General features: G+C 36.6%; 3 protein-coding genes and 2 long non-coding RNA genes across 15 annotated transcripts; 2 read left to right on the top strand and 3 right to left on the bottom strand.

Annotated features, from left to right (window-relative positions):
- Positions 1-26,252: 26,252 nt before the first annotated feature.
- Positions 26,253-58,092, bottom strand: LOC106071640 (uncharacterized). 3 transcript variants are annotated; one of them, XM_013231790.2, is made up of 5 exons: positions 57,936-58,092; positions 49,403-49,579; positions 48,178-48,274; positions 43,449-43,667; positions 26,253-26,479 (listed from the first exon to the last, which is right to left on the bottom strand). In XM_013231790.2, the coding sequence occupies exons 1-4, from the start codon at positions 57,956-57,958 to the stop codon at positions 43,500-43,502; spliced, it is 465 nt and encodes a 154-aa protein (XP_013087244.2). In that variant the 5' UTR covers positions 57,959-58,092; the 3' UTR covers positions 26,253-26,479; positions 43,449-43,499. The 3 variants fall into 3 exon arrangements, with proteins under 3 accessions (XP_013087244.2, XP_055895522.1, XP_055895521.1); XM_056039547.1 differs by lacking the exon at positions 57,936-58,092 and adding an exon at positions 52,460-52,582; XM_056039546.1 differs by lacking the exon at positions 57,936-58,092 and adding an exon at positions 51,082-51,176.
- Positions 58,093-80,046: 21,954 nt separating this feature from the next.
- On the bottom strand, positions 80,047-182,735 carry LOC106058402 (sodium- and chloride-dependent glycine transporter 2-like). Of its 3 annotated transcripts, XM_056038941.1 has the most exons (15): positions 182,584-182,722; positions 182,330-182,484; positions 176,817-176,982; positions 152,841-152,972; positions 122,981-123,266; positions 108,185-108,317; positions 105,819-105,953; positions 105,513-105,616; positions 97,926-98,050; positions 86,478-86,590; positions 86,048-86,179; positions 83,326-83,425; positions 82,813-82,913; positions 81,752-81,922; positions 80,047-80,735 (listed from the first exon to the last, which is right to left on the bottom strand). In XM_056038941.1, the coding sequence occupies exons 3-15, from the start codon at positions 176,947-176,949 to the stop codon at positions 80,547-80,549; spliced, it is 1,854 nt and encodes a 617-aa protein (XP_055894916.1). In that variant the 5' UTR covers positions 176,950-176,982; positions 182,330-182,484; positions 182,584-182,722; the 3' UTR covers positions 80,047-80,546. The 3 variants fall into 3 exon arrangements, with proteins under 3 accessions (XP_055894916.1, XP_055894917.1, XP_055894918.1); XM_056038942.1 differs by lacking the exon at positions 182,330-182,484 and having other exon boundaries at positions 182,584-182,735; XM_056038943.1 differs by lacking the exon at positions 105,819-105,953 and having other exon boundaries at positions 182,330-182,734.
- Positions 182,736-183,159: 424 nt separating this feature from the next.
- LOC106068117 (coiled-coil domain-containing protein 138-like) lies at positions 183,160-258,433 on the top strand. Of its 7 annotated transcripts, XM_056038945.1 has the most exons (15): positions 183,167-183,481; positions 188,043-188,195; positions 192,905-193,060; positions 199,455-199,524; positions 217,330-217,403; positions 220,709-220,840; positions 225,723-225,842; positions 249,635-249,712; positions 249,846-250,001; positions 250,259-250,408; positions 250,573-250,692; positions 250,775-250,976; positions 251,105-251,229; positions 252,426-252,616; positions 258,257-258,433. In XM_056038945.1, the coding sequence occupies exons 4-15, from the start codon at positions 199,455-199,457 to the stop codon at positions 258,402-258,404; spliced, it is 1,566 nt and encodes a 521-aa protein (XP_055894920.1). In that variant the 5' UTR covers positions 183,167-183,481; positions 188,043-188,195; positions 192,905-193,060; the 3' UTR covers positions 258,405-258,433. The 7 variants fall into 7 exon arrangements, with proteins under 7 accessions (XP_055894925.1, XP_055894923.1, XP_055894922.1 ...); XM_056038944.1 differs by lacking the exon at positions 188,043-188,195; XM_056038946.1 differs by lacking the exons at positions 183,167-183,481; positions 188,043-188,195 and adding an exon at positions 191,108-191,126.
- A 2,403-nt stretch (positions 258,434-260,836) lies between these two features.
- LOC129927782 (uncharacterized) lies at positions 260,837-266,412 on the top strand. Its single transcript, XR_008779458.1, has 2 exons — positions 260,837-265,923; positions 266,039-266,412. It is a non-coding gene; the product is annotated as an uncharacterized LOC129927782 (long non-coding RNA).
- On the bottom strand, positions 265,970-269,854 carry LOC129927783 (uncharacterized). The gene is made up of 4 exons (XR_008779459.1): positions 267,413-269,854; positions 267,073-267,151; positions 266,636-266,779; positions 265,970-266,109 (listed from the first exon to the last, which is right to left on the bottom strand). It is a non-coding gene; the product is annotated as an uncharacterized LOC129927783 (long non-coding RNA).
- Between the last annotated feature and the right edge of the window lie 18,504 nt (positions 269,855-288,358).

Raw genomic sequence — 288,358 nt, 5'->3', positions numbered from 1 at the left:
AAAAACACTAGATAATCAATTAATAGACTAATTGCAATATGAAATATTAAAATAGTAGATTAGTTTTAGTATTTTATAACATTGCAATATTAACATATTGACAATCTAGACTTTAGAAATAAAAATCTACACTTTAAGCCTAGAAATTAAAATTATAGATCTTGATCTAGTCTAAATCATGGCTGTCTGGTAGTGCGGTTTGCGCGCTGGACTGTCGTTTGGATTCATCGATGGTTCCAGGTTCAAACCCTGCCCGTTCCTATCCCCCGTCGTCCATGTAAAACAACAAACATTCTAAACTAGACCAAGAAATTCTAGATCTAGATTCTATAATGATTTTAATTAGAACTTAAATCTAAATCTAGTTTTAAAAATCTAGCTCTAGTGTAAAAAGAAATCTAGATCTAGTGCAAAAAATCTAGATTAGATCTAAATCTAGCTATTATCTCTTTAAAATGCGAGTCACATTACGAGGTTTAATAAACATTACTATACCGAGTTGTTTTAGCATTAAAAGCATTTAGCATTTATTCCATATGACGTCAAAGGGAAAAAATCCACTACGTCACACGGCCTAGTTAGATTAAAAAATGTCATCTATACGAGCAGCTTGTCGAGTGTTCATAGACATTGGTGCACCGAGTGAGATCTTTTAGCATTTCATTTAAAGAATTAACTCCATACGACGTCAAAGGAAAAAAATTCCATTACGTCACACGTCCTAGTTAGACTAAAAAATGTCATCTTTACGAGCAGTTTGTCGAGTGTTTATAGACATTGGTGCACCGAGTTTGTTCTTTTAGCATTTCATTTGATGGGCTAGTTAGGCTTAATATATATATATATATATATATATATATATATATAATGATTAAAGACGCTTTTTTTTTGTTTTGTCTGTCAGTCTGTATGTCCGTTATGTTAATTGCGAGAGAAAAAAAAGACTAAAAGCTATTCAAAATCTGATTAAAATTTAATTTCCTTTCCGAAACATCGCATTAGTTTTAAGTTTCTATAATAGATTGTTCCGGATGTTTATATATTTATAGTGAGAGAAAATAAGAATTCCAGATTAATCAAATGCCGTTAATTAAATTTGTGGGATGGTCTGTTATGAAAATTAGATGTACCATAGTCTTATAGAGATTTTTTCAAACAAAACTTTGGTGTTAGGAAGTTGTTTTCCTTTAAAATCGGAGCATAATATTAACGATAATTAGATTTTCTAACGTTTTAGTTAGAAAGTTAAATGTAGTGTAAGAGAGAAGTGCGATTTTACATAAATAGAGTTAAACTATTTTTTCATAAAAAATCCGGAACAACCAATTTTCGTAAATGAGAAAATTATTTGTTTTATTTATTAGAAGATGGATTTCAAACATTATTAGCGTTATTAGATTTTTCATATAAAATTCGGATCGTTTTTGGCGACGATTTGTAAGAAAATTAAGGTAATGTAGGTCGATTTCTTTTTCGAAACAAAATCCGGAACATGCTTTACCGATTAAACAACTTTTATTATGTTTAGGCAAGAAAATTAACTTTAAAATAAGTCTAAAAATTGATTTTCAATAATCGTTTCTAGTAAATTACTTCCTTATTTTAAAATCCTGAATAACCTATTGTCGATATTTTTGAAAAAAATAAAATTATTTGACATACATTTGTTTTAAGTTAAAAATTCGGAACAATTGATATTGATACATAAACTATAGTGACGTAGTGTCAAAGAATATAAGTGTAATAGTCAATTATGCGATTTCAAACAATCATTTGACATAATTTATTTTTTATTAAACAAGATCCGGAACAACTTTATAGTTAATGAAATATAAATCAGCATAGATATTTTTATTTAGTATTTATATGCTATTTACATTAAAAAACCGGAACGATATATTAAAGATCATGTTTTTCTTGCAACGTTTAAGCATGGAAATAAAATCTAATATAAGTTAGAAGAGCAAACAAATATTCATTGGCATTGATTTGTTTTTCACAAAACATCCGGAACAATCTATTATAGATACTTAAAACTATTGCAATATTTCTGAATTAAAAAGTAAAGGTTAAACAGATTTACAATAGCCTCTAGTTTTATTTGTTAATCTAATCATGACGGACAGACCGACTAACAGACAAAACGCACAAAATAATCTTCTTTTATTCGGATGGGGGCACTAAACAAAAAATACATAAAATCTGATTTTTTAAAAAAGCTTAAGAAATTGGTTTAGCACCTGATCATGTTGCGACGTTACGCTACTGCACGAAAATCGCTACATACAAAGTCCATTTAAAAAAATGTGCGTGATATTTACATACAAAGTGCATTATTAGCCTTTATAAACAAACAGAAATGTTTTCTTTTAATTTTAGCAGCTAGTTGACCAGAAAAAACATCTTTAACTATTATTTATATTTGTTGTAAACATTTCCTGTACATTTTTAAAATATATTTGACTTAGTGATACTGAAAATACACAAAATTTGTCCATCTTTGTTAGCATATTGTAACATTGCCTCCCTTACATTTACGTAATTGTTTTAGAATTGGTGTATTTTTATGAAAAAAATCGCTTGCATAATTAATTTTATAAATTAAACAGTTTGCTTTTAGAAAACCAAAAGTAGCCGTTGCACCTAAACTTTTCAAGCCGCATTTAATGATGAAATAATATTTTTCATATCTCTTCTAGTTTTCGAGATCTGAGTGTGACAGACGGACAGACGGACATACGGACATTTTGCACAAACCTAATAGCGGCTTTTTCCCCTTACGGGGGCCGCTAAAAATGCAATTTCCAAAGGCCCAAATGAATGCCGAATTTCCGTTCTCCTTTCTTCAATTATTTTGATACTTTGTTCTCTAAATAAAAAGAAAAAATCAATTCGGTTTTATTAACTGTAATCGTTTATCACACTCCTTTTGTAGGAAGCGACATGACAATAGATCTAGGTTTATCATTTTAAAACTATAAGGATTTAGTTGTTTTTTTTTTTTGTTGTATCTCTCTCTATATATATCTATGTATCTATGTATCTATGTATCTAAGTATCTATCCATCTATCTATCTATCTATCTATCTATCTATCTATCTATCTATCTATCTATCTATCTATCCATCTATCCATCTATCTATCTATCTATCTATCTATCTATCTATCTATCTATCTATCTATCTATCTCGAAAAAAAAAACCAGAAACACTAGGTCATCTTTTCATACTATTAGGATTGGTTTTTGTTTTTATTTTTGCCGCGTCTGAAAGGAAGTAGAAATGACGTTAGGAATATTAAAAATACGTCGACTCAGGGGGAAAATACGAAAAAAAAAGAAAGTTTTTAGATCATAGACTTGTATATTATACTAGACTAGAAACTGGAAATAAATTCTTATCTGCGATTGATCGATTCACAGACCTATATATAGATTTTTATGTACGTAAACACTTTTTCAAGCTCTAAGGGGAGTCGCCCCAATCAATCTTTTCTGTCCTAGAAAAGTAATGATCTTTAGTTTTCAAAATTTAAAAATAATGCAAAATCATTTCTCGGATATTCACTCAAGTATATGAAACAAAGCCATTTCTTGTTGTTTCCATTGAGATAATGTTTCAAAAATGCTGGATCGAAATAATTCATGTTAATTTAAATCAGTGATGCCCAAAATACGGCCCACGGGCCAGATCCGGCCCGTGACATGGTTTCATCCAGCCCGTCGTCGGTACAAAGTGTTGAAAATCCCCCCCCCCTTTTTTTTTAGGGCCCTGACTTTTTTTTCTGATGGATTGGTACCATGATATTTAAAATTTGTAAGTTTATGAAATGGAAGAGCCGAAGAAACTAAAAGTGGACTCCGAATTCGGAATCTATCAGGAAAATTTAACGGATCTTTACCTTTTGTGGAACATAATAAGCCAACATATTTGTTTTGTAAAGTGTGTCTGTTATAAATCACAACAGCATATAAACGGAATATAAAACATTCTAAGTTTGGGCCGTGAATTAAAGATTATTAGACTACGCCTGAAGGATCGATGGGAATATTTAACAACAAGAGACAAGAAAGTGAGTCGTTTGGCAGGTATCTACAATGTTGGTCACATTGTAAGTAGAAAAATGAAGCCAGTTTCCGACACGTAGCCCATTAATTAATTTAATTACTAGATCCACGAGTTTCTAATAAAATTGTTTCAGGTCAATTTCGTTTGGTTTTGTACATTTATGGTCATGTGGCTCGCGACACGAGTGTCAGAAATTAAAATGGCCCGCAGGTTGAATTAGGTTGGGCATCACTGATTTAAATCATCTTATGTACATTTAAATAGATTGATTACCTAGATCTTTCTAGATTATGTATGTAAAAATTACAAAATAATAATTATGAGACGAGAGTACTTTTATTTTTTATGTTCAGTTACTAGATCTAGATCTAAAAATTAAATTAATGTTACATAGGTTAGGGTTGAAAAAAAAAAAAAAAAAAGAAAAAGAACTTTACTTCTTTTAACTACTTTACAAAACAACGCCTTGATCCAACTTTCTAAAAAAAATTCACATTTTTTGTAGTGTTAAAAAATCTCCATGTCCAGTCTCGAGTAGTATATATAAGTCTATGTTTTAGATATTTTTAATTTATGCTTTCTATATAGACTGCGGCCTTTTGGGGAAATACCGAAAATAAAATACAAAAGTTTGATAGAGATTGCGGTTTTTCACGAATAGCGAATGTCAAAAAGCGTTCTCAGCACCTAGGACCTAGGAGGTAAAAGGAACCTGTGTACGACATTTGATGTGGATACGTGCGATAGTTTATAGAGATCTCGTGATCAGTCAGTCAGTGGTATTGTATAACCCTATACTAGATTAGACCGGGGTGTCTGGACGTGGAAATGAAAATAAAACTTGACGCAAGGCAAATACAAAACAAGAAATACATACAAAAATACTTTAAAAAAAAACCTTAGGGCCTATACGAAGTGTAATTGTACCAATTAGTTTGGATCAGTCATGTAATTAAATTTTTAATAGAAATATTTTTACCAATTGTTTTTGTATAGCGCCTTTAGCTTTCTCAATGTCTGAAAATTGAAAAGGGAAGGGGGAGAGAATGGGATATCTGAGTTAATTTTACCGTAATTTATTTTTAAAAGCATTTATACATTTAAAAAAAAAAAGGGGGGGGGGAGGAATGACCTGAATTCTAGCTCATGGCTCACGCCTCCACAAGCCGACATACTAACCTCTCTGCTAGTGAGATGATTATGATAATAGAGCATTGTATAGTTATGTATTGTTTGTCTCAAATTTACTTTAAAGCGGCGATCTATAAAGGGGACCATCACTTCAGTAAAGTACAATTTCTCTCCTTTGTTCGAGATACCAAACAAAATAATTAATTACCAATAGTTAATTAAATAATTGGTTAATTTTTAAAATTGATTCTTGTGTTGTCAGGTAAAAAAAAATAATTGTGCAAAATTTTAGCTTGATCGGAGAAATAACGTGTACAAACTTTTTACCAGACAGAATGAGTTGATAGAAGCTTTGTAATAAGATCAAGTGCTTCACCACTCAGCCACCGCGCCTCCAATCTTTCAAGGAAGAAAAAAAATGACTTTCCCAAAATCATATCATTGACGAATAAGATTTAATTATAATTTTTACTTTGTCTCTTTAAATTTAAATCAATGTTTCGAGCTTTTGTAGTAGCTAGTTCCGTGCTTTAAGTTGCAGTGGGCAGTCGGCCAGTTCTAAAGTTTACAGTCTGCCATGCTCGTCCTAATCAAAGTTTACAGTCTGCCATGCTCGTCCTAATCAAAGGTTACAGTCTGCCATGCTCGTCCTAATCAAAGGTTACAAGTGATCGGGCGATGACAGTTTCTCGAGGAAACTATCAAAAGTTTGGGAGGCGTGGTCGAGAGGCTAAGTACGCTTGAACTTGGCTTGTCTTGACTACCTATGAAGGGGACTCGAGGTACGACACCCGACTTCAGCAGAGTTTTATTTACTGACCCAGATACCCCCCCCCCAGACACACACAAACACACGCTGGTCCACAACTGAGATTGGCCAATAACACTCTGAGCATGCTATAAGCATAAAAGTAGCGCTAAATAAAAGCTATAATAATAATTATTATTTCTTATTTGTCCTATAATCTATTATGATTTGTCTGCTACATTTTAAAGTGTTCCATGATGAAGATATTTCTGCTAGATAAAGTGTTCCATGATGAAGACATTTCTGCTAGATAAAGTGCTCCATGAGAAGCTCTATTCTTTATTGAGATTGGTCTGCTGCGATTAAAGAAGAGTTCCATGTTGACCTAAGTGTCTGTTGTCATAATGTTGACATGTTTTCTTTTACACCGCCCACTGTCTGACGATCTCAAACGCTAATATTTGGAACTTTGTTTTTTTATGGATCAGTTCTGGCTATGTCAATATTAGCACAATGGACCGCAATAGCAGCACTGATCCTTTCACACACACGCACGCGTTCACACGGCTGCACACAGACTCCTTGAAGAAAATTGTTAGCCAATGAAAACTTTGCATATTTACTTTTTTAAAAAGTTTCCTTTTGTAAGGTAAACATAACCAATGTTTATTTGAAGATCTCCATTTAATCTTTTCTTGAAAATATTTCATAACATTTTTTTCATGAGTCTGTGTTTGTGATGTCATTTTAATAAAGACATGTCCTCGTTGAGTTACCTCCATTATATTGGTGTCCAAGTGAGATTATAGCCAACTCAACGAGAGGAGGTAGGATTTTCCATGACATCTGTGAAACTGGTTGATGAGCTGGAATGGTAGGAGCTGAAAGAAGATCTCCGTTGGCGTGGATTACATGTTTCGGATGTTCTTTCAAAATTAAAGATAATTAGCTTCCTTGTCCAAATCTCCCGCTGGACGACGAGGGATGGCAGCGAGCTGGGTATGAGCCCGGGATGGTCGAGATAATCGGTCCACAACGCTAACTGCACGACCAGGCATTGCTGTTAACTTAATAACAAACTGGTTACAAACTAATAGCCTGACTAGTTCCCCTTTCGGACCTTGTGGTCTATAGGGCAGATGATGTAAAGTTCTTTTGTTTTTGTGGTCTACGGTTAACGAGGGTGTAATGTAGCCAGCTAAACGACACAGTATTCACCAGGATTCGAACCCGGGACCCTCGGTTCGGAAGCCGAGCGCTTTTCCGCTCAGCTACCGCGCCTCTCCTGACAGTAGTGTTGTATGCTGCAACATAAGTTCAGGAAAATGGAGTTTACAAGATTACTATTCGTTTTAAATTAGGTCTAACTTATAATGCATACTAATTAGCTTTTTCTCTTTAAAAAACTGCTTGCATAACTGATTTTAAAAATTAGATTTTTCGCTTCAGGAAAAAAAAAGTAGCCGTTGCATCAGAACTTTGAATGGTCTGAAATATTGTGATGTCGGATTTTCAAAGAATATAAGTGTAATATTAGTCAATTATGCAATTTCAAACAATTATTTGACATAATTCATTTTTTATAAAACAATATTCGGAACATTTCTACAGTTAATTTTACAGTCAGTCAATATAGAGATTTTGATTTAGCATTTATATGCTATTTACATTTTAAAAAAAACAACGGAACAACATATTATTGATAATGTGTTTTTGCAACGTTTAAGCATGGAAATTAAATGTAATATAGGTTAGAAGAGCAAACAAACATTCGTTGACATTGATTAGTTTTGCACAAAAACATCCGGAAAAATCAATTATAGATACTTAAAACTATTGAGATGTTACGGGAGGAACATTAAAGGGTAAATCAGATTTTCAATAGTTCAGAGAGTTATTGTTTTTTATTTAAACGTGACGGACAGACGGACCGACCGACCGACAAAACGTTCAAAAATGAACCTCTTTTATTCTGATGGGGGCATTAAACAAAAAATAAATAAAATGTGATTATTTTTTAAATTTTGAGCACTATTTCTAGCAGATGCTTGTCACGCTACTGTACGAAAGTCGCTGTATAAAAAGTCCATTTTAAAAAAATGTGCGTTATATTTACATACAAAGTGCATTCTTAGCCTTTATAAACAAACATAAATGTATTCTTTTAATTTTAGCAGCTAGTTGACCAGAAAAAAACACTTTTAACTAATATTTTTATTTGTTGAAAACATTTCTTGTACATTTTATAAATATATTTGACTTTGTGATACTGAAAATGTAAAAATAAACTGTCTTTCTTTGTTAGCATATTGTAAAATTGCCTCTCTTACATTTACGTAATTGTTTTAGAATAGGTGTATTTTTATGAAAAAATTGCTTGCATAATTAATTTTATTAACTAAACAGTTTACATTTAGAAAACCAAAAGTAACCATTGCACCTAAACTTTTCAAGTCGCATCGCATGATAAAATAATAATTTTAATTTCTCTTCTACTTTTCAAGATCTGAGTGTGACAGACGGACAAACGGACATTTTGCACAAACTTAATAGCGGCTTTTCTCCTTACAGGGGTCGCTAAAAATGACAACTGAAATGGAAAGTACATTCATATACTGTCACATTTAATTACAGGACCGGTTTTACTTCCTTTAAATGTTGGGCCCCCATAGTTCAAACAAGTTTTTAACAAAATATCTATACTTATAACAACATTAAAAGTAGATAGATAGATAGATAGATAGATAGATAAGATAGATAAGATAGATAGATAGATAGATAGATAGATAGATAGATAGATAGATAGATAGATAGATAAGATAGATAAGATAGATAAGATAGATAAGATAGATAGATAGATAGATAGATAAGATAGATAAGATTAGATAGACAGATAGATAGATAGATAGATAGATAGATAGATAGATAGATAGATAGATAGATAGATAGATAGATAGATAGATAGATAGATAAATAGAAACATTATTTTGATAAATAACAAGGCTTTTAGCTTTTGAGATATAAGCGTGACGAACGCAAGGACATACAGAACACACAGAACTAAGAGCTGCTATTCCACTTTCGGAGTCTCTGTTATCGGATACCGATCTTTTCATTAGTTCCACAGATACTTCATCTATTCCAGAACTAGTGTCATCGTTTTCATCTTATATTTGTATAACAAAAACTCATTGTCTCCTTGTCATGTTAATCATTTAGTTCATATAATCCGCTTTAAGGAAACCGACTAATCCCGACAACGTGTTTACTTTTATGCTTTGCTTGTCCAGGAATAGACGATTATTTGCGGAAGCCACAGAAGACGAAGGAGAGAAAGGCCCCAATGTTTTAAAACAAAGGTTTTGTTTCCAAAAATTTGGTTCTGTCAAACATAGGGAGGGATTGCTGGGAGAGCAAGTCGAATGGTTTGAGCTGTTCAACTAAAGATTATTTACTTTCACAGGATCTTGAGTTGCTTCGTCTCCCCCTCCCCCAAGTCTAAAGAGCAAGAAAAGAGTAGTGCAGATACTGTAAGATACTTAACAGATAGACAGGAGGTGTTCTAATTGCCTTTCTTGGAGTATTGGGTGGATGCATTGAGTAAGTAGACACACATCGTGTGAGATAATAACTGCAGCTGGTTACATCAAGATAATAACTGTAGCTGGTAACATCAAGATAATAATTGAAGCTGGTTACATCAAGATAATAATTGCAGCAGGTTACATCAAGATAATAATTGCAGCTGGTTACATCAAGATAATAATTGCAGCAGGTTACATCAAGATAATAACTGCAGCAGGTTACATCAAGATAATAATTGCAGCTGGTTACATCAAGATAATAACTGTAGCTGGTTACATCAAGATAATAACTGTAGCTGGTTACATCAAGATAATAACTGTAGCTGGTTACATCAAGATAATAATTGAAGCTGGTTACATCAAGATAATAACTGTAGCTGGTTACATCAAGATAATAACTGTAGCTGGTAACATCAAGATAATAACTGTAGCTGGTTACATCAAGATAATAACTGTAGCTGGTTACATCAAGATCAATAACTGCCGATCAGAGACGTAGTTAGCCATGTGTGAGTGGTGCGGGCCGCACAAGCATCAAGTGGGGAGGGGCATTAAACTAAAGATAAACTTTCTCAGTAAAAATAACACATTATACAAACATGAACAAATACATTCTACTACTATTCTGCTACATTGTTAATCTCCTATATCCTTTCTTTAATGAAATGAAATGTAAGCTGCAGACCCGCTCAATCAACTGTATTAAGATTTGTTTACACGTTCTTCTGAAGCATTTATTGTTCAATGTCCTGGAGGAACAAAGTAATGATGGTGTTTTTTTTTTAAATTACTTAATTAGTTCATTGTAATTGTTAAGGCTCTTCCGCTGTGTCGAATACAACCAAGGAAATAAACAGTAACACCGGCGAAAGGCCGAAACAATCAATATAGGTAGTCGACGGCGACGCTAGTGTTGAACATCAAACACGTTTATTACTCAAGAAGGGAACAGTCGAATGTCATCTACTTCTAGCCGTCTATATAATGCTTCTTATTCCTACTGTGAAGTCTTGTTTATGGCGTCTCCTAGAGTGTTCATACTTTTTAAAGTTATATCACGTCATCGTCACTAAGTAAAAACTTTACCCTATTCTTGAAACAAATAACCAATTCCTAATCGTGTCATGCTGCAATGTAAACAAAGGATCAGCCAAAGCAAAGGCGAGCAAGCTTTCTAAAGTTTGATTCTTGGATAAGTGGTAATTAAATTTGTAATTGATCTAGATCTAGACTAACAATAATAAATTAATTATAATTTGAAAAAAAAAATTACCAATTGTTTTTGCTTAGCGACATTTTATGCTTTCTCAATACGCTATGATCCTATCACTTGTCTGGACAGTTGAAAGGGCTAGGGGAAGAAAGAACGGGGTATCTGGGTGATCAATTTTTAAATGTATTTTTTTAAAGGGGAACGACCTGAATTCTAACTTGTGGGCTAAAGCCTTCTCAGGCTTCTCAAGCCAACGCGGTAACCACTCTGCTAGCGAAGTGGACATGGAATAGTGTATTGTTTCTATTTGTTTGTGTTCACTAAAAGCCTCAAATGACGACCTAAAAAGGGGAGTAATTCAGCTTATATCATCACTTCAGTCAAGTGCAATTTCTTTCTCTTGTTAGAGATACCAAACAAATAATTAATTAACAATAGTTAATTAACTAATTGGTAAATTTTTTTTTTATAATGATTCTTGTGTTGTCAGCTAAAAGAAATAAATGTGCAAAATTTCAGCTTGATCCGAGATTGGGTGTTGTAGAAATAACGTGTGCAAACTTTTGACTAGACAGAGTGAGTTGATATAATCTTTGTAAAAATCAAGGACTGTCTGAGTCTGCGCATTCAAATTGATAAAAATATATATTCACAAATACTAATCAGGAGGACTTCGCAGAAGCCGGTATTATTTTGTTATACTTGTATTTAATTGAGGAGTCAAAAAGTGACAACTTAGTCGGACTAACAGTAGAGCACGGTGACAGAATAGATGGCTACAATGCTATTCAATCAAAGATCATTAACACAGAACATTTGGCTACATAACATTCAAAGGACATGATCTCAGCCTGCTACCAAGATGTCTAAAGAACATGAATACAATATAATGCATCCATGGTCATCAAAACAGTTCGCATCGATACTCTCTAATAGCATGTGTGCCATGATCTGAAAACAAATCAAGTTGGTCCATAAACTCACTGGCAAGGTTAAGCGCTTTGGTTGTGGAGGGGTACTCAAAAGTCGCACAGGTCACACCCAATTTATCATTTCTAGGCCGGAAGGGGTACTGACTGGCTTGAGTCGATCCTAATTTATCACTGGCCACAACGTGGTTGTCGATATTTGTCCATCTTTGTTTGCTTGTAAGAATTTGGACAGATTTTTCCACCGCCAGGCGTTGATTGCAGTGTCCGCGTAGTTTGAGGTTTGACCTTCAGTTGAACCGCAATTAGACTGGATTGATTTCCCTTGACTGACGACCCAAACATTTTTAAAAAATCCAAAGAAATGACGCCAGAATGAAAAAAAATAAGATTATTATTAGAGTTCACAATGAATCACTCTGAGTCTAAAGTCTTTTGTATAAGTCATCATCAGTTATGAGAATCAAATGTAGCTTGGTAAAACAATGTTATCAAAGTATGAAAAACAAAATGAGCCGATTTTTTGCTCAATGGAAGAGCCTCATTATAGACTCTTAGAGTCTACTATATGCATTGTGAATGTATAGGAGTTGAGATCAAATTCATTATTGTAATTATTCATAGCTAATACAACTGTTACTACTGACTAGGTTGTTATGGTGAATTCGGTTCTTTCGTCCATTAATAGTTAGCTTATCTCATCAGGTTTAACATAATGTGTAAGGTCAGCTTATCTCATCAGGTTTAACAAAATGTGTAAGGTCAGCTTATCTCATCAGGTTTAACAAAATGTGTAAGGTCAGCTTATCTCATCAGGTTTAACAAAATGTGTAAGGTCAGCTTATCTCATCAGGTTTAACAAAATGTGTAAGGTCAGCTTATCTCATCAGGTTTAACAAAATGTGTAAGGTCAGCTTATCTCATCAGGTTTAACAAAATGTGTAAGGTCAGCTTATCTCATCAGGTTTAACAAAATGTGTAAGGTCAGCTTATCTCATCAGGTTTAACAAAATGTGTAAGGTCAGCTTATCTCATCAGGTTTAACAAAATGTGTAAGGTCAGCTTATCTCATCAGGTTTAACAAAATGTGTAAGGTCAGCTTATCTCATCAGGTTTAACAAAATGTGTAAGGTCAGCTTATCTCATCAGGTTTAACAAAATGTGTAAGGTCAGCTTATCTCATCAGGTTTAACAAAATGTGTAAGGTCAGCTTATCTCATCAGGTTTAACAAAATGTGTAAGGTCAGCTTATCTCATCAGGTTTAACAAAATGTGTAAGGTCAGCTTATCTCATCAGGTTTAACAAAATGTGTAGGGTCAGCTTATCTCATCAGGTTTAACAAAATGTGTAAGGTCAGCTTATCTCATCAGGTTTAACAAAATGTGTAAGGTCAGCTTATCTCATCAGGTTTAACAAAATATGTAAGGTCAGCTTATCTCATCAGGTTTAACAAAATGTGTAGGGTCAGCTTATCTCATCAGGTTTAAATAATGTGTAAGGTCAGCTTATCTCATCAGATTTTAAAAAATGTGTACGGTCAGCTTATTTCATCAGGTTTAACAAAATGTGTAAGGTCAGCTTATCTCATCAGGTTTAACAAAAAGTGCAAGGTCAACTTAATTCAGTCAGATTTAACAAAAATTTAAATTAAAATAACTCCAAAAAAATAGATTTTAGATCTAGATCTAGGGTTAATATTTTATGTGGTTAAAGGGCCATTTAACTATCCTACGGTCTCCTCAATGACCTAAGAAACATTCATGCTGCTTCACCAAGATTAGTCAAAGGTGTTGATTTCTGCGAAAGACTATATATATATATATACTAGCCTGGCATTACCCGCGGCCTGCGGGTCTAAGTTTGTGTTTACTAATGTAGTGGATTGGATTTAGATGTATGTTAAACTTAGCTAATGATCCTTTCACGTTATTTCTCTTTCGCTACGAAAATAAAATTAGTTTTGCGAAAATGGGTTTACCCGAAGTCGATACATTCATATATATTAAAAACGAAAAGAGCGATAGCTTTGTTAAATGAATGGAATTATAAAGTGAACAATTAAACGAAATAATTTTTAGTACGCGATTCATGAATGAATATAGATCTAGACCTATCTCAACTCGGCTTCGCAGCTTTCGTAAACGAATGTAGTCTCTTAAAAATAATGCTTTAGAAAACCAAATTTGAATGTTTATTTGATCAATTATGAAATGAATGGACTATAATTAGTATGTTCATGTGTTAAAGTATAAAACTATCTGTGCGAAAAGAAGTTTTATCATCTTAGAGTTGAATTAGAGTTTTAGATCTAGGGATGGGATTATAAAGTAAATATTGTCTAATGAAAGAATGTTCGTCAGGAAATCTGTAGTTACAGATATAAGGAACTAATTAATATAAAAAATGCTTTTGAAACACAAAATTGAAGGTTAATTTTATTATATAATGAAATCAATGGATCTTCTTTTGTATTTTCATGTGTCAAAGTAAAAAACTATGTGCGCAAAGTGTATTTCTTAAAACTAGATCTAGGTCTAAATCCTTTCGATCTTTTCTCATGTCAACATCCTACTAAGTTTTATCAAGATTGGTCAAGCGGTTTTGATGTCTATAAGTAACATACATACACCTCACATTCTACTTTATAGTATAGACTAGACATATGTTACCCGCGACCAGCGGGTCTTTATTTGCGCATTACTGTCGATATACTCACAATTAAACGAAATAATAATGTAATAAGTAAAGCAAATGTGTCAATGTAAAAATAGTGTGAATGAAGCTATCAAATAAAAATAGCTAGACTTACTTACTTAGACTTAGGTCCTCCCGCGCCGTTCGGCGCATTGGGCGGCAAGCTGTCTCCATAATGATCTGTCACTGGCAATGTCTGAAGCCTCTTCCCATCTTGTGTCCACTGTTCTGAGGTCCTCCATGAAGGTGTGTCGCCAGGTAATACGAGGACGTCCCTGTTTGCGCTTTCCTCGTTTTGGCTTCCATGTTATCGCAACTCTTGGTGTGCGTAATTCATTTTGACGTAGAACATGTCCCGCAAACCTCATGCGACGCTCAGTCACAACCTCACTAAGTGTTCGACTCCCAGTTCGGCAAAGGATTTCCTTGTTTGAGATCCGGTCTGTGTATCTGACTCTTAAAATCCGTCTCAGCCATCTCTGTTGAGCCACATTTAGTCTTTTCTCAATTTTGACAGATGACTTCCACGTCTCACATGCATATGTAGCAGTTGGAATGACGATTGTGTTGAGAAGGTGTATTTTTGTCTCGAGTCCAATGGCTTGGCTAGTCCAAATAGGCTGCAGCCTTTGGAAAATGCTCCCTGCCTTTCCTATTCGGCACGCTACATCATGGTAAGCGTCTCCATCATTTGTTATGATGCTGCCAAGGTACGTGAACTTGTCCAGCTCTTCAAGCTTTGACTCGCCAAGTCTGACGGGGACACCCTTTGCCTTATATCCCACTCGCATAATTTTAGTCTTATCCAAGTTTATGCGGAGGCCAATTTTGGGTGCCTCTCTGTCTAGGCTCTCCGTCATTTCTTGAATGCATTTATTTGTAGCCCCGAGTAGTGCAACATCATCAGCAAAGTCCAAGTCCGTCAATCGGAGTTGTTCATGCCATGGAATACCAAAGGCAGTCTGGTTCATTGCTCTCCTCATTATGTAGTCGATGGCTAGGAGGAAAAGGAAGGGAGATAAGATGCACCCCTGTCTCACACCTGTCTCGATTGTAAAAAACTCTGTTGTTCCCTCTTCTGTTTTAATGCAGCAACTAGACTGACTGTAAAGGTGTCGTAGGATCTGGACGAATTTTTCTGGTATACCGTATTCTCTAACTATTTTCCATAGTGATTCTCGGTGGACACTATCAAACGCTTTTTTGAAGTCCACGAAACTGATCGTTAGCCGTTGTTGGTACTCAAAACTTTGTTCTATGATATTTCGTAAAACGAAAATCTGCTCTGTACATGATCTGCCTCTTCGGAAACCTGCTTGTTCTTCTCTGAGCCTTTCATCTACAGACTGTTGAAGCCGTCTCAACAAAACAGTGCTGAAAACTTTGCCTGGGACAGAGAGGAGAGTAATGCCCCTCCAGTTGTTACAGTCTGCCAAGTTGCCCTTTTTTGGAAGCTTTACAATCACTCCCTTTTGCCAGTCCTCTGGGACTTTTGAAGTTCGCCAACAGAGATTTAAGAGATCAGTCATTCTGTTAACAATGCACTGTCCCCCATATTTTAGCATTTCTGCTGATATCATGTCTAGTCCTGGTGCTTTGTTATTATTTAGCACTGCAATGGCCATGGTAACCTCCTCAGCAGTTATTGGGTCTGTCTTGACCTTGAGATCATTGTCTGGAGAGGGGTCCTTGAATATGTAAGTTATGTCTGGCGACAGTTGGTTAAGGGTCTCTTTAAAGTGCTCTACCCATCTTGCATCCTGTTCTTCTTTCGTTAACAAAGTTTTGCCTTGCTTGTCTTTTATTGGTGCCCCATGTCCACTCTTTGCTCCAGTGAGATCTCGGACAATACGATGGAGGATTTTTGTGTCATTTCTGCTTGCAGCTGCTTGTGCCTCTTGTCCTTTCTGCTCAATCCAGTCCCGTTTATCTTGCCGACAGCTTCTCTTTACTTTCAGATCTGCTTCCCTATAGGCTTCTTCCGCTAGGCTGCGATCCTGTGTTTCATTTTTCTGATCTCGTCTACGTTTGGCCTCTTTCCTCTCATCTATCAATTTCCATGTTCTGTCTTGTATCCACCGTTCCTTGTATGAACCTCGCCTCCTTCCGATAACTTCTTCTGCGCACCCAATAGTGGTATCTTTGAAGTTGGCCCACTCTTCTTCAAGGGTCAATATATCTGCAAGAGCCTCAAAGCGGTTCGTTAGTTTCAATTGGAACTGTGCTGCAGTATTGCCGTCTTTAAGCTTCTCTACATTAAATGGGCGGGGTCGTGTGGCTCGTTTTGGTTGGCGTTTCAATCGGAGCTTACATTTGCCACTGACAAGGTCCTGACACTGACAACTCCGCCGTATGCCGGTCCCAAGCCCGGGTGAGAAAGGAGGAGGGTTTGGCGTGGGGCTAGCGACCCCACCCTGTAAAACCACTATTGCTACAGAAACGGCAAACTCGACACATAATGAAAACTATACATGCGGCGAGGGCGGCCAAACCCTGATGACGGTGTTGGATCAAAGCCAACTGGAAGTCCAATACCCGATACATGGCAAGCCTTTCAACGCAAGGAAACCGACTCTTATAGGCACGTGGAATGTAAGAACCCTGAATCAATGCGGTAAACTGGCCCAACTTTTAAGAGAGTTTGACTCTTATCGGCTGGACATCCTTGGGATCTGCGAGATGCGGTGGACGTCAAGTGGAAAAATTATCAATGATGGCAAGACAATAATATATTCAGGACATGACAAGGAGCACATTGGTGGTGTAGGAATCATCATGTCTAAAATAGCAGCTTCAGCGCTAATTGCTTGGAAGCCGATCAGTGACCGCATCATTACAGCTCGACTCCAAACAAAGCAAATTAAAGTCACTACCATCCAAGCTTATGCCCCTACAGAGGATGCAGAAGATACCATCAAAGATCAGTTCTATAATCAACTACAAACCACTCTTGATGAAACACCTACTCACGACCTAATTCTACTGATGGGAGATTTTAATGCCAAAATCAATCCCAACCGAACTGGCTTTGAATATGTAATGGGACCATATGGCTCTGCAGAAAACATCAGTGATAATGGCGAGCGTTTGATTTCTCTCTGCGCATCCAACAGCCTTTCAATTGGAAACACATATTTTAAGCACAAACAAATAAAAATAGCTAATAGGCTTAAATCCATTTTTCCAAATTAAAACATTTGCTTGTAGGCCTACATATATTTGATCAAAATTTGAGATGAATAGACTTAATTTTGTATGTTCATGTGTTAAAGTATAAAGTAGATCTTGAGGTAGACATAGATCTGAATCTACACTAATCTAGAGTTAAAAAATTGGCTTTTATAGAGTTCATTCTATGTTGCGCATGCGTGACCTTTTTTCATGAATGAATATAGGCCTATCTCAACACGGCTACGCAACTTTAGCGAACAGCGAACGAATGTATTAAAAATGCTTTAGAAAAACAAATTTGAATGTTAAATTGATTAGAATATCAAATGAATGGACAATAATTAGTATGTTTATGTGTTAAGCACAAAACTATCTTTGCGAAAAGAAGTTTTATCATCTTAGAGTTCAATAGGAGTTTTAGACCTAGACCTAGGAATAGACTCAGTAGAGAGATGTGTTAATGTGTAACCAATTGGTAATGTATAATGAAAGAATGTTCGCCAGGAAATCTGTAGTCACAGATATCATGAACTAATTTATGTAAAAAATGCTTTTGAAACACAAAATTGAAGGTTAATTTTATTATATAATGAAATCAATGGATCTTCTTTTGTATTTTCATGTGTCAAAGTAAAAAACTATGTGCGCAAAGTGTATTTCTTAAAATTAGATCTAGGTCTAAATCCTTTCGATCTTTTCTCATATCAACATTGTTAACCATGGCCTAGATCCATAAATACTATAGCTATAATAGAGTCGGATAACTTTATTTTTTTGAGGGTCTTAAGTTTGTTTTAGGGCTACAATACATACACTACGGTCTAAGTTAGTACCCAAGGAACATTCCTGCCTAGTTTTATCAAGATTGGTCAAGCGGTTTTGATGTCTATAAGTAACATACATACATACACCTCACATTCTATTTATAATATATATATATATATATATATATATATATATATATATATATATATATATATATATATATATAGTAGCGAAATGCCTATGGACCATCTCATAGATATGAGATGAAAGCCTGGGCATTAGGTCTGATGTTTTAACCACACAACGGTTCCCCCTTCCCTTTCACGCACCTGATGTATCAAACAAAAACAACTGATACAGTTTGGCGTCGCACGCTCTGCAAGGGTGTAGCACTGTGTGCTATAAACTGCCAAAGGATCACCGGCTCCTGATTTTTCCTCAGGGTTGACCCCCGAAGCCTTTCCCATGATTGGGTATAGTTGCAAAGTAGCAGAGTTTTGAATTCAGAATTTTCATTCTCCTGGTGGATAGTCAACCAAGGCTGACGAACCTGAAGTTTTCTTATTTAGGCGCCAGATTCTCAGTTCGTGAAAACAGTTTCGACAGACTCAATATCTGAGCCACAAGTGAAGGCCAGGAGTTGGGTATATAAATATCTGCCGGTCCCAAGCCCGGGTTAGAAAGGATGAGGGTTTGGCGTGGGGCTAGCGACCCCACCCTGTAAAACCTCAATTGCTACAGAAATGGCGAACTTTAATAATAATAATACAAATAATCTTTATTGTAAGGAAATTTGTCTTAGAATTTGTGCATTACACTTAACAAAACATAACTAATAAAAAATGTACATTCACTCCAGACTCACTCATAATTTACATGTGAAAAGTTTATATCAGATTTTTTTCTATTTGAGGATTTGATAGCCAGGGAACAAAAGAGTTTTTGTGTGTCTTTCCTATCGGTTTCTTGTATCTATTTTGGGAACTTTGAACATAGATATAATTTGAGATATAGATTTAAACATAGATATAATTGTACATGTGGCGATTTAATGTCAAGAAGCCGATTCCTAATAGATACATGGAACGTAAGAACCCTATACCATTGTGGTAAATTGGCTTAACTTTTAAAAGAGTTGGACACCTACCGGCTGGACATCCTTGGGATCCGCGAGATGCGGTGGACATGAAGTGGACAAATAATCAATCATGGCAAGACCATAATATACTCAGGACACGATACGGAACACACTGTTGGTGTAGGCATCATCATGTCTAAAATAGCAGCCTCAGCGCCTCATCATTCTACTGATGGGAGACTTTAACGCCAAAATCAGTGCACATGCACATGTGGCTCTGCAGAAAACATCAGTGATAATGATGAGCGTTTGCTTTCTTTCTGCGCATCCAGCAACCTTTCAATTGGAAACATATATTTTAAGCACAAACAAATACGCAAGAAAACATGGCGATCACCCAATGTAGAAACCTGAACGAGATAGATTCTATCTCCAAACAATGGAGGTGGGACGTGCACACCGACAGAGGAGCGGTATAGCAGCAAAGCTTTTGACCTACACAAATTCTAAAAAAAAACAGCTAGTAGCGTCGTTATACGCCAACTTTAAGAGAACAACATAAGCAAGAAATGGAATCAAATCCAGCAGGTTCAAGTGGCTCTCAGTATGGTTAGATTAATGCGTTGCTAGGATATCGGCGCATCACTCCAGATAACGAAGTTGCTTAAATGCAATTTAACTGACCGCTTGTCCACTTCAGGGATAAACCAAGAAGTATGTTAATTTTAACGCACAAACCTTGCCAAAGTAATGCATTCATATAAAGTATCCTTTGATCCTATATCAAAAACTTAAGACTTGGAAACTAACAATCAAAGTACTTATTACTGAAAAAAAATTGATAAAAATGTATGTATCTGTATGTATCTGTAGTTATGTTTATTGCAGGTGAGATTTTAATGTTAAACCATCACTTGCTCAAGCGCAGCCGGGAGGGGGGTTGAGTTTAAAACCCCCTTCAAAGGACCATTGAAAACATCGCCATCGTATTTTGAAGTTAAAAACCACATCTTCAATATAAAATTAAAGCAAACTAGTTATCAAACTCCATGAGCGTAACCAAGAGGGGCCCTGAGTTTTAAATCCCCTTCCAGAGAATCTTACGTTTAAAACCTCCCAAAAGAGAGTTTTGAGGTTAAATACCCTCTCCTCAATATTAAATTAAAGCAAACTACAATTATCGAATTCTATGAGCGTAGCCAAGGGGAGTTTCGAGTTTAAAAAACCACTCCAGATGGTTTTAAGTTTAAAACCCCCAACAGGTATTTTTTACAATAAAACTCCCCTTTTCGATAAAAAAAATATATAAAGCAAACTAAAATTGCCAAATTCCATGAGCGTAGCTTACAGGAGCTTTGAGGTTACCTCCTTCCTAGAAAATGAAAAGCAAAGCAACAATTACAGAAATTCATGAGCGTAGCCAAAAGGGGCTTCATGGTTACCCACCCACTCCAATAAAAATAACCAATGAATTAATAAAGTGAAGTGAATAACAGATTTGGTTTTTGACATATACATTTTTTAATAGAAGAGAAGCAGGATAGTGCTTTGTAGATACCTAAGAATATGCATTTTTTTTTAGTTTTTAAATACCTATGCCTATGCGACCGCAGTGGGCCCGGCACTTTCATAGGACCCGCGCTAATTTAAGGTGTATAAATTATTAAATTAAACCATTTTATAACTTAAAATTGATTTTCCGCACCCTCCTGTCGATTTACCAGGAGCTCCTGGAAATCTCCCGAAATTGCAAAATATACGAAAAAGTCCTTAAAATATATGGAAATATATAGACAAAAATTGTCATTTTGTGGTGTCATTCAATATGGAAAACGCCAATCCTACGCGCGATAAATAAAAACGCAATATGCATTAGCCGTAATTGTGTAATCTGGTGAAAGAAGCTTCTCGCGCCTCAAACTAATGAAGAACTACTTGAGGTCAACAATTCTCAAAGATAGATTGAAACATTGGGTGATTCTTGCTATATAGCGTGATCTATGTAGGAAACATAATTATTTTGATAATACTGTATGACTTTGCTACACGCAAGGCTCGTAAAGTAATTCTGTACGTAGTAAAGAATGAATAAAATGCAAAGACGAATTTAGTTTCTTATACAACTCTTAAATTTCACTTATTATCCGATTCCCAATGCAAACTTGACCTCTTTCCATGACTTCTTGGTCACAATGGTTAAATCCAGCGCTGCTATTTAGTGTTTGTAAAATGTTTTTTTTTGGAAAATGTTTTACATGTTTTGGATGTTCCTTCAGAATTGAAGATAATTTACTTCCTAGATATATTGCTATATCTCAAGAGATGAAAGTATTTTAGTCTCTTTTTAAACATAGGACCCTAACTTGGCCCGAAGACTCGTATTTTAAAAAAATATACGTTTAACAATCTGTTATGTAAATCCCAAATTGGTCCTTGATTCTGTTTGAGGAAAGATGATATTGAAGAACAAATAATTATATCACTACTTTTAGTTGATTATTGAAAGTAATATCTGGATCCAATAACCGATTGGCTGTGGGAAAAGGCTAAACACTTACAGGCTCGATTTGCAAAAAATGTTCCGTAAAAAATGTTTTTCATAAATTATTAGATCCGTCAGTTCACCACTAAAAGTCAAACTAAAATAACAGTCATTCTAACGTCTGAAGTGGTGCATTAATCCTTCACTATCGTTGGTTGACTATTTCACTTTATCGGACAGATTATTCTCTATCTCCAAACCAGCCTGATATGTTCGCTCAAGCTCTACTTGTTATCTGCCAGTCTACCGGTTTAAGATTTCAGTAATCCCCGGTCACTCACTGACCAGGACTTCAACCCCTGCAAAGGGGATATCGTCACTTCAATTGGATCAAACTGCCAAGCTCAAGTATGTCAGACGCTGATCACAGCTGCCCAGAAAGAGAATGAGAAAAATGTTTCTTAATGTGTAGATGTGGCCACTGGATCTACTCATTACTTGCACTATAGGCTTACTATAACATTGTGTGAACAATAAATGTTTTTTTTTGTAAGGTGACTATATCGTCAGTTGAGTGGTTGAGAGGGTAAGTGGTTGAGAGGGTAAGCGGTTAAGTGGGCTCTGGATGAATCATTGTGCCTTTTTTAAGTATCAGAAATAGTTTGTATAAAGTACTGAAAAAAAAACAATAACAGAAATTGGATGAAATTAAAGTCTTTTTGGCGCCCCACATTCTGAAATAGGAAAATCCATTCATCACATTTATATCATAATGACTAGCAAATAATATTAAAAGTGACTAATTTTATTACAGAAATTATGGGATATGGCTACAAAAAATCGCCTAACACCACCTATGGTATGGAGTGGAGGTAGAGGGGAACTGCCAATGGTGACAGGTCACGTGATGTAAGGAGCTAAATATTCATTTGATTCACAGTACGGTGTAATGAGAGTCGAAGTCAGAAAGTGACAAACATATAGCTGGAAGACTGTAGCATGGGATAAAGTGACTTGTGACAGTGTCATTTTTTCATTACAAACTCATAAAACGTCAACCTGAACACTTCTGACGCTTGCTACTAAGTCAATAATTTATAATTTCCTAAACAAAGTTTCCAAATGTTTAGCTTATACAATTAACAAATGTTTACCTTATACAGTCAACAAATGCTAAGCTTATCCAATCAACAAATGTTAAGCTTATCCGATCAGTAAATGTTTAGCTTATACAGTCAACAAATGTTTACTTTATACAGTCAACTTTCCAAAGCGCGATCTCGCTTTATAATAAAGTACTAGCATTACCCACCGGTTACGTCCATTGATGTGTTCCCGGGAAACATCCCTATACTTTTTAGCAGCTCCCCTATTAGGTTTGTGTAAAATATCAGTTTGGCCGTCTGTCACACTCAGATCTCAAAAACTAGAAGAGAAATATAAAATTTTATTTCACCATGCGATGCGGCTTGAAAAGTTTAGGTGCAACGGCTACTTTTGGTTTTCTAAAAGCAAACCGTTTTGTTTTTTAAATTAATTATGCAAGCGATTTTTTCATAAAAATACACCAATTCTAAAACAATACATAAATGTAAGGGAAATTATGTTAACGATATGTTCACAAAGAAAGATAATGTTTGTGTATTTATTGTATCATTTATCCTGTATATCTGTATAATGTAAAGAACTGTTACAACAAATATAAATATTAATAAACTGTGTTTTTTCTGTTCTACTACCTACTACAAGTCAAACGTAATCTTAATATTTGTTTATAAAGGCTAAATATGCACTTTGTATGTAAATGTTACGCATATTTTATAAATCCACGTTTTCGTGCAGGAGCGTAGGGCCTCGGCCACATAGTATAGCAATAATCCAATCAAAAAGTTTTAAATATTAGATTTTTTTAGTGCCACCGTCGGGATAAAAGCCGCCCACTTTTTTGCATTGTGTCTGTTGGACTGTCGTCATATTTTAACCGCAAAATAAAGAATAAAAGGCTATTGAAAATCTGATTTCACCATTAATTTTCTTTTCAAAACATCACATCATATCTATAATAGATTGTTCCGCATGTTTTGTGAAAAACAAATTTACACCAAAGTATGTCTGGTATTGCTCTTCTAATATATATTACATTTAATTTTCTTCTTTCTTAAGCGTCGCAAAAACTCATGATCAATAATAAGTTAATCTGAATAGTCACCAAATTCCCCTCTTCTAAAGACTTAGACCTGGATCCAAATGTAACGAGCAGTAAATTTATTTTCATTTAATAAAAAAAAAATAATTGTGTTATAAAACTATAAAATTGAATTATAATTGCGACTTATTGACGAAGAATATGCAAAAACAAAAGAAAATATTGCTTAAGCATTCAAATGAAATAGAAAATTCAACTTAGTAACCAACCATTTTAAAGACGTTTATCAAATGTAATAAATAGATGAAGGCCTTGCACATTAGGTATGAGGATAATGTAATAAATAGACGAAGGCCTTGCACATTAGGTATGAGAATAATGTAATAAATAGACGAAGGCCTTGCACATTAGGTATGAGAATAATGTAATAAATAGATGAAGGCCTTGCACATTAGGTATGAGGATAATGTAATAAATAGATGAAGGCCTTGCACATTAGGTATGAGAATAATGTAATAGTAGATGAAGGCTTTGCACATTAGGTATGAGAATAATGTAATAAATAGATGAAGGCCTTGCACATTAGGTATGAGAATAATGTAATAGTAGATGAAGGCTTTGCACATAAGGTATGAGAATAATGTAATAGTAGATGAAGGCCTTGCACATTAGGTATGAGAATAATGTAATAAATAGATGAAGGCCTTGCACATTAGGTATGAGAATAATGTAATAGTAGATGAAGGCTTTGCACATAAGGTATGAGAATAATGTAATAATAGATGAAGGCCTTGCACATTAGGTATGAGAATAATGTAATAGTAGATGAAGGCTTTGCACATTAGGTATGAGAGTAATGTAATAGTAGATGAAGGCCTTGCACATTAGGTATGAGAATAATGTAATAGTAGATGAAGGCCTTGAACATTAGGTATGAGAATAATGTAATAGTAGATGAAGGCTTTGCACATTAGGTATGAGAGTAATGTAATAGTAGATGAAGGCCTTGCACATTAGGTATGAGAATAATGTAATAGTAGATGAAGGCCTTGCACATTAGGTATGAGAATAATGTAATAGTAGATGAAGGCCTTGCACATTAGGTATGAGAGTAATGTAATAGTAGATGAAGGCCTTGCACATTAGGTATGAGAATAATGTAATAGTAGATGAAGGCTTTGCACATTAGGTATGAGAGTAATGTAATAGTAGATGAAGGCCTTGCACATTAGGTATGAGAATAATGTAATAGTAGATGAAGGCCTTGCACATTAGGTATGAGAATAATGTAATAGTAGATGAAGGCCTTGCACATTAGGTATGAGAATAATGTAATAGTAGATGAAGGCCTTGCACATTAGGTATGAGAGTAATGTAATAGTAGATGAAGGCCTTGCACATTAGGTATGAGAATAATGTAATAGTAGATGAAGGCTTTGCACATTAGGTATGAGAGTAATGTAATAGTAGATGAAGGCCTTGCACATTAGGTATGAGAATAATGTAATAGTAGATGAAGGCCTTGCACATTAGGTATGAGAGTAATGTAATAGTAGATGAAGGCCTTGCACATTAGGTATGAGAATAATGTAAGAACTTCAAAGCAGGAAAACAAAGTTCATATATTAATTTATATTTGTATTGAAATTTCCTGTAATTATTACATGCGTACGTCTATTTGTCATGGAATTTTGAGTTATTACATTTGCATGGCTGCTTATATTTATTTTAAATCAGTGTTTCTATATTTAATTCTTTAAAATACTCAATTACTTACAGCTAGTCATATAAAAAAAATTCATATACATATTTTCACCAATCTACTACTACTAGCAGTCTCGGAAATGGCATTGTACCATTTCCATGTGTGTGTGTGTATTTTTTTTTTCTCACAAATATTGTAACTTCTTAGACCTTTGTAGATCTAAAAGACTGGATTTACCCATTTGTAAAATTAGTTTTGCACCATTCAGTTGATACAACAATTTGATAAGTACATCTAACGTATACAGCCTTAAAAAAACAATAGGATTATCTGGATCCTTAAAACAAAACCTTCAACTTTCGAGCACATCTATTCATGTGTATAGATAATACAAAACTGCACTTTTATCCATCACTATTTAATGAATTCTTTAATACTCTAAGTTGTAGGTTCTGTGTATAGAAATACATTGAGTACTTGTTGGAACAGAAAAACAAAGCGACACAACTTTTGTTTATAAATTGAAAGAAATTCAATATTGGTTGCCTCCCTTTTAATATTTTTTTCTCAGTAAATTAAATGAAGTTAATTATTGATCAAAAATCAAAATCAAAAGAATGAAAAAGAAAGAAAGAAAACTTGGCTCTTAATAACATTAAATATATGAATGTATCAAATATTTAGTTACAGTCAACATACAAGTCAGTTGCACGAGATCTACAACTGTTCAGTTGATTCTCTCCCTTGGTCAAGTAGGCAGTGATTCTGAAAGATAATAATTGTTACTTTGAGACCACTGGAAATATAACAGACGTTTGTAGGCCTATATATGTAGGTACAAGCTAAATTTAATATTATAGTTACATAAAGTGTAAATTGTGGTTGTGTCAGTGTGCGTGAGACAGTGTGAGTGGCTTTATGTGCAGGTGCAGCACATGTCTGACAGAAAATGTACTGATCTGGTATGTCTGGTGAAGACAGTCCCCAGTTAAAAAACGACAATCATAAAGTTGATGACCTTAACAATTTCACTTCGCTGGTAGCGTTACACGGTGCGACCAGCACTCCTCCAGTGAGGACAACAATTGTGGCCAATATTTCCACATATTTTAATATTACATTTTATTTTGGTAACTTAGCTATACCTCTCTGAAACAAGTCAATATGTAACATTTACTAAGCTATACCTCTCTGAAACAAGTCAATATGTAACATTTACTAAGCTATACCTCTCTGAAACAAGTCAATATGTAACATTTACTAAGCTATACCTCTCTGAAACAAGTCAATATGTAACATTTAAAAATGTTTTACATGTTTCGGATGTTCCTTCAGAGTTGAAGATAATTACTTCCTAGTCCAAACCTCCCGCATTTTACTAAGCTAAACCTCTCTGAAACAAGTCAATATGTAACATTTACTAAGCTATACCTCTCTGAAACAAGTCAATATGTAACATTTACTAAGCTATACCTCTCTGAAACAATTCATATGTAACATTTACTAAGCTATACCTCTCTGAAACAAGTCAATATGTAACATTTAAAAATGTTTTACATGTTTCGGATGTTCCTTCAGAGTTGAAGATAATTACTTCCTAGTCCAAACCTCCCGCATTTTACTAAGCTAAACCTGTCTGAAACAAGTCAATATGTAACATTTACTAATCTATACCTCTCTGAAACAAGTCAATATGTAACATTTACTAAGCTATACCTCTCTGAAACAATTCAATATGTAACATTTACTAAGCTATACCTCTCTGAAACAAGTCAATATGTAACATTTAAAAATGTTTTACATGTTTCGGATGTTCCTTCAGAGTTGAAGATAATTACTTCCTAGTCCAAACCTCCCGCATTTTACTAAGCTATACCTCTCTGAAACAAGTCAATATGTAACATTAACTAAGCTATACCTCTCTGAAACAAGTCAATATGTAACATTAACTAAGCTATACCTCTCTGAAACAAGTCAATATGTAACATTAACTAAGCTATACCTCTCTGAAACAAGTCAATATGTAACATTAACTAAGCTATACCTCTCTGAAACAAGTCAATATGTAACATTAACAGTTCTGGTTTTTATATGACTCAGTAGTGTACTTCCTATTACCATTTAAAAGCAAATCTCTTGTTTACTTACATGAGTACACGATAGGGTTATTTAAAACTAATCTTATCACCATGACAACTAATATTCGTAAAATTGTATAGTTCTATTTATTATTTATCTATTATTAGACTAGTCCAGGGATGTCCATTTGCTTTTCATAAATAGGATGACCTAAACACATGTGGATGTACTTTTTTCTAGTACAATCATCTTATCCTATCAGATTATATTCACTTAGATTATCTCCTCTTCTCAACATATAGATCAATGTACATATGAACTTATTTCTCGTATACCATTGCATTATTTCAGCATAGTGGCTTAGTTGTGTTTGTATCTCACTGTTCCCCTAGGAATTTTCATCTGTTGAAGTGCAGGACTACCTCAAACTTTGATATATAGGACCTGGTGACTGAGCTTTGCTCAATAGAATGATTAGTCTAGGAAACATTTTTGTAATGACGAAATTGAGTTCTCGGGAAGCGACTTCCAATCCTAAGGATGGCTAATATGTTCATTTAGTTCTAAATGTCATTGTACATGGGGATTTGAATTGAAAGTTTCTTAGTGCCCCTACAGTCTAAAAATCAACCATTGCTCACTTTGAATCGTTTTCCACTGCAGCCTTTGAGTAAAAAAATTGGGCTATTATTGGCTTGGAAGAAAGACTTTGCAGTGTAACTTCTCAAATGGTTACGTTCAGACGTTTAATATTGTAGTCAGTGCATGAAATCAAGGAATATTTAGGCAGAACATTTGTTATGCTTCGTATTCATAATGGCTTTAGCGCCAAACATCAAGTGATGCAAATCTCTAGGTTATAGAATCAAGCATGGGCTTTATAACTAAATTTCCCTCATTCCCTTTTCCCTAATAAACTTTAGAAAAAAAAAGCGAGATAGTATTCTAACGATGGTTACATCAAATCCATTTTCGGACATGAAAGTCTAAGCAGAATAGTGTTAATAATAAAAGCTATCTAAATTTTTGATGAGAAAAGATTTGATTTGATTTTGATTTTAGGCACATCGGCACAATTTAGGCCATGTCGTGCCCGCAGTCCCTCAAGGACCACTTTCTCTCTAAACAACAAGCGCCAAATTCTATACAGTCCTATCATTAAATCAAGGTCTATTCACAGTTAACATAGTAAAGGTAGTAAAAATTTAATTATTTGGTAAAAATCTAATGTAAATAGTACATATTCACAAATTCATAAATCAGATCTTCGTAGACAACCCCACTTCCCGGATAAAGCCCAGTACCTCTCCCTGACATCCTGGTATGGGGGGTAATCGACGAGGATATGTTCCACGGTGAGGCGAGAGTCACAGTACTCACAAAGTGGGGGCTCGTCTCTCTTCAGCACAAACGAGTGCGTGATGTAGGTGTGGCCATGGTCGTGCTACCACGCCTTGTCAGACCCTTAGATGTGGGCCGCCACCTGACATCCGCCACAATCTGCCTGAGTTTACTGTGAGTCTCAGCCTCCCATCGGTTCTGCCACTCTCGATAGGTGGCAGAGGCAATACTTTGTCTCAGGTCCGAGCAGGGAACCTGGGTTCCTGACACCGCATGATTTAGGACTCTCTTTGCTTCTCTGTCTGCGGCTTCGTTTCCCAACAATGCCAACATGCCAGATGAAGGTGACATCCCTACGGTCGGCTGTTATTTGGTCCAACAGCTTCAGGCTCTTATGTACCAATGGGATGTCAGTCTTCATCCGCCCCAAAGCTTGCAATGCAGATTTGGAGTCGGAGCAGATTATAAATTTCATCCTTTCTGATGCTTTAACGGCCATAAGTGCAAGCGATATTGCATGCAATTCGGCCGTAAAAATGAAGCAGCCATCGGGGAGTCTACGGGAGATTGTTTTGTTCCGAAAGGAGCAGACACACGCGACCTTTCCATCCATTTTGGATCCGTCTGTGTAGATGGTGCCACAATCTCCATAGCTCTCCTGCAGTTCCCTAAAGTGGACTTGTAGTATGCTTGGGGTCTGTATTTTCTTTTTTGAAATTAAGGAGGGATAAATTTAATTTGGGTTTATTCATAGCCAAGGAGGAATCTGAGGAGTTTCTATTTTAGAGATTTGGTCAATGGGTGGGGTTAAATTTTGGATGGGTTCTCTCATTCGAAAGCCCAACGGCTGTATGACGTTAGGCCTTCGATTGTATAATTCTACCTCTGTGGGGTTAAATATGGAGTCGAAAGCAGGGATTAAATTTGGAATCTAGGGTGAGGCCTAAAAATTGTGTAGTTTTCACGACAGGGATCTTCTTTTTGTGCATAAATAGTTCAGGGTCTGGGTGGAGTCCCCTTAGATTACAAAAATGCATACTAACTGTTTTGGAGTCTGAAAATTTAAAACCATTGTCGTTTGCCCAACCCTGAATTTTGTTTAAACATAACTGTAATTTTCTTTCTAAGGTGTTCATGTTTTTCCCATAAGTAAAAATGACAAAGTCATCAACATACAAAGAGCACTCTATGCCAGGGGACAGCGCATTTATGATGCTATTTATTTTAATGTTGAACAGGGTGACTGACAGAATGCTGCCCTGGGGTACACCCATTTCCTGGTCATGAGTGTCAGAAGCGGAGTTGCCCACTCGAACCTGAAATTTTCGATCTTTCAGGAATTCCCCCACAAAACGGGGGAGGTGTCCCTTAAGCCCCATAAGCTCCAGATCACGTAGAATGCCATGTTTCCAGGTTGTGTCATAGGCCTTTTCTATATCGAAGAATACAGCTACTAGATGTTCTCTTCTGAGTAGTGCATTTCTAATATAAGCTTCCAGCCTTACCAGGTGGTCAGTTGTTGTCCGCTCCTGCCGGAATCCGCACTGGTAGTTGGAGATCACTTTATTTAGGTTTAGGTATCGGTATAACTGTGGCTTTCCTCCAGCTGTTTGGGAAAGCGCCTGTTTGCCACACACAGTTATAGACCCCTAGCAGGACTGCCAATGAGGGTTCGGGAAGGTGCTTGAGGAACTGGTAATGGATTTCGTCTTCTCCAGGCGCTGTGTCATGTGACTTGTCCAGCGATTCCCTCAGTTCCTCAAGCGAGAACGGTTTGTTGTAGTCTTCATTGTTCTCTGACCTGAAATCAATGGGGTGTCTTTCCTCCCTGGTTTTGACTTTTTGGAACTCTGGCGTGTAGTGTGCAGTGGATGATTTTTCTGCTATTGAGGATGCAAGGCAGTCAGCTATTTCTCTGGGGGACGTGACAGTTCGCCCTTGGTTTTTCAAATGCCCTATTGCATTTGATTCTTTCCCTTTGATTCACCTTACTGCCTTCCAAACCACTCTAGCAGAAGTTTTGGCATCCAGACTGCCGACAAAACTTCTCCAGGAATTTCTTTTGGCTGACCGTATGGTTTGTCTAGCCTTTGCTCTAGCTATCCTGAATAGCTTTAGGTTTTCCTGGGAAGGATTCTTTATAAATGCAGCCAGTCGTTTTTTCCTATCGCCAATAGCACTTTTGCAAGCTGTATCAAACCATGGTTTGCTAGGCCGTTTTGGATTTGCGGAGGTTAGGTGTACAACTTTCCTGGCTATACTTAGTAGCTTGCTAGCAAAGGTATCAGCTGGGTTCTGTTCATCGAGGATATTTTCTGTGATATCCTTGAAGCACCTTTTTGGAATTGTTCCCAATCGGCCTTATTCAGTTTCCACCGCTGAGGTCGTCCCAATGAGGGGAGATTGTTAGTAATGATGATTTGGAAGTGATCACTTCCTCTAAGATTGTTGCTAACTGACCATTTAAAGCCGTCCAGGGACGCATACGGTGAGGTCAATGCATGTGAGAGATCCAGTTCCTGGGTGCAAGTAGGTCGGTGATGCATCATTAAGTATGCATAAATCATGTTGGAGGAAGATATCCTCCAGCATACGACCTCTTGTGTCGGTATTGTTGGATCCCCACATGGTGTTATGGGCATTGAAATCCCCAAGGATTATATAAGGCCGGGGGAGTTGTTTCAATAGGTCCTCCATGTCTGTTTGGTTTAATGGAGCGCCTGGTGGTAGATACAGGCTGCAGCAAGTGATAACCTTGTGAAGGGTTATCCTAGCTGCTACGGCCTGTAGTGTGGTCTGTAGTTCTACCCTCTCATGGGGGATGCTATCCTTCACAAGGATACAGACTCCACCTGATGCTCTCTCTGCATCCTCAACATTCTTGCTGTAAACACTGTAGCTTCGGAAGCTGATGCTATCTTTCAGAAAAGTTTCCTGTAAGCAGACAGCTACAGGAGTCTCAGAGTCCATCAGTAGCTGCATTTCCTCGTAATTTGGCCTTGAGGCCTCTACAATTCCACTGTACAATTCTGGAATCCATGGCTTATTCTAGATGACCTACTTGGAGCTATTTGGCCTTGGGAGGCCCCCGGAGGGGTTTCCCTTTATTCCAGTGACCTTGGTATTTTTATTCTTGGGTTTGGATGGAGAGGAGGACAACCCCCTTTTGGGGGAAGTCTTTCTCTCTGGAGAGGGGAGATCCCTCTGAATAGAGCGTAGGTTATTTCCTCCTCTCTCACCTCGGGCATCCTCTCCGCTTTGATTTCTCCCCTTAGGGAGTTGGTCAACCTCTAATTCGGTAGAGGTTGGGGTGTCTGGCTGGGTTCTCTGAGGAGAACCTGTGTCAGTCATGATGTCTCCGGGTTCTCCCGGAGTATTGGTTTTGACATGCTGCTCAGTCTCCATGCTCTCATCAGCGAGCACAGAGAACCTGTTCTTTAGCATGACAACAGGGCTTTCTTGTTTCTTCAGAGGTGTGTTCTTTGGCGGTGTTTTCTTCTGAGTTGGAGGAGGAGGAGGGGGTGGTGGGGTCAATGTGTCCGTCTGTGTGGCTATGGATCTTCCTATCCTAGCAACAGCCTGGGCGTAGGTCTTTGTCAAGCCGAATGGGCTCTTGGGTAGGGCCAATACAGCCGATTTCGCCTGGCTGAAGGTACATCCATTTCTTGCCTTGTACTCCTGCACGGCAACCTCCTGTTTCCACACAGGGCAGTCCTTGGAGTAGGCTGAGTGGCCAGCATGACAGTTTTGGCATTTGAACTGGGCTGTGCAGCCCTTGTCCTCATGACCCTCTCCAGCACATCTGGCACACACAGTGTTCCTCTTGCAGACTGCCGCGCCGTGTCCATAACCCTGGCACTTGAAGCACCTCATGGGGTTAGGTATGTAGGGCCTCACTGGAACTCGTAGGTATCCTGCCTTCACATACTCTGGCGGTGTCCTAGTTCCGAATGTGAGGATAATAGTGGCGGTTTTGACCTCCTCACCATCCCTGCGCCTGGTAATGCGCCGGGCATGGGTGACTCCTTCAATGCCCTCCACTATTTCCTTCTCGGAACATTCCAGTAGGTCCCTAGAGCTGATTACACCTCTGCTGGTGTTCAGACTCTTGTGTGGCATGACTTCCACTTGGAGATCACAGAGTCTTCTGCATCTTAAAAGCCCATCAGATTGTGTCTTGCCATCTACTTCTACAAGAAGTTCCATTGATTTGTGTAGCTTAGACACACACTTGGGCTCTCCAACTACTGACTTGAGTCCCTTATAGATAAGAAAAGGGCTCAGCTTTGTCAGGCTTTTCCCCTCCTCTGTGCACCTGACCACCAAAAATGATGGCCAGGTAGTACAGCTTTTTGTGGCCTCCTCCTTTTTAGCCTCAATACGGCGTCTCTTGGCCAGACTTAAATCTGGGGCAAGTAGTTTATTGGGTTTTTTTTATCCATATATATTTTCTTGTTAGTTCGGCACCTGTGCTCCCCACCCGCAACATGTGTCCGATACAGCAGCTCCCTGATTGACCCTCCAGCCACCGCCCTCCAGCATAGGTCGACGACCTATGCTGGTAGCTCGGCATGACCAGCCGGTTGATCCAGAGCGGGCCATCTGGGCCTAAGGTCTATGGGAACTTTGAGCCAAAGTATTGTGTTGTTGTGGTTTATCCTCAGATAGCCACCACTCAAACACCAGGATCTCTTTATCCCCCCTTACCCGTCGCAGTCCACGGCAAACGGACATGTCTAGGACCTAGTGAGAATTTAAAGTTAAGGAGACAGTGTGATGATCAATGAAGGCAGACTTAGGAAAAGAGGAGGCAGACACAATGATAGAAAAGAAGTAGGGCACTTTTGAGCTCCAAAAGTGCTAAGGAAAGAGGAGCGCAGTTTAACGTCATGTCTCGGGACGTTGATGAGAAAAGAATCTTTGATCTATTTACTATTGACATTCATATGTGTACGAGATCATATTAAATTCTGATAAGGGCTTATACACACGTGAAACGTTTATTGGCTGCATTGGGTGGTTTGTGGTGTCCCGACAAAATAGCGCGGACAAAATAGCACCGACAAAATAGCGCGAAATTTCCCGACAAAATAGCGCAAGACAAAAAAAGGGCGAACTTATATATGATGTGTATAAAGTACTGGATTTTAATGAAGGTCCTGAGCAGCATTTTTCGTTGAGGCAGAGAAAGAGAGTACTTAAAAAAAAAATTTTTTAAGCAATGTTTAAATTGCATAACAATTATTTTGAAATGTAGGTATACGATGATGTTTTTGTTACACATGTGTGTTATAGTACAATCAGAAATCTTGATTATCTGCGGCATCTCTCTTTGATCAAACTAGGTCGTCCCTTGCCGCAACATTGGAAAACTTAGGTGTGTCGGGATTAGTTCAGCTGGTATCACTATTCTTATCTGTAAATACTGGCTTCGAGGAGCTTAATGATGCTCTGATAGATGTTGTATGACTAGTGAGAGGACAATTCTATTGGTCGCTAGATACGAGACCGCAGAGTGACTCCAAGATTTCCGATAGAGTAGAATGCTAGAGAACGAATACAGAACAATCTACTACGAAGAAACAATTCAGTGGAGGGATGGCACCATGCATTTCAGCTGTCTATTGACGGTCATCACCTGAATGTCAACAAGTTAAACTCTCACTTCCTCAGAGAGAGGAGAACACTGAGAACAACATTCTGAGTTACAATGCTGGAGAACTAAGTAAATTTGCAAGCAAGACAAAGTACCTCCTATCTTAACAGACGTTTTGGAGCTAAATAGCCAATATATGGAAACAAACCACGGATAGATTTTCTATGTGACATTGCATACAATTTAACTTTGTGAACGTGTGCATTTGTATGTATGTGTAAATCTGACAAGTATAGAAGTAAATTAGCGTTTTTTATGAGGTGCATTTTGGGAATATAAATAAATGATATATTTAGGAACTATTCATTTTAGCTTTATATAATTTTTGCATATGTTGCATATTAATATTTTACGATATCGAAAGAAGTTTTTGCAAATGAATGAAAAAAATATTTTTCCGCGCTATTTTGTTCGCGCTATTTTGTCTGCGCTATTTTGTCGGGGAACCGTAGTTCGTACATAAAGGTGAAGGGAGTCATCAATTATCACATTTTAAAACCATTTAAATCAAAAACAAGACTTTGCACCTTGCACCAGTGCTTGTGGTGCGTACGAGCTGACTATAGGACAAGGACATGGATAGAAGAGAGAACATCGGCATCAAGAGATTTGGAAGAGTCGGAATTGTTCGGAACTAAGGAGCCGTCCTTTGTGCTTGGAATATAGAAGGCTGTAATGTGTTTGTCCTGGTGAATAAACACCAGTATATACTTCGTTGAGTTGCCTGCACTATTCATATAGTTTATGACTTCTAATGTTGACTATTTTCAAAGTAAAACTACAAGGCAAACGTTTAAAGAAACAGCTCCTCATAATAAGAACTAGGTTTTGGACAAGGAAAATAAAACTTGTCGATGTTTGATAATTTAGCTTAGGATTAGGTTTAGGGGTATCATGGGCGTAGCCAGGATTTTTTTTCGGGGAGGGTTTTGGGGGGGGGTGAATTTCCCTACCCGACCCCCCCCCCACGCGAAAAAAAAATTATATGTATTTATGTGTGTGTGTGTGTGTGTGTGTGTGTGTGTACATAATCTTTATTACATTCTGACCCTTCATTCTTTCGGAAGACGTTTATTGTGCCCTAGAATAGGTTCTTCCATGAGTTAGTGAAAAAATTGTAGATTCCCCGACATTACTAGCAAAGGGGTCTGGGGGAGCCAAGCACTATTTCTGATATTGAAAACCTACAAAATGCATATTCTGAGGTATCTACAGTGCATTTTCCTGCTATTAAAAAGTTTTATTTCAAAAACCTAATGTGCTATTCTTACTGACTTAGACCCTCCCTGGTCGTTCGGCGCATTTGCCATCAAGCTGTTTCCATAAAAATCTGTCACTGGTAATGTCTGAAGCCTCTTCCCACCTACCATGAGGACCTCCATGAATGATTGGCGTCAAGTTGTACTAGGTTATCATTGCAACTCTTCTTATGCGTAATTCATTTTGTCGGAGAACATGTCCCGCAAAAAAGTTTTATCGTCAAAATCTTCTGTTGGGGGTTTTCCACCTCAAAATGGGGTTTTATGGGGTTTAAACTCAAAACTGAGTCAAAACCCATTTAGCTACGCTCATAACATTTTGAGTGCGTAATTAGCTCTTTTTATATTAAAGAGGGGGCTTATCGTAAATTTTAGACGGGGTTTTAAAATCAAAATCTTCCTTAACTGTGCTCTTGGAATTAAGGGATTTTCATTTTCATTTTTTTTTTGTTTTGTTTTATAGAAGAGGGGGAGTTATATTAACTGCAAAAACCCGTGGTAGGGGGTTTAAAACTCAAAACCCCTGGTAGGGGGTTTTAAACTCAAAACCCCTAGTAGGGGTTTTTAAACTCGAACCGCTCTGGTAGGGGTTTTAAACTCGAACCCCCCTGGTAGGGGTTTTTAAACTCGAACCGCTCTGGTAGGGGTTTTAAACTCGAACCCCCCTGGTAGGGGTTTTTAAACTCGAACCCCCCCTGGTAGGGGGTTTTAAACTCAAAACCCTTTGGTTGTGCTAGGGCAAGTGAAGGTTTATTATTAAAATCTCACCTAAAATAAACAAAATCAAAGCAAAAAATCAGTCACTTAATTCCGATCCCCCCCCCCAAGGGGGGGGGATTTCATTTCGGGGGGGGGGGTTGAACCCCAAGAACCCCCCCTGGCTACGCCCATGAGGGGTATGATTAGGGTTAAAGTCTGTGGTAATGACGTAATAATCGCTACTGATATGTATAGGTCTGTGCTATCGTCTCGGTTGCTAAATGGTTAAAGTGACCAATCATACGTTAGACAGCACCTTATTTAGCAGTTTGTGACGTTGTTTGAAGCGACAAAGAGACTAAAACCTTCTACATTGCTCATGCAAGTTCCCATACAATAGTGGTTCAAATTACTTAAACTATAGCGGAATGGCTCATTTTTTCCTGACTGTTGAGTCAATAAGACAATGGAAGGATGTCTTACAATAAACGAGTCGTATTACCAATGTTCCTAGTTACTTTGAAGGAAGTCATATAGATTCTTGATGAGTGCAGGGGTAAATTGGAGTGGGGGCTGCAGCCAAATACCATTGAACAGAGAGGAACTATACAATGATGTTTCAATGTCCCTAATAGAGATCTAGTTCTTCAGATTTTTTCTTTGAGTTGATCTTCTTGAATGTTCTATAATTTTTATTTTTTAACTTCAAGGATTAACTCTTACACCTGGCAGTTGCAGGTAGTTTTTGTTTCTGACACCATTAGAATAATTCATGATGGAGAGAAAAAAAGACAATCAAGTCTATCTAAAGAGAGCCATTATTAGGTTGTCGACATAACTTGAGAGGTTCTTGTGCATTGGCAGAACAATAACAATTATATTTGCTGCTGTCAGTAAGCATATTTTCTTAGGCGCTTCATGGTGGCTGACATCAATAAGAGACAGAAAGGGAAAACATTTCTTAAAATTGATCTTCAATTAAAATGAGTTTGTGTGTCTGATCGGCATGTTTTCGTTTTACAATATTGGATATAAAACAACAACTACAAGGTTAAAATGCAATGTAGCTGGAGTACTTCACACACCTAATTGCCAGGACTAGAAATGTATTACAGGACTATGCAGGACAGACCTAGCTACGTTATCAATGGAAGTGTGCAAGGAACACAAACAGATGAACATTTCATGATCCAAACAGAATGCTAATGAACTGAAATGCATTGATACAAAGGGACAATAGACGGTAATGACTAGCAATTTATACAAAATTCTAAATAAAAGCTACAAATCTTATATAAAGGAAAGAACTGCACAATATATGCCATTTCTATCAGTACTGCAAGATTCATCTCCCTTCTATATAAAACAAAATTATATGTCTCTCACAGTTTAGTATTAAAATGTCCCAAACGTTCGAAATTTAATTCTATTTGATTTGTAATCTTCCTATTAGGAGAATAATAATACGTTGTAGACGCCAGAAGAAAGAGTTTCCGAAGCTCAGAAATGTAGAAAATCGCTTGGCGCCTGGGGCTTCGCCCCGGACAAATCTGAGTGTACTTAATTCAAGTCGGTTTGGTATACGCCATGGGAACCCGAATGCAGCCTGTTTAATGTATTTCTATGACGTCATCGATGGGTACACGAAAGAAAAATGGGTATAAGATAAATCCTAGTCTCGGTGTTGAAGAGTTCCAGCGTCTGTTGTGACAACAGCTTGCTTTGCTTTAGAAATTTCGCTAAATCTAGACAAATTGTTGCAAGATGCCTTATTCTCTTGCTAATTTCCAGAGCTATTAAATTTCTTTTTTTAATCTACAAAACCCTAATGACGCGACTGGCTGGAACTTCCTTTCTTTTCCACGCATTTTAACGCTCGCCCTAATATACGTTTTAGCCCGTGAATTCTAGCATCTGTTACGTTGAATTGAAACGGTTTATTCACCCTCTTTCTCATTCTCTTTTGATGTTCATTATAATAATTATGAACTGTGATTTCTAATACTCTTTTACTTACTTTTATTTTTATTATTACTATACTATTATTTTCATTATTAGTTTGAGTATTTTGAATATTTATGTATCGTTATTATTTGTCACTTTGTATCACTAGTGCTTTGTGGCAAAGTCTAATACAATTGTTTCAATAATTTAAATTATTTGTTTTTATTTCTTTCCGAATCCCTCCCCCCCTATTTATAATATGCGCATCAACACGCTTTCCCACATAGAGTTTTGACTTGAGGCGGGGTAAAAATGTTTTGTTTTTTTAAACTAAGTTATTAAGAGCAAAATAATTGCTCTATAAGTTGTATAAAGAAAGTATTGTTTTCTTTTTAAGTCGTTTTTTATATTTAGCGTAATATATCTCTTTATCAATTATAGGCTATTAATTTGTTACCAGTTTGTTATTATTAAGTAAACAGCAATGCCTGGTCGTGCGGCCTAGCGTGCTGAGCTGAGTATCTCGACGGTCCCGGCTTGTTTTGTTTTAATGTTTCGGATGTTCCTTCAGAGTTGAAGATAGTTTACTTCCTAGTCCAAACCTCTGGCAGGACGACGGTAGATGGGAGCAGGCAGGGTTTGAGCCTGGGACCATCGATAAATCCGAGGGACAGTCCAGCGCGCATACTGCACGACCGGCAGAGTTCAGACCCTGCTCGCAGCCATCCTCCGTCGTCCAGCGAGATTAATTATTTTTAACTTAGAAGAACATCCGAAACATGTAAAACATAGGCAAATGAATCTTTGAAACATTATTACTATTGACAATCAAAATTAAATATCGTCTTGAATATTCCTTGCGAATAGGCGGATCCGACAGGGATCCGACTCTGACGGGGGCCGCCTCTGAGTTTGTGTGTTAACACAACTCTCTTTGTAATCTTGTTTTCTTTTTTAATTCCGAATTTTCTTGCTTACCAAATATACTTTTGGGCATGAAATTCTAGAATCTGTTACGTTCAATGAAAACGATCCAATTTATATCGCTCCCGCTCCACACACATACATCTGGCCTGTGACTTCTTGTATCACTTTTCTCCTCCTCGTTTGGACCTCGTTGTGACACATGAATTGCAAGTCACTGAATTTAAACGTGCTTGTTGCAGGTTTAAAAAGCCTTCAGTCTGAGAGGGAAACCACGAGGTATGGGCAGTAGTTGTAACTTGGTCCTTCTAGAGGAAGGACATATATCGTGTACTATTTAGTAGTTGTAACTTGGTCCTTAGAGAGGAAGGACATATATCGTGTACTATTTAGTAGTTGTAACTTGTGTATTTTATGTACATGTGCATGGTTCATTATTTATTCTAATAAAACTTCATGTCTACTACCTTGGACTTAAAGTGATTACTGGCTGTTTCGTCATGTACGTGTGTTCGTAGTCTAGACACAGCGCAAGCTAGAACCCACGACATTGGCATTAACAGTTACCAAGTATCTTATATCAATTGATCTCACATTAATTGGTGATTCGTATATCATAATAGCAATAAATAACACATTTACACCTCCTCGCTAATGTTATGGATACGTCTAGTAGGCACATCGTTTAGCATGAACTCTAAAAGATCGTTTCTACGCTCCAGGGATAAAAACCTGCCAGCCCACGCCTACAAGTTACGTCATACACTTCCAGGCGCTTTGGGCTTGGCTGTAATAATTTTTAGTTCTGAATGTTCAAAACATGCAAAAGATGTTAGTCCATGTTATGCCTATTGATATTTCAAGGACTATCTATTCATGTTAGTCCATGTTATGCCTATTGATATTTCAAGGACTATCTATTCATGTTAGTCCATGCTATGCCTATTGATATTTCAACGACTATCTATTCATGTTAGTCCATGCTATGCCTATTGATATTTCAAGGAATATCTATTCATGTTAGTCCATGCTATGCCTATTGATATTTCAACGACTATCTATTCATGTTAGTCCATGCTATGCCTATTGATATTTCAAGGACTATCTATTCATGTTAGTCCATGCTATGCCTATTGATATTTCAAGGACTATCTATTCATGTTAGTCCATGCTATGCCTATTGATATTTCAAGGAATATCTATTCATGTTAGTCCATGCTATGCCTATTGATATTTCAAGGACTATCTATTCATGTTAGTCCATGCTATGCCTATTGATATTTCAAGGAATATCTATTCATGTTAGTCCATGCTATACCTATTGATATTTCAAGGACTATCTATTCATGTTAGTCCATGCTATGCCTATTGATATTTCAAGGACTATCTATTCATGTTAGTCCATGCTATGCCTATTGATATTTCAAGGACTATCCATGTTAGTCCATGCTATGCCTATTGATATTTCAAGGAATATCTATTCATGTTAGTCCATGCTATGCCTATTGATATTTCAAGGACTATCTATTCATGTTAGTCCATGCTATGCCTATTGATATTTCAAGGACTATCTATTCACGTTAGTCCATGTTATGCCTATTGATATTTCAAGGAATATATATTCATATTAGTCCATGCTATGCCTATTGATATTTCAAGGAATATCTATTCACGTTAGTCCATGCTATGCCTATTAATATTTCAAGGACTATCTATTCACGTTAGTCCATGCTATGCCTATTGATATTTCAAGGACTATCTATTCACGTTAGTCCATGCTATGCCTATTGATATTTCAAGGACTATCTATTCACGTTAGTCCATGCTATGCCTATTGATATTTCAAGGACTATCTATTCATGTTAGTCCATGCAATGCCTATTGATATTTCAAGGAATATCTATTCATGTTAGTCCATGCTATGCCTATTGATATTTCAAGGAATATCTATTCATGTTAGTCCATGCTATGCCTATTGATATTTCAAGGAATATCTATTCATGTTAGTCCATGCTATGGCCTATTGATATTTCAAGGAATATCTATTCACGTTAGTCCTAATTATGCCTATTAATATTTCAAGGACTATCTATTCACGTTAGTCCATGCTATGCCTATTGATATTTCAAGGACTATCTATTCACGTTAGTCCATGCTATGCCTATTGATATTTCAAGGACTATCTATTCATGTTAGTCCATGCTATGCCTATTGATATTTCAAGGAATATCTATTCATGTTAGTCCATGCTATGCCTATTGATATTTCAAGGAATATCTATTCATGTTAGTCCATGCTATGCCTATTGATATTTCAAGGAATATCTATTCATGTTAGTCCATGCTATGGCCTATTGATATTTCAAGGAATATCTATTCACGTTAGTCCTAATTATGCCTATTAATATTTCAAGGACTATCTATTCACGTTAGTCCATGCTATGCCTATTGATATTTCAAGGAATATCTATTCACGTTAGTCCATGCTATGCCTATTGATATTTCAAGGACTATCTATTCACGTTAGTCCATGCTATGCCTATTGATATTTCAAGGACTATCTATTCCTCTAACCAAACAAACCCAAATGGGGTGCTTGATAATAACGTAATAATAATTTAAAAAAAAAAACAATGCTCCCCACAAAAAAAAAAAACATAGTCCTGAATACAATTTCTGACTATTCTAATTTTCTCAAGTCAATTTTGAAATATTTTATAATCTCTGTGTTGCTTTTTTTCGAAATGTATTTAGTTATTCCACCAGTTTTTGTTGGAGTAGACCTCTGGTAAGAAATAACTGGTGTTTTTTAACCATTTATAAAAAAAAAAGGAAAGAACCTGAATTTGAACTCACTCCTCCTAAAACCAACACTCTGCTAGCGAAATGGACTATAAAAGATTGTATTGTTATGTATTGTTTGTTTCGAATTTACTTTAAAGCGGTGACCTATAAAGGAAACTAATTCAACTTATACCACCACTTCAGTCAAGTACATTTCTTAACCTTGTTTGAGATACCAAACAAAATATTTAATTACTAATACTTAATTAACTAAATGGTTATTTTTTTATATTGATTATTGTGTTGTCCGGTAAAAGAAATAATTGTGCAAAATTTCAACTTGACCCGAGATTGGGTATGGGAGAAATAATATGTATACACTTTTGACCAGACAGACAGAGTGAGTTGATATTAGCTTTGTAAAAAAAAATATTTCAGATGCTTAAGACTCATACAGATATTCAGCGATCTCGCAATAATATCTCAATTTGGTTTTATTAATTGCTTTGCTTATTTCGACGTTGTCTAGATGTAAATGGTAACAGAGGAAATGTGAAGAAATAATAATAGGCATATACTCTGGAGCGAACAGGAAATATATGTGTTTTTTTTAGCTTTTAAAATAAAAAGGAAGTCCAATGTTGGTTTGGTCGAAATTGCGAATTTAAAAAATCGTTTTTGGTAAATGTATCCGCTTTCAGGGCGATCATGAAAATATCTTTTTTGCTCTACACCCAAGGTAAGTAATTACAGATTGAATTTGCGTATTTTTTCGTCCACGAAAAGAGGATGTATCAGTACTAGGTGAGTCCTTAGGGATATATATATATATATATATATAAGATAAAAATAAAGCGATGTTTAGCATAAAATTTCATAATATTTAGTTTAAGCTCCACCCAATGTCCTTGTCTTGTCATATCCCAACAAAAAATTACGATCTCAAGTTGTTTTTTTGCCCTAAAGAGACCTAGAATTATCGATCAAATCCAACAAAATAAAACAATACACAATTCGGGAAGAAACTGATTTTAAAAGACAACACTCACCCAACCTCCAGAAAATTGAACCTGTGGACCAAGGGCAGACAACAGATTCTGTTAACACCATTCTATGAGAGAGGACAAATCTTGGTTCTCGTTCTTTAGTCTCCTTTGAATCAGGAACTGACAGAAATAAAACAATGTCACTATGTTCTCTTCTACGTTGCCACTAATCAATGAGGACAATGCTACGGATAGTTCCATGTGAGTTGGGTTGGATGCCAACTGCGAATTTGGTGAAATAAAAAAAATAGATCAAGTTATTAACGATAGGCCAAGTTTCAATATTTAGCATGTTATATTCAATAAACAATGTTAATGATAAAAAATTGATTTTGGTTTTAAAAAATGATACAATGTCAAACCAACTTTATAGCATCTAAAGTCCATAGATACTAAATGACATAGAAAAAAAGTCAAACTAAATGAGTCAGTGGCAGATTGAGTGCATAGATACACTATGTCGTTATGACATGAAAAAAGTCAGACTAAACGAGTCAGGTTAAATTGAGTGCATAGATACACTATGTCAGTGATGCCCGAAATACGGCCCGCGAGCCAGATCCGGCCCCCAACGTACTTCCATCTGGCCCGCCGAAACATTGGCACAAAATATAGACCCCCCCCCCCCCAAAAAAAAAAATTTTAAATGTATCTTTACCTACGTTAGGACTGTCATTTTTTTCTAATGGATTACTACCAAGGCATTTAACATTAGTGTGTTCATGAAATAGGACTATAGAATCTACTAGGAGAAGTGAACGGATCTTTACTATTTTGTAGCACATGATACCATTGCTAGCCAACATGTTTGTTTTTGTAAAGAAAGTCTGTGGCTGTTTTTAAACAACAAGAACTACAAAATATAAACAGAACTTACATTTTTTTGAAGTGTAAAGAGAAAATTCAAATATCCCAATAATTCAATGTAAGTACTAGATCCTAGGGTTTGAAATAAAATAGTTGTAGGTCTATTTCATTAAGTTTTTGTATCTTTTCCATCATGTGGTCCGCGACACTAGTGTTGAAAATTTAAATGGCCCGCAGATTGAATTAGGTTGGGCATCACTGCACTATGTCATATAAAAAAATAAAAGTGGTTGTGAAGAAACAAGTCTCTTTAAGTATAAAGTGCCTTTTAATTGTGAAGCATTTCAACGTCACATATACACAAGGCTAACATTATAGACAGAACAACTCCACTAGTTGACTTCCTTCTTCTTGTTTACAACACACTCGTCACTTCATTCAAGTCCCCTAGCTCCTCGGTACCCAATACTTGACCGTGTGTCACGGTTGATCACACATAGCAACGTGTCATCATTGTGGCAGATTGACGGATGCCTTGAGGTTTGAATAAATACACGAGATGTTTTAATTTTAGTTGGTTACACTTAGATTGATATAAATATGGTTTATGATAGACGTTAATTGAATTAAGATATTAAGAAGCAGGGCCGCCGCGAGGGTTTTTGGCCGCCTGCCTGCGAAATTAAAAATGCCGCCCCCCCCCCTTTTTTTGTTTTCTTTTCTAAAAAAGAAATTCCATTAAGACTGAGCTGGACGCTGTTACAAAAGTGGCCTTGATTTAAATCCATTTTTTGTAGACCATTCCATTTTAACCTTGCACCGCTGTTGTATCCCTCAAGTACAACTATGAGCCATGCACTAGGAACAATTTTGAATATACGTGCCTACAGAAATCTGAATTATTAATTCTTTGTAATTAACATTAAAAACTGATCTCGTTATATGACTACTAACTTATCCTCCTGTATTTGCGACGATTATAATTGATGAGCTGCGGCGGGTATATTACGATGAACAGCGGAAATGATCATGATCTATATACAATTTCTTGATAACTTTGACTGCTCACAGTGTTACATTGTCTGGACGTTGGTATGTTCATGTGTTTGTTATTGTAAGTTAAAGTATAATAATAAATAAAAGCTTGAAATACAAAAGCCATCAGAACTTTTTCAACGTACTTAAACTTTCATAATAATTATCACTATTGTATTTTGGAGAGATGTGCATTGTATCCACAATCATCTGACATACACGGATTCAGAGTTGCCTACAAATTTATCCAACAACTGAAGCAACTCAGCCCTGAATATTTTTCATGAGTTTAATACAAAGTAAATAATCCAAAGTAAAAGTCACTTAAACAATGGTTTGAAATAAAACATAGCATGCCAGTGTTTCTCACATTCCCGGGTGGCGACTCCCTAGATAACAATATTTTCGTTTGAGCCCCTTTTAGAAGCTGTAACCCAGGGAGCGATGTAGGCTCCAATAGTGAGGTCCGTGAGTGGTTTTTTTTTAGAATGTAGTAAAAAAAAGAAACTTAGTCACAACTTTTAGGTTTTATTTTTCATTTAGCCTTCTTTAATTGAACACTGTGTATAGAAATGATAGAAACCAAGTTAACGTCTTGTTTACATAATTTGTAAGCCTTGTAATAAGTTCCGCCTGAAGGTAGAACTGAAGATACGGCAGGTTTCCACTCAAGTCGGCGAGGGGTCTGAACCTTTTTTTTCGCCGCCCCACCCCTTTCCGTTGTTGGTTGGTTGTCGGCTTGCAGTTCAAGACAGCTAGTACAACTGAACCGTTGTAGGCGTTTTATATTTGTTAATAACTAAAGTTTAGAAAACTTGAACAAACTTCTTTGTGAAAAAAAACTCAATAAAATTGTTATTCTTCACGATTTCACTTGAGACGAGATATAGATCTAATAGTAATAAAATAAACTGATATTTAAACAAAATCTAACTCACAAAAAAAAGTCTTTACTCTTTCATGTCTTAAGATCGTCTCACATTTGCACTAGGCACGCTAATTTTATCATCGTCACTGCATAACCACCTATCAATCGCTTAACCTATTATTACCGCCGCCTAGAAAATACACACTTCATAACACCCCTTTTTTGACTTTTTAATTACCGGTAATAGATCTACCTATAGTGATGGCTATTCGACTCAAACAAATATTACAACATCCGCGAAAATTCAAGGCCAGAAATAAGTAGGTGCCTATAGAAAAACCCGTGGGATTTCCTCGTACACTGCTCTATTTTTTGGTTCTAGTTTCTTATGTACGAATATCGTTTATATTTTCAAAGGATAATGGAATAATTAGAATTTATATAAAATATTTAATAACATTTTTTATTTAACTAATTTTTTATAAAAAGTCACCTTGGAAGAATGATTTGGCCGCCCCCTAAAGTCGGCCGCCTGCGTGCAATGCCCACATTGCACAATAGGTAGCGGCGGCCCTGTTAAGAAGAGAATATAATTCTCCATATAGGTCAGGGGTTTTCTCTCAACTGCAATGCAAGCCACCTGTTCTGAACAGTGATTTGTCAAATCATGGATATTTCCAGAAATTGGTTGGTTCGAAAGATGTCGTTGAATTTCAACGTCACATATAGGCCTATTGTTTGACGTTGAAAATCGAGGCTCTGTATGGATTTAGGCTTATTATTAAGGAGAACGTTATTTATAAAGCTATTGTGTGATGGATAGGATCTAGGATTTCTTTAGAAGCTTTAGGTTTAGAGTTATACTATCCCATGGATACAATATATTTTTTTTTGAAAAAGCTTCCTTTTCTCGGTTACCCGACAAAATAGCACGGAAAATAATATATTTCAGTCATTTTGCAAGAATTTTTTTTATAAATTGTAAAATTTAATAGAGCCAATATTTTTTAACATTTTGATGTTATTCAATCTTTTTGCAGGAAACACTTTGGATATCTTGAAATATAAATATGCAAACATAATGCAAGAATTATACTAAGCTAAAATGAATAATATCAAAATATATCATTTATTTAAATTCCAAAAAAATGCACTTCAAAAGCAGGCAAAGATACTTCCATACTTGTCAGATTTACACACAGTTGAAGAAAAACAACAACTGCTGAATTTTGTGTCATGGAAACGTAACGAGAGGAAGGGGCGAGGTTTATAATTCTTGTCTCATTAAACGTGTGCTTGGGAGAGAAGGGAACTTGATTGAGACCTACAATCCACATTAGCACAATCACATTGATATCAAAGTTCAGGAGTGTCAGACAAAGACGGACAGGAAATAGCAAAATTAATGATTGAATTAGTCAGTCGCTGCCTGAGATTAAACAAACATATGGCGGTATAAGAAATGTGATCGCAACCCTAACTAACCCTCACACACTTAACGTTTGCCAATGTTGCGTCCGGAAACGCCCTGGTTTGATCAAAGAGATAATCAAGATTTCTGATTAGACTATTACACACATGTGTAACACACAATCATCTTATACCTAACCCATGAACGGGGTTACCACATTTCAAAAACATTTTTTGTGTGCAAATTATCCATTTTAAACATTGGTAAAAAGAGGAGAATGACGTAAAATGTTAAAGTACTCTCTTTGTCTGCAAATATGGCATACTTTTAGATCTATTAGTACTGAAGAAATTAGAGATCTCAACAAAAATGCTGCCCAGGATTTTCACCTATTAAAATCCGGTAATTTTACACACATCATATATAAGTATGCGCTATTATGTATTGCGTCATCTTGTTAAGAAATTTCGCGCTATTTTGTCGGCGCTATTTTGTCCACAGTCCACGCTATTTTGTCCACGCTATTTTGTCGGGTCACCTTTTATTTCTGTTTCTAGACTTATATTTATAGAGAGTTTCAGTTTTTACACCTAAAGAATACTTTTGTTTACCTTCAAAGCTATTTCTTGAAGTCTGTGCCTTTTCTCTGATTGTGCTAAAGCGGCAACCAGACGAAATAGTCGACTTGATGAAAGTAATTCTGGAGAACTGGATAGTAAAACAATCATTGTTAAGTACTAAGTAGTATCAGGAGTATTTGTAACGCTAGTGTCATTTATTAAATGTATCAATTAGGCTATGTATTTATTTATGGATGGCCCTGCTACGTCTAGAGGTTTTATCAGAGAACCATAGACCATACTTGGGACATACAAATAGAGACAAAACACGCTGAGAGAAGGAAATGTAAGGGGAGAGGTAACGAAAGTAGAAAACAAAAACAAAAAACAAAAAAAACAATTCTGTGAGTATAAATAAGTAGATTAATAAAAAAAAACTTGATAGTATGAATATGTGTGTTCTATGTGTGTTCTATGTGTGTTCTTTGTGTGCCCTATGTGTGCCCTTATTGTTTTTGTGTGACTTCGCTGTGTGTTCCAATATTCAATGAAGCATTAACTTCGAATCTTACTCCTGCGTTGAGTGTCTTGATTTGTTTACCACATTCGACTGCATTTAAAAAGTCAAGTAACTCCTCACTATCACTCGTAAGAGTAGGCCTACTTAGGCACTAGACGCCAAAACCAGAAGCAATCCGTGACCTTTAAAACACCAGCGTGATGGTCTGAACTACACGTACATATACATCTACCTAAAGTGAAATGGGAAGGACCAACAAAAAATGAGATTCTATCAATGACCACCGCCTGGTATTCTAAATTGAAATTTAAAGGACCAACAAAAAATGAGATTCTATCAACGACCACCGCCTGGTATTCTAAATTGAAATTTAAAGGACCAACAAAAATGAGATTCTATCAATGACCACCGCCTGTATTCTAAATTGAAATTTAAAGGACCAACAAAAAATGAGATTCTTATGCCTAATTTCGATGGGCCTATTCTGCCCATCCAAGATAGAGTGATTGAATGATTGATTTGTGTGAAAAATGTTTGCTTAATCTACATCGGACTAACCAGATAGATGCAACGGGTACAATGGCTGCTCGTGACATATCTTTTATTTGGCCTATTGCATTGAAAACTCTTAAAAGAATAATGGCAGAATGAAAAAAAAAGTTTTAAATCAGTATTTTTATTGTCTTAATTTTTTCTTAAGCTGGTAAAACATTGTAATACATTACAATATAGGCCTAATGGTTCAAAAATATTTACCTGGCAAACAGAAAGCCCCATGAAGAAGGCTTCAACACATTACTTTGAACAGTCTCCAAGATAAAATGCTCAAAGAGTTGCTTTACTTCTTGCAAGATAACTGGGTCAACAAAATCCAATATTACTTTCAAGTCCTCACTCGACGACGTCATGTCAACAGACGAACCCAAGTATTGTCTAAAAATAGAACACCAACTTAAGACTTCGATTACTATAAAAAAAATTCTCTTAATATAGTATAAAGTATTAATTTGTAATTTTGACCAGTACCCTATTCCTTTTTTTAAACAAAAATGTCGATACCCCCCTCCCCCCCACACACACACTTTAAAAAAACAGAGTGAAAATAAAACTTATATCTTGCCAATTGAATTTGACAGTCGAACTACAATGGTGATTTCTAACAAAGAACATTTGCACAAGAGTGTGCGTGAAATTTCACCCAACTTTCAGATCTAAATGGCATCCTGTTTACACTTTCTAGAGGTCAAAGTTGAGGATGTTCCGAGACAGAAAGAGTTTATTAAGCTCATTAAAAGCGATGCAGCTAAAATGATTGCTTTTCAATCATTGTCAGTTCAACAATTCTGGATCACGTGTTTGCAGACATATCCCATATTGAGATTGTGTTGCGTCTTCTTCGTCCAGTTCCAACTGTAGGCTTATATCTTGACAAAGCAAGGTTCTCCAGCATATTAGTTATTAAGTCTAAATAAATAAGTAGATGATGTTGAAAATGACATTCATTGTGATCTTACAAAGACTTCCACAAGAATCCAACCTTCGCACTAACGATTGTCACACAAGTATGCACAAGAATAGGCCGAAAACGCAATAGAAAAGTTAATAAATGCAAGTTAAAAAATACAGTTGAGGGTCGCTGTCTAGTGAGAAATCGCATTGGAGGTCGCGGTAACAAAAAGATTGAGAACCACTGTCCTAGACATAATCGCTAACTGATCACCGCTAAGAGCGAAAAATAGCAAGATCAAATCTTTGTATTTATTTTTTTTATTTTCGTAAAATAATGCTTGTAATTGAAGGATTACAAGATTACAAAGAGAGTTTGTGTCATCACACCAACTAAGAGGCGGCACCCATCAAGTGGACCAGTTATATTCAAACCATAGTCCTGTTTTGATCGTTGAAAGTAATAAATTAAAAAAAAACATTAAGCACTAAAATAATAATAATAAAAATATTAAATTAAATTAATTTATACAATTTTGAAGTTTAAATCTTTCAAAATGAATTTGTATCAAACATAAGTACTTTTTCAATTACAAGTTGTTGTTTTAAAGTTCCCCTTTCAGACCTAGTGATCTATGGGGCAGATGATGTAAAGGTGATCGGTTTCTAGGGTCCATGGTTAACGAAGGTGTCCTGTGGCCAGCATAACGACCAACCATCTTTACTTTTCCCCATTAGAGCTGAAGATCCCGAAGATTCGAACCCAGGACCTCCAGTTCGGAAGCCTAGCACTTAACTACTCAGCCATCGCGCCTCCATATATTCATTTAGAGTATTCTTATATTTTTTTAAAATAATAATCATTAACCTTATCCATACATTCAAAATTAATAACATGTTACTTGTAATAAAAAGAAAGTAAAAAAGATTTATTCTTCTTACAAAATTAAATAAATTGGCAACACGAAAAAAAAATATTCTTGACCTACTTTAGATAGTGAACTAGAAACGACTTAGATAGTGAACTAGAAACGACTTAGGTCACACAAACTAAGGCTTTTCCCCTCGCAAATAAAAATTAATATCTCCCCTTCCATTTGTCATACAAACTAGATCTAGATCTAGAACTAACTAGTTTTATTTTTATTATTTAAATTATAAATATATTTAGTGTCACGAGTCGATACTGTGACCTATTTCGACCAGTCTCTAGAAGCCCATGTCAAGGCAGTGCTGACCAGAGTAAACAAGTTAATTTTAGTCATCCAATCAAAGAAAGAGGTTAAGGAATAAAATAGCATAGGTCAGCTTCTAAAAGGTCACAGTTAATAAAATAATTAGGGGAGAAGTTTCCATGATTCTGGAAAGTACAATTGAGAAAAGTATAAATTAGGGGAAAGTCAGTTAGTCGGGGTCCTCGCATTGTAACGGTGTTTGCTTAGTAACGGTCTTGTGTTAGTATGAGTTTAAACATTTGCGGGTCCATTAGTTGAAGTTGCATTAGTTGAAGTTATATTTGTTGTAGTTTTGTTGTATCTTTAAGTTTTTATTTTATGAAGAATCAAGTGAAGTTGTTATTGAATTGAGAAGTTAGTTGTATATGTAATCTGAGAAGTTAATTAAAGAAAGGTTTGAGAGAATATAGATGTTTCTTCAGTGAATTATCAAATTATTAATATAATCTGCGGCGTGTGATGAAATCTGTTTCAGCAACAATTAATATAAGAAACATTACTAAGAAATAAATAAACAGTAATCTTCACATTTAGATCTGGGCTCTTTTTAGTCTTATCTATGAAAGTAGTTTTTTTTTAACTTACAAACTAAAACGAAGTTCGTATCAAAATTCTTTTTTAAAAACAACATTTCAATCACTATTTCATTCAATGAGTTAGTTATTAAATGGAAAATATATTTTATAATAATACATTAATACTTTTTCTATTGTAACCTTAGATGCACATTTTTTTGTACCAATGCGCAAATCTATGAATAAAGCTTGATTTATTAATGAAGAAGTCTGTGACCATTTTAAGACCTGCCTCCCCTGAAGTTTTCCATTTGAAAGTGGTGTAATTTTATTTTGAAAAATCTGCTTATATAATTTAAAAAATTAGATGGTTCCCTTTCGGAAAAGAAAAAAGTAGCCGTTGCATCAAAAATTTGAATGATCTAAAATATCATGATGTTTGATTTTCATTTTCTCTTCTAGTTTCTGAGATCTAAACGGGACAGACGGACGGACAGGCAGGCCACACAAAACTAATAGCCTCTATTCCCCTTTTGGGGGACGCTAAAAATGATAGCACGAAACTAGGACTTCTTGTATATTATTTCTTTTTTCCTAAGTGACCTCTTTAAACTTACCTTACGTCACTTCCGCTTTCCCTTAAGAGACGCTGACTAAAAAAAAAATTATCCTAATAGCATAAAAAGCTAGGTCTAGACCATAGACTTATATACTACTCTAGACTGGACATGGAGATTTTTTAACACTACAAAAAATATCGTGAAAATATTTTAGAAAGTTCGATCAAGGCGATGTTTTGTAAAGTAGTTAGCCAAGGTAAAGTCTGTGTTTTTTTTCAACCCTAACCTATGTAACATTTAGTTTAATTTTTAGATCTAGATCTAGTAATTCAACATAAAAAGAGTACTCTCGTCTCACAATTATTATTTTGCAATTTTTAGATACATAATCTAGAAAGATCTATGTAATCAATCTATTTAGATCAAAATGTGCATAAGATGATTTAAATCAACATGAAATATTTCGATCTAGGATTTTTGAAACATTATCTCAATGGAAACAATCAGGAAATGGCTTTGTTTCATAGATCTATATTTACGTGTATATCCAAGAAATGATTCTGCATTATTTCTAAACTTTGAAAACTAAAGATCATTACTTTTCTAAGACAGAAAAGATTGATTGGGGCGACTCCCCTTAGAGCTGAAAAAAGAGTTTACGTACATAAAAAACTTTATATGTATAGGTCTGTGAATCGATCAATCGCGGATAAGAATTTATTTCCGGTTCCCAGTCTTATCTTATCTTATATAATACAGACGTTACTTCAAAAAAGAAGACGTTACTTCAAAAAAGAAGATGATTACGTCCTACGCGTCATGCATTTAGTAATGCATATTAACCAATGACAAGTCACTGGTTTTACTGGCTAGCTCAGGCAACCCATTCCATGCTCTAATAGCACTAGGGAAGAAGGAGTATTTGTACAAATTTGTCCTAGCTTATGGGACGAGGAATGTGCCTTTATCTTTGTGTCTTTCAGAGTATTTTATTAAATTTTGTTTTGTATTTTGAAGATTATGGTTCAGTGTTTTATGTATAATTGCTACTTTACTTTTGAGTCTTCTGTCCTGAAGGCTTTCTAAATTTAGTGATTTTACTAAAGGTGTTACTCTAGTAAAATGTGAATATTCGTTTGTTATGAATCTCACTGCTCTATTTTGTGTCTGTTCCAGTTTCTTAATGCTTTCTTAAGTTGAGGGGTCCCAAACGGAGGATGCATATTCTATTATTGGCCTAACCAAGGTTAAATAACATTTTAGTTTTATGTTCTTATTGGATTTATAGAAATTTCTTTTAATAAACCCTAATGCTTTGTTTGATTTTTTTTGTAGTTTCATTAATATGTGGATTCCACGACAGTTTTTCATTTATTATAACACCTAGGTATTTTGCGTTTTTAGTCTGTGTTTCTTGTTTGACATGAATAAGATAAGTGGAATTAATTTGTTTAAGTTTTTTTTTGTTACTCTTAACAACTGACACTTTTCTGGGTGGAAAGACATGCTCCAATTTAATTTCCATTTCTGTAATTTATCTAATTCTCTTTGTAAAATATCTGTATCCTGTGTTGTTTTTATTGTTCTATATTTTATGCAATCGTCTGCAAATAATCTGACTTTTGTTTCTGAAGTAATGCTATTTAGTAAATCATTTATGTAAATTAAAAATAGTAAAGGTAAACCTTGAGGTAAACCTGAGTTTACCGTTATTTGTGTTGATTTAGAGCCATTTATTATTACGGTTTGTTCTCTCCCTATCAGAAAATCTTTAATTCACTAATGCAGTGGACCATTAATGCCGAAATATTTTAATTTTTTAAGCAAACCATGGCGGTGAACTTTGTCAAAAGCCTTGGAAAAATCTAGTAAAATAGCATCTATTTGTTCACTATTTTCTAAACCTTTTGAAAAATCATCAATTAGTCCTATTAGTTGTGTTTCACATGATCTATATTTCCTAAAGCCATGTTGGTATGGGGTGAGGACATTATGTTTGTCTAAGTGGTTTATGATGTTACTTCATATTATATGTTCTAGCATTTTACATGTGATGCTGGTAAATGATACTGGTCTGTAGTTTCCTGGGTCAGATTTTTCTCCTTTTTTGAATGGGGTGACATTAGCTTCTTTCCAGTCCTTTGGTACTCTGCCCTGGTTAAGCGATGCCTGAAAGAGTATTTTGAACACTGGGGCTAGCTCATTGCTTAGTTCTTTGAGTAATCTAGCTGGAATACCATCAGGTCCAGAAGCTTTATTTAGTTTGATTTTGGCTAATAGTTTTTGGATTACATTTTCTTGTACTACTATATCTTCTATGTTGTCTACTTGGTTCAAATTAAGTAATATGTCTTTGTCTCCTGGGGCTGAGAATGCTGATGCAAAGTATTTGTTTAGGATGTTTGCTTTAGTTTCATTATCATTATGTATTATGTTATGCTCATCTTTTAATGGCGCTATGCCTGTTGTTTCCATTTTCTTAGACTTAATGTATGACCATAGGTTTTTGTTGTTATCTTTAGATATTACATTGTTTATGTATTCACTCTAGTATAATAAATAAGTCTATGATCTAGACCTATTGTCATTTCGCTACATTTAAAAGCAGTAAAAAAAAAAACAGCAACCAAATTGATATTTCTTTTTATTTGGAGAACAAAATACCAAAATAAATGTCCAGTGGGAACAGGAATGTAGCATTTAATTGGAGCCTTCGGAAAAAGCATTTTTTCCCTCTAGGCGGAACGGCCATAATAAAGAATATAGGGCCCAGGAAAAAATCAACGGGAGTAGCCGGTACTACTAGTCGACTCATATTCTCACACAGATACAATAATAAGAAGACAGAATAACATAACCCAGTTATATTGTTGATTTTTTTTTTTTTTTTTTTTTTTTTTTTTTTTACAAAACTTATATCAACTCAGTCTGTAGGTTTGTAAAAGTTTGTACACGTTATTTCTCCCACACCCAATCTCGGATCAAGCTGAAGTATTACACAATTATTTGTTTTACTTGATAACACAAGAATCAATTTTTAAAAATGTAACAATTAGTTAATTAACAATCGGTGATTAATTATTTTGTTTGGTATTTTAAACTAGGGAATGAAATTGTACTTGACTGATGTGGTGGTATAAGATGAATTAGTCCCCTTTATTAAAAAACACAAAATGAACAACACAATTTCTTAAGACAAGAAATAGATTTGTACGCCCACAGGCCTTAGCCTATATTAAGTGTTCTTTAAATCAATAAGTCAATATAAACTAGTTTCTTCGAACTAGTCTACAATGAAAACTCAAAAGAGAAAGAAATATTCTGCATATTGAACGTTTAAACTGTCTACAGGCAACTGCTATAGAAGATCAAAGTAATTCATAATGCTCTTCAAGGCGTCTCATTATTTAAAGTATTTTTTTAAAATTCAAATAGTTACTAATACAATATAATAATGTTCCAATCAGTTGTCTAATTTATATAATAATAATATAGTAAAAACAAGCAAAATTAAAAAAAAAAACTTTTTTGAAAAACAAATGTTATAGGCCTATTAATGTGTATCAATCATTCATGTCATTAAATTTGGAATAGATTTAGACTAACATTCGCAGATCTGTGCGATTAGAAATATTTTTTACTAATTGTTTTTGTCCTGGGTGAGAGTGCAGGTCGGGGAAGGGTAATTAAACTGATATGTTTATTTACGGCCGAAAAGTTTGTTTGCGTGTGTATCGGGAAAAGGGGGGGGGGGCATTGTGAAACTGGTTGTTCCAATTCATGTCAAAAGTCAAAGAACTTTATAATGCGCAGAAAGAAAAAAAAAAGGAAGTCCAAGAGAGAAGAGAGAAAAGGAGAGAAAAGGAGAGAGAGAGAAGGAAAGAAAGTAAGAGGGGTCGTTTCAATTCAGTGTCATAGATACGAGAGAGAGAGAGAGATCACGGGCTAAAAAAGTAGGTCAGGGGATAGTTCGACTCGTTTATTTGAAATTCAATAACAAAAAAAAATGATGTTCCTTCCTAAATAAAAAAAATATATTGCTTGGAAACAAATCAACTGGCGTACCCGGTGTATAATGCTTTTTTATTTATATTTTATTTACAAATATTTGTCTAAATAAGACATTTTCTACGTTGTGTTTTATAGATGCCTAGACAAAGTAGGTTATGGAGAATCATTTCGCAGTTTGCCAGATAATGCCAGAATAGAATGCCCGCATTTCTCACTTTGCCAGATAATGCCAGAATAGAATGCTTGCATTTCTCACTTTGCCAGATAATGCCAGAATAGAATGCCTGCATTTCTCACTTTACCAGATAATGCCAGGATAGAATGCCTGCATTTCTCACTTTGCCGGTAACATATAAGTTACGTTTATGTTTTAAACAGTGCATACTTTAAAGCTAAATTGCATAAGGCAGATGTTGTAAAATCCGTTTCTGTGGCCATCAGTTAATAAAGGTGTCTTGACGACACAATAATTAATAAACAGGAATTTTTAACTTAAAAAAATCACAAGACCACGGGAATTCAAACTCAATACCTTAGCTTCGACAATTAAACACTTTACCAATTAACCAAGTGGCATAGCATGGCTAGGGAAAGGAGGGGGGTTCTAATTCAAAAGTCCCCCAGGCCCCTGTTTGAGAGGGGGCCCCGAATGGAGTGAAATTTTTTTTTACGTTAAATATTCAATAGCTCTTCTTGAACACCTGTTGAAGTCTATGGATGATGACGCGCTGATGAATAACTATTACTAGTTCCTATTTGTATGATGATATACAGGCAAGTAGCTTGTTCAATGTTGTATTGAGTACTTTAAATCAATACTACAATCACCAACTGACATATTGAGGAATCTGGCTTCATATGGTAATGAAGTGCAAACCTTGCAACCTCCATCCGAATGCTATTAACTTAGCCCACTTTCATTGTAACATGTGAGAGATCAGTCTCAAAGCTCAAAACTATTACAGGAGCACAATGACGTAAGATAGCAGCAGTGGAGTCAAAACTACTATAAAGCATTGATAGAAATTCTAAATTCTAAATGATGTTATAGATGACCTTTGCTGCACAGAAAAGCACGTGAGAAGATATGGATTTAGATTTGTCACTTGTGCATTATCTTGCCAATAAACAACGGTATCATTCATTAAAAGAGTCTTAATGATTTTTTTTTTAATTTTACTGATAAACTTTAACGAACAGGGTGTCATATGGCCAGCAGAACGACGCACCGCCTTTACTTTCCTCAACTAAAGACAGGTACCCATTAGAGTTGGGTGGACTCAGGGACACTAAAAGTCCCGAAATTCAAAGTACCAGACTTCATCGAGATTCAAACCAAGGACCCTAGGTCCAAAATCCAAGCGCTTACCACTCAGCTACCGCGCCCCCAATATACAATTTAAGGAAGGTAAACCTCATTGTCATGAATGGGGCGCATAGTGGACAGACATTGTACTGAATGTATAACTTGTTGGAACAAATAGTGTATGCCTGTAGGCATATACACACAAAAACAACTTACTTTTTGAGATTCAGCAACGACATGTTTCTGTTGACATTAGCTTCAGTGAAGTCAATCGTTTAAAATAGTCCAAAATGAAATGACAATACAAAAAATGAAACTATAATACAAATATGTTGAAGATATACAAGTACAGCATGAACACAGGTCACTGGATTTCACGGTTTAGTTTGTGTGTTGAAACTTCTAAAGACTTGTTTTCCTTGTCCCCCCCCCCCTTTATTTCAATAAAATAAAATGGATAAATAAATTCATGGCACTGACATTTACCAAATATTGCTATTTGTAGTGTGGTCTTGCCACAGGCACACATACACACCACATAAATATATACATGTATATATATTAAAAAAGCGATGAATTTTGTAATGGACAATGTAGAATTACAGCTCAATGTTCAGAGCATCAATCATGGGGAAAACCGTATGCCAAATCTTTTTTATTAGCTTAAAGGATTACTGCGCAACACAGGTGCCCACAGGCAGGGCCACCGCGATGGTTGTGGCCACCTGCGTGCGAAATTAAAAATGACTTTTTCAACGTTTCTTGAACTTTAATAATGATTATCACGATTTTATTTTGGAGAGATGTGCATTGTGTCCACAATCATCTAACATTTGCGGATTCAGAGGTGCTACAAAATTATCCAACACACCACTAGCACAAAATGAAGCAACTCAACACTGAATATTTTTCGTGAATAAATACAAAATAAATAATCCAATATTCAAATCACATATACAATGACTTAAAATAAAACGCATTAAGGCAGTGTTTCTCAAACATTTCCGGGTAGCGACCCCCTAAGTGAAAATTTTTTTATTCGAGCCCCTCCTTAGAAGCTGGGGATCTAGAGGAGACCTAAAACGAGTCCGTTGAAGTTTTTTTTTTAAAATAGTGTTCCCTACGTAATTTTTAAGCACTATTAAAAGTTCTTTTTGGAGACAGAATTGAATATTTGGCGGGTTTCCACTCAAGTTAGCAAGGGCACTGATTTCGGGGCTGGGCCCGTCGCTGAGCGTATTCTGGCGTTATCAACTTCAAAAAATCTTTCTCCTGGCATTTACACCTTTTCCTCGTAATAAGAAGAAATGATGTAAAAAAAGGCCAATATCAATGAGGTTTTTTTTTAGAACGCACTTTTCATTCTAGTAAAAATAAAATCTAGTAATAAAGAGGCCAATAGTCAATAGTAGTGTAATAACATAAGAGAGGCAACTCAAAGTTATACAGCTGTTTATTCACGGGACATCACAAATATATACATAGAACAACGTCTGCCTCGAGCACAGCCTCTTCATGAGTTCTAAACTTGGGAGGGACTTCGTTATCTTCTCTCTAATGTCAACATCCTTCTCTGTCTAGTCTAGAATAGTGCGCACCTTCTGCACTATCTTGGATGGCGGTGTGCATTTCTAGGTTATCCTATACTCTTAAGCGAGCAATTCTTGTATATATATCAATAACATTTGCCATTTAAAAAAAATGTAGATTAGTGACTGATTATCTGATTCATCTAGGCCAATAAAGTCATTTATCTGAATGTATAATGATCCTTTACACTTTACTGTACTTAAGAGTAGATTTGTTGAACTTAAGTCGGAGGTTAGGCCCTACACCTTGAGTTTTACTGTGATCTAGATCTAGAAGTATGCCTAGATCTCACTGTGTAAAGTGTTGAACATGTTTATTTTTGTTTGCAAGACACTCAAAACAAAAAGTAAGTGATAGAAGTATTAAAAGGTCCAGACAGTCTAGATCTAGAATATAGAGATCTACTCATCTAGGATTCTACACTAGAGGTATCTGTCATATCGTGATTAGAAAAGTAGACGGCTGTAGATCTATTCCTTGACAAAGACCCTGGCTAGATTTATATCTAGGCTACTGGTATAGTATAGACATATATTAGATCAACTAGAATTAAACTGGAAAACTAGATTAGAGGAGTAGCTTTTTGGATCTTAATCTAGAATAGTTGCGGAAACATTTAATTTTTGGTTGTTGTTTTTAATAAATGCATATAAAATACATTGTATATTGGCACTAAAGAATATCCAGTTGGGAGTCTAGTAATTCTAATACGTTATTAAAGAATGACTCCAATAGTATTTGTTTATCTAGTTATCTGTATCATAATAATCATATGATTTATACTTATTTATTTTATATCAAAGAAAATCTAGCTCTAGATTTTTTTGATTTTAGATTAGGCTATAGTTTTTTTGTTGTTTTTTTTTTTTGTTTAGTCATTTTATTTACAATATTACCGAGATGAACTTTTTCTTTGTTTCCCACGAGACGTGTATAGTCGTTTCGATAATAATAATAAAGATTACAAAGAGAGTTTGTGTTACACAAACTCAGAGGCGGCCCCCGTCGAAGTCGGATCCCTGTCGGATCTGCATATTCGCAAATAATATTCAAGAGGTGATTTAATTTTGATGGTCAAAAGTAATAATATTTCAAAGATTCATTTGCCGTAAATTTAAATTTAAATTAAATAAAAAATAGTAGATTAGTTTTAGTATATTAAAACATTGCAATATTGATCAAAACGTTTGGAAATGAAAATCTACACTTTTTTTTACACTTTAAGTTTAGAAATTGAAATTCTACATCTTAATCTAGTCTATTTTAGTCTAAACTAGATCTAGAAATTCTAGATATAGACTCTAAAATAATTTTAATTAGAATATAAATCCAGATCTAGATATACTGTAATAAAAATCTAGATCTAGTTTAAAAAATCTAGATTAGATCTAAATCAAGATATCATTCCTTTTTAAAACGCGAGTCACATAAAGAGGCTTAATAAACATTACTATACCGAGTTCTTTTTTTCATTTCATTTGAAGAATTCATTCCATATGACGTCAAAGGAAAAAAAAACACTACGTCACAAGGCCTAGCTAGACTAAAAATCACCTTCATCAATACGAGCCATTTATCGAGTGTTCATAGACATTGGTGCATCGAGTGCGTTCTTTTAGCATTACATTTAAAGAAACCATTCATATGACGTCAAAGAAAAAAAATTCCATTACCTCACAATAGGCTAGTACCGGTACCATAAAAAATGTCTTTATTTACACGAGATTTTTAACGAGGGTTCATAGACATTGGTGCACTGAGTTCTAATAGAATTTATTTAAAGAGGATCAAAGCCGCATTGTTTTTGCGTTTTGTCTGTCATTCGGTCTGTACGTCATCTTGATATAAAAAAAACAACAACTAAAAGTTATTAAAAATTAATTAACATTTATTTTACGTTTCAAAACATCGCAATAATTTTTAGGTATGAACACAATTGAAAAGTTTATATAATAGATTGTTCCGGATGTTTGTATAAATAGTAAAAGAAAAAGAGAATTTCAGATAAATGTAATACCGTTAATTAAATTTTTTGGATGGTCTCGTATAAAAATTAGATGTACTACAGCCATGTGGAGAGATTTTCATACCTTACTTTGGTGTTTGGATTCTGTTTTCCTTAAAAATCGGAACATAATATTAACGATAATTAGATTTTTTAATGTTTTAGGTAGAAAGTTAAATGTACTGTAAGAGAGTAGTGAGTTAAAATATTTTTCATAAAAATCCGTAAAAACATTATTTCGTAAATGAGAAAATTATTTGTTTATTAATTAGAAGAGGGAGTTCAAACAATTATTTGGCGTTAGTAGATTTTTAAATAAATTCGGAACTTTCTGGCGACGATTTGTAAGAAACAAAATCCGGAACTTTCTTTATCGATTACAAAACTTCTATGTTATGTTTCAGCAAGAAAATTAAATGTCTAAAAAGTAATGTTCAGTAATCAATTAGTAAATTACTTTTTTTTAAGCCCTGAACAACCTATTGTCGATATTTTAAAAATTTGTTTAAAGATGAAAATACGGAACAATTTGATATTGATAACCAAATTATAGTGACGCATTGTCAAAAAATATAAGTGTAATATTAGTAAATTATGCGATTTCAAACAATCATTAGGCATAATTCATGTTTTATAAAATAATATCCGGAACATTTTTACACTTAATGAAATATAAGTCAGTATAGAGATTTTGATTTAGCATTAATATGCTATTTACATAAAAACGGAACAACATATTATGATAATGTGTTTTTGCAACGTTTAAGCATGGAAATTGAATGTAATATAAATTAGAAGAGCAAACAAACATTTGTTGGGGTTGATTAGTTTTGCACACAAAAAATCCGGAACAATAAATTTTTAGATACATAAAACTATTGAGATGTTACGGGAGGAACATTAAAGGGTAAATCAAATTTTCAATTGCTTTTAGATTTCTTGTTTTTTTATCTAATCGTGACGGACAGACCGACCAACAGACAAAACGCACAAAAATAATCTTCTTTTATTCGGATGGGGGCACTAAACAAAAAATAAATAAAATCTTATTTTTAAAAAAAGTTTAAGGAATTGGTTTAGCACCTGATCATGTTGCGACGTTACGCTACTGCACGAAAATCGCTGCATACAAAGTCCATTTTAAAAAAATGTGCGTGATATTTACATACAAAGTGCATTATTAGCCTTTATAAACAAACAGAAATGTTTTCTTTTTAATTTTAGCAGCTAGTAGACCAGAAAAAACATCTCTAACTATTATTTATATTTGTTGTAAACATTTCCTGTACATTTTAAAAATATATTTGACTTAGTGATACTGAAAATACACATAAATTGTCCATCTTTGTTAGCATATTGTAACATTGCCTCCCTTACATTTACGTAATTGTTTTAGAATTGGTGTATTTTTATGAAAAAATCGCTTGCATAATTAATTTTATAAATTAAACGGTTTGCTTTTAAGAAAACCAAAAGTAGCCGTTGCACCTAAACTTTTCAAGCCGCATTTAATGATGAAATAATATTTTTCAAATCTCTTCTAGTTTTCGAGATCTGAGTGTGACAGACGGACAGACGGACATTTTGCACAAACCTAATAGCGGCTTTTTCCCCTTACGGGGGCCGCTAAAAACGAGTAGAAATGCGTAGCTTGGAGTGTCAAAACCGTATATAGGCTTTCTATTTTTATTTCTTGCAATTTTGTATATCGTAACAAATACGCATTTTGCGGAATGTTAAACATGCCTTCATCCAGATTTAGTGGAAATAAACCGAACACAGAAGCACTGAAAGATTCTAGTTTTGGAATTCAGATTCTATTTTTTGGGGAAAAAAAGGGCATTTTATAGGGTGATCGAAAACAAAAATTTTGTGACTATCTCTTATTCGGGAAAATGTTATGTATTATATCAGATAGTCAGAAAATGGATGAAGTTTTTACACATCTAATCATGAAACTATACTAATGGAACACCAGCTTCGAGATTTTATGATCAGAGTGCCGTCGCGCATCTTTTTTCGCGCACCGTACCATTTGAAAAATCGATGATGATGCCAAAGAAGAAATTTACTCCGAGAGCCACTTGGATCGACCTGCATTGAGAGTAAAACTTCCTTACACTATATTTTATATAATGCGTGTGTTTGAATGTGACAAAAGTAAATTATATATCATCAAGGCTATTTAAGTCACAGTTGTTTCTTTTTATCTTGTTTAGTAGAGTACAATTTAAGTGGCTATTAATTTCATTGACCATGCCCTCTTAGCTGAAAAGCCAGCGTTGTCTCTTTGAAACCTAAGCTTATTTTCTTGGTTACTGGAAGTCCAGAAATTTGGATTTTCCTTTAAAGACCTATGCTTTAAACACCTATACTTTCCGAAATGGCCGTCCTGTAGGAAAATCTTTTTGCTTAGCATGTCATATGTACTTGACACCACTTTTTTATGTAACTTCGGAAAATTCTCGAACACTCGTCACAAATGAGACAAGTCCCTTGTGAGTTTGATGGCTTATAAGCATCTTATTTCATTGCCTTATGTTAAATGGTCCTTCTCTCTGTTCTACTGAGTGCTTACATTCATTCAAATATCATATTGTAACATGTCATTGCCTAGAAAATCAAAGCGAGGATCGTTGCAACTTGTGTACTAGGCAGAAGTCATCAATAAGCACATGCAATTTAAAAAATGAATTCGGATCAGTCATTGTTTAGTCGATTTATTTATATATGTGAATGGATAATGATACTTTAGAGTAGACTTCTTGAACTAAAGTCAGAAGGTTTCTGTGGCATTTTACGTCTCGAGAGACGATCTTTTCCCTTTGCAACTTCTTGTGGGACTATAGACAAAGAGGCCAATCCTTGATACACAGCTGCGATCGCAGGTTGGGCATTTGTCCGAAGATTACACCTTTACTAAAGGCTTTAGTTTTTTCTGTGATCTAGATCTAGACATTCTATAAGTTACTATGCCTGGATCTCACTGTGTAAGCGTTAAACATGTTTTATTTTTTATTGCAAGACACTCGAAACAAGTACTGAAGTAGGCCTAGTTAGTAGTGAGTGTAGTAGTGATCAAACAATCTAGATCTACTACTAGAATTAGTAGGATTCTACTAGATATAGAATTCTAGATCTAAAAAAATCATAATCTTTATACTATAGTATATATTGATCAGAAGAGTAGGTGGCTGTAGACCTTTAGATCCAAACCATGACAGAGACCCATGCTAGATTTACATTTACTGGTCTAGAGATCTAGATCTAAACAGAATTAAACTAAAAATCTACAAAAGAGTTTCGATAAATAACTTAATGGTCATTATGGATCTGGAAACTAGATAGAATAGTTGCGGCAAACACTTAATTTTTGGTTGTTGTTTTTAATAAATGGATTTAAAATACGATGTATTTTGGCACTAAAAAAAAATACCCAGATTGTAGCAATTCTAGCATTCTATTAAAGAATGACTCAATAGTAATAATAAAATAATAAAAATGCGTAGCTTGGAGTGTCAAAACCGCATGTAGGCCTCCTACTTTCTTTTATTTCTTGCGATTTAGCATATCGTAACAAATACGTATTTATCAGAACGTTAGACATGACTGCATCTTGATTTTGTGTAAATAACTCAAATGAAGAAGCACTGAAAAATCTATTTTTGAAAAAAAAAAGTGGCATTTTATAGAGTGATTGAAAAAAATATCTTTTGTGACGATCTCTTATTCAGGGTGTGAGCTTGCGCTCCCATAGCTATTTTTATATGTATTTTTGTTGTATAGGTTAGAGCTATTTTTATATATTTTATTTTTATAGGTTAGTGTCAGATTTTATAATTGTACTTCCGCATATTTTTATATAGGTTAGTGCGGGATGGTATAAAAGTGATGTACATGCTGTCTTAAAACAGTTGAGTGTACATTTGACCGGTGGTCAGTACAGTATCTCTTTGTAGTCTATCGTGTAATTATTTTATTCCTTGTAGCTGGGACGGCCTGTATGTTTGTAACTATTTTATATTTTCTTTTACTAGATCTATGTCACACTATTTGTAAATATACTTTACATTTTAAAGTAGTTATTTTGTTTTCTACCTGGACTATTTGTCATAATAGTTGTCTACATGCTGTATTAAAGATGGCGGCACCCATTGGTCCCTTATGAGTGTTCTAGATGTAATAGAATATGATTTTGTATTTATAGTTTTGCATTTATGTATTGCAGGCTATTATTACTGCTGAAATACATGCTGCTGTATCTAATATTGCTGCTTTAAGCTGCTGCTGTAGATCTAGATTCTAGTTTATTTTGGGTACTTAGACGCCTTAGTGGCTTAGTCTGTTCTTAGTGAAGTAATACTAATAGTAAGGTCTGTTCTTAGTGAAGTAATACTAACAGTAAGTAACTAAGGTGTTCTTGTTTTAGTTTTAGTTATGGGTTGGTTGTAGTAGTAGAATATTGTAGATCTAGTCTAGTTTATTGTAGTGTGTTAGTGTAGATCTAGGTCTAGTGTAGTAGTTGTAGTGATTCAGTTAGATGGTTAGTTTGTAGTGGTGTAGATTTAGAGGGTTTTAGTTAGTTGCTGGGTTCAGTTGTAGTGGTTAGTGTATATATTATATTTTATTATTGATTTATTTTTAGGTAAATAAAGTTTCATTTTGTCTTATTTAATTTCAAGTAATTTTTCGTTGGTGTTTTAATTTAGTTTAAGTTAGTATGTCTGGTTACTTAGGCGACTCTAGCCCCTTGGTCGTAGACAGAGGTGTCACAGATTGAGCCCACCCAGTAGCGCTAAAATCTGCCTACTGTTAATTGTTGATATGGTGCGCAATGGTGCACGTGTTCAATATAATAACGTATCATTCTCCGCCATGACACTAATGGTTGTTGTTTGTTTATTGCTGACTGTGAACCTAGATCATAATTAACATAATAATAAATAGGCAACAATTCAAGGCTACGCCGTGCAATGGCAGCTAGAAATTTCCTTCCTGTACCCGAGCCGCTCGAGGTAGAAGGAAACATGGCCGCTAATTGGAAAAAGTTTCACCGGAGCTGGCGAAACTATGAGTTAGCCACTAAATTGTCGGAAGAATCAGAGGAGGTCAGAGTGGCCACCTTTCTAACAATTATAGGGACAAAAGCGTTGGACATATATGAAGGTCTTGAAATTGAGAAGGGAAAAGAAAGAAAGATGGAAGAAATAGTGAACAAATTTGAAAGTTTTTGCATTGGAAAAACGAATGAAACTTATGAGCGCTATGTTTTCAATACTCGTGAACAGCAAGAAGGCGAGGACATTGAAAAGTACATAACAAATTTGAGAAGACTTGCAAAAACGTGTAGTTTCGAACGCCTGGAAGATAGCTTGATAAGAGACAGAGTAGTTCTTGGTATTAGACATGAATGCCTCAAAATGAAATTGTTACAAGATAGTAGTCTCACATTGGAAAGGTGCAGAGACATTTGCAGAGCATACGAGACCGCCAACAAACAGTTGAGACAAATACAAGCCGACCCTCCAATCATTGAGAAAGTATCAACACCCTCAAGAACAAACATTCAGAAAGGTAAATGCAGGTATTGTGGAAGGATTCACGAATACATTAAAGAAAAGTGCCCTGCATGGGGTAAAATGTGCCTAGCATGCAAGGGGAGACATCATTTTGCTGTGATGTGCAAAAAGAAAGTTCAGCAGGTATCAGATGATATGTCTAACGATGAAAGACAGCTGCAGTCGGACACAAGAGATGATGTCATGATGGTAAAAAATGAATGGGTGATGTCTTTGGAGAACCACAAAACGAAAAGGATGACAGCAGTTATGACAGTAAATGGTCACCGTGTAAGGTTTCAAATGGATAGTGGAGCTGATGTAAATACCATCCAGGAAAAATACGTAAATAAGAATCAGATAGAAAAGGCAACGCAAAGATTACTAATGTGGAATAAGACTGAAATGGGACCCATAGGGAAAGCCACTCTAACGACGAGAAATGAGAAAACTAACGAAACATTTGAGGTGGAATATATAGTTGTACCAAATAATCTAGCATGCCTTCTAGGTCATGAAACTTTAACAAGAATGAAGTTAATCAAAGTCAATAAAGATAGGTTCATAGCATCAGTAGTGAATAACCAAGAAGAAGACTGTAGTCCAAAGTTTACTGGTGATTTGGGTGACTTAGGAGAAGTGTCTTTAAAGATTGATAGCAGCATTAAGCCCAAGGTTCTGCCGTGTAGAAAGATCCCTATTGCTTTACAAGAAAGAGTTAAGGAGGAGTTAAAGACCCTAGTGCAGAGAGGAATCATAGTCACAGATTAATAATAAATTACTGTAGACGTTACTATTTAATAATGATAATAACGAGACTGTCTTTATCAAGGTAGACATATATAACTAACTTTTATTTCCGTCCGATTCTTTGCTTTCGCATAAAACATAAACAACAAACAATGACGTAATATCTCTAATATTAGCACATCCTTCCTTTTGAAGCTACAATCACATCATTCCTTTTAAAGTTCTTAATACTTATATTTACAAGGAATTTTGACAACTCGACCACTTCTCTAGATGTTGGTTTATAATTGTCTGTTTCTTTTGTTCTAACAGTTTGCTGTTCATTGTCTTCGTCGGTGTCATAGTACCCAGAGATGTCTTCTTCGTAGCTCTTGTTTAAAAACCGTTGATTTCGTCTGTATGTTTTCCCATCATTTGTCTTTATGATGTAAGATCTGGGTGATGGATGTTTCTTAATGACGACTGCTTTCTGCCATGTTTGTCCTAGACGAACTCTCACCTTCTCCCCGACATAGTAGTCTTTAGGTAACCTTGCTTTTGCATCGTACCTCACTTTCCTTTTCCTCTGTCTTTCGTTGAGTAATGTCTCTGCATTTTCAGCTACCGATGGTTTCAATAGTTTGGGATCAGTTGGAATGATGTCCCTGAGTCTTCTACTCATCAGCAGTTGTGATGGCGAATAAAGCAGTCCGCTTATCGGAGTATTTCTATACTCGAGCATAGCGAGATATGGATCTTTCCCACTTTTGTATGCTTTGTTGAATATCTGCTTTACGATACCAACATACACCTCACTTTGTCCATTTGATTGAGGGTATCTGGGACTTGATGTTGTTATCTTGAAACCCCATTCAGAAGCAAACTCTCTATATTGATAGCTATTGAATGGCATATTGTCGCTCACTATTTCTTCTGGTATGCCATGTCTAGCAAAAATACCTTTCATTGCCCTGATAACACATTCTGCTGTTTTGTTCTCTAGTCGTTTTATTTCAGGATATTTGGAGAAATAGTCCACAACTAGCAAATAGTCATTGTTTCGCCATTCAAACAAATCTGTCGCAACCTTTTTCCATCTTTTGCTGCAATCAGCATGTCATCTGACATGATATGTACACCTGGGATGTCTCCGAATACTTGATAAGCACGTTTCTGTAATACTTCACTAGCTGAGGATATACCAAAAGGCATTCTCAAGAATCTGTATCTTCCAAACGGAGTATTGAATGTACATAAATAAGAGCTTGGTTCATCCAACTCAACTTGCCAATATGCATCCTTTTGATCAAGTATACTAAACACTTTTGCTGCTCCCAGTGAACTATTGATTTGATCAAATGTTGGTATAGTGAAATGTTCTCTCATTATATATTTGTTAAGTTCTCGGGGATCTAAACACAACATCAAAGAATTATCTTTCTTCTTTGCTATAACCAAGTTATGAACCCATTCTGTTGGTTCATCAACTTCTGTGATCACTCCATCTTGTTGCATTTGTGTGAGTTTTCTTTTTAATTCTTCATAGAGTGATGGTGCAACTCTGCGCGCACATTGAATAACTGGTTTTGCATCTGACGTCAGTTTAATGTGATATTTCATTTTGTATGTACCGAGTCCTTCGAATACTTGAGTATATTTTTTCATCAACACTTGTGGAACTTCATTTTGTTGCTTGACATCGTGTACTTCGACATTTCTCTTTGCCTCAATTAGTTTTAAAGCAATAGATGTCTTCAGTCCTAGTATAGGATTTATACTTTTCTTGATCACGTACAGATCATCTTTAACTTCTACATCGCCGTAATGTTGAGAAGAGAAAAGGTCCTCTCCAGCGGCTCCTGACCTGCTCACAAGGGAAATTTTATCTATTTTATCAGAAAGTCAGAAAATGGATAAAGTTTTTACAGATCTAATAAAATATAGTGTAAGGAAGTTTTACTCTCAATGCAGGTCGATCCAAGTGGCTCGCCGAGTAATTTCTTCTTTGGTATCATCATTGATTTTTCAAATGGTAGGATGCGCGAAAAAAAGATGCGCGACGGCACTTCGACTCTCTTTGCCTTTGTAAAAAACTCGAAGCTGGTGTTCCATTAGTATAGTTCCATGACTTAATCAAATAGAGTGTACTAAAGTTTTACACCCAATGCAGGTCTATCCAAGTGTCTGGCGGAGTAAATTTCTTCTTTGGCATCATCATGGATTTCTCCACATTGCACCATGCGCGAAAAAAGATGCGCGACGGCACTTCGACTCTCTTTCTCGAAGCTGGTGTTCCATTAGTATAGTTCCATGGATTACCTAGATCTTTCTAGTTTATGTATCTAAAAATTGCTAAACAATAATTATGAGACGATAGTGCTCTTATTTTCGATGTTCAATTACTCTGACTACAAGATATAGATCTAAACATTAAATTATACGTTCTATAAGTTAGGGTTGAAAAAACAACAACTGCACTTATTATTACTATTTACTTATTACTTATTACGTTTTGGCAACAAAATCAATTGTTATATATGTAGTGGGGAGGACATGATATACCGGTAGGCTAAGATTGACCAAGCACCGGTCCACGATTGACCTCTGCCCAGGAAACCGCCAAAACAACCGATTTAAAAGGCACAACCAAGGTGGTCATTTCCTTTTCCTGCTGGCGTCTTTCATTGAAACTTGCTGGTACGCACCTACTCCAATACCACACTGTGTAATCCTGTTGAGTTGTTCATAAGTCCATTGTGTTGCTCGAGACTGCAGGTTTTTTATTGCTAATAAAACCCTTATATTAGCCCAAGAGTTGCCTCCATTGTGTTACATTCTGTGCTAAACCCACCACAGAATTTTGGTGTCAGAAGTGGGATCTTAAGAAAGACACAGTCTACTAGACCTCCCTTTCAGCCTTCGGACCCCTTCCAATCAAGTTAGAAGTTAGACAAGTACTTTTTTTTTATATAGTGTACCATTTCTAGATATTCCTGTTGTTTCTTCTATTGTTTCAGGATAGTTAGATTAATTTTAGTTATTTTAAGATAATTTGCCTGTAATCTCTAATTCTGATTGTATTTAGCTTGAAAAAGGTTTGTATAGAATTATAGCTAGTTGTATTAGGTATCCCAAAAAAAAACAGCAGCCAATGGAGAAGAACAGGTGTGAGGTGATGTCGATCCTTTGGGCGGCGAAGGAGAGCCAGAAGGAGCGGGAGTGGACCAAACCAAAATCGCCGCCGTCAGTTAGAGGCCCTGAAACTTGCCTGCCAACGGCCTCTCATTATCTCGGAACAGACGAAGCGGATACGCCAGTTCAGCTGTAGGGGCACTGCCGATGAGCCAACGGCTGAGGAGTTTGCAAGAAGATAAGAGAGGCATGGGAGCTCAAGCCTTATTCTGCACAGGAAAAGGTGGCAGTCATTACGAGCAATGTCAGCGGCCCTGCCAGAAAGGAGATAGATTTGCAGACCTTAGGAACGAAAAGTGACCCGGAAGCCTTGATGGAAACACTCCTCGAGGCGTTCGCCCAGACTATGCCAGTTCGGGAAGCTGAGGTGGTGTTCCTTAGATCGCGGCAGCGAGGAGCAGAGTCACTTCGAGAATTCTCCCACCGGCTTTTCGGCGAACACTGTGTGGCGGTGAACCAACAAAGGCGTGGGAGGGTGGAGTGCTTCAGCGAGGCAAGGCTGAGGGACCAATTCATCCACGGGCTGAACGACTCTGCCCTACGTAGGGAACTGATGAAACTGGTGGAGGAGGAACCAGCAATAACATTCATTGAAGTTAGAAACCAGGCCCTCAAATGGAAAAGCCAGGACCGAGGAAACTTCCAACCACAAAATCAGTGGTGCGAACTGGTAAGTTCCCAACTGAACAGGTTCGGTGAATTATTGGAGGCTTTGCAGTACACCCAATGAGCAAATGGGCGGAGCAGCCTATATTCCGACCAGCCTCTCCACCAAACACAGGCAAGTCACCAAGTTCAGTGGGCAGTTAACCGCCCCACAGCACCTGCAGGACTGATTTGGGCGCAAACAAGTAGGGGATTCTTCCCATACGCTGAGGATGGAACACCGGTCTGCATCAACTGTTGGGAGCCTGGACATGTGACGCGTCAATGTCTGGAATCGCCACAAACCGAAACTCAGATTCACTCAAGTGCTATAAGTTGTTCTATCAATGATACATTGCCCCTGTTTCAGAAAATCCACTCAAGATATCAAAAAGGCAGAAGTTGAGAAAATGGTGTAACTTTCACAACAGCCGCTCACACAATTTGCATGAATGCAGATCACAGCCAATCCACACAGTGGCCGCTATTTTCCCTGGATATATGAACAACCCATCTTTATCTGGACGTAATCCGCAAGTTGAAGAGGAAGTAGTTATCAATGGACTTCATGCTAAATGTCTATTAGACTCTGGCTGCTCATTTGATGCCATCGTCAGTAGATCTTTTGTAAGACCAGAGGACATTATGGATGCATCAGTGACCCTTCAATCCCTTGACTTAGACATCCCAACCAAAACAGTACCTCTCGCTAAAGTGCACATTAAATCCCGCTTTGTTTATGGTACTATTACAGCTGCTGTTTTAGAATCTTCATTGTATGAAATTGTACTTGGATCAAGGTTTATAAAACCGGAAATGCCCCAAAACTCCCATTTTTAAAAGGCACAACCAAGGTGGTCATTTCCTTTTCCTGCTGGCGTCTTTCATTGAAACTTGCTGGTACGCACCTACTCCAATACCACACTGTGTAATCCTGTTTAGTTGTTCATAAGTCCATTGTGTTGTTCGAGGCTGCAGTTTTATTTATTGCTAATAAAACCCTTAAATTAGCCCAAGAGTTGCCTCCATTGTGTTACATTCTGTGCCAAACCCACCACAGAATCTTTTGTTCATAGAACACCTTTTCAGGCCTCTCGGAACACTAGGGTTCCTCGGAACACAGTTCGGAAATCACTGCTTTAACGAATACATGCGGGAGTACTCATACACCCTGACGTACGAATGTCTAGACCTCCAGACTAAATTTAATTTCAAAGAAGATAATAATCATAACTGTCAAACCAGAGTTTTCAATGTGAAGTAATTTTGTTCCCAAAGATATCTTGACATAAACTGTCAAATTTCTATGGAAATCGTTAGGGCCGTTTTCGACTTCCGTGTTCGCCCTAAAAACGTCAATTGTTAAAGGAGGACTAAAAAAGCAGCGTTCTATTTTTAGCATGCTACAGAATATGATTAAATCGGATTTTCAACAGCTTTTTTATACATTTAAAATGACAGACGGTCAAAACAAAACTAATAACTTTTTTTTTTCATTTGGGTACAGCTCAAAACAAACCCTATATACACGTATTACTTTGGAGGCACAGATAAAATAATTAACAAGAACACGTTTTAAAATGTTTGATTCTCTGAAACTATTTTTTTGTTTACTTATTCACGTCACGTAAAACAAAAATCCTTGGACGTCATACAGTTATTATTCTATATTATAAAGTAGAATGTGTGGAGTATGTATGTATGTATGTTACTTATAGACATCAAAACCGCTTGACCAATCTTGATAAAACTAGGCAGGAATGTTCCTTGGGTACCAACTTAGACCGTAGTGTATGTATTGTAGCCCTAAAACAAACTTAAGACCCTCAAAAAAAAAAAAAGTTGTCCGACCCTATTACAGCTATAGTATTTTATGGATCTAGGCCATGTCTACAATGTTGACATGAGAAAAGATAGAAAGGATTTAGACCTAGATCTAATTTTAAGAAATACACTTTGCGCAGATAGTTTTTTACTTTGACACATGAAAAGACAAAAGAAGATCAATTGATTTCATTATATAATAAAATTAACCTTCAATTTTGTGTTTCAAAAGCATTTTTTACATTAATTAGTTCATGATATCTGTGATTACAGATTTCCTGACGAACATTCTTTCATTAGACAATTCCGTAATGAATCGCGTACTAAATATTAATTCGTTTAATTGTTTACTTTATAATCCCATCCCTAGATCTAAAACTCTAATTCAACTCTAAGATGATAAAACTTCTCTTCGCACAGATAGTTTTATACTTTAACACATAAACATATTAATTAAAGTCCATTCATTTCATATTTTGATAAAATAAACATTCAAATTTGGTTTTCTAAAGCTACATTCGTTCACGACAGCTGCGGAGCCGAGTTGAGATAGGCCTAGATCTATATTCATTCATGAATCGCGTACTAAAAATTATTTCGTTTAATTGTTCACTTTATAATCCCATTCATTTAACAAAGCTATCGCTCTTTTCGTTTTTAATAGATAAGAATGTATCGACTTCGGGTAAACCATTTTCGCAAAACTAATTTTATTTTCGTAGCGAAAGAGAAATAACGTGAAAGGATCATTAGCTACGTTTAACATACATCTAAATCCAATCCACTAGATTATTCAAAAGCAAATGTTTTAATTTTTAAAAAAATGGATTTTCCCCTATTAGCTATTTTGATCTGATAGCTTCATCATAGTTCCATGGCTTCATTCACACTATTTTTACATTGACACATTCGCTTTACTTATTACATTATTATTTCGTTTAATTGTTTACAAACACTCTCAGTGACTATATCGACAGTAATGCGCAAATAAAGACCCGCGGGTCGCGGGTAACATATGTCTAGTATATATATATAAACGGATTAAAGACGCTTTTTTTTTGTTTTGTCTGTCAGTCTGTCTGTCCGTTATGTTAATAGCGAGAAAAAAAAAGACTAAAAGCTATTGAAAATCTGATTAAAATTTAATTTCCCTTCCGAAACATCGCATTAGTTTTAAGTTTCTATAATAGATTGTTCCGGATGTTTATATATTTATAGTGAGAGAAAATAAGAATTCCAGATTAATCAAATGCCGTTAATTAAATTTGTGGGATGGTCTGTTATGAAAATTACATGTACCATAGTCTTATGGAGGTTTTTTTAAACCATACTTTGGTGTTAGGAAGTTGTTTTCCTTAAAAATCGGAGCATAATATTAACAATAATTAGATTTTCTAACGCTTTAGCTAGAAAGTTAAATGTTAAACTATTTTTCATAAAAAATCCGGAACAACCAATTTTCGTAAATGAGAAAATTATTTGTTTTATTTATTACAAGAGGGATTTCAAACATTTATTAGCGTTATTAGATTTTTCATATAAAATTCGGATCATTTTTGGCGACGATTTGTAAGAAAATTAAGGTAATGTTGCTCGATTTCTTTTTCGAAACAAAATCCGGAACATTATTTACCGATTAAACAACTTTTATTATATTTCGACAAGAAAATTAACTGTAAAATAAGTCTAAAAATTGATTTTCAATAGTCGTTTCTAGTAAGCTATATTATAAACACTGAACTACTGCACAGTGATTCTGATGGAACTTCAGGATTTCAACGTTAATCGTTTTTATATCAAACAAGTGTAGGCAAAATAACACAGGGTTTTCTACTGAAAGATAATGATGCGAACTGAAAAATTGTTTTTTTTTTATAATAAAGTAATAACATCAAAATATTGTAAATGTATTAGAGAACCTAGTGGCACATAAAGGTACTTCTCTGTGGTCTAAGGGATAGCTAAAGTTTAGTACTTTTGTGTGGTCCATTATTTACGAGGGTATTAAGTGATCAACACAATCATCCAGCGCCATTTTATTAGCGCCCTTCACATGCCTGGTACTTATTGAAGTATCTAAGTGCTCTACCACTAGGCCACTTCGAGATCTTTATTAAAGTATCTAAGTGCTCTACCACTAGGCCACCTCGAGATCTTTATTGAAGTATCTAAGTGCTCTACCACTAGGCCACTTCGAGATCTTTATTGAAGTATCTAAGTGCTCTACCACTAGGCCACCTCGAGATCTTTATTGAAGTATCTAAGTGCTCTACCACTAGGCTACCTCGAGATCTTTATTGAAGTATCTAAGTGCTCTACCACTAGGCCACTTCGAGATCTTTATTGAAGTATCTAAGTGCTCTACCACTAGGCTACCTCGAGATCTTTATTGAAGTATCTAAGTGCTCTACCACTAGGCCACTTCGAGATCTTTATTGAAGTATCTAAGTGCTCTACCACTAGGTCACCTCGAGATCTTTATTGAAGTATCTAAGTGCTCTACCACTAGGCCACCTCGAGATCTTTATTGAAGTATCTAAGTGCTCTACCACTAGGCCACTTCGAGATCTTTATTGAAGTATCTAAGTGCTCTACCACTAGGTCACCTCGAGATCTTTATTGAAGTATCTAAGTGCTCTACCACTAGGCTACCTCGAGATCTTTATTGAAGTATCTAAGTGCTCTACCACTAGGTCACCTCGAGATCTTTATTGAAGTATCTAAGTGCTCTACCACTAGGCCACTTCGAGATCTTTATTGAAGTATCTAAGTGCTCTACCACTAGGCCACTTCAAGATCTTTATTGAAGTATCTAAGTGCTCTACCACTAGGCCACCTCGAGATCTTTATTGAAGTATCTAAGTGCTCTACCACTAGGCCACTTCGAGATCTTTATTGAAGTATCTAAGTGCTCTACCACTAGGTCACCTCGAGATCTTTATTGAAGTATCTAAGTGCTCTACCACTAGGCCACTTCGAGATCTTTATTGAAGTATCTAAGTGCTCTACCACTAGGCCACTTCGAGATCTTTATTGAAGTATCTAAGTGCTCTACCACTAGGCCACTTCGAGATCTTTATTGAAGTATCTAAGTGCTCTACCACTAGGTCACCTCGAGATCTTTATTGAAGTATCTAAGTGCTCTACCACTAGGCCACTTCGAGATCTTTATTGAAGTATCTAAGTGCTCTACCACTAGGCCACCTCGAGATCTTTATCGAGTGCTCAACCACTAGGCTACCAAGTCTCATATGTCTAGGTGTAGAAACAAGAAATACTTCTGAACATGTAGTAGTTTTGACTTTTCACAAATAGTTTATATACCATTACAACATATCCAGAAAAGTGTATACGTGACAAAACTACTATAAACTGTTAACCAAAGTTCAAATCTTCACAAGCTCAATTGACTAATTCAACATTTCTTCAGAAAAAATATTAACATAATAATATTCCTAATGGAAATAGAAAAATATGTTTTTAAACATGAAAGTAGAAAATAAAAAAACAAAAAAAAAGTTGTTGAAACTTCAAACAGTTATTTATTGTACTTAACAACATGAATCAATTAAAAAGTTACCAATTATTCCCTCAATTATTGGTAAATAATTATCGATGAAGGGAAATAACTTTTTCATTATTGAGAAATAGTTTGTAAGAATAGATTTATTTTTTAAAAAACATTTTTCTTGTTTTTTTTTTATTTAACTCTTTAATAAAGGCAAATGGGAATACCCTCTGACGTATGTCTGTAAGATTGTCTAAACCAAATTTAATTTTAGAAGATATAATTTCGAAAAATTAGTTTTCCCAGTGTGGCCACTTAGCTAGAAATTCTTTCCCCCAAGATATACATTAACCTCTAAATATTCACATCTCTACACTCTCTTCTGGAAATGGGGAAAAAAAAAAGAAGTGTCGCCAGAGTGTAAAGAAGGGTACTTCATCATACTCCTCAAGAAAGGCTAACACTGTTGTCCTTTCTGGAAAGGAATTTAGCCGCATCCTGTTGAATGAAAGATGCTGTAGATTCACAACACTTGACCAACAAGCCGGTTTTTTTAAGGAGATCAGATCGCAATGCTAATTTAAACTACCCATAAATAATGACAGAATATGGAATGGAACTCTCTACGTCAGTGTCATATACTACGGAGGGCGTTCGACGGCTTGGACAGACAAATGAGACACTGAAGTGCCTGAAAAAAATACAAACATCACCAGGAAGTCATATGAGGGAATGACTTGCAGAATACTACATGGCAGACAACTAACAGATACATTCGATGTCCGAACAGAAGAGAGACAAGGCTGTCTACTCTCTCCCTTCCTTCTATAGATTGTGTCATGAAGCAGAAGCCTGGGGAATCATCGCTACCACCATGAAAAAAATCCAGGTATTACTCAATACCTGCATCAGGAAGATTCTTATGATCCGCTGGCCAGACAAGATCACTGCTGTAAAGAACAAAGCAGCAGCCTATTGACAAAGATATCCTTCAGAGAAGCAGGCGATGAATAGGCCACACCCTTCGCAAACCTGCATACAAACCTGCATCCAACAACACATCGCAATATACGTAAGCTTTTACCTGCAACACTGAAGGCAAAAGGAAGAGGGGACGGCCCAGAAATAAGTGTGTACATCTTTTGTACATGAGACAGTCACTAGCATATTCTCTTGATAAATTCTACTTCATTTAGAAATATATTGTTCGCATCTAGACAAAAATGTGTACATGATATGATTAATCTAAATACCACATTGGACTTCAAAGACATCTTTGAGTTCATAGGATTTAAATACAATACAAATAATAATACAAAGTATATTTCAAGTAATACTGAAGGATGACATCATTCAATGTAAGACCTAGTATAAACAAATTACACAGGAAACAATATATTATGGCACACTAGCATTATTCTGGTTCAAAAAGAATAGCTAATGAATAGCTTATGAATGGCTTAAGATTTAGTTTGGTGTTTAAGAAGTTGCCAATATATACAAAGTTTAACATCAAATAATTATAATTCATCCATCAAATAGCATTTCTATGAGAATAACATTTAATGTCAGTAATACTTGTATGACTATACAAATACAAAAAAATAAATATTTTTTTAAAGTTTGATTCTATGTCTTGGGAAAATTTAAATTAATACTAAAACATGCATAAGAAAGTGTTTATACAGAGACTTTGGACTAACAATTGTGTTAGCTATAGAGACTTTGGACTAACAATTTTCACTTCTGAGGTTAAAAAACTGGAAATAAATCAATCTATTAAATACGACAATACAATTACCAAGATTTATGTTCACAAAAAAAAGAAGAAAAAAAAATATACCATTAAACATCAACCTATTAATTATACAGCACTAAACATCAACCTATTAAGTATACAGCACTAAACATCAACCTATTAAGTATGCTTGGTAACTCTTTGGCACAACCAACAAAAAAGAAAATTACAAATTAGATTTGTCAAAGGGAGCTAATAATGTATAAATGAAGAACAAAATAAATTATTTTTAATTAAACTATTTTTTTTTTAAATGTTTGTATTCTCTGACATTGATCTGATTGCTGCCCTAACACTTAAAAGACATGTACACAACACAGACAAAAATAAATAAATAAAAGTACCATGAGATAGAAATGAGACTCTGGACTAGAATCCGGTACAAATAACCTACTTTAAAACTATAAGACTTTATTTACATAATGGCAATATGCAATAACAAATCAATGGCAAGCATGTAACTAAGAAAGATAAACAGTTACAGTGATTTAATAATTAATTAACTAAATAAAGTCATCGAGACACACAAAACAACAGGTTGTAAAGTTTTCTATGTACTTCTTTACAACTTTGCCGAAATCCACCATGTCTCCATTTCCTGTCCTGTTTTTCCCTCCTTAGTGTGGAACATTGTGCTGGCATGCACCATATATTTGAGCGCGGGAACAGATTTACAACACTATTCTATTCTCTTACTAAAAAGAACTATCGAAACAATCAAGTAGAATTGATCTCAGTGTTTTTTAAATCTACAGCTACCAATTTAAGAAATACAAGAGATGATCTAAAGTAATAGAAACTTATATAAATTGATTGAACTGAATGAAATGATAACATAAGATTTTTTTTTTTAAAGTGTTTGAAACAGAATAAATAACAAAATTGGACATTAAAGAAGAAAAAAAGATATTTAAAAAATTACCAGCAGATAAATAGATGATAGATATATAGATAGATATATATATAGATAGATAGATAGATAGATAGATAGATAGATAGATAGATAGATAGAGATAGATAGAGATATAGATAGATAGATAGATAGATAGATAGATAGATAGATAGATAGATAGATAGATAGATAGATAGATAGATAGATAGATAGATAGATAGATAGATAGATAGATAGATAGATAGAGATGATTGATAGATAAATAGATAAATAGATAGATAGACAGACAGACAGACAGATAGATAGAGATATTTTTAAAATACATTTTGTTCTAGTTCTAAAATGAAATATAATGGAGTTTGAATTTGAGATTTATAGCTCTTGGTAGGAATAAAATATGGAGAGCTTTCAATGATAATGATAACGTAAGCCTGGAAGTGGCATTAAGAGGATGAATATTAGCAAAATGTCAATGTTTAGCTATATTTTGTTCTCAATTACATAATGTATAATTTTTTATATTAAAACTTATAAAAAAAACTTTAAAATATATGATAATAGGTAAAATCAATAATTTAAGAAATAAATAAGTTAAAATATATTTACATGCTCAATTTCTTTTATCATAAGGTGGGCCTAAATAGATAAACTTAAAATTTCATAGAAAGTCACTGTAACATATTCCACAGATCACATCATTAAACAGCTTTTACTAAATCATATAAAGTATACAATTAAATTTGTATTTGATACAATTCTTTTTTTGAAAATTTCTTTCCATTTTGTTACTTAGTTTAAAATTTTGTAAAATGAACAAAAATGCTTCATACATTTGCTTTAAAAAATATTTGAAAGACAAAATTAACAAACATTTAACAAAATTATTTGCAGATCTTTTTATTCAACAGTTTAGGATGGAATGTCATTGGGTTTTGATGTCCATTTAGCTTTAGATACATTTCTTACTATTTAGATGTTCTATAAGAGAAAACATTAAACAATTATAACCAATATTTAAAGAATTTCTGCTAGTTCTTTTGTAGTACTAATATTTGACTTTGTTCACTTATTCAAACAGAAAGATATCTAATTTTTTGGAATAAACACAACTGAGGATTCATCTGAGTCTCCCATACTTATTGAGTAGCTTCTACATTCCATACTTCCATTGATTGAAACTTTCTTGGTCTTTTCTAACTCTTGAATGTAACGTAAATGATCTTCAGGCCGAGATGGTCCCCATGATGGATCTGGTCTCAACAACTTTTTGAGACGCTGTGAAAATGTAAAAAAAATTATTATCATTTCTCTTGCATGCATTCCATAATAAAACAAAGATTTTATTAGGCTAAAACTCTGGGGTTAATTTGGATATTATACAAGATAAAGATCAATATAAAGGTGTGCAATGACACACCCGAGTCCAAGGCAGGGTGCTGAAAGAGATAGAAAGCTTCACATAACTTAGCAGTATCCAAGAAAATAAGCACCACCACCAAGATCAAGCACTTCAACACCATTGCTAAGTCAAAACTGCTTTATGAAAAAGAAACCTGGAGAGGAGCCACCATCAACGCAATGAACGAAAATTCAGTAAGATTCTTATGATCTGCTAGCTTGACAAGATCATTAATCCGGACTGTGGCAAAGAACAAATAGGGTGCCCATTGAAGATATCCTTCAGCGACACTGTTTCTACTTACATTTCTGAATGATCCTCTAATAGATGAAATTTTGTAAAGCGCAACAACTGGAGTAGGCAGAACAGATATGACAGCCAACAGCCAGTCTAATATGATAGCCCAGTAAGGGTAAATAAATAAATGCATTTCATTTTTTAAGGAGTCATGATGGTGTCTAACCACAAATTTTCAGATACCTATTAAAGCTATATGGCCACATCACAAGGTCCTCAGGGCTAACAAAGGCTACCTTCAGGGGACAGACAGTGCCAGGAGAAGAAGAAGAAGAGGAAAACAGAGGAAGCGATGGGAAGACAACATCAAAGAATGAACAGGCCTGTCAGTGAATGGAATTCTAAACAAGGCAAAGGACAAAGAAGAATGAAGAATGGCGGTTGACAGATCTTGTGTGGTGCCCCAATTGTTAAACAGAGTAAGGGCTAGGTGAATGTGAAGGATACAGAAATATTTTCAAATAGGTCCAATGTACATGACAGATACTGTTACTATACCTAATTTTTGAAAGGTACATGAATACATCTAATGATAGCAATAATATCTTTTGCATGAAATCACAAATGTAGTATTTTTTGTTTTGTTTCTACTTACATTTCTGAATGATCCTCTAATAGATGAAATTTTGTAAAGCGCAACAACTGGAATAGGCAGAACAGATATGACAGCCAACAGCCAGCCTAATATGATAGCCCAGTAAGGGTATTTGTAATTTGGTCCATATGTTACAGGGCCAAGTGTTATAACACTGAAGGTCCAAATAAACTGAAACACAGAATGAAAAATATCAAATAATATTAAATATTAATGAAGTATTCAGTCTACCAATGAGCCTACCAAGTCTATTAGTGAATATCTACCAAAGAGCCTACCAAGTCTATTATGAATATCTGCCAAAAAGCCAACCAAGTCTATTTATGAATATCTGCCAAAGAGCCTACCTAATCTATTTATGAATATCTACCAAACAGCCTACCAAGTCTATTATGAATATCTGCCAAAAAGCCAACCAAGTCTATTTATGAATATCTGCCAAAGAGCCTACCTAATCTATTTATGAATATCTACCAAACAGCCTACCAACTCTATTATGAATATCTGCCAAAAAGCCAACCAAGTCTATTTATGAATATCTGCCAAAGAGCCTACCTAATCTATTTGTGAATATCTGCCAAAGAGCCTACCAAGTCTGTTTATGAATATCTACGAAAGAGCTTACCAAAATTAAGTCTATTTATGAATATCTACCAAAGAGCCTACCAAAATTAAGTCTATTTATGAATATCTACGAAAGAGCTTACCAAAATTAAGTCTATTTATGAATATCTACCTAAGAGCCTACCAAATCTATTTATGAATATCTACCAAAGAGCCTACCAAGTCTATTTATGAATATCTACCAAAGAGCCTACCTAGTCTATTTGTGAATATCTACCAAAGAGCCTACCAAGTCTATTTATGAATACCTACCAAAGAGCCTACCTAGTCTATTTATGAATATCTACCAAATTAAGAGTCTATTTATAAACAATCAGTTCTACATTTAAAACCTACCAATAGAACAACATAGTTACCATTGATCTACTAAGACTAAGTCTATCACTAATGAATCTAAGATGAGACTGAGTATTTATTTATAAAGACATGTCTCTCACTATGATCACAGTTGGTGTGACAAATTTCCACATATACCTCCACCAGAAGTGGGGTTTCTTGCCAGTCATCAGAATGATATCTCGATATAAGTTATCAACGCCTACATGATATAAAAAAAAATTAAGTCAATAATAATGCCATATGTAGAATGAAATGAATTTAATAATTAAGATTTTTAAGAAATAATTTTTGTTTATGAAACGATATTTTAAAAATGTTTACCTTATATTATATGTTATATATGTAAACATATAGTATGATATAGTCTAGTATGATATACTCATATAGACTATAGTAATATAGATAGTCTCTAGATGTAACAAATTAACCCACTTTAGGCCTACTCGTCTTTAGTGACTTTATAGATAATAATAATTTACAAAATAAAATTAAATATTAAACACTAGCTATGTTTTAAAAAATGTTGAAATGTATGTTTAATAATTGTAGGCGTACGCTTATAAAATAATTGCATAGCTTCAATACAAACTATTCAAGTGTAGCTTACTTACCATAAGCCCATGCAAGAGCAAGACATTCCGTCAGCGAAATGAGCATGAGAGAAAAACTTGCACTATACCAGTCCAAAATTTGAAGGACATAGATGCCCCCCTAAAAAAATAAACAAAACAGAGAAACTAATCATTCAGACGTTAAACTTAGAACTACTTAGATGGAAACTGGAACTAGGGAGAAATAGGTCGTCGTTTGAAGGGGGAAGGCGGGCAAATTTTAGTTGAAAAATCGCACTATTTATATACGTATTCTAATTATTGATATTTTAACCTATTTTTAACTTTTCTAGTATGTTTGCCGATTTGGTGGGGTGGGGAGTGGCGATTGCATAAATCCGCTCCCCCCTCAACCCCTAAGTTCGAGTGGGGGGGGGGCGGTCTAATTTTTTTTCAGAAATCATAATTTGTTAACATTAGTTACAAGTCTATATGATAGAAGCTACTAATAGATATATATTTTAAACAATCTTTATATAAAGTCGTTCTCCTTCTGGTATCTTGGCCACTTCTGTGGCGGTGGGGGGCGATTGTATCTACTGCCCTCCCCACTCTACACTTTTGAAAAGGTGGGGCGGGAGCGGTCCAATTTTTAAGCAGAAACCATCGTATGTGAACAAAATTAGTTGAATAACTTTATAATATAAGCTACTTATTGATATTTGAACTCATTTGTATAATCTCAAATTAAATCATTAGTAAATATAAAATGAAAAAGAGTTGTACCAGGTGGTAGGGGCGATAGATGCAATCTCTCCCCTTCCCAATCGGAAAGACCAAATACTTTTTCTTCAGTATTATACTTTAAAAAATATCTTTTTTTTTAAATCGGTCACTATATAACTTATATATGCTATAAATTACATTTTTATATCAAGTCGCCCCACCCCCATTCATCATGCCATTAGTAATAATTATAAAAAGGAGACAGGACTCTTACATGATAATTGTTTCAATTGTACCGCCCCTGAAGAAAACATGACTCTTAAGCGAGTAATCCTATACTCTTAAGCGAGCAATTCTTGTGTGTATATATATAAATTGTATTTCGAAAACGGCTCTAACGATTTTCTTTAAAATTTCAAGGTATATGTAAATAAATGAGAAATAAATTCTCAACTCCTTGGCCACAAGGCCTGAGCTAGCCTGGAAAACCAGTGACTTGGCAGAATTTAAGTCATTGGTTAATATGCATGACTAAATGCATGACGCGTAGGACGTAATCATCTTTTTTGAAGTAACGTCTGTATTATATAAGATAAGATATCGGTTTGAAAATGTTTCATTATCGAAAAATTAATTTTGGCTCGAATGTTTTATAAATGAACATTTTCCATGACGTCAAAGAGAAAAAAAAAACTTGACACCACTTACGTCACTAGGCTTACAGCAGTAAACTAAAACCATAACTTCAAATACAAAAACAAATCTAACAAGATTACAAAGAGAGTTTGTGAGAAACACAAACTCAAAATCGGCCCCCGAAGTGGTCCACCCAGGCAGGCTTCAATATTTTCAGAAAGAACATCCAAATGAAATTATATCAAAGACAAATGAGAGATAAGAATGGAGAAAGAAGGTTGACAGATCTTGTGTAGTGCCCCAACGGTACAGCAGATCAAAGGATAGGTGCAAGTGAATGCAAAGTTAGATGTGAACCTGGCCTAACTAGTTCCCATTTCAGACCTTGTGGTCTATAGGGGCAGATGATGTAAAGTTCATCTGTTTTTGTGGCCTACGGTTAACGAGGGTGTCATGTAGCCAGCACAACGACCAACCGCCTTTACTTTTCCCCAACTAATATCAGGTACCCATTGGAGCTGGGTGGACTCAGAGGCGCCTAAATATTCCGAAGTTGAAAATCCCAGTCTTCACCAGGATTCGAACCCGGACCCCCGGTTCAGAAGCCAAGCGCTTTACCGCTCAGCTACCGCGCCTCTCCTGGCCTAACTGAAGTCTTATAATTGATGTAATTGTTTTGAAAAGGCCCAATCTCTTATTCGAATGCTCAAAAAGAAAAAAAAAAATTCGCAATAAAGAAAAAGTTCACGAAAATGACGTTTACAAGATTACTAGTGGTTTTAATTTAGGTCTAACTTATAATGCATACTAATTAGCTTTTTCTCTTTAAAAAAACTGCTTGCATAACTGATTTTAAAAATTAGATTTTTCGCTTTCAAAAAAAAAAAAAGTAGCCGTTGCATCAGAACTTTGAATAGTCTAAAATATTGTGATGTCGGATTTTCAATATCTTTTCTAGTTTACGAGATCTAAACGGGACGGACGGACAGACGGTCAGACGGACAGACATTTCGCACAAAACTAATAGCGTCTTTTCCCCTTTCGGGGGCCGCTAATAAAATACTCAGAAAGACACAAAGATAAAGGCACATTTCTCATTCCATATGCTAGGATAAATTTGTACAAATTCTTCTTCCCTAGTGCTATTAGATCATGGAATGGGTTGCTGAGCCAGCCAGAAAAACCAGTGAGTTGCCAGAATTTAAGTTGGTTAACATGTATGACTAGATGCATTACGCGTATGACGTAATCATCTTCTTTTTTGAAGTACCGTCTGTATTAGATAAGATAAGAAATCATTTATTATTGTTTTCATTAATTTCAAATGTATATATACACTTTCTCTCTCTCGAAACAGAGTTAGAATAATGGACAAAATAGCCCAGAAGAAAAATATGTACTGACTATGCCAATAGCTTACCTGAGTAATACAAGATATACCAAGGAGGAATTCAATGAAACATGCTAAAGCTGTGATAACTGTCTTTCTGTGTCTAAGTTTTTCTGGAAATTCATCAATTATGCTACTAATGATAGTTTCAAACATTCCAAACTGAAAGAAAATTGCATTGTAATTTAGTTATAGGAGATTATTTTTTAATGCAACCTCCAGAATAAAAGAAATAAAGAATGTTAAGCAATCAATATACAAATATTTTTTTTGAAGCAGATGGAGATAATGATAGACTTAGTAGAGGATCCTTTTATTGACTACTAAAGAAGGTAACAAAACAGTTCAGATATAACTCATTGAACCAATTACTGATAGTTTTGTTACACTTAGGAATAGCAGTCATATCATGAAATAACGTATGAAAATATTATAAAAAGTTTTCTATATAAGCACTGACCTGGCTATCTAATCCAACAGTAAATAGCATAAGGAAAAACAAAACTGACCATAATGGCGCTAAAGGCATTGTAGCGATAGCCTGTGGGTAGGCTACAAATGTTAGACCTGGTCCTGTGTAATAAAAGAACACTAATAATAATGGTATTTATATTTATAATATTTTTCATGAGTTATTTATTTGTGACAAGCTTTATCACAAATTTTCATAATTTATTGTTATGAATTTCACAAATTATCAAAAAAAATATTCGCATTTATTTTTCACAATGCCATTCTTCGATTTAAAGTTATGTGAGTTAACAAAAATTTTTATCATGTGTGAGTCACTTGTTTTTAGATGTTGAATATAATGTTATGTTTTCAGATGTTGAATACAATGTTATGTTTCCAGATGTTGAATAGAATGTTATGTTTTCAGATGTCGAATAGAATGTTATGTTTTCAAATGTTGAATAGAATGTTATGTTTTCAGGTGTAGAAAAGAGTGTTATGTTTTCATATGTTAAATAGAATTTTATATTTTTATGTGTTGATTCAGACTCGACAAGAAATGACACAGGGTATCCTGGTTGTATCATCCTGTACCGGATGGTATGGTGGATCGCTCAGACAGGGCTTGGGGTGAAGAGCCCTTGGTGCATGCCTGTTTGCCGGATAAAATCCTTTCCGACGGTCTATCGGGTGTTAGGCACTTAGCAGAGAGACGCACTAATGTTGGCGGACTTTAAATGCGACATTTAGTGACATCATGGATAGTGATGTTTATCGTTTATTTTAATAGTACCAGGTGACCGAGCCTCCCTCGGTTAAATAATTTCTTAAGGAAGGATATATATCCGTAGTGGTTTTGGAAATATTTGTGTAATTACGAAAATGAACGATCGGGTAAAGACTACTAGTCTGAAGTTGCTTTTTTGTTCTGTTCACAGAGGTACAACATTGCTCCCTCCTTTATGAATATTCGTCATCGAACACTGAAGCGGTGGAGGTTTGTCAGTTCAGGTGGAGGTCGATCAGTGTGTACGACAGACGACAGGGGCGAATTCCCCACGAAGCCATCTGCACAGTTTTCTGCGACCGTCGCTTTCTCGTCCTCCAATTGGCCAGCCAGTTCTTGACACGATGACGTGATCGTTTGACACATAGAGAGTGTCATTGTTTGTCTGTTTCAGCAGACCCTCCCGACAGACGCCTCTCAAGGGAGCTGTAGGTTTACATGCAGCCATGTTGCAGACGACGTCCAATGCGCCGCAGTCATCATCAGCTAACAGTCTCACGTCCAGGAAATAGATCTCTTCAAGTCCAAGTTGCAGATGTCATCCTTTTGCCAGCTCAGATGACAGAAGTACAAATACTTTGTAGGCGGTTTTTTCTTGGCATCCACATTCTCTGTGTGATGTGCCGAACAAACAGTTCATCCTAAACTTCTGGACGAGCTTCGAATTTCACTCGAAAGCACCGGCAGATAGGCAGAGGTCTTTAAGGTCCACAGCAACAGGCTTGGAGGCAGACCCAAGGTTCTCTTGATCTTTCAGGCTCAATGAGGTACTCGTAGCAGGTAGATCAAGAACAAAAGCTTCAGGCATATAGTTTCTTCATTTGTATCTTTTCATCACAGCAAGCGTTGTCACGTTTCTCGTCACATCCGCAAGACTTGCCCACAACACAGCTACATACAGCGCACCAATCCCCAGCGCCTCCGTCACTATTGTTTGTACAGTCACAGTCCTGACCAAGCAACTTCTCCTTTACCAATGGCTAAAGGCAACTGCTCCTTCACCAACGAGTCTACTCCTTGCAACACCATTTTATCAATGATCTATTGAGCCTTTCTTTTCAATACAATTTCATTCACCTTGTTCCCATCATGTTCCCAATCATGTTGATTTATTCACTCATAGAATCTATATATTCCTGAAGCCTACCAAGGTGCTCAGCAATCTCCGGCTCAATTTACAATAGGTAGGTCTCCGGATCTTCTTCATCGATCAGGGTTTGCCGGAGACGAGCTGTAAGTGTCTCCTTGCTACCACCAAGCTTCAGACGTCGATACCTACTTAACCTTTTTAATTAAGAGTTGCCATTGAGATCGAATCCTACCTCCTCTCGTTAAGTTGCCTATTATTTCACTTCCAGACACCAATGTAATAGCTATGCAATATACAGATGTTTATTCACAGGAGGATATCACAAACACATAGTAACAATGTCTGCCTTAAGCACAGCTTCTTTTTAAGTCCTAGACCTGGGTGGAACTTCATTATCTTGTCTAATAATCTCAACATTACTTTCTAGTTAAAACAATATCCCTTATTAAATAGTATCCGTATTTTTTATTTAGTAACTAGCTGTAAAAATTTTGTATTTATGAAAAAAAATGCTTGCTTAGTTGATTTTGAAAATTAAATTTTTCGTTTTCAGAATTTTGGAAGATCTAAAGTATCGTGATATCAGATTTTCAATATCTTTTCTAGTTTATGATATCTAAACGTGACGAGTGGACGGACGGACAGGCAGAGTACAAAAAATCGAATAGCTGCTATTCCCCTTTTGGGGCCGCTAAAACTTACGCAATTAGCTATTGGTAACTATGTGGTGGCATAAGTTAAGTTAGTCCCTTGATACTTTGCGTAGGTCGTGGCTTAAAGGTTTGAAACTAATACTAGATAACTATAAAACCTTCTATTTTCTGAAGCACTTGACTAGCACAATGATAATATTGTACCAGCCAGAGTCCTCGAGTTCGAACTCAAGACGCAGAACTTTTTTTTTAATTCATAAAATATATTTACAAAGCAGTTACGGTAACACACAGATACACCATCTTTCTTCCCCTCTCCCCTTCCCATCTGGTCCTGACAAGAGATAGGGTCATAGAGCAGAGAGAAAGCTAAAAGCATGCAATCGCGCTAAATTGGTAAAAAAAATATTTCTAATCGCACAGATTAATAATTGTTAGTTATTAATTATTGCAGCACGGGACATCTCCCCCCCCCCCCAGATACTCCCCACACACAAACGCCCCAAACTGGTCCACAAATTGATTGGACCATAGCGCACTAAGCATTCTTAAAGCATGAAAGTTCCGTTAAGTAAAAACAATAAATTATTTCCAATCGCAAAAAATTTTCATTGTTAGTCTAGATCTATTAAAAATTAATTGGTTGTTTCGAAATTATTGATGCATTTTTACTCAATATAAGCTTTGTTGTTAACAAGAAAAGAATGAAAAATTATTTTAAAAATGCAATACCTCCTTTGTACAACTTACAACAAGGCTTGACTTCGAGTCTGAAGATTACTGACAAGTGGAACTTATAGAGCTGAACATCAAAATTACTACATAGTCTTTATTTCTCGTAGAGCGATTATTTTACTTATAATAGCAAATGAATGATTTTAAAAAAAATGAACATTTTCACTCCGCCCCTTTCTTCCTTCTCCTCTCCCCGGAGAAAAAATCCTTGTTAAGTGAATGTATAGATCTAGTAGTCTCTTGGTGTTGAAGTTATTTCTCACGGAGTATTCTGAGGTTTAGAATTTGTGCTGTTGGAGAATATCCCGTTACCCGGTGTGTTTGTAGGCGAAGGAGCTTCCCTTTCACTTCCAGGGCTGTATCTATGACTGCTGTATTTAGCATATTGACTTGTGTGTCGATATCCTGGTCATTGGAGTCCAAGATATTGAGGGCTGCAAAGTGTCCTCCTACTTGTGCCTCGAATATGGAAGCTATTTGGGGGTCTTTCAGCTTGTCCATGTCCTGGTAGGTCCTTGTTTTGTTAAATTTTTTAGGTGTAATTTGAAGGTCATCATAACAAGGTCATGGTCGCTTCCAATGTCAGCTCCATGAAAACTTCTTGTTTTAACCGTAAGGATGATTTCCTTAAAGCGCTGTTGTACCATGATATAGTCGATCTGGTTGTGGTGCTCTCCGTTCGGACTGTGCCATGTGGTTATTTGTGACTTTTTGTGGCATCTTAATGTGTTAGCCAGTAAGAGATTGTTGTATTTAGAAAACTCTAATAGTCGCAGACCTAATTTTTTAGTTGAGAGGTTACTGTATCTTCCACATGTGCCTTTCAAGGAGGTTTGGTAGGAGTCGCTTCATATTTGAGCATTCCAGTCTCCTTGTACAACAAGGATGTCCTTTTTCGGGACCTTATTGACCACTTCCTGTAATTGCTCATCATAGGTTAATGTAGGGGCGTAGGCTTGAATGATAGTGATGTTGAAGGGTGATGCCTTGAACTGTATGGGGAGGAGTTGACTTGATATAGGGTAACTGTTCACAACACACTTGATCTAAGTTCTGTGTACAAGAAAACCCAATCCTTGTTCGTGAACATCTTGTCGTCCACGTAGTACAGTTTATGGCCCTCACCTGTTGTTAATTCGCCTATGTTTTTCCAGCACGTTTCACAGTTCTATGATGTATGAGTCTGTTCAGTTTGCGTGTGAGCTCTTCAACTTTTCCTTCGTCTCTTAATGATCTCACATTCCATGTTCCTCTGGTGATTCTATTTCTGGCATTTATTTTATTTTTGCATGGACCAGTAATATACTTCTCACAACCGCCCTGGTCTGTGACGGCAGGCTCGGCCCTTGGTAACCCGGGCGACGGCCAAGCTAGTATGAATTTATTTACGGTCATGATCTCATTTGGCGTAAAGAGGGCTAGAAATCTGCATGGCGGCGCCCATCCCTCTCCATGCCTGACCACAGCCGGGTACCTCCAATTAGGTGGTTCTCCTTGGTCCTGAACATACGGCCATTGTGGTCCATCTTGGGACTCTTCCATCCAGGCCGGTGACCTTAGTCAAGAAAGCCTTTAGCCCAGTGGTGCCATATTATTACCACCCCGTCACATTGTTTACTACGCACGATGAAGCGGTTTTCCAGGGCATGGCGTTCGGAGTCACTTCTTAAAGATTTAGGGGTTGGAATTACTTTTTACAATATCTCTATTCAAATCGTAACTTCGTGGAAACTTAAGGGTGTGTGGATGACTGGAACCTTGGTGGACACTGATCTCGAAAACGGCTCTAACAATTTTTCTAGAAATTAGACAGTTGCTGTATATCGTTAGCCAAACTTGACCATTATAATTTTTCAAAGAAAAAAAAAATATGGCTAGAGAACGAGAAATTCTTTATTTTGAACGGACTTCAATGGTCTTCAATTATCTCCGCCTTCATTGAAGAGTTTAATAAATTAATGTTCAGGACAAATCCTCTTCTAAATCTAGATCTAAAGGTCAGGTTTTAGAGACCCAAGTAGCCGTCGCACATATTCGTGTCACTCTACAGGGAGTCAAAACGTGCTTTTAGTTTTTGAGCTCTAAAAGTGACAGACAGAGTAACGGACAGATAGATTCACACAACCATGGGCGTAGCCAGAGGGGTGGAATCTTGTGATTGATTTTTTGCTATGATTTTGTTTATTTTAGGTGAAATTTTAATATTAAACGATCACTTGCCCCAGCGCAGCCAAGAGGGTTTTGAGTTCAAAACCTCTTTCCAGCAGGGGGTTTAGCAAAATGAAATTTGCATAGGCCTATGAACGAAATACATTTTACAGTTAGGGTTCAACGCCTAGTGGAGAATCGTATTGGGGGTCGCCGAGCAAAAAAGGTTGAGAACCGCTGCTATAGAAGAAAGAGTCACACTTTAGGTAAAGCTTATTTACATAACTACATAGAATCAGGTGACCGAGCCTCGCTCGCTCGGTTAAATAATTTCATAAGGAAGTATATATGCCCGAAGTCATTTTGGGTAAAAACTTCTAATCTGAAGAGTTGCTTTTGTGTTATATTAGTTCTTAATGTAATTTTACATGACGATTAATAAGAAAGTCTCTTAAGTTCTCCTTCAGTCTAGAAAAACCACAGCTCCCGTCGTGTCGTTTTACATTGCATCTTTTGTGTAAAACTATTTGGCTATTATTGGCTTGGAAGAAAATCTTTGCATTGTAACTTCTCAAATGATTAAGTTCAGACATTTAATATTGCTATTAGTATATTCATTATGGCTTTAGTACGAAACATCAAGTGACGCAAAATCTATACGTTATTAGGTAAAACATGCATTTTGTAACAAGATAAAATGGAGCTTTTTTTCCTAAGAGACTTAAAAACATGTGTTAGTTTTCTAAAGAAGCGTTTCCGTGGGGCATCTCTGTTACGCCGACCATCTTTCAGCTTACTAAAAAAGATTGCCTTTGGCATATGTTCGTCCCTCATACGAGATACGTGCCCTGCTTAGCGTGACTGTTGGACTTTAAGAAGCTCATAACGGCGTTGAAATTTTATAGAAAATCCTTAGAGCCGTTTTCAAAATAAAATTTATATATAAATATATTGTTATAAACCTGGTGGTTGCACAGATGGGGGTAGTGGTGTGTGTGTGTAGTCAGCCGACGAAAATCGCCCCAGGCCAGCGCTAGACGAGCGGTCAACCGTGACGAGTTACGACGGACAGCCGAGACGAGTGTCAACATGACGGTTCGAGAAGGATCGGCATCGTGAACATAGCTCAGGAGCGTCACGAGAGATGTAGTCATCTGACCACCCAGAATGGTCGAGCGACGTTCTGTCCGGTTCTAGAAGGCCAGCAGGGACCCTATATAAAGAGCAGAGGTATCAGAGATCAGTCAGTCACAACTTCCCGATCTACAGTTCGTTACAACGGCTCAGTACAAGTCCGAGACGAGACAGAGAGACCAGTGCAAGAGTTGATACGGCGGAAGATATTTGTACAGTCTTGTATCACGTGCTGCCAATTGTACAGTATTGGCTGTTATTTATTGACATTAAACTATTACGTTATTTTGAAGCCCAGAGTTGTCAAATTCTTTAAGTTGGTGGTGTCGTGTGGTGCAGTTTGCAGCGAGCCTGGATAGGGAGATTCGTAACAATATATACATACAAGAATTACTCGCTTAAGAGTATAGGATTTCCTATTTCGATGAATCATCATGTTTACATGGTGACTTGGATGTACTCACAATAAACGAAATGGGTCTTTGGTGAGAAATAGTTCTGCTACTCAAGAAATAGTCAATAGTGTGTCTACTACTAGCCTTTATCTTTTTATTTTCTTCCAACAAGACAAGTTGGAGAAAGGAAACGGGAAAACGGCACAAATTCGTGGGCAGATTTTAATTCTTTTCAGTTGGAGATTTGTGAGTGAGGGGAAGACCAGGGACTAGTTTTTTTTTTCGGGGAGGGGGGGGGGATTTTTCTCCCCCCCCCCCAGCGCAAAAAAAAAATATGTGTGTGTGTACATAATTAATCTTCATTACCTTATGGCCCTTCATTCTTTCGGTTGTTCCTGGAGTTAGTGGGAAAATTGTAGACTCCCCGCCATTGCTAGCAAGGGGTTATGGGACCTGGGGGATCGCTGTAAGCTCTCCAGCGTGGGGCGGAGCCCCGCCGCCTAGCACTATTTCCGGTATTGAAAGCCAACAAAATGCATATTCTGAGGTATCTACAGTGCATTATCCTGCTATTAAAAAGTTTTATTTCAAAAATCTAATCTGCTATTCTTACTGACTTACGTCTTCGGCGCATTGGGTGGCAAGCTGCTTACACAAAAATCTATCAATGGCAATGTCTGAAGCCTCTTCCAACCTGCTCTGAGGACCTACATGAAAGTGTGGCGCCAAGTTGTACTAGGATGTCACTGTTTGCGCTTTCCTCGTAATACCCTTCATGTCATCGAAACTCTTATTGTGCGTAATTCATTTTGTCGGAGAACATGTCCCACAAACCTCATGCGACGCTCTGTCACAACCTTACTAAGGGGTCGACTCCCAGATCGGAATATGATTTGCTTGATTGAGATTAAATCTTTATAACTGACTCCTAAAATCTGTCTAAGCCATCTCTGTTGAGCCACATTTAGTCTTTTTCGATTCCGGTAGATGACCGACCATTCACTGCACTTATTAATGGAAATTAATAGAAATTTTTAACCTCTCTTGGCTACGCTGTTGGAATTAGGTGATTTTAGTTTGCTTTAGATTTTATATCGATAGGGAAGTTTTTATCGTCAAAATAATTTTTTTGGGAGGTTTTAAATTTAAAAAATTGTGGAGTTGTTTTTTTTTTTAATTCAAAGCCCCGCTATTATAATTTGGTGACTGTAGTTTGCTTTAGAATAAAATTGAAGACAGAGGTTTTCAACCTCAAAAATCTCTGTATGGAGGTATTTAAACCTGAAATCATCAGGAGGGGTTTTAAACTTTTAAAAAAGCCCTCTGGAGGAGGGGGGTTTAAACTCAAAACCCCCCATTGGCTTGGCTACGCTCATAGAATTTTGAGTCTAAAATTTGCTTTTTTTTTATATTGAAGAGGTATTTTTTAGCTTCAAACCTCGCTGAAAGGGGTTTTAAACTCAAAACCCCCTATGGCTACGATCATAGCATTTTAAGTTTGTAATTTTTTTTAAATGAAGAGGTGATTTTAGCTTCAAATCCCGCCGAAAAGGGTTATAAACTCAAAACCCCTTTGGCTACACTCATAGAATTTTGAGTGTGTAATTTGCTTTTTTTTTTTTTATATTGAAGAGGTGGTTTTTAGCTCTAAACCAGTCCCTTTACTGCGCTGGGGCAAGTGATGGTTTAATGTTAAAATCTCATCTAAAATAAACAGAAGCAAAAAATCAGTCCCCGATCAATCCGATCCCCCCTCGGGGGGGGTGAACCCCAACCTCCCCCCCCCCAGGCTACGCCCATGGGCTAGAGTATCACATTTTAAATATATCGAACATTAAAATAAAGCGTAAAAAAACAAAAATCTCTATATATAATTCTCTTCTTCGCTCAAGAGTTTGGACGAGAAGAAGAAGTAAAGGAAAGATCACTCTCTTATTTCTGCAAGTCGGACGAACTAAAGTTACGCCACGGATAATACGTGAAATTCAAGAGTTTGTATTAGAAAATACATAAGTCTTTTCATTTTATTCATTCTTTCTACGCTCTACGTACTTCACGAGCCTTGCGTGTAGCAAAGTCAAACAGTCTATCATAAAAATTATATTTCCTACATAGTGTCGTGCGCATCTTGTAGGGTATTTTCGTTTGAGCACCATAAGGTCTTATTAGTTCTGTTCCTAAGGATGCGCTATATTAGTGTCATTGTTCTCTTGTTGTGCCTTGAGATGAGTCTCTTTGTGTTCTCTTGGTGTGCCTTGAGATTGAGTTATCTGTGTGGTGGTATTCCCCAGTATTGGGTAAGTTAGTTTATTTTACTATCTTCTACATGTCGTAGATCTAAAATCGTTTCTTTTATAATCGTGAGAATGGCGGTATCAAAGGAGTGTGTATTTTTCTTATCTAGGGACGCATTCTTGGGACTCTGCTGGAGTCAAGTCTGAGTTGTAGGCTTGGTAGTTGACTATTGCCCGTGGCGTTGGGTTGGCGTTGTGAGGCCTGATTGACTATGGCACTGAGATTAAGGTGTGCTATAGTCCTTTGAATGTAATTTGTAATTGCTATTGATATTTATTCATAATGTATGTCTCATATATCATTAACTCATGAAACCTTTGTTGTTATATGCAATATTGTTATTCACTAGTATACGTTAATATTTGGTTTATTCGTTCCTGGATATTTATTGCATAAATTGATTGCTAGACTGTTAGGGGTGCCCAGGCAGACGAGCCAAGGCTAAATTATAACCCCGCATAAAGTTAATAAACACTGCTCAGGTGGGGAGCCCGGCGGAGTACATCATACCCTAGATGAGCGCGAGGACAAAACCCACCTGACACATAGGTCACGCTCAATAGCAAGAATTAACAAATGTTTCAATCTATCTACGAGAATTATTGAACTAAAGTAATTCTTTATTAGTTTGAGGCGCGAGAAGCTTCTTTAACCAGATTCCAAAATTACGGGATAATACCGTTTTTTTTTTATAGCGCGTAGGATTGGCATTTTCCATATCGAATGACATCCCAAAATGACAATTTTTGTCTATATATTACAGGAGATGCGTATGGCGTTCGGAGTCACTTCTTAAAGATTTAGGGGTTGGAATTACTTTTTACAATATGTCTATTCAAATCGTAACTTCCTGGAAACTTAAGGCTAAATTATAACCCCGGCATAAAGTTAATAAACACTGCTCAGGTGGGGAGCCCGGCGGAGTACATCATACCCTAGATGAGCGCGAGGACAAAACCCACCTGACACATAGGTCACGCTCAATAGCAAGAATTAACAAATGTTTCAATCTATCTACGAGAATTATTGAACTAAAGTAATTCTTTATTAGTTTGAGGCGCGAGAAGCTTCTTTAACCAGATTCCAAAATTACGGGATAATACCGTTTTTTTTTTATAGCGCGTAGGATTGGCATTTTCCATATTGAATGACATCCCAAAATGACAATTTTTGTCTATATATTACAGGAGATGCGTATGGCGTTCGGAGTCACTTCTTAAAGATTTAGGGGTTGGAATTACTTTTTACAATATCTCTATTCAAATCGTAACTTCGTGGAAACTTAAGGCTAAATTATAACCCCGGCATAAAGTTAATAAACACTGCTCAGGTGGGGAGCCCGGCGGAGTACATCATACCCTAGATGAGCGCGAGGACAAAACCCACCTGACACATAGGTCACGCTCAATAGCAAGAATTAACAAATGTTTCAATCTATCTACGAGAATTGTTGAACTAAAGTAATTCTTCATTAGTTTGAGGCGCGAGAAGCTTCTTTAACCAGATTCCAAAATTACGGGATAATACCGTTTTTTTTTTATAGCGCGTAGGATTGGCATTTTCCATATTGAATGACATCCCAAAATGACAATTTTTGTCTATATATTACAGGAGATGCGTATGAGTTTTCTAAAGATTTTAATAATTTCCGGATATTTCCAGGACTTTTTTCGTATAATTTGCAAATTCAGGAGATTTCCAGAAGCTCCTGGTAACCGCGGGAATTTTGTTATAAGTTAGACAATGGTTTTATTTGATAATTTATACACTTAGAATTAGCGCGGGTCCTATGAAAGCGCGGGGCCCACTGCGGTCGCATAATGATTAAAGAAGCTAGTTTATTCAGGAGTAACATTTAATTATTTATGCGCTGCCTAATTAAATAATGTCTGTTTTCTACTTTGCATCTGTTGAAGACTTTAGAAATTCCAAAGTAATAGTGAAACTATTGTTACTTTTACTAAGTGGCTGCTTTTGCTATCAACTAACATTTTTGTAATACGTTTACTGTATCTGCATCTTAATTACCATAATTAAGAATATGATTTAAAGATGTAAATATCAAATTTATAGTAAGATTGTAATTTTGAATTAAAAATAAATACAGTGCGCTCGGAAAATTATTCATCTTTTTGTAATTTTCGATATCCAGTCACTAATGGACCATGGACCACTTATGGATACATGTATAAGCTCAAAAGTTTTTTCAAGTGATTACCTTGAGTTACAATTTCATCTACACTGGTGTTGAGTTCATGTGCCATATAGCCTAACACTGAGAAAATGACAAAGCCGGCAAACAGACTTGTTCCACAATTAATTACAGGCACCAACATAGAGTCTCTGGAGACAAAAAAAAACTAAAATATTAAAACATTTTCTGAAATACTAAATTTTTTATTTCATAAACATCAAATACTAACTTTTAAACATTTCTAAAGTAAAACTGCAGTCACCAAATTCCATGAATAAAAGAGGGGGGCTGTTTTAAATTACCCCCCCCCCCTTTTTTTCAATAAAAGTCAAAATCAAAACTACCACTACATTACTCTTGGAAAATACGAACTACTGCAAACTAAAAGGTACAAATGCAATGTCTTCTTAGGAAATGTTATGTATTAACTCTACCAATAGTTAGCCATATTGACGTGTTGTTTTTTTATTACAATACCGTACTTGAGATTCTTACTTATGGGGAACCTTAGATTACATTTTTGCAAAGTTTATATCAACTCTGTCTGTTTGTCTGTCGGTCTGTATGACCAAAGGTTTGTACACGTTATTTCTCCGACACCCAATCTCGCTTCAAGCTGAAATTTTGCACAATTATTTATTGTACCTGACAACATAAGAATCAATAAAAACAAAATTACCAATTGTGATAACCCATTTTAGCTCACTCAAGGTATCACTCAGGTCCAAGCATTTAATTATTTTAATTACTCTATTATTAATTTTATTAAATTTAGCCAATCAAGCGCTAAAAACACAACCACCACCCCTCCAATCCAACCCCACCCCTTTGACAATGATGTCACATTTTACCTTCCCCATCTTGACACGTGGCACACTAGACTTTTGACAAGAGTACACTCCCTCTACCTATCTTGTCAGTCATCCGTTGACCCCCCTCCCTCTGGAGCGGCTGGCCCACTTCAAAGAGCCCAGTCAACTCAAACGCCTCTGGCAACGTTGATCGGCTGGCGCTAGCCAATGTCCAGGAGTAATCTATCTTGCCCTGGCCACCTCCATTCATCTCCCCTCTCGTTCTTTAACCACCTGGGCAGAAGACAAAGGGACGCGAGCCGACCGATTTCATGGTCTTTCGATTCGCGCCTTCACGCAATGTCTATCCCCGGAAACTTTCTTCTCGGTCAAGACGCCAGATAGTCTACACCAACGCCCATATCCCACCTCCTATCCATCTTTAAATGGACAAGCCTCTCAGTCCAAGATTTCATTCAAGACCTGCTGGAGAGCGCATCGATCTCTTGCTCGAGCTCTGGATTATTTTCATCCCCTTTTCTTATTTTGGATTGGTGGTATGTAGCTTAGTCAAGTGCTTGAGAACCATTTTACTTAGTTGTGTATTTATGTATTTGTGCATTTATTTACTGCATTATTTGTGTACATATTTGTGTATTTCTTATCATGGATAATGTAAGTAGATTAAGTTTATATTTTATATCATGACTATTGTGGCTAAATATTCAAGACATCTGGACTATTAATTATTACTAATTCACATGCATTTAGCTCCTTAGATACACCGACTCTCGGCAGGGAGCCTTATAGTATTATTACAGATTGATTCCTTGGCAGAGAATTATCATAACATTTCTGTAAACATGTAATAATACTTAATATGTATTTGCTCTCATTCCTTTGTAAGGAATCCGGTACTTATTTATGCATTCTATTTTACCAGCCAAATTGGCCAAAATGTATTACTTAGGTAAAATCATGTTTATTTACTTATACTCCATATTTACTTACCTGAAAGCATGGGCGAGTATCAGTCGTTGACCTCCCCTTCCCTTTCATCTCATTTATCTGGCAATATAAGTAATTGCTATTCACTGTGACTGGTGAACCTTACCTTATCCCTTCTTGTTGTTCCCCTTTATAGGACTTCCCATAATTATGTTTATCTCCCTTGATGGGATGCAATATTTATTGTAAGCTCCCTTTGTTATTTATGAAATTAGTTTATTGTTTCTCTACATCATTCTGAAGATGTCCTTCACGAAAGGCATCTACTCTCCAGTGGTATCATTATGGCTAAACCGATTTGTACATCATGTCGTTGCAGCTTTTATTTATAGGCAACCTTCACTTGGAGACCTAGCAACCTAACGCTGATACCAGATTTGTTGGCACCATATCTGTTGATACCAGCTATACTTACTCTTCACAAGTGCTCAATCAACAACGCTAACCACAGCTTGAGAAAGAATCAATTTAAAAAAATAGTTAATTATTTTGTTCGGTATCTCAAACTATTGTAGGCCTACTTGTCTGAGCCTGCTGGTATATGCTGAAAAAGTAAACTTTATAGGTTGCCAATTGAAAGTATGTTTGGAACAAACAATTGGAAACTTTACAATCATCTGTATTCATGAGCTATTCACTTGCAGAGTGGCATGAATGTCGGCTTGAGACGTGAGTTTGAATTCAGGTCGTTCCTTTTTTTTTTTAAAGTGATTAAGGTCAAATTCACCCAGATCTTCCTTTCTTCTTCCCCTTTTCGATTTTCCCAACTGGTTTAGACAAGTGATAGGATCATAGCGTATTAAGAAAGCTAAAAGCATTAAATATCGCTAAACAAAAACAATTAGTAGATATGTCCCTAATCGCAGAGATTTATTGTTATTGGTCTATATCTATTACAAAGTTAATGACGTCACTGGTCCAAACTAATTGGAATAAACTTTTTTAAAAATGTTTTTCTTGTTTATCTTTTTTAAAGTACATTTTCTTTCTTTTCCCTAAAATAGCTAATAGCTGCGTCAAAGCGTGTTACAAAAATATCTATAAAAAAAAACTAATCAATAATTCTTTGGTGTGTTAAAAATTAATAGTTTCAGTTTTATTGTCGAAAACATCAGATATAATTTAAGGCCATATTAAAAGTGTTTCGAGAGTGTTACATTTGGTTAATTACGGTTTTGGGGGGGGGGACGAAATAGAGCCTTTTAAATATTTCAATATTGAATTGAGAAGTTAAAGAGAAGTCAGAGATTTATTTTGAAGTTGTTGGTATGTGTTTGGGAGGAGGGGATACTAGAATTTACAAGTAATGCGTGTGGGGGGCGGCGTTGTAAAGCGATCCGTTCTTATTCTTTGTGAAAGACCACTACGACAAACAGGGTCAGAAAAAGGGTCGGGTCAAGAAAGGGAGAGAAGGTAAGAGAGTGAGAGGGAAAGCACGAGACTATATAGGCGAGCATTACGATGCACATGGTCCAAAAACATGGGGCTCAAGAGAGAAGGAGAGTGAAAGAGATAAGGAGAAAAAATATGAAGAGAAAGAGAGAAATAGCTAACCGAAAAAATATGAAGAGAAAGAGAGAAATAGCTAACCGAAAAAATATGAAGAGAAAGAGAGAAATAGCTAACCGAAAAAAATATGAAGAGAAAGAGAGAAATAGCTAACCGAAAAAATATGAAGAGAAAGAGAGAAATAGCTAACCGAAAAAATATGAAGAGAAAGAGAGAAATAGCTAACCGAAAAAATATGAAGAGAAAGAGAGAAATAGCTAACCGAAAAAATATGAAGAGAAAGAGAGAAATAGCTAACCGAAAAAATATGAAGAGAAAGAGAGAAATAGCTAACCGAAAAAATATGAAGAGAAAGAGAGAAATAGCTAACCGAAAAAATATGAAGAGAAAGAGAGAAATAGCTAACCGAAAAAATATGAAGAGAAAGAGAGAAATAGCTAACCGAAAAAATATGAAGAGAAAGAGAGAAATAGCTAACCGAAAAAATATGAAGAGAAAGAGAGAAATAGCTAACCGAAAAAATATGAAGAGAAAGAGAGAAATAGCTAACCGAAAAAATATGAAGAGAAAGAGAGAAATAGATTACCGAAAAAATATGAAGAGAAAGAGAGAAATAGCTAACTGATCTAATGCAAGTGAAAAGTCGAAAAGGGATTGCATAACGATGCGCAGGGCGTTCAAGAGAGAGAGACGGAGAGAGAGAGAGAAGGCGAGAAAGAGAAGGAGAGAGAGAGAGAGAAGGCGAGAAAGAGGAGAGAGAGAGAAGGCGAGAAGGAGAGAGAGAGAGAGAGAAGGCGAGAAAGAGAAGGCGAGAGAGAGAAGGAGAGAGAGAGAGAGAAGGCGAGAAAGAGGAGGAGAGAGAGAGAAGGCGAGAAAGAGAAGGAGAGAGCGAGAAGGCGAGAAAGAGAAGGCGAGAGAGGGAAGGAGAGAGAGAGAGAAGGCGAGAAAGAGAAGGAGAGAGAGAGAGAGAGAGAAGGCGAGAAAGAGGAGAGAGAGAGAAGGAGAGAAAGAGAAGGAGAGAGAGAGAAGGCGAGAAAGAGAGCAGAAGACAGAGAGAAGGCGAGAGAGAGAAGGCGAGAGAGAGAAGGCGAGAAAGAGAGAAGGAGAGAGAGAGAGAAGGAGAGAGAGAGAAGGAGAGAGAGAGAAGGCGAGAAAGAGAAGGAGAGAGAGAGAAGGCGAGAAAGAGAGCAGAAGACAGAGAGAAGGCGAGAAAGAGAAGGAGAGAGAGAGAGAAGGCGAGAAAGAGAGCAGAAGACAGAGAGAAGGGGAGAGAGAGAGAAAGCGAGAAAGAGAGCAGAAGACGGAGAGAAAGAGAGAAGGCGAGAAAGAGAGCAGAAGACGGAGAGAAAGAGAGAGGAAATAAAAAAAATATACATCCTAGGAACAAATCAACGGGCGTAGTCGGCGTGAAATGCTAGGCAGTGTTAAGATTTATCGTTTGTTTTTTGTTTTTTTTTTGTTTTAAGGTTTTGTAAAAAGAAATCTCCGCCCAAACTCAAAAAAGTTCTGGATATGTCCTTAATTAGAATACTTGTTTTATTTTATAATAATAATAATTAGGGGTGCACCGGATAGTACTTTTTGATATCCGACCGGAGCCGGATATGACCGGATAGTAAAATTTGATATTCGGCCGGGGCCGGAGCCGGATACCTAAGTGTCTTGTTAATAGCTTGTGTTGCTGAACATTTTACGAAACTGTTAAATAACATACCTATATTGGTTGGTTTTATTTTTTTTCCTTTTATATACCTTATTGTTTTAAACTCTGTTACTGATTGATTTATTCAAACTTAACAGTATTTCTAAAAATCTGTGTAGCATGAGTGTGTCTGTATGTACGATACCACCAACTGTAAAGGATGTGTAGGAAGGTCAATGTAAATAATGTTAGTATATATTTAACTAATTACTAATGTAAATCTCTCATAAGTCAAGTGCAATCTGCCTTATATAGTGGTCGGATGTATGTGTTCATGCATTTCAGAGCAACAACCTGGTCAGATATACCTAGTGAGTCTACACATGTAGTCCTAGAGTAGTGTGTATAGTTGTTTGTGTTAACCATCAAGCATTGTTTTTTCCTTGAGCATACGCACGCAATAGAGTTGGGTGTCAGTCAAAAAAGACAACACATTGGCATGGTCAGTCAAGCATATAGATACATTATACCCGTCCACTAGTTAGATGTTAAGGTTTTTTTTGTTGTTTTTTTACACTCCAGCATATTGTTTCTTTGTTTGCTAGATCTAACTGCGGTACTATTGTTCAATTTATTTTATGCGATTTAAAAATTTACTGTAAGGTTTTCCGTTATTTATTAAGTCAAAAGAATTAAATAATGAAATTAGCTTTCTTTCTAGAGGTTTTAATACAAGGCAAAAATACACACACGCAAACATGCACATCTTTGTTTTATTTTAAAGTGCAAAGAACTTACGTAAGAAACATTAAATGCAAAGATCGTATGTTTGAAACATCTTTCTTAATTAATACTTATTAATTATTTTATTCTTGGTTTCAGTAACTGTTACAAAAGGGAACGATATTAATCCTATGAATGTCAGGTGTGTAAAAGTCGTCCTCGCCTGATACACAGTAGCTAAGTACGCATCTTAAGTAAAAAAAAAATAATAACAAGGAGTTAATTGACTGTCACAAATTATTAAGAATATTGTTATCAAATCAAGACACTTAACTGCAGGAGTAATATTCAAGTTAACACGTTAGAAAAATTATTTAACGTTAATATTTATTGACAGTGTAATATCCTTTGTTAGCAAGTTGCGTTTTTTCATTCTGGCTTAAAATGGTCAATGTCTATCAATAAATTGGGTGTCAATGACCAAAGAAATAAAATAAAGAGTAGGGGGTGTTTAGCTCTCCATTTAAAGATAGCCCTGTTCGTGTCTTCTACAAAATAACTAGTTACTGGCTTACTGGGCTATATAATCTCGCGGTTTGTGTTCTGTGTAGCTAAATGTCACTCGTTTAGGTGCGTGTGATCTTTAGTCCAGCTTACTAATTGAGATTTATGTTCAAGTAACGTAGCACACTTGAAAAGGTGTGGCCTCTAGACCAACCAAGTGATTAAGATTTTTCTCCAAATAAGCAAACTCTTTGTCCGGATACCCGTGTAGATGTTTTGCTTTAAGTCCAGTCCACCCCCCCCCCACCCCCACCCCAATTAAGATTAACTACTAAGTAAACAAACATAGTTCCCTCGTGTGACCTCTAGAGAGTGCTTACGTCCATCGTATCTGACTTGGGGTCACCTGTCAATCAATGAACTCAATGTGATGGACTAAACAAATAAAAGGGGGAGGGAGTTCATCTGGAAATATACCTAGTTACCTTAGAGGTGTGGCTCTTGTAGTCCAGCCCCCCTAATATAGATTAACTACTAAATAAACAAACTCAGTTCCCTAGAAAGGTGTGACCTCTAGAGAGTGTCAATACGCTGACATTAAACCTAAGTCCATCGTATTTAACTTGTGGTCAACTGCCTATAAAAAAAACTCAATGTGATGGACTAAACAAATAAAAAGGGGTGGGAGTTGTTCATCTCTACCTCTGGAGATATACTCGCACAGCTAGACAGACGTAGTCAGCATGACGTAGTCAAGGAATGTAGCATTTTAACATGTTAACTAACCTACTCAAAGGTCAAGACAAATTGAAAAAAGTGTCAGCCATTGCTGCTCTGTATGTAAAGCGCATTTATGATGTAAAGTTTCATTTCTATTTATATTAAGTTATTAACACGCCTTGTCTTTATAATAAACGATGTTTGGTGCATATTCATAATGGCTCTATTTTTAAGCACATTATTTTGTTTTAATATAAACATTAATACATTCTACAACAGACATTAATGGAACGAGGTCCACTTTATGCATATTAAATAGGTGTATTTTTTACTATCCGGTTTACTATCCGGTAGTGATATCCGACCGGAGCCGAATAGCACCGGATAGTAAAAAATGCCGGATATTCGGCAGAAGCCGGAGCCGGAGGGACTATCCGGTGCACCCCTAATAATAATAATCTTTATTATCCGTAAGGAAAACAGAGATATCCACACGTATGGCCTGGTCGTAGGGTATGCGCACTTCACTGTCGTTAGATGTTTCCGGGTTCCTACCCTGCCCGCTGCCATCCCCCGTCAGCCCGCGAGAGGTTTGGTCTAGGAATTAGATTATCTTCAGCTCTGAAGGAACAACTGAAAAATGTAAAACATTTATCTAATTTCTTTATTAAAATTTACATAATATAAACAGTTTTTTTTTCTAAATCTAATTACCTATACACGTTGTGGTTAAATTTGTTATAAGACGCCATGGTGATGATGCCTCCCCAAGCCATTCCAACAGAGTAAAATATTTGCAAAGCAGCATCGCCCCAAACCTGATGAGAACAACATGTGGTTACATTTATTTTCATGCAATAAGGTATTTAATTATTCAGTATACATTTCAGTTAGTTAAAACCAGTTTTAAGATATACTAATGACTAATTATTAGCATATATTTGTTTCTATTTACACTATATACAATATCGAACAAATTGCATATTTTTGCTGGCAAAGATGCTTTATCAAAGTACTAACATTAAAATCTGTCAACTTCTCCCAGCGAGGTACGATGTAAAACAGAAGTCCTTTGGTAGCACCTGGCAACGTACATCCTCGTATTAGCAGTATTGTCAGAACTAAATAAGGAAAAGGAGCTGCAAAGTGCATCACCTTTGGGTGAATGTTAAAACAAAATGTAAAACATGTAAAGCAGACGTGAAACTAGTTTACAAGAACAATATTCACAAGCTCTTTCAGCTGTTGTTTAAAATTACATAGACAATTATAAATCATACGTAACGTCATTCATTTACATATAATAATACTTTTATTTATAAAGCGCTGTTAACAAACAAAATGTAGGCTCAAGGCGCTGTAACAACATTACAAACAAAAACACGAGAGTTAAAACTACAGTTAATCTAAAAAGGTTTTAAACAGATAGGTCTTAATGTTCTTCTTAAAAGTGGTGTAGCATGTTGTCTGTCTGAGATCAATGGGGAGTGAGTTCCAAACCTTTGGTCCGTGAACTGAAAAAGCACGCAGACCGTAGCTTTTGAGGGAGAAACGTGGCACTACTAAAAGCGTTGAGTCCATTGAGCGCAGGGCTCTCTGGGGGACATATGGAGTTATCAGTTCGCTAAGGTACAAGGGCATCTCATTGTTATACATACACTGATGACAAAGTGTGGCGACCATGTAATCGATTCTCGCTTTTACGGGAAGCCAATGGAGCGTGCGCAAGAGCGTAGTAGCAGAATCTTGTCTAGTTTTTTTAAGGACTATTCGAGCGGCGTTGTTCTGTATACGTTGCAGCTTGGCTATTTTGTCATCAGGTATACCTGCTAGCACGGCGTTGCAGTAGTCAAGGCGGGAGAGTATGAATGCCACAGCTAGCGTTTTTGTTGACTCTGTTGTTAAATATGGTCGGATCTGGCCTAATCTGCGCAGCTGCAGATAAAGACCTTTGCAGAGCTGACTTATGTGTGGGTCGAAAGATAGTGTTGAGTCGAAGAAAACTCCAAGATTCCGCACTACATGGACAAAAGGAACATGGCAGTTCGTGATAAAGAGAGAATCTGTGCTTTCAACTTTTGAGACATTGTTCCTAGTGCCAATCTTAATTATTTCTGTCTTGTCTTCGTTCATCTTGAGTTTATTTTCAACCATCCAATCGCTCACCCTTGCAACGGTACTACTGATTTTCTCTAGCAGATGCGACACCTCTGAGGGTACTGATGAATTGTATAACTGTGAGTCATCGGCAAAGAAATGGTAGGATCCAAGCCACTTTAGGACGACTCCTGCTAAACCAAAAGTTGCAGAGAATCTGGCCATCATAATTTCATGGTCTAGCGTATCAAAGGCTGCGGACAAGTCCAGCATGGAAAGAATTGATATGTGGGCTTTGTCGGAATTGTGAAGTAAGTCGTTTAGTACCCTGACCACTGCTGTCTCTGTGCTACGGCACTTCCTATATGCAGATTGAAATTCTTCCAAGAGACAGTACTGTTCAAGATGAGAAAGAATTGCGCTAACACGATGCGCTCCAGAAGCTTTGACAGGAAGGGAAGATTTGATACCGGGCGATAGTTTTTTAGACATTCCGGGTCAAGACTGGATTTCTTTAATTAGGGCCTGACAAGTGCATGCTTAAATTGCTGTGGTACAATGCCTGAAGTCAGTGAAGTGTTCACAATGATAGTAATTGTAGCTACAAGCTCATCTAAACATTCAAGGAGCAAGGAAGTTGGAATAGGATCAAGGTCACATGACTTATTTGGCATCTTTAAAATAGTACTTTTGACATAGTCTTCAGATACACGCTGAAACTCGCAAAAAGGAGTATTTTGAAAAATTGGAGAGTGGTCAAGCTGTGATGAGAGGGATGGCATGTCATTTCTAATCTGCTCAATCTTCCCAATGAAGAATCTATTGAAGGAATCAGGAAGTTCAGATACTGGGATAGATGACGGCAAACGTTCGTTATTTGTTCCCCCTAACATTTCAGCGGTGATCCTAAATAGCTCCTTTGAAGAATCAGAAGTTTCGATTTTTTGTCGAATATGACTAGCTTTTGCGTCTCTAATCATACGGTTTACCTTGTTTTTTTCTAGTATGTATATTTGTCGATGTATCGTCAGACCTGTCTTTTGAAATGTACGTTCGGCACGTCGTCGAATAAGTTTGGCACTCTTTATGTCTTCCGTCATCACATATGTATACTTATACAAACTTGTTCACTGATCGCTACATCTACCGTATGTCAACATTTGAGTGTGTGTGTGTGTGTCAAAGGAAATTTTAGGTTTAATTAAAAAGTAACATTCAAATTCAAATGGAGCGAGATTTAAGCTACAATGTCACTTTAGTTGTTCAGAGCTCTAGACAAGTGTACTCACCTTGCCAAGTATCTTGACTCCTTTAAAAAGACACATAAAAACACAGAGCCATGAGACCGCTAGACAAATGAAAAGATGCCATCTGATATTCCCTGGGCTGTCAATACCCCGACTCATGTCTAGGACATAACGCCTGCAAATTAATTTATTAAAAGGTTTTTTTTTTGTTTTTTTTTGTTTGTACAGACAATAGAAATAAAATATCAGCAGTTGAAGGCCTTAAGGACGAGCGTGGTTTGGAGTAAAGTTGGGCCTAGAGAATACGTTTACAATGGTTGAATGTCTTGAGCTCAAATAATGAATACGTTACAAATGTAATAGAAATGTTTTGTAGCATACGCCACACAAGAACTCCATTGAGAAACCAAGCAAGTCATGGTTCAAGAATGTACATAACTTACTTTATAAATCAACTTGAAGCCTTTATATAGATCCTAGTTCTACATATTTATAACACATATCTCATTCAAATATCAAAATCCAGATCAACTAATGCTTATCAAATACTCCAGACAGTCAGCATGTTAACACTACAGATCACTAAGATAAAATAAACAGCTGTATGTCTTATATATCAATACTGTTACATCTCTCTTCTTTAAATAATCAAAATACATGTATTAAAATTGTACGATATTACAATAAAAACTTTTAACACTAATGACTTAAGGGTTTGCATCATGTACTATTAACAGATAGCATGTGGCTGACAAACATTAACGGTAGAAATTCAAATTCAGATGTTGATCCGGATGGTTAGGCTCATCATATGTTTCAGACACTTGTGGTCTTACTTGTCTGCAATGTCAATGATTTTATATTACCTCGTTCTGAATGCTGCAAAGCATATGATCTACAGCTCTTAATTAGCTTCTGGCACCCGATTGTAACGGCGGCTTTGGGCTCTAAATTCTTGTTTCCGACTTCTGCAACGCTTCTAGCCTCTGTTACTTAATTTGACTCTGGCCTCTGTTGTTTTTCTTGGCTCCTGCCTATGACTTCTGCACATCTAGCCTCTGTTACTTAATCTGAACCCGTCCCGAGTCACGATTTTAAATTGTGCTGCTCTTTGTCTGGTACTTTTGGAACACAAAAGTGCCCTATTTCTTTAGTCATTATGTTCGCCTCCTCTTTTCCTCAGTCTGACTTCATTATCTATCATTCTGTCTCCTTTATTACTTATTATGGAGTGTAGATGCACTGGCGGATCCAGGGGGGCGGTAGGGCCGACCCACCCCCACCCCCGAAGGGAGGGGCGAACGAATTTTTGTAGAGAAATTACACAATTTATATGCAAATTCTATACTTATGTTAATAATATATACAAATTATTTATATTTTAACCTATTTTTGGATTATATCGCCCCCTACCTCTAGTATGGTATCTTGGCCGCTTCTATGGACTGCCTTTTTAAATAGAATGAATAATGAGCTGTGGATGTCAGGAGAATGTGTCTGTGGCAGTGAAGAATGCCAGAAGACGCTTGGCGTCGGGGCTCCGTCCCGAAACCCGCTGGGGGGGGGGAGCTTACAGCGCTTCTCCAGACCCCCTAGCTGACAAGGGAAAGGCCACCAACGTGACTTTTTTGTTTTTGGCGAAGGTTTGAGAAATACTGCTATATATATATATATATATATATATATATATATATATATATATATATAAAAGCAATAATCTAAATATGTGGAATATCTTATCTTTTCAAGGAAAAATGGGTTGCATTTGCAGTTTAGTAAGGGCCTTTAAATTAGAATATTTTTTAAGTAAAACATTATTCAAAAGGTCCTTTTTTAATAGGATAAATAATAAGCTGTAGACGTCAGGAGAATGCGTTTCTGCAGTGAAGAATGCAAGAAAACGATGCAAAATATGTGACATTGGCGACATTTCGTCTTACTCAGGAGAGACGACTTGTAGTGAGTTAAATTTTGTTAATTATAATTACTAAAGTCTAATGTTTTATCTTAGATTAACTTGATTTTGTCTATATTAGTTTTATTAGTAAAGATATATTACATCTTCAACGGTTTAGTTGTCTACCAGCTGTTTGGTGCTACAGGTCAACGACTGGTAACAACATATTGGTATCAGAAGAAAGAAAAAGAAATAATTCTAAAACATACTGATGTTAAAAGAAACAAAAAGAAAGAATTCTACAACACATTGGTGTCAGACGAAACAGGACGAATTTAATAACATATTGTGTCAGAGTGAAGGAAAACAACCTACTGTTATCAGAAGTGGAACTCAATTATCAAAATGGCGTCTCAAAAGTGAACAAACATAACATACTGATGTCATTATAAGAAATAAAGTCAGAAACGTCAAGTTGTAGTAATACATAAGAATGTCATTTGCTGTGAAACGTTTAAGAAATATCAGAATACTAGTCGACCGGCAGCCTACCATACGCCGCTATTTTGCAGGGCCAGCCTAAGGCCACTGCAACCTATGCGACCGCAGTGGGCCCCGCACTTTCATAGGACCCGCACTAATTCTAGGTGAATAAATTATTAAATTAGGCCATTTTATAACTTTTAACAGATTTCTCGCGGCCTGCTGTCGATTTACCAAGAGCTCCTGGAAATCTCCTGAAATTATTAAAATCTTTAGAAAACTCATAAAAATCTCCTGAAATATATAGACATTATCCCGTAATTTTGGAATCTGGTGAAAGAAGCTTCTCGCGCCTCAAACTAATGAAGAATTACTTGAGGTCTACAATTCTCGTAGATGGATTGAAAAATTTGGTAATTCTTGCTATTGAGCGTGATCTATGTAGGAAATAGAATGTTTATGATATACTGCATGACTTCGTTACACACAAGGCTCGTAAGTAATTCTGATACGTAGTAAAAAATGAATAAAATGCAAAGACGAATGTATTTTCTAATATAAACTCTTAATTTTCACTTATAATCCGTATCCCTGCCCAAACTGGGCCCCGCGAATTCCGTTTCGCATAGGGCCCCACAATGGACACGTCCGGCCCTGCTATTTAGTGATGGGTGAATACAGAGTAGATTACTTGTTCTCCCCCCCCCCCCCCCCATTTTTTCGCTTCTAATTTTACGTGAGGTAGAAATAAAAAAAAGTGATCTTTCTTGGTCACAACGGTCCGGCCCAGCTATTTTGTGACGGGTGAATACTACTTGTTCTTCCCCTTCTTTTTTTTCGTAGGGTAACTATAGTTCTTCCAACTTGTGTCCAAACTCTTGAGCCATGAAGAGAATTATATATATAGTGTTAAAGTGAAAGAAAGAATAAAAACGTCTGTCTCAAGTATTAAATATAGATCTATGTGTACTAGCTTGTCTCCAAGAAGAAAAGAAGTCACTCACTACTATAAGTTGATCTATAAATTAGTGACATTGTAAGTTATATATTGTGTGCCTGTGGACGTTACCGTACTAAGAATGAATTCAGTGCAAAGAACAAAAAAAAATTCTCTTCTCTAATAATATACAAGAGAGTGGCACACAGATGGCTACACAGTCACAGTCAAATCGAGAGACAAAATTTGACTTCATTTCATCATTTGAGGACAGGAGCTGTACTAAGCTTAAAACCATGTTTAAAACATTGTCCCATTTCTTGAGGAGAGTACTATTTTGAGATGTGTTTATACTCTCAACTCCATAACATTGAATAATTAACTCTTCACTTGTAAAAGATTGACTTTGTTAACTTCATTACAACATTCAAAAAAGAGGCTGGTAACAAAGGTAAAAATAGCCCACGTCATCTTGTTTGGAACTCTTGGGGAAAACATTAGTTGCACACTGAACTTCTTGTGTGTTTGACTGTTCCATAAATAGCTCTTGATTTAGATCTAGTGACCAAGTCAGTTATTTGTAAAAAAAAAAAAAAAAAAAAAATTGGAAAGATTTAAGTAGAACTAAATATAATTTTTTAAATTTATTTTATTGCAGTGATGCAGTCTTTGTAAGTGACATCTAGGATTTAACAATATCTTCTTAACCACCAATTCATTAAATACATATTGAATATTAACAATGCACTAATATAAGCATTAATTAATCTCCATATCCTGTGATATCAAGTCGTTAGTCGAACAATAGGTCTACAACTGTATCGATAACACTTTCAACCAGAGCACGTCTCTTCTTTTTGTATCTTTTTGTAGTTGTTGATATTTTGTAGTTCATAGTTTCTGATATTCTTTCTAAAAATGTTGAAACCTGCCTTTTTAACTGCTTGAGCGGAACTTTTCGGGCGGGTTTACTTTTAGTTTGTGCTTCCTTGTAACCAAAAATGTAAACGCACTATCCACTCACATAAAAAGCGATCAAGCCACTTAGGCATTGTAACATTTTGCGCTGTTATGCTTTAGAGAAAGAAACATTTCAGCACCTGTAGTTGAGATGTGTGTCTGGTGGTTTGATTCTCAGAGCGAAATAAATTATTTCAATTGTACCAAAAGTCTAATATTAAGTCATTTTCTGAAAAAGACTACATAAACTGATTGAATGATCTACAGATCCATTGAAAATAACTTTGATTGGATGTTTAATACCTGTACTCTTAGAGACGCTATAACTCCACTGTCATACCCCTCCGCTCAACATATCATATGGTCAACATCATCCCTTTCGATGCAGTTTAAGATATCAGAATTGATTTTATCAGTTTGTTCCTTTTTTTTTTAATTGTATAACTTTTAAGTTCGGACATATGATCAGTCAGGTGTGGCGTCAAAGTTAATATCAAAGTATCTTGGTGCCATAATGTCTCTGAGAAGTATATATCCTTTACGACATTACGTGGTTTGCTAAATTATATTTAGAAACTCATTCTGAGTTGTTTATGCAACGCTGCTTAAATGCTTTTCAGCATTATACGTGTTTTTTCATTATCTCATATTTTGCATTTCTTGTATTTCTGAATTATTCCAAAGAGTCTTTTCAGTGAGTTTTGTACAATCAAATTCTTCTATTAACAGTCCAGCTCATGATATCTGCAGAAGAAATTGCGCAAAAAAATGTTCAGAATAAAAAGACGTTAACCAAATTCAAGGAGGCGCAGTGGCTGAGCGGTAAAGCGCTTGGCTTCCGAACCGGGGACCGTGGTTCGAATCCTGGTGAAGATGGGATTTTTAATTTCGGGATCTTCGGGCGCCTCTGAGTCCACCCATCTCTAATGGGTACCTGACGTTAGTTGGGGAAAAGTAAAGGCGGTTGGTCGTTGTGCTGGCCAAATGACATCCTCGTTAACGGTAGGCCTCAAATGCAGATGATCTTTACATCATCTACCCTATAGACCTCAAGACCTATATACTTTGATATTAACTTTGACGCCACACCTGACTGCCCTTTAGATCTCTAAAAGGGAAACTTTACTTTTACTTTCCATATTTTGATAACACATAATATATATATTACGGAAGTGTTGTAATGGGGTTCGGGGGTTTCCGAAAAATGCGTAGGAAGCAATATTAAAAAGGTTCATGCCGAAAAGCATCAGAGAGCCTTTGAATATTTCGATAAAGAACTAAAAAGTCGATGTACACGACTATTCCTAAGGTGGAGGGAGGGGGGAATAAGTTATACCGGTAATCGAATTCATGGGTAAAAAGTAGACATTTATGGTTGGGAGGGGTAGCGTTATAAAGCGGGCCGTGCCTACCAGGTGTAGTCGATGCCATCCTAAATATTTTAAATTGTGTCTACAAACATCTGGACTTACCGAACACTTATGTAAGATTGTTCTTTATTGATTTCTCATCAATTTTTAACACTATACAACTTCATTTACTCATTGAAAAGATGAAAGCGTTGAAGATTAGTCCATACATAATACTGTTACGATCTTCTCAATCAGGCGTTCTGCAAACACTGCTAAACACAACACAGCACATCTAACACAAGAACTTGACAAGAGCCTCAAGTAACAATGTGGCGGTTTATTTACAAATTAACACAATTGGCGACACTAAACTGCCTAACTAATCACAACAAGTCTTTCTAACTCGTACAGCTACATTTTCGAGGACCACAGTACTTATGCCTTGCGTTTCTGGACTGAACTGTTTTCTTACACATTGTCTCTCGACCGTAAAGGCTTTTGGTCACATGACCACAGCACGGGCCATAGTTGCGTGCACTAGCATTACTGTCCCTTGTCTATCGACAGCCGTTGACCTGTGTGATTGGCCTGAGTCGTGTGTATCAGTAGGCCGCACACATATTAACCCTTTCAGTCCGCCACTGGAGTTACAACAATACTATGGGCTAATGAATTTTTGACCCAGAGACCTCAGAGATTTAGGCACCGGATATTTAGGCACCCGGAAATTTAGGCACCCCGATATTTAGGCACCCCGATATTTAGGCACCCGGATAATTAGGCACCCGGAAATTTAGGCACCCGGATATTTAGGCACTTTCGACAAGGCGGAAATTTAGGCACCGGATAATTAGGCACTCTTTAATAAGCGACCTTAATTTTGAAAATAATTTTAAAATGTTAAGGTATATTTTATCCTTAGGCTATGAGCTATCGGTGACTTTATAATAAATAGCAACTATAACGATTCTAGCTAAAGAAAAGCTGACAAAATGGGAAAAAAATGACAATCATGAGAATGTGTGGAAAAATGACTCCTAAGTCATTATATAATATAGACATCACAGAATTCAGGGGAGGGGAGGTAGAGATGATTCTCCGCTCATTGCTTCAGTCCATCACCAGCCCCTATAATGTTGACTGGTGATTTTTTTTTTAATTTTGATTTATGCAATCTGTGCGGGCCACCTGGTTGCAGAAAGAACTCAGGAAAAACACTCTTGTAGTCTATATCAAAAGCTTTCGAACATTGAGACTTAGTAGTCACAGAAGCAGCTTTTATACAGTGGCTTGCTGAAAGAGGCCACTAACACTGGACTACAAATTGACTTTGATGTAGCTGGATAAAAACGTTTATAACATCGGCATGATATTTCGCATGTCGCGGAAAAGACTCGATACATTTCGAACCCAGTAGTCTCATAAGATCAACAGGTGGACCGATTTCTTTTGAGATACCCGCCAGTGTAAAGGAGCCTGATCTATTGTTTTATCATAAACTGTCAACATTGTCATTATATTAAGAACTTCAAAGATGTTCATCTGTTATAAGCAGAATGAGTATTCTGTTTATAACAGACGAAAAGAGACCAATATTCTAAAATTAATATAGAAATTTTCAACTCATCTGTCTTTTCCATAAACTCTTTATTTTTTAAATTTCAAAACATATTTTATCGCGATTTCTAGCCATTTTGCAATGTCCAACCATATATATTTTATATAAATATTATAGATCATAAATTTGCATATATTGAATATATCATAATATATGCGTAGTTAAAGGTAAAAATTAATTACCACAAAAAACATTTGAAGGAGGTAACACACCTATATATAATATATATATATATATATATATATATATATATATATATATATATATATATATATATATATATATATATATATATATATATATATATATATATATATATATATATATATATATATATATAATATAGATTAATTCCGATATAAAAAAAATGAATACTAACATATCTAATCCCTATAAGTAACGCGAGCAAAGCCTCCTTCTCATTCCCATACCCTTTTGAAGGAGACAAGTTTCTCCAGACTTCCAATTTAGCACCCATGCTGTTCCATACCCTTGACCCCCAGTGAATAGCCTTAAGATTCACTAAGTAACTTTTACGACCAAGTTTACATCTATCTGCGAGAAATCCTCTCCCTTAAGTGGGAGTGTGTGCCCCCCACCCCCGCCTATCCCATTTTAAAAGTACGATCCCTCCCTTTCCCACAAGCAGAGGGCGATTGCGATTATATTTATCGCCAACACTCCCCGACATAATAAAAATATTTTATAATACTTTTTAATCTAAAGTATTTAAATTAGTAACTAAATATTTACACAAGTTGCATAATCATCAATTAAAAAAACTCACCAGTCAACCTTAGGGATTGGTGATGGAGGGAAGCAATGAGCGGAGAATCATCTCTACCTCCCCTCCCCTGAATCCTGTGATGTCTATATTATATAATGACTCAGGAGTCATTTTTTTTCCACACATTCTCATGATTGTCATTTTTCCCATTTTTTCAGCATTTCTTTAGTTAGAATCGTTATAGTTGCCATGTATTATAACGTCACCGATAGCCCATAGCCAAAGGATAAAATATACGTTAACATTTTAAAATTATTTTCAAAATTAAGGTCGCTAATTAAAGAGTGCCTAATTATCCGGTGCCTAAATTTCCGGGTGCCTAAATTTCCGAGAGCCTAAATATCCGGGTGCCTAAATTTCCGGGTGCCTAAATATTCGTAAATATGTTGTGCCTAAATATCCGGTGCCTAAATTTCCTAAATTCGTACACATAGACGCCGCAGGCTGCTGTGACATCGCCATTGTGGTTCATATAGTACACCAATGATTTTCAATCCAATCGTCCTTTTTGCTCCTTCACAAAGTTCGCTGATGATACGGCTATTCTTGCTCTGCTCTCAGAGAGCTCACACGTAAATGAGTATTTCAGAGAAATAGAACACATTGAAAAAACTGTAAAGATAATTTTTTATTATTAAATGTAAAAAATAAAACAACAAAGAAATGATAATCGATTTTCGTAGGGAAAAGATGGAAAATGATATTGTTTCTGTAGCTGGAGAGACTATTGAAATAGTGCAAACTTTTAAATACCTTGGTACTATCCTAGACAATAAACTAAATTTTACTGCAAATACTGATTATATCAGCAAAAAAGGGCAGCAAAGATTACGATTACTAAGAAAACTGTCCTCGTTTAATGTTCGTGAAAAGGCATTGACTATGTTTTATCACGCTCACATCTGCAATATTTTAAGTTTTAACATCACTGCCTGGCATGGGCTTAGCCAGAATTCTTTTTCGGGGGGGGGGGGATTTTTTTCTATCCCCCTTCCCCCGCGAAAAAAAATGTATGTTTGAATAATGGATGGATGTGTGTGTGTGTGTGTACATAATTAATATCTATTACATTCTGACCCTTCATTTTTTTGGAAGTCGTTTATTGTGCCCTAGAATAGCTTCTTCCTGGAGTTAGTGGGTTAACTAACATGTCCCGCCGCCAAGCACTATTTCTGGTATTGAAAGCCAACTAAATGCATATTCTGAGGTATCTACAGTGAATTATTTTGCTATTAAAAAGTTTTATTTCAAAAACCTAATGTGCTATTCTTACTGACCTACACCCTCCGGCTCCGTTCGGCGCATTTGCTGGCAAGCTGTTTCCACAAAAATCTGACACTGGCAATGTATGAAGCCTATTCCCACCTGCTCTGAGGACCTCCATGAAAGTGTGGCGCCAAGTTGTACTAGGATGTCATCGCAACTCTTATTATGCGTAATTCTTTTGTCGGAGAACATGTCCCGCAAACCTCATGCGACGCTCTGTCACAACCTTACTAAGGGGTGGACTCCCATTTCGGCATAGGATTTCCTTGATTTTGACCCGCTCTATAACTGACTCCTAAAATCCGTCTTAGCCATGTTTGTAGAGCCACATTTAGTGCTTTTCAATTTCATTGCACTTTATTAATGGAGCCCAGCCACTGGTAGACATGTGTAACTTCTCTTGACTACGATCTTGGAATTTGGTGACTATTTTGCTTTAGGTGTTATATCGAAAAGGGAAGTTTTATCGTCAAAATCATCTGTTGGGGGGTTTTAAACTAAAATATATCTGGATTTTTTCAAAACCACATTTAGCTACGGTCATAGAATTTCATTTCGGGGGGGGGGGGGTGAACCCCAAAAACCTTCCCTTGGCTACGCCTATGCTGCCTGGTATGGCAATCTGAGCATCAAAAATTAAAATGAACTCCACAGAATTCTTAATGCTGCTGGTAAAGTCATTCACAAAAAACAAAACCCATTTGGGCAGCTGTTTAACACAAACATCCATCAAAAAGCTAAAAAGATACTAGAAATAAAAATCACCCTTTGGGTCATGATTTTGTGATTTTACCATCATAAAAGAAATACAAGACACCGATAGCAAAGACAAACAGACACAAACATTTTTTTGTTCCCCTGGCAATTAAATCATTAAATAGAATCAATTTGATATAACCTTTTCACATGTAAATTATGAGTGAGTCAGGTGTGCATGTACATTTTGTTTTTTTATATTAACAATATTTTGATTGGTGTAATGAACAAATTGTAAGACAAATTTCCTTAAGGACAATAAAGATTATTATTATTATTACTATATTAAAGGGGGCAGGCGGAGCAGGAAGTAAAAAATATTTTTTAAAAAGACCAGCATAAAATAACACACAGTTTATCAACTATTTTCAAAGTAATTGAAAAGCAGAAGTACAGTCTGGGACAGGGTTAAACAGACTTTTTGTTAAGACGGAGAGTTGTAGTGGGAAGAGAAAAGTGATACTCGAATTTACCAGCCGGTCCAACTTATAAAAGCAAAGCAAAGTAACCAATATAGCCGGTGGGCAATGATTGTAATTATTATACAGAATGCGGACTTTTGGGGAATGCCGAACCGAAAATAATAATATACAAAGGTTTGATAGAAAGCTTGCGATTGTTTGCAAATTGCGGTGATCATGTATATATATATATATATATATATATATATATATATATATATTACCTTTACCTATCCCTTAGTCTGTTGGACAGTTGGGGCACCAGGCAAGACTTGTCGACCGTCTTTCTCCATTCCTCCCTTTTTTTTTTGTCTTGTTTAGAACCTCTCTCAATGGCAGGCCCGTCCATTCTTTAATGTTGTCCTCCCATCGCTTTTTCTGTCTGCCTCTTCTCCTTCCCCTGGCACTTTTCCCTGAAGGAAGGTCTTTGCGAGCCCCGTAGATCTTGTATATATATGATTAGTCGCAACAGAGTCGATAAAATGATACCTCTCAAAGTCGCCTGCTGGAATATTCGCACACTGCAGGACAGCAACAAAAGTGAATGCCCCCAACGGAAGTCTGCACTGGTGGTATTATAGTTGACTCGGCTAGATATAGACATAGATGCCCTTGTATATAAATTCTTTTTTAAAATACCTCTATTCAAATCACACTTTCTGAGAAAGTGGAATGGTCACATCCTGGATCCAGGCTCCTTCACGCTATCACAATCATCAATTTAAAAAAAATATAACGATGGTTTACATCTATATTAGAGTAGTGCATTCCAGACCTACGTTAAAAAGCACCAGAGAAGGGGGAATGTCCAGTTCTCTTCACGGTATTCACCTTAGCGAAAGGCAAGTGGAAATGGCAGTGGGGTTATTTTACCCTTGGTCATTTCCAAGACCCCGGTACAACCACGGGGGAATCGTCACAAAATGGAGGTTAGGAGTCAGAGATTTCCTTCTCCTAGAAAGTTGCATTATTAAGGTTGACGTGTCCCATCAACACAAGGCTAAACTGCTTTTGAGGCGCCAGTAGTCCGCTTTCGTCCCTTCTCCTCAGTTTGTAAACAACGAGTTCCGGCGGATTTATGAGAAAATCACGTGTGAAGGCCAAAAGCTGGATTTTGACTGTCAGAGGCATTTAGAGACGCAAGCCTTGGGAGCATTTCTTGAAAGTGGGAACTTATTCTTTGATTTGCTGCATTGTCACAGCGAGGTACTTTGACTTTACTGCTGCAAAATGGCCTAATTGACGTTTAACCTCTGAGTTTTTATCTATAACAAGTTTGTCCAAGATACAGCTTTCTTATTCACGTTATTGGTCTCAGTCACTCAAAACAGCCACCCATTATTTTTTTGTCGAATGAATTAATAAACAGAAGCTAAAAAAGACACTCACGAACTGTTCAAAGTATTGTTCACAGTATCAGTCTCACTATATGCACGGTTCGAATTTTGAACCAAAGTGACGTGCTACAAGCACTAGGCGTGAGACCTCTTACTAAGAAGTTCCCATTAGCAACGCTCGCAGTGGACCACTCTTTTTACAAAAAAAAAAAAAGATTTCTCACTATTTAAAAAGAAAAGTTAAGGAAATTTCAAGACGCCTGCCTTGTACTAACGTTAGTTCATTTGCTGACTCTACGAACAGTGTAAATCCATAACTTAAATGTGTAATTATTGCGATATTTTTAAACCTAAAATATATTTTGAGCTTTCGTGGAAATTGGTAAGGAATAAATGTCGGGAAAAGTTACTGGAGAATTGATTTTAAAATTCTGCTTTTTGAGAACTGTAAGAACGGCTTTTGTAAGAGCTCTCCAAATGTCTCTTTCTGAGGCTATCTGATGCCAACTAGTTTCCTCTTTATCAGTGAGGGCGAAATGGCGCCTGGGTTGATCTTTAAAGCACTTACCGGAGGGGGGCATTTCCTCGTGACTTCTTTTAAGCTTGACAAAGAAGATCGCATGATATAAATTATTTTAAAACTATAAAGCCGTACAATTTTATAGATCAGGCATGTCAAACTCATTAAGGTGTATGGGCCACATAGAAAATTTACTATGACCTGAGGGGCCGCAGCAAAAAAAAATCAGTTGCAAAACAGACTACTAGTTTTTTTGTAAATTAGAAATAATGCAATACAATAATTAATGGCATACCTGTCCCTTAGCTAAATTTGTAGTACTATTGACTAATTAAAAAATACTTTGATTACGCATTATTTTCTTTGTCCTGATGCTTTGACATCTTTTCCGGGATACCATTTTATTAATGTCAGGTTGAAATTTGTTTGCCACTGACGCTTTCATCACAGATGACAAAATTTTGATCAGATAATCTCGAACGGTGAGGTGTTTTTTGTAGCTTTTATTATGGAAAAGAGCTGCTCACATAGACCAGTGCATGCAAACATAGCTAGAATTCTGGCTGCCAATTTCCGCAATTCAACATACCGTTCAGGGTAAATAACTGTACAGTTTTGGCACAGCCATTTCAATATACTTCGATTTCAACTAAGAATCTGACTGCTATTATATCAGCTCTAGTTGCACATTTCCAGCAGCCTTTTCAGAATCAAATGAGAACGGAGATACAAAACACGAAAACTCTTGCTTTTATGTAACGAAGTCACGAAAACGGTCATTGAAAGCATCTACTAACGATTCCAGGTGTAGGACTTATTTACCAAATGTCGCAACAGTATTTAATCTTTTTAGTTCCTTACACGTTAAGAAGTGAACAAGATTTTCACTTCATATTTGGTTTATCCACAGTCGTAATTTTGCTTGAAAGCACTTCACATGATTACACGCAGTTGTGACAATTTTGTCTTTACTTTGAAGTTTCAAATTTAAGTCTTGCAGGTGACCAATGATACCAACTGCCAATGCAAATCCTGAACACATTCGTCAGTTTGGAAAAGTTCAACAGGTTCAACTTTCATGTTCATAAACAATGCGATTTTCTCACGTAGTGCAAACAATCTCTTCAATATTATGTCATGAGAGCCAGCGGACTTTAGTGTAGTAGGGAACACAATCAAATTCATGTCCAATGTCATCCAGAAACATTAAACATTGGCGAGCATTAAAACCACGGGAACGAATAAAATTGAGAAGCGACTGAAAACGGTCTTATGACATGTTGAAACTGTAATTGCTGTGCGCAGAATGTTTCTTGGTGAATGATGCACTGAAATTTAAAGTAGCAAGTCTCTCTTATTTTTGCAAGTAACTTTGCATCAAAACCATTTCATTTCTTGGTTGGTGCGCCATACCTTGTTAGACTAGAAAGCTTTATCAAAGATAAATTGTACTGCATTATCACCTCCTGTGATTTCTCAAAAACATCCTCACTTGTTGTGGTGTATAGAACAGAACTCAAGTAGTTCCTCGTGTATGTCAAAATTCCTGTCACAGGTCCTTATGAATATTACCAACTTTGCTACACCCTTTACATCAGTTGACTCATGGAGAGCCAATGAAAATAATTCAAATCTTTAATTGTTCACGCAACCTGACTGACATGTCATTTATTATATCTGCCACAGTGTCACTAGTTAAGGCTATTTCTTTGAATGCTTTCACCTTTTCTGGACAAATTACTACGGCTTTAACGACACCCTTCTTCATAAAATCACATTTATTAAATGATTTGCAATGGCTTACAATGAAGTTTGACAAAATGTAGCTTGCTTTCACTGCAGACTCACCCTCGTTGTTCAGTTTAATAAATACTATTTTTCAATTCAAGTAGCTTGTCATCTTTTGTTTTCCAGCATAATAGTTTAACATTATTTTTATAATTTTTTAGGTGGCCAAGGGGGCCGCATGCAAGGTGGTCGCGGTCACAGAACATGCCTGTTATAGATGGTAAGGTAATTACTTTTAATATTAATTTTCTATTTGCAAACTTGATCTAGAAAAATCTATTTAAATGTACAATCGAAAATCATAAGATGATTAAAATCAACAGGTTTGAAATATTTAGATCTAGGACTGTCAAAAAGGCTACCTAGTCATATGTTGTGTTATCTTCATGTAAACTAAAAGGAAATAAGCTTTTATCAGATTTGCGTGAATATATAGTTCTGTGATATTGATAGCCTCTTCTATTTAAAGTCTGCGAAATAAGATGCATTTCTTAATTTTCTGAGACAAGAACGATTTCCGAAATTCCGTAGGCGAATTCCTTTACAGCTTGTAGAAAAGTTACGTACATAATTATCTGACACTACAATATATATATATATATATATATATATATATATATATATATATATATATATATATAGGTCTGTGATTCAATTTTAAATGCTTATTACTTACTCCCAGAACTCTTCACTGGCTGAAACATACTTCTCACTTTGATTGTTTTCGTATCCGGATTTGTTCATAACCATCTGATTGAGATTGCTTAGCAAATCTGTGTTACTGGTAAGATTCCTAAAGCCGCTGTCATCCTTGCAATGAATTGTGTTCCAATCGTTACCGCAGTGAGACCAAGGCAGTGCAGCTCGAAATGAAAGAAATAGGTAGTAGAGAGTCCAAGCTATGATGACATTGTAATAAATGCAAACAATACCAGAAATCATATTCATGCCAATGCCAACTCCTGTAAAAGAAAAAAGATTGCATTCAGGCACAATAGATATTTTTGTTTATCATTTATATTTTTACATTTTTAAATTGTAGGACTATTAAAATACAAAACTACAACGACAAATTGAGTGGAAACACAAACTCAAAATCGGTCGCGTAAATGGTCCGCTCAGGCAGGTAAAAAGGCAGGTTTCAATATTTTCTGCAAGAATATCAGAAACTATGAACTACAAACTATCAACAACCATATCTCTATACATATAAGTATAAAAAATGTTGCCGATAATATCTTTTTAAAATACAGACATTACTTCAAACAAGGTTACAAAGACAGTTTGTGTAGAAACACAAACTCAAAATCGGCTCCGAAGTGGTCTACCCAGACAGGTAAAAAGGCAGGTTTTATTATTTTCAGTAAGAACATCAGAATGAAATTCTATCAAAGACAAATGACAGAGAAGAATAGAGAAAGAAGGTTGACAGATCTTGTGTGGTACCCCAGCGGTCCAGCAGATCAAACGATAGGTGAAAATGGATGTAAAGTTAGATGTGAACCTGGCCTAACTTATGTCTTATAATGAATAGGTAATTGATCTAATTGTTTTTGTAAACAAATCTCTTTACAAATCCTCAAATTATCACACAAACTCAGAGGCGGCCCCCGTCGGATCCGCCTGTTCGCAAGGAATATTCAAGACGTGATTTTATTTTGACTGTCAAAAGTAGGCTAATAATGTTTCAAAGATTTATATGCCATTGTAAAATTTTTTTTTTCTGTCTTACATGTTTCGGATGTTCTTTCAAACTTAAAGATAATTAACTTCCTTGTCCAAATCTCCCGCTGGACGACGGGGGAAGGCAGCGAACTGGGTATGAACCCCGGACCGTCGAGATAATCAGTCTAGCACGCTAACCGCACGACCAGGCATTGCTGTTAACTTAAGAAACTAGTTACAAACTAATAGCCTATTATTGATAAATAGATATATTACACATTACGGCATGACATCTACCGGATATATACAATATGTCAGACGAGCGATTTTAGATAATCTTTCAGCATTGATTTGTAATTTTAAAAAAAAGAAGAAGAAAAGAATAGATATCTTGCTTGTAGGCCTACATCGATGTCTCAGCACAGTTAACAATAGAGCTATTGGCATTTTCATTTAAATGGAACTAGAATGAGGATGTAGATCTAACTAAACTAAACTTCTGATTTAGCACTTTTGAGATCTATATCTACTAGATCTAAATGAAAAATATAAATTTGGAATAATTTAGATGTAATTAAGATTTATGAAAATAAAAAGCCTAGATAATCTATCAATAGACTCAATGCAACATTAAATTTAAAAATAGTTGATTAGTTTTAGTATATTAGGCTATAGCATTGAGATATTGATCTAGACGTTTGGAAATCAAAATCTACACTATAAGTCTAGAAATTGAAAATTATATATCTTGATCTAGTCTATATCATTTTAAACTATACCTAGAATGATTTTAATTAGAATATATATTATAAATATAGATCTACTTTTAAAAAATCTAGATATACTGTAAAAAAAATCTACATATACTGTAAAAAATCTAGATCTAGTTTAAAAAATCTAGATAGGATCTTAATCTGGCTATTATGTCTTTATAAAATACGAGTCAGATAACGAGGTTTAATAAACATTACTATACCGAGTTGATTGAGCATTTCATTTAAAAAATTAATTCCATATGACATCAAAGGAAAAAAATACACTAGGTCACACGGCCTAGTTAGACACAAAAAATGCCTTCATCTATACGAGCCAGTTATCGAGTGTTCATAGACATTGGTGCACCGAGTGAGTTCTTTTAGCATTTCATTTAAAGAATTAATTCCATATGACGTCAAATGAAAAGAATCCACTACGTTACACGGCCTAGTTAGACTAAAAAAATGCCTTCATCAATACAAGCAATTTTTCGAGGTTTCATAGACATTGGTGCACCGAGTTTTTTAGCATTATATTTAAAGAATCCAAGCATATAACGTCAAAGGAAAAAAATTCCATTACGTCACAATGGGCTAGTACCAAAAAAGTCTTTATTTACACGAGATATTTAACGACATTGATGCACTGAGTTCTATTAGAATTCATTTAAAGAGAATTATTAAAGCTGCAATTTTTTGTGCGTTTTGTCTGTCAGTCTGTCTGTCCGTCAAGGTAATATAAAAAAAATAAAGCTATTGAAAATTTGATTAACCTTTAATTTTCGTTTCGAAACATAGCAATAGTTTTAAGTATGAACGCAATAGATTTAAGTATATATAATAGATTGTTCCAGATATAAATATCTAGGCGTTATCATCAACAACAAGCTTTCATGGGAAGACCTTGGAACTCTGACAAAGAAAAGAGCCCAGCGACTCTTTTTTCTATACAAACTCAATAGCTTTAAACTAAGCAAGAAGATCCTTGATACATTTTACGGCGCGACTATACAAAATCTGCTAACATACGGAATAACTTGTTGGCAAGGCAACGCCTCATCTAAACTGTTGAGACGTCTAGAAAACATCATTAAAAAAGCATCAAAAATTACACTCACAACATTACCACATTTAAAGGAACTTTTTGAACAAAAGTGCCTAAGAAAAATCGAAAAAATCTTGGAAGACAACGGCCACCCGCTCCATCAGAACTACGCCAGGTCGTCGCGAAGTGGGCGACTGCTGTCAATCAAAACAAGAACGGAGCGGTACAAAAACTCGTTCGTAACTCATTCGGTCAGACTCTATCACCGCCACTCATTGATCAGGGAATATGAAATGCACCAAGATGCCTGTGTGTAGTCGCTGAATGAACTCTTTATGTTGTCTGTTGTATTTATGTGTATTTTTCTGTTGTGTTGTCTTTATATGAGAAAAGAGTCCTTGTAATCACAACAAATTTCCGTAAGGATCAATAAAGCAGTCTTAGTCTTAGTCAGATGTTTGTATAAATAGTAAGAGAAAAAGAGAATTTCAGATAATGAAATACCGTTAATTAAGTTTTTGGGATGGTCTCGTATAAAAATTAGATGTACCACAGCCTTGTGGAGAGATTTTCATACCATACTTTGGTGTTTAGAAGTTGTTTCCTTAAAAATCGGAACATAATATTAACGACAATTAGATTTTGTAACGTTTTAGCTAGAAAATTAAATGTACTGTAAGAGAGAAGTGAGATTTTACATAAAAATAGAATTAAAATATTTTTCATAAAAAATCAGGAACAACATTTTTTCGTAAATGCAAAGATTATTTGTTTTATTAATTAGAAGAGGAATTTCAAACAGTTATTTGGCGTTAGTAGATTTTTCATATAAAATTCGGAAATTTTTTGCGACGATTTGTAAGAAAATGTAAGTAATGTATGTCGATTTCTTTTCAAAACAAAATCCGGAACATTCTTTATCGATTAAAAATCTTTTGTTTATGTTTCAGCAAGAAAATTAAATGTAAAAAAAAGTCTAAAAAGTGATTTTCAATAATCGTTTCTAGTAAATTAATTTCTTTTTTTTTTTAAATCTGAACAACCTATTGTCGATATTTTTGAAATTTCTTTAAGGATGAAAATACGAAACCATTTAATACCGATAATTAAACTATAGTAACGTATTGTCAAAGAATATAAGTGCAATATTAGTCAATTATGCGATTTAAAACAATCGTTTGACATGCTTCATTTTTTATAAAAGAATATCCGGAACATTTTTACAGTCAATTTTACTGTCAGTATAGAGATTTTGATTTAGCATTTATATGCTATTTACATAAAAAAACAACAACATATTATTGATATATTTTTGGCTACGTTGAAGCATGGAAATTAAATGTAATATAGGTTAGGAGATCGAGTTGTACCGTGGATCCATGGTGATTGTACTTCAATGGATAATATGAAAAAAAACTACATATTAATTGTTGTTTTAAATTATGTCCAACTTATATGCATGCAAAATGGATTTTTTCTCTTTAAAAAAAAAGGAAAAAATTTGTGTGTGTAAATATAGTAGTTAGAATGACAGAACGTACATAACGTACAAATGTAAAAGAAAATTATTTTTGACAAAAAAACTAAAAATGAATTAAAAATATGGTAAATGGTTAACTCCCCTACTAATGATCCAGAATTTGTTACTATAAATAGTGAATAGTTGCAAAAGTGGTGCATTTTGATGAAAAATTGCTTGCATAAGTGATTAAAAAATTAGATTTTTCGCTTTCAAGAAACGAAAAAAGTAGCCGATGCATCATAAATTTGAATGGTCTAAAATATATGATGTCGAATTTTCACTATCTTTTCTAGTTTACAAGATCTAAACGGAACGGACCGACGGACGGACGGACAGATATTCAATACAAAACTAATAGAGTCTTTTCTCCTTTCAGGGGCCGCTAAAAAGAAGATGATTACGTTTTACGCGTGTTCCTTGGTCAATCTAGTCATGCATGTTAACCAATTCTGCCAAGCTTTGTTGGCTGACTCAGGAAACCCATTCCATGCTCTAAAAGCACTAGGGAAGAAGAAGCATTTGTATGTATCTTTCTAGTATTTGGAACAAGAAATGTGCCTTTATCTTTGTGTCTTTCTGAGTATTTTATGAGGTTCAATGTTTTATGTATAATTGCTACTTTACATGTAAGTCTTCTGCTGAAAGCTTTCTAAATTTAGTGATTTTACTAAAGGTGTTACTCTAGTTAAATGTGAATATTCGTTTGTCATGAATCACACTGCTCTATTTTGTGTCTGTTCCAGTTTCTTAATGTTTTCTTGAATTGAGGGGTCCCAAACAGAGGATGCATATTCTATTATTGGCCTTTATGTTAAATAACATTTTACTTTAATGTTCTTATTTGATTTATAGAAATTTCTTTTAATAATCCCTAATGCTTTGTTGGATTTTTAAATACTTTAATCAATATGTGTGGATTCCATGACAGTTTTTCATTTATTATAACACCTAGGTATTTTGTGCTTTTAGACTGTGAGACTGGCTTACTATGAATAAGATAAGTGGAATTAATTTATTTTAGTTCTTTTGTTACTCTTAATAACTGACATTTTTATAGGTAGAAAGAAAGACATGCTCCAATTTGATTACCATTTCTCCGATTCATCTAATTCTCTTTGTAAAATTTCTGCATCTTGTGTTGTTTTTATTGTTCTATATATTATGCAATCGTCTGCAAATAATCTGACTTTTGTTCCTGATCTAATGCAATTTGATAAATCATTTATGTAAATTAAAAATAGTATGGACCTACGACTGTTTCTTGAGGTACACCTGAGTTTACTGTATTGGTCTTGATTTAGAGCCATTTATTATTACAGTTTGTTCTCTCCCTATCAGAAAATCCTTAATCCACTGATCCTATTGGCCATCAATGCCAAAATATTTGTTTTTTAAGCTAACATTGCAGGTACTTTGTCAAAAGCCTTGGAAAAATACTAATAAGAATGCATCTATTTGCGCACTATTATCTAAACCAGTGATGCCCAAGATCCGTCCCGCGGGCCGAATCCGGCCCGCCGAAACATTCGCACAAAGAGTAGAAGATCCCCCTCTTTTCCAAAACACACACAAACACCAATATTACCTCATTCTTAGTTTGTACGCGAATAAAAATATTTTTAAACTACTCCTAGAAAATGGAGGATCGATGGGAGTATTTACCAAAAGGATTAAGTAGAGAAATGAAACCATTATCCGACGCAAAAAAAAATATATCTTTTAGATATCCCATTAATTAATGTAAGCACAGTAAGTAGTAACTACTAGATCAACCGGTTTCTATTAATTTTTTTTTTAGGTTTTAGGTCAATTTCTTTTCGTTTTTTGTGACTTTTCAGTTATGTGACCCGCGACACGAGTGTCGGAAATATATTTGGCCTGCTGATTGAATTAGGTTGGCACCACTGATCTAAACCTTTTGAATAACGACCAATTAGTCCTATTAGTTGTGTTTCACATGATCTAAATTTCCTAAAGCCATGTTGGAATGGAGTAAGGACATTATGTTTGTCTAAGTGGTTTATGATGTTGCTACATGTGTTCTACGATTTTACATGTGATGCTCCTTAACGTAAGGTCCTTACTCCATATCAGCATGTCTTTAAAAAATGTAGGTCATATGAAACACATCAGATAGGTCTGATTAGTTCAAAGGGCTTAGATAATTTTGAGCAAATAGATACGATTTTTTAAATAGATTTTTCTAAAGCATTCAATAAAGTTAACTATCGCAGCTTGCTATAAATGATTCAAATATGTTGGCCTTACTGGTCCTGTACACCTATGATTTCTTGATATCTTATCTTATACATCACAGATAATTACGTCCTACGCATTTCATGAGTCAATCTAGTCATGTATGTTAATCAGTGACTTAAACTCTGCTAATTCGTCGGTTTTACTGGCTGATTCATGCAACCCATTCCATTATCTAATTGCACTAGGGAAGAAGGAGCACTTGTATGAAATTGTTCTATTATAAAGAATAAGAAATGTGCTTCTAACTTGGTGTCTTTGAGTATTTCATTAGTTTTTTTTTTCTATTTGTAAATTATGGTTTGGCGTTTTATATTTTACTAGTCGACCGGCGGCGTAGCATACGCCGCTATTTTGCGGGGCCGGCCTTAGGCCACTGCAACCTATGCGACCGCATTGGGCCCAGCACTTTCATAAGACCCGCGCTAATTCTAGGTGTATACATTATTAAATTAAACCATATTATAACTTAAAACAGATTTCAAACTAATGAAGAATTACTTGAGGTCAACAATTGTCAAAGATAGATCGAAACATTAGTTAATTCTTGCTATTGAGCGTGATCTATGTAGGAAACAGAATTATTATGATATACTGTATGACTTTGCTATACGCAAGGCTCGTAAAGTAATTCTGTACGTAGTAAAGAATGAAAAAAAATGCATAGACGAATTTATTTTCTAATATAACAAACTCTTAAATTTCACTTATTATCCGCTTCCGTACCCAAACTTGGCCCCATTTCGCATAGGGCCCCACAATTGTTAAGTCCGGCCCTGCTGGCCCTGCTCTTTAGTGACCTGTAAATATGCATAGTAGATTACTTGTTCTTTTTCCAAGACTTCTTGGTAACAATGGTTAGGTCCGGCGCTGCTATTTAGTGTTTGTAAAATGTTTGCTTGTAATATGTTTTACATGTTTCAGATGTTCCTTCAGAGTTGACGATAGTTTACTTCCTATTCCAAACCTCCGGCAGGACGAAGGAGGATGGGACATTCCAGCGCGCAGACCGCACGACCAGGCAGCCATCCGCAGCGAAGGGTGAAAAAATACTTGTCCCCCCCCCCCCTCTTTTTATGGAGCCGTGCTCTCTGTCGCCACGATAGTTCCTACAGAGTAGATTACTTGTTCTCCCCCCCCCCCCCTCTTTTTACGTGAGGTAGAAATTAAAAAAAAGAGTGATCTTTCTTGGTTACAACGGTCCGGCCTTGTTATCTTGGTTTTTTCGTGGGGTGACTATCCGATGAAATAAGAGAGTGATCTTTCCTTTACTTCTTCATCGTCCAAACTGTTGAGCGAAGAAGAGAATTATATATATAGATAGCTACTTTACTTTTTATTTTATTTGTCCTGAAGTGTTGATTGTGATAGAAAAAACATTTTTTGTTTGGTTTTGTTAACATGAACGTTTTTGTCATAGAAACAAATAATTTTATACCATTATCGTAAGCACAAAAGGTATGTAATAGTGAATATGACTTGTCTTTAATTTATCTATTTAAATAAAATTTTAATATTCTTAACTATTCTATATTTTTAGCTCCTTCTGTCTCTGAGGTAACGGATGCGCCAAGATGAGTCACTGGTTTTGATTTCATCTTGAGACGTGGCAAAATCTGGAGTGACTGGCCAAGCCAATTCTGGAGCGACAGAGTTTGCCACAATTTGTGCATGTATATGCATCTGTTTTAGGGCTAGCTGATAGGGCAGCTTTCTTTTTCTTTCTTTTGACTAAGGCATTATCGTTTCCTTTGCTCTCGGCGAGTTTCGTACCAGCACGCACACGATGTCCGGTCTTGGACTATCTCCTCCCACATACTTTCGTTGATGTCTGTGGTTCTCATGTCTCGCTTGCAGATATCTCTTATCTCTGCAGGTTAGTCTTGGGCGGCCCTTGGTCTGACTCCCTCTGCAAGCTCAGCGTATAGAATGTCTTTAGTCTTAAGGGATTCTTCCATTTGGCATACGGGTGACAAGTCCGAGCTAAGCGTAGTCAAAAGAGCATAGAAGCTGTGCATATTGGCCAGTTTCAAAACGTCCTGGTAGGACACATGATCCCTCCAGGAGATGCACATTATGCGTCCCAGGCAGTGTGAGTGGAAGTTACTCGATCTATGCTCTTGGCACATGTAAGTTGCCCAGCTATCACTACCATAAAGAAGTGTGCTCAGAACGCAGGCATTGTTGACTAGGATTTTGGTTGCCTTAGCCAATTTGGTATTTTCCCAGACCCGCTTGGAGAGTTTTGCCATGCTGCAGAAACCTTTCCTATTCTTTTTGTCAGCTCAGTGTCTAAATCTAGGTTGCTAGCTATTGTTGTTCCCAAGTAGGTGAATTCCTGCACCACTGTAAGTGTGTGATTTACATTATGTATCGCTGGTATTTCTGCGACGTCTTGTGCCAGGATTTCGGTCTTGGAGAAACTTATTGTAAGGTTAAACTCTTGATAAGTAGCTGCCAAAGCATTCACAAGCCTTAGCCCTCTTGTAGTTTAGCATGGCTACAACTCTCTTGTTTCTAGTGGCAGTTTTCATTTCTGGCAGACTTGCTTCAATTTAGTCCTCGTTTTTCTTTATTTTGTTCCTAAGACCAGTGATGATATTAGATACATTGCATCACGTATGAACGTACAGCTTTTTTGTACCTCAGTCACGGAAAAGTTTTTAAAAGCTTCCTCTAATGTGTTCGTAATTCGATGCGAAGATTAGGATTGTTTGTGCTTGCAGTATTCAGGCGTTTTTTTTCCAGTATCACAGTCCGAGCTTTGATAGATATTTATCAGCAGTATGTTTACAATATCCCTTTTCTATTATTGTATCATATCCAGCTGGTGCCAGTAACCAGACCTAGGATGCCTCCATGAGACACAGTACTGTGGTTTAGTCTTGAAGTATGTGTTGGTAATGCAGAACTTATAGTATGCGCAGAATTCAAGCAGTCTTTGTCCGTTCTCATTCATCCTGCCGATTCCAAAAAGCCTAAGACTATCTGGCCAGGTAGTGTGGTCTGATCCTACTCTTGCATTCAAGTCACCTAGAAGGACCATGTACTCTTTTTGAGGAATGATCTCAATGGCTTCCTTGAGGTCTTCATAGAACTTTTTTTTGTCCTCCTAAAGGGAGCTTAGTGTGAGGGCATAGGCACTAATTAAAGTGACTTTTCCAGATGTTATCTGAGCCACCAACTGGAGGGACTATTGTGGGAAATCAGCAAAGCCCACGCCATGCATTCGCGTCTCATCCTGTTTTTTTTTTCTTTCCTTTTCAAAAGAAAAGGAGCATGCCGTCTTCGGCCAGTCAATTTGTAGTCTTTTCAGCTCATTGTTTATGTCTGCCGTCTTCCTAAAATCATAAACCTGCTGTTGGTCATCTGAGAGACCAGGACACTTTGTCCTGACATTCGATCTGGCCAGTCGCACGACAGGAATTTTCTTTCTGATTAAAATTTTTCTTCTTTTGTTGCTTGGTGCAAGTTTTCGACCTACTTGTCGTCTTAAACTAAGCTCTAAGCACCCATTAGATCAGGCAGGCTGTGGCAAATAAACACTTAACTTACTCAGGAAAGACAAACAGTCGTAGTACGTATATTTTGCATAGAACCCGCGGTAATTCTCGGTGTATAAATTATTAAATTTAACCATTTTATAACTTATAACAGATTTCCCGCGGCATCCTATCGATTTACCAGGAGCTCCTTGAAATCTCCTGAAATTGCAAAATATACGAAAAAGTCCTGGAAATATCCGGAAATTATTAAAATCTTTTGAAAACTTATACAAAAATTGTCATATGGAAAACTTCAATTCATTATGTAATACCCGTAATTGTGGAATCTAGTGAAAGAAGCTTCTCGCGCCTCAAACTAATGAAGAATTACTTGAGGTCAACAATTCTCAAAGATAGATTGAAACATTTGATAATTCTTGCTATTGAACTAAGTAACTTTTAGTTTAACTAAAAAATAATAATTAAAGCCATTGTTTAACAAGAAAAAAAAGTTAAAATCGTAGTTTAATTATATTTTTTAGTTACTAACTAAAAAGTATAACAACTTTTCAATATGTGGTCAGGGTTAAAACACACATCCGTGTTTTCTGGTCATGTGATATTAATAACTTTGAATATCAAAAAAAAATGATGCAGTTAACAACTATTTAGTGATTGATTTGATTTTTTTTTTTGATTTTTGATTTGAGGCACATCGGCACAATTTAGGCCATGTCGTGCCTGCAGTCCCTTAAGGACTACTCTCTCTCTAAACAACAAGGGTCAGATTCTATACAGTCATATAATTAAAATCAAGGTCTATTCAAAGTTAAAATAGTAAAGGTAGTAAAAATTTAAATATTTGGTAAAAATCTAATGTAAATAGTGCATGTTCACAAATTCAGAAATCACATCTTCGTAGATAGCCCCACTTCCCGAATAAAGCCCAGTACCTTCCCAGGGTCGACATTATTAAATAGTGTTTTTAGATTAGTGGCTCTAAAATATTTCGCCCTGACATCCTGGTATCTGGGGCAATCAACGAGGATATGTTCCACGGTGAGGCGAGAGTCACAGTACTCGCAAAGTGGGGGCTCCTCTCTTCAGTACAAAAGAGTGCGTGATGTAGGTGTGGCCAATCCTAAGTCTGGACATGGTTGTGCTACCACGCCTTGTCAGACCCTTAGATGTGGGCCGCCACCTGACATCCGCCACAATCTGCCTGAGTTTACTGTGAGTCTCAGCCTCCCATCGGTTCTGCCACTCTCGATAGGTGGCAGAGGCAATACTTTGTCTCAGGTCCGAGTAGGGAATTTGGGTTCCTGACACCGCATGATTTAGGGCTCTCTTTGCTTCTCTGTCTGCGGCTTCGTTTCCCTCAATGCCAACATGGGAGGGGACCCAGATGAAGGTGACATCCCTACGGTCGGCTGTTATTTGGTCCAACAGCTTCAGGCTCTTATGTACCAATGGGATGTCAGTCTTCATCCGCGCCAAAGCTTGCAATGCAGATTTGGAGTCGGAGCAGATTATAAATTTCCTCCTTTCTGATGCTTTTACGACCATAAGTGCAAGCAATATTGCGTGCAATTCGGCCGTAAAGATGGAGCAGCCATCGGGGAGTCTACGGGAGATTGTTTTGTTCCGAAAGGAGCAGGCACACGCGACCTTTCCCTCCATTTTGGATCCGTCTGTGTAGATGGTGCCACAATCTCCGTAGCTCTCCTGCAGTTCCCTAAAGTGGACTTGTAGTATGCTTGGGTCTGTATTTTCTTTTTTGAAATTAAGGAGGGATAAATTTAATTTGGGTTTATTCATTAGCCAAGGAGGATTCTGAGGGGTTTCTATTTTAGAGATTTGGTCAATGGGTGGGGTTAAATTTTGAATGGGTTCTCTCATTCGAAGGCCCAACGGCTGTATGACGTTAGGCCTTCGATTGTATAATTCTACCTCTGTGGGGTTAAATATGGAGTCAAAAGCAGGGTTCGTGGGGTTGGATTTTAGCTTGACTGCATTGCAAGCTTTTTCATTCTTATATCCATGGGGAGTTCTCCAGCCTCCACATGGAGACTTGGGATAGGTGATGTACGAAACGCGCCGAGACAGAGACGCAGGGCAGCATTTTGTATTGGTTCCAGTATTTTTAGGTACGACTTCCTTGCTGCTCCATATATTATGGATCCGTAGTCTAGCTTGGATCGAATTAGACTCCGATAGAGCAGCAGCAAGGTATCTCTGTCAACTCCCCAGTCCGTATGGCTGAGTACTCTTAGTATGTTTGATGACTTTTGGCATTTCTTCTTAAGTTCCTTAATGTGGGGGAGAAAATTAAATTTGGAGTCTAAGGTGAGGCCTAAAAATTTTGTAGTTTTCACGACAGGGATCTTCTTTTTGTGTATAAATAGTTCAGGGTCTGGGTGGAGTCCCCTTAGATTACAAAAATGCATACTAACTGTTTTGGAGTCTGAGAATTTGAAACCATTATAGTTTGCCCAACCCTGAATTTTGTTTAAACATAACTGTAATTTTCTTTCTAAGGTGTTCATATTTTTCCCATAAGTAAGAATGACAAAGTCATCAACATACAAAGAGCACTCTATGCCAGGGGACAGCGCATTTATGATGCTATTTATTTTAATGTTGAACAGGGTGACTGACAGAATGCTGCCCTGGGGTACACCCATTTCCTGGTCATGAGTGTCAGAAGCGGAGTTGCCCACTCGAACCTGAAATTTTCGATCTTTCAGAAATTCCTCCACAAAACGGGGGAGGTGTCCCTTAAGCCCCATAAGCGCCAGGTCACGTAGAATGCCATGTTTCCAGGTTGTGTCATAGGCCTTTTCTATATCGAAGAATACAGCTACTAGATGTTCTCTTCTGAGTAATGCATTTCTAATATAAGCTTCCAGCCTTACCAGCTGGTCAGTTGTTGTCCGTCCCTGCCGGAATCCGCACTGGTAGTTTGAGATCACTTTATTCCATTCCAGGTACCAGACCAGCCTACTGTTAATCATTCTTTCCATGGTTTTGCAGATGCAGCTTGTTAGTGCTATTGGTCGATAGTTAGCTGGGTCAGAGCCGTCTTTTCCCGGTTTAGGTATCGGTATAACTGTGGCTTTCCTCCAGCTGTTTGGGAAAGCGCCTGTTTGCCACACACAGTTATAGACCCCTAGCAGGACTGCCAATGAGGGTTCGGGAAGGTGCTTGAGGAACTGGCAATGGATTTTGTCTTCTCCAGGCGCTGTGTCATGTGACTTGTCCAGCGATTCCCTCAGTTCCTCAAGCGAGGACGGTTTGTTGTAGTCTTCATTGTTCTCTGACCTGAAATCAATGGGGTGTCTTTCCTCCCTGGTTTTGACTTTTTGGAACTCTGGCGTGTAGTGTGCAGTGGATGATTTTTCTGCTATTGAGGATGCAAGGCAGTCAGCTATTTCTCTGGGGGACGTGACAGTTCGTCCTTGGTTTTTCAAATGCCCTATTGCATTTGATTCTTTCCCTTTGATTCGCCTTACTGCCTTCCAAACCGCTCTAGCAGAAGTTTTGGCATCCAGACTGCCGACAAAACTTCTCCAGGAATTCCTTTTGGCTGACCGTATGGTTTGTCTAGCCTTTGCTCTAGCTATCCTGAATAGCTTTAGGTTTTCCTGGGAAGGATTCTTTATAAATGCAGCCAGTCGTTTTTTCCTATCACCAATAGCACTTTTGCAAGCTGTATTAAACCATGGTTTGCTAGGCCGTTTTGGATTTGCAGAGGTTAGGGGTACAACTTTCCTGGCTATACTTAGTAGCTTGCTAGCAAAGGTATCAGCTGGTTTCTGTTCATGGAGGATATTTTCTGTGATATCCTCAGAGCATCTTTTTTGGAATTGTTCCCAATCGGCCTTATTCAGTTTCCACCGCTGAGGTCGTCCCACTGAAGGGAGATTGTTAGTAATGATGATTGGGAAGTGATCACTTCCCCGTAGATCATTGCTAACTGACCATTTAAAATCGTCCAGAAGTCCGGGGACGCATACGGTGAGGTCAATGCATGTGAATGATCCAGTTCCTGGGTGCAAGTAGGTCGGTGATGCATCATTAAGTATGCATAAATCATGTTGGAGGAAGATATCCTCCAGCATACGACCTCTTGTGTCGGTATTGTTGGATCCCCACATGGTGTTATGGGCATTGAAATCCCCAAGGATTAAATAAGGCCGGGGGAGTTGTTTCAATAGGTCCTCCATGTCTGTTCGGTTTAATGGAGCGCCTGGTGGTAGATACAGGCTGCAGCAAGTGATAACCTTGTGAAGGGTTATCCTAGCTGCTACGGCCTGTAGTGTGGTCTGTAGTTCTACCCTCTCATGGGGGATGCTATCCTTCACAAGGATACAGACTCCACCTGATGCTCTCTCTGCATCCTCAACATTCTTGGTGTAAGCACGGTAGCTTCGGAAGCTGATGCAATCTTTCAGAAATGTTTCCTGTAAGCAGACAGCTACAGGAGTCCCAGAGTCCATCAGTAGCTGCATTTCCTCGTAATTGGCCTTGAGGCCTCTACAATTCCACTGTACAATTCTGGAATCCATGGCTTATTCTAGATGACATACTTGGAGCTATTTGGCCTTGGGAGGCCCCCGGAGGGGTTTCCCTTTATTCCAGTGACCTTGGTATTTTTATTCTTGGGTTTGGATGGAGAGGAGGACAACCCCCTTTTGGGGGAAGTCTTTCTCTCTGGAGAGGGGAGATCCCTCTGTTAGAGCGGAGGTTATTTCCTCCTCTCTCACCTCGGGCATCCTCTCCGCTTTGATTTCTCCCCTTAGGGAGTTGGTCAACCTCTAACTCGGTAGAGGTTGGGGTGTCTGGCTGGGTTCTCTGAGGAGAACCTGTGTCAGACATGATGTCTCCGGGTTCTCCCGGAGTATTGGTTTTGACATGCTGCTCAGTCTCCATGCTCTCATCAGCGAGCACAGAGAACCTGTTCTTTAGCATGACAACAGGGCTTTCTTGTTTCTTCAGAGGTGTGTTCTTTGGCGGTGTTTTCTTCTGAGTTGGGGGAGGAGGAGGGGGTGGTGGGGTCAATGTGTCCGTCTTGGATCTTCCTTTCTTAGCAACAGCCTGGGCGTAGGTCTTTGTCAAGCCGAATTGGCCCTTGGGTAGGGCCAGTACAGCCGATTTCGCCTGGCTAAAGGTACATCCGTTTCTTGCCTTGTACTCCTGCACGGCAACCTCCTGTTTCCACACAGGGCAGTCCTTGGAGTAGGCTGAGTGGCCAGCTTGACAGTTTGGGCATTTGAACTGGGCTGTGCAGCCCTTGTCCTCATGACCCTCTCCAGCACATCTGGCACACACAGTGTTCCTCTTGCAGACTGCCGCGCCGTGTCCATAACCCTGGCACTTGAAGCACCTCATGGGGTTAGGTATGTAGGGCCTCACTGGAACTCGTAGGTATCCTGCCTTCACATACTCTGGCGGTGTCCTAGTTCCGAATGTGAGGATAATAGTGGCGGTTTTGACCTCCTCACCCACCCTGGTAATGCGCCGGGCATGTGTGACTCCTTCAATGCCCTCCACTATTTCCTTCTCAGAACATTCCAGTAGGTCCCTAGAGCTGATTACACCTCTGCTGGTGTTCAGACTCTTGTGTGGCATGACTTCCACTTGGAGATCACAGAGTCTTCTGCATCTTAAAAGCCCATCAGAGTGTGTCTTGCTGTCTACTTCTACAAGGAGTTCCATTGTTTTGTGTAGCTTAGACACACTCTTGGGCTCTCCCACTACTGACTTGAGTCCCTTATAGATAATAAAAGGGCTCAACTTTGTCAGGCTTTTTCCCTCCTCTGTGCATCTAACCACCAGAAATGATGGCCAGGTGGCACAGCTTTTTGGGACCTCCTCTTTTTTATCGTCAATTCGACGTTTCTTGCCCAGACATAGGTCTGGGGCAAGTAGTTTTGTGTGTGTTTTTTTGTCCATATATATTTTGGTTAATTCGGCACCTGTGCTACCCACCCGCCATCGAGTCCAACAAGGGGACGGGCCATTCGGATGTCCAGAATGAGCCCGCCAGGGCTACACAGGTGCTATACTCAGTCAGCTGCTACATCGGACCTGTGTCCGATACAGCAGCTCCCTGATTGACCCTCCAGCCACCGCCCTCCAGCATAGATCGACGACCTATGCTGGTAGCTCGGCATGACCAGCCGGTTGACCCAGAGCGGGCCATCTGGGTCTCAGGTCTAGGGGAACTTGGAGCCAAAGTATTGTGTTGTTGTGGTTTATCCTCAGATAGCCACCACTCAAACACCAGGATCTCTTTATCCCCCCTTACCCGTCGCAGTCCACAGCAAACGGACTGGTCTAGGACGTAGTGAGAATTTAAAGTTAAGGAGACAGTGTGATGATCAATGAAGGCAGACTTAGGAGAAGAGGAGGCAGACACAATGATAGAAAAGAAGTAGGGCACTTTTGAGCTCCAAAAGTGCTAAGGAAAGAGGAGCGCAGTTTAACGTCATGTCTCGGGACGACAAGTATTTAGTCAGTCTGCATTTGAAGAAGATAAAGTAAGGTACTAGTAGAAGTTATGGGAGTAAATATTTGCACTTGAAAGTAGCAGCATTATAAAATGTTAAACATTTTTTCCAAAAGCTTCTATGCAAGATTATGAATAGGATTGTTCTGAATGGGGTAGTTCCAGAGGGGGGGGGCGGTAGGGGCGATCGCCCCCAACATTCGACCTCCCCCCCCCCCCACGAAAGGGAAGGAAGGACGAATTTTACTAAAGAAATCACACAATTTGTATACGAGTTTATTAGTTATGTTAATAATATATACACATTATTTATATTTCATCATATTTTTAGATTATTTCGCCCCCACCCCTCTCTAGTATGTTAACCGATTTGGTGGGATGGGGAGGTGGCAATGGCATCAATCTCGCCCCTCCCACCATAAACTTTCGAGTGGGGGCGGGGCGGTCCAATTTATTAGTAGAAATCACAGCTTGTTAACGGAATCAATATTATAAAAATCTATATAATTAAAACTTGTTATTGATATTTTAACCGATCTTTATATTATGTCGTTCATTGTTAGTCGATAGGGTGGAGTGGGGTGGGGGGCGAATGGTATCTGGAAATTTAGGCACCGGATATTTAGGCACACGGAAATTTAGGCACCCGGATAATTAGGCACCTGGAAATTTAAGCACCGGATAATTAGGCCCTTTTGACAAGGCGGAAAATTAGGCACCGGATAATTAGGCACTCTTTAATTAGCGACCTTAATTTTGTTTTGTTACTGAACTATAATTCAAATCTCTAATTTAAAAATTTCGAAAGTGGGAGGAGAAATTAAGTGAACCAATTAGATACTACTCAAAATTTTTTTATCATTTTTAGGATTTAAGTAGACCTCCACTCTTTGTGAGCTATAGTCCCAAAATCTATATATATAATTCTCTTCTTCACTCAACAGTTTAAACAAGAAGTAAAGGAAAGATCACTCTCTTATTTCTGCTGAGTCACCCCACGAAATAACAAGAGGGGGGGGGGAGAATACGTGGGATTCACACGTCGCTACGGATGTCAAACCCTGCCCGCTCCCATCCCCCTTCGTTTTGCGGGAGGTTTGGACTAAAAAGTAAACTATCTTCAACTCTGAAGAAACATCTAAAACATTTTACAAACACTAAATAGCAAGGCCGGACTTACGCATTGTGAGATCTATTCGAAACGGATTTCGCGGGGCCAAGTTTGGGTAGGGAAGCGGACAATAAGTGAAATTTAAGAGTTTGTATTAGAAAATAAATTCGTCTATGCATTTTATTCATTCTTTACTATGTACAGAATTACTTTACGTATAGCAAAGTCATTCAGTATATCATCAGAATTCTGTTTCCTACACAGATCCCGCTCAATAGCAAAAATTACCAAATGTTTCAATCTATCTTTGAGAATTGTTGATCTCCTGGTAAATCGACACGAGGGCGCGAGATATCTGTTTTAAGTTAAAAATGGTTTAATTTAATAATTTATAGACATTGAATTAGCGCGGGTCCTATGAAAGTGCGGGTCCTTTGAAAGTGGGGGCCCACTGCGGTCGCATAGGTTGCAATGGCCTAATACCGGCTATGCAAAATAGAGGCGTATGCTACGCCGCCGGTCGACTACTTTTTTAATACAACTGAAAAATATCAGCATGAGTAAAGGTTGGAAAAATATCACTAGGAAAATAATAGTTGGGTTCAGAACTCATCTCATTTGTTAATCTTATAATGAAAATTTTCGTATGAATTCTAAATTTTCAAAAAAAAAAATCTTTCTTAAAATAACTTAGATAAATTCGTGTGCAATTACATAAACTGTGTCGTCACATTTAAAACGTCATGTTTTCGTCTGGAAAAAGGGGGGGGGGGGTAGAGTGAAAACGTTAATCCTCGCTCCTTTTTATAATTTCTGCTAACGATTGCGTTTGACATTAAAGAAAAGGAGTCGGGCGAATCGATAAAACAATTTAATTTATAGCATATATAAATTATATTCGTGACAATTTTTTATTTTGTAATTTGTTAATTAACTAAAATACAAAAAGAAAAAGTATTGGTTTGTCCGATGGGTGGAAGGCGACTGCATGTATTGCCCCTCCCACCTCGTACAACCCTTTTTCATTAATTTACTAATGATAAAATTTGACTTAGGGGTTGGTGATGGAGGGAAGCAATGAGCGGAGAATCATCTCTACCTCCCCTCCCCTGAATCCTGTGATGTCTATATTATATAATGACTCAGGAATAATTTTTTCCACACATTCTCATGATTGTCATTTTTTCCCCATTTTGTCAGGTTTTCTTTAGTTAGAATCTTTATAGTTGCTATTTTTTATAACGTCACAGATATGCCATACCCTAAGGATAAAATATACGTTAATACCGTTGAATTATTTTCAAAATTAAGGTCGCTAATTAAAGAGTGCCTAATTAGTAACTAAATACAAGCACACATATTTATTTAGACATCTTTTTTTATTTTATTGCGCATTAACGTTTATGTAAGAAAAATATTCCTTAATACTGATTTTATTATGGATAAATATTTCTACAATGTTAAAAGAATAAGATCGAACCGTAGGCATACAGTCGGATGATTATGGGGCATCCATTGGAGTAAAGGGCCTTTTCTAATTTTTATGCGAATGCTTTTTGGATGATAAAAATTAAGACTTGCTGAGATACTTTACATCCGGCCATTGATTGCACGTTGAGCATCTTGTAATTCCTTGTTTATTTTTCATCAGATATCGGATATCGATTTGAATTTTGGACCCATCCCACTATAAGGTAAGAATCCTTTTGTTTGTCTATATTTTTATTATGCGTTATTTTATCCTTAATTAATAATATTGTGGAACCATTTACATGATCTTTGCAGCAAGGCAGCTCCAGGAAAAATGCCAAGAACAAAATGCTGACCTGCTCTCAATATATGTCGACTTAACAAAGGCATTTGACACTGTTAGCAGAGAAGGACTCTGGAAGATTGTGTCAAAGTATGGCTGTCCACGAAAATTCATAACCATGGTGAGACAATTTCATGATGGCATGAAGGCTCGCGTCCAAGAAAGTGGAGAACCATCAGAGCCCTTCGAAGTATCAAACGGGGTAAAACAAGGCTTTGTCCTAGCACCTACACTCTTCAGTATCGTGTTCTCCGCTATGCTGACAGATGCATTCACAAATAGAGAAAACAACGGGATAAATATATCATACAGATTTGATGGTGGCCTATTCAACCCGAGGCGGCTTAAAGCAAAATCAAAAACAAATTCAGCACTAATCAGAGCCTTGCTATTTGCTGACGACTTTTCCCTAAATGCCTGCTCTAAAAAAATCTGCAGAGCATCGTCAGTGATTTCTCAAGAGCATGCTCAGACTTTGGCCTTACCATTAACATAAACACGACTGAAGTCTTATATTTACCTGCTCCTGCGAAAGCCTACTCGGATCCAAGCATCACTATAAATGGACAGGATATAAACGCAGTGGACAAATTCACATTTCTTGGCAGCACACTCTCCAGAAACGGAAAAATCGATATTGAAATCGACCTGCGTATCGCCAAGGCCAGTGCATCCTATGGCAAACTGTCTAAAAATGTCTGGAACAGACGTGGTATCACCACAAATACAAAGCTAGGAGTCTATAGAGCCGTCATCCTCCCTACATTGCTCTATGCCTCAGTAACATGGACAGTGTACAGAAAACATGCAAAGAAACTGAACCACTTCCACATGACATGTCTGAGAAAAATACTAAATGTCAAATGGCAAGACAAAATACCAGACACTGAAGTCCTTCGAAGAGCGGGTCTGCAAAGCATCCACACAATCCTGATGCAGTCCCAGCTGCGATGGGCAGGACACGTCTGCAGAATGGAAGACCACCGCATCCCTAAACGACTCTTGTATGGCCAACTAAGCGAAGAAAAGCGCACGCAAGGTGGTCAAAGAAAGCGCTTCTTTGAAGGCGTTCAGCATAGATCCAGGCACCTGGGAGACAGATGCACTGAGGCACATGACAGAGCATCATGGCGTCGCGCTGTGAAAACTGGCGCACAGGTTGCTGAGGAAAATAGAACCACACTGGCAGAAGAAAAACGCCAGAGAAGAAAAGCAAAGCAAACGACACTAGCTCCAGCTGGAATAACCTGCCCAGTGTGCGGCCGAACATTCCGGGCTCCCATAGGTCTCACCAGCCACATGAGGAGGCATAAAACCCCAGTGCAAAGTCCTCAGCCCCCTGGATGACAAAGTGGTCATCATCAAACCACGATGGACAAACTAATAATATTGTTTGCAAATGTTTTTCAATTTAAATCATTATAGATGTTGTTAGGCTCTGAAAGCGACATGGTAAAAGTTTATATTATTTGATCGTTTTAACATCACCCAGATCTATATTGGGGTAAAGTGCCCACTCCTGTTAGGGGCAAGGGGCTCTCCTTATCGAATTCTGGACATAAAGGAAAAACTACTAGATCTATATATCTATTATTTTTATAGATCCCCCTGAATCTAATTAAAAAATGAATAGACAATATTGTCTATATGTTATAAAGAAAATTATAGATCTACATACCAATATGTGTCTAGAGTTACATTTAGATCTACTGTAGACTAGAATATTTATCGATTTAGAAATCTAAACATTTTGTTTAGCTATATGGTTGGCTGGCTGGTCGTGCGGTTTGCGCGCTGGACTGTCGTTCGGACTTATCGATGGTCCCGGGTTTAAACCTGCCCACTCCCATACCCCGTCGTCCTGCAGGAGGTTTGGAATGTTGGTTGCTATGTTTGTTAAGGAATTATTATTATACATCTTTACCTTTTGAGATCTATCTAGATTTGATAGATCTATAAACTTTTAAAATTTAAAATGTACTCATTTTAATTTTTTTTTCATTTCAGAAAATGATAAAAAATTACCAGAGAAAAATGCAAAGGGACTCATATGGACAACAGAGACTAGCAGAAGCTTTAGCAGTGGGAAACAGTCTCACAAAACTTCAACATTCCACCCAAAACATGAAGGCGACACATAAACGCCAACGTTCAAAAGCCTGGATCTATTCTACTTGGCCGTTTTAGAAGTAACTTTAGCGAAGACCAGGAATTGGACTAAGTGAAAATCATTAAGCGAATAAAATGGGGCAATCCCTTTTTTCCATTTTAAAACTTGTCGGTTTCAACAGACCACAAGTGAATGCTTTCTTCAATACATATATACGAATCTTTTAAATTCTCATAATTTTAATCCAGAAAAAAATCTGTAATATGAAAGAAACTGTGATTTCAACGGTTCAAAAACTAGTGGTTGGACAGACAGCGGGTGCTTTTTAAAATGGTTGAAGCATTTGTAAAACCCAACCCTAATTACAGGCACATAACTTTGTTGGCTGGGTACCATAGCCGCAAAATTTTAGAAGCTTTGTTACTCCTTGTAATAGCTGCTTTTAGACCTACTATGAAGAAACTATAGCGGACAAAGTTGGATTCAATATCAAAATTGTCATCTTTGGTTCCATAATAGCAGCTAACGCTTAGAAGAAAAATGTGTGGGATCATTTTTTTTTTTTTTTTTTTTTTTTTTGCAGCAGCAGCTGTGAAGATAAATAACTAACTTTGATTATATGTATAATTATTAAATATTTCACTTATACTTTCAAATTAGTTTGTTACATTTATTATGTTTTTATCAATTATCATTTACTACATTTGTTTACTACAAGCTGAATTTATTTGAAAACACAATTCATATATATATAATTGCATACACAAATACATTGATTCATTCAGGTGAAAAAAATTTTAAAACAAAATAACATGTATAAATATATACACAGTAACATAAAAAGCATCTATGAGGTTAAAAAAAACTTTATTTTCCATAATTTTGCTCTTGGGGGATGAAGCCTAATGGAGGGGCTTTTTGCCCCAGGTGTGGGGGAGACCCTTTTTCAATTTCTTACATTTTATGCAATAATTTTTAAATGCCTTGACACAAAATCATTTTTAAAACTTATTTGTAAAGTAGACATATTGCACTACTTGAAAAATAAATTTAAGCTACAGACATATTAATAACCTAGCTTTAACAGGCCATAGAAGCTTAGAGGGGGCTTTATGCCCCACATTACCCCATCGTCTATATAGGTCTAGTTCAACCCTGCCCCACCCCAAAAAGAAAAAAAAAGTTATGAAAAGTTTAATTAATTTTCTTTAGTTTAGTTTAAAACTAGTTTTAATTTAACTTTTAAAAGTTAGTTTAGTTCCCATCATTAGCTACTATACATACGTCACGGTTTCAGTTAGTACCCAGGGAGCATTTGTGCAAAGTTTAATCAAGATTGGTCAAACAGTTTTGATTTCTATTTGGGACATACATACTCCTTACGTTCTACTTTATAGTATAGATACATACAGTGCTTTTTTATGAAGGTACGCACCGGTACGGCGTACCGGCACCGTTTTGAATGTGGGGGGAAAATATTACTTTTCTTGTATTTTAACGTTTATTATTAATTTATTAGTAGTTAAAAGTTAGGCAATCCATTACTGAGTACCGGTACCTTTTTTTTTTTACAAAAAGGACTGTAATATAGATCTATACATAGTTGTTATTAACGATCCGTCAATGGCAATCTGTTTTGTCATTATCTCTCCTATTTGTGCTCGAAAGCCATTGTATCAATCTGATGAATGCACGTCAGTCGAGGCCATCAATAAGATGCATGAGAGAAAATTGTGTCCTAACTTGTTTATGCTTAATCCGCAGCTTTCCTAGGTGTCTGCCTACTTAATTCGTATACGCCCTTGAATACTAGCCACTACTACTACTTGATAGTGCTATCACTACTGAGCAATACCTGTTACTTGATACTACTTGCTTTGTATACTGGCCACAACCGCCAATGCGATATTGCTCACTGCAGATACTACTGCCACACCTACAATTGCAACTTTACTGCTTCCTATTGATAATACTGCCCATGGTAGATCAGGCCCGCCTGCAGCACTCTTCGTGCCCACTGTAACCTGCCATTCATATTACTGTGCCCACCACCGACCCTAGCGTCTTGGGATTGACACTCCTCAAACACTTAGTCACCGGCGACCCTGTGTCCACTATGGAGAATTTTTAACATTACAAAAAAATGTCGTGATTTTTTTTTTTAAATTGAAACAAGGCGCTGTTTTGTAAAGTAGTCATAAGAAGTAAAGTTGTTGTTTTTTTCAACATAACCTATGTAACATATAGATCTAGATATAGTAATTGAACATTGAAAAAAAAAAGAGCAGTCTCGTCTCATAATTATTATTTTGCAATTTTTAGATACATAATCTACAAAGATCTAGGTAATCCACTCTCGTCTCATAATTTATTTTTTTTTGCAATTTTTAGATACATAATCTAAAAAAGATGTAGGTAATCAATCTATTAAATGTACATAAGATGACTAAAAATCAATAGATGTGAATTTTTTCGATTTAGGATTTTCGAAATAATATTGTAATTAATGGAAACTAACAGGAAATGGCTTTATTTCATGAATTTGCGTGAATATATACTTATGTGATTAATACATAACAATCTATATAAATATAAGTCTGTAATTTGATCAATCGAGGATAAAAATTTGTTTCCGTTTTCCAGTCTAGATATATCTATATCTATCTATATCTATCTATCTATCTATCTATCTATATATATATATATATATATATATATATATATATATGACTGTGGATTAATTATTGTATCTTTCTCTATTGTCTGTCTGTTGAATGCCTGCTTCCGATCTATCTTTGATGCCCCAGCATATTGCACATTCGAACATACATCCCCTAAACACCAAACAAGCCACACATACATGCAAATACGCGTACTGTCACACTAGCTCTTATACCTAACGTTCTGATATCGATTTATAGGTGCGATGTTTATACTAAAGTCTATTCATAGCGCAGACTATGAAAATAAAAATACAACTAACTGACCTAGATTAGCAAATACCATTTGGTTATGTTAAGTAGTTTTATTGCGCTGCTAGACGATAAATAACTTTATTTAGTAAGAAGAGACGCATGCTATTTTTTGTTACGTATATGTAGCGAAATACAAGGACAATATTATAAAATTCAGAGGTCACTTTAAAGTTAACAAAAAGTCTTAATTGGTCAAAAATAATTTAATTAATTAAAAAAAAACACTTGCATGAATAAAAAAAAATACTAATATTTAATTTCCAAAACGCAGTCTCTTATCCGATATATTAAAAAGAGATATCTCGCAGAAAGTTTGTATAGAGTTCAATTGTATAGTACAGCGATGCCCAAACTACGGCCCGCGGGCCAGATCCGGCCCGCGACGTGCTTCTAACCGGCCCGCCAAAGCATTGGAACAGAATGTAAAAAAAAAAAAGACAAAAATGAAAAAAATAATTTATTTTTCTTTTTAAATTAAAAAATTAGAATGTTGAAAAAATATTCTCTTTCATTTAGGATTCTCACTCATTCTTTAATGAATTCCATCTTTATGTTTGGTATTTTAATATTCATAGTAAATATTTTTTGTATTGTAAGAAAACAAGTGTTGTTTTTTTTCAATGGCGATAAAACTAGACAGCTATTTTTACTTCTTGGAAAATTCCGCTACTGTCTTGAGCTAGCCGTGTCCTTGACACCTAGTGTGTGCAACAAAGAGCATCATCGATGCATCATTTTGGGTTGCGTACTTTTGATGTCAAAGCGATTGGTACCGTAGTGTTTAACGTTTGTGAATTAATGAAATGGCAGAGCGTAAGAAACGAAAAGTGGACTCTGAATGTAGAAACTTTCAAGAAAAGTGGACAGAGCTTTACTTTTTTGTGGACTAGGATAGTAAGCCAACATGTTTGATTTGTAAAGAAAGTGTGGCTGTTTTAAAAGAACTAAAAGGCATTATGAAGCCAAACACATAAACACATATGGTGGCATTCTTGGTTTGAGCCGCGAAGACAAGATTGGCAAGTTACGACTAGAGATTGGGGGATTGACAAGAATATTTAACAAAAAAAGACAAGAAAAAGAGTGCGATAAGGGCCAGCTAAAGAGTTGCTCACATCTTAAGTAGAGTAATGAAGCCTTTTTCCGATGGCGAATGTGTAAAAAAGTGCTTGCTAGCAGTGATGGAAGAAATATGTCCTGAAAAGAAGAATACAGTAGAAGCTGTCAGCATTTCTCGCATGACAATTACAAGGCGAGTGGAAAATATGGGGGTTAATCTTCATTTACAATTAAAAGACAGAGCAGCAGAATTCGAAATGTTTTCTATTGTTGCTGACGAGTCCACTGACATAACTGATACTGCGCAACTCTTGGTATTTATTCGCGGTAAAAACATCAATTTTGATATAACAGAAGAGTAAGCAGCTATGCGGAGCATTCATGGTACTACAACTGGAGAAGACCTGTTCAAAGAAGTGTCAACCATCATAGAGGACCTTGCTCTTCCTTGGAATAAATTAGTTGGAGTGACTTCTGATGGTGCTAGAAATATGGTTGGATGTCACAGCGGGCTGACAGCATGAGTTATTTAAAAAGTTGTTGAGTCAAATGGAACTGAACCCCTGCGGCTTCACTGCATCATTCACCAACAAAATCTCTGTGGAAAGGTTTTGAATCTGGACCATGTGATGATGATTGTGCTCAACACTGTAAATTTCATCAAATCACAGGCGTTGAATCACAGAACTTTCAACGATTTTTTGACAGAAATAGAGTCCGAATATGAAAACGTTCTATTTCACAGTGAAGTGCGGGGCTGGTTAAGCCGAGGAAAGGTGTTAAAACGTTTTGTTTTTTTTATTTGAGACACGAAATTGAAATATTTATGACCGATAAATCAAAACAAGTGCCACAACTGAACGACCCCTCATGGTTCTGGGATTTGGCTATTTTATACTACATCACATCAAATCTAAATGAACTCAACACCAAACTTAAAGGGAAACACAAATTGATTTCGCATGTGTATGCAAACATATGTGCTTTCCAAAAAAATTGCATCTCTTCATTCAACAGGCGGAAAAGGTGCATCTTGTCCACTTTCCAAATTGTACCACTCTACAAAATGATAAGCAGCTAAATATGTCTTCCCCTAAAGAAAGAATGATCCAACTTCTGAGGCTCTTGATGAATAATTTCAGTAAAAGATTTGTGGATTTTCAGAATTTAAAAAATGAAATCCGTCTTTTTGAAAATCCGTTTGCTGCCGATGTGTCAAGTGTCCCGACAGATCTGCAACTGGAACTGATTGACTTACAAAGCCAGACATCCCTGCTTGACAAATTTCAAGTGATGCAGACCATTGACTTCTACTCTATGTTACCTGCAGAAACTTTTTCCAAATCTTCGAAATAAGCGCTAAGGATGATCACAATGTTTTCAAGCACTTATTTGTGTGAACAAATTTATTCAATGATGAAACAGGCGAAAACTAAGTTACGTAATCGCCTCACTGGACTGATGAACATTTAGATTCAGTGCTCTGACTAGGTGTTTCATCTATGCAGCCAGATATTCAGAAGATGGTTTTGGATAAACTTCACGCATCACAATAATTTATGTAAGTAGGTCCACAAATAAAACTTTAAAAAGCTTATTGTATTGTTTTTTCTTTTTGGTGTTATGGCCCGCGACACGAATGTCGAAAATTAAAATGGCCCGCAGACCGGATAAGGTTGGGCATCACTGGACCGAGCCTCGCTGGGTTGAATAATTTCTTAAGGAAGTATATATATGCCTGCTCGACGTCATTTTGGGAATAGTTTTGTAATAACGACAAAGAACGATCAGGTAATGACTACCAATCTGAAGAGTTGCTTTTGTATTTTGTTAGTTCTAAATGTAATTGTACGTGGCGATTAGAAGAGAAAGTCTCTTAAGTCCCCCAACATTGTAGAAAAACCACAGTTCACATCGTGTCGATAATGAGGGGTAAAGTACTTGGAACCGGAAGTCCCGTGTTCAAATCCTGGTGAAGACTCTAGCTGGACCACTTCGGGGCCTATTTTGAGTTTGTGTCTCCACATAAGCTGTCTTTGTAACCTTGTTATTTTGTAATATAGTTTAGATTTAAAAACAAAAATTTGACAAAATTCTGTCACTAATATAAGTCATATATGCTATAAATTACATTCTTATATGGAGTCCCCTCAACTCCTATTCATTAATGCCAACTCCAATCATTAGCATAAATTATAAATAGGAGAGAGAACTCTTACATGATAACTGTTTCCACTCTACCGCCCCGACGAAAACATGACGTTTTAAAACAGAGTAGTCTAATATGGCGTCAGAGTCTAAGTAATTGCGCATGAATTTAAAATAATTATTTAAAGAAAATGTTTTGGTAAATTTAGAATTGATAACAATTTTTTTAAGTATAAGAGTAACAAATGAGATGAGATCTGAAACCAAATATTTTTTCTATTCACCTTTTCTCAACCTTTACTCAATCTGAGATTTTTCTATCCTATAAATGATATCTGGGTTTTTGGCATATCGGCACAACTAAGGCAATGTCGTGTATTGTATAAATAACTTTGGGACAATAACTCAAAATTGTATATTTGAATCCTAAAAATAAAAAAAAATTAAAAAAATGAAAAGAAGAAGAATAGAATAGAATCCAATTGATCTACTTGATTTCTTCTCCGTCTTCCGAATTATTATTTTTTGTTCAGAGCTTTGTATTATAGTTCTGTATCAAAACGAAATTACAAACAGGCGTATTCATCATCAACATCATCATTTCCTTGGGTTCCTCATGGAACATAGGGCATCGACAAAAACACGCCACTCTCCACTGTCTCTTGCTAGTTTTTTTATGGTTTCCCAGCTCTTCCCGGTCCTCTCGGCTTCTTTTAGTACATTGCGTCGCCATGTTCTTTTTGGTCTTCCTCTACGCCTTGTTCCCTGGGGGTTCCACTCTAAGGCCTGTCTAGCTCTGTTGCTGGTATCTTTTCTAAGGGTGTGACCAATCCATCTCCACTTCCTCTCTAAGATCTGCACTTCTATATTTTTCTGTACACTCATCTCCCACAGTTTGGTGTTTTCTACTTTGTCGTACCAGTGTATTTTTAGGATATTTCTCAGGCATTCCTGTTGATGAACAGGCGTATTGAACAAAATTAATAACATTAATGACATTGTCCTCTGGTCAACAGGGAATCAAGCTGACCAAATTCAGGTAGCATTACAAGCAGACCTCCACATCATCTCCTCATATTGTGACAAATGGCAGATTCAGATAAACAGTGCCAAAACGCCCTGGTCCTTTGTTCAGCCTGGGAATCGACATTATGAAGGCTCCATATGAACTTCGTCTCGGCGGCCTACTGCTCAATCGCGAAAACACGCCCAAATACCTAGGGGTGACCCTGGATAGAAAACTGGCACTGCACTTGTACATCCAGGATATTGGTGTATTAACTACTAATCTTTAACTGAAAAAAACAATGCAACTTAAAACAAATACTTAATAGGCAGTGGTTCATTTTATTTGTTTAGTAGTAAACAAACTTATCGATCTTCAAGTGTTTCAACTACCAGGAAAGATTTCTTCCAGGGGCCAAAGCTTCTGTCGGAAGGTCACCATTAATTAGATGATTATTTCGCAAATTGCGAAATCACTGCTCCTTGAGCCATTGCCAGGGCTTCACATTCCGTTAATAAGTCGGAGACCGATACCAACGATCGAGGCCCTGGCATTCATATAATAACCGTGCCAATGCCTCTACCATTGTTTGCAATACCCGCAAGAATAGGCGTGGCAGATGGAACATTACTAAGAGCAATACGCTCTTTACTTCTGGAGCTCTGAAGGTTATGGTTCCTTACCCCATTTTGCCTATATTTATAAAAACTTTTCCACGAGGCTGCCGCAATGACGAAGAAAAAGAATATAAATTATTTTGCCAGTGATATACACAGATGTTGTCATCAATTTGATTTAACAAGATTAATTAGGCAGTGGTTTGTGTTGTTTAAAATATTTACACACAACACCAGGCCTCCGTCAATTGTTTATCTTGTTGTCTACATTTACATATGGAGGGAGCTAGGGTATTAGTTTGTACTTGAAAGCTTCTGATATTCGTGAAGAAAATATCAAAACCTGTCTATTATCTATGTTGAAGACACATATGCCGCCAATGAGTGTTGTTTTTTTAAATTTTAAAATTATGTCTAGAAGCAGATTATTTAGTTAATTTAAAAAAAAAATAGCCTACCTTTAAATAAAGGTGTTACTTTCCATATAGCCACTGGACTTAAACTGGAGAACTGACCATATGTGACCTCCAGAAAAAAAAGCGGTAGACCACACAAAATAAGAAATAGTGAATAAGGAATCAAAAACGCTCCTGTGAATTATAAAAATACAAATTATTATTGTCTTGAAATGTTGTTAACTCATTGGAGAATACAAATTATTATTTTCTTGAAATGTTGTTGACTCATTAGAGAATACAAATTATTATTGTCTTGAAATGTTGTTAACTCATTGGAGAATACAAATTATTATTTTCTTGAAATGTTGTTGACTCATTAGAGAATACAAATTATTATTGTCTTGAAATGTTGTTAACTCATTAGAGAATACAAATTATTATTGTCTTGAAATATTGTTAACTCATTAGAGTTCTAGAATAATTCCTTTTCAAGTCTATTCATTGAAAACAGCAAACCTTGTAGCTAAGTGCATGGCTACCTGATCGAGGTGTCCCTGGTTTAAATCCTGGTGAAGACTTGGATTTTTAATTTCGGAATCTTTAGGGCCAGTCTGAGTCAACCCGCACTAATAGCTAGCTACATGACATTAGTTGGGGGAAATTAATGCGGCTGGTCATTCTGCTGGCCCCATGACACCCTCGTTAACCTTGGGCCACAAAAACAATAATATTCTTTAACCCAGCTTTTAATAAAATAATAAAAACTGTGTTAATGCTTTTTTTTTTATATCAACATCAACCAATTAGTTAATTAATTACTAGTAATTACCAGCATCACATGTAAAATCCTAGAACACATAATATGTAGCAACATCATAAACCACTTAGACAAACATAATGTCCTCACACCATACCAACATGGCTTTAGGAAATATAGATCATGTGAAACACAACTAATAGGACTAATTGATGATTTTTCAAAAGGTTTAGATAATAGTGAACAAATAGATGCTATCTTACTAGATTTTTCTAAGGCTTTTGACAAAGTTCACCACCATAGTTTGCTTAAAAAATTAAAATATTTCGGCATTAATGGTCCACTGCATCAGTGGATTAAAGACTTTCTGATAGGGAGAGAACAAACTGTAATAATAAATGGCTCTAAAGCAACACCGATAACAGTTAACTCAAGTGTACCTCAAGGAACAGTCTTGGGTCCACTACTATTTTTAATTTACATAAATGATTTACCAAATTGCATTACTTCAGGAACAAAAGTCAGATTATTTGCAGACGATTGCATAATATATAGAACAATAAAAACAACACAAGACACAGATATTTTACAAAGAGAATTAGATGAATTACAGAAATGGGAATCAAATTGGAGCATGTCTTTCCACCCAGAAAAATGTCAGTTGTTAAGAGTAACAAAAAAACTAAAACAAATTAATTCCACTTATCTTATTCATGGCAAACCAGTAACACAGACTAAAAACGCAAAATACCTAGGTGTTATAATAAATGAAAAACTGTCATGGAATCCACATATTGATGAAACTACAAAAAAATCAAACAAAGCATTAGGATTTATTAAAAGAAATTTCTATAAATCAAATAAGAAAATAAAACTAAAATGTTATTTAACCTTGGTTAGGCCAATAATAGAATATGCATCCTCTGTTTGGGACCCCTCAACTCAAGAAAACATTAAGAAACTAGAACAGACACAAAATAGAGCAGTGCGATTCATAACAAATGAATATTCACATTTGACTAGAGTAACACCTTTAGTAAAATCACTAAATTTAGAAAGCCTTCAGGACAGAAGGCTCAAAAGTAAAGTAGTAATAATACATAAAACACTGAACCATAATCTTCAAATACAAAAACAAAATTTAATAAAATACTCTGAAAGACACAAAGATAAAGGCACATTCCTCGTCCCATATGCTAGGACAAATTTGTACAAATACTCCTTCTTCCCTAGTGCTATTAGAGCATGGAATGGGTTGCCTGAGCTAGCCAGGAAAACCAGTGACTTGGCAGAATTTAAGTCATTGGTTAATATGCATGACTAAATGCATGACGCGTAGGACGTAATCATCTTCTTTTTTGAAGTAACGTCTGTATTATATAAGATAAGATAACGTCAATGACCAGGTGGTAGTGCGGTTAGCGTGCTGGACTGATTATCTCGACGGTCCCGGGTTCATGCCCTGCTCGCTGCCATCCCCCGTCTTCCAGCGGGAGGTTTGACAAGGAAGTTAATTATGTTTAACTTTGAAGGAACATCCAAAACTTGTAAAACTGAAAAAAACAACATTTTTTTACAACGGCAATTGAATCTTTGAATCATTATTACTTTTGACAATCAAAATAAAATCACGTCTTGAATATTCCTTGCGAATAGGCGGATCCGACGGGGCCGCCTCTGAGTTTGTGTGATAACATAAACTCTCTTTGTAATCTTGTTTTCTATTTTGCTTGTTTAAGTACATAAGAGACAAATGACAATAAAATACAAAGCGACACTTCTAATTCTAATTTATAGTGATATTAATTCAAAGAGGACAAATACAAGGAGTGACTTCGAATTAGAAAAAAACTTGAATTGCGCATCGAGAGAAATGAGAAAAAAGAGAATAATAAATGTTACAGTCTGCACACATTTTTTCAAAGCTTATCTCACTTCACAGTCTGTGTGGTTAAAGTTCTCAAACTTTCTTTCTCCGACACCCAATCTCGGATCCAGCTGAAATTTTGCTCAATTATTTCTTTTATCTGACGTAAAAAAAAAGACTCAATTTTAACAATTGACCAGTTTGTTTTATTTGGGATCGAACAAGGGAAAGTAATTGTACTTGAAAGATGTGGTGGTATAAGCTGAATTAGTCCCCTTTATACTTTGCTTTAAAGTTTGCAACTAACAATAGATAAGTATAAAACCTTTTATGTTCATAAGCACTTCTCTGGTACAGTGGTTAGTGTGTTGGCTTGAGAAGGCTACAGCCCTCGAGTTCGAATCTGTCTCGTTCAACATTTTTTTTTACAAAGTTTTTTTTTACAAAGATGGTGCTTTGTAACACTGTCAAACAAAAAAACAACAACACCAAATCTTAATAGCATTGAAAATCTCAAGTCTAGATCTATTGTCATTTCACTATATTCAGCTTCACTACATAGTTTCACTTACTTCCATTGTGTCTAAATTTTTAGAGAAATTGGTTAAAATGTTTCTTCTGAATGATCTTTGTAGTAAGTTAGACCCTTTACAATTTGCTTACCAAAAGGGTAAAGGTGTAGACGATGCCATCCTAAATATTTTAAATTGTGTCTTAAAACATCTGGACTTACCGAACACGTATGTAAGATTGTTCTTTATTGATTTCTCATCAGCTTTTAACACTATACAACTTCATTTACTTATTGAAAAGATGACAGCGTTGAAGATTAGTCCATACATAATACTATGGGCTAATGAATTTTTGACCCAGAGATCTCAGAGGATTAGGGTAAACAATGTTATATCAAATGCACGCATAGTTAACACAGGGGCGCCCCAGGGGGCTGTGACATCGCCATTGTGGTTCATTTTGTACACCAAAGATTTTCAATCCGATAGTTCTTGTTGCTCCTTCACAAAATTCGCTGATGGTGCGGCTCTTCTTGCCCTGCTCTCAGAGAGCTCAGACGTAAATGAGTATTTCAGAGAAATAGAACACATTGAAAAATACTGTAAAGATAAATTTTTATTATTAAATGTAAAAAAAAACAACAAAGAAATGATAATCGATTTTCGTAGGGAAAAGAAGGAAAATTATATTGTTTCTGTAGCTGGAGAGACTATTGAAATAGTGCAAACTTTTAAATACCTTGGTACTATCCTAGACAATAAACTATATTTTACTGCAAATACTGATTATATTAGCAAAAAAGGGCAGCAAAGATTACGATTACTAAGAAAACTGTCCTCGTTTAATGTTAGCGAAAAGGCCTTGGTTATGTTTTAATATCACTGCCTGGTATGGCAATCTGAGCATTAAAAATAAAAATAAATTTTATAGAATCCTAAATGCTGTTGGTAAAATCATTGGCAAAAAACAAACAACATTTGGGCAGCTGTTTGAGACAAACATCTATAAAAAAAAAAAGCTAGCAAGATCCTAGAAATAAAGAATCACCCTTTGTGTCAGGATTTTGTGATTTCAAAATCACAAAAGAAATAGAAGACACCGATAGCAAAGAAAAACAGACACAAACACTCTTTTGTTCCCCTGGCAATCAAATAATTAAATAGGAACAATCTGATATAAACCTGGTGTGAATGTACAATTTGGTTTCTTATAGTTATAATGTTTTTTGTTTGGTGTAATGCACAAATTGTAGAACAAATTTCCATACGGAGAATAAAGATTACTAGTCGACCGGCGGCGTAGCATACGCCGCTATTTTGCAGGGCCGGCCATAGGCGCCTGCAACCTATGCGACCGCAGTGGGCACCGCACTTTCATAGGACCCGCACTTTCACAGGGGCCGCTTTAATTCCAGGTGTAGATATTATTAAATTAAACCATTTTATAACTTAAAAGAGATTTCTCGCGCCCTCCTGTCGATTTACTAGGAGCACTTTCATAGGACCCGCACTTTCATAGGACCCGCACTAATTCAAGGAGCATAAATTAATTAATTAAATCATTTTATAACTTAAAACAGATTTCCCGCGCCCACCTGGAAATCTCCCAAAATCGCCAAAGATACGAAAAAGTTCTTAAAATATACGGAAATATATACACGAAAATTGTCTTTTTGTGTGTCATTCAATATGGAAAACGCCAATCTTACGCGCGACATTATGCATCAGCCGTAATCTGGTGAAAGAAGCTTCTCGCGTCTCAAACTAATGAAGAATTACTTGAGGTCAACAATTCTCAAAGATAGATTGAAACATTTGGTAATTCTTGCTATTGAGCGTGATCTATGTAGGAAACAGAATTATTATGATATACTGTATGACTTTGCTACACGCAAGGCTCGTAAAGTATTTCTGTACGTAGTAAAGAATGAATAAAATGCATAGATGAATTTATTTTCTAATACAAACTCTTAAATTTCATTTATTATCTGCTTCCTTACTCAAACTTGGCCCCGCCAAATCCGTTTTGCATAGGGCCCCACAATGGGTAAGTCAGGCCCTGCTATTTACATGCTATTTACAATCGGCTGCCCAAATAAGTTAAGAAAACTAGTGTCAGCTTTTCACGAAAATATGCAGGGCACCGTTCAGTTTGAAAGTTCTTCCTCCAGGCCATTCTCCATTAAGAGCGGTGTAAAACAATGCCCCTACACTATTTGGCATCTTCTTCTCAGTCGTACTATCCAGTGCTTTTAAATCCCTGGAAGACGGAATATACATCCATAGCAGATCCGATGGAAGGCTCTTTAACCTGGCACGTCTTAAAGCCAAAACGAAAAGGCGTCGTATCTTGATAAGGGAACTGCTGTTTGCCGATGACGCGGCACTCGTATCTCACTCACAAGGAGGTCTACAGAAGCTAGTGAACGCCTTAACAGCTGCTTGTCAAGAGTTTAGCCTTACTATAAGTCTCTCCAAGACCGAAATCCTGGCACAAGACGTCGCAGAAATACCTATAATACAAATTGGGAACCACACCCTTTCAGTGGTGCAGGAATTTACCTACTTGGGTTCAACAATTGTCAGTAACCTAGACTTAGACATCGAGCTGACAAAAAGGATAGGAAAAGCTACCACAGCATTGGCAAAACTCTCCAAGCGCGTCTGGGAAAATGGTAAATTGACCACAGCGACCAAAATCCTGGTCTACAACGCCTGTGTTGTGAGCACTCTCCTTTATGGCAGTGAAAGCTGGTCAACATACATGTACCAAGAGCACAGATTGAATAGTTTCCACTTGCGCTGCCTGAGACGCATAATGGGCATCTCTTGGAGGGACCATGTCTCCAATCAGGAAGTTTTGAGATTGGCCAATATGAACAGCATGTATGCTCTCCTGACACAAAGAAGATTACGCTGGCTCGGACATGTCACCCGCATGCCAGATGGTAGAATCCCGAAAGATATCTTATATGCTGAGCTTGTGGAAGGAGTCAGACCCAAGGGCCGCCCAAGATTAACATATAGAGATGTCTGCAAGCGAGACATGAGAGCCTCAGGCATCAGTGAAAGTATGTGGGAAAACATAGCCAAAGACCGGAGTGCATGGAGACAGACTGTGCGTGCTGGGACAACCCTTGCTGAGAACAAAAGAATTGAAGCGGCTTTAATCAAGAGGGAAAAAAAGAAAGCTGCCCTGTCTGCTAGCCCTAAATCAGAGGCATACACATGTACGAATTGTGGCAAAGTCTGCCGTTCTAGAATTGGCTTGATTAGCCACACCAGATTCTGCCCCGTCTCAAGATTAAGCCAAAACCAGTGACTCACTTGGGCGCATCCATTGCCTTTCGAGACAAAAGGAGCCATATATATATACATAGATAGATAGATAGATAGATAGATAGATAGATAGATAGATAGATAGATAGATAGATAGATAGATAGATAGATAGATAGATAGATAGATAGATAGATAGATAGATAGATAGATAGATAGATAGATAGATAGATAGATAGATAGATAGATAGATAGATAGATAGATAGATAGATAGATAGATAGATAGATAGATAGATAGATAGATAGATAGATAGATAGATAGATAGATAGATAGATAGATAGATAGATAGATAGATAGATAGATAGATAGATAGATAGATAGATAGATAGATAGATAGATAGATAGATAGATAGATAGATAGATAGATAGATAGATAGATTAGATTACTTAGATTAGTTCCTAGTCCAAACTTTCCGCAGAACAAAGAGGGATGGGAGCGGGCAGGGTTTGATAAATTTAAACGACAGTCCAGCTCTCAGGCAGCCATCCGTAGTGTGAACACTACTCTTGTGTTTTGTCGTGGACTATCCGCAGAAATAAGAGAGTGATCTTTCCTTTACTTCTTGTTTAAACTTTTGAGTGAAGAAGAGAATAATATATATAGATTATTATTATTATAAAAGAATGAGTAGGCCTATTCATTCTCTGGCAAAGCCAGGGTCGAGTTTCGTTAAAGATTAACAAGATTCATCGTAGTCCCTTTATCAGTTTCCATCGAGGAATTTTCTGGTGATGTGGCAGGTCTGCAGAAGTATCGCCCTCTGACAGGCAACGAGAATGTTCCTAGGAATGCCAAGGGCCTTGAAGGTATCTGTGAGGTCAGTTGTTATTATCCCCTCGGTTGATATGACAATGGGGTATATTGTTGTTTTAGATAATTTCCATAAACGCTTAATCTCCAAGCCAAGGTTCCCATATTTTCTTTGTTTTTCCAGCATAGTTTTTTTTTAAATTACGAGATAGTGGTACGGCAATGTCAATAATTGTAGCGGCCTTTTCTTTTTTATCGATGAGCAGCAAATCAGGGCGATTAAAATCTCCCGTTTTTTCAGTCAAAATATGCCTATCCCAGTACAGTAGATGATCCGTAGACTCGAGAACCTCTTGTGGTGAGTATTTGTAATACGGAGGAGTATCCTTACCGATCAAATTAGTGTCAAAGCCAAGTGCTGGTGTATTAGCTTTGCAACTTGGTTATGGCGACCTTGGTAGGCAGATTCCGATAGGGCTGAACATCCTGCCATTATTATTATTATTATATTCAAAAGGTCTGTGATAAATATTACAACTTATAAAACCAAAATACCAAGGTAAATGTAAAATCGGAACGGGAATGTGTAAGAATGACTAATTTTTTGTTGTTGGTGGTGGAGGGGGATTAGTAAAAGTGTTACAAAAATTAAATATGAGAGAGTGCATATGTGGTGCACATTACGAAGCGGGTCTTTCCAAATCAAGTCTATGTAGGAGAAATTACGATGCGCAGGTACAAAAACAAAATTGGGTTCAGGAAAGCGAAAAAAATGAGAGAAAAAGAAAGAGAAGAAAAGAGTGCTGGCCGTGAAATTTCATTCTAACAGATACACAAAATAACGGGCTAAAAATGTAAACTGTGGCCCGTTTATAAAAGTTCAACAAGAAAAAAATAAATAAATAAAAGAAGGTGGCGTTCCGGCCATAATAAACAATATAAAACTTAGGAGCAAATCAACGGGCGTAGCCGGTGTGCACTGCGAGTAATACATAAACACTGAACCATAATTTACAAATACAAAAACAAAACCTAACAAGATTACAAGATTGTGTGATAACACAAACTCAGAGGCGGCCTCCGTCGGATTCCTATCGGAATTGCCTATTCGCAAGAAATATTCAAGCCGTAATTTTATTTTGATTGTCAAAAGTAATAATGTTTCAAAGATTCCTTTGTCGTTGTAATTTTTTTTCTGTTTTACATGTTTCGGATGTTCATTCAAAATTAAAGATAATTAACTTCCTTGTCCAAACCTCCCGATGGACGACGGGGGATGGCGCAACTAGGCATTGCTGTTAACTTGATAACAAACTGGTTACAAACTAATAGCCTATTATTGATAAAGAGATATAACACAATATGTCAGACAAGCGATTGTAGAAAATCTTTTAGCATTGATTTGTAATTTTAAAAAAAAAAGAAGAAATGAACAGATATCAAGCTTGTACTTCGATGTCTCAGCACAGTTAACAGAGCTATAGGTATTTTCATTTAAATGGAACTATAATGAGGATGTAGATCTACCTAAACTAAACATCTGATTTAGCACTCTTAAGTTCTATATCTACTAGATCTATATCTAAAATATAATTTTGGAACAATTTATATGTAATTTAGATTAGATTTATGAAAAAAAAATAATCTATCAATAGACTGAGTGCAAAATTAAATTTAAAAATAGTAGATAAGTTTTAGTATATTACAACATTGCAATATTGATCTAGACGTTTGAAAATCAAAATTTACACTTGAAGTCTAGAAATTGAAATTCTATATCTTGATCTAGTATATATCATTCTAAACTAGACCTAGAAATTCTAGATCTAAAATCCACATTGATTTTAATTATAATAGAAATATAGATCTAATTTTAAAAATGTAGATATACTGTAAAAAATCTAGATCTAGTTTTAAAAATCTAGATAAAATCTAAATCTAGTTATTATGTCTTTTTTAAATACGAGTCAGATAACGAGGTTTAATAAACATTACTATACCGAGTTGTTTTAGCATTTCATTTGAAGAATTCATTCCATATGACATCAAAGGAAAAAATCCTCTCCGTCACGCGGCTTCTTAAATTAAAAAATGTCTTTATCAATACGAGCAAGATGTCGAGGGTTCATAGACACTGGTGCACCAAGTGGGTTCTTTTAGCATTTTATTTAAAGAATTTATTCATATGAAGTCAAGGGGGGGAAAATCCATTACGTCACGATGGGCTAGTACCAAAAGAATGTCTTTATAAACACGAGAGATTTAACGAGGGTTCGTAGACATTGGTGCACTTTCTATTAGAATCCATTTAAAGAGGATTATTAAAGCCGCATTTTTTTTTTGCGTTTTATGTTAATATAAAAAACAACTAAAAGCTATTGAAAATTTGAATACCATTAATTTTCCATCCGAAACATCGCAATAGTTTTAAGTATCTATAAAGATTGTTCCGGATGTTTGTATATATAGTAAGAGAAAAAGATAATTCCAGATAAATCTAATACCGTTAATTAAATTTATGGGATGGTCTCGTATGAAAATAAGATGTACCATAGACTTGTAGAGAGATTTTCATACCATACTTTGGTGTAAATCGGAACATAATATTGTTACGTATTTCTGAATTTTCTGGCTAGATGTATTAGTTGGCACACAAATAAAAACACTGTAAAGAACTTGACGACTAAACTTTCAGTTTCATATAACTTTAATGACTATTAACTCTAACAATTCGTTACTTGAACATGTAGCGTAGAAGACTGTACAATATCTGTCAGTTTACAGTTAGCTATACTTCGTTGCAATACATCTCTTCACTTCGTTGCAATTCATCTCTTCTCAACTTTCCTCGAGCCGTATTACACAGAACAGACCAACGACACACTTCCCAGTGTCGCTCCAGGTCTCCTAAAGCTGAACCAAGTCGTACTCAAGTCTACCGAATCAGAGCCGCACACGTCTTACATCGACTGTATCGACTGTAACGGCTCAAGTCCACTGTAGTTCGCTGTATAGACTTTAACTTTAACGACAGTAGTCCACTTCAGTTAACTCTACCCTAGTTAACTTGCATCGAGTCGTACACATTTCTCTTCCACAGAGCCGCACACGTCTTACACCGTCTGTATCGACTGTAACGGCTCACTCACGACTCCATACGACTTCATACGACTCCATACGACTGACTTTAATATTAACTCTCTGGCTTATATAGAGTCCCTAATCGCTTGTCCAAAGTTGCACAAACACGGCTAGTATCCTCTGAAATAACACGTGAGGAAACGTCACATCCTGTCTTTGTTTATACATGTAGATTCCAGAAAACATCGGCTGCAGTGTCATCAAGTTGGGGTCACACGTAGTGACCTCTATCTGTCACTGTTCATTAGTAACTGTCCCCCTACTTAGATCTGTTCGTCCCCTGGAACAACACGTGAGGGCACGTCACATCCTGTCTTTGTTTGTACATGTAGATTCCAGAGGACATTCGCTGCTGTGTCATCTCGCCGGGGTCATACGTTGACCTCTACCTATCACTGTTCATTTGTAACACTGCCCCCTTCTTAGATCTGTTCGTCCCGAGAAAATTCATCAGCATTCTAACGAGTTCGTGCTTCACTGGCTGAGTTTTACATTCTCCAGCATCTTTTTACAGAGCTTCTTCAGAGATACACAGGTTCATCACAGTACAGCAATATTCACATGTTCTTCTTACAACAGCAACTGACTTTGGGTTTGTACGATGTCTGTTGGGTTGATCTTCTTGTACAGTTCTGTCACAGATGGTTACTCACTACAGTTCTGACATCTTTAAACTACTTCTTTTCTGTCCTTCTTGCTTCTGACTTAATTAGCGTTCTTCTAAAACCTTTGTTATACTTCATCAAGCTATTCTCATGAGGAATGTTCTTAAATTATTCTTTAGTGGCTTCACACTTTCAACTGATAGGAAGGCTTTCTTCTTTGGTCTGATGGTTCCGGACAGAATCTTTCTAAAAACATGGGCTGTGGAGTTTCATCAGTGCAGGTTGGGGTCTATCAGTGGGAGAAGTGGTGGGCTTGTTTTCTAACAACATGGGCTATGGAGTTTCATAAATGCAGGTGGGGGTCTATCAGTGGGAGAAGGGGTGGGTTTGTATCTTGATCTTGTTGGAGCCATCCACGTTGCACTCTGCATATGTCGCTTTCTCCGCCTCCTCAATTTGATATTTCTTTGGTTGCGTTGATGTCGTTGTCGTTGTCTTGCTTTCCTGTCGATCAATGCTGATGGCAGCGACTTAGCACATAGGAAGGCATTGTATTTCATAGCTGTAGTCATCAAGACTGTTGATCTAACAAGTTGCTTCAGCATTATTCTTTGATGGGTGCTTTGCGAATGAGCTGCAAGTCCACTTGAAGGCAAGTTGTCAAACACGTCATCACCTTCATCCGAGTCTGGAGGACTCGACTGTGGGGCAGGTTGATAACATTCAACGTGCAAAGGTCCATCAACTTCAGCATCAGTTTCTATTGTAATTCCTTGACTATCACCAGGGCTTCTCGCGCCTACCTTGATAGCTGTACAAGCTTCTGTTAGGTCTAGAGCTTGTTGGTGTATTTCTTGGCATTCACAGTCTTCTTGCATAGCTACGTACGTACAGTTCTTGTCAAACGCATGAGTGCAATAATCAAGCTTCGAGTTCCTCTCGTAGACACTGGCAGATAGACAGAAGTCTTTAAGGCCCACAGCAACAGGCTTGGACGCAGACCCAACGTTGTCTTGATCTGTTTGGCTAGTTGCGGTACTCATATCAGGTATATCTATAGCTAAAGCTTCGGTCAAACTATAGGTCTCTTCTATTGTTTCTTCAGCGGTCTCATTCTGCTTCTCGTTGAAATAGTAACAGCTACCGTCTCTTTTCATCTCTTGTGGGCCACATTCATTTGGTTTGCTATCACAGTCAAAGACAGCACAACCATCACCAACATGCCTATCGTAATTGTCTGTATCGCCACATCCTTGGTTGGACAATTGTTCGCTGTTCATCAATGGTGTAGTTCTTTCATCTGTCGACTCAATCTGATACTGTTGGGTGTTCAGCTCGTTAATCATGATTCTAGTTTGATCTTTTATTGTATCTGTTTGTTCTTCTGTCTTGTTGGGCGTGGTAGCTATTTGTTCATTTTCATTCATGGCTTTGGTCAACTGGTTAAATGAAGAAAATCTGGTGTTGATTTCTGATTCTATCTCCTTAATGCTCTCGTTCACCGAGTTCATTTTGTATTGCAAAGTTCTCAGGAGCTCCATCGTATTAGGTTTGATTTCAAATTGACAAGTGTCTGGATTCTCATCTTCCTCCAACAGGGCTTGTCTGAGACGTGCTGTTAGCGTTTCCTTATTTCCGTTAAGCTGTAGACCTCTTTCTCGAAGCTCTTGTCTAAGTTCTTTCATGTCAAGTTCATTAAGAAGTTTGATGGAACACATTCTAGCCAGAAAGATCCCACTTCTGACACCAATTGTTACGTATTTCTGAATTTTCTGGCTAGATGTATTAGTTGGCACACAAATAAAAACACTGTAAAGAACTTGACGACTAAACTTTCAGTTTCATATAACTTTAATGACTATTAACTCTAACAATTCGTTACTTGAACATGTAGCGTAGAAGACTGTACAATATCTGTCAGTTTACAGTTAGCTATACTTCGTTGCAATACATCTCTTCACTTCGTTGCAATTCATCTCTTCTCAACTTTCCTCGAGCCGTATTACACAGAACAGACCAACGACACACTTCCCAGTGTCGCTCCAGGTCTCCTAAAGCTGAACCAAGTCGTACTCAAGTCTACCGAATCAGAGCCGCACACGTCTTACATCGACTGTATCGACTGTAACGGCTCAAGTCCACTGTAGTTCGCTGTATAGACTTTAACTTTAACGACAGTAGTCCACTTCAGTTAACTCTACCCTAGTTAACTTGCATCGAGTCGTACACATTTCTCTTCCACAGAGCCGCACACGTCTTACACCGTCTGTATCGACTGTAACGGCTCACTCACGACTCCATACGACTTCATACGACTCCATACGACTGACTTTAATATTAACTCTCTGGCTTATATAGAGTCCCTAATCGCTTGTCCAAAGTTGCACAAACACGGCTAGTATCCTCTGAAATAACACGTGAGGAAACGTCACATCCTGTCTTTGTTTATACATGTAGATTCCAGAAAACATCGGCTGCAGTGTCATCAAGTTGGGGTCACACGTAGTGACCTCTATCTGTCACTGTTCATTAGTAACTGTCCCCCTACTTAGATCTGTTCGTCCCCTGGAACAACACGTGAGGGCACGTCACATCCTGTCTTTGTTTGTACATGTAGATTCCAGAGGACATTCGCTGCTGTGTCATCTCGCCGGGGTCATACGTTGACCTCTACCTATCACTGTTCATTTGTAACAATATTAACGATAGATTTTGTAACGTTTTAGCTAGAAAATTAAATATAGTGTGAGAGAGAGGTGAGATTTTAGATAAATAGAGTTAAAATATTTTTCATAAAAAATCCGGAACAACCTATTTTCGTAAAAAAGAAAAAGATTATTTGTTTTATTTAGTAGAAGAGGGATTTGAAACAGTTATTTGACGTTAATAGATTTTTTTATATAAAATTCGGAAATTTTTGGAGACGATTTGTAAGAAAATTAAAGTAATGTAGGTCAATGTTTTCTTTTCAAAACAAAATCCGGAACATTCTTTACCGAGTAAAAAAAAAAATTATGTTTCATCAAAAAAATTAAATTTGACGTAAATTTGTGTCAAGATGAAAATACGGAACAATTTGATATCGATAATTAAACTATAGTGACGTATTGTCAAAGAATGAGATTGGACCAAAGCGCTCTGAGCATGCTATAAGCATGAAAGTAGCGCTATATAAAAGATATAATAATAATATAATAATAATATAAGTGTAATATAAGTCAATTATGAGGGTTCAAACAATCATTTGACATAATTTATTTTTTATAAAACAATATTTGGAACAACTTTATGTTTAATAGTTAATGAAGTATAAGTCAGTATAGAGATTTTCATTTAGCATTTTTATGCTATTTAAATTAAAAAACCGGAACAACATATTAGTGGTCATGTGTTTTTCAACGTTTAAGCATGGAAATTAAATGTAATATTTCAACGTTTAAGCATGGAAATTAAATGTAATATAAGTTAGAAGAGCAAACAAACATTCGTTGGCATTGATTTGGTTTTCTTCAAATCATCCGGAACAATATATTATAGATACTTAAAACTATTGAGATATTTAGGAAGGAACATTAAAGGTTAAATCAGATTTTTAATCGCTTTTAGAGTTGTTGTTTTTTTTATCTAAACATGACGGACAGACCGACCGACAAACTAAACGCTCAAAATAAGCCTCTTTTATTATGATGAGGGCACTAAACAAAAAATAAATAAAATCTGATTATTTAAAAAATTTTGAGGGAACTGATTAGTACCTTTACTTGTCACGCTACTGCACGAACGTCGCTGCATTAAAAATCCATTTAAAAAAAATGTGCGTGATATTTACATACAAATTGCATATTTAGCTTTTATAAACAAACATAAATGTTTTCTTTTAATTTTAGCAGCTAGTTGACCAGAAAAAAAACACCTTTTACTAATATTTATTTTTGTTGTGAACATTTCTTGTTCATGCAAACACTATATTAGACTTAATGATACCGAAAATACACAGATAATCATCTTTTCTTATTAACATATTGTAATATTATCACACATTTATGTATTGTTTTAGAATTGGTATATTTTTATGAAAAAATCGCTTGCATAATTAATTGTATAAATTAAACGGTTTGCTTTTAGAAAATTAAATGTAGCCGTTGCACCTAAAGTTTTCAAGCCGCATCGCATGGTGAAATAATATTTTTCATTTCTCTTCTAGTTTTCGAGATCTAAGTGTGACAGACGGACAGTTTGCATAAATCTAATAGCTGCTTTTCCCCTTACGGTGGCCGCTAATTAAATACTCGGGAAGACACTAAGATAAATGCACACTTCTTATTCCATATGCTAAGACAAATTGCTTTCTTCCCTAGTGCAGTTAGAGCATGAATCAACCTGGAAAAAACAACGACTTTGCAGAGTTTAACTCACTGATTAACATGCATGACTAGATTGCAGGGGCGGACTGGCTATATGGGCAAGCGGGCAAATGCCCGGTGGGCCGGTACCAAATGGGCCGGTCTGGTCGCGACCAAAGAAAAAAAAATTCCATGAAGACAACTTAAAAAAAAAGTGACAGCAGCAAGACACAAAGGCTCGAACACGTTTTCTTGTTTTTTTTTAATTCTTATTACAATTAATTTTGTTTGAAATTCAACAAGAATTTAAAAAAATACACTATAGGCCTACACTGTACGTATTACCATTTGCAAAACGTTGGACCGCACGAGCGGCATGGACTGCTCTGATGTCTTCGAGGTTGTGTTTGGCCTAATCATTTTGCTGGTCGGCATGGGCCTTTGATCGCACTCCCATTTTTTTTTGCTCCTTCCCTCCCCCGTCTTTTAATGGTTCCAATGAAATTTAACCAAAAAGAGGGATGAGTGAGGTTAAGTAAGAAAACGCAACAAAAAATAATTAAAAATTTAAAAAAAAATTAAAAATAAAAAAAAAAAAAAAATAATAATAATAAAAAAAAGGCGCGACAATTAGCTCTTTAACAATACTTAATAGAAATTAACTTTAACACATACACATTACACACAGCCGCGAAATTGCAAACCACCCAACTTATTCACAGCTCAATATGGGTATAAAGCTCTACTTTCTGCGATTTGAAAAGATGAAGTAGATTTCATTTTGTTTATTTTTAATAACACAGATATAAAAATACTACACTTAAGGGTTACAAAAAAAAATTATTAAATTAAAAAATAAATCTAGATCTAAACGAATCTCTATACTATTATAATTAGTGGCAAACTTATGCTTAGTATAAAGTCATTAATGATGAAAAGTTTTACAATAATTTATATAGCGCTGTCACATCCAATATTTAATGAATGGAGATTTACATTTTATATCCATATACAAATCGCGTTTTTGAGAATGTACTAGGAGGAATCAAGAGCTTTTCACACTAAGTAAATGCCTCTGTAACCGTTCTTCTTTCTATTATCTTTTAATGGAATGGGTTGCCTGTGTCAGCCAGGAAAACCAATGATTTAGCAAATTTTAAGTCACAGATCAATATGCATGACGAGATTGACACATGAAATGCGTAAGACTTAACAATCTTATTTTTTAAAGAATCGTCTGTAATCTATAAGTAATACCAAAAAGCTTCAAACTCATTAGGCTGCTATTGTATTGTTTATAGTTTTCAGACTAGATACATGTATAAATAGAATACATTATGTAATCCTACGAATGCATACATCCAGTTTTCGATGCGTTATCAAACTTTATATATTTTATAGAGAATTAGGCTTACACCTATAATATAACACAAGGGCGTAGCCGGAAGGGGAGGGTCTTCAAACCATCACTTGCCCCAGACCTCATTGTCTGAAAGGGAAACTTTACTTACTGCCCCAGTGCAGCCAACTTAAGCAAACTACAGTCACCAAATTTCATGACCGTAGCCAAAAGAGGTTTTGTGGTTTCCCTTTCCCCTCCAATACAAAAACTAAAGCATTTTACCATTGTCTACCAGTCGCTAAACTCCACTGAATAGTAGATTTGGTTTTTCGAAATTTTTTAGCGTAAGAGTAGCAGGCTAATTGCACTGTAAATACCTCAGAATATGCATTTTTAAAGCTTAAAATAACGGAAATAATGCTTGGATCCGGGGCTTCGGACCCCACTGGGGGGAGCTCACAGCGCTCCCCCGGACTTCCATGCTGCCCTTTGGCGGTGTGTACTGTCTTTCCACTAATTATAGGAAAGGAGTATTCTAGGGTAAAAAAAACGTTTGAAAGAATGAAAAATCAGAATGTAATGAAGATTAATTACATACACACACACACACTAATATATATATATAAATTGCGGAGTGGGGTAAAAATCCTCACCCCCCACCGAAAATAAAAAATGACATGCCATTTATGGGCTGGTTGATATGGTAATGCCCGGGCCGATTTTGATACCCAGTCCGCCCCTTCTAGATTGTCACATGAAATGCGTATGGCGTAATTATCTTCTCTTTTAATGTAACGTCTGTAATTTCTAGGACAAGATAAGGCCTAGCACAAATATAGGTACTGGTTTACAGAGAAAAACAATTGCTTTGTCTCTTCACTTTTGGGCCACAATGAGTCAAGGTCAGGCATGGCTATTGATTATCGATTACCGTAAATTGTACTACTAATCCATAAAGAAAATTTCCTGTTGTCATTTTTGTATTTAAAGTTTTAAATGTCTACATTCGTTCATTCCTACTCCGTTTTTTTTTGTAATCGAAATAATGTCAATCAAAAAAAAACAATTGCTGAGTTGATTAGTTTTTTGTTTTTTTTTTTGTAATGGAAATTTTTATCCCACGTGTCAGCGTGACACACAGAGCCGGGAAAATGTTATATTTCTTGTGAGAAAGAGACAGTAACTTTCCACTTTTCTTTCCAACCTCATACTTACAGAGGGGGAAAAACGCTTATGAACCATGGGTTCTTTTACTTTTTTTTTTTGTTACAGCTTGGTTCTTACTACATTTCAATAAAGTATTGTAATTTCAACATGTAAAGTATACTTTTTTATTTATCTTTTAATGAATGATTCTCTAGATTCGAATTCAAATCTCTACTTGAGCGATTGGACCATATCACAATGAGTATGCAATAGCATGAAGGATGCGCATCATTCACTATAAAAAAAAATAAAAAAATTTATAAAGTCTATATTATATTTATATCTAGAAAAAAATTTACCTACATTCTATTATAGGTACCTGACATCGTAAAATATCTGTATTTCTAGATCCAGTCTAGATGAAGTAGAACTACTCTATCAATTAATTCCCAATTAGTATGAAAACTTCATGTAAAATAAAAAATTGAGAGGAACTTTGCTTTATTTTGATCAGTTTAAGATCTAGTGAAGATTGAAATGTTCGCTCGTTAGCGCACACGAAAAAAAACAACATATTATCTCGTAGCAGATCTAATAGGAATAACTAGTCGACCGTCGGCATAGCATACACGGCTATTTTGCAGGGCTGGTCTTAGGCCAATGTAACCTATGCGACCGAAGGATCCGCACTTTAATGGAACCCGCGCTAATTCAAGGTGTATAAATTATTATATTAAACCATTTTATAACTTAAAACAGATTTCCCGCGCCCTCCTGTCGATTTACCAGGAGCTCCTGGAAATCTCCCGAAATTGCAAAATATACGAAAAAGTCCTTAAAATATACGGAAATATATAGAAAAATATTGTCATTTTGGGGTGTCATTCAATATGGAAAACGCCAATCCTACGCGCTATTAATAAAAACGGCATTATGCATTAGCTGTAATAGTGTAATGAGGTGAAAGAAGCTTCTCGCGCTTCAAACTAATGAAGAATTAGTTGAGTTCAACAATTCTCAAAGATAGATTGAAACATTTGGTAATTCTTGCTATTGAGCGGGATCTATGTAGGAAACAGAATTATTATGATATACTGAATGACTTTGCTACACGCAAGGCTCGTAAAGTAATTCTGTACGTAGTAAAGAATGAATAAAATGCATAGACGAATTTATTTTCTAATACAAACTCTTAAATTTCCCTTATTATCCGATTCCCTACCCAAACTTGGCCCCGGGAAATCCGTTTCGAATAGGGCCCCACAATGCTTAAGTCCGGCCCTGCTATTTAGTGTTTGTAAAATGTTTGTTTGTAAAATGTTTTACATGTTTCGGATGTTCCTTTAGAGTTGACGATAGTTTACTTCCTAGTTCAAACATTCCGCAAGACGAAGGGGGATGGGAGCGGGCAGGGTTTGACAGTCCAGCGCGCAGTCATCCGTAGCGAGCTGTGAAAACGTGTTCTCTCCCCCCCCCCTTCTTGTTTTTTTTTTTCGTGGGGTGACTATCCGCAGAAATAAGAGAGTGATCTTTCCTTTACATCTTCTCGTTTAAACTGTTGAGGGAAGAAGAGAATTATATCTATAGATCCATTTCAAGGCATTGAGGCACTGATCTATATCTCTATGATTAGCAAGAACTGCTTTTTTTTTTTTTTTTTTTTTTTTGGGGGGGGGGGGCTTTTTTTTAAGGGTATGCGTATTTTCAGATGATAAACCGTACTCGCGTATTTTCGTGCCCATTTGCGTACAAAATACGCAAGATGCGTACTTGTAGGCAACTCTGCGTAAGGCATACTAAAAATAAGTAGACTAAGGGGGCAAAAAAAAGAAAGCTTTTAAAATACGGAATTTGTGACATATTTCTATTTATGCTTTCTAATTAGACTGCGGCCTATAGGGGAAATACCGAAAATACAATACAAAGGTTTGATAGAAAGCTTGCGCTTGCGGTCCACTGCTGTTCTCTATATAAGAAGGAATATAGATTTGGTTTTATTTACTGTAATAGTTTATCTCACCCCTTTTGAAAGTAGCAAAATGACAATAGATCTATTCCTTGCCCTCTCTCTCTCGAAAAAAAAACAAAAACAAACTCTAGATCTATCTTTTTAATGCTATTACGATTGGTTTTCTTTTTATTTAGTGGCAGTGGAAATGACGTAAGGCAAGTGTTTAAAAATTCACTTAGAAGAAAAGAAATAATAGGCTATACAGGAAGTCCTTTTTTTTTTTTTTTACGGAAATGGTTTTAGCGGCTCCCGAAAGGGCAACAGACGCTATTAGTTTTGTGTAGTATGTCTGTACGTCCGTCCGTCCACTTTAGATCCCAGAAACTAGAAGAGAAAATTATAATCGGACATCATGATATTTTATATCATTCAAAGTTCTAATGCAACGGCTACTTTTTTCTTTTCTGAAAGCGAAAAATCAATTATGCAAGCAGTTTTTCTTTTTTTTAATTCACCATTTTTACAACTATTCACTATTAGTAGTAATAAACACTGAAGGCTTTTTTGAACACGTTAAACCAGATGGTCTTCGATATTTGGTCAAAAAATATATTTTTTTACAATAGCATTGCTAAGTTATGTAAGTTCTGTCATACTAAATACTACATTTACAAAAAAAAAGTTAACTTTTTTAAAGAGAAAAAATCTATTTGCTATGTAAATAAGTTGAACATAATTTAAAACAACAATTAATAAGTAGTTTTCATATTATCGCGTGAACTGCAGAGCTTATGTGTTCCTGTGGAACTCAGAACTAAAGGAATTTTTATTTACGGAAATGTTTTTTAGCGGCCCCCGAAAGGGGAAAAGACGATATTAGCTTTGTGTGGAAAGTCTGTTCGTACGTCCCGTTTAGGTCTCGTAAACTAGAAAAGATAGTGAAAATCTGACACCATAATATTTTAGACTATTCAAAGTTCTGATGCAACGGCTACTTTTTTCATTAGTTTTTTTTGTTCATAAAAATGCCCCTCTTTTCACTTTTACAACACTATTAATTGAAAGACTGACTATCGTCGGATCGGTATATTCGTGCGAGTAAGCGTTCTCTTGCATGAATATAATTAAAAGTAAAGTAAGAAGCCAACTAACAAATGAAAATTTAGAGTCATGTTTGAAACTAAAAACAAGCTATGAGCCAATTTTATCCAAACTTTCTAAAACCGTGCAAAGCCATAGATACTGCTGAATTTGTTTGCTCAATTACTTCTTATTGAAGTACAAGTTTGTGTTGTATAAAATACACACATATATATATATATATATATATATATATATATATATATATATATATATATATATATATATATATATATATATATATATATATATATATATATATATATATATATATATATATATTAACAGAACTCACATAACTTAGCAATACAAATGTGAAAAAAAAATTGTCAAAAAATCTAATACCGTTTGCATAAATGTGTTACAATTATGGTAAATAGTCATCTCCCCAACTAAGGAGCCTCACTATTAATATATATATATAGTTCGTCCATCGTGGTTCGATGATGAATACTTTGTCATCCAGGGGGCTGAGGGCTTCGCACTGGGGTTTTATGCCTCCTCATGTGGCTGGTGAGACCTATGTGAGCCCGGAATGTTTGGCCGCACACTGGTCAGGTTATTCCAGCTGGAGCTAGTGTCGTTTGCCTTGCTTTTCTTTTCTGGCGTTTTTCTTCTGCCAGCGTTGTTCTTTTTTCCTCAGCAACCTGTGCGCCAGTTTTCACAGCGCGACGCTATGATGCTCTGTCATGTGCCTGTGTCTCCCAGGTGCCCGATTCTATGCTGAACGCCTTCAGAGAAACTTTGAGGGTGTCCCTGAAGCGCTTTCTTTGACCACCTTGCGAGCACTTTCCTTGGCTTAGTTGGCCATACAAGAGTCGTTTAGGGATGCGGTGGTCTTCCATTCTGTAGACGTGACCTGCCCATCGCAACTGGGACTGCATCAGGATTGTGTGGATGCTTTGCAGACACGCTCTTCGAAGGACTTCAGTGTCTGGTATTTTGTCTTGCCATTTGACATTTAGTATTTTTCTCAGACATGTCATGTGGATGTGGTTCAGTTTCTTTGCATGTTTACTGCACAATCCATGTTTCTGAGGCATAGAGCAATGTAAGGAGGATGACGGCTCTATAGACTCCTAGCTTTTGTGGTGATACCACGTCTGTTCTAGACATTTTTTGACAGTTTGCCATAGGATGCACTGGCCTTGGCGATACGCAGGTCGATTTCACTATCGATTTTTCCGTTTCTGGAGAGTGTGCTGCCAAGAAATGTGAATTTGTCCACTGCGTTTATATCCTGTCCATTTATAGTGATGCTTGGATCCGAGTAGGCTTTCGCAGGAGCAGGTAAATATAAGACTTCAGTCGTGTTTATGTTAATGGTAAGGCCAAAGTCTGAGCATGCTCTTGAGAAATCACTGACGATGCTCTGCAAATGTTTTTAGAGCAGGCATTTAGGGCACAGTCGTCAGCAAATAGCAAGGCTCTGATTACTGCTGAATTTGTTTTTGACTTTGCTTTAAGCCGCCTCGGGTTGAATAGTCCACCATCAAATCTGTATGATATATTTATCCCGTTGTTTTCTCTATTTGTGAATGCATCTGTCAGCATAGCGGAGAACATGATACTGAACTATTAATATAGCCGTAGAAACAGATGACATTTACATCACCTGCCCCATAGATCGCAAGATCTGAAAGGGAAACTTTACTTTTTAGCTTAATTATCAATATCCAATAGTTCCGTATTTTAAACTTAAAACAAATTTATGTCAAATGACTTTTTAAAAACAAAAATTTCGACAATAGGTTGTTTAGGATTTTAAAATAAGAAAGTAATTTACTAGAAACGATTTTTGAAAATCACTTTTTAGACTTATTTTCAATTCAACATTCTTGCTGAAACATAACAGATTTATTTTTTTTCCGTAAAGAATGTTCCGCATTTTGTTTTGAAAAAGAAATCGACCTACATTACTTTAATTTTCTTACAAATTGTCGCCAAAAATTTCCGAATTTTATATGAAAAATATTTTAACGCCACATAACTGTGGCTACTAAATAAAACAAATAATCTTTTTCTCATTTACGAAAATAGGTTGTTCCGAATTTTTTATGAAAAATATTTTAACTCTATCTAAAATCTCACCTCTCTCTCACACTACATTTAATTTTCTAGCTAAAACGTTACAAAATCTATCGTTAATATTATGTTCCATTTTTTAAGGAAAACAACTTCCTAACACCAAAGTATGGTATGAAAATCTCTCCACAAGGCTATGGTACATCTAATTTTCACACGAGACCATTCTTTAAAATGTAATTAACGGTATTAGATTTATCTAGAATTCTCTTTTTCTCTCACCATATATACAAACATCCGGAACAATCTATTATAGATACTTAAAATTATTACGATGTTTCGGAAGGAAAATTAAAGATTAATGAAATGTACAATAGCTTTTATGTTGTTGTTTTTTATATTAACATGACGGACAAACAGACTGACAGACAAAACGCACAAAAATGCAGCTTTAATCCTAATATATATATATATATAATATATATATATATATATATATATATATATATATATATATATATTTAATATATATAATATCTTTAAATGAATTCTATTAGAACTCAGTACATAGAAGACTATGAACCTTTGTTAAATCTCTCGTGTTAATAAAAACATTTGCTACTAGCCCACTGTGATGTAATGGATTTTTTTTCCTTTGAAATGAATGTATTCTTTAAATGTAATGCTAAAAAAAAACTCGGTGCACCAATGTCTATGAACGCTCGACAATTTGCTTGTATTGATGAAGACATTTTTAGTCTAACTAGGCCGTGTGACGTAGTGGAGTTTTTCCCTTTGACGTCAAATGGAATTAATTCATTAAATGAAATGCTAAAACAACTCACTCAGTACAAGTACAATACATCTGTTCTTTTTTTTTTCAATTACATATCAATTCTGAAAGATTATCTAAAATCGCTCGTCTGACATATTGTACATATCCGGTAGAGATGCCATGCCGTAATGTGTAATATATCTCTTTATCAATAATAGGCTACTAGTTTGTAACAAGTTTGTTATTAAGTCAAGAGCAATACCTAGTCGTGCGGTTAGCGTGCTGAACTGATTAAGAATAACACTTAAAGGTTGTGATTCAGAGGAAGAATGCAAAACTCACCTCCGCCACTTTTATAACAAAGGTAAGGAAATCTCCAAATATTTCCAAGTCCAACGGCGTATCCAATACAGGTCAAAATAAAGTCTAGCTTTCCAACCCAGCCCTCACGATCAGTCATATTTTGAGGTTTCATGAACCTCTGGACAGATCTAGAGGGGATCTTTTCCTGAAAATAAAAAAAATAAAATCAACTAATATTCACATATTAATCAGTAATTAGTTTATTTTTTACATTAAAATTTAGAACTTCATACTACTGTTATAAATCTAAGGCAAGCACTCAAAGAAAGGAAGTAATAATAGATGATATATGTATTTACTGTTATCAAACCCACCGACATAGACTTCAACTATCAATTCACAAGGAGACTTGTCTTAAGCTCCACTAGTCCTGCCCTGGTGCGCACCATCATTGTCGGAGAGGGAGCAGGGTTATATTCTTAGATCTGTTCATCTCGAACAGATTCAAATGCACTACAAGGTAGTGGAGGTTTCTCTTTCTGCAGTGATAGTTGCTTTGACTTCTATCTTACCGTTGTCCCTGACGCCAGCCAATTAACACATATAGAGGAAGTGGCGCGCCCGTTAGATGTCATCAGGGCAGTTGGTCCTGCACGCCGCTTCAGCAGATCTTCCCTATCATAGTTGTAAGCCCATAGGTAGCCATGGTTTCATTATCATTCTCAGCCGCGTCACTAAGGTATGCTAATGAAGCATCCTTACAATGTTCCATGTGTAAATGTACATTAAGTGCTGCATCGGGTCCAGCTGAAATTGGTTCACCATCGTTCATGTTACTCTCACTAGTGAAAACAGAAGTATAGAAGTACACTGGTTTCAGACCAAGTTGGTGAGTTTCTTGACAGTTGCATCTTCTTCGTGAATCGACGCATTTACATTTCTTGTTTACCGACTGAATGCAGTAATTAAAATTTGAGTTCCCCTCGTACCCACTGGCAGAGTTTTTTAAAGTCCAAAGCGACGGGCTTGGACACAGGCCCAAAGTTGTCTTGATCTGCCCTGCTCGTTGTGGTACTCAAAGCAGGTACATCAAAAGCTTCAGTTGCATAGCCAATTTCTCCTATTTCTTCTACTGTTTCTTTCTTTTCATTAGTGTACTTGTTGTTACGATAGTCGCAGCAATTGTCACATTTCTCGTCTTGAAAACCATAATGGTAGAACATGTGATCACTGTCACAGACAGCACCAACCCATTCTTTGTAACTACCAGTACACCCACAGTCTTCAATGAGTAATGGTTTGTTGTTAAATAATGTTGGACTTCTCTCTCTCAAAGGTTCGATCTGGCCTTGAATGGTATCTATCAGTTTGTCCTGTAAGGTACTTGTTTGTACGCTTCGTTCACGTAACAGGTCCTGCATTGTGTTCAGGAGCTCGCCAATATATATCTATCTACCTCAAGCAATTAGGTCTTGGGATCCTCTCCTTCATAAATCATTTCTTGCCGATTACGTCGGATATGGACATGTAATCATCCAGAAAAGACGAGCAATGTTCCGTCGGTTACGAGAAGGCTTTCTGTGACCCTACATAAAGAGCAAAGGTGTTCGCTTCGGATTCAGAGTCAATTAACGAGTAGGAGACGAAGTCATGATTCAAATCACGTCCGGTACAGTGATTCCAGTTTGAAGTCGGTTCGGCACTGTTTAACTCAGTGCAAGTACAGGACGAGACGGAGAGTCCAGTAGAGTTTAGTACTGTAGTACAGTATAAAGTAGTACATTTTTTGTTCAAAGTGAAGCATTAATAAAGCTTTACATGTTGCCTATTGGATGTGATTTATTAGAAATTATTTGGAGCCCTATGTTGTCAACTTCTATGAGTTGGTAGTGTCGTTTGGTGCAGTGTTTGCAAAGAGCCAAGCTAGAGTCATTGCAACTGGTGTCAGAAGTGGGATTTTCTATGGTTTCTTCGAAACTGCTGAATGAACTTGAATTGAAAAAAAATGAAACAAGAGCTCAGATGGCAAGGACTGAAATGCTTCGAAAGAAACAAGGAAACTTTTTTAAAGTAAGAAGATGAGGATCCGGACACATATATGTTTGAAATAAAACCAGATAGTAACATCATTCAATTTGATTTACAAATTTACGCACTTAAAAAATTAACTCGAGATTTTTTCAATCGAACTATACTGCCGGCAAGATTATTTTCGCCAGACAGACGCATGAGGGGGCGGGAGTTCCCCGTCAAATTCTAAGGACAACAGTAAATAGAAACAAGGTGCTAAGACGATTCAAAGTCATCAATCTATCTGTCATGTCTTAAAAATTGTTAAAGTAGTGCAGCCTTGGTGGCGGCTAAAACATTTTCGTGAATAGTGTCTATATTTTAACATTTTTTCAAATAATTATTATGAATATAAATAATGTCATAATATTGTTACGTATTTCTGATCTTCTGGCTAAATGTACTATTAGGCACACAAATAAAAACACTGCCAAAGAACTTGACGACTCAACTTTCAACTTCATATAACTTTATTGACTATTAACTTAACAATTCGTCACTGTAACATGTAGCGTAGAGTTCTGTACAATATCTGTCAGTTTACAGTTAGATATACTTCGTTGCAATTCATTTCTTCACTTCGTTGCAATTCATCTCTTCTCAACTTGCATCGAGCCGTATTCCACAGAACAGACCACCGACACACTTCCCAGTGTCGCTCCAGGTCTCCCTATGCTGAACCAAGTCGTACTCAAGTCTACCGAATCAGAGCCGTACACGTCTTACATCGACTGTAACGGCTCAAGTCCACTGTAGTTCGCTGTATAAACTTTAACGACAGTAGTTCACTCCAGTTAACTCTACCCTAGTTAACTTGCATCGAGACGTACACATCTCTCTGTTACTGTCTCGCAAAGTAGACAACAGTAGCGACGACTGTACCGACGACTCTAAACTCTACAGACGACTGACTCACGACTGACTTTCACATTAACTCTCTGGCTTAAATAGAGTCCCTAATCGCTCCTCCAAAGTTGCACAAACACTGCTAGTATCTTCTGGAACAACACTAGAGGAAACGTCACATCCTGTCTTTGTTTATACATGTAGATTCCAGAGAACACCCGCTGCAGTGTCACCTTGCCAGGGTCACACGTAGTGACCTCTATCTGTCACTGTTCATTTGTAACACTGCCCCCTTCTTAGATCTGTTCGTCCCCTGGAACAACACGTGAGGACACGTCACATCCTGTCTTTGTTTCTACGCGTAGATTCCAGAGAACACCCGCTGCTGTGTCATCTCGCCGGGGTCACACATTGACCTCTACCTATCACTGTTCATTTGTAACAATATTAACAAAGTCATCCGAGTAAACTATTCAATGAAGTCGGCAACACTTTCGACCCAATCACGTCTATAATGTGTCCAATAAATCCTCTATCTCTAAAAAAAAAAAAAAGAACAGCCTAATTCTCTCTTAAAATCGAAGAAAGAAATATCTCCTCTACATACTACTTGTGTATCCGTATGAGTTATTTATGCTATTCAATGCACTTTATTAAAGGAGCCCAGCGACTGGTAGAAATGTGTAACCTCTCTTGGCTACACTATGTAGTTTTCTTTTGATTTTATATCGGAAAGGGACGTTTTATCGTCAAAATAATCTGTTGGAGGGTTTTTAAACTATAAAATCTTAGGAGTTTTGTTTTTTAAAAAAAAAATAGAATTTGGTGACTGTAGTTTGCTTTATAATAATATTGAAGATGGGGTTTTCAACCACAAAACTATCTGTTTTGCGGGGGGGGGGGGATTTTAAACTAAAAATCCTTCTGGAGGGGTTTTAAACTTACAGCCTTCTTGAGGAGGAGGGTTTAAACTCAAAACCCCCTATTATTATTATTATTATTTTGTATTGAAGAGGTGGTTTTTAGCTTCAAACCCCGATGGAGAGATTTAAACTCACCCCCGCCCGACTACGCTCATAGAATTTTTAGTGCGTAATTTGCTTTTTTTTTACATTGAAGAGGTGGTTTTTAGTTTCAAACCCGCTGGAGGTTTTTTTTTTTTAACTCAAAACCATCTGGAGTGATTTTGAACTTAAAGCCCTCTTGAGGAGGAGGGTTTAAACTCAAAACCCCTATTACTATTATTATTATTTTGTATTGAAGAGGTGGTTTTTAGCTTCAAACCCTGCTGGAGGGGTTTAAACTCCCCCCCCCCCGACTACGCTCATAGAATTTTTAGTGTGTAATTTGCTTTTTTTTACATTGAAGAGATGGTTTTTAGCTTCAAACCCCGGTGGAGTTTTTTTTTTTTTTTTTAACTCAAAACCATTTGGAGGGATTTTAAACTTAAAGCCCTCTGGAGGATGGTGGTTTAAACTCAAACTCCCCCCCCCCCTTTTGGCTATGTTCATGGAGTTTTGAGTGTGTAATTTGCGGGGTTTTTTTTTCGTATTGAAGAGGTGGTTTTTAGCTTCAAAACCCGCTGGAAGGGGTTTTAAACACAAAACCCCTCTTGGTTACGCTCATAGAATCTTGTGACTGATGTATGCTTTAGTCTTATATTGAAGAGGGGGGGGGGTTTATCGTAAAAAAAAGAATTCTGAGGGGGGGGTAAAAATCCAAATCCCCCCTAGCTAAGCTCTTGGAATTTGTCGTTTGCAATATTTTTTTTTGTTTTAAAGAAGAGAAGGGGGGGGGGTAATCGCAAAAACCTTGAAAGTGGATTTTAAACTCAAAACCCCCGTTGGCTGCGCTGGGACAAATGATGGTTTGATATTAAAATGTCATAAAAAATAAACAAAATGAAAGCAAAAAAATCAGTAAAAAAACCTCCACCCCCCACATTTGCGGGGGGGGGGGGTCATTTCGGGAAGGGGTGAAACCCCCCCTTCCCGATAACGCCCATTATTTAAGTAAACCAGTAGGCCTAATTGTGAAGAATTTAAAACGTTTGTGGATTCATTCAGCTGAATGCTAAATATTCATTTTCTGATTAACTGATTGATAATATCATATTTCATAAGACATGTCAACTATTCTCCAGTGAACAGTGTCATTACACATGGAAATTGCATTAATTTTATAAACGAATTCGGCTCCAATCATAACTCATGCAATAGGCCCCTATGTATTTGGCCGCTTACAATAATTTCTTAGAAAATGTGTGAGGCTTCATAGCTCTGGTAATTCTGAAAGCCACCAAATAAGAACTTCAAGGGCTGCTATGTTTTAATTATGGTAGGCTACTTGCCACCTGAGTCAAGTCTGAATCTCTAGACTCTATATATCAGCCTTTAAAACTAAAATACACGATGTCCTTATCGGCAAAGCTCGGACGTTTCTTAGCTTTATACATTGGACAGAGAGGACTACGGTACGGCATTACAAATATAAATGTAAATCGACATAAGTACAAATAAAGAAATGAAATTAAAAAAAAAACTTCCGACGAAAAAAAAAAAGTCGCGACCCACAGGCTGAGAACCCCTGGGTCACTAAATAAATACATGTAATTAATCTGCAGGCTTTATACTTACTTGCCGGTATTAGAAAAAGAAATCCGCAACTGTAGTAAGTGAAGTTAACTAATATGCAAAATATAATCTAGATCTAGATCTTTAAGTAGAACTAGAAATCCATTTTTTCCCAAAACGCAGTTCTCGATTTGGGTCTAGATCTGTTTATTGCATCACTGTTTAAAAGAATTTAAAAAAAAAAATCTCCTTTTAAGATCACCAGATAGATTTAGATCTATATAGCCTATATTATTTTTAAAGAGATATTTTCTTACTTTTCATTCGTCGAAAGATATGGGTCAGACTTAGGAGAATGAGAGGTACAATGCAGTGGTGTATTTTTGTTTTTGTTTTGATAGTATTAACCACGGGATTTGGGCTAATATAGATCTAGGTCGCAGGGCGGAGTAAAGGAAGGGAAATAAGATTAAAGGAAACTATACAGCGAATAGCCAGCCACTGCCGAGTGGAAAATTTTAGACATCCTTGAAATTCCAAGTGTTACATGGCAATTTTCCATAAAACTAGAGCGAGGTCGATAGTATTTATAGATCTAGGCCCTATAAGTCCAAGTACAAAATGTCTATATTTATCTAGATGTAGAATAAAATTTAAATCTATCTAGTTGTTATTAATTTTGTTATAGTATCGTATCTTGCTAGTTGCTAATAAATATTATAGAGAATAACTGAGAAGTCTAATTTCATCAACAATAAATGTTAATTTAATTTAAAAATTAGATATAAAACTAGATCGAGTCTACATTTTTGATGCTTCGTTTTTTTAAAGTAAATTTATTATAAATAAGTTTATTAGTTCATAATAACATCCTTAGAGACAGCTTGCCGCCCAATGGGCCAAACGGCGAGGGAGATCTATATTTATAATCTAGTCTAGATATAAGCCTAAGATACCTAGATCTAGATGTAGATCATATTTTTTTAATGTTATATTTTGTTTCGTTGCGTTTTTTTTTTAACTTTAAAAAAACTGGAATGTCCCAGTTACGAGGTCGAGAGTAACAAGCGAGAAGTAAACAATAGCAATCAGAATAATGATTCAGATCTAGACTCGATCATCTCATACTGTATCTATAGATTTGATTAATCATTATAGATCTAGATCTAACTATCAAACATAGACCTAAAGTCGATAAAATTAAAACCTTTTAGAGTAAGTTATATTAACTTATGTTACAACTTGTATTGAAGTTACTAATAGTTAGTAAAGACTAAAGTTAGTTTAAATTAGTTAGTCTACTCTAACTCTAAGTTTAATAAGTTAATAACTCTAGACATTCTAGTAAACTAAAGTCTAGTTAGTATTATGATATTATGATTATCCGAATAATTATCAGATTTGAGTATTATTCTATTACTCTTCTATTACTATATTCAGGGTTCGTAGCCACCTTGAAAACCTGGAAAACACCTTGAATTTCATATTAAATTCAAGGCCTTGAAAAAGCCTTGAATTTCGTAAAAAACTGTGAAAAAACCTTGAATTTTAAAACTGGACCTTGAGTTCTTTCCCTCCCCATAGCTGGTGTTTATTTTCCTTTTTTTTTCCCGGTTACATTGAGCTGACCAGTGACGACGCGTCTACACCGCCTTTCGCCCACTTGTGAAGCGCGACCTCGTGATTGAAAACGACCTTGGCTCAAGCAAGCATTTCACTTAGCACTATTTTCCTTTCACTGTTACGACTGAAGACGCGCTAGATCTAGTCTGTAGTGACTATTGTCTATAACTAGAGCAATTAGCAGCCTAATGTGAAGGCTACACCCCTCCGGGCCCTCCCTCGCCGAAAATCTTCTTGTTGTAACAGTAAGAGTGATTTCGCTTGGAAAGTCCGTATATCATCTTATCTTTGTGTCTTTCTGAGTATTTTATTAGATTTGTATTTGGAGATTATGATTCAGTGTTTAAGTATAAATGCTACCGGTACTTTACTTTTGAGTCTTCTCACGATCCATCCTTCTCATCTAGCTAGAAATAGTATCTAGATTTAGATCTAAGTTAGATCTAGTGAACATAATTCGCGCTTAACCTGAAAACTCCGTGAATTTTAGTTAATTTAAGGATCTAGATTCAGGTACATCTAATGTCTAGATTGCTCTAGAAATACGCTAGATTCTAGATTTACGCTAAATCACTAGAATCTTTTGAAGATAATTCTCTCACATCCGTTAAAAGTCCGCGAAGTTTAGTGACATTGAGTTAGAACCTACAATCTCTAGATCTACGATAGATTCAGTGAAGATAATTCGCACACAGCCGTGAAAAGTCCGCCAATTTAGTGACTTAGATCTAGACTGTAGAAGCAGTGACAGCCGTGAAAAGTCCGCGAAGTTAGTGACTTAGATCTAGACTCTAGATTTACAGTAGATTCAGTGAAAATAATTCGCAAACAGCTGTGAAAAGTCCGCGAATTTTAGGGACTAGATTTACGGTGATTCAGTGAAGATAATTCGAAAAAAGTCCCCGAATAGAATAGAATAGAGTGAAGATAATTCTCTCACAGCTGTGAAAAGTCCGCGAATTTAGTGACTTAGATATAGACTGTAGATTTACAGTAGATTCAGTGAAAATAATTCGCAAACAGCTGTGAAAAGTCCGCGAATTTTAGGGACTAGATTTACGGTGATTCAGTGAAGTCCGCGAATATAGTGACTTAGACTTAGATCTAGACTTAATTTACGCTAATCCGTGAAAAGTCCGCGAATTTAGTGACTTAAATTAGAGTCTAGATCTACTGTAGATTTAACGAAAATATTTCGTAGCCCGTAGAGTTATTTTGGTTGTAATTTACTTAAAACTGATGGAAAGCAAGTCAACTGCTATAGTAAGAATGAAATATTATTTTTACAAATCTATGTCAATTTAAGAAAATTTTCAACTTCAGATTGCGACAGTTTTAGCTGAATTACATCTTTTTTTAAAAAAGTTATTCTTCTGTAGTGCAAGCTTGTGTGTGTTTTCTAATCTATTAAAAAGTTGCATTTAAATGCTTAGGAAACACTAGAGATGAATTCATTTTTTTTTTTTGAGGTATGATTTCAACTTATCAGCATACATTTTAATGAATGTTTTTAAATTTAATATTTATATATATATATATATATATTATTCTTTTTACATATTTATGTCATATGTATGTAAATATATATACATATATATTGCTTGCTATGGCGCGATGCATACCTTGAAAATCTAAAACTCTACCTTGAAAACCTGGAAAATACCTGGAAAATCATTAATGAAATTGGCTATGAACCCTGTATATTATAATATTGACTATTGTAAAAACTGAAGGGAGGCAAACTCAACGAGACATAGATGTTTATTTACAGGACATCACAAATACATGTAGAACAACATTGAACATGTCTTGGCAATATCCGCATTTAGCGTCAGTATTTACACTCCTGGCCATTTATCCGCGTTGTCAAGGAGCAGGAGCAAGACCAAAAGCATTATCAAAAGGGGGAATAACCCAGTTGTTTTTTTAAATACAGACTGTAATCACAGATAGGAAGAGAGAGAAAATAAACTATTTGATATCTATTAGGCCTATAGACTAGGTTTAGATTTGTGTGTGTGTGCGTGAAAGAAAAAAAAGAATTTAAATAGAACATCTAGATCTATATAGACTAATGATTACATTTTAAATAGATCTATTTAGTAATATTTTGATTATGATTTAAATGAAATAAAGTTGAGATCTAAATTGGCCTACTAGCCTATTCTTATCTACATCTATCTGAAACTATTGATTGTTGTGCCATGCAGTAACTGTTGGCACAAGTCTTCTATACTGTACTCTTGTAAAGAAAAAAAAAATCCAATTTTAATAATAAACATACCAGTACCAGTGTACCATACACACGTTCACGTGCTAATGAAATAATGCATCAACATATAACAGAAATAAGAAAAACAAAACACAAAGACAGATCCATAACATTTTATTAAGACATATTAATTCTTAAGAGTAAAGACAAAAAAAAAAATCATTACAAAAAAAAAGTTAGATCTATAAATAATCTGAATTTGCTCTATAATTTGCACTAGATCTAGTAAATGTATGGGTTGTTTAAATAAAATACATCTACATTTTCAAACGCTATCGAACTTTTTCAGACCTATATTTTATAGTTGGCAACAAAAGTCTTGTAGTGCAAACCTTCTTTCTGCACTAGCCTGGATTGCAGTGCGCATGGCAGAGTTATAACAATATTATTATTATATAATATACTAGATCTAGACTATATAGTATAACTACTATAATAATAGTATTACTATTATTACCATGCAGATGTGCTATTTTCTTGTGTGACCACTAAAACTAAAAACACAACTAACACTATTGCATAACCGGGTAAGGGAAAAAAGGGTGGTCTTGTCATTATGGACTGCACAGTTAGTACATCTATCTCAGTATCTTGTCAGGTTGTTAAAATCAGTTGGACACACCCTCTATTTACTTTCTGGGCACAGAGGGTGTGAAACTATTTTAGTGTGAAGATATATCTACGAACATGCTTGACTAGCCACGCCAGTGTGTTATTTCCTTGTCTGACCACTCCACATTAAGCAAACACTATTGCATAACGCGTAAACATCTATTTCACGACATGGCCTAAATTGTGCCGTTGTGACAAAAACTCAAACTCATGGTCTATTTACTTTATTGTCAAAGAGGGTGTGGATGAGGATTTTTTTTTCTAGAGTTGGTTATCCTAATGCTTTTAGATCTATATAGGCTTAGCTGTCGATTTAGACTTAGATCTCAATAATAAGTCTTAAGACTATAAAAGGGTGTACTTGATGTTCCTGCAGTTAAAAAATTATTGTTTGTTGCAAACGAATTGATTAAAATCATTAAATATTGACCTAACTCACTTATCAGATTCCCATTATAAACAGAAATTAAACACTGCCACGTGGCTCACAAAAAAGTTCGGAACAACTCCATTCATAATATTGCATATAGAAGCTTTTGGCAAAAAATGTTTAACATTTTATAATACTGCTACTTTCAGTTGCAAATATTTACTCCCATAACTTCTACCAGCATCTTACTTTATTCTCTTCAAATGCAGACTGACTAAATAGTTGTTTACTGGATCATTTTTTTGATAATCAAAGTTATTGATATCATATGACCAGAAAACATAGATGTGTGTTTCAACCCTGACCACATGTTGAAAAGTTGTACAAATTTTAATTAAACTTTTTAGTTAGTAACAAAAAAAATTAATTAAACTACGATTTTAACTAGACTTTTATTTTTAGTTAAACAATGGCTGAATGGCCTTAATTAATTTTTTTTAGTTAAACTAAATGTTTCTAACTTTTTAGTTAACTTTTGCCCATCACTAATTATTATACTTGATTTAGTTGATTCAGTCAATTTAGTTTATTAGATAAAATAGTTACTAATACTTTGTTGGTGAATCTAGATCTAGTATAGTACTTTACTTAGTCAAACTTAGTATTATTTTAAGTACCTATTCTAATCTAGATATCTATCAAATAAAGAATATTTTAGAATATATATAGACAATATAGTCTAGTAGATATAGAATCTATTATAAACATCTATATTATGCATAAATCTAGTAGAGATCTAGACTAGAAGTTTAGTTGATTTGATAGATTTTAAATAGACTTATATAGATAAGTTAATTAAGATATTGTCTTTTTTAATCTAGAATAATCATAATCTCTAGATCTAGACTCAATCCAAAAAAGTGGGCTTTATTAGAATTAGAGTAGAGTCTACTTCAAAGAATCACAAGTCAAGAATTAATGACAGTGTCAAAGAAAATTGAGAGTACTCCTTGACTTGAATTCATTTGAAGTCAATTGTCAGTTCCAGACAGGTCAAGTCTTAATTTAACAACTATAGAATACCTAGATTTAGAATGGATAGCCTTAGCTCTTCTTATTTATTAATATTATTATTCATGTGTTAAAGCAGGGGTGCTCAGTCTGTGGGTCGAATGACCATTCGCTAGCCTAAGACCATCGCAAATAGTGTTGTTTTTTTTTTTTATTTGCTATTTTTCATATGAAGTTTTTTTTTGTCTCTAGCTTGTTGTAACAAGCGTACTTTTAGGGGGCCTACTATAGTCGATATATACATTTATATTTGTAATGCTGCAGCAATAGAAGATTACTCAGATTACATTATTACTATACAAATAATGAAACTATCGTCAAGTATCAATAGGTGTTTTAATTCAATAATTCAAGCAGGAATTGAAATACCCTGATACATCATTTGTAATGAAGTTCTTTCTGCAAATTTATGAGGTTGAACAAACGTCAGAGCTTTGATGATAAGGACATCCAGTATTTTAGTTTTAAAGACTGGTAGAGTCAAGAAATTTATACTAAAATTAAAACATGGAAGTCCTTGAAGCTTCAAATTTGCTAGATCTCATGAATTGCCAGAGCTGTGAAATCTCATACCAATCTCATAGCGTTACCAAGGAGTTCTTGTCAACGACCAAGTACATTGCATGAGTTATGATTGTAGCCAAATTTGTTTATAAATTTAGTGCAACTTCCATATCTAATGACACTGTTGACTAGAGAATAGTTGAAATGTCTTCTGACATTATCTATCAGGTAATTCCAGAAATGATGTCTGCTCCTTTACCAATAATGGCTTGATGAGTCCACAGACGTTTTAAATTGCTCACAATTACTGGTTTACTTGAGATATATAGTTTCAATGCAAACCTCTTGAAACGACCTGTACAGCACGTGATATACATGTAATTGACAAAGCTGGTTAATTTCTGGAAAATTAAAAGACCTCTTGGAAAAATATTTGTAGTGGCTGCACAGAATGTGATTTCTATTCAATGTCAGTCACACAATTCTGGATCAATTGTTTGCAGTTATTCTGTTCTATTAGCAATTTTTTTTCACAACTTCCTTTTCCATTTCCAAAACATATCTTTGCGAAACTTGATTTTTTGCCTGTTAAGGTTAAAACAGAAATAAACTTGATGCAAAAGTTGTGAATTTCTTATAAAGTGAAATAAAAACAAGCTCAACCTTCGCACTAACTTTGGCATGTTTGAAAATACTGTCACAACAATTTTGTAGCAATGTAGTTTACTGTATTGAAGACTCTACGTTTTCCATGCTTAGCAATATGCCTACTTTTTAAATTGTCATTTATGTTGGCCAAGTGAATATTTGTTTTTGTTTTTAAAGCGCACATTTATTTTACACTAAATAAAGCTTTTGTTATCTTCAGTTTCTAACAATGGAATTAACATTATGGATATGATGACAATGGTAGTGTTTGCAGAGACCATGGCAGTCTGTGAAGTCTTAAAAGTCATTGACTCTTAACTTGGCAAGGGACATTTTAGGGCAACACTGATTGTTGTGTCATTAACTCAAAACCTGTACTACAGGCTTTGCAAAGCCCTGGACCATGGCCCCCCAATATCGACACTGCCATCATGGCTTCACACAACATAAAGCAACGCTATGGCACCCATGTAATAATGCAGTGGGTACCGAGTCACATATGTGTGACTGGTAATACTATTGCTGACTCCTTAGCCAAACAGGCTGTAAGTTTTCATCATGCTCTAACTATAAATAAAAAAACTGGGCTTTTGCAAGAGAGGCTTTGAGCCTATCAAGCCCTCACTCAAATGGAGTTTGATGATGATGATTTGTATCACATATGAAGAGGTTAAAGAGACAGTGTCTATGCATGCCATTCTAAAAAGTCTAAAATAAACAAAGATTATTCTAATTGGCAATATTTTGAAACATTCAGTCAAAGACAACCTCAAGTCAGTATTTATTAAGTGCTATGGGGAACTGTTGACAATGTTGGGTTGGCTTGGAACAAGATGGCAAGTGTAACAACTGATGGTTCCCGTGCTTTGACTGAGAAAAACAGTTGTTGTTTTTTTTTAATAAATTAAAGAACAATCAATCCCAACCATAAACTCTAAACATGAAAGTTTGCACAAAACTGTATTAAATATCAAACATGTTATTGATCCATTAATCTCAGTAATCAAACTTATCAGAGCTACAGGTCTTAACCTCTAGCAGTTCCAACAAGTACTTGAAGATATGGAACAAAATATTCTGATGTTTTGTATATGGCAGTATCTGCTGGCTTAGCATGGGCAAGATATTAAGAAGAATATGGGATTTCAAGGAAAAAATTGTTATTTTCCTTGAAGGACATTGACTGTGACTTGGTAATATTTCTAATGAAAAGTGGAAGACAGACTTCATGTTTCTCATTAGGAGTATTACAATGGGTTGCTTGCACATGAATTGTACATACTTCTTAAGTTAAATTTGTTCAAAGTTCTCCCATTTCTCCAGGCCAGCAAGGGAAAACAGGTTTTATTATTTTCCCTTGCTGAAAGGTGAAACTATTTCTAGTGAAATGGTTGAAAAGTAGAAGACATTTGGATTTGTTAATTGTGGTATGTGAAAGCAAAAGAACAAGTTTTCAATACCCATAGCTGACCATTTAGTGCAGAAACTGATTCAGCTCAAAAAGAAAATAATAAAAAAAAAAAAAAAGCTAATTATGACCTTAAAGAAATTCTAGTCATTTCTTCCGCAGAAGTTTTATGGGTGCCAGAAGCTGTATTTCCACACTTTAAACAAAATTACTTATTTGTGTAAGAAAAGGTCGATGCTGACTGTCATTTAAAGTAGACATGTGGATAACAACTAGTAAGCTAGTTACAGATTTCTGGAACATTATGCATGAGTGGAAAGACTACTAAAGATCTTAATACTTCACATTTGTGGTGAATTTTTTTGCTATGTTTAAGGACAATAACAAAATTTAAAAAAATAATTGGTACAATTAGTTTCAGAAATTGCTAACCCTTGTTGTAATTCATCAGTTGGAAGTGTAATAAAATATAAAATGCTAGTATACAATATTGTATAAATGTGAATGAAAATAGATATTATACAAAATTAGCTAGTGTATTTTTTTAAGATGTAGGTACATATTTTATATATGTGACCCCACATTCCCAAAAATCTTTTAATGCGTCCCTCGATAGAAAAGGGTTGCCCAACTCTGACCTAGATCCATGAAATATTAGAGTTGTGCAACTTGTTGTTTTAAATGAGGATCTGGGGTTTGTTTATGGATATTTTTACATATATGTTACTTTTCCAATTAGTATGCAAGGAATTATGCCATGTTTTATCAAGATTGGTCAAATGGTTTTGATTTCAATTCTAGGTCATATATATATATATATATATATATATATATAGTTTGTCCATCATTGTTTGATGATGACCACTTTGTCATCCAGGGGGCTGAGGGCTTTGCACTGGGATTTTATGCCTCCTCATGTGGCTGGTGAGACCTATGTGAGCTCGGAATGTTCGGCTGCACACTGGGCAGATTATTCCAGCTGGCGTTAGTGTCATTGGCCTTGCTTTTCTTCTCTGGCGTTCTCTTTTCCTCAGCAACTTGTGCGCCAGTTTTCACAGCGCGACGCCTTGATGCTCTGTCATGTGCCTCTTTGTGTCTCCCAGGTGGCTGGGTCTGTGCTGAACGCCTTCAGAGAAGCTTTGAGGGTGTCCCTAAAGCGTTTTCTTTGACCACCTTGCGAGCGCTTTCCTTCACTTAGTTGGCCATACAAAAGTCGTTTAGGGATGCGGTGGTCTCCCATTCTGCAGACGTGTTCTGCCCATCGCAGCTGGGACTTCATCAGGGTTGTGTGGATGCTTTGCAGACCAGCTCTTTGAAGGACTTCAGTATCTGGTATTTTGTCTTGCCATTTGACATTCAGTATTTTTCTTAGACATGTGTCATGTGGAAGTGGTTCAGTTTTTTTGCATGTTTTCTGTACACTGTCTACGTCTCTGAGGCATTTGAGCAATGTAGGGAGGATGACAGCTTGATAGATCCCTAGTTAGTCAATCCATCACTGAGTACCGGCACCTATTTTTGTTACAAAAAAAGCATTGTATATATATATATATATATATATATATATATATATTTGTTTATTTATTTTTTTCAAAAATGGCAATTTTCTTTTAAATTTCAAGGTATATGTATATAAATGAGAAACAAATTCTAAACTTGTTAGCCAAATTGCAAAAAACTGAAGTTTCTTTGCAAACAAGTACAACTTTTGATGAATCAATTGGCCTAATTAAACATTTGCACACCATCTTATTTAAGCTCTATTAGCCTTTTCACCAAAGTAAAAGTCACCTTTATGGCTCTCTGCAATTAAAGTGTAAACAATTTATAAATTAACAATAACCATAAATAGACTTCAGCAAATATTATTAATTTTTTTCTTCTCTAATAAATCAATTGGTTAATATGCATGACTAAATGCATGACGCGTAGGACGTAATCATCTTCTTTTTTGAAGTAACGTCTGTATTATATAAGAAGATACATAAGTGTTTGTAAGAGTGGTGCTCATTTAATAGGACCAAATTTACAATGCTTATATATATTTCAAGAGCGAAAATAAAATAAATGTAGAAAAAAATATGTTAGTAGATTTTGGTTTAGAAATTGAATTTTTTTTTTTTTTTCCAGATTTGAGGAAGTGGGTATCTGTGACAAGGATTTCCTTGCTGCCTTTAGGACTTTAGCTAACACAACTCTGCCCGAGAAGGGATTGGAACTTGAGCCCACTTAATAGGTTGCCAAGCGACTCTTGTTAGACACACGTCTGACATTGTATACCTTATAGTAAGAATGATGCATAAAATGTTACATAAAAGTGTTTTTTTTTTTCCAGTATCACTAAATAATGAAAAAATTTGAAGAAAAAAAAAAGATTTGTTTAGACACAAAAGATATAAAAATTTAATTACCAATCCGAAGAGTTGCTTTCGCTTTCTGTTAGTTCTAAATGTCACTGTACATAATGATTTGGATAGAAATTATGTGCCCCTACAGTCTAGAAAAAAAACGTAGCTGACATTGCACTTTTGTGTAAAACTATTGGCCTATTAGATATTATTGTCTTGGTCTTTGCAGTGTAGCAATGAAAATGAAAGCAACTCTTCGGATTGGTAGTCGTTTTCATTCGCTTGATAATTTTTGTTATTACAAAAATGTTTCCAAAATGAATTCAGATAATATCTTTTCCAATTCATTCTACAGAGCGAGGCTTGGTCATCTGATACATTATTAATATTAGGAGAAATCTTAATTCAAATCTCTGCGTGTTCGCTACTATATCCAAACATGAGAAAGGCTTCTGAAGTCATTCCTGAGGAAAAATCAGAAGCCAGTGACTCTTAAGCAGAGTGTGTGATGTAGCTTTTCCCAAACTGTATCAGCACTTGCCGTTTCTTTGGATAGATCAGCTGGGAGGAGAGGGGGGAACTGCTGTATGGGTGACATTGCTCTGACCATAGCTAATGCCCAGACATTCATCTGATTTCCGTGAAATGATCTATAGTCATTTTGTGACTGAAGGAAAACATATTAATTATAATATTATTATAAAGAACTGGTCAACATTCCTAATTATGAGTAGAATTATGAGTAGTATAGAGAACGAAGAGGTAGAAGAAATAGTATAGTACCTCATCACCTGAAGCTAATTTGAAACTAGATATAGATATGATGATGTAGGTCTCATTTATTATTTTTATTTAACTTTAAGTCAGCGTTTCTCAAACTTATACCTGTGGTGCCCCCCCCCCCCCCACCTAAAAAAAGGGGAAAATAATTGTGTTCACGCCCCCTTCTCATACTACTCGTTGCCAAATAGAAGATCTGAGGTTTGCTGTAAGTCACCCCAGTAGGGTTCTAGAGTGATTTTAAAATGTAATTTAGAGACTTCTAAGATCTGTAATCATACCGGTAGCTTAATTTTTTTTGTTTTTCTTCTAATGTGATCGTTGTGACAAAGTCTAAATGCTTGATTGACGCCCTCATCTGAGTTATCATCTGTCTAATAATTTCACCCTGTCTCACCCTTTCTTTTCCTTTACTGTACACCACAAGGATAAGTTAGCCTTTTCTGCCATCTTAGCTGATAAAATACATCCAAGAAACGTTATCACCCTTAAGCATGGCCTCCCTCCCCAAGGCTCCATCCTGTAATGTAATGATCTCTTTTCACAGCCTTCATAGCTGACCTACTGGCCCAGCTAAAATGCCAAAAGCTGCTATATGCTAATGATATTGTTCTTAGGAAAACTAAGGATTGCAGCTACTATACAAAAAGTGTTGCAAAAAAACTTGTATACGCACTGCTCATACACTAAAAAATGGAGACCAAGACAGTCTATTCCCTGTTCACACTCAGGATTGGTATTCTCATGTGGCCTTTCGGACTCTCCCTCTGCATAATGGCTCAGAATGTGTGAGCACCTCCAGGAAGTTGCAAGAAAGGCTCTGCCCTTACACTAAAAAATGGAGGCTAGAGATAAACACCTCCAAGACAGATTATTCCCTGTTCGCACTCAAAATTGATATACTCAAACAGCTTTTCAGACTCCTCCTCAACAAAGTGGCTCTCTGAGGCTCTCAGCACAGAGAAACTACCCACATAACTTGGTGTAACTTAAAATCACAAATTAAAATTGTGAGCACCTCTAGGAAGTTGCAAGAAAGGCCTCTGGGAAGCTGGCATCCATGAAGTGGGGAACTCAAGCAGACATGGCTGCCTGGTCATGTGGTTTGCACACTGGACTGGGTTCAAACCCCTTTCTCTCCCATCCTCCTTTGTCCTGCAGGAGGTTTGGACTAGGAAGTAAATTATCTTTAACTCTGAAGGAATATCCGAAACATGTAAAACATTTTCATGCTACGATCACTTTATTTAGGAGCAGTCTGAAAAGGTCGACTTTAATCTACCTGTTCAAATCTATGACTCTAGGACAGCTCTTGTACATCTTGATAAGATAGTCCCAAGCACTAAGATTTGTCTGTGGAACCTTTCAGACAAGTTGAGTTATTGTTAAATGGCTAATGTATGGCCACTAAATCTTAGGTGGGACAGTCAGTACTTGTTTTGAGGGATAAAAAAAAAACTGAACAACTAGTAGATGGATGGGGCTGCAGAAGACATATTTGTTTGCATTCTTTTATGCATCATGCCACTAGACTTGCTGATAAAGCTGGCCTCCACCAACAGGCAAAACATTCAACATTTCCTTACCCTCCCCCTTGGTCACCCTACAGCATTTGCTTAAAACTAGTGAAAAATAAATTCTGATTTAGTAAAAATCTTTGGATCATGTATTAGTGTTTGCAATTTTGATGTAGAGGGCATGTCAATCTGTGAAGCTATTACTGGCATGAAACCTTAGCTAAGCCCTGGACAGTGGCCCCCCAATATCAACAATGTCAGTATGGCTTCACACAATATAAACCAACACTATGGCACCCTGACTTATTACTAGAATCCCCATATAGCAGCACAATCTCTAATGAAATACTTAAATTAATTAAATTTAATTACACCAGCATCACCATGACAATGTACTGCACACAGAATTTTCCTAGGAGACTTGTAAAACACATTTAATCAGTTAACCATGATTTATCATTTTTATTGTCTTCAGTGTTTCACTGCCATACATTGCAATGGGGATTATGACATTCTTCATTCATGTAGGAATGTCACAAATTTGTACATGCTTGCTCAAAATATCCCAGCTAAGGTATTTAGGTCTAGTAATTAAGTAATGGCTGTAAAACTATTTTGATGCTAGCTCATTGCTTAGGTCCAGATGCTATATTTGGTTTCTTGTTGTTAGCTAATAGTTTTGGATCCTTTTTTCTAGTATATCTATATCTCATATGTTTTTGTCTTGGTTTAAATTAAGCAAAATGTCTCCTGTGGCTGTGAGTTAAGTTATCTTTTATTTTTAAATGGAATACTCATCATGGGAATTGTTATCTTTGGTCGATGTATTTGATGTCCTTAGCTCATTGATTTTTTTTTTTCATTACCACAATGCAAACACTTTAGGCAAGACAATAATTCAATACTGATCATTTGTTCCTTTATTTCACCAACCTGTTTATTGGCCAGTTGCAGATGACCTTTCCAAATGTCAAAGTCCTTTTTTTCCATATCTTTTGTCTGTCATTCTAGATCTAGAGTGACTATTTTTTTATTGTAAACCCACACTTGTAACCCTCCATGATACATTGAACCTATATAATACTATACATTTGACTTTATCATCTTTTGACATTTCATCTTGAGACTCAGGACTCAGAAGGGTACATTCTTAAAACTATATCTATTGTATATCATTTTACTCTTTTCTGACTTAGTTCATTGTTTACTGGTTGCTACCTCTGCGCTTCCTGAAGAAAGACCTGGTGGTTCTTATCCAGTTTTAACGTTTCTTTTGCTCAGCCTACTGGAAGCACAGGTCTGGTTTACTAGTTTGCTAAGTCTACACTTCTGAATGCAAGAACCCTGGTTTCTGGTTCTTAGTTTCTCCATACTATTTGAAAGAACCCAGTTTCTACTCTGTGTCTGTAGAAACATATCATTGATGTATGATATATGTAAGTTATAGCCCTTGGTCATTGTGAGTTATGTGTCTTTTGTTGTGAACATGTAGTTCCTGCCTAAGATTAGCAATCAGTGTTGAATGAATAAAAGTGTTCGGCCCAACTACCACAATAGTTGCCTTAATTCATGACTACCTACTTAACACATATTTCTTTACATCTAGATGTAGTAGTTGAATGGTTAGCCTACTCATGGCAGAAAAAAAAAAGCTGAATGTCTTCCACCTCCGATGTCTAAGGCGGATCTTAAAAATAAGTTGGCAAGATAAAATAACCAATGAAGAAGTGCTACAAAGAGCAGGGTGCCAGGACATCCTCTGTGTTATTAGCAGCAGCAAGCCCAGGCTTGCTGGGCCACGTTCGTAAAATGCCAGTAGGTCAACTTCGACAAGACATTCTGTATGGCGATTTAACAGAAGGCAGGAGAACCTCTGGTCACCCACTTTTATGGTATACAGAAATATGCAAATGCGACATGAAGCTAAATTGACACTAGCAGCTGGGAAAAGTGGCACTGGATAGATCCACATGGAGATAGAGCATAAAGGAAGGGTCTTGGATTGCAGATGCCATACACAACACCAGCAGAAAAAAAGGTGAAAATGCAACGGTGCCTGGTGATTACATATGCTCAACCTGTGACTGCAGCTGTGTATCAAGGATTGGCCTCTTTAGTCACACAAGAAGTTTCAAAGGGAAAATATTATCCCTTGAGATGTAAAATGCTACAGTAGTTGAATCCTGGTCTTCTAAATCTGCACCTACGTTTCAATCCTAGTTGTCAATAACTGCAATTATTTAGTGGAGGTATGACCTGCCACATCATTGACATAGCATGAAAGGTTATCTTTTGTAGTCACAGTTTCAGTCTCTTCATACAAAAGACTTAGTGACTAACTAGTACTCATCAAATTGAGTCAGCTCACATCTTACTTAGTAACATTCAGTGTATAAAAACCACTAAAGTTGCCTACAACCTAACCCCATTAAATCCACTAATAGGCTTGACAGGCCTACAATATCTACTTCAAGAGGAACCACTGCTAGAGAGCATCAACTAGTATGAATCAAGACAAGTAAAAAAAATAAATACAAAACAAACAAAAAAACACAGTAGGAACACTTAGTAGTGGTATGACAGCACTCAAACAAGAAAAACTTTGTACTTACAGTTACTTATTGTTCCCCTCCCCTTTTTTTGGTATCCCTCCACTTTTTATCTTTTCACTCATTAAATCTTTTATTATACTCCTATACAGTGTTTTTTTTTTCGTGAGAGTACGCACCGGTACGGCATACCGCCACCTTTTTCAGTGTGGGGAAAAAATTATTACTTTTCATGTATTTTAACTTTTATTATTAATTTATTATATTATTAATTTGTTAAAATTGATTTTAAAAAAATTGGGAAAATAAGAATTAAAATATAAAATGCGAAACTGCTTAATAAAGTAATAATAAAACAATTTAAGTTGGTTCATTATAAAATAAAATTGTTTTAGACGTTTAGTATCTTTGCAGTTGTGATTTAGGTGGCATCGAGGTGCGAACTGGTAGTTAAACGTTAGGCAATACATCACAGAGTACCTGCAACTTTTGCATAATAACCTGTAAACCCCTAACTAATATCTAATTAATTAAGTTAAACACGCCAGGTTTTTTAATGGTATTTTATTAGTCTGAATCTTTTAATTTTTTTTATTAAAAGGTTTTATTTGTAATACTGTTACGTCTTTCAATCTGGCTCTGCTAACACTGGACAACTAACTCAAGAACTTGACAGCTAAATTTTGGATTGCTTGTTACTTTATTAACTGTGACTGATTAAAAAGCCAACACCGAAAAATGTACAATCACTTTACTGTAGAGAGCTGTACATTGTACTGGTGTACTGAACTCTTGTACTTGTACTGAATCGTCTTGACTCTCTCTTTATATAGGATCCCTGAAGTCCTTTTCGAAAATATCAGAAACACAATGGCCTGCTGCCAGTCCTTTCTAAGTGATATGATATGATGGCACACCCAGTATCTGATATAGGCTACCTTTGTAACCGTGTGGTCCTCTATTAGTACATTGGGGAACAGGCTAGATAGAGCTTAACTCATGAATGCAGCCCACATGCCACTTCTGCCAAGTCTGTGCATCTTTGTCCATCATGGAGACCCATAAATTATTTGTAACTGATTGATAACCAAACAATGTAAAATTGCCAGCTTGAACCACTGCACAGTCGCTTTACTGTAGAGAACTGTAGGAAACTATAACATACTGCTGTTCTAAACTCAACTGCATTCTCTGTCTTGCACTGGACTGTACCAGACTGTCTTGATTCTGCCACATTCTCTTTCAATAGGGTCCCAAAAGGTCTTTTAGAAAATGACTCCTTGGGCATGTCACCAGTCCTTTCTGGCAGTGGATCACATGTGTTCTCACACATTTGAAAACCCATACTTGCCGTGCCAGTTCTACTATTATGATACATTTATCAACCTATTTAATCTCTGTATATCATTCTAGTATTACTGAATTGAATATTTGAAACTGTAAGTTATATTTTCTATTACTAAAAATGCATAAAATTTATCTACAGATGAAACAAGCCACAAGGTTCCATAAAACCAGATCACATGGAATGTCTAATATGCCAGTCATTGAAGATGGTAAGAAAGGCTGCGTAATTGAATTAGAAAGGATAATTCTTAATAACTTTACTTGGGTTACTTACTATCACCATTTAAATACCATGTTTATGTTTTTTGGCAATCCCACCCATCCTTAGTTCTAATGTTTGAACTAATAATAACTTGCTGTTAGTAAAATGGTTGCGATATGCTGTGATTTCATAATGTACTTAAAATATTTTTTCTAAATGCTAGGATTACTTATATTAGAATTTTTTTGCTGTATACAAATTTTTAAAAAGTAAATTTCAACAATAAAAGTTTGAATTTAAAAAAAAATGTTCTTCTATAACAATACAACTTTGAAGTTTGTTAAATAAATATTATTTTTATGGTACAAAACATTTCATTTATTTTGTTGATAGGTCATACTGATACCATCTTGTCTTGATGTAATACTTTATCCATTTTGTCTAAAAATAGTTTTGACAAACTATAACAATACTGATTGACTGAAGTAAAACTGAATAAATTATAAACGCTGTTTTACCTATCTATTCAGCCAAAGGTTCTTGTGTGGAGTTGTTGATTTTCCACCATCCCGAGACATGACGTTAAACTGCGCTCCTCTTTCCTTAGCACTTTTGGAGCTCAAAAGTGCCCTACTTCTTTTCTATCATTGTGTCTGCCTCCTCTTTTCCTCAGTCTGCCTTCATTGATCATCACTCTGTCTCCTTATCTCTAAATATCTCACTACGTCCTAGACCAGTCCGTTTGCCGTGGACTGCGACGGGTAAGGGGGGATAAAGAGATCCTGGTGTTTGAGTGGTGGCTATCTGAGGATAAACCACCACAACACAATACTTTGGCTCCAAGTTCCCCTAGACCTGAGGCCCAGATGGCCCGCTCTGGGTCAATCGGCTGGTCATGCCGAGCTACCAGCATAGGTCGAAGATTCGACCTATGCTGGAGGGCGGTGGCTGGAGGGTCAATCAGGGAGCTGCTGTATCGGACACATGTCCGATGCAGCAGCTGACTGAGTATAGCACCTGTGTAGCCCTGGCGGGCTCATTCTGGACTTCCGAATGGCCCGTCCCCTTGTTGGAGCACAGGTGCCGAATTAACAAGAATATATATGGACAAAAAAAAACCCAACAAACTACTTGCCCCAGATTTAAGTCTGGGCAAGAGACGCCGTATTGAGGCAAAAAAGGAGAAGGCCACAAAAAGCTGTACTACCTGGCCATCATTTTTGGTGGTCAGGTGCACAGAGGAGGGGAAAAGTCTGACAAAGCTGAGCCCTTTCCTTATCTATAAGGGACTCAAGTCAGTAGTGGGAGAGCCCAAGAGTGTGTCTAAGCTACACAAATCAATGGAACTTCTTGTAGAAGTAGATGGCAAGACACACTCTGATGGGCTTTTAAGATGCAGAAGACTCTGTGATCTCCAAGTGGAAGTCATGCCACACCAGAGTCTGAACACCAGCAGAGGTGTATTCAGCTCTAGGGACCTACTGGAATGTTCCCAGAAGGAAATAGTGGAGGGCATTGAAGGAGTCACACATGCCCGGCGCATTACCAGGCGCAGGGATGGTGAGGAGGTCAAAACCGCCACTATTATCCTCACATTCGGAACTAGGACACCGCCAGAGTATGTGAAGGCAGGATACCTACGAGTTCCAGTGAGGCCCTACATACCTAACCCCATGAGGTGCATCAGCTTCCGAAGCCACCATGCTTATAGCAAGAATGTTGAGGATGCAGAGAGAGCATCAGGTGGAGTCTGTATCCTTGTGAAGGATAGCATCCCCCATGAGAGGGTAGAACTACAGACCACACTACAGGCCGTAGCAGCTAGGATAACCCTTCACTAGGTTATCACTTGCTGCAGCCTGTATCTACCACCAGGCGCTCCATTAAACCGAACAGACATAGAGGACCTATTGAAACAACTCCCCCGGCCTTATTTAATCTTTGGGAATTTCAATGCCCATAACACCATGTGGGGATCCAACAATACCGACACAAGAGGTCGTATGCTGGAGGATATCTTCCTCCAACATGATTTATGCATACTTAATGATGCATCACCGACCTACTTGCACCCAGGAACTGGATCACTCACATGCATTGACCTCACTGTATGTGTCCCCGGACTTCTGGACGATTTTAAATGGCCAGTTAGCAATGATCTACGGGGAAGTGATCACTTCCCAATCATCATTACTAACTATCTCCCTTCATTGGGACGACCTCAGCGGTGGAAACTGAATAAGGCCGACTGGGAACAATTCCAAAAAAGATGCTCCGAGGATATCACAGAAAATATCCTCCATGAACAGAACCCAGCTGATACCTTTGCTAGCAAGCTACTAAGTATAGCCAGGAAAGTTGTACCCCTAACCTCTGCAAATCCAAAACGGCCTAGCAAACCATGGTTTCATACAGCTTGCAAAAGTGCTATTGGCGATAGGAAAAAACGACTGGCTGCATTTATAAAGAATCCTTCCCAGGAAAACCTAAAGCTATTCAGGATAGCTAGAGCAAAGGCTAGACAAACCATACAGTCAGCCAAAAGGAATTCCTGGAGAAGTTTTGTCGGCAGTCTGGATGCCAAAACTTCTGCTAGAGCGGTTTGGAAGGCAGTAAGGCGAATCAAAGGGAAAGAATCAAATGCAGTAGGGCATTTGAAAAACCAAGGACAAACTGTCACGTCCCCCAGAGAAATAGCTGACTGTCTTGCATCCTCAATAGCAGAAAAATCATCCACTGCACACTACACGCCAGAGTTCCAAAAAGTCAAAACCAGGGAGGAAAGACACCCCATTGATTTCAGGTCAGAGAACAATGAAGACTACAACAAATCGTTCTCGCTTGAGGAACTGAGGGAATCGCTGGACAAGTCACATGACACAGCGCCTGGAGAAGACGAAATCCATCACCAGTTCCTCAAGCACCTTCCCGAACCCTCATTGGCAGTCCTGCTAGGGGTCTATAACTGTGTGTGGCAAACAGGCGCTTTCCCAAACAGCTGGAGGAAAGCCACAGTTATACCGATACCTAAACCGGGAAGAGACGGCTCTGACCCAGCTAACTATCGACCAATAGCACTAACAAGCTGCATCTGCAAAACCATGGAAAGAATGATTAACAGTAGGCTGGTCTGGTACCTGGAAAGGAATAAAGTGATCTCAAACTACCAGTGCAGATTCCGGCAGGGGCGGACAACAACTGACCACCTGGTAAGGCTGGAAGCTTATATTAGAAATGCATTACTCAGAAGAGAACATCTAGTAGCTGTATTCTTCGATATAGAAAAGGCCTATGACACAACCTGGAAACATGGCATTCTACGTGACCTGGCGCTTATGGGGCTTAAGGGACACCTCCCCCGTTTTGTGGAGGAATTCCTGAAAGATCGAAAATTTCAGGTTCGAGTGGGCAACTCCGCTTCTGACACTCATGACCAGGAAATGGGTGTACCCCAGGGCAGCATTCTGTCAGTCAGTTCAACATTAAAAAAAATAGCATCATAAATGCGCTGTCCCCTGGCATAGAGTGCTCTTTGTATGTTGATGACTTTGTCATTTTTACTTACGGGAAAAACATGAACACCTTAGAAAGAAAATTACAGTTATGTTTAAACAAAATTCAGGGTTGGGCAAACTATAATGGTTTCAAATTCTCAGACTCCAAAACAGTTATTATGCATTTTTATAATCTAAGGGGACTGCACCCAGACCCTGAACTATTTATACACAAAAAGAAGATCCCTGTCGTGAAAACTACAAAATTTTTAGGCCTCACCTTAGATTCCAAATTTAATTTTCTCCCCCACATTAAGGAACTTAAGAAGAAATGCCAAAAGTCATGAAACATACTAAGAGTACTCAGCCGTACGGACTGGGGAGCTGACAGAGATACCTTGCTGCTGCTTTATCGGAGTCTAATTTGATCCAAGCTAGACTACGGATCCATAATATTTGGAGCAGCAAGGAAGTCGTACCTAAAAATACTGGAACCAATACAAAATGCTGCCCTGCGTCTCTGTCTCGGCGCGTTTCGTACATCACCTATCCCAAGTCTCCATGTGGAGGCTGGAGAACTCCCCATGGATATAAGAATGAAAAAGCTTGCAATGCAGTATATAGTCAAGCTAAAATCCAACCCCACGAACCCTGCTTTTGACTCCATATTTAACCCCACAGAGGTAGAATTATACAATCGAAGGCCTAACGTCATACAGCCGTTGGGCCTTCGAATGAGAGAACCCATTCAAAATTTAACCCCACCCATTGACCAAATCTCTAAAATAGAAACCCCTCAGAATCCTCCTTGGCTAATGAATAAACCCAAATTAAATTTATCCCTCCTTAATTTCAAAAAAGAAAATACAGACCCAAGCATACTACAAGTCCACTTTAGGGAACTGCAGGAGAGCTACGGAGATTGTGGCCTCATCTACACAGACGGATCCAAAATGGAGGGAAAGGTCGCGCGTGCCTGCTCCTTTCGGAACAAAACAATCTCCCGTAGACTCCCCGATGGCTGCTCCATCTTTACGGCCGAATTGCATGCAATATTGCTTGCACTTATGGCCATAAAAGCATCAGAAAGGAGGAAATTTATAATCTGCTCCGACTCCAAATCTGCATTGCAAGCTTTGGGGCGGATGAAGACTGACATCCCATTGGTACATAAGAGCCTGAAGCTGTTGGTCCAAATAACAGCTGACTGTAGGGATGTCACCTTCATCTGGGTCCCCTCCCATGTTGGCATTGAGGGAAACGAAGCCGCAGACAGAGAAGCAAAGAGAGCCCTAAATCATGCGGTGTCAGGAACCCAAATTCCCTACTCGGACCTGAGACAAAGTATTGCCTCTGCCACCTATCGAGAGTGGCAGAACCGATGGGAGGCTGAGACTCACAGTAAACTCAGGCAGATTGTGGCGGATGTCAGGTGGCGGCCCACATCTAAGGGTCTGACAAGGCGTGGTAGCACGACCATGTCCAGACTTAGGATCGGCAACACCTACATCACGCACTCTTTTGTACTGAAGAGAGATGAGCCCCCACTTTGTGAGTACTGTGACTCTCGCCTCACTGTGGAACATATCCTCGTTGATTGCCCCAGATACCAGGATGTCAGGGCGAAATATTTTAGAGCCACTAATTTAAAAACACTATTTGATAATGTCGACCCTGGTAAGGTACTGGGCTTTATCCGGGAAGTGGGGCTATCTACGAAGATCTGATTTATGAATTTGTGAACATGCACTATTTACATTAGATTTTTACCAAATATTTAAATTTTTACTACTTTTACTATTTTAACTGTGAATAGACCTTGATTTTAATGATATGACTGTATAGAATCTGGCCCTTGTTGTTTAGAGAGAGAGTAGTCCTTAAGGGACTGCAGGCACGACATGGCCTAAATTGTGCCGATGTGCCTCAAATCAAAAAAAAAAATAAATAAATAAAATCATTGTTGATTTTCCATCAAATGTCTCCCTTGACGGATAGGGGAATGCCCTCCATATATGGCAGGTACCCGAAAAATAAAATATCCATGGTGGACCAAAATCCAACCTGCTGCAGGAAGTGGAGGGATCCACAAAGTCAGATCCAGAGAGCTGAAAGAGAACCCCCAAATGGTTATGCACAGGGCTAACAACCCAGTTTTATAAAAAATATTGTCACGAAAGCTGAAACACACAAAATAACGGACATATCAAAACAGAAAACGATCTATGCCTTAAAATGGACATGACTATTGTTTTGTGACATGGAATGTGCTAAGCCTGTTTGGAGCTGGATGTTTTGAAGAAATACAAGATAGCACTCGTAGCACTACAGGAAATCAGGTGGAAGGACATTCTCAGAACTAAGTAATACACAATATTTTATTGTAGTAGCACCAACAACTTAAGCACAGGTTTTACTGTTAAAAAGGAAATTGTAGGTAATGTTATTGAATTTAAACCTATAAATGATAGACTCTGCCAAACTAAGTGCAAGGGGAAAAAAATTTCTACCAAACTAAGTGTAAGGGGAAAAAAAATTTCTACCAAACTTCGTGTAAGAGGGAAAAAAATTCTACCTATCATTTATATGCCCCCACTGAAGATGCAGAATGATAACACTAAAAAAGCCTTCTACAATGGACTGGAAAGAATTTAGAATAAGTACTCTATACAATTACATTAATTTGGTTCCCAAAAACTTACAAAAGACGCACTTGCGGATGAAACTTATAGAATCGGTCCCAAAACACTACTAACAACATTGGAAAAGGACATTAAAAATTTTAACATAAATGACCAATAAGACAAAATAAAACATACTATTAAAAAAAACAGCAAAAGAGATAGTCTGATTTAAGCAGAACAGTAGACTCAGATGGTGTGATGATGAAAGAGAAAAACAATTCTTGGATGATATTGCTACAGCGAGAAAGCAGAACCACCAGACAGCAATACAATGAAACAAGAAGGCCACAAAAGTTGTCAGAAAGAAAACAGCAGGGTTATCAAGAGATGGGCTGAATACTTTGAGGAGTTCTTAAATTCAGCTGATAATGAAGACAATGGAGAATATGAACTCAGGGAGAACAAGATCCCTTAGTAAACCCACCAACATTGGGTGAAACAAATAATTTGGCCATGAAGAACCTCGAAGCACCAGTAGAAGACCAAATTACTGCTAACTAATTATATATGGAGGAAGACTTGCATTCCCAAATAGATGTACTAATACTAATAATTTGGAAAGAAGAAGTAATTCCAACAGAATGGGAAACAGCACTTCTAACCTCAGTACACAAAAAATGATCCAAAATAAAGTGTTGTAATTACAGAGGAATCTTATGAACATAACGTATAAGATCCTAACTAAGCTTATTACTAAGAGACTTGCAAAGAATGCGAAAAAATTGTAGTTGACTACAATGTGGTTTCATGCTTAATAGATCCACAATTGATCTCAATTTCACCCTAAGAAGTATGCTATAGATACAGTATATCAGTTTTATGTAGACTATAAAATGGCCTATGACAATATCAAAAGGAAATATCTACATCAAACAGTACAGGATTTTGGAATACCCGACAAATTGATAAGGGTTATGCTATAACATTCAACAAATCAAAAAGAGTAAAGTCATAATACAGGGAGAACAATCACAGGAATTTAGGATTAAATGAAGACTTAGACAAGCAAACTCACTTTCATGCTTGCTTTTCAATCTGACTTTAGAAAAAGTAATAGTAGTATACACATAAACACAAGGGGAATAATTACTAATACTTCAGAAGAGTAAACATAGGTCCGCAACCAACAGGAACACAGTTAACCTCTACAATATCTTGCATATGCAGATAACATCGCCTTCTTGGGCAAATACACCTCTGACATTGCTAGAGCTTTCGCACAACTGGAAGAAGCATCTTGAAAAGCAGGACTTGAAATAAATAAAAAATAAATAAAAAGTATGTATGTTATATTGACAAGAGCTTATCAAGCAGAAGAACAATATATCAAAATTAGTAACCACAAGTTTGAAAATGTAGTAACCTTTAAATATTTAGGGAGTATGAAAAATTCTAAAAACGGCCTCTTGCCAGAAATATAGGAACAGATAGCGGCAGGCAATAAAGCTTTCTGTAACACACAAAACATACCTAAAAGCAAATGAATCACTGATCATAAGACTAAGACCAGTAGCCTTTTATGCAAGTGAAACAAAAAAAAAACATCAGAAAATCTGCTAAATATCCAGTATTTGGGAAAGGAAAATCCTCAGAAAAATGTATGGTGCCATACTGATACATGATAAAATGGGATGGGGACTCACTCAAATCAGGAGATATACCAGCTATATGAAGATCCCTCCATAGTGACAAATACAAAAGTACAGATTGCATTTGGCATGTCACAAGGGTTAGCATCCCGTGACATGACATTAAACTGTGCTTCTCTTTGCTTAGCACTTTTGGAGGGCAAAATTGCCCTACTTCTTTTCTATCATTGTGTCTGTCTCCTCTTTTCCTCAGTCTGCCTTCATTACCCATTACTCTGTCTCCTTATCTTAAAAATCTCTATACATCTTAGACCAGTCTGTTTGCCATGGACTGCGATGGGTAAAAGGGGGATAAAGTGATTCTGGTATTTAAGTAGGTGCCTTTACAAGGATAAGTTACTACAACACAGTACTTTGGCTCTAAGTTTCTCTAGACCTGAGACATAGATGGCCCTCTCTGGGTCAACGGCTGGTCACGCTGAGCTACCAGCATAGGTCATTGACCTAGAAGGTCAATCAGGGAGTTGCTGTATCTGACACATGCCCGATGCAGCAGCTGTCTGAGTATAGCACCTGTGTAGCCCTGGCGAGCTCATTCTGGACATCCGAGTTACTCGTCCCCTTGTTGGACTCATTGGAGGGTGGGGATCACAGGTGTTGTTGTAATTGTCTATGGATAGTAAAAAGACCCCCCCCCCTCTCCCCCCCCCCAAAAAAAAAAAAAAAAAAAGAAGAGGCCACAAGAAGCTGTGCTACCTGGCCATCATGTCTGGTGGTCAGGTGCACAGAGGAAGGGAAAAGCCTGATGATTAGCTCTTTTCTCAAGGGACTTAATGCTGTAGTGGGAGAGTCCAAGAGTGTATCAAAGCTAAACAAAGCATCGGAACTTCTCTTAGAAGTTGATAGCAAGATACACTCTGATGGGCTTCTACGATGCAGTAGAATCTGTGATCTGCATGTGGAAGTCATGCCACACAAGAGTTTGAACACCAGCAGAGGTGTTATCATCTCTAGAGACTTGCTGGAATGTTCCGAGAAGGAAATAGTGGAGGGAATTGAATGAGTCACCCATGCCCGGCGCATTACCAGGGTATTGAGGAGGTCAAAACTGCCAATATTATCCTCACATTCAAAACTAGGACACCGCCAGAGTATGTGAAGGCAGGATACCTACGAGTTCCAGTGAAGCCCTACATACCTAACCCCATGAGGTACAATAGGGCCTATGTGCCAGGGTTATGGACACACTTGGCAGTTTGCAAGAGGAAAACTGTGTGTGCCAGATGTGCTGGGGAGGGTCATGAGGACAAAAGCTGCAAGAGGAATACAAGGCAAGAAATGGATGTACCTTCAGCCAGACAAAATTTGCTGTATTTGCTCTCCCCAAGAGCCTATTCAGCTTGACAAAGAGCTACGCACAGGCTATGGTTAAGATAGGATAGTTAATAGCTACACATCGACCTTACCACCACCTCCTCCAACTCAGAAGAAAACACTGCCACGAAGAACACCTTCAAAGCGGAATGAGAGCACTGTTGTGAAAGTCATGCTAAAGAACAGATTCTATGTGTTCGCTGATGAGGGCATGGAGACTGAGCAGCTTGAGAAAGCCATCACTCCAGAAGAACCCGGAGACAGTAGGGCATTTGAAAAACCAAGGACAAACTGTTACGTCCCCCAGAAATATAACAGACTGCCTTGCATCCTCAATAGCTGATAAATCATCCACTGCACACTACATGCCAGAATTCCATAAAGTTGAAGTCAGGGAGGAGAGACATCCCAGTTATTTCAGATCAGAGAACAATGAAGACTACAACAAGCTGTTCTCACTTGAAGAACTGAGGGACTCACTGGACGAACCACATGACACAGCGTCAGGAGAAGATAAAATCCATTATCAGTTCCTCAAGCATCTTCCTGAACCCTTTTTGACAACCCCGCTAAATATCTATAACTGTGTATGGCAATCAGGCGCTTTCCCAAACAGTTGGAGGAAAGTCACTAATACCTAAACCAGGAAGAGATGGGTCTGACCCAGCTAACTATCGCCCAATAGCACTAACAAGCTGCATCTGCAAAACCATGAAAAACAATGATAAATAATAGGCTGGTCTGGTTCCTTGAAAGAAAAAAAATTAATCTCTAACTACCAGGTTTGATTCCTGGTCAGGCTGGAATCTTTTATCAGTAATGCATTTATTAGATGTGAATATCTTTTTGCTGCTGAGCTGTGAGCCCTTTTGCAGACTGTGCCAAGGAAAAATAGTGTTCTGTTCTCTTCAGCTGTTCAGCACTGCTGTACAGGGTGTTGGTTATGTTGGGCTTTAGTGGTAGTAGGTTCTGCCTAAGGTGGATTAGGAAGGGGCATTCCAAGAGGATATGGTTTACGGTTTCATAAGGGTTTCATGGGGGTTAGGGTTAGTGTCTAGGTGTCTACAAAAGGGGAGTTTTGTGGGATTTATTTTGTTAAGATGTTAAGGTGTGTGTCCTGTTTCTTAGTTGGAAGATTGTAGATAGCTCTTTGCGGGGGAGGAAGTTGACACTGTCCAGTTTGTTTGGCATAGTCATTTCTAAGGCCTATGATACAACCTAGAAACATGGCATTCTATGGGACCTGAAGCTTATGGACTTTAGAAAGAAAATTACAATTATGTTTAAATAAAATTCAAAATTGGGCAAACAATAATGGCTTTAAATTTTCAGACTCCAAAATTGTTGGCATGCATTTTTGTAATTTAAGGGGAATCCATCCAGACCCTAATTTATTTTTGGATGAAAAGAAGAGCCCTGTTGTTAAAACTACTGAATTTTTAGGCCTTACCCTAGATTCAAAATGTAATTTTCTCCCCCATATTAAAGAAGTGAAGAAGAAATGTCACAAGTCATTAAACATACTCAGAGTACTATGAAATACGGACTGGGGAGCTGACAGAAATACCTTGCTGCTGCTATATCGGAGTCTGATCCGATCCAAGTTAGACGATAGATCCATAATATATGGAGCAGCTAAGAAATCGTATCTAAAAATACTGGAGCCCATATAAAATGCTGCCCTGCGTTTCTGTCTCTGCGCATTTCTTACATCACCAATCCCAAGTCTCCACATGGACAGCAGAATGAAAAAGTTTGCAATGTAGTATATAGTCAAGCTAAAATCAAACCCTACGAACCCTGCTTTCGACTTCATATTTAACCCTACAGATGTAGAACTATACAATCGAAGGCCTAACATCATACAGCTGTTGGACCTTTGAATGAGAGTATCCATCAAAATTTAACTTCACCCATTGACCAAGTCTCTAATGTAAAACAGAACCCTCCTTGGTTGATGAATAAACCTAAATTAAATTTATCCCTTCTTAATGTTAAAAAAAAAATACAGACCCAAACACACAAGTCCACTTGAGGGAACTACAGGAGAGCTACGGAGATTGTGGCACCATTTACACTGATGGATCCAAGGTGAATGAAAGGTCTCATATGCCTGCTCTTATCAGAACAAAACTATCTCCCGTAGACTTCCCAGTGGATTTTCCATCTTTACGGCCGAGTTACTTGCAATCTCACTTGCACATATGGCTGTAAAAGTATCAGACAGGAGAAAATTCATCATATGCTCTGAGTCCAAATCTGCATTGCAAGCTTTGGGGCGTTCATCCATTCCATTGGTACAAAAAAGCCTAAAGCTTTTAGGCAAAATAACATCTGACCATAGGGATGTTACCTTCATCTGGATCCCTTCCCATGTGGGTATAGAGGGAAACGAAATGACAGACAGAGAAGCAAAGAGAGTCCTAAATCAAGCGGTGTCAGGAATCCAAATTCCCTGCTCGGACTGAGACAGTATTGCCTCTGCTACCTACCGAGAGTGGCAGGATCGGTGGGAGGCTGAGACCCATAAGAAGTTAAGACGGGTTGTGGCGGACGTCAGGTGGCGGTCCACATCTAAATGTCTGACAAGGCATGGAAGCATGACCATGTCCAGATTTAGGATTGGCTCCACCTACATCACACACTCCTTTGTGCTAAAGAGAGAAGAAATCTCATTGTGTGAGTACTGTGACTCTTATCTCACCATGGAATATATCCTCCTTGATTGCCACAGATACTGAGATATTAGACGGAAAAATTTTGGAGCAGTCAACTTAAAAACACTGTTTGGTTATGTTGACCCTGGGAAAATAATGGGCTTTATCTTTAGCTTTATTTTGTTGACTTCAAAAATTTGATTTGAGATAGGGCAAAGTAATTGTAATATATACATATTTACAACAGATTTTTTTTAAAGTACTGAGTACTGAGATCAGAAAACGGTATTAGCTTACTTGACTAGAAACACTAAATCAGGTTTCTCTTATATTTTAAGAATATGCAGAAAAAATGCAGATTGCAAATATGTAATTTGATTTCCTCGGAGATAAATAGTTTTTAAAATATATATTTTTAAGTTTTATTTCTTATTACCATATATTGTCATTGGAAATATGCCATTTTGGTTTTAAGGCTTAATACTAGACTATTTTCCTTTTTCTGTTGCTGTTTTGTCTTTCTTTCTAGCAGCTATCAGATCTAATATTAAAATTAATTTAAAATGATAGCATAAGAACAAAAAACTCTCTTTAAAAAAAAGTTATTGAAAAAAAGAAGAAACAACTTCATCAATTTATTTTTAACATTTTTTTTAGACCTTCATTTCTGTAAATGACACTTAAAAATTCATAAGTTGACAGCATAAGAACAAAAATCTCTTTAAAAAAAGTTATTGAAAGTTTAATATAGATTAGGGAGATAAATATGCTTAAAAATAACATGGTGGTCAGTAAAGGTTTCCGGACATCTAAACTATTACCCAGAAAACTATTAGATGAAAAGCACAAGCTCCATAAATTGTATCTGAACAACCCAAACTTTCAGTCCACTAAAGATGCATTCAGAAACATGCACAAAAATGTGCAAAAAATAGTTACGCCAAACGCAAGATACCTGGCTTAGCAAGAAAGTGGAAACAATACAGGAATTTGCTAACAAGCACGATATGAAGAACTTCTTCCATGCCATAAAGAGTTCTATGGACCCACAAAGACAGGCTCATCTCCTCTACTAAATGCTGATGGGATAATCTTATTGACAGATAAGGAAGAAATCCTAAAATGCTGGGCCGAGCACTTTGAAAAGGTTCTCAATACACCTTCCATTATAAATGAAGCCGCCATAGACATGCTTCAGCAAGTACCAATAAATGAAAAAAATGTATGACCCCCCTACGGTAAAGGAAACCAATCTTGCCATTCAACAGCTCGCAAGCGGAAAAGCCCCAGGAGCTGACTCCATTCCCGCAGAGGTCTACAAAAGGTGGATTAGCCGAAAGACTTCATGAGCTGTTCTTAATTATGTGGGACCAAGAGTCAATACCACAAGACTTTAAAGATGCCACAATTGTCCATGTATACAAGCGAAAAGAAAACCGTCAAATCTGCGACAACCACAGAGGGATATCTCTTCTCTCTATTGCTGGGAAAATCCTCGCACGCATCCTACTAAGTCGGCTCATGCAACACCTAGAACATGGTCTACTTCCAGAAAGCCAGTGCGACTTTAGAAAAGAGCGTGGAACCATTGACATGATCTTTGCGGCAAGGCAGCTCCAGGGAAAAAGCCAAGAACAAAATGCTGACCTCTTCTCAATTTGTTGACCTAACAAAAGCATTCGACACTGTTAGCAAAGAAGGTTGTCCACAAAAATTCATAACCATGGTGAGACTCATGTCCAGGAAAGTGGAGAACCATCAGAGCCCTTTGAAGTATCAAACAGGGTAAAACAAGGCTGTGTCCTAGCACCTACAGTGTTTAGTATCATGTTCTCTGCTATGCTGACAGATGCATTCACAAATAAAGAAACCAATGGGATAAATATAACATAAAGATTTGGTGGCCTATTCAATCCGAGTCGGCTCAAAGCAAAATAAAAAAAAAAATCAGCAATAATCAGGGACTTGCTATTTGCTGATGACTGTACCCTAAATGTCTGCTCTGAAAATGATCTGCAGAGCATCGTCAGTGACTTCTCAAGAGCATGCTCAGACTTTGGCCTTACCATTAACAGAAAAAAGACTGAAGTCTTATATTTGCCTGCTCCAGGTAAAGCTTACTCGGTTCCAAGCATCAAGATAAATGGACATGATATAAACGCAGTGGACAGATTCATCTATCTTGGCAGCACACTCTCCAGAAACGGAAAGATTGATAATGAAATTGACCTGTGTATCGCCAAGGCCAGTGCATTCTATGGCAGACTGTCTAAAAACGTCTGGAACAGCCGAGGTATCACTACAAATACAAAGCTAGGTATCTATCGAGCTGTCATCCTCCCTACATTGCTCTTTGCCTCAGAAACATTGACAGTGTACAGAAAACATGCAAAGAAACTGATCCACTTCCACATGACACATCTAAAAAAAATACTGAAAGTCAAATGGCAGGACAAAATACCAGATACTGAAATCCTTCGAAGAGCGGGTGAGCAGAGCATCCACACAATCCTGATGCAGTCCCAGCTGCGATGGACAGAACACGTCTCCAGAATGGAAGACGAGCGCATCCCTAAAGGACTCTTGTATGGCCAGCTAAGCGAATTAAAGTACTCACAAGGCGGTCAAAGAAAATGTTCAGGGACACCCTCAAAACTTCTCTGAAGGCTTTCAGCATAGACCTAACCACCTGGGAGACAGAGGCACATGACAGAGCATCATGGCGTCGCGCTGTGAAAACTAGCGCACAGGTTGCTGAGGAAAAGAGAACAAAGCTGGCAGAAGAAAAACGCCAGAGAAGAAAAGCAAGGCCAATGACACTTGCTCCAGCTGGAATAACCTGCCAAGTATGCAGCCAAACATTCTGGGCTCACATAGGTCTCACCAGCCACATGAGGAGGCACAAAACCCCAGTGCAAAGCCCTCATCCCCCTGGATGACAAAGTGGTTGGTCATCATCAAACCCCGATGGACGAACTATATTAAATTATATAAATTGTAATTATTTGAGCTATGAATGAACCTTATTTTTAATAACTTAGCTGTATAACATTTAGCTCTTGAAATATAAAGGGGAAGTAATCCTTGAGGAATTACGGGCACGACATGGCCTAAATTGTGCTGATGTGCCAAAGACCTAAAATATCAAATACCACAAGGGCTTACCACGAGGTCTTATTTCTTTCAGAGGCTATCTGATGCCAGCTACTTTCCTCTATGCCAGTGATGACAAAGTGGTGCTTGAGTTGATCTTTACTTCACTTTATGGGAGAGGGGGAGAGGGCAGCTCTGTTAGGCCATCCTCCTTTAAGCTCGCTAAAAAAGATTGCTTTTGGCATGTAGTCATCCGCAATGTGGGTTAAGTGTCAGACCCAGTGCTTGTATTCTGTCCACACCAGCCTCCTTCATAATAGAGTTTTTTGTATGGTAGTCCTTCCAGCTTATATGCTCCATTGTGGAGCAGAGGCATCTTTGATTGAAACATTCAAAGGTGCCTCAGATAACTTCTTTAGAGTAACCTATTTAAGAACCAAAAGCTTGGTGAGAACCCCTGCTTGGTAGACACTTACTTTTTTAGGGAGCTGGAGCGATTTATTCTACTTACCTTATAAACTTCTCTTGAAAGTGATGGGTCATTGGATACCATGCTTCCCAAATATGGGGGGTGTCCATTTACTGTGATTGTTGGGGCTGAGTAAGTTTTATTAGGTGCCTTGTGAAATTCGACTTCTGTTTTTCTGACGTTTATTGTAAAACCAAAGGAAGTGGCAGCGTATGCAAATTCTTTGACAGTGAGCTAGAGCTCATGTTCTGTGTACGCATAATCATGGGCATAGAGAAGCTCCGTTGTTCTTACAGAACCGGTCTCTGTTGGCTTACTGCAATAGCCTACTGCCCTGGCTGTTGTGTCTTGGAAAGTCTTTTTTAGCTGGCTTCTATTGGCCTCTGGATCTATTTCATGGGGCTTTCTGAGCTTTACCTCAGGCATGGCTCTAAATTAGCTCTGTGCATCCATCAACTTGTCACCATTAAGCTTCGTTATTTTTTTTCTTTGGAGCCTTGATAGAAATGGTGAGGCAATGTCATGTTGGTGAAGTAATACACACCAGAGTTATGCAGAGTGCTGATTGCAATACAAATCACCACCTTGAGTACTGATTGTTATACAAATCACCACCTTCTTCATGTCATTTTGTAAAGAGAATTGAAATAACGCATACTAGTAAGCTAAGAAATTAAAACTCTCATTTTATTCTGTCTTTGCACTTACCATTATAAATGGTTTTTAAGGACAGAACATTGTTATTTTATAAGGGATTAGTTTGCATTTACAAAAAATGAAAAATATATTTTCTTAAAATATTTAATGCAGAAATCATATAGAACAAAAAAACTCTTGAATTATATTTTTACAAAGCTTATATCAACTCAGTCTATCTGTCTTAACAAAAGTTTGTTCACATTTCTCCTACACCCAATCTTGAATCAAGCTGAAATTATGCGCAATTATTTCTTTTACCTGACAACACAAGAATAAATATTTAAAAAATTAAAATTAACAAATTAGTTTTAAAATTAAACAATTAGTTAATTAACTACCGTATTGCTAATAAATTACTTTTTTTGGTATCCGGTATCTCAAACAAGGGAAAGAAATAGTACTTGACTGAAGTGGTGGTATAAGCTGAATTAGACCCCTTTATATTTGGCTGCCATCTGAGGCTTAGTGAACACAAACATGAAATAGAAACAAGATAATTATACAATATTTCATGTTCATGGACTCTTCGCTAGTAGAGTGGTTACTGCATTGGCTTGAGAAGCCCGAGAAGGCTTAAGCCATGAGTTTAAATTCAGGTCATGCTTTTTTTTATTGTTAGTCTAGATCTATTACATATTTAATTACACGACTGATCCAAACTGATACAAGTACGCTTAATATATGCTTTGTTGTTTTGTTTTTTTAAAGTATTTTTTAATATTTTTCTTGTTTAAATTAGTAATTTTGACCAGCTGGGTGATTAAGCTAAAAATTAAAGTTGAAGCTTATGGTTTCCAAAGCAGTGATGGATAAGGGGGTACCCTTTTTTGCATTTTAGGTGCATCACTGTGACACCATTGATGATTGAAGTACAACTATTTATTTATTTGTTTCTATATTTGAATGTTTTTATTGTTTTAAGCAGCTAGATAAAAAATTGAAGTTTCTAAGCAGTAAGTTACATTTAGGCTCAGTTTTTAAGAAATGGGACATCATAATACTATTGGTAAAAGTTTTTTTAAATAAATAAGATTTTTTGTATACATCTGTATGCATTATAGCTATATAATATAGGCTATTATTTGCTGCAATATCTATTATATCACAAGATGTTGCGGGTGTTACAAAGGGTTACCAATTTTAAAAGTATAGCTTTATTTTCAATACAAGCAGAAATATATCTTTTTTTTTTAGTCTGTAAATACATTAATAGTTATTCCTTTATTAGTGATTCACAAATTTGTTTTCTTTAACCACAAATAGATCTAAAAGGCCTTTGTTTTTTGTGTGTGTTCAGCAATCTTTAAAAAATATAGTAGACATAATTGCCTTAAACAGGACCTTATCATTCATTGACTCTTTCTCTCCTAACCGACGATACCATCATTGATTTGACCTCATTAAATTAAATTAATATTTAATTTTAAAAACTTTTCTTTATGTTATATAGAAGGAGCATGCATTCCCCTTTAATCCTGTACCAAATAAAACATTTTCTGATCACAACAAACAAAGTTATTGAAGCTTAATCATAATACCGTAGTGAAATACTAATGAGCAAAATGAAGAATTCCATCTGAATGTGAAAAAATAATTACAGAGGGAAAGAGTTAAGGTGGATTACCTTAGCTTTAATTTTTGTCAAATTTCTAGCTATTTTTTAATTTTCCAGATAAACATAAACTGTATTTCTTTTTATAAGCTTTATTTCTATTAATTATATATACACATTTTTTTAAAACTCTTTTTATAGATACCGCTGAAATTTCAAAAGAAGAAATGAAAGAAATTTATCGAGAGTTACAGGCTATCAGTGACAAATTAAGAGTAATTCTTTTATTTTTACTATTATTTGTATTATTATATTATAATTATTATTATTATTAGAATGATAAAGAATAACAAAGCACCAAGAGAGAACCAAATCACAGGAGAACTAATTATATCTGGAGGAAGACCTACATTCCCAAATACACAGACTGATATTAAGAGTTTGGAAAGAAGTAATATCTTCAGAATTCGAAAAAGCATTTATAACACCAAAATGCATAAAAGGATCCAAACTAAAGTGTTGCAGTTACAGAGAAATCTCTCTCTCTTGAATGTAACGTACAAGATACTAACTAAGCCTATTACTAAGAGACCTGGAAAGTATGCAGAAGAAATCCTAGGTTACTACCAATGTAGTTTCAGACCTAATAGATCCATAATTGATCACATTTTCACCCTAAGCTAGAAATACTATGAATACATTGTACCAGTACACCAACTCTACGTAGACTATTAAATGGAAATATCTATATCAAATTTAAACACAGGATTTTGGAATACCCAACAAACTGACACCCTTTGCAAGCCTGTATCCAACATAACAAGGCAAGCCCTAACCTGGAACCACCAAGGAAAGAGGAAGAGGGGACAGCCCAGGAATACATGGCGCCGTGATTTTGGAAGCAGATGCCAAGCAGATGGGCAAGACGTGGTACAGTTGGCGAGACTCGCCCAGAACCGAGATGCCTGGAGGAAGCTGGTTGGTCCCCAGAAGGGACCACAGGCAGAGATGAGAGATGAACAAATTGACAAGTCTTATACATATGACATTATAAACTGAAAAAGTAAAGTAATAATACAGGGAGAACATTCATGGAAATTTAGGATTAAACAAGGACTAAGACAAGGAGGCTCTCTTTCATGCTTACTTTTCAATCTGACTCTAGAAAAAGTTATATGGAGTAAACAAATAAACACAAGGGGAACAATTACGAATTTTTTTCAGAAGAGAAAACATAGGTCCCTAACCAACAGCAATAATATACAGCCAACCTCTACAATATCTTGCATCTGCAAATGACATTGCTTTATTGGGTAAAGACACGTCGGACATTGCTAGAACTTTGGAAGAAGCATTTTGACCAGCAGGACTTGAAATAAATGACAACAAAACCAAGTATGTTATAATGACAAGAGAAAATCAGGTTGATGAACAATATATTAAAATTAATAAACTCAAGTTTGAAAATGTAGAAACATTAAAATATTTAGGAAGCATAAAACATTCCAACAATGACCTAATGTCAGAAGTAAAGGAACGACTAGCAACACAAGCTTTCTATAACACGCAATACTTAAAAGCTAACTTGTATATAAGAGGACAAAGAAAACCATTTACAAAACCATCATCAGACATATATGCAAGTGAAACCTGGATGCTGACAAAAAAACACAGAAAATCTGCTAAACACTTGGGAAAGAAAAATCCTTAGAAAAATTAATGGTGCCATACCTGTGAAAACTGGATGGAGAATTCGCACCAACCAAGAAGCTATATCAATACCCCCTCCATAGTGACGGAAATAGAAGGGAATAGATTACATTGGGTATTTCAACTTGAAAGAATGCCAGAGAACAGAGGAGCAGATTGTTCACCAGCAAAAACCAAAATGCAGGCGCCCAAAGGCAGACCACGAATATGGTGGCTTGATGACATAGTGGCAGATCTACAACAGCCAAAAGTCTGGGCACAAGATAGATCAAAATGGAGAGATGTGCTAAAGCATGAGGATGGATGGATTTGTTTGAACCCTCTTTTTCCAATAAACCCAGTAACAATTCTTCTTTCTCTGTCCAAGGGCTTGTCCTAAGACATTACATTAAACTGCGCTCCTCTTTGTTTGGCACTTTTGCAGTTCAAAAGTGCCTTACTTCTTTTCTGTTATTATGTCTGTCTCCTCTTTACCTCAGTCTGCCTTCTTTACTCATCAGTCTGTTTCCTTTTCTTAAAAACTTCCCTTTGTCTAGAGCATGGTCCATTTGCTGTGAACTGCATCAGATGTAAGGGGTATACGGGTATAAAGAGATCTTGACATTTGAGTATTTGCTTTCTGAGGATTGGTTACTGCAACACAGTGCTTTGGGTCTGAGTTCCTCTAGACTGAAGGCCCCCGCTTGGTCACCTGAATGTCATGCTGAGCTACCAGAATGGGTCACGACTTTTCTATCTTGGCGCATTTAGAACATCCCTGGTACCAAGTCTGCAGGTAGAAGCTGGAGAACTTCCCAAGGCCCTCAGAATGTTAAAGCTTGCAAGTGAAGCTAAAATTTAATCCCACAAAACCTTCTTTGACTCCATTTTCCACCTTATCAATTTCATACAGCTGTTAGGCCTTTGAATGAGAGAATTTATTCAAAATTGAACCCATTCCAAGTCTCAGAAATAGAAATTTGACAAAACCCTACTTGCCTTATGAACAAACTCAAAATAAATGTATCCCTTTTATCCCTTAACCTAACCCTAACACACTTTAAGCCCACTTTAGTGAACTGCAGGAGAGCTATGGAGATTTACACTGATTTTAATTCTTAAATTACAACTTCTGTAGCTTTTAATTTCCTTCTTATAGTTACAGAGTAGAGGAAAGAATCCTTGAAAAGTTATGGGCAGGACATGGCCTAAAGTGTGCTGATGTGCCAAAAATAAAATCAAACAGTTTGAGGGAACATCCCCAATATATGTTATGCAGAAAAATTCTCTGCCCTATTTTACAAGATTCTTGCTGTTTTTATACTTCAAACAAATACTAAATATATGGTTTAAGTAGTTTAAATATTGAGGGGCTTAGTGGTAAAGTGCTTGGAATCCTGGGTTAAAATCTTGTGGAAAACTGGAATTTTGAATTTCTAATGGGTACATGACTATAGTTAGGGAAGAGTAAGGCAGTTGATCATTGCTCTGGCCATATGAAGCCTTGTTAACTGTCAGCCAAAGAGACAGATGACCTTTACATCATCTGCCCTCTAGAGGCATGTTCTGGAAAGGGTACTTTACTTTTTACTGATTAACTATTGATTAGTAAATAAGTTTTAAAGTGCCAGATGTATGTTATACTGATTCCTAATAGAATGGCTTTGGGATATAAGATACAGCAAATAATATTTGTCATATGATTAAGTGCTACTAAATATTAATCATTTGATATACTGCTAGCACTATCTTTGGCTCACAAATAAAATTCTGACTTGACATTTAGCTACTCAACAAAAAAAAATTTATACTAATGTAAATTTTATTATGTGGGTACAAATTTACTAAAAAACAATATTATATGGCAACATTAATTATTCCTTTTATATAGGAAGAAAATAACATCCTTCATGAACGTGAAGCCAAGTTAAAAGAAAGGGAGCGAATGCTTACCATTTCCCAGGAAAGCTTACAGACAGTCACAGATCATCAAATGAGATCAAAAATAAGCGCATTAGAAGAGGTAAGTATTAATAAGCTTGTAAAGTGAATTTGGATTGATTCATTGAAATGGGGATTGATTCAGTGATGTGTGATAATGCTTCCCTCTAGAAAGAGAATGGTTACACATAGTTGAATTACTGATGTAGGTTTTTTCTATTTGAATCTGGTTAGAATCTGCATTGACAAGCTGATTTTTGGATCAGCAAACTTTCCCACAATTCATGCTTAAGAATGCATCTGTTTTAGGGCACTATTGGATAAGGTAGATTTCTTTCTCAGTCCTTTTGCTCTCAGCGAGGATCGTACCAGCATGAACTTCATGTTATCCTATCTTGGGCAGTTTCCTCCCTCATACTTTCATTGATGTCTGTAGTCTTGAGATTATACTTTTAGACATCTCTGTAGGTTAGTCTTAGGCGTCCCTTGGGTCTGACTCTCCAGGCAAGCTCATATGAAGGATGTCTTTGGGAATTCTTCCATCTGGCATGTGGGTAACATTTCCAAGCCAGCATAATCTTGTCTGTTGTCATTACAGCATAGACATTGTATGTATATGCCAATTTCAAAACTTCATGATTGGAATCACAATCTCTCCAGAGTATGCACATTATGAGTCACGAGCAGCACTTTTGAAAACAAATCTATACTTTTGATGCATGTGTTTTGATCACTACAATAAGGCAAAGTGCTAAAAACACAGGCTTTGTAGACTAGCATGTTGGTTGCTGTGTCAATTAGGCATCTTCCCAGACCAACTTATAGAGTTTTTGGCATGCTTGCAGAGATTTTTTTTTAATTCTTTTTGTCACCTCAATGTCTAAATTTAGGTTACTGGTGATAGACTTAGGATTGGCCACTCCTACATCACACACTCGTTTATAGTGAGAAGAGAGGAGCCCTCACTGTGACTCACTGTAGAACACATTCTACTCGGCTACCAGGACATTAGAAGAAAATATTTTTATTCAAACAACCTTAAAACACTTTGACAGCGTAGATCCTGTGAAAGTACTGGATTTTATCCCAGAAGTAGAACTGACTGATAATATTTAAAAGAGTACAGTACTGAGATAAAAAAAAACCTATTAGATGTAAAGCACAAGCTCCATAAACTGTATCTGAACAACCCAATTTCCCAGTCCACTAAAGATTCATTCACAAACATCTGCACAAATGTGCAAAAACAGTTACGCCAAATGCAAGATTCTGCTAAGCAAGAAAGTTGAAACAATACAGGAATTTGCTGACAAGCATGACATGAAGAACTTCCATGCCATAAACGAGGTCTATTGACAGATAAGGAAGAAATCCTGAAATGCTGGGCTGAGCACTTTGAAAAGGTTCTCAGTGCCCCTTCCATTATTCATTATAAATGAAGCGGCCATAGACATGCTACAGTAAGTCACCCCAACAACTGAAAAAAAGGATGACCCCCCCCCCCCCCCCCCTTTACACTAAAAGAAAACAATCTTGCCATTCAACAGCTCACAAGCGGAAAAGCCCAGGAGCTGACTCCATTCCCGCAGAGGTCTACAAAAAGGTGGATTAGCCCTGATTGAAAGACTTCATGAGCTGTTCTTAATTATGTGGGATCAAGAGTCAATACTACAAGACTTTAAAGATGCCACAATTGTCCATGTATACAAGCGAAAAGGAAACCGCCTAATCTGCGACAACCACAGAGGGATATCTCTTCTCTCTATTGCTGGGAAAATCCTCGCACGCATTCTTCTAAATCGGCTCATGCAACACCTAGAACATGGTCTACTTCCAGAAAGCCAGTGCGGCTTCAGAAAAGAGCGTGGAACCATTGACATGATCTATGCGGCTAGGCAGCTCCAGGGAAAATGCCAAGAACAAAATGCTGACCTCTTCTCAATATATGTAGACCTAATAAAAGCACTCGACACTTTTAGCAGAGGACTCTGGATGATCATGTCAAAGTATGGTTGCCCACAAAAATTAATATCCATGAGACTATTTCATGATGGCATGAAGGTTCGTGTCCAGGAAAGTGGAGAACCATCAGAGCCCTTCAAAGTATCAAACAGGGTAAAACAAGGCTGTGTCCTAGCACTCTTCAGTATTATGTTCTCTGCTATGCTGAAAGCTGCATTCACAAATAGAAATAACAGGATAAATATAACATAAAGATTTGATGGCAGCCTATTCAACCCAAAGCGGCTCAAAGCAAAATAAAAAATAATATCAGTAGTAATCAGGGACCTTCTATTTGCTTACAACTGTGCCCTAAATGTCTTCTCTGAAAATGATCTGCAGAGCATTGTCAGTGACTTCTCAAGAGCATGTTCAGACTTTGGCCTTACCATTAACACAAAAAAGACTGAAGTCTTATATTTGCCTGCTCTAGGTAAAGCCTACTCAGATCCAAGCATCAAGATAATGGACATGATATAAATGCAGTGGACAGATTCATCTATCTTGGCAGCACACTCTCCAGAAACGGAAAGATCGATAATGAAATTGGCCTGCATATCGCAAGGTTAGTACATCCTATAGCAGACTGTCTAAAAATGTCTGAAACAGACAAGGTATCACCACAAACACAAAGGTACGGGTCTATCGAGCTGTCATCCTCCCTACATTGCTCTGTGCATCAGAAACATGGACAGTGTACAGAAAACATGCAAAGAAACTGAACCACTTCCACATGACATGTCTAAGAAAAATACTGAATGTCAAATGGCAAGACAAAATACCAGATACTGAAGTCCTTCGAAGAGCGAGTCTGCAAAGCATCCACACAATCCTGATGCAGTCCCAGCTGCGATCGGCAGAACACGTTTGCAGAATGGAAGACCGCCGTATCCCTAAACGACTCTTGTATGGCCAAATTAAGGGAAGGAAAGTGCTCACAAGGTGGACAAAGAAAATGCTTCAGGGACACCCTCAAAGCTTCTCTGAAGGTGTTCAGCATAGACCTAACCACCTTGGAGACAGAGGCACATGACTGAGTATCATGGCGTTGCGCTGTGAAAACTAGCGCACAGGTTGCTGAGGTAAAGATAACAACGCTGGCAGAGGAAAAATAACCTCTTATCTTTTATGGAATCTTAAATAAAAAAGAAAATGGCTGTTCTAACTTTATAGTCATCTTGATCTAGATGTAGTATTTCACATTCAGGACAGAAACCTAAAAAATTATATATACTGTGGCATTATTAAAATACCTCGAAATAGCCTATGTTTATTAAAACCAATCATTGTTAATGAAGCTGCCTCTAGAATTTAGATCTAGACTCGATTATTTGTAAACTACCAAGTTCTGGAGTTGAAAGTGAGAATGGCAGAGGTTATAATGGAAGAAATGGTGGTTAATCTCTCTCTTGGCATGACAAAGGGAATCAAGCTAATGTGCCCTGACTCTAAAATTTCAGAAAGTAGGCAGATTTAAAGCTACCATTACTTATGAAAGACTAAATTCAAAGAATAAATCAGGAACATTGAAGGCTAAGTTTGTTTACAAATGAAAAGCTATTGCTTATGCAGAAAAAAAAAAGCATTTAATTCATGATTCCTTGCGCCCTCCTTCAACACATCTCTTGTTGTTGTTTTTTTTTAACTTCAAGCAACTGGTTTAAGTCTAAATTCACTTCAAGCATTAAGTCCCATTCTTTTGAATGAATTTTCTGTTGGTGCTATTATGAAATCAGGAATAAAACACGAGAGGCTTTATGATCATAAAATCATTGCCCAGTATAACTTTATGCTGTGTTAATTTTTTGGATTGCTGCATTTTGTGTATGTTACATGCTTGAATGATTTAGTCTTTCTTGAGTATATTTCTTTATTGTCACGATCTAAGATGGTGCTAAATGGATGTCATGTTGAAGATTATCTTGATCTATATTGCTCGTGGTTGCAGAGGATTTAGAAATCGCCAGTTGATAAGATGATTGTTTAGAAGTTGCTAGTTGATAAGATGATCATCTAGAAGTTGCCAGTTGATAAGAGGATCATCTAGAAGTTGCTAGTTGACAAGACGATCTAAGTATATTATTATATATTCAATGAAGAAACTTCTCTTCGTCTAAAACAAATACTTTAATTCAAAACTTGGAAAAGCTATTCACAAATAAATACAATGGTTAAATGTACTTGAATAGAAGAGAATATGTATATTTCTACTGAATAAATGATCTACACAATAATATAATTATGTCTTCTTCTTTTGAGTTCTAACACGAGACTCTAGTACATCTTTTCTCTAACACGTTCCGCACGAGACTGGCGCTAATATCTAGAGTCTTCCAGAGCTTTGGGCGTTGTGACTAAAATCTTTTTGCTGCTTGGTTAATCAATCTGACCAATAAATGCAGCTCAATGTACAATAATTAATATTTCTAACCAATCACATTCACTCCAAAACATAAATTTGTTGCATGATGAAATTCCCCAAGGTGGCTGAAATTCTGCTGGCAGACCTTGGGCTAAATATAGATACAGTGCACGTGACATTTATATTTAGGAAAATAGACATTTCCATTTTGCCATATAGGCATCTCTGCATTTCTGAAATTTAAGGAGAATCCATCCATACCCTGAATTATTTCTAGACAAAGAGAATTTTTTTGTTAAAACTTCTGAATTTTTAAATTTTCTCTCTCATAAAAGAAATAAATAAGAAATGTCACAGGGCATTAAACATATAGAAGTACTCAGCAACACAGAAAAGTTAAGGGCAGTACATGGCTTTAAAAGTGCTGATGTGCCCAAAATAAAATCTTATGGGTTTAGTGTCTATGTCACATGAAGCTACCCAATAAATTAACTGTTTAAAAACTCATTAAATGTTAGAGCTGTGATTTTATATTCTAAGGTGTAAATATAATTTATGTAATAAATATTTTTTATATTATTTATGATATTTATGTCAACAGAAATTTGGCTCAGAAATTGTACAACTTGAACAGACTTTAAAAGAAAAACTTAAGGAGAATAAAAGATTGAAGGAAAATTTTGAAACTATGAAGCAAGCCAATGATGCATTAAAGAAAGAGGTTAGATTATACCTGTTCTAGTTTTTTAATCAAGACTTATAAACATTTAATACTATGTAAATGTCCAGGTGAAAATAAACATTTGATGGCATTTTAATTTTTGACTATACACATGCTACTTGGGTAGTAACTATAATGGGCTTCTTGAGTTGTCAATGCATTGGGGCATGTGGTTTTGACTACAGCAAACAAACAAGTTTTGACTATAATAAACTAACTGGGTTTTGACTGCATTGATTGATGCATTGATTACTTGGATTTTGATGTGGGATAAATTGTGATATAATCTAAAACACTTGCTAGTTCAAACAGTTCAAACCCTCATCACTGCATATAAATAATGCTTAAAAAATTTAAATTTCTTTAAAAAAAAAATGTTTATTCACTATAGTAAAATGTGTTTGTCTTTTCTTTTCTTTTTTTTTTTTTTAAATAATAACCATCTATATCCTCTCTACCCTAAAACTGTTGTCATCATTTTCTGTCTAAACATTATAACTACTTTGATAGTAGATTATGAAATACCCAATAAGTAAATCTATATACAATTCCCAGTAGCAATGAATTTTTTTTACCCAATTATTCCCTATCAAAAATTTGGAATCAGGGTCGATTGCTCCTATTGGGCCCTGCGCCTTGCAGGGGCTACCCGATTTGCATTAAGCATATCACTATCTATCTAGCCATAGGCTTTTAAAGATGTATGAGAACAAGGGTTAACATTTAGTGTAGGCCTATCCTATGATGGACAAAACTTTAATTAACCCACTGTTGCTTATTGCATTTGATTTGCTTCTTATGCATGTTGTATAACACATGTTGGTAAAATGACCTAATTAATAGTAATAGTTAGGAGGTGCAGTGGCTGAGTGGTAAAGTGCTTGGCTTACCGACTGAGGGTCCTGGGCTTGAATCCTGGTGAAAACTGGGATTTTGAATTTTGGGATCTTAAGGGCGCCTCTGATTCCACCCAGCTCTAATGGCTACCTGACATTAGTTGGGGAAAAGTAAAGATAGTTGGTCATTGTGCTGGCCACATAACACCCTCATTAACTGTGGGCTACAGAAACATATGACCTTTACATCATCTGCCCTATAGATCACAAGGTCTGAAAGGGGAACTTTACTTTTAATAGTAATAGTTACTACATGAAGGCCAGGAGTTGGTTGGACTCCCAAAGCCTTTCCTGTGATTAGGCATAGTTCAGAATAGCTGCAAGGCAGCAGAGGTTTGAATTTAAAATTTTACTTCTCCTAAGTGGGTAGCCAGCCATAGGCAAATTACCTTCGCCCCTTATCCTGTTAGTGAAAACAGTTCTGCCAGACTCAATATGCCGGACTCAATATCTTAGCCACACAGGAGTTGGTTGTGGAACACTCAGGTTGAAAATGTGGAATTTTGGGATCCAATGTGGAACATAAAAGCGTTTACATTCAGCAGCCATATTGCACACATAAAATAAAACTTCAATTATTACTTAAATAACAATGCTAGTTTGCTTCTTATACATTAGATGTAAATAGTATAATTAAAACTAAGAAAACATGTAGGTCATAAATATGTCTTTTGCTTGAAATCAATATTTCTATCTAAATCTATTGCCTTATGTCATGTATCAGTTTAAACCTAATCTAGGGTAATAAACTTAGTATATTTAGTATATTTTTATCCTAGTATGGAAAACCCCACATGCAGGCGTATAGAAAAACCCATCAGACACGCGTTAGGTAGCGCCTCCTAGGGAATGATTTGATTTGTTAAAGCAAGTGTTTGAGAGGAGTTAAGATAACAATTGGAAAAGCGGGATTTAGAGCAATTAGTTTTGGAGATGTAACTTGAAGTGACAAGTCATATATTTTATTAGTTGTGAAATTAGATCTAGTATTAATTTGAATCTATTTGTTGAGTTTGAAAGAAGATATTCATACAGTTTTATTTTTGAATATTCTGTACATTATTGTGATTCCCAGTTTTTGAATTAAAGTTCTGTATTTGAATGGACCTCATTCACCAATCGTAAACAAACAACATTTAGTCACGTGATAAAACAACGAAAAAACTGTCACGTGACAACCATCATGATTTAAACATTAGATCATAAATTATATAGAAGATACAGAGCACCACGTGGCTAAATGTTGTTTGTTTACGATTGGTGAATGAGGTCCATTAAAAGGATCTTCATTTATTGAATCTCTAAGACATAATTAGATCTAGAGGTATATCTACAGAATCCCAGGCATCACAGTTACAACATATTAGCACCTTCAGCGAATAAGCATTTTCAACAAGAAAAAACCTATAACTGTGATACCTTAATTAGATTAGATATAATGGTTAAAAAGAAATAAATGCATATTGAGTGTAATAGTGTGAAGCTGGGTAGAGAGGCCAAGTATGCTTGAACTTGGCTAGGCTTGGCTACCTATGAAGGGGGCTCGAGGTTTGACACTCGACTCGAGCAGAGTTTTGTTTACTGAGCGCCTAACACGGAACACCTCCTCCCAGATACCTTCTCCCCTCCCACTGGTCCACAAACGAGATTGGACCATAGCGCTCTAAGCATGCTATAAGCATGTAAGTAGCGCTATATAAAAGCCATAATTTATTTATTTATTTTAATAGTCATTATAGATCTAGAATCTAGATATAAAATCTATCTTACAGAAATAGATCCAGATTCACTTAGAACAGTTAAATGATTATAGATCTAGAATCTACTAAATCAGTAATACCAAAGTACCTCAAAACCCTAGTCATATACTTTTAAAGTATTATGAACAAATCAGCAGACTTAGAAATCTTATTAGAGAGATGCCAGACTTAATTGCATGAACTGAAACTTGGCTACACCCTAAAATTTATAACGCAGAAATTTTCCATAGTAATTATGAAATTTTTAGGAAAGATAGGACAGATAACGATGGATGAGTTCTTTTAGCAATAACAAACACAGAATACACTAGTAGCAGAAGAAATTACTTAACCAAACTCAAAAATATAGAAGCAACATACTGTAAAACACCACCTCAACATCCCTAATAATACGCAGCATCTACAGACCACTGAATTCTAGCATTAGAGTATTTGTAGAAAGTATGCAATCAACTTTCATTACTTAAAGAAAAACATAAAAATGCATTTTTTTCGATTATGGGTGACTTCAACCTCCCCTATATTAATTGGAGATCATTAACCATAGACTGCCATCAAAACCATAGAAACAATACACAATTTAAATTTAGATCAAATTATTAAAAAACCAACTAGACTAAACAACCATATTAGATCTATTTCTAACTAACAGACCTGGATTAATGGTAAATTATGAAATAATCCCTGGACTATCTGACCATGCTATTGTTAAAATACACAGTCACAGTAACCAATATAAAACCCAAAAAATGAATCATACTCTGGAACAAAAGCAACCTAACACAATTACACCAAGCTGCATTAAACTTTCAACAAACATTCTTATTCGCAAAAGAATTAACCTACCAGGTGATGACCTCTGGAATTTCATTACAAGGCATCTTAAAACATTATAGAAAATCAAATACCAATTCTCATCAAACAAAATAATTGAATGCTGGTTTAATAATAAATTAAAGAAACTTTGCAAACAGAAAGAAAAACTATTCAAAAAATTTAAAGAAACTAAGGCAGAAAGAGTCCATTAAAAGTATCTTAAAATCAAAGACCTTACCCAAAAAGTTAGCAGACAGCTGCAGAGTGAATACATAAATAAAGTAATATCTGAAGACAACAATAAAAACTTTTGGTTATACATTAAATCTAAAAAAATTTAAACAAAATTAAAAGGCGAAGATAACGTAACACATAACGATAATGAAATTAAAGCTAACATTTTTAATAAATATTTTGCATCAGCATTCTCAGCCCCTGGAGACACATACATATTAATAAATTTAAACCAAGTAGAAAACATAGGAGATATATTGTACAAGAAAAAGGTATCCAAAAACTATTAGCTGGCATAAAACCAAATAAAGCTTCTGGATCTGATGGTATTCCAGATAGATTGCTCAAAGAACTAAGCCATGAGCTAGCACCAGTGTTCAAAATACTTTTTCAGGCATCACTAAATCAGGGCAGGGTACCAAAGGACTGGAAAGAAGCTAATGTCACTCCCCTATTTAAAAAAGGAAAAATATTTGATCCCGGGGAACTACAAACCAGTATTATTCACCAGCATCTCATGTAAAATACTAGAACACATAATATGTAGCAACATCATAAATCACTTACATAAAACTTAATGTCATCACTTCATATCAACATGGCTTTAGGAAATATAGATCATGTGAAACTCAACTTATAGGATTAATTAATGATTTTTCAAAGGGATTAGATAAGTGAGCATTAGAATTTTTCTACAACAAAGTTCACCACCATAGGCTGCTTAAAAATAAAATAGAGCAGTGAGATTTATAACAAACGAATATTCTAATTTGATTAGAGTAACACCATTAGTAAAATCTCTAAACTTAGAGAAACAGACAGAAGAATAACAAGGTTACAAAAGACAGTTTGTGTGGAAACACAAAGCTAACACAAACTCAAAATCAGCCTCCGAAGTGGTCCACCCAGACAGGCTTCAATATTTTCAGAAAGAACATCCGAATGAAATTATATCAAAGACAAATGAGAGATAAAAATGGAGAAAGAAGGTTAACAGATCTTGTGTAGTGCCCCAACAGTCCCGCAGATCAAAGGATAGGTGAAAGTGAATGTAAAGTTAGATGTGAACCTGGCCTAACTAGTTCCCCTTTCAGACCTTGTGGTCTATAGGGCAGATGATGTAAAGTTCATCTGTTTTTTGTGGCCTACGGTTAACGAGGGTGTCATGTAGCCAGCACAACAACCAACCGCCTTTACTTTTCCGCAACTAATGTCAGGTACCCATTGGAGCTGAGTGGACTCAGAGGCGCCCAAAGATTCCAAAGTTGAAAATCCCAGTCTTCACCAGGATTCGAACCCGGGACCCCCAGTTCGGAAGCCAAGCGCTTTACCGCTCAATCTCTTATTCGAATCCTCAAAATCCTTTTCGCTTTCAGAAAAAAAAAAGTAGCCGTTGCATCAGAACTTTGAATGGTCTAAAATATTGTGATGTCGGATTTTCAATATCTTTTGTAGTTTACGAGATCTAAACGGGACAGACGGACAGACATTTCGCACAAAACTAATAGCGTCTTTTCCCCTTTCGGGGGCCGCTAAAAAGTAAAGTAACTATAATAAATAAAACATTAAACCATAATTTACAAATAGAAAAACAAAACCTAATGAAATACTCAGAAAGACACAAAGATAGAGGGACATTTCTTATTCCATATGCTAGAACAAATTCGTACAAGTTTTCCTTCTTCCCTAGTGCCATTAGAGAATGGAATGGGTTGCCTGTATCAGTCAGGAAAACCAACAACTTAGCAGAGTTTAAGTCATTGAATAACATGCATGACTAGATTGACACATGAAATGCGGTAGACATAATTATCTTCTTTTTTCTTCTTTTTTGAAGTAACATCTGTAATACCGGTATATGATGAGATAATATTCTAGAAATTATAGTCAATTAGATCATGTAGTCTGTAGATATAAATTCTACTTAATTTTAGATTTAGATGAATTTACTATTTAGAGTCTTCTCAGTCTAAACTAGTTTCCATATCTAGACTCTAGTTGGTAGATCTAGATTTTTTAGATCAATCTATTATAGTGTCCTTAAACTAAGGTCTCTTAGTCTGACATATTTTTACAAATAGAAGACAATATCAACTCACTCTGTTTGTCTGTGTGTGTGTCTGTCTGCCTGGCCATATGTTTGTACACGTTATTTCTCTGACATCCAATCTCAGATGAAGCTTAAATTTTGCACACTTATTTCTTTTACCTGACAACACAAGAATCAATATAAAAAAAATTAACCAATTAGTTGACTATTGGTAATAAATTATTTTGTATGGTATCTCAAACAAGGGAGGAATAGTCTTTGACTGAAGTGCTGGCATAAGCTGAATTAGTCCCCTTTATTTTAGCTTGTCATCTGAGTGAACACAAACATGAAATAGAAACAATAGATAACCATACAATCTTCCATGTTCATAGACTCTTCGCTAGCAGAGTGGTTACCACATTAACTTGAGAAGGCTTTAGCCCACAAGTTCAAATTCAGATCTTTCTTTTTTTTTTTAAACATTTAAAAAGCGATCACCTAGATACCGTTATTTCTCCAACTAGTCCAGATCATAGCATGAAATTACTCTTAACAAACACAATTGGTAAAAAAATATTTCTAATTGCAAAGATTTTTTTATTATTAGGCTAGATCTATTACAAATTTAATTATATGACTGAATCCTAACTAATTAATACACTTAATATAAGCTTTTTTTTTTTAAGTTTTTTTTTTTTATTTTGCTTGTTTTATTTGCTTTTGATTTTGAATTCTTAGAAACCGGTTCGATCTAGATCTGGTCTAGATCTGGATCCATTGTCAGGAAAAGAAAGGCCGCGCGTTCTATCAATTCTTCAGTAAAACGACCTGTCGACAGTTGAACCAAAGTCTTCACTGTGAGGATATTCCAGCTACCGTCGCCTCAGCATGGCGCCTCCGTGGAAACGTCCGCCAAGGGAGTCGGATAGGCCAAGAACGGTAGCACACATAGCTCTCAGTGGGCTACCACAGGTACAGTCGAGAGACTGTACACTGCACCTGGTAGGGATGTAAAAAAGGCTCACTAACCAGTCCAAACCCCTACCGATCCGTTCCCTAACGGGGGTCATACGGGTGGTGATGGACCCTCGCACAGGTTCGGTGGTGCATTATAGGCATATGAGGTACCCTTCTGTGGATCTCGGGCTTCTGGCTCGCATGAGAGGAGGAACTCAGAGCGTGGCCGTGAGGAACATGCAACATGACAAGACGGGTGTGATTACATGATCACCTAGTCGTAGAGGGGTTGGTTAAGAGCCAATTTCTCATCCTGGCCACGGGATAAAATCCTTTCCCTGGTCACATGGTTCATAAAAGGGACGGAAGTCTCAAACCATAAAGGACATCTAATTCACTGTGAATAACTGTGATGATCACTGCTATGATAGCGACTGCTGTAACAATTCATATGACTGACGTTCAGGCGTGATTACCACTTGTGCTAACGATGTACCTCAACAAAGACGTCTGGAGCCGTTCCTGTAGCAAGACCCTTAGTTTTAGCGGGGTTGCCACTGACGCCATGTGTCTAAGTTGTATTTGAAGTATTTCTAAATACCTTGATAATTCTAGATGCGTGAGTATTTTGTAAGGTGTAGTACAGATGGGGGTCCAAACAAATAATGAAAAGTAACGAACAGGATCAATGCATAGTAACTGGAGATTAAAACATAATAACAATCTTTAATGCAGAATGGGTCACAGTCGAGGCAGTCACTACAACAATGTTATCCCTTTGAGAGCCTAGCAATAACTGATCTAAAAGTCTACACTAATCTCTAACCCTAACATCTACGTAGTCACTATAAAATGTGTGTTCACAGTCAGTCTATTCAAGTGCATTCCTAACTAAACTAAGTGTCTAACAAGCATTTGGCTCATTAGCACTTACTAGATTCTAAGACAAGATCTAGTATCAGATCTACATTTAGTTAACCCAATAAATCTACATCTTCATAAATCTAGGACACAACAGGTCCGGAGGAGACGAAATGTAAACAATTAACACAGACCTATATATATTTCCATTTCCATATTAATAATTAAATAGTGCAAATAATGTGTTTTTTTTTTTGTTGGAATTCAGACTTAGTGGAACTAAAAATCACCAATGCGGAACATGTGAACTTTTTGGTTGATGATTTTGCAGGATGGTTCCCATAATGCAAGACTGTAGGCATGTCTAATACTGTTCTAGAGTCAATTTTCTCGTGTATACAAGGTTGAAAGCTGAACAATTCAGCAATCTTTTGGTCTTTGAATTTTTCAACGTCATATTTAATGCATGGATTCATATTGTTACGAATCTCTCTATCCAGGCTCTCTGTAAACTGCACCACCAACTGAAAGAACTTGACAACTCTGGGCTTCAAATAACGTAATAGTTTAATGTCAATAAATCACAGCCAATACTGTACAATTGGCAGCACGTAATACAAGACTGTACAAATATCTCTCCGTTAGCCGTTAGCCGTACCGCCGTATCAACTCTTGCACTGGTCTCTCCATCTCATCTCGGACTTGTACTGAGCCGTCGTAACGAACTGTAGATCGGAAGTTATTAATCACTCGTCTCTGATACCTTCGCTCTTTATATAGGGTCCCTGCTGGCCTTCTAGAACCGGATGGAAGATCCCTCAACCATTGAAGTTAGCACATGACTACATCCCTCGTGACGCTCCTGAGCTCTACTCACAACAGATCCTTCCCGGACAATCTTGGCTGACCTTCGTAACTTGTCACGGTTGACCGCTCGTCTAGCGCTGGCCTGGGGCGATTTGCATCAGCTGTCTACACACATACCACTACCCCCATCTGTGCCACCACCAGGTATATAACAATATGCTTGCGATTCTTTTTTAGTTTCAATTTCACAGTCATCAAAACCATGTCAGGGAAAGTTCTGGTTTTGGCTTTGTTGATGTTTGATTTAATCTTCAAAGGAAACAGTATACAGTCAATCTAGCTGTGTGTTTTGTTATATGGTGCATGCCACATAGTTGTTTTGGATGGTTTGTGTGGGACTAAGGTATTAGCTATAGTAAATTTATGGCTGCTGGCAAACTCTAAGAACCTCATTCCTCTGTTGTTAGTTTCTTCTAGTCCAAAACGTCTAGTTCCTGCCCATGGCATCCTTTCCTATCCTGGCATTCCACTCTTCCATTATAATGAGGATATCTTTTTTCAGAACTTCCTTGATGCAGTCAGCTATTTCATTGTAGAAGTTCTCTACTGCCTCAACTTCATAATTGGACATTGAGGCATACATTTGGATATATTATATATTATATTATATATATTATATTGAGAGGTCTAGCCCCAACTCAAATGGCAATTATCCTGCTATTAACAGGTTCACTGCTTATAATGGCAATTATCCTGCTGTTAACAGGTTCGACGCTTATAATGCAATTAGATTTCTCTTTGTGGATTATAAAACCAACACTGTGTTGATAGTTCTTTTTGTTGCCATTGTACCACATCTTGTGACCTTTTGTAGTGGTTTCTCCACAACCTGTCCATCTGAACTGTGAGAGGCCAAGAATGTCCCACCCATTGATATCTTTGAAGTTTGTATGTGAGTTCCTTTAGTTTTCCACATAAATAAAGAGTTCTCACATTCCATGTTTAACAACTGTGCTCAAGTTTGGTAATTTAATTGTTTTAAGGTGTGTCTCAGTAGCAAACTTTTCACTTCCAAAATGCTGTGACACCTTAGCAGGAAGCGCAGTCATTGTTAATCCGGACCTAAAACAATCGACATGGTTTTCGATGGTCTCATCTTTGTCATAGCTGTTGGTGCGTAGGTTGTGATATTCTAGCACCAATGTTTATTAGGTGCACAATTTTTGAACACACCTTCTTTGTTGCCTTGCTTTTAAGCTTATGGAGTTGTTTTGCTATTATGCTGGTGTAACATGTCTTTGAGATTCTTCTGTGTACCCCTGTTTAGGGTGAGTATTTAAGGCATTACTGCATTTTGCAGTTGTTTCGCTGCCTTAGCGTTTGGACTAGAACTTTCAATTTGTCTTTTCTTATGTCTCTACAGAGAGTTAGTTTTAGCATTGTTGAACAAATATTTAACATTAGATTGTTAAATGAAAAATGCCTTCAACACCAAAAGAAATTGGTGCACAACTTCATAGACTTCAAAAAAGGCATGTGACAAGTGATGAGGAAGTTCAAATAGATAAAAACATTTTGATGTTATCAAAGCCCTATATCAAAATGGGAATAGCTCTGCACCAAATCAGAGAAAGTTTTAGGACATCCATTATGCATTATCTTTCCAGCTCTTTTAAACTGTTTCTGGGGCATATTTATTAATGATAAAAGCTCTAGAAGGATTTACTCTAGTTAAATCATAAATGGGCGGCCTAATTCCAATCTCAGGTTTGCAGATAATATAGACCTCATTGGAGATAATGCAGACCAGGTGCAAGATCTTACCTCAAAACCAGATGCTGCAGCTAAAGCAGTTGGCTTGGACTAAAAAGAGCAAAATATTAGTTTGTGGTGGAGTTGTGAGATGTTACATACAGTTGAATGGACAAACAAAAGAAGTTGGCTCATTTAAATACTTAGGGTCAAACATACAAAGAGATCAAGGATCAATAAAAGAGATAAAAACCTGTTAAAGCGTGGCGTCTGCTGCCATGACCAAACTGTAGAAAATCCGGAAGAGTAAAATCAGCTTTTCACTAAAATTAAAACTGTATTCTTCACTATGAGTACTCTTATATGGTTGTGAAAATTGGACACTGAATGCTGAGGCTGAAAGAAGAATCCAAGCTTTTGAGAGTAATGCTACATAAAAATGCTGGAAAAGAAGAGAAACTTTGACTGGCAAGAAGAACTCATCAATACTGTGAAGAGATTTAAAGGCTAAGCTTGCTTGGGCATATTGTAAGACATGACTCACTGTCAAAAGTCATTCTTCAAGGTACAATGGAGGGAGCACAAAAAAAGGGTCGTCCAATGAAATGCTGGCTGGATAACATAAAAGAATGGATTGGCGTCTCTCTTGATATCCTGCTTAGAATAGCTGCTGATCAGGAAAAGTGGAGGGATTTGGTTACTTGAACTGTCACAGCACCCCTAGGATGAAAGTCAAGGGACAGATTAGGTGAGGAGTGCTTATATTCATTACCACTTCCAGCAATAACAACCTTGGGGAATCATATATATATATATATATATATATATATATACTGGAATGTCTGTGTGTTGGTGGTATTTATTCTTGAATAACTGCAACTGATAGGGTAGAGAAGTTTGAAGTGTGCACTAGGGGCAGTTATAAATAATAAATATATTTAAAGCCGAGATCTGGAGCTGATGAACCAAAGTGATGTTTAGGGGGCCAATACTAAATTGTGCAAAGGGGCTTTTTCTCTCCAACTTTTCCATGGGAGGTGCAAAGCTGATATGTTTTATTCTTAAGAGCTTATACATTTCATTTGCCAAAAAGAGTGGGTATTAATACCGATCACCTAGGTGCATTTTTTTAGGGCTACGGTATAATTAACTGATAGCCAAAATAAAAGGTTTAAATTATGGAAAGTGGTTGTTCCTATCAAACCTTTCCATTAGAGGAGGCAAAGTTAAGATATTCTATCCTTTCCATCTACATAAATAATGGGCCAAAGGAATGTGCATGTGTAAGAGAGAAGGACTAAATTAAATTGTAGAAAGGGTTGTCCCTTTTTGTTTCATTGGAGAAGCAAAGCATCAGTGTTTTTTCTTTACATACATTCATGGTCTGAAATGTTCTATAGCTGTATTAATCCTGTTTGTAATCTGTTTATTTGTGATGAGGTCTTTGTATCTGATACCTAGGATCTTTATATAGCATCTTAGTTCCATTGCTAGGATTGCAAGATTTGCAAGCATATAAGAATGTGGCCTTGACCAGGGAGCACATAAGTCTGATTTTAGCATCAAGGGCTATGCCTTGTCTTTCCAGATTGTTTTGATATTTGTAAAATAATACCACCTCAACATCCCTAATAATAGGCAGCATTTACAGACCACCAAATTCTAGTTTAGAATACATGCAGGAACTATGTAATCAGATTACGACACTTAAAGAGACAAATAAAAATGCAGTTTTTTGGATTATGGGTGATTTCAACCTACCTGATATAAATTGGAAAACACTAACCATAGATAAACACCAAAACCTTAAGGACATAAATGAGCTTTTCATAGAAACTTTACACAACCTAAGTTTAGATCAAATCATTAAAAAGCCAACTAGATTAAACAACACATTAGATCTCTTCTTAACCAACAGACCTGGATTAGTAGTTGATTATGATATTATCCCTGGTTTATCAGACCATGAGATCATAAAAATACACAGTCAGATAAAGGCAGTAGCCAATATAAAACCCAAAAGAAAAATCTTACTCTGGAATAAATGTAACCTAACACAACTACACCAAGCTGCATTAAACTTTCAACAAACATTCTTATTAGAAAAAGACATTAACCAACCAGTCGATGACCTCTGGAATTTCATTAAAAACCATCTTAAAAGCATTATAGAAAATCAAATACCAACTAAATACACAAACAAAATAAATAAATGCTGGTTTAATAATAGACTAAAGAAGCTTTGTAAACAGAAGGAAAACCTATATAGAAAATTTAAAGAAACTAATGCAGAAAGAGTTTACAAAAAGTATATAAAAATTAAACACTTAACCCAAAAAGTAAGCAGACAGCTGCAGAGTGAATACATAAACAATGTAATATCTAAAGACAACAACAAAAACCTATGGTCATACATTAAGTCTAAGAAAATGGAAACAACAGGCGTAGCGCCATTAAAAGATGAACATAACATAATACATAATGATAATGAAACTAAAGCAAACATTCTAAACAAATACTTTGCATCAGCATTCTCAGCCCCAGGAGACAAAGACATATTACTGAATTTGAACCAAGTAGACAACATAGAAGATATAGTAGTACAAGAAAATGGAATTCAAAAACTATTAGCCAACACCAAACCAAATAAAGCTTCTGGACCTGATGGTATTCCAGCTAGATTACTCAAAGAACTAAGTAATGAGCTAGCCCCAGTGTTCAAAATACTCTTTCAGGCTTCACTTAACCAGGGCAGAGTACCAAAGGACCGGAAAGAAGCTAATGTCACCCCCCTATTTAAAAAAGGAGAAAAATCTGACCCAGGAAACTACAGACCAATATCACTTACCAGCATCACATGTAAAATCCTAGAACACATAATATGTAGCAACATCATAAACCACTTAGACAAACATAATGTCCTCACACCATACCAACATGGCTTTAGGAAATATAGATCATGTGAAACACAACTAATAGGACTAATTGATGATTTTTCAAAAGGTTTAGATAATAGTGAACAAATAGATGCTATCTTACTAGATTTTTCTAAGGCTTTTGACAAAGTTCACCACCATAGTTTGCTTAAAAAATTAAAATATTTCGGCATTAATGGTCCACTGCATCAGTGGATTAAAGACTTTCTGATAGGGAGAGAACAAACTGTAATAATAAATGGCTCTAAAGCAACACCGATAACAGTTAACTCAAGTGTACCTCAAGGAACAGTCTTGGGTCCACTACTATTTTTAATTTACATAAATGATTTACCAAATTGCATTACTTCAGGAACAAAAGTCAGATTATTTGCAGACGATTGCATAATATATAGAACAATAAAAACAACACAAGACACAGATATTTTACAAAGAGAATTAGATGAATTACAGAAATGGGAATCAAATTGGAGCTTGTCTTTCCACCCAGAAAAATGTCAGTTGTTAAGAGTAACAAAAAAACTAAAACAAATTAATTCCACTTATCTTATTCATGGCAAACCAGTAACACAGACTAAAAACGCAAAATACCTAGGTGTTATAATAAATGAAAAACTGTCATGGAATCCACATATTGATGAAACTACAAAAAAATCAAACAAAGCATTAGGATTTATTAAAAGAAATTTCTATAAATCAAATAAGAACATAAAACTAAAATGTTATTTAACCTTGGTTAGGCCAATAATAGAATATGCATCCTCTGTTTGGGACCCCTCAACTCAAGAAAACATTAAGAAACTAGAACAGACACAAAATAGAGCAGTGCGATTCATAACAAACGAATATTCACATTTGACTAGAGTAACACCTTTAGTAAAATCACTAAATTTAGAAAGCCTTCAGGACAGAAGACTCAAAAGTAAAGTAGCAATTATACATAAAACACTGAACCATAATCTTCAAATACAAAAACAAAATTTAATAAAATACTCTGAAAGACACAAAGATAAAGGCACATTCCTCGTCCCATATGCTAGGACAAATTTGTACAAATACTCCTTCTTCCCTAGTGCTATTAGAGCATGGAATGGGTTGCCTGAGCTAGCCAGGAAAACCAGTGACTTGGCAGAATTTAAGTCATTGGTTAATATGCATGACTAAATGCATGACGCGTAGGACGTAATCATCTTCTTTTTTGAAGTAACGTCTGTATTATATAAGATAAGATAAGTGCTGCTCTGGCAGTATTTCAGGTTTGGTTCCTTCATCTGAAACAATAGCTTCAAGGTATTTAAAGCTACTGGTACGTGTCAGCTTTTTACCACCAATATTGATGTTCCTTTTAAAGCCTGTTATGCTGTTGGTCATAATTTTGTTTTATTTGTCATTGATTTGTTTACAATATGCTACGGATATCTTTTCTATGCTCATCACCAAGTCAGATAATTTTTCTTGTGTTCCTACCAGACTATCAATCTCGTCATTAAAGTGCAAGTTAGTAATTTTTCTCATATAGACTGGAGATTGTCATTGGGGGTTTACAATTTGTCTTGATAAATAAAAAAAATGGAGACATTCATTATTGAATTCTTCTGCATTGGGCAAATTATTGGAATATTCTTTACTTAATCATGCTGCTTATTCTTTTATATATTTTTGGTTCATGTTGATGACCTCACGAATAAAAAAAACAACAAATCTTGTATTTAGGACAGGGGGTTTGCAACCTGTGGGTCTAACCCCTTTAGAGGTCAAATGACTGTTTGCCAGAGGTTGCCTAAGACCATCAGAAATTGTGTTTTTTTTCGTCTATTTTTCATCTGAAGTTTTTTTTTTTTTTTTGTCGTTTCTAATGTGCAACAAGCACAGTTGTATCATAGATGGTATACATTTACATATTAGTGTATAGTGTAAATTAAGGCATTACCCAAAGAATCATGAAACAATCATGCATCATCAATTAAACCACATATCTTTCCAAATAGTGTTTTTTTTTTCAGTTTGTTTGTAATTCTAAATTCTGAAGTAGATTGATGCTGAAGATAACAATGCCCTGAGAATTCCTCATGCAGTCAAACAGAAACAACCTTAACCTTTGTAATAACATTGACCTGTTTGAAAATACTTTTGCAACAATATTTTTGTAGCAATATAGTTTACTGCATCAACCACTGTACATTGTCCATACTTATCCCTACTTTTCATTTAAATATGCAGCATGAATATAACCAAAAAAAATTTAGAGGGTTGAGGTCGCAGCCTATTGGGAAATCATATTAAGGGGTTGCCGAGCTAAAAAGGTTGATAACCGCAGATTAAGAGCATTATATACTTCTTTAGGTCTAGTCAGCTCAGCAATTAATTTTTAAATCTAATTCTGACACTGATTTCCCTGATCTGACCTCCTTTTCTTTTTTCTTGTGGTTTCTTTGTACTTAGTGTTTCCAGCCTTTACAAAAGCTCCATGTTCATAAATGTCAAACTCTTTTATACTTTGTAACATGACAATGAAAATGTCAAGTTCAGATTAATTAAGTTTTTTGTAATGAATCAGGATAGCAAGTTATCCCACAGAGTTGAAAGAATCGCTGTTTCAAACCATTTAACTTGCCAAAGGTAACCCAAATCTTCACTTCTTGTTGTCATGTTTAGGATTTATTTGTGTTGTTAACTAGCGGTACACAATTAAGGTCCCGGGGTTCAACCTGACAAGAACATCACTCACCCACAGTCGTACATAGAGTAACCAACTATTAGTTTAAATAACAAAAAAATGAATTTGTTTGATACTGATATATGTATATGTACAATGAGAGTGATAAAATGATGATAATAGATATATAAATTATATATGTGAGCAGGTCAGGAGGCGCTGAGTGAGACCTTTTCTCTGCTCAACATTAAATTTTATACAGTAGGCAGATGTTAGCGCTACTGGGTGGGCTCAGTCTGTGACACCTCAGTCTATGACCAAGGGGCTAGAGTCGCCTAAGTAACCAGACATACTAAACTAAATGAAAGCCAGAACAAATTTTAATTGAAATTAAATACTAAAAATGAAACTTTATTTACATTAAAATAAATCAATAATAAAATATATACACTAACCACTACAACTGAACCCAGCAACTAACTAAAACCCTCTAAATCTACGCCACTACAAACACCAACAAACGGTATCTGGAAATTTAGGCACCGGAAATTTAGGCACCCGGATAATTAGGCATTCGGAAATTTAGGCACCGGATAATTAGGCACTTTTTGACAAGGCGGAAAATTAGGCACTGGATAATTAGGCACTCTTTAATTAGTGACCTTAATTTTGAAAGTAGTTTTAAAATGTTAACGTATATGTTATCCTTAGGCTATGGGCTATCGGTGACGTTATCAAAAAAATAGCAACTATAACGATTCTTACTGAATTTTCATGATATAAAAGAAAAGCTGACAAAACAAGGAAAAAAATGACAATCGTGAGAATGTGTGGAAAAAATGACTCCGGATTAATAGTCATTATAAAATATAGACCTCACAGGATTCAGGAAAGGGGAGGTAGAGTTGATTCTCCTCTCATTGCTTCCTGACCTTAGCCCTTCCTCCTCTACGCACTCCCACTAAAGGAGAGGATTTGTCGCGGGTAGATGTTGAACTAGGTCGTGAAAATGACGCAATGAGTCTCAAGGCTACACACTGGAGTACAGGGCAGGGTACAGCATTGAACATAACTGCTAAAATGGAAGTCTGGAGAAAATTGTCTTCTTATAGTGGGAATAGAAATGAGCAGGGTGGATTTGTGCGCGTTACTTATAGGAATTAAATATGTTGATAAACTAAAGTAGTATACATATTTTATAATAGCATTAATATCTATTATCAACACTCCTTCTTTTATATTGTTAGGAAGATATATTGTGTGAGTGTATAGGTGTGTTTATCCTTCAAATGTGGTAATTAACTTTTATTGAATATAGATGTAAATTTATGTAACATAATATTTATATAAATTGCAATGGAAATCGCAAAACAGCTAGAAATTATGATAAAATATAATGTTTTGAAAATTTAAAAAAGGTTTCTGGAAAAGACAGATGAGTTAAAAATTTAAATATCATTTTTTTGGAATATTGGTCTCTTATTAATACTTATTCTGCTTATAGAAGATTGTTGATGTTCCAATTTAACCCCGCCTTCTCTATCATAAACCAAATATATTTACTACAATTTTCGAGAAGGTATGATTCCCCCATTCCTTTTGTGTTAAGTACCTTATACAATTCTTTTTTTCTTCAGAATGAAAAAAAAAAACAACGACAAAAAAGGTTTCATACACACATTATTAAACACACACACACACATATGATTAAAAAAAACAACAAAAAAAAACACTCGTTTCCCTAACTTTCAAAACTGCCCAATGAAATTTAACTATCTTCATTTCCCTTATATATATTATTATTTTTATTACTGTTCTTATTATTATGATGGTTTTAACAGAAATGTGTCTACCAAAGTTTTTGGAAGGCCTCTAAAATATAATCCCCAGACTTCCATTTGAACACCTTTGTGTTTCCATATCCTTTAGTCCAGTGTGTAGCCTTCAGATTCACTACGTAACTTTTACGACTAAGTTTACATCTACCTGCGAGAAATCCTCTCATTTAAGTGAGAGTGTGTGCGCCACCCGCCCCGCCCATCCCATTTTAAGAGTACGACCCCTCCCTTTCCCACAAGCAGAGGGTGATTGCGATTATATTTATCACCAACACTCCCCGACATAATAAAAATATTTTATAATACTTTTTAATCCTAAGTATTTACATTAGTAACTAAATATTTACACAATTTATATAATCATCAATTTAAAAATCTCACCAGTCAACCTTAGGGGTTGGTGATGGACGGAAGCAATGAGCGGAGAATCATCTCTACCTCCCCTCCCCTGAATGCTGTGATGTCTATATTATATAATGACTCATTTTTTTTTTTCATGATTGTCATTTTCCCCATTTTGTCAGCTTTTCTTTAGCTAGAATCGTTATAGTTGCTATTTTTTTGATAACGTCACCGATAGCCCATAGCCTAAGGATAACATATACGTTAACATTTTAAAACTACTTTCAAAATTAAGGTTGCTAATTAAAGAGTGCCTAATTTTCCGCCTTGTCAAAAAGTGCCTAATTATCCTGTGCCTAAATTTCCGGGTGCCTAAATTTCCAGGTGCCTAAATTTCCGGGTGCCTAAATATCCGGTGCCTAAATTTCCTAAATTCCCAACAAACTAACCAAACCAACTATCTAACACAAACTGATAAAACCAACTATCTAACTAAATCACTACAACTACTACACTAGACCTAGATCTACCTCTACACTAAAACAAGAACACCTTAGTACCTTACTATTCACTAAGAACAGACTATAACTTACTATAAGCCACTAAGCCTAAGGCTAAGCTGACTAACACTAAGGCCTAAGGCAACACTATAGAAACAAAATAACACTAGTCTAGATCTACAGCAGCAATTATAGCAGGGCAGCAATATTAGATACAGCAGCATGTATTTCAGAAGTTAAAAATCAATAGTAACAATAGCCTGCAATACATAAATGCAAAACTATAAATACAAAATCATATATTTTTATTTTGTGAAAAGGACCGTCTGTATGTAGACTGCAGCCTTTTGGGGAAATACCAAAAATAAAATACAAAGGTTTGATAGAATGCTTATGGTTTTTCATGAATGGGGGTCATCAGGTTGCGAAAATGTCTTAGTGAGCACCTAGGACATAAAAGGAACCTGTGTAAGACAAATAAAAATGCAGTTTTTTGGATTATGGGTGATTTCAACCTACCTGATATAAATTGGAAAACACTAACCATAGATAAACACCAAAACCTTAAGGACATAAATGAGCTTTTCATAGAAACTTAACACAACCTAAGTTTAGATCAAATCATTAAAAAGCCAACTAGATTAAACAACACATTAGATCTCTTCTTAACCAAGACCTGGATTAGTAGTTGATTATAATATTATCCCTGGTCTATCAGACCATGAGATCATAAAAATACACAGTGAGATCAAAGCAGTAGCCAATACAAAACCCAAAAGAAAAATCTTACTCTGGAATAAATGTAACCTAACACAACTACACCAAACTGAATTAAACTTTCAACAAACATTCCAAGCTGCATTAAACTTTCAACAAACATTCTTATTAGAAAAAGACATTAACCAACCAGTCGATGACCTCTGGAATTTCATTAAAAATAATCTTAAAAGCTTTATAGAAAATCAAATACCAACTAAATACACATCAAACAAAATAAATAAATGCTGGTTTAATAATAGACTAAAGAAGCTTTGTAAACAGAAGGAAAACCTATATAGAAAATTTACAGAAACTAAGGCAAAAACAAAGAGTTTACGAAAAGTATATAAAAATTAAACACCTAACCCAAAAAGTAAGCAGACAGCTGCAGAGTGAATACATAAACAATGTAATATCTAAAGATAACAACAAAAACCTATGGTCATACATTAAGTCTAAGAAAATGGAAACAACAGGCATAGCGCCATTAAAAGATGAACATAATGAAACTAAAGCAAACATCCTAAACAAATACTTTGCATCAGCATTCTCAGCCCCAGGAGACAAAGACATATTACTTAATTCGAACCAAGTAGACAACATAGAAGATAAAGTAGTACAAGAAAATGGAATCCTGTTAAAACTATTAGCCAACACCAAACCAAATAAAGCGTCTGAACCTGATGGTATTCCAGCTAGATTACTCAAGGAACTAAGCAATGAGCTAGCCCCAGTGTTCAAAATACTCTTTCAGGCATCGCTTAACCAGGGCAGAGTACCAAAGGACTGGAAAGAAGCTAATGAAGAAGCCTATTTAAAAAAGGAGAAAAATCTGACCCAGGAAACTACAGACCAATATCACTTACCAGCATCACATGTAAAATCCTAGAACACATAATATGTACCAACATCATAAACCACTTAGACAAACATAATGTCCTCACCCCATACCAACATCACTTTAGGAAATATAGATCATGTGAAACACAACTAATAGGACTAATTAATGATTTTTCAAAAGGTTTTGATAATAGTGAACAAATAGATGCTATCTTGCTAGATTTTTCCAAGGCTTTTGACAAAGTTCATCACCATAGTTTGCTTAAAAAATTAAAATATTTCGGCATTAATGGTCCATTGCATCAGTGGATTAAAGATTTTCTGATAGGGAGAGAACAAACTGTAATAATAAATGTCTCTAAATCAACACCGATAACAGTAAACTCAGGTGTACCTCAAGGAACAGTCTTAGGTCCACTACTATTTTTAATTTACATAAATGATTTACCAAATTGCATTACTTCAGGAACAAAAGTCAGATTATTTGCAGACGATTGCATAATATATATATATATATTGCATTAGGGTTTATTAAAAGAAATTTCTTTAAATCAAATAGGAACATATAACTATATGTCATTTAACCTTGGTTAGGCCAATAATAGAATATGCATCCTCCGTTTGGGACCCCTCAACTCAAGAAAACATTAAGAAACTGGAACAGACACAAAATAGAGCAGTAAGATTCTTAACAAACGAATAATATTCACATTTAACTAGAGTAACACCTTTAGTAAAATCACTAAATTTAGAAAGCCTTCAGGACAGAAGACTCAAAAGTAAAGTAGCAATTATACATAAAACACTGAACCATAATCTTCAAATACAAAAACAAAATTTAATAAAATACTCTGAAAGACACAAAGATAAAGGCACATTCCTTGTCCCATATGCTAGGACAAATTTGTACAAATACTTCTTCTTCCCTAGTGCTATTAGAGCATGGAATGGGTTGCCTGAGCTAGCCAGGAAAACCAGTGACTCGGCAGAATTTAAGTCATGACTAAATGCATGACGCGTAGGACGTAATCATCTTCTTTTTTGAAGTAACGTCTGTATTATATACGATAAGAAGATAAGATAAGAAATTTTATGCGAATCAGTATGACAATTTAAGATATTTCTTGTTTAATGAATCAATCAGTCTGTGGTATTTTACAAATATATAATAGATTAATCTGTGTCATTCTGGCAATTAATCATTAATTTAACTCTTTTAGTCTATAATGAATAACCATAGACTCAAAAAAAATGCTTCAATAATATCTGTCTCTGTGGCCAAGAGGCGCTTGATCAATCAAGGGGGCGCAAGCTGGAATCCCAATCAGGTTTTGTTTTTTTTAAATTGTTCTTATAAAGGCAACCTGTAAACCTTCTCCCCTTCCTCTTTCCCCCCCCCCTCCCCTTTCCAAGAGAGAATACACCATAGCACACTGAGCATGCTAGAAGCATGAAAATTGTACTATACAAAAGCAATTGAATTTTTAAAATTCCAAACTTACAAAATTTATCATTGTATAATAATAATAACTTTTATATAGCACTACTTAAATGTTTATAGCATGCTCAGAGCCCTATATGGTCCAATCTCATTTGTGGACCAGTGGGGGGAGGGGGTATCATGGGTATCTGGGAGAAGGGTTTTCAGTGCTGCCTTTAGGCGCTCAGTAAACACAACTCTTCTCAAGTCAGGTGTCGAACCTCGAGCCCCCTTCATAGGTAGCCAAGCCAAGTTCAAGCGTACTCAGCCTCTTGACCAAAATTTATTGCACTGTGGTATGTGCAGTATCTTGCTTTCTGTGCACACAGGGGGCTATGTTTGTCCCCAAAAAGTCTCAAATTACCTGTTGTTTTTGTTTTTTTTGTTTTTTAGAGACCCTTGTAAGATGAAACGCTACTAATAGTTTTGTGTTGCCTGTTGAAAACACTTGAAAACCTATTGAAAAGCTAATTTCTGCTTTTGGGAAAAAAATAATTTCAATGTAAGTCATTATCGATAATATGTTTTTCAGTTTGTTTTCAAGTTAAAAACAAATGATTATCTGAAATCGTTCTTCTTACCTAAAGGTCTTGAAGTGTCATTATTCAGTTTGTTTTCAATGTAAAGATGATTCTTTGACATTTTATTACTTTAGACCAGGGGTGGGCAACCTTTTTCAATCACATAAAAAAAATTTGGGAATGTGGGCCGCGTATATGTATATGAAATATGTCAGAAAAATATGCTAGCTAACTGTGTATTATACCTTTTAATACACATTTATACTGTTTAATACATTTACATTTCATTTTTTCCTCTCCTTCCCAATTGAGAAATTACAGAGTCATTTCTGAAATTAATTTTACGATTATTTTTTTTATTATTTTTCTATAGTCTTTTTACATCATTTAACCACAAATGTAAAGTTGTACTAAATGTGATGTTTTTAACTGTTTAAACTCGTACCGTTACTTAATGTTACAGAACTATGGAACAAGCTTACTAATTATTCTCTTCGTGACTGGTTTCAAATTAGTCAGTCAGCATTGACCTGTTTTTACACTTGTATATTTTCAAACAGAAAATTCTGAAATAATGTGAAAGTTTAGAAGCATCGTTTTTTTAAGTGTGAAAATACAGCTTCTGGCACCCATAAGGTTTCTTCGGAAGAACTGACTGGAGCTTCTCTTTCAGGTCGTTATTTGTTTGGAGATATGTCCTCTGGAGCTGAATCAGTTTCCGCACCAAATTGTGAGCTGAGCATATTGAAAACTGATTCCAAGCTCTTGACGTCTTAAAATTTGCTTTAAAATTCAAAATCAAGGAATCCAAATAAGTCTTGTACTGTTCAACAATTCACTTGAAATAGTTTCACCTTTCAACAAAGGAAAATGACGAAAGCCTGTTTTCAATTTTTTGCCTGGATAAATGGGAAAACTTTGTTTGAAAAGATTTAACATGCACATACATTGTATGAGGAAACAACCCACTTCAATATTCCCGATGTAAAAAATGAAGTGTCTTCCACTATTCATTAAAAATATTAGTCAAAGTCATTGTCTTTCAAGGAACATAATTTCTTCCTTGAGATAACATATTCTTCTCAATACCATCTTGCCCATGTTAGACCAGTGGATACATCAGTGGTACCAAACATCGGAATGTTTTGTTTCCAATTCTTAAGTACTTTTAGGAACTACCTGTGGTTAAGTCCCTTAGCTCTGTTGGGTTTGATCATTAATATAATTTGCTCAGTAATATGTTTGATATCCAATGCAGCTTTGTGCAAACTTTCTCGTTAAGAGTTTATGGTTGGGATATTGTTCTAATTTTCTCAGTCAGAGCACCATCAGTTGTTACACGTCATCTTGTTCCCAGACAACCCAATACTTTCAACACAGTTCTTCGTAGCATTGATTAAATACTGTCCTGAGGTTGTGTCTTTAACTGAATATTTTGATTGCCAATAAGAATAATCTTCGTTGTTTAGAGACAATGTTTCTTTAGTCTCTTCCTCATAAGTGATAAGAATCAGAACTTTCTAAAATTTATATTGATATTTAGAATTATTTATTTTTGAATATATTTGCATTTTTTTATATGTATAACCTGTGGGCACACCTCCTTTCTTTAGGTATCCGTGGGCCGCATAAAAGACTTGGGCAGGCCGCATGTGGGCCGCGGCTTGTAATTTGCCCACCCCTTGTTTTAGACAATAAAAACAAGACCATGGCTTAAATATTTCTTTCCCATGGGTGGAATCCAGTAGGGGCCACCTCTTAGTTTGTAATCTTGTTTAATGTTTGATTTGGTCTTTTGTTTTCAGATTGAGGTTTTAACTTTACGAAACAGCAAACTAGAAAAAATGTCAAACAGTTTACAAGCAAGATTTGTCAATTTACAGGTCTAGTATTTAGATTCAACTTGTAAATATCAAATTTAAATCTTAACACACACACACAAATAATAGCTATTATGTAAATAATTTTTTTTGGGTATGTTTTTAAATGTAGTAATTATAAGTTTTTATTCCTCAGCGTAAGCAAGAATATGACTTAAAATTAAAAGAATCTGATACAATGAAAGTAACTACTGAAATCAGTTCTAACCAGCAGTCAAGAGAAAATACATCTCAGAAATTAGGGGAAAAGCTAGAAAACAAGATACTAAAGAACAATACTCCACAAAATAAAGTATTTAATATATGTTTGAACAAATGGTTCCACTTTTTTTCAAATATTTTTTCAAAATATTTTCTTAACATGAAAAAGCATTATTATATATAATAACACAAATTAATTTGTGTATACATCATAAGATGTAAATTAATTTCATATATATATATATATATATATATAATGTCTCAAAAATGTTTATCTTAACAGAAAGCCACCTAAATAATCTTGTATGTGTATCATAGGCCTTATTAGTAAATTATTATCTTCTTTAGCAAAGTGTTGTTCAAGTTTATTCCACTACTGTATCAATCTTGTTTGACTGGATTTGTGAAGCACACTTGAGACAAAGTCTGACAGAGTTACCCATAAAGCCAGTCGAGACATACAAGTCACTTCCATTTATCCAAGACAAAGTGGTCAAGGTTATAATCCATAGCTCAGTAGCATACATGCAGTGTATGCAATAACCTAAATAGGAAAAGATCAAATAAGCGTTCTTAAATATAAAATATAATTTTTTAAACAAATATTTTACTTAATATAATTCTTTTTATCAATCTACATACATCATTATGTTCAATTTCAGATTCTCCCTAATCTTGTTGATATATTACGTGATAATTCTTCCAATATCCACTGTGGTCTGCCTTGCTTACAATTCATCTACTGGTCACTTCTCCATTTAGACCAAGGTCAAAGTCCGCTGGTAAAAGGTTTAACTTTTTTTAAATTTAGGATTAAAACATCAATTTAAATTTAAAAACTGTTTATCCCTGGTTTTTCAATAGAGCTTGAACATGTCAACAACAACAAGACGAATTGGTGAAGAGATATATTATCCTAAATCATCAAAAGTACCAGATGTAGAAAAGATGATTGGATCTTCAGCAACATTGAATGAAAAAATAAAAGAACCACTTTTTATGCGCAGCACTAATAATCATATAAGACTCCTGTCTACATTGATAGTCTTAAAAACTCTATCTAGAGGTAAAAATATTTTTAATAATATAGTTGTTTAAATACACCACTTTTTACTTTGCTTTGTGAAGTAGTAATCTAATTTAGCATGCACATTTAACTGAAGCAAATAAATGTCAGATTAGTCTCATTTTCAGCTGATGTTATAGCCCAAGCTTTTAATATGCTCAAGTTAGAACTAAAATCTGAACATGCTAAAGAATTATTCTTGTATTATCAAGCAACCAATGTGATACTGAATTACTTAAAGCCCATTCATAAGGTAAAAAAAAAAATTAAGGTAATGGACCTCATTCACCAATCGTAAACAAACAACATTTAGTCATGTGATCATATTGATAAAACAACAAAAAAAACTGTCACGTGACAGCCATCATGAATTAAACATGAGATCATAAATTATACAGAAGAGTTAGAGCACCATGTGGCTAAATGTTGTTTGTTTACGGTTGGTGAATGAGATCCATTACCGGTATATGTTTGTTTTTTTTACCACTTTTTGTCTTAATTTGGTGACAGTGTCTAAATGTTTATAATTACTTAGACTTAACAAGAAAGATAATGCCTATCATAAGCTATCCTGACAAGATCACCGTCTAATCTTTCGACTCAGGACCGGACACAACAGAATGAGACAACATATTTACAGGAAGCTCAAAATTGGAACCAGGGAAATCTGCCCATGTGGATTGTCACCAATGCTGACCATGTCCTTCAAAACAATTTTTTTTACTAAGAGGCCCATACAAGACACTGGCTCCAAAACACCCCAATAGAAAGAAAACTATATGGAGCATTGGGCAGCAAGCTGTCTCCACAAAGATCTGTCTCTGGCAATGTCTGAAGCCTCCTCCCACCTGATGTCCACTGTTTTGAGGTCCTCCATGAAAGTGTGGCGCCAAGTTATACAAATTTATTTGAAGAAAATTTCATTGAATTCTTTAAATTCATTTTAAGCAAATTAAAAGACTTTCACATTTGTACAAAATTAATTATTTTGGTTTAAAAATATGGATCCGTGTAGGATGTAATTATCTTCTGTTTTAAATCTGTAATTGATAAGATATATATGTATTATTACTAACTATAGCTTAAACTAGTTCTAGCCATGCTTGCTGTCATTCCCTGCTGTCCACTAGAAAGTTTCATTTCAAAACTATCTGCAAAACATATATACATATATAAAAAATATTCAGGTTTTCTTTCTATCCTAGGAGTTAATAAAAATTTCAAAAGTGTGGCATGTTTTTTTAATAATTTATTTACCTATTCTAACCAATGTTATTTTAAAAAATATAAGTGTACGCTAAATGAATATATGAAGATGCTGTGGCTCAGTGGTAAAGCACTAGGAATCAAAAGTCCTGTGTTCAAATCCTGGTGAAGACTCTAGGCAATTTTCAGTTTGTTTCCACACAAACTGTCTTTGTAACCTTGTTTATTTATTTTTTATTGTAGGCATTTACTTCAGTTGCTATGGAAATTCTACTTCAAATGGCAACAGATTCACCTTTTCAACAGATGTTTTTTGAAAGTTGCAGCAATGAAAACTTCTTTCGTTCAGCTGCATTGCTAATCAGAACACCATTGCCAGATATAAAAGTGATGGAGAGACTAAGTATTATACTACAAAAATTGTCTAAACTAAAGTAAGAAACTGTTGTTTTGTTGGGGGTTTTTTTTGTTGTTCAATAGTTCTCATTTGGCTTTTTAAATGTCTTGTTATTGCAGTGTTTCTCAAATTCTAACCATCAGGAATGCATTTATTAGACGAGAACATCTAGTAGCTGTATTTTTTTTATATAGAAAAGGACTATGATACAACCTGGAAATATGGCATTCAACGGGGCCTGGAGCTTATGTGCAGGGTTTCTGCGTCCTCCTGAAATTCCAAAATGTTCTGGAATTTAAAAAAAACTCAAAAAGTCCTGGAAATCTCCTGGAATTTTAAAATATCTCCTTGAATGTCCAACAATAGTGCAACTGATTCATATTTTTCTAGAAAAGGTATCAAAACCTTTGCAATTGAGATAAATTTCAATTTTGGCAAACAGCCCTTGAAGTGCTCAAAAGACTTCTTAGCAGTAATTTAAGACTGTATGAATTTGTTGAGTTACTGGCTTAGCTGTCGGTGTAGGACGAGTGACAGTCACTGTGACTGTGGCAGCCCTTTTGACAAACACAACTCCCCGCAGTCAGTACTGTTCTCTGCCACTTAAAGCTAGTGGGGTCCAGGAACGAGGACGGTGCGCTGTGTACGCAGCACGGTCTGATTTAGCCCAGTCAATCAGTATGGCCATCTACTGCTGGGAGCCCTCAGACAGGACACGGGATGGGGAATCCCATGTCCAGACCTGGACCTTTCTAACAATGAACTGGATAATGGCGCCCTGGTAGGCGCCGATTCCCTACTGGACTTGATTGAAGGTTTGAGTTGGCAACTCCGCTTCTGGCACTTGTGACCAAAAGATGGGTTTACCCCAGGGCAGGATTATTTCAGTAACTCTATAAAACCTCTGTCCCCTGGCATAGAGTACTCTCTGTATGTTGATGACTTTGTCATTCTTACATATGGCAAAAACATGAATACTTTAGAAAGAAAATTACTATTATGTTTAAATAAAATTCAAAATTGGGCAAACAATATTGGCTTAAAATTTTCTGATTCCAAAACTGTTAGCATGTATTTTTGTAATTTAAGGGGAATCCCTCCAGACCCTGATTTATTTTTAGACGAAAAGAAGATTCCTGTTAAAACTACTAAATTTTTAGGCCTTACCCTAGATTCAAAATTTAATTTTCTCCCCCATATTAAAGAACTAAAGAGGAAATGCCACAAGTCAGAGATACCTTGCTGCTGCTATATCGGAGTCTGATCCTATCCAAGTTAGCAACTAGGTGCCTTTGATGAGAAGTTTTACTGGAAATCATATCTAAAAATATTGGAACCCATACAAAATTCTGCCCTGCGGCTCTGTCTTGCCACATTTCGTACATCATTGATCCATGTCTCCATGTGAAGGCTGGAGAACTCCCCACGGACAACAAACTGAAAAAGCTTGCAATGCAGTCTATAGTCAACCTAAAATCCAACCTCACGAACCCTGCTTTCGACTCCATATTTATCTTATCTTATATAATACAGACGTTACTTCAAAAAAAGAAGATGATTACGTCCTACCCATCATGCATTTAGTAATGCATATTAACCAATGACTTAAATTCTGCCAAGTCACTGGTTTTCCTGACTAGCTCAGGCAACCCATTCCATGCTCTAATAGCACTAGGGAAGAAGGAGTATTTGTACAAATTTGTCCTAGCATATGGGACGAGGAATGTGCCTTTATCTTTGTGTCTTTCAGAGTATTTTATTAAATTTTGTTTTTGTATTTGAAGATTATGGTTCAGTGTTTTATGTATGATTGCTACTTTACTTTTGAGCCTTCTGTCCTGAAGGCTTTCTAAATTTAGTGATTTTACTAAAGGTGTTACTCTAGTCAAATGTGAATATTCGTTTGATATGAATCTCACTGCTCTATTTTGTGTCTGTTCCAGTTTCTTAATGTTTTCTTGAGTTGAGGGGTCCCAAACGGAGGATGCATATTCTATTATTGGCCTAACCAAGGTTAAATAACATTTTAGTTTTATGTTCTTATTTGATTTATAGAAATTTCTTTTAATAAATCCTAATGCTTTGTTTGATTTTTTTTGTAGTTTCATCAATATGTGGATTCCATGATAATTTTTCATTTATTATAACACCTAGGTATTTTGCGTTTTTAGTCTGTGTTACTGGTTTGCCATGAATAAGATAAGTGGAATTAATTTGTTTTAGTTTTTTTGTTACTCTTAACAACTGACATTTTTCTGGGTGGAAAGACATGCTCCAATTTGATTCCCATTTCTGTAATTCATCTAATTCTCTTTGTAAAATATCTGTGTCTTGTGTTGTTTTTATTGTTCTATATATTATGCAATCGTCTGCAAATAATCTGACTTTTGTTCCTGAAGTAATGCAATTTGGTAAATCATTTATGTAAATTAAAAATAGTAGTGGACCCAAGACTGTTCCTTGAGGTACACTTGAGTTTACTGTTATCGGTGTTGATTTAGAGCCATTTTTTATTACAGTTTGTTCTCTCCCTATCAGAAAATCTTTAATCCACTGATGCAGTGGACCATTAATGCCGAAATATTTTAATTTTTTAAGCAAACTATGGTGGTGAACTTTGTCAAAAGCCTTAGAAAAATCTAGTAAGATAGCATCTATTTGTTCACAATTAGTCCTATTAGTTGTGTTTCACATGATCTATATTTCCTAAAGCCATGTTGGTATGGTGTGAGGACATTATGTTTGTCTAAGTGGTTTATGATGTTGCTACATATTATGTGTTCTAGGATTTTACATGTGATGCTGGTAAGTGATACTGGTCTGTAGTTTCCTGGGTCAGATTTTTCTCCTTTTTTAAATAGGGGGGTGACATTAGCTTCTTTCCAGTCCTTTGGTACTCTGCCCTGGTTAAGTGAAGCCTGAAAGAGTATTTTGAACACTGGGGCTAGCTCATTGCTTAGTTCTTTGAGTAATCTAGCTGGAATACCATCAGGTCCAGACGCTTTATTTGGTTTGGTGTTGGCTAATAGTTTTTGAATTCCATTTTCTTGTACTACTATATCTTCTATGTTGTCTACTTGGTTCAAATTCAGTAATATGTCTTTGTCTCCTGGGGCTGAGAATGCTGATGCAAAGTATTTGTTTAGGATGTTTGCTTTAGTTTCATTATCATTATGTATTATGTTATGTTCATCTTTTAATGGCGCTATGCCTGTTGTTTCCATTTTCTTAGACTTAATGTATGACCATAGGTTTTTGTTGTTATCTTTAGATATTACATTGTTTATGTATTCACTCTGCAGCTGTCTGCTTACTTTTTGGGTTAAGTGTTTAATTTTTATATACTTTTTGTAAACTCTTTCTGCATTAGTTTCTTTAAATTTTCTATATAGGTTTTCCTTCTGTTTACAAAGCTTCTTTAGTCTATTATTAAACCAGCGTTTATTTATTTTGTTTCATGTGTATTTAGTTGGTATGTGATTTTCTATAATGCTTTTAAGATGGTTTTTAATGAAATTCCAGAGGTCATCGACTGGTTGGTTAATGTCTTTTTCTAATAAGAATGTTTGTTGAAAATTTAATGCAGCTTGGTGTAGTTGTGTTAGGTTACATTTATTCCAGAGTAAGATTTTTCTTTTGGGTTTTGTATTGGCTACTGCTTTTATCTGTGTATTTTTATGATCTCATGGTCTGATAGACCAGGGATAATATCATAATCATCTACTAATCCAGGTCTGTTGGTTAAGAAGAGATCTAATGTGTTGTTTAATCTAGTTGGCTTTTTAATGATTTGATCTAAACTTAGGTTGTGTAAAGTTTCTATGAAAAGCTCATTTATGTCCTTAAGGTTTTGGTGTTTATCTATGGTTAGTGTTTTCCAATTTATATCAGGTAGGTTGAAATCACCCATAATCCAAAAAACTGCATTTTTATTTGTCTCTTTAAGTGTAGTAATCTGATTACATAGTTCCTGCATGTATTCTAAACTAGAATTTGGTGGTCTGTAAATGCTTCCTATTATTAGGGATGTTGAGGTGGTATTAATTTTACAAAATGTTGATTCTATATTTTTTGAGTTAGGTAAAGTAATTTCTTCTGCTATAAGAGTGTTTTTTATTGCTAAAAGAACTCCTCCATGATTATCAGCCCTATCTTTTCTAAAAATTTCATAATTACTATTGAAAATTTCTGCATTATAAATTTCAGGATGTAGCCAAGTTTCTGTTCCTGCAATTATGTCTGGTTTCTCACGTTCTAATAAAATTTCTAAGTCTGCTGTTTTGTTCCTAATGCTTTGAAAATTTATTACTAAGGTTTTAAGGTATTTTGGTGTTACTTCTTTAGTAGGTTTGTTTAGTGAGGCTGTTGTATTAATTTTAGTAGATTTAGGTTTAACAGGAGTGGATCTGGCTAGTGGTTGGTGAGTTTGTTTAGGATGTTGTATGGGTTAGAAGTGTCTGCATCAAAGGAATCAAACAGTCCTGATGTAAACTGAGGTAACCCACACGGTACACAGTGCCATGATGCATCTTTGTTGCCTAAGGCATAATATGCAGGTGTATTCATATGGAGACATGATGCATGGTACCATTCATCGCAGGTGTCACATTGAATGGCTTTCTGTTTCATGGTGCATACTTTTTTGCAGATGTTGCATCTCTATCTTTAGATCTAGGGCATGGATTTGACTCTACATCTCCTGCTATTAATATTAACAGTGAAAGGTATTTATTTCTGCTGTGTCTGATTGAGAACTTCCATTTGTGATGGGTAATCTTCTTTAGTGTTATGGATGTGTATGTTAGGTTATTTTTGAAGTTGCATTGATCTAAAGTGTGATGATTGATTATGACTGTTGTTTCCTTTTTAAGTTTAGTGTTGACTATGGTAGATCTGGTTCTGTGTTCAGCTAGTGTGTATTTAGTGATTATTATGATAAATAGCCAGAGCAATTTCATGATGACTGTTGTTGATTTTAGTTTTTAAAGGGGTCTAGTCTAAGTCTAGTTTAAGATTTACAATGCCTAAGTCATGTCTAAATCTAAAGTGAAAGCTAATTTACAATGACAATTAAATCAAATGAAATGGTTTATTAAATTCAAAATATGGACCTAGTCCTAGACGATCTAGACTAGATCTAGTTCTAGATCAATATATTTACGTGTATAACTAACTATATAGAATATTACTATTAGTTATTATTAGTTATTATTAGTAGTATTAGTAGATGATTAGTAGATCTAAAGCCTTAATTAAAGTCTAAGTCAAACACTAGACTTGTGACTAGACTGACTAGATCTATGGATAATAATAAATATTTTTTTATATTTATATAGTGAATATAGTGAATATACTTTTTTATATAGTTTATATAGTCTCTAACTAGATCTAGTCCTAAGCTAAGAGTTGTTAATTTGAATTAATTAGTGTAAAAAATGCTGAATTAAGTTAAATATATAATTTAAAGATATTAGTTTATTAGTTAAATAACTTTTTTAATGAATTTGGTTTGATTTTAATACAACAAAACGAAAAATTTAACTCATCTCTGATAACAGTAAACAGGGAGCAGCCATCTTGCCAAGAGCGCGTAACTCTACATATGTAGAACTATAGGGGCCTACAATCTTTCCACAGCCTTAGCTAAACATTAATTTGTTTTTAATTTTGTTTACAGGTCAAATAGACGTTTCTTTGAAACCTACACAATCGTTGCTATTATTCAAGAGATGTTGGTGTCTGGAGGAAATGAAAATGCTTTTTTAAATTTAAATTTGAAATCTATTCTTCACAATTTGAAAATACCAGCTAAAACACTATTTTAAAATGTAAATAATATGCAATGCAAATGACATCTAAGTATTTGTGTAATATTTTTATGCTTTGCCCTGTTGGCTTAATGTCCTTATTTAAAATTGAATATTATAGATTAGCCTAACATTCCAACTTAAGCTTTTTTTTTTTTTTTTTTTTTTTTTTTTTTTTTGCTCTGTCAAACTTTCTGTTTTGTACTTATTCCTGACATCAGTGAAAAGAAAATACATTGATTTTTTATCTGTAGAATGTAATAAATTTAAATCTTTTTTAATAAATGCTTAATACAAAACATGTAGCTTTTCTGAGCTAAATGTGGGAGCACGTTCTAAACCTTTAGTATGTGTAATGAAAACACCTACAAACTGATTTTTGAGAGCTAGATGCAGTACAGTACAAAACATTGCAATTCATTTGTTTTGTAAAAGAGGTTTTGCTATTGCACTTGTCACAAACCCCTCTATCTAAGAGCTGGTTTGTGTTATAATCCATGATCCATCCAAAATGAAAATAGTTAATCTCCCATGGGAAAAACTTTCCTACTCTAACAAAACCATATCTCACAGTCTAACTCTCATAGCACTCTCTCCCATCCTAAATTACATATGGGCTTATTCTGTAAATAACTTGTCATTTCTAAAAAAAAACATTGGACCATCTCCCCCCTTGACCTGTTGACCAGGATCTCACCTCTCAGTGATAGCCATGATCAACCTTTCAATATCTCAGCGAGACCCTAAATTGGTATCATGAATATAACCCATGGGTTTAGCCAGGAAATTATTTTTTTTTGGGGGGGGGGGGGGGGGATAACCCCCGCGCTATATATATATATTTATATAAATGTTTGTGTGTGTGTATACAATTAATCTTTATTCCATTCTGACTCTTCATTCTTTCGGAAGACGTTTATTATACCCTAGAACAGGTTCTTCCTAGAGTTAGTGGAAAATTTGTAGACTGTCCGCTCTTGTCAGCAATGGGCACAGAGCTCCCCCAGCGCGGGGTTTCGCCGCCAAGCACTATTTCGGTATTGAAAGCCTAAAAAATGCATATTCTGAGGTATCTACAGTGCATTATTCTGCTATTAGAATTTTTTATTTGTGGCGCCAAGTTGTACTAGGATGTCCCTGTTTTTGCTTTCCTCGTAATGGCCTCCATGTCATTGCAACTCTTATTGCGCGTAATTCATTTTGTCGGAGAACATGTACTGCAAACCTCATGCGACGCTCTGTCACAACCTTACTAAGGGGTCAACTTCCAGATCGGAATAGGATTTCCTTGAATGAAACCCGATCTCTGTAACTGAATCATAAAATCCGTCTTAGCCATCTTTGAGCCACATTTAGTCTTTTTCAATTTCGGCACGCTACCTTCATTGCTATTGGATAGACGCGCGCTAAACAGAATGGACGAGGGGCGGTGCTCTGCATTTTTCAAGCGTACTCAAAGCTCGTTGAATCGATGCACATACATAATGGGATCTCATTAAAACGGCCAACAGAATGATATTGTTCCGTGTGACCTCAATATCACCGGATTATATCTCGCTACTTCTGATTGCTACACACTACAACGTGAGAATAAATAGAGGGTTTTGTTTTCTTGGAACCACACGTGCACATGGTATTTCTTTGTAGACGAAACTATCTCTGATTGTAAATCCTAAATCCTAAACGAACAGACTTCAATCCTACGAAACAATAAATCTGTGCATTTGTACACTTTTTAATGTACAGTTATTTTCAATTGCATTTAGTTATTTCAACTGCGCTTAGTTATGTTAAAAGTTAGTGTTATTTCTCTTTTATAAAAAGTATCACAGACCTATATAGACCTACATATTATAGCTAGACTGGAAAACGGAAACACATTCTTATCCGATAATGATCAGGGACATATATCTATATGTATATCTCTATAAATATAAATATATATATCATGGGCGTAGCCAGTATTTTTTTCGGGGGGGTTTGGGGGGGGATTTTTTTTCTCCCCCACCTCGCGAAAAAAATTTTTTATATAAGACGTTTATTGTGCCCTAGAATAGGTTCATTCTGGAGTTAGTGGGAAAATTATGGATTCCCCGACAATGCCAGCAAAGGGGTCTACTCCCCCAGCGCGTGGCGAGCCCCGCCGCCAACTACTATTTCTGTTATTGAAAGCCAACAAAATGCATATTCTGAGGTATCAACAGTGCATTTTCCTGCTATTAAAAAGTTTTATTTCAGAAAACTAATGACTTAGACCCTCCGCGCCGTCAAGCTGTTTCCTCAAAAATCTGTCACTGGTAATGTCTGAAGCCTCTTCCCACCTGCTCTGAGGACCTCCATGAATGTGTTGCGCCAAGTTGTACTAGGATGTCATCCCAACCCTCATGCTACGCTCTGTCACAATCTTACTAAGGGGTCGACTCCCATTTCGACATAGGATTTCCTTGATTTAGACCCGATCTCTATAACTGACTCCTAAAATCTATCTTAGCCATCTTTGTTGAGCCACATTTAGTGTTTTTCAATTTCGGCAGATGACTATTCACTGCACTTTATTAATGGAGCCCAGCCACTGGTAGAAATTTGTAACCTCTCTTGGCTACGCTCTTGGAATTAGGTGACTGTAGTTTGCTTTAGATTTTATATAGAAAAGGTAAGTTTTATCGTCAAATTCACCTGTTGAAGGTTTTAAACTAAAAAATCTCTGGAGTTTTTTTTAAACAAATTCAAAACCTCCTTAGCTACGCTCATAGAATTTGATGAATTTGGTTTACTGTACAATAATATTGAAGAGAGAGGTTTTCTACCTCAAAACTCTCTGTAAGAGGATTTTAAACTCAAAACCATCTGGAGGGGTTTTAAACTTTAAAGAAAAAAAAACTTTGGAGGAGGGGGTTTAAATTCAAAACCCCCCTTTAAACCCCCCCTTGGCTTGGCTATTCTCATAGAATTTTGAGTGTGTAATTTGCTTTTTTTTTTATTGAAGAAGTATTTTTAGCACTAAACCCCGCTGAAAGGGTTTAAACTCAAAATCCCCTTTGTCTACGCTGATAGCATTTTGAGTGTGTAATTTTCTTTATATATATTAATATTATTATATATATATTTAAGAAGTACTTTTTAACTTTAAACGCCGCTAAAGGGGGTTTAAACTCAAAAGGCCCTTTTGGCTATGCTTATGGAATTTTTAGTGTAATTTTTGCTTTTTTTTTTTTTTTTTTTTTTTTTTTTTAGTGACGAGGTATTTTTTAGTTTTAAACCCTGCTGGAGGGGCGTTTTAAGTCAAAACTCCCTTTGACTACGCTCATATAATTTTGAGTGTGTAATTTGTTTTTCTTTTTATATTGAAGAGGTATTTTTTAGCTTCAAAACCCAGCTGCAGGGGGTTTTAAACTCAAAACCCCTTTGGCTAAGCTCTAAGAATTTTCAGTGTGTAATTTGCTTTTTTAGCGGCCCCCGAAAGGGGAAAAGACGCTATTAGTTTTGTCGGTCCGTCAGTCCCGTTTAGATCTCAGAAACTAGAAGAGAAAATGAAAATCGGACATCATGATATTTTAGATCATTGACTGTTCTGATGTAGCCCCTATAAACATGCCCTTTATGGCCCAATATCAGTTCTGATTAAGGTTGTCCCCATTGCCCTAATGGCATCCCTAAATAGCCCCATCTGGGCCCTAATGGGAGCGGGTACCGTTTGCACATTGGCGTCATTAGGGGCCAATAGGGGCAACCGTAATTGTGCCAATATCGGCCCAGAATGGGTAAAATTACTTTCGGATTCATTGGGGATTTCCAGAATCGCACCATAATCAAGCCCATACCAGCCCCAATGGTTTAGTAACTGACATTTTTATTGGGGCTCAATTAGGGACAACCATTGTACCATTATCGGTCCGATGCTGGCTCTAATGGTTTAGTAACTGAAATATTTATTAGGGCTCAATTAAGGATAACCCTTATTGTGCCAATATCATTCCAATGCTGGCCCCAATGGTTTAGTAACTGAAATATTTATTAGGGCTCAATTGGGGATTATATATATATAGTTCGTCCATCGTGGTTCGATGATGACCACTTTGTCATCCAGGGGGCTGAGGGCTTTGCACTAGGGTTTTATGCCTCCTCGTGTGGCTGGTGAGACCTATGTGAGCCCGGAATGTTCGGCCGCACACTGGGCAGGTTATTCCAGCTGGAGCTAGTGTCGTTTGCTTTTCTTTTCTGGCGTTTTTCTTCTGCCTGCGTTGTTCTTTTTTCCTCAGCATCCTGTGCGCCAGTTTTCACAGCTCGACGCCATGATGCTCTGTCATGTGCCTCTGTCTCCAAGGTGCCTGGGTCTATGCTGAACGCCTTCAGAGAAGCTTTGAGGGTGTCCCTGAAGCGCTTTCTTTGACCACCTTGCGAGCGCTTTCCTTGGCCATACAAGAGTCGTTTAGGGATGCGGTGGTCTTCCATTCTGTAAACGTGACCTGCCCATCGCAGATGGGACTGCATCAGGATTGTGTGGATACTTTGCAGACACGCTCTTCGAAGGACTTCAGTGTTTGGTATTTTGTCTTGCCATTTGACATTTAGTATTTTTCTCAGACATGTCACGTGGAAGTGGTTCAGTTTCTTTGCATGTTTACTGTTCACTGTCCATGTTTCTGAGGCATAGAGCAATGTAGGGAGGATGACGGCTCTATAGACCCCTAGCTTTGTGTTTGAGGTGATACCACGTCTGTTCCAGACATCTTTAGACAGTCTGCTATAGGATGCACTGGCCTTGGCGATACGCAGGTCGATTTCACTATCGATTTTTCCGTTTCTGGAGAGTGTGCTGCCAAGACATGCGAATTTGTCCACTGCGTTTATATCCTGTCCATTTATAGCGATGCTTGGATCCGAGTAGGCTTTCCCAGGAGCAGGCAGATATAAGACTTCAGTCTTGTTTGTATTAATGGTAAGGCCAAAGTCTGAGCATGCTCTTGAGAAGTCACTGACTATGCTCTGCAGATCATTTTCAGAGCAGGCATTTAGGGCACAGTCGTCAGCAAATAGCAAGTCTCTGATTACTGCTGCATTTGTTTTTGATTTTGCTTTAAGCCGCATCGGGTTGAATAGGCCACCATCAAATCTGCATGATATATTTATCCCGTTGTTTTCTCTATTTGTGAATGCATCTGTTAGCATAGCGGAGAACATGATACTGAACAGTGTAGGTGCTAGGACACAGCCTTGTTTTACCCCTTTGATACTTCGAAGGGCTCTGATGGTTCTCCACTTTCTTGGACACGAGCCTTCATGCCATCATGAAATAGTCTCACCATGGTTATGAATTTTCGTGGACAGCCATACTTTGACATAATCTTCCAGAGTCCTTCTCTGCTAACAGTGTCAAATGCCTTTGTTAGGTCGACATATATTGAGAAAGGTCAGCATTTTGTTCTTGGCATTTTTCCTGTAGCTGCCTTGCTGCAAAGATCATGTCAATGGTTCCACGTTCTTTTCTGAAGCCGCACTGGCTTTCTGGTAGTAGACCACGTTCTATGTGTTGCATGAACCGATTTAGTAGGATGCGTGCAAGGATTTTCCCAGCAATAGAGAGAAGAGATATTCCTTTGTGGTTGTCGCAGATCTGGCGGTATAAATGAACAATTGTGGCATCTTTAAAGTCTTTGTGGTATTGACTCTTTTTCCCACATAATTAAGAAGAACTTATGAAGTCTTTCAATCAGGGCTAATCCACCTTTTTTGTAGACCTGTGCGGGAAAGGAGTCAGCTCCTGGGGCTTTTCCGCTTGCGAGCTGTTGAATGGCAAAATCGGTTTCCTTTAGCGTAGGGGGGTCATCCATTTTTTCATTTATTGGTACTTGCTGTAGCCTGTCTATGGCCGCTTCATTTATGATGGAAGATGTATTGAGAACCTTTTGGAAGTGCTCTGCCCAGCGTTTTAGGATTTCTTCCTTATCTGTCAATAGGATTGTCCCATCAGCATTTAATAGAGGGGATGAGCCTGACTTTGTGGGTCCATATATTTCGTTAATGGCATGGTAGAAGTTCTTCATGTCGTGCTTGTCAGCAAATTCCTGTATTGTTTCCACTTTCTTTCTAAGCCAGGTATCTTGCATTTGGCGTAACTATTTTTGCGGATGTTAGTGAATGCATCTTTAGTGGACTGGGAGTTTGGGTTTGTTCAGATACAATTTATGGAGCTTGTGCTTTTCGTCTAATAGTTTCCTGATTTCAGTACTGTTTTCATCAAACCAGTTCTGATGCTTTCTCTCCATAGGACCGAGTATGTTTAATGCTGTGCTATAGATAGCTTCTTTGAAGCATTCCCAGCTTTTATCTACATATTCAGTTAGAAGGGTGGACTTGAGGCAGTTCTTTATCGCATCTGCAAGCGACTTTTCAGTTTTGTCATCTGCTAGGCTGGCCGTGTTTAGCCTTTTTAGGGGTTTAGATTTTTGCGGACGTCTCCTTGGTTGAATACGAATGTTTAGTTTTGTGATGATGAGGCGGTGGTCTGTTCCACATTCTGCACCACAGCAAGATTTGGTGACACGAATGTCCTGACGGTCAGATTGTCTGGTGATGGCGTAATCTATGAGGTGCCAGTGTCTTGAGCGGGGATGCATCCAGGAAGTTCGCTTTCTCATTGGAAGACTGAATATTGTGTTTGATATGAGCAGCTTGTGTTCAGCACAGGTCTGGAGTAGTAATAATCCGTTGCTTTTGCATTGACCTATCCCGAATCGGCCTAAGACTCCTTTCCAGATGGAATGGTCAGAGCCGACTCTTGCGTTGAAGTCACCGAGAATGAGTAGCTTTCTGTTTTTGGAATTTTGTGGAGTTTAGTTTTTCATAGAACTTTGCTATGACATCATCTGGGTTGGTCAGGGTGGGTGCGTAACAGCTAACAATGGAAATATGTTTCTTTCCGTTTTGTAAAGGCAGCTTTAGGGTCATGAGCCTATCACTAATTCCTTTGGGAGACCCGACTAGTTTAGATACTATTGATGTTTTTATGGCAAAGCTGACTCCAGATAAACGTCGTACTTCAGTGCTTCTACCGCTCCAGATCCTCTTTCGCAGAGTTCACCTTCATCTGCAAGCCGAGTCACGCTTAGTGCTCTTATGTCTATGTTGTATCTGTGGAGCTCCCTGGCTACTAGTGCAGTTCGATTACCCTTATTGTGTCAATATCATTCCGATGCTGGCCCCAATAGTTTAGTAATGTGAATTTTATTGTTTTTTATTAGGGATGACCATCATAATGCCATTATCACGTCGATATTGGTTTAATTAATTAGGGATGACCTTTATTATTCTTCAATTCATCATGACTGATTTTTTTTGTTTATTATGCCCTTTTTGTTCAGATGCAGCTCAATGGCTTAGTAGAAATGAAGCCACATTGGTGCAATCAGTGTGTGATCTATATACATGTAGCTATAATGTCAACATATTTAAACAATAATGGACATACAGTTTTGGAAATGTACTAGACAAGACTTGCATGCTCTGTTCATTCATTCTAAAATTAAACTTACACAAAGTAGGACACATTTTTTTTTAAATCTTTATTCATGGAATAATAAACCAACAAAAAAGACAAATATGAACAAGAAATGAAGAAAGCATTTTCATTCTATCCTTTGCATCCTTTACAGGCTAACTTCAAGAGTGGTGACAATAATTTCAACATCAGTAAAGCGATCATATTTTGACTTCCATGCAGCAGCTGAAAGAAACAAAAATTAATTAATTGTCATGTAACAAAACTACCTTCATCGAGCATGAGAAGACCTACATTCATGTATGTGGACATACTATTTTACAGTGATATATCCAGCCCTTGGGCTAGAATAGGAAATCATGCTAAAAAATTAGGTTGCTTCTAAACCCTGTTAAGCAATTTAAAAATGTAACAGTATTTCAAAATTTGGAGCCCAATCTTCTTCTTAAAATACATGTTATGAATTGGTGTCAGCAAATATGGTTATGGTATTTGACTACGACTAAAAGTGCAATGGCAGACTAGATCTATCTAGGCTTCACTTCATTCAATATTATATTTTGTCCAATTTATTTATATTAATTTTATCACAGGCTCTTAATAATACAACTATATTCTGTTGTAATTATAGTTGAATGATATTTAATAAAAAAAAATTTGGCTGATAAGTTATTCTACATTCAAAACAACCGATCACAGTGAAACAAAAAAAAAAACTGTTTCAAAATTAGGATAACATTTAGTTATTTACGTTGAATTAATTCCATCTCATTAAAACTTTTTTTCGGGTTACTGATCGGTAATCTTAAAAGGAATTATAATTTTTCTTCCCTTCTTGAGCAGGCTTCCTTGTGAAAAGAACAGCATCTGTAGTGCATGCATAGATCATTCTGATCTGTAAGATATATAAAGAAAAATGTGACGTTCTGTGAAAAAAATATATTGTTTAAAGCATTCAAACAAAATAATATTACAATAGAGGCAAAACACAAAATGTTGCTGTAATGATGAGACACTATTTTTTCTTTATTAGTATCAACACAAATATAAAAAAAAAAAAAAAACTATTATACATTTTTTTATAACTAGAGCACTGACATAGCTCTTACAATAGCTTTCTATAATTAGTACCAAAAAAAAAAAACAACTAACAACATTATTTCCTTTGTCAGTGTGATTTACATTTACCTCTTACTTGAAAGCAACTTCGCACTCCTTAGAATAGGGCTGAATTGGGTTTAATACTTACTATGAACTTTTCTGTTTACTAAAAAAAGAAAATTAAAGTCAGAACAAGCCATATTTAAAATGAATTTAATTGTTGGGTGCTTTATAAAAAATTATAATTGAAATGGCTGCGTTATATTCAAATTCATCAGGATCCAGAATAATTCAGATGTATTATGAATAGTCATTAGAATAATAGAATGAATCTTAGATCAAAGTGTAAAAAATAGGCTACACTATAGTAATAACTAATAACGCGGTTCTCTATCTCTTCTATACAAATTACGTAATACACACGTACAGGCTGTCACGTGGCTAAATGTTGTTTGTTTACGATTGGTGAATGAGGTCCATTAGTATTAATAGACCTCTAGACTAGGGGTGCACCGGATAGTCGCTCCGGCTTCTGCCGAATATCCGGCATTTTTTACTATCCGGTGCTATTCGGCTCCGGTCGGATATCACTACCGGATAGTAAAAAATACACCTATTTAATATGCATAAAGTGGACCTCGTTCCATTAATGTCTGTTGTAGAATGTATTAATGTTTATATTAAAACAAAATAATGTTCTTAAAAATAGAGCCATTATGAATATGCTCCAAACATCGTTTATTATAAAGACAAGACGTGTTAATAACTTAATATAAATAGAAATGAAACTTTACATCATAAATGCGCTTTACATACAGAGCAGCAATGGCTGACACTTTTTTCAATTTGTCTTGACTTTTGAGTAGGTTAGTTAACATGTTAAAATGCTACATTCCTTGACTACGTCATGCTGACCAGACGTCTGTCTAGCTGTGCGGGTATATCTCCAGAGGTAGAGATTAACAACTCCCACCCCTTTTATTTGTTTAGTCCATCACATTAAGTTTTTTTTTATAGGCAGGTGACCACAAGTTAAATACGATGGACGTAGGTTTCATGTCAGCGTATTGACACTCTCTAGAGGTCACACCTGACACTCTCTAGAGGTCACACCTGTCGAGGGAACTGAGTTTGTTTACTTAGTAGTAAATCTTTATTAGTGGGGGCTGGACTACAAGAGCCACACCTCTAATTTAACTAGGTATATTTCCAGATGAACAACTCCCTCCCCCTTTTATTTGTTTAGTTCATCACATTGAGTTCATTGATTGACAGGTGACCCCAAGTCAAATACGATGGACGTAAGCACTCTCTAGAGGTCACACGAGGGAACTATGTTTCTTTACTTAGAAGTTAATCTTATTTGGGGGGGGGGGGGACTGGACTTCAAGCTCAACATCTACACGGGTATCCGGACAAAGAGTTTGCTTATTTGGAGAAAAATCTTAATCACGTGGTTTGGGCTAGAGGCCACACCTTTTCAAGTGTGCCGAGTTACTTGAACATAAATCTCAATTAGTAAGCTGGACTAAAGATCACACGCACCTAAACGAGTGACCTTTAGCTACACAGAACACAAACCGCGAGATTATATAGCCCAGTAAGCCAGTAACTAATTATTTTGTAGAAGACACGACAAGGGCTATCTTTAAATGGAGAGCTAAACACCCCCTACTCTTTATTTTATTTCTTTGGTCCTTGACACCCAATTTATTGATAGACATTGACCATTTTTAAGCCAGAATGAAAAAACACAACGTGCTAACAAAGGATATTACACTGTCAATAAAGAGTACGGTTAAATAATTAAATTAATTAAATAATTAAGGAAGATGTTTCTAACATACGTTCTTTGCATTTAATGTTTCTTACGTACGTTCTTTGCACAATAAAATAAAACAAAGATGTGCATGTTTGCGTGTGTGTATTTTTTTGCTTTGTATTAAAACCTTTAGAAAGAAAGCTAATTTCATTGTTTAATTCTTTTGACTTAATAAATAACGGAAAACCCTACAGTAAATTTGTAAATCGCATAAAATAAATTGAATAATAGTACCGCAGTTAGATCTAGCAAACAAAGAAACAATATGCTGGAGCGTAAAAAAAAAAACAAAAAAACCCTTGACCTCTAACTAGTGAACGGGCATAATTTATCTATATGCTTGACTGACCATGCCAATGTGTTATCTTTTTTGACTGACACCCAACTATATTGCGTGCGTATGCTCAAGGAAAAAACAATGCTTGATGGTTAACACAAACAACTATACACACTACATTAGGACTACATGTGTAGGCTCACTAGGTATATCTGACCAGGTTGTTGGTCTGAAATTCATGAACACATACATCCGACCACTATACAAGGCAGATTGCATTTTACTTATGAGATTTACATTAGTAACTAGCTAAATATATACTAACATTATTTACATTGACCTTTCTGCACACATCCTTTACAGTTGGTGGCATCCTACATACACACAGACACACTCATGCTATACAGGTTTTTAGAAATACTGTTAAGTTTAAAAAAATCAATCAGTAACAGAGTTTAAAACAATAAGGTATATAAAAGGGAAAAAAAATAAAACCAACCAATATAGGTATGTTATTTAACAGTTAAGTAAAATGTTCAGCAACACAAGCTATTAACAAGACACTTAGGTATCCGGCCCCGGCCGAATATCAAATTTTACTATCCGGTCATATCCGACCGGGGCCGGATATCAAAATGTGCTATCCGGTGCACCCCTACTCTAGACCTTCTAGCTAGATCTACATATTATATGATAATCTAGATTTGGATCTATATTATACTGTCTAGTTTATAGATATCTAGAATTTCTAACACGTATTCATGAATATAGATCTAAGGCTAAATATTATACCTGGATCTGGTTATGTGGACGATGGACTGTTTGGTGGCCTCGATGGTCTCTTCATGGTCGTCTAGTTCATGCCCTGCAACTGCCATCACTTCCCTAAGGTTCTTCATTAATAAATCAATCTTCATTCATAGATTCGGACATTGGTACAAGACATTTGCATCTAAGGTTACAATGGTAAAAGTGTCAATGGATCATTAAAAATATTTTTTCCATTTATTAACTAACTTATTGAATAGAATACTGATTTAAATGTTTTTTTTAAAAAAGAATTTTGATACGAACTTCGTTTTAGTTACAAGTTTAAAATATAACGAACTACTTTTATAGCGCAGTTTTGACATAACCTTATTATAGGGACCTGAGATGAACTCCTATTGAAAAATCAGAGCAGGAAGGACTAGTCCTCCCGTAGTGCTCTGGCAAGAAAATTAGCCGTCCGGCGTAGTGCCTCATAGCTACCATACAAGTCGAGTAACTGCTCAGACAGGTCCCCCATTAGCTCGCGGAGCTGGGGACACTCGTACAAGACGTGCGACACTGTTTCGACGCTCTCTCCACAGTGACGGCATCGGGAGTCAAAGTTCGTGCGGAACCGGGCAAAGTATGCCCCAATAGGACAGTGTTCCGTTCTGCACTGCGCAATAATGACTCATGTGCTGCCAGACACCACGTGCTCTGTCGGATTCCTCCCAGGACTTTAACCACTTCTCATGAATGAGTGCTCGGATTTGTGCCGTTACTTATAACGGTGCTTCGAGGTGTGTGGCTGCCAAAGCACCCTCCCTTGGCCCTCATGCCGCAATGTGAAGGCGCCCACTGCATGAAAACGACAGCTCCAATAGCTCGGCGGATGTTATCTGCGGCGCCGATAGCCTCTTCTATTACGGGCGACCCTCCCCCGCCGCCACCCATAGCTTGGAGACTGGAGCGAGAGTCAGTGACCAGCACCACCGTAGTGGCACTAGTCTCGCGTTGAGGCATTCGGGCCCTAATGGCCTCGAACTCCCGAGTTATCCCTGTGAGTTCGGCGTCCATGGAGCATACGGCGTAGTCGCATGGACCAGAGAGCCTGTCTGGTTCAGTCCGGTCAGGGTAGACTATAAGGGCCCCATACCCTGATCTATCGGGGTCCCTCAATACCGACCCATCGGTATAGCAGAAAATGGCATCTGATTGGTAGGATGCCAAGTTTTGGAGAATGGCAGGTGTTAGTCGCCTCTTGGTGGCTCCCTCTTGCCATATCAGGGACAGGTTTATTTGTGGGGCCTGCAATCTCCTCCACGGAGGGCACGTACTAATTCTCCTAATAGGGATTCTATCAGTGGAGAGCCCAGCTGATTTAGACAAATTGGCCGCAATGTGGAGGAACGATCGCATTTCGATGCGGTTCCTCTCTCTCCACTGTCGCACTAAAATTGAGGTGCGTAGCCTAGAGTCGCCCCTTTTGTAGCGCTCATAGGCCGTAAGTACTGCCCTCTCCCTCTTAAGATGTAAGGGTGCCACGTTTGTTAAGATTTCAGCAGCGTTTGTTGGGCTTGTCCGAAAGGTGCCACAAATGAACCGTAGGGCCTGTGCTTGTACTCGGTCGAGTGATTCGAGGGCAGTTTTACTAGCATATACTTGAACTGTACTCAATTTGTGATCTAACTGCCCCTAAGTACAATGTGCGTAGCATGTCAGCTTTGGTACCCCACTTTGTGCTGGCCAGCTTTCTTGGTAACGCTAACTTCTCCGAGGCTTTTCTTTCAACTTCCTGGACGCGCTGGAGCATTGTCAGATTTCTATCCAGGGTCACCCCTAGATATTTTGGCGTGTTTTCACGTTGGAGTCGCAGCCCACTGAGTTGAAGCTCGAATGGAGCCTTAAGAATGTCGATCCCTATGCTGAACAGGGACCAGGTCGTTTTGGCAATGTTTGTCAAAATCTGCCATTTGTCGCAATACGAGGAGATGGTATGGAGGTCTGATTGAAGTGCCGTCTGAATTTGGTCGGCTTTGACCAGAGGACAATATCATCAGCAAAAAGCAGTTTTTGGATCGTAGTGAGCTGGGCAAATCATTCAGAAAGGCCATTGAAAAGTGTACAGGACAGGGCGGAGCCCTGAGGCAGGCCATTGATTGGTTGTTTTGGCTTGCTAAGGGAGTGCTGGCATTTTGTACGTGTGCTCCTCCCAGACAGAAAGGATTGTATCCAATTGTATATCTTGCCCCGCACACCCATGGCTCTTAACTTAAGATAGAGGCCTTGCTTCCACACACGGTCGTAAGCCTGTTTTAGGTCTATGAACACTGCATACGTGCTTTCGGACCTCTGGAACCCGTCGGCCACCTCCTGTGCGAATGTTGTGACCTGGTCGATCGGGCTCAAGCCTGCCCTAAAGCCGGCCTGCTCTGGCGCCAGGATACCGGCACTCTCAAAGGACCAAACTAGCCGCTCGTTAACCATTCGCTCAGCAACTTTGCCAAGTGTTGAGGTTAGTCAAATGGGTCTGTAGGACTCCACGTTAGTCGCGTCTTTTCCATTCTTAAGGACTGGCACAATGATAGCACTCTTCCAGGCCCCGGGCAGTCTGGACTCTGCCCAGGTTTGATTCATAAACTCCAGGAGTTTACCTCTTGCAATGCCCCCAAGGTGTTTTACCATCTCAGGGGTAACCTTGTCTGGCCCCGGAGTTTTCGGTTTTTGCAGTTAGCTATCGCTCTGTCCAGCTCAGCACGACAGAAGGGCGCGTTGCACGTTGCTTGGCTTTCAGGCTCATCTGGCTCCCTCTCGAGTCTTTTACGTTCTTTGTTGAGGGCTTTGGATATGGCTGTTTTCTTTTCGGGCTTGCTGATTTTAGCAAAATGTCGATTCAACAAGCCGGCCATTTTGGTTTCTGCCTTACGCCAGGATAAGTCCGCGGGACAAACCTCTTGGCCGCACCCAACATAGCTGCTGTTATTTCGCCGTAGATGGTATCGACGTCCCTCTCCTCCACCGCTAGATTCATAAGTGCAGTGTCGACTGCTGCCTCGTACGCTGGCCAGTTCGCCTTGGTGTAACTCCACTTCCACGGAACTTTTGGGGTTACACCACTGGCCTCTGAGAGGGTAATTGTGACCAATATGGGCCTATGGTCGCTCCCAATGTCGTCTAGGACTTGGAACTGTGTGTGAGATTCTAAATTAGCTGTAATTAGAGTAAGATCTGGTCTAGATTGGCTGCCATTTCCAGTATGGTATAAAGTTGGGGGAGTATGTTTATTTTGCAGACAGAACAAATTAGAGTTATTAAGGAGTTCATGGATTTTATGTCCCGACGAGTCGGTTGAATCATAGCCCCACTGTTGAGACTTAGCATTAAAGTCTCCTGCGATGACGTTGTGAATATTGATATTGGTACAGTCATATTCGAGACTAATTTCATGCTTTGGGGGGGGTGTTGTACAGATTAGTTACCGTGAGTTTACGCCCGAGTTTATGTACCTCAAGGGTAATGGCGTCGGTACGCCCATGCACTCGTGGACCGGGGACTTGTGTAGCAACCAGATTGTTGCGTACGTATGTAATGAGCCCCCGGCAGTCTGTGCACTTGCACTTAAATGCAGTATAACCGGTGATACTGGCATTACGTTTGCCAGTTAATGTCTCTTGTAATAATGCCACATCTACTGCCCTCTCGTGGATGAGTTTTGAGAGCTCTAACATCTTGGGGATTACCCCACAGATGTTTATTTGCAAGATCAGGAGGGACCTAGTGTTTATGGGCTTAGTCCCTGGGGTGGGTTGGATCCCACTAGTGTCAGGTTGGGTTGTTTGGGAGCCCGAGGCTCCCGTCGCTATTTCGCTTCCAGTCGTATTTGCCTGCCGTGTATCTATTTCGGCAGGAGGTTGTGGCAGACTTCCATCAACCTTGTTCGAATCGGACCTCCGATGGAGGTACGAATGCAGTGTTCGTTGAGAAGAGGGCTTTGGTGGAGGAATTTTAGCTAATTTTTCACGACCTGACAAATTCCCCCTCATCGAGGTCGCGGGGCGACTAGTAGTAAACTTTTCGTGCCCAGGCCTGACGCCCACTACCCGGCGCACGGAGCCTGTTCGGGTCTGCTCGTGCCCGCTATACTTGTGTCGCCACAAAGGGCAAGGCAGAAACCTGCCCAAGCAATCACCACCACAGTTTGGCATATAATTTTCCTGCAAGGCAGGAGTGGGGCGGCGCGCGTTTCTCGACATTCCCAGTATTGGAACTACCATTTGTCGCGGCGAATTCCTCCACTAGCGCGCCAGGGAACGGGCTAGTTAGAGCCTAGCTCGTGGACGCCGACCAGTCCGCCCGACGCAGCCCGCTAAGGCCGCGCCAGTCAGTCCAGTCTTTGCCCAAAGAGAGACCCGCGAATCAGGAGAACCCGACCAACCCTCGAGTTGGTGTCCTGCGCTATCCGCTTTTCGGAGATCCCGTGAGTCTCTTACTAACCGTTGCCCCGGGGCCCCACGGGGAGGGGGGGTTGGACGTAACCCCTTTGTTTTCCTTTTACACTTGCCGGCTGCTCATTCATCAGCGGCAAGCAACCAGTACCCTTGGCCACTCCATGAGAGCGGAGTGTTCACGAGGCGACCACGATGAGGTCGTACAGGAACGCCGCGCATTATAGGGACCTACACTTGACAGTCTAAATAATACTAAATAGAGCCCAGATCTACATATGTTTTTAAAACGAGTTGTAGTCTAAATATATATATATATATGGTAGATTCTATATCAAGATTCTAGATCTAGACTGAGATATAGACTTAGATCTAGATATAGATTTAGACTTGAACTTGAATCTAGATTTAGATCTAGTCTAGTTTGTATGACAAATGACAATGGAGATATTAATTTTTATTTGCGCAAGAATATTTTTTTTCGTGTTGCCAATTTATCTAACTTTGTTAGAAGAATAAATCTTTTTTAGTTTCTCTTTATTACAATGTAACATGTTATTAATTTTGAATGTATGGATAAGGCTAATAATCATTATTTTAAAAAATTTAAGTGTACGCTAAATGAATATATTGAGATGCTGTGGCTGAGGGGTAAAGCACTTGGAACTAGAAGTCCCGTGTTCCAATCCTGGTGAAGACTCTGGTGGACCACTTCGGGGACCGATTTTGAGTTTGTTTCACACAAACTGTCTTTGTAACCTAGGCTTGTTTATATTTAAGAGGTAGTTTTTAGCTGCAAACCCCGCTTTTAAACACAAACCCCTCTTGGCTACGCTCATAGAATCTGGTGACTGATATATGGATAGTCTTATATTGTAGAGGGGGTTTTAACATCAAAACCCCCTTTAGTTATGCTCTTGGAATTTGTGAATTGTCGTTTAGATTTTTGTTTTATAGAAGAGGGTGACTTAACAGCAAAACCCCCTGTTAAGGGGTTTTAAACTCAAAGTATTAAAATCTCTCCTAAAATAAACAAAATCAAAGCAAAAAATCAGTCACTAAATTCCGATCCGCCCTCCTTGCGGGGGGGTTTCACTTCGGGGGGGGGTGAACCCCAAAAATCTTGATATAGAGATTCTTGATCTAGTCTAGATTTAGTAGATCTAGTTCTAGTCTAGTTATAGGCCTACTAATTATTTATAGGTTACTATAGATCTAGTTCTAGATTTAGAAAGATCATACGAATAACATACTAAGATAATGTTACCTATAGAGATATATTTTCCAGCACAGGCATTCGCCGTCTGATGGAAGAGGCTACTCAACGTCGATTGACATTTGTGAGACGTATCATTAGACAAGACGAACAAAGTTCACCAAAGTTAGACTAAACATGAAAGTCGAAAAAAGGAATGCCATGGCCGTCCACCTTTTTTAGTCGGAAAGTGGCTGTGAAAGTCGCTTAAGACTGATTTCTGTGGAGAGAGCTGGCAGCCCTATGCGTTGAATTGAGCGCCAGGGGTTTATGTCTATGTGTTTCTCAACATTTTACAAAAAAAAATAAAAAATGTTACATTCGCGACTCATCTGATCAGAAAAGATGTTTGATGGAGTGCTATATGCTCGCTCAGTTGTCCGGGATACTATAACAAAAAAAAAAAAAGTTGTCATATGACTCTGTCTTACAGGAATAATGAAAATTATGTCTATTTATACAAAGAGTTATTATTAGTTACGTAGTAATATAAATATATTTTTATTTAACATGTTACGCCATCATAATGCAGCCAAGTAGCGTCTGTATAATCTATATTATAAAGTAGAATGTGTGGTGTATGTATGTATGTATGTATGTTACTTATAGACATCAAAACCGCTTGACCAATCTTGATAAAACTAGGCAGGAATGTTCCTTGGGTACCAACTTAGACCGTAGTGTATGTATTGTAGCCCTAAAACAAACTTAAGACCCTCAAAAAAAATAAAGTTGTCCGACTCTATTACAGCTATAGTATTTTATGGATCTAGGCCATGTCTACAATGTTGACATGAGAAAAGATAGAAAGGATTTAGACCTAGATCTAATTTTAAGAAATACACTTTGCGCATATAAATTTTTACGTTGACACATGAAAAGACAAAAGAAGATCCATTGATTTCATTATATAATAAAATTAACCTTCAATTTTGTGTTTCAAAAGCATTTTTTACATTAATTAGTTCCTTATATCTGTGATTACAGATTTCCTGACGAACATTCTTTCATTAGACAATTCCGTAATGAATCGCGTACTAAATATTAATTCGTTTAATTGTTTACTTTATAATCCCATCCCTAGATCTAAAACTCTAATTCAACTCTAAGATGATAAAACTTCTCTTCGAACAGATAGTTTTATACTTTAACACATAAACATATTAATTAAATTCCATTCATTTCATATTTTGATCAAATAAACATTCAAATTTGGTTTTCTAAAGCTACATTCGTTTACGAAAGCTGCGAAGCCGAGTTGAGATAGGCCTAGATCTATATTCATTCATGAATCGCGTACTAAACATTATTTCGTTTAATTATTCACTTTATAATCCCATTCATTTAACAAAGCTATCGCTCTTTTCGTTTTTAATAGATAAGAATGTATCGACTTCCTTCGGGTAAACCCATTTTCTCAAAACTAATTTTATTTTCGTAGCGAAACAGAAATAACGTGAAAGGATCATTAGCTACGTTTAACATACATCTAAATCCAATCCACTAGATTATCCAAAAGCATTTTTTACATAAATTAGTTCCTGATATCTACAGATTTCCTGGCGAACATTCTTTCATTAGACATTACCAAATGGTTACACATTAACACATCTCTCTTCTGAGGTCTGAGTCTATTTCTAGGCCTAGGTCTAAAACTCTTACTGAACTCTAAGAATACAGAATTTAAGTCATTGGTTAATATGCATGACTAAATGCATGACGCGTAGGACGTAATCATCTTCTTTTTTGAAGTAACGTCTGTATTATATAAGATAAGATAAGATAAAACTTCTTTTCGCAAAGATAGTTTTATGCTTTAACACATAAACATACTAATTATTGTCCATTCATTTGATATTTTAATCAAATTAACATTCAAATTTGTTTTTCTAAAGCATTTTTAATACATTCGTTCGCTGTTCGCTAAAGCTGCGTAGCCGTGTAGAGATAGGCTTATATTCATTCATGAAAAAAAGTTCACACATGCGCAGCACAGAACTCTAGATTAGTGTAGATTTAGATCTACGTCTACCTCAAGATCTACTTTATACTTTATACACATGAACATAGAAAATTTAGTCTATTCATCTCAAATTTTAATCAAATATATGTAGGCCTACAAGCAAATGTTTTAATTTGAAAAAAAAAATGGATTTAATTAAGCCTATTAGCTATTTTGATTTAATAGCTTCATTCACACTTTTTTTACATTGACACATTCGCTTTACTTATTACATTATTATTTCGTTTAATTGTTTACAAAACAATCCCAGTGACTATATCGACAGTAATGCGCAAATAAAGACCCGCGGGTGGCGGGTAAACATATGTCTAGTATAAGATAAAACGAAGAAGGAAATAGGGAAAAGAAGAAATGCCATAAAGAATTCGCTGGTATCGTCATAACGGATGCCGTGATGAAGAATACTTTTATGTTTAGGTCTTAAGTTATATAATTAATTTTACAAATGATCTAGCTCAGTGATTCCCAAAGTGGTCTGTCTATATAGACCCCCAGGGGTCTACGAAGACTTTCAAGGGGTCTACGAAAGTGAAAAAACAAATTGGGGGTCCATGATAATAGATTTCATATAAGCAGGTCGTGACTTTAATTTTTACATTCCATTAATGTAATTCTTCACACTATATATAATTTGTAACTTAGTTAACATTTAAATATTTATCCTGCTATTCAAACGAAAAATTTTTGTATTTAATTTCAATACTTATTAAAATAATGTAATGACCATGTTCTGTAAGGACTCTATGGTTGCGCACCAGCGCACGAGGATGGACTAAATGAACGGGGAGAGAGGAAGAGGAAGTGCGAGAAGATTGAGATTGGAACGGTTCTTGTTTTTGGTGATCTATGTTGATTAAACTTTGTATTATCTTTGTTCCCATACCTCGCTGAGTTGCCTCCTTTAAATGTTGTAACATTGGTATCAGAAGTGGGATTATAGGCAACTCAACGAACGGGAGGTAAGTTAGTAATGGCTACCCCTATTATGAAACAACTAGACCAACTTTTGATTAAAGAACTAAAACAAGAGCTTCGGTATCGAGGTCTAAAGCTTGGTGGTGGCAAGGAGACACTTACAGCTCGTCTCCGGCAGGCCCTGATTGAGGAAGAAGAAGACCCGGACAGTTATCAATTCGAAGTAGGGCCAGATATAACTGAACTCCTAGGTAAGATGCAGGAAAAGATGGAACTCCTAGGTAAGATGCAGGAAAAAATGGATACACTTGATATAGGGATTAGAACCATGCAGGACAAAATAGACACACTCGATTCAGGGATCAGGACTGAATTGGTATCGGTTAACCAGAAAATAACCACGATGGAGGTCACGATGAACCAGAGAGTCGATGTGGTAGAAAAAGACTTAGAAGAACTGAAAGTTCAAGTTAGAGAAGGGCTCAGCAAGGCGCCGGTGAGTAATACAGGATCAACGTTACCCGAAGGGCTTGTAAAGATGAATACAGGATCAATGTTACCCGAAGGGCTTGTAAAGATGAAACCCCCTGTGTTTGATGGGTCCGTCTCCTGGTCAGTCTACAGAAGACAGTTTGAGGCAGCTACTAAGGTCAACAAATGGGGCAGCGAGGAGGAAAAAGCGACCGCTCTAGTACTGGCCCTTAGAGGAAAGGCTTCCGAAGTACTCCAATCCATTCCAAACCAACAGGATTATGCTGCTCTCGTCCAGGCTATAGAGCTTCGATACGGGGACGAGCACTTACAGGAAGTTTATAGGGTCCAGCTGAAGACCAGACAACAGCGGGTCAGTGAAACCCTACAAGAGCTAAAGACGGACATTGAACGACTTGCCCATCTGGCATACCCCACAGCAGCACAGGAGTTCCTCGAAGTAATCGTCACTGATGCCTTCATCGATGCCGTTCGAGATCCAGAGCTAAAAAAGGTTATTAGAGTTAGTGGCAAGCGTAAGGCCAGCGAAGCCTTTGTGTACGCTCTGTCCTATGAAGCCGCTAAGAACGCATCCATCAACAGTCATCATGGTCGGAGACTGGAAGTTCAGGAAGAAGATCTAACACAAGTACTCAGACGGATGACGGAGGTTCTTGAAGAGTATAAGCCAAGCCGGTCACAGGGAGCTCATCGTGCGACCAGGGTCCGTTGCTGGAACTGTGGTGAATCTGGGCATATACAAAGGATGTGTAGAAGAACACCTAATCAGCAAGAAGCGATTCAGCACAAGTCAGAAAGGGGTGCATGGCCTGGAGCCAATGGCTATCAGGAAAACTAACATTCGTCGGCTTCAAGGGGCAGAAACCGGCGATCCAGAAAATGGGAGCCCCTGTCAATGTCACTCGGGGGGCAATAGCTGTGCTGGGACAGAGTAGGAGTCTTATGGTAGAATGAAGGATTGGAATTTGGTATCGGTTTCTCATAGACACTGGTGCTTCACGTTCAGTCATTCGGCCAAATGTCGCAAACAGCAATAATACTACAAATGTGAGTCTTTTCTCCCTGAAAACAGCCAGTGGAGAACTGATGCCCATAAAAGGACTGGCGGACTTAGAATTTGAGCTCGGGTGTCAGTCATTCGGGCATGAATTTTTTATAACAAACATAACTGATGATTGCATTTTAGGTCTAGATTTTCTACAGAAATTTGGATTTTCCATTAACATTAGCGGAGGAACTTTGTTGTATGGAAATGTGGAGATTCCTTTGTTAGGTGATAGTGAAGAAGGAAACAATCGAATGATGAAAATACTATTGACGGAGGATACAAATCTGCCTGCACAGTCCGAATCAATTATTTGGGGAAAGTTAGAGAACGGACATGAAAAGTCGGGAACGGCGCTAATCGAAGGAACGGAAGACAATTACGACGGAGTGGCTGTAGGGAAAACGCTGGTCATGATCGGTAAAGATCATCAGAGAGTACCTGTCAGAATCATGAACCTTGGTTTGAGGGAGAAGCATCTACGAAGGGATAGTTACATTGCTAAATGCCATACAATCGACCTAATTAAGAATTGCAACATTAACAACGTTTCTTTTACGCCCACTGAATCGATCAACCCTCAAATTACCAGGCTTTTGACAGAAACCAAGGGGAACCTATCTGAAGAGCAGTATAGCAAAGCCAAAGAGTTGATAATGAAATTTGCAGACATCTTTCCATCTGATGATTCAAAATGCGGAAGAACAGACATGGTACAACATAGGATCGATACTGGAATAAATAGACCGATTCGGCAGCCACCACGCCGCCTTCCTCTCGCAAAACAACAGGAGGCTACAGACCTGATAGAACAAATGAGACAGCAGGGGGTCATAAAGCCCTCTAATGGCCCTTGGTGTTCACCAATCGTCCTAGTAAAAAAAAAAAAAAGATGGATCCATGCGATTTTGTGTAGACTACAGAGCACTTAATGAAGTCACGCATAAAGATAGCTATCCACTCCCAAGAATAGACGATACCTTGGATACGCTTGCTGGATCACATATTTTTTCTACTCTTGATCTAAAGAGCGGATACTGGCAGGTGGGAATGCATCATGAGGATAAAGAGAAAACGGCTTTCTCTGCTGGCAACGGTCTTTGGCAGTTCACTGTGATGCCTTTTGGTCTCTTTAATGCTCCCGCCACTTTTGAAAGATTGATGGAGCGCGTTTTACAGGGACTTCATTGGTACACGTGTCTTGTATACCTGGATGACATTATAGTCACTGGTAGGATTTTTGAAGAGCATCTGGCTAATCTAATGAAGTTTTTGGACGGATCAGGAATGCGGGTATGAAAATCAATCCAAAGAAGTGCCCGTTTTTCAGGAAGAGTGTCAAATATCTTGGCCACATAGTATCAGGGGACGGCATCAGCACTGATCCTGACAAGACTGAGGCAGTAAAACGTTGGCCTACACCATCCAATATTCGAGAACTAAGAAGTTTTTTTAGGACTCTGTACGTACTATAGACGGTTTGTGCCAAATTTCTCCAATATATGTGCACCCCTTCATCGATTGACAGAACAAAAGAGGTCATTCAACTGGACTCATGAGTGTCAAAGAGTCCTTTGAAATGTTAAAAGACACACTTGTCTCATCCTCCATACTTGCCTATCCGATACCAGGCATGACGTTCATTTTGGATACGGATGCAAGCAATACCGGAATAGGCGCCGTCCTTTCCCAAAAGATTGATGGAACGGAACGAGTCATCGCTTACTTCAGTCGAAGTTTGTCAAAGGCTGAAAGGAACTACTGTGTCATAAGACGTGAACTCCTGGCCGCCGTCGATGCAATAAAACATTTTCATAAGTACCTTTATGGGCAGAAATTTATTTTAAGGACAGATCACGCAGCAATACAATGGCTTCTTTCTTTTAAGTGCCCTGAAGGCCAGGTCGCTAGGTGGATCGAACGTCTGCAAACCTATGAATTTGAAATTCACCATCGAAAAGGACTAATTCACCAGAATGCTGACGCGCTATCTCGACGACCTTGCAAAACAGAATGCAAACATTGTAAGAAAGCTGAGGAAAAGGAAGAGATAATCGATTGTCAACGTTTGGACCTGAATGTTTTAGGACCTTGGTCTGATGAGAATATCCGAGAGGATAAGCTGAAAAATGAGGATCTGGCAACCGTTCTTCTTTGGAAGGAGAAGGGACAACGGCCAGATTGGCAACACATTGCTGAAAAAGGGGCTGCCATGAAGGCGTACTGGGCACAATGGGACTCAATGGTAGTGGAAAACGGTGTTCTTTGTTAGACACCTTATTTATATAGGTTAGTTATTTAGCGACGCACCATAGAAGACGCATATTGAACGGGACTAGTGACGTTTGGGATATGTTGGGTTAGAGACCGGAAAATCAGTTAGCAATAGAATACTCCAGGGTAACGACGTGTTTAGTGACAGAGACTTCTACTGTGGCCTTTTATCAGAATAAATCCATGTGAACTTGTTCATCAGAGTTTGACTACATCTCTTCACTCGTTAAAACAGGTGTTGTTTTATTCTATATGTATTGTTGTTCAACTACACGGAATACACCCGAACAATTACACCCAAACGCTTGCAGAGTAATTGGTTGACTTCAAGACAGCCTGAATAAGCAACATCACATCTTAAGCGAATGTGGGAATCTACTGATGGAGCGAATGTGGGAATCTACTGATGGGACATCAACACGATTACAAATAGTTCTCCCAAAAGTTAGAATCCAAGAAGTACTCCAAGAGTTGCACAATGGTTCCACGGGTGGTCACTTGGGTATTAACAAGACGTTGGAGAAAGTGAGACAAAGGTTTTATTGGTGTCGGTACAAGGAAGACGTAGAGGATTGGTGCAGAAGATGTGATCGATGTGCAGCAACCAAAGGCCCGCAACGTCGAACAAGGGGACCCCTAAAACAGTACAACGTAGGTGTTCCATTCGAAAGAATCGCACTGGATATAGCTGGCCCGTTTCCTGAGACACTAAAAGGCAACAGATATATTCTAGTAATAATGGACTATTTTAGTAAATGGCCTGAGGCTTTCGCGATACCAAACCAAGAAACCACAACAATAGTCGATGTTTTAGTGGAACACTGGATTAGCCGCTTTGGTGTACCTATGGAACTACATTCAGGTCAAGGACGCAACTTTGAATCCAAGCTATTCCAGGAGATTTGCAAAATCTTAAAAATTGAAAAGACTCGAACAACGCCACTTCGCCCTCAGTCAGACGGGATGGTGGAACGCTTTAATCGCACATTGATACAACACTTGGCTAAGATGACAGTAGAACAGCAAAACGATTGGGATGAATACATTCCTCTATTCCTCATGTCTTATAGAGGAGCCATTTATGCAACCACTGGTTATACGCCAGCCAAATTATTATTTGGTCGGGAACTTCGGCTGCCAGCAGACCTCTTATTCGGGTTGCCAGGAGAAAAACAAACGACAGCTAGCGAATAATTAACAGAACTTAGGGGGAGACTTGAGAGGGTTCATGCACTTGCACGGAGTAGGATAAAAGACAGTAGCGACCTCATGAAGACCAGATATGATAGAAGAGCCAATTCTACGGGGTTTGTAGAGCATGATCTCGTTTGGCTGTACAACCCAAAGAGAAGGAAGGGAAGATCGCCTAAATTACAAAAGGATTGGGAAGGTCCGTATCGTATTGTGAAGAGAATCAACGCCGTGGTATACCGTATCCAGAGGGGTCCTCGAACTAAATGCAAGGTGGTATACGTCGATCGGTTGTATCGGTATTGTGGAGAGGAGAGAGGAACAGAGTCAGTTCGGGACGAACAGACATAAGAAGGCGGCAGTGTAATGACCATGTTCTGTAGTGACTCTATGGTTGCGCACCAGCGCACGAGGATGGACTAAATGAACGGGGAGAGAGGAAGAGGAAGTGCGAGAAGATTGAGATTGGAACGGTTCTTGTTATTGGTGATCTATGTTGATTAAACTTTGTATTATCTTTGTTCCCATACCTCGTTGAGTTGCCTCCTTTAAATGTTGTAACAATAACTTAATTTTGTCTTTATGTAAATAATGTTTAACAAAAAGAAATGTAGACTGTCTAGCGTTGACTATATAAAATTGTTCATTCTTTCCTTGTCAACCAAGCGGTTACCGATTGCCTTTTTTTATGACGATATGAAACTAATTACGCTTGAGGATCATCTGCGACAATATCACCCAGATAAAAAGATATAGATTTGAAAAACTTTTGAACATTCAAAGATAAAGTTCAGAATAGACCCACAAAATCTCTATTCAACATCATGTAGAGAAGATGGTGGTTTATGAGTCTTACAATATCTGTTCACTTATAGCAAAATAAGGGTGTGGTGGTAGTGGTTAAGCGCTTGGCTTCCGTAATTGGGGTCCTGGGTTCGAATCTCTATGAATTTTGAATTTCAGGATTTTCAGGGCTCCCCTGAGTCCACCCATCTCTAATGGGTACCTGAATTATGTTAGTAAAAGTAAAGGCGGTTGGTCGTTGTTCTGCCCACATGACACCCTGCTCGTTAACCGTTGGCCAAAGAAACAGATGACCATAACATCATCACAATGTCTGAAAGGGGAAATGTATTTATTATGGCAAAATGCGAAAACACCATAGGTAAAACATTGATTTTTATCAGCCGTTGTAGTTTTAAAACCTGTTTTACACAAACCCACATCTGATATTATTAAAAGAATTTCTTTAAGCAACAATACAGTTCAAGGTTGCTTCGGTGGCATGAGTTATAAAATTAAAAGCTTCATATGTAATTCTTTGCAAACTACATATATACGTTTGGGCTCAGCAGCGTCACAGGTTCTGACAGGATGTAGTGGTGTGTGCTGCAAACTGCATTATGGTCGCCGGCTCCTTATTTTTCCTCAGGTTAACCCACAAAACCTTTCCCATGTTTGAGTTGCAAGACAGGAGAGTTTTGAATTCAGTTTTATTTCTGCTAGCCAAGACTAATGAGCCCTTCATGCTCGAAGCTTACTGGTTTAGGCGACAGTCACTCGCCTTCGCTCTTTCTCCCGATAGTGATAACATCTTCGCGCGGACACAATATTTGAGCAACTCGTGAAACGTCAACAAACACACGAGAAATTGCTCTTTGCGAAAACTCTTACAATGATACTTAAGGCCATTGTGTTTGGAGATTCCAGCAATACATATTGCTACTTTAATTGGTTTTGAATTTTATCTAAAATCTCTAATATGTAGCTTTAAATTACATTTTCACTTTTCAACTCTCTACAGATAGAAATTAGGAGGCGTTTTGGCTGAGTGGTAAAGTGCTTGGTTTCTGAACCGGGGATCCCGAGTTTGAATCCTGTTGAAGACTTGGATTTTTAATTTCGGGATCTTTTGGGCGCCTCTGAGGCCACCCAGCTCTAATGGGTACCTGACATTAGTTGGGGAAAGTTAAGGCTGTTGGTCGTTGTGCTGGCCACATGACACCCTCGATAATCGTAGGCAACAGAAACAGATGACCTTTACATCATCTGCTCTATAGACCACAAGGTCTGAGGGGAACTTTACTTTTTGTACAGATAGAAATTAGTTGTTTTTTTTTTAATGTTGAATTTGCAAAAATTTGAAAGTTATGCAGGGGGTCTACCGATAACCAGAAAACATGGCAAGGGGTCTACGAGACCAAAAAGTTTGGGAACCACTGCTAGCTAATACAGAAAATCACAACAATTTTTTTTCTCTACAATTATTTTGTGTGTAAAATTATGTATCGGAAAACGCCGGATACTTGATATGAGTCCTAAAAATACCCAGATCTTGGGTAAAAGACTCGTCAAATAAAGTAATGTGTACGTATAGTTTCGCACGTTTGTTTCAGGTCTTTTCTTTTTATAGCTTGTATCGGGTTTGATCCCAACTCCCCATATTTTTTGTGCAGAATTTTTTTCACTATCAGTTAGTCCATGGTTAGTCTTAAATTCACAGCCTAATAACGTTAGTTTAAGAAGAGAACGTGAAAATGCAAAAGATATATAGGAAAAAGGTACTTTCGGCCATTTCTAGTTTTGATGCAAGATTAGAAACGCGTCCAAGAAGTATCGACCATTGTATTTCTAATTATAAGGGGCTATAGGAAATATCAATTTGAAAGAAGAAAAACAAAAAAAAGTACTTAAAACAAAAACAACAAAGTTTATATTAAGCGTAGTTGTATCAATTAGTCTGGATCTGCTATCGGTGTCTTGTATCTTTTTTGTGATGGTAAAATCACAAAATCCTGACACAAAGGGTGATTCTTTATTACGAGGATCTTGTTAGCTTTTTTATAGATGTTTGTCTCAAACAACTGCCCAAATGGGGTTTGTTTTTTGCCAATGATTTTACCAGCAGCATTTAGGATTCTATAAAGTTTATTCTTATTTTTAATGCTCAGATTGCCATACCAGGCAGTGATATTGAAACTTAAAATATTGCAGATATGAGCCTGATAAAACATAGCCAAGGCCTTTTCGCTAACATTAAACGAGGACAGTTTTCTTAGTAATCGTAATCTTTGCTGCCCCCCAGTATTTGCAGTAAAATTTAGTTTATTGTCTAGGATAGTACCAAGGTATTTAAAGGTTTGCACAATTTCAATAGTCTCTCCAGCTACAGAAACAATATCATGTTCCTTCTTTTCCCTACGAAAATCGATTATCATTTCTTTGGGGTTTTTTTTACATTTAATAATATTTTCATTTTCATTTCATTTCATCATAAAAAAAATGTTCATTTAAATGGAGCTAGAATGATGATGTAGATCTACCTATACTAAACTTCCGATTTAGCATTCTTTCTAGATCTAGATCTAAAGTATAAATTTGGAAAAAAAATAGATGTAATTAGATTTCTGGAAAAAAAAAAAGCCTAGATAATCTATCTGAATACAACATTTAATTTAAAGATAGTAGATTAGTTTTAGTATATTATAACATTGCAATATTGATCTAGACGTTTGGAAATCAAAATCTATACTTTAAGTCTTGAAATTGAAAGTCTATATCTTGATCTAGTCTATATCATTCTTAACTAGACCTAGAAATTCTAGATCTAGAAACAATGATTTTAATTAGAATATAAATATAGATCTAGTTTTAAAAACCTAGATATACTGTAAAAAAAATCTAGAACTAATTTAAAAAATCTAGATAAGATCAAATTCTAGCTATTATGTCTTTTTTAAATTAATACAAGTCAGATAATGAGGTTTAATAAACATTACTATACCGAGTTGTTTAGCCTTTCATTTAAAGAAATCATTCCATATGAAGTCAAAGAAAAAAAAATCAACTTCGTCACACGGCCTATAGACTAGAAAATGTCTTCATCAATACGAGCAAGTTGTCAAGTGTTTTTATAGACATTTATGGATCGAGTGAGTTCTTTTAGCATTTCATTTAAAGAATTAATGCCATATGACGTCAAAGGAAAAAAATCCACTACGTCACACGGTCTAGTCAGACTAAAAAAATGTCTTCATCAATATGAGCAAGTTGTCGAGGATTCATAGACATTGGTGCATTGAATTGTTGTTGTTTTTTTTAGCATTACATTTAAAGAATTCATTCATATGACGTCAAGGGAAAAAATTCCATTACGTCACAATGGTACCAAAAAAAAATGTCTTTATTAACACGAGAGATTTAACTAGAGTTCATAGACATTTGGTGCACTGAGTTCTAATAGAATTCATTTAATGAGGATTAAAGCCGCATTTTTTGTGCGTTTTGTCTGTCTGTTTATCATGTTAATATAAAAAAAAAACTAAAAGCTATTGAATATATGATTAACCTTTAAGTTTCCTTCCGAAACTTCGCAATAGTTTTAAGTATGTATAATATATTGTTCCGGATGTTTGTATATATAGTAAGAGAAAAAGAGAATTCCAGATAAATCTAATACCGTTAATTAAATTTTTGGGATAGCCTTGCGGAGAGATTTTCATAACATACTTTGGTGTTGGAATGTTGTTTTCCTTACATATCTGAATATCATATGAACGATAATTTAATTTTGTAACGTTTTAGCCAGAAAATTAAATGTAGTGTAAGAGAGAAGTGAGATTTTACATAAACAGAGTTAAAATATTTTTCATAAAAAATCTGGAACAACCTATTTCCCTAAATGAGTAGAAAAGTATTTGTTTTATTTATTAGAAGACGGATTTCAAAAAGTTATTTGGTGTTAGTAGATTTTTCATAAAAAGTTCGGAAAGTTTTGGCTACGATTTGTAAGAAAATTAAAGTAATTGTTATGAAAATTATATGCTGTATCGGTTGTCGTTCTTATGTTTACATGTGCTTGTAACTCGTCCGTGAGAATGTGTT

Source organism: Biomphalaria glabrata, chromosome 8 (assembly GCF_947242115.1).
Source record: "Biomphalaria glabrata chromosome 8, xgBioGlab47.1, whole genome shotgun sequence".
NCBI classification, from domain to species: Eukaryota; Metazoa; Mollusca; class Gastropoda; family Planorbidae; genus Biomphalaria; species Biomphalaria glabrata.
The sequence above is the reverse complement of the archived record's forward strand: the minus strand, read 5'-3'. Positions and strand labels throughout refer to the sequence as shown.

Bases quoted from the DNA above. Each gene is read 5' to 3' on its own strand.
- LOC106058402 (XM_056038942.1), bottom strand. From the start codon at position 176,949: ATGAAACCTCAAAATATGACTGATCGTGAGGGCTGGGTTGGAAAGCTA. The intron at 152,973-176,816 runs GTGAGTTTTGCA...TATAATTCACAG, and splicing joins TTGTTATAAAAGTGGCGGAG to GAGCGTTTTTGATTCCTTAT. The intron at 105,954-108,184 runs GTGAGTACACTT...ATTCACCCAAAG, and splicing joins GAGTCAAGATACTTGGCAAG to GTGATGCACTTTGCAGCTCC.
- LOC106071640 (XM_013231790.2), bottom strand. From the start codon at position 57,958: ATGTCGTTGCTGAATCTCAAAAA. The intron at 49,580-57,935 runs GTAAGTTGTTTT...TTCTATTTTTAG, and splicing joins TCGTTGCTGAATCTCAAAAA to ACAATACTTGGGTTCGTCTG. The intron at 43,668-48,177 runs GTAAACAAAAGT...CCAAATTCGCAG, and splicing joins TTCAAGAAATAGCTTTGAAG to TTGGCATCCAACCCAACTCA.
- LOC106068117 (XM_056038947.1), top strand. From the start codon at position 199,455: ATGAAACAAGCCACAAGGTTCCATAAAACCAGATCACATGGAATGTCT. The intron at 249,713-249,845 runs GTCTAGTATTTA...TTTATTCCTCAG, and splicing joins CAAGATTTGTCAATTTACAG to CGTAAGCAAGAATATGACTT. The intron at 251,230-252,425 runs GTAAAAAAAAAA...TTTTTATTGTAG, and splicing joins ACTTAAAGCCCATTCATAAG to GCATTTACTTCAGTTGCTAT.